Below are 288,358 nucleotides of genomic sequence, written 5' to 3'. Positions count from 1 at the left end.
AGGCAATTCTGGATCTGGTATCGTGTAACGAACCAGAATTGGTCAGAGACTTCGAAGTGAAGGAGCCATTGGGAAGTAGTGACCATAATACAATAAGCTTCAACCTGCAATTTGAGAGGGAAAGGGTACAGTCGGAAGTGACAGTACTTCTGTTGAATAAAGGGAACTATGGAGCTATGAGGGAGGAGCTGGCCAAAGTTCAATGGTGCAATACCTTAGCAGGGATGACCGTGCAGGAACAATGGTGGATATTTCTGTGTATAATGCAGAAGTTGCAGGATCAGTTCATTCCTGAAAGGAAGAAAGATCCCAGGAGGAGGCATGGGCGGTAGTGGCTGACGAGGGAAGTTAAGAAACATATAAAGTTAAAAGAGAAAATGTATAACATAGCAAAGATAAGTGGGGAAACTGAGGACTGGGAAGCTTTTAAAGAGCAACAGAGGATTACTAAGAAGGAAATACGTAGAGGAAAAATGAGGTACGAAGGTAAACTGGCCAATAATATAAAGGAGGATAGTAAAAGCTTTTTTAAGTATGTGCAAGGCAAAAAAATGGTTAGGACTAAACAGGGTTGAAGACAGAAACAAGGGAATATATTACAGGGAACAAAGAAATGGCAGAAGAATTAAATGGGTACTTCAGATCTGTGTTCACTGGGGAAGACACAAGCAATCTCCCTGAGGTAACAGTGGCTGAAGGACCTGAACTTAAGGGAATCTATATTTGCCAGGATTTGGTGTTGGAGAGACTGTTAGGTCTGAAGGTTGATAAGTCTCCGGGGCCTGATGGTCTACATCCCAGGGTACTGAGGGAGGTGGCTCGGGAAATTGTGGATGCGTTGGTGATTATTTTCCAGAGTTTGATAGATTCAGGATCAGTTCCTGTGGATTGGAGGGTGGCTAATGTTATACCACTTTTGAAGAAAGGTGGGAGAGAGAAAGCAGGAAATTATAGACCAGTTAGTCTGACCTCAGTGGTGGGAAGGATGCTGGAGTCTGTTATAAAGGATGAAATTACGGCACATCTGGATAGTAGTAACAGAATAGACAGAGTCAGCATGGATTTATAAAGGGGAAATCATGCTTGACTAATCTTCTTGAATTTTTTGAGGATGTAACTTTGAAGATGGATGAGGGAGATCCAGTAGATGTAGTGTACCTGGACTTTCAGAAAGCTTTTGATAAAGTCCCACACAGGAGGTTAGTGAGTAAAATTAGAGCGCATGGTATTGGGGGCAAAGTACTAGATTGGATTGAAAATTGGTTGGCCGGTAGGAAACAAAGGGTAGTGATAAACGGCTCCATTTTGGAATGGCAGGCAGTGACCAGTGGGGTACCGCAGGGATCTGTGCTGGGACCGTAGCTTTTTACAATACATGTTAATGATATAGAAGATGGTATCAGCAATAACATTAGTAAATTTGCTGATGATACAAAGCTGGGTGGCAGGGTGAAATGTGATGAGGATGTTAGGAGATTACAGGGTGACCTGGACAAGTTAGGTGAGTGGGCAGATGCATAGCAGATGCAGTTTAATGTGGATAAATGTACGGTTATCCACTTTAGTGGCAAGAACAGGAAGGCAGATTACTACCTAAATGGAATCAATTTAGGTAAAGGGGCAGTACAGAGAGATCTGGGTGTTCTTGTACACCAGTCAACGAAGGCAAGCATGCAGATACAGCAGGTAATGAAGAAGGCTAATAGCATGCTGGCCTTCATAACAAGATGAATTGAATATAGAAGCAAAGAGGTGCTTCTGCAGCTGTACAGGGCCCTGGTGAGACCATACCTGGAGTACTATGTACAGTTCTGGTCTCCAAATTTGAGGAAAGACATTCTGGCTATTGAGGGAGTGCAGCGTAGGTTCACGAGGTCAATTCCTGGAATGGCGGGATTACCTTACACTGAAAGACTGAAGCGACTGGGCTTGTATACCCTTGAGTTTAGAAGACTGAGAGGGGATCTGATTGAGACATATAAGATTATGAAAGGATTGGACACTCTGGCCGCAGGAAACATGTTTCCGCTGATGGGTGAGTGCCGAACCAGAGGACACAGCTTAAAAATACGGGGTAGACCATTTAGGACAGAGATGAGGAGAAACTTCTTCACCCAGAGAGTGGTGGCTGTGTGGAATGCTCTGCCCCAGAGGGCAGTGGAGGCCCAGTCTCTGGATTCATTTAAGAAAGAGTTGGATAGAGCTCTCAAAGATAGTGGAATCAAGGGTTATGGAGATAAGGTAGGAAGAGGATAGTAATTAGGAATGATCAGCCATGATCATATCGAATGGTGGTGCAGGCTCGAAGGGCTGAATGGCCTACTCCTGCACCTATTGTCTATTGTCTATTGTATCATCACCTTTACCTAGTTTGGCTTATTGTGACTGCTATCTTATTGCTGAAGAAGCCAAGGAAGCCATTTAGTTATCTAGATTCGGACAATGAAAGCAGTTTTGTTGAACAAAGAGGCATGCTGTCAATTTTTTTTGTCTTGCACTCATCAGGACAGACACAAGAATTCCAAATTTTAACAAGAACAACCATTTATACTGCATGAGAAAAGAGGCTGGACCAGTTGGTAAGTTGACACTTATTGGTCGAGGGATTGCCATGGAGAATGCACCAAGGATCTGTTGCTCCCCCATGCTTATGTTTAATTCAGATTGGACATGTTCCTTTTGTTCCATATTGCAGGGTTCCTATGCACGCAAGCACAGCTTATAATCTTTATTGTTCGTGTAATTCTGAGGATTAATGCAGTCATTGCAGAGACACCCACAATGAATAATAATTTAAAGAAAATCATTTAATTATATAATTGACTGGTTGTCAAATTTGGACCCATTGCACTTTCTGCGTCATCTATGGGAGCATCAACTACATAACAAGTGTTTTCATTTACAGTGCAAATCAACAAAGCAATTTGCAGACTAAATCAATTTGGTCATGTTCTCATAATTCTCCCAATGACCCTTATTGGACAGTGAAATACACCAGTGTCATTGAGGGGAGAAACATTGATTCACCAGGCTCCATGTTCGGTTACTCAAGCCAATATCCCACAAAATAATATACTCAAAGCTAAAGAAACCAGAGATTGGAGTAAGCCAGAAAATCTCAATGGTGTGTAAATTGTACAGTCAAACTGTAGCTGATTTTTGTCTAAACAATTATTGCATTTTATTCACCATGACCTTTTGCTTTTTTCCAGGTCACTGTCTCATAGTCTATAATTCTCGTTATCCATTATGTAACTGCGAGTGTTATGGAAGTCACTCCCCTTCTCTCACATGAGGCAACACTTCTCTGCCGTTTGCTTGAAGTCTTGCAGAGTTGCTTGAGCTTTGTTTTTCAAATGGTCAAGGTCAAGGTTCTGAATGTTGGCCAGCTGCCCCAACACCGAGTCCTTCTCTGCCTCCTCTTCGTTATCCTCTTCGATCATTTTAGCCAACTCCTTTGGCAGTTCCACGTCCCCACCGGCCAACTGGATTTGGTTTTCATCCAATTCGCTCTGGGAAGAACAAAAATTCATAGTAATACCCACAGTGCTTTAAAGCCTGATCAATCCACCAAATATATGGCTGTCTCAGAAACCACACCTTGGCTAATTTAACACAGCCAATGGTTAAAAGGAAAATACTGTGGATGCTGGAGATCTGAAAGAAAAGCAGAAAGTGCTGGAGAAACTCACTCCAACCCTTTGGACTTGAAACATTAACTTTGTTTCTCTCTCCATAGGTGCTGCCAGTCCTGCTGAATTTCTCCAGCACTTTCTGTTCTTATGCATAAACATACATGACAACATATAAACAGCTGTAAGCAATAGCAAAACGCTCATTGTCTTGGTTATTAATAGAAGAAATAAGGCAAACAATAGCTTTGACAGGGGATTAAATTCAGTAAATTACTATCCACAACAACTCCACTTTGACAGTCAAGGTCAAATTACAAGGTTGAGCTTGTTTCTACTTCAGGTTCTGGATTACCTTTTAATTAATCTCTTAATTGCAGGATCCTGAAACCACCCCCTTAACGACACATCAAACCTGCTTGCAACAGCACTCAAGCAAATTTACACTTTCAGCTCCTTCAATTGTTCTGATACATTTTTAACTTGGAAAAGTTTATTCTTTCTTTCTCTATGTTAGAACTAATGTTCTTTCTCAGTGTCACCTACATTGTCCCAGGACACTCTTCTGTAACCTTGCCCCTGTGAACTCAGGAGGAGAAAGTAATCTAGAGATGACTGTTATTAGATGGATGGAGTGCTGGAGCCAGAGTTGCACAGGGTTTTCTTGTGCAGCTCAGAGAGGCACCCCTGTTTATCTTCTCTTCCATCCTAAGCTGACATCCACAGAGAAAGCAAGCTCATGTTTCATGTCAAGATGACACCTCATCAGAGCTGAAGAGACATCAAGACTCAAAACATTAGCTTGCTTTCTCCCCATGGATGCTACCTGACCCGCTGTGATCTCCAGCCCTACTTGCTTTCAGTTCAGATTCCAGTAATTTGTTCCCAACATCCAAAGGCTGTGACCATCGTGCATGGTATCAGTAACAAAGGTGCTATGCCTTTATATAAACTCCTTTGTCTGTCATTTAAGTAATCTGTTTAATTTAACTGATTAGATTAGATTACAACAGAAATTGCATCTCTTAGATTACTTACAGTGTGGAAACAGGCCATTCAGCCCAACAAGTCCACACCGGCCTGCCGAAGAGCACCCACTCAGACCCATTCCCCTACATTTGCCCCTTCACCTAACCTGCACATTTTTGGATTGTGGGAGGAAACCCACGCAGACATGGGGAGAATATGTAAACTCCACACAGTCGCCTGAGGTGAGAATTGAACCCGGGTCTCTGGCGCTGTGAGGTAGCAGTGCTAACCACTGTGCCACCGTGTCACCCAATTAGATTAGAACGGGTTCATTCTTTACTGAAATAACAGAAACATCTCAGACAAACCGAGAAGCACCTTGCTATCTTTCTCAACCACCATCGTGATTGATTTAGACTAATTTATTCCCCATGTTTCGGGCATAAGCCCTTCATCAGTCCATCTTCCGCAACTACACTGGCACCACCCCCCACCTTTTCCTCCGCTACATCGATGACTGTATCGGTACTGCCTCGTGCTCCCACGACGAGGTTGAACAGTTCATCAACTTTACTAACACCTTCCATCCCGACCTTAAATTCACCTGGACTGTCTCAGACTCCTCCCTCCCCTTCCTAGACCTTTCCATTTCTATCTCGGGCGAAAAAAAGATTCCTGATGAAGGGCTTATGCCCGAAACATCGAATTTCCTATTCCTTGGATGCTGCCTAACCTGCTGTGCTTTAACCAGCAACACATTTTCAGCTGTGATCTCCAGCATCTGCAGACCTCATTTTTTACCCTAATTTATTCCCCATGCCTAGAAACTAATTATTCTGAAGTGTGTATCTGAATTCAATCTTCACCTTCGGCGGCAGATAATCAGGTGCAGGTATTTCAAGGAGAATGGGTCAAAAAGTAGATAAGGCAAAGATCAATTTGGCCATAGATTTAGTAAAAGCTTGCAGAACCTTAAGGGAACATGTGGCCCTCTCCTCATTTAAAAAGAAAATGTTTTTATGTTTATTTTTGTATTCGTGTTATTTTTATGAGTATATCTGAACAAACAGAGGTTATTTCTTGTACTCTAAAGAAAGTGTATACTCTAAGGGTATAAAGAAATCATAATGCTTCTCAAATTAATGGGAAAGATTTCAATGCATTATCACTGCATACAGATCCGTCAGAAGAAATGCAATGCAGATATACTGAGGAGGATGTAGATTAACAACAAGAGTAATCCCCCAACTGCTCTGAGGAGAGGTCAGATTAACACAAACAAATGCCATATGGAATGAAGAAGATTAAGGAAGGACCTCATCCAGGAGTACCATATATTAAGCAAAAAATGAAGATTAATACTTCAAGGGAAGACAGGCCAGGAGGACAAGGAGATGGCAGAATGAATTAGAGAAGAGATTAGTTAATATTTACTTGGTTAAGAAAAATCCTCAATCCTCAAACATCCATAAACATTTGGAATAACCTGTCAGGAAATGGAACAAGGAAAATCCTGAAATTTAGTATGGAGTTGCTTGGACCTTGATGGAATGAATGAGGGGCTGAATGACCCCGAGTATTGTACAATGTCATGGTTTGGAAGGACTTCATGACCACAGTACATTGAGCTCCACACAGTCAGGTGATCTCCATGGGTGGACACAATGAGTTCAGCACTAACCTTCAGAGGAAAATGTATTCTGTGCAGCCCTCAGGAGTTCTGGTAATAATGCCTGACTTTTAATGTAGTTTTGTGCTTGTTGCTCTTGTCCAAAAATATTGTGAAATAACAACAGTGCATTTTTGTAAAGCCTTTGGAAGGTAGTGCAATCCTTTACCAATCATCATTAGATAGGCCCTAGACAAAGGATAGAGAAAGGAAGGTTGATGGGCACAAACTCCCTCAAACGCCACTTACTCTGAATCACATTCTGGGCAGAAGTGGCAGACCACACAATGAGTGGCATAAATGAGACCCATAATTCTGAACCAAAGTCAATACACCTCCAGTAGCAGACTGAACACTCTTTCAAGTCCAAAGGGAATGTAATCTGTGAGAATTGTGAAATGTTCAGACTGCCCGTGTTTGAGAAGTCAGGATTGGGGGTGGTGGGACAGGTGGCGGTGGTGTGGGGAGGGGAGTTTGATATGAAATTGTGGTAAATTTTAATTCAGTTATACACATATAGGTAAATGGCTTAACTGTTTGGTTAAATCTTAGTGGGAGATGTATAAAATCATGGGTCTGAAGGAGTTAATATTCATGTTACATTGAGTGTTAGTTATTACACTCTCTATGAGTGGGATCTGAGAGTTCAACAGTAATCTTCATAAGGAGTAGACTTTGTATAATTCCCAACACATCTAGTAATGCTGCCTAACTGGTAAAGTAATTGCTCGCATGCAATAAATTATTGACTATTTTCTGTTCTATAAAGCGTGATAATGCTGGGGCTTTAAGACATGTTTTGCTCTGTTTTCTTTTAGCGAGAGGTTGGGGGGGCAATACTGAGCAGTCTGTAAGAAGATAAAGAACTTGTGAGGCCTTGTGTTCTTCTTTTATGTTGGACCAATAGAAGCAGCCTGAATGGTGTGGTCAGGTACTCACAGATCCAGGATGTTTAGTTTCCATTTCATGAGTTGCTGTGGTGGGTTTGAAGACATGCAAGCTATTTTTCCCTCTCTCAATACCATCCAAAAGCTGAGGACGTTCTTCCAAGGTGCTGCATTACACATGAGACAAAATCTATTTTCTGAATATTTTCTTTGCGCCACAGGGTGTGTTTATGGGATGTTACTATATTAGAACAGTTAATTAGGAATAGTTACTGTATTTATTATTCTATTAAGTTTTCCAATAGATTTAAGTTATTCTAAGTTCTTCTTTCTTTTGTTGTATTTTAACTACAGTGTTTTGAATAAATTATGCTTTGCTTAACATCAAGTAGTTTGACCAATGAAATTGCATCTGGAATACAGCACTTTACATTTACCTTTAAAATAAGAAAAAGTTAGCATCAACGCTACCTCCTTTATATATTTTGAGGGGGTCTGGTCTGGTCCATAACAGAATACTCCATAATGGTGTATCCTGTACCACTAATCATTAGAGAGGCCATAGATTAAGTGGAGACAAAGATGTCTGGTGTCATCAACATATCTTAAACAAGTCTTACTCTCAGCCACATACCGACAGAGAGGCACATACCATCAGGTGCCAGTAGTGACAATCAAAAGGATTGACACAAATTTCTTTAGTTTTTTTCACACATCCTTTTCACACTAGCAAAGAATAATCTGATCAGGGACAGTCATTACGGCTTTGTGAAGGGTAGGTCGTGCCAAATGAATCTTATTGACTTTTTTGACAAAGTGACCAAACAGGTAGATGAGAGTAAACCGGTTGATATGGTGTACATGGATTTCAGCAAGGCGTTCGATAAGATTCCCCACAGTAGGCTATTATACAAAATGCAGAGGAATGGGATTGTGGGAGACATTGCAGTTTGGATCAGTAATTGGCTTGCTGAAAGAAAACAGAGGGTTGTAGCTGATGGAACATGTCATCTTGGTGTCCAGTTACTAGTGGTGTGCTGCAAGGGTCGGTGTTGAGTCCACTGCTATTCGTCATTTTTATAAATGACCTGGATGAGGGCTTAGAAGGGTGGGTTAGTAAATTTGTGGATGACATTAAGGTCGGTGGAGTTGTGGACAGTGATGAAGGATGTAGTAGGTTGCAGAAAGACATAGGTAGGAAGCAGAGCTGGGCTGAGAGGTGGCACATGGAGTTTAATGTGGACAAGTGTGAGGTAATACACTTTGGCCAGAGTAATCAGAATGCAAAGTACTGGGATAATGGTAAGATGTTGCCTGGTATGGAAGGAATGTCTTACGAGGAAAGGCTGAGGGCCTTGAGGATGTTCTCGTTAGAGAGAAGAAGGTTGAGAGGTGACTTAATAGAGACATACAAGGTAATCAGAGGGTTAGATAGGGTGGACAGGGAGAGCCTTTTTCCAAGTATGGGAACGGCAAACACGAGGGGACACAACTTTAAAGTGAGGGGAGTTAGGTATAAGACAGATATCAGAGGTAGTCTCTTTACTCAGAGAGTAGTAGGGTATGGAATGCTTTGCCTGCAATGGTAGTAGATTCACCAAGTTTAAGTACGTTTAAGTCGTCATTGGACAGGCATATGGACGTACATGGAATAGTGTAGATGAGATGGGCTTCAGATTAGTATGACAGGGCGGCGCAACATCGAGGTCCGAAAGGCCTGTACTGCTGTAATGTTCTATGTTCTATGTTCTATATTTTTATCATGATGTGCACTGCTCAATAAACTTAAAACAAGAATCTGTCAATACTCCAGGAATGATAGAAATAGGATTGTGGAGTTGTAGTTTCCTACAGTCCCAGTTAATATCCGTAGGTGCCAGTCTTGGACTGGAGTGAACAAAGTTCCACATTAAAACAGTGCGCAGGAAAATTGAAGATGCGGGCACGAAGATCAGGTAAAATTAATCAGTGAAATATAGCCCAAAGCCAATGATAGAATAATAACAACAGCAACAACACTATCCTAAAAACCTTGAGAAAAGCTGGATAAAATATCATACTGATGTTAGCATCAAAGCGAAAATAAACAACTTACCTTCGGGAGCTTGTACTTGTCCCTTAAATGGGTTCTCAATGTTGCTCGTTCTGCCTTTTTTTGAGCAAAATTGGCATCACGCTCCATCCTGTAATTAAATATATATTTAGAGCCACTTGATATCCATAGTCAGCAGAGCCGACAGTTGATCGTAAGTATAAGGAGGATTTGGTATGGTGCTCCAATGTAACAATTTAGACTATGCCCTAGCATTAATCTAGATTTACATCTGTGTGGCAAGTTTCCAATCTCATATAATTCAAAGCACAGAAACAGTCATTGCACCCAATAAAATCTACTATGTAGCCTACTCTTAACCCTTTTACATTTAACCCCATCGACAAATCCTTTTGTTCCTTTTTCCCTTGAGTGGTTATCCACTTCCCTTCAATTAATCTATACCATTCTGTCAACAAATCAGGGTGCTATAGCGTTCCACATTCTCATGAATTTCTAGCTAAGGCATTTTTTTTTAATTTCAATAATAGAGTTAGTCTTCACAATCTTTGGGTATGGCCCTTAGTTCTGGCCTCTCCTGCAAGTGAAGTTCGCTTTTTGATTTTGTTTTATTTGATTTGATTTGTCTCAGTCTCATGTACCTAAGTAGAGTGAAAAGCTTTGTTTTGCGAGTAATACAGGCAGATCATAGCAAGCCAGGATGAAAAGATCAAAGGGGTCTACATTAACACTATCAAAGCCTTTAACCATCATAAAGACTTCAGCGATGGTGTCTTGGTTTTTCAAGCCAAAAAACAGAGTCACAGCCTGATGAAGTTATCCTGATTAGTATAACCTCGCAGATTTTGTATCATTTCAAATAGTCTTTAGTGTAATGTCTCTTCACCAGTGCCTGTATGTGAATTGAGCTGCTATAGGGACTGAGGCTGAATTTGGTAAATCTGGCAGACAGCAATCCTCCACCTCTCCTACCCCCCTCCCCCCCAGCACAGTCTGGGACAAAATACAACTTTGGGAGTGCTTTACTCCAGGTATGAAGAAGCAGCACAAGGAGGATGTAAGAGCCTGCCAATACGACCAAGCCTGTCAGAGGGATTTGTTTCTTCCCTGTTTCTCAGCCAGCATAACAAATGAGACAGCAACAGCGTAGGGAGTGGGGGGATCTTTAAGTGGGAGGCTGTGGTCAACTTCCAGTTCAGGCCTAACCCCTGTCTGGCCTAAATTCCCGCCTTGAATGCCTGATTGCTCGCATAAACGTAAAATTGTCATAGTCTGACCAGACTTTGGGGCTGATCTGTCATTAGGAAGAGATGACTGCTGGTGGTTTAACCTGAGGGTCACCACACCTCAGGCAAGGGGAGAGGTTGAGATGGAGAGTCCGTCATGGTAACCTTAGCCTGACGCGGGAATCGAACCCACGCTACTGGCGTCACTCTGGATCACAAACCAACCATCCAGCCCTCATATCTCTGACTGACCTTTCTGCCAACTGGTCGGTTTGATACTAGGGACACCATGGTGATGCAGTGGGGGCAGGGCTAATCCGATCACCCTTTCCATTCCACTTTGCTTTCCCTGCCAGAAATCCAGCCCATAGAGTTTGCATGTTCTCCCCGTGTCTGCGTGGGTTTCCTCCGGGTGCTCCGGTTTCCTCCCACAGTCCAAAAATGTGCAGGTTAGATGAATTGGCCATGCTAAATTGCCCGTAGCATTAGGTGAAGGAGTAAAATGTAGGGAATGGGTCTGGGTGGGTTGCTCTTCCGAGGGTCGGTGTGGAGTTGTTGGGCCAAAGGCCCTGTTTCCACATTATGAGTAATCTAACCTAACCTAATCTAATCAAATCAATATCTTTCACAGTCAGTGAAGGGTAAGTGAAAATTAAGAATGATAGGGGAATCTTGCAGGAAGAACTGGACAATATGCTAATCTTTATGGGTTGTGTAAGTTGCAGTGGGTAGCATTTAAATAGAGTTGTTAACTCACTTAAAATGAATGTGCTCGTGACTATGTTACAGATACAAAATAGCTCTACACAAGGAGGAAGAGTAACTGGCATTGACCCCAGAGACTGGAATATGCAAGCAGCTACAATGACCTTTTCAGATCATTTCCTCATTGTACCTAAATTGTATCTTAAAAAGACAGGCCATACCAGCTGCTAAATGTCACAACCAAGTATAAATGCTGGTACATTAAATAGCATTGTAAACATCTAAAAAAACTGATGAAGAAGTATTGAAAAGAGAAACAGACAGGTTAACTGAAAGCAATGTCAGTTCTAATAACTTATACAAACATCTCTTTAGATGCAAATTAACTTCCATTTGACACAGGGTTTGAGGGTCAGGTTTGCAACATTGGCCATGGTTTTACCTCAATCTACATGAACAATTCCCATCTTTACCAAAGTACTGTAACAATGAAGTGATTATGTAGCTTATATTTGAAATTATTTTCTTATTCCCGGCTTAGCGGTACAGTGGAATGTCTGAACAATTTCCCTTATAATTATTGGTTGTATTCTACAACAAGTTTTTTGACACTGTGAAATGAAAGTGAAGATTCAATGAGTCTTTGCACAATAGCACCAAGCTAAAAGTTGTCTGCTTTGTTTATGTCTGACTGTGTTATAGGATTCAAGCCAACTGTTAAAATATGCTCATATTTTCAAAGTGTGCTTCATTCCTTAACACTTTAAGAGGCATTTGGATGGGTGTATGAATAGGAAGGGTTGGAGGGATATGGGCCGGGTGCTGGCAGGTGGGACTAGATTGGGTTGGGATATCTGGTCGGCATGGACGAGTTGGACTGAAGGGTCTGTTTCCACGCTGTATATCTCTATGACTCTGTGACAAACTCAATGTCTGACAACCACATTTCACAGATTTGTATTAAATAACCAACTTGATGTGCTTTCTCCCCCCAAAGTTTCCCCTTCATGTTGCTGCCACACACTATTCAGCTAAAATGCCAAATGTGCAACTTGCAATCACTTAACCCTTTGCTTCCTGCTCTGTAATATGTTGATCAGATAATCAAAATGACCCACTGTTAGGGTGTATTTAGTACAGGTGATGGGAGTTTCACCTGTCAGCTGGTGAATGGGCAGGTGTTCTTTTGTCATCTTCCTTGGGAAAGGCCTGTGTATTAAGTGCCTCTCAGTCACTTCACACAAAAGTAGGCAGTGGGCTTTCACATGGATCAAGGACCATCAGGAGGGGAAATGATGCCAGCAAGAACAAACTGCCAAATGGTGCCACCAATGAACAGCCAGATCATTGAGTCCAACTGAGAACCAGTCCATTACTCAACAGTGCCATGAAGAGTGGTGGAAGTTGTTGGTATTGCACCCACCAAAGGACCAAGATCAATGAGGGACTCCAAGCCAAAATGAAGTCTTGGAAGTATCGCAGGATGGGGATCACAGAATGGTGGACGGTTATCAGCAGCAAGGTTGGCATTGGTGGGGAACTTTGAGAGAGTGTCTTTCTGATGACAAGTTCCTTGTTCTTGTTCAGAAACAGAGTTCCTTCAAACAGAAGATCTCCATTTGTAGCTCAGAAGTAGGATTCCTTTTCAGGCTTCTTGCTTAATGACTGTCCTTGCTGATGTAGGTTGGAGACATTATGTTGGCATTAATCATGTCAGGGTAGCAAGGACATCAAAAAAACCTTCCAATTCTGAACTTTAATGAGTGTGTGTGTGTGTGTGGTGTGTTTAGATGACATCCTTGAAATCAAATGTACTGCTAATATCACAAATGAAAGTCAATTTCTGGGAAATGTCACTTGTTGTTATATAGAAACATTAACAAGGAAACTCCCAATAAACCTCTCCTCCATCAATGCAGCACACACCAAGTCAAGTGTCACAACTCACTGTGTCTTCCTGCTGCCAATAAAAATCCTTTAAATAAGCAGTTCTTTCCTTTTTTAAGTAAGTAACCAATTCTTTTGGTAGGATCTTAAATTATGCACATTATATATAATATTTTGGTAAGTAAGTGTTATGAGTAAATGAGTTTATTAGATTACATGATTTTTATTATTGGATCGAAATAACATATTAAAATAATGGAAGAAATTACAACCAAATGTTGGTAAAAAACTAAATCTATCATAGAATCATAGAGATGTACAGCATGGAAGCAAAGCCTTTGGTCCACTCATCCATGCCAACCAGATATCCTAAATTAATCTAGACACATTTGCCAGCATTTGACTCATGTCCCTCCGAACTCTTCCTATTCATATACCCACCTGGATGCCTTTTAAATGTTGTAATTGTACCAGCCTCCACCACTTCCTCTGGCTGCTCATTCCATACATGCACTATCCACAGCATGAAAACATTGCCTCTGAGGTCCCTTTTAAATCTTTCCCTCTAGTTTTGAACTCCCCTACTCTGGGAAAAAGACCTTGGCTATTCACTCTATCCATGTCCCTCATGATTTTATAAACCTCCATAAGGTCACCCCTCAGCCTCCAACACTCCAGGGAAAATAGTCTCAGCCTATTCAGCCTCTCCCTATAGCTCAAAGCCTCCAACCCTGGCAGCAACCTTGTTCTGAACTCTTTCAACTTTTATGCCATCCTTGATATCGGAGAGAGACCAGAATTGAACAAGTATCACAAAAGCGGCCTAACCAGTGTCCTGTACAGCCTCAACAAGACCTCCTAACCCCTACACTAAATGTACTGACCTATAAAGGCAAGCATATCAAATGCCTTCTTCACTCTCCTGTCTACCTGCAACTCTACTTTCAAGAAAATTAATAATTCCACAAAGATACAGTAAGTAACATTTTAGAAATCACTATCAAAACTGCCTTTCACTTGCAATAGTTGATGCAAGGAAAGCAAATACAGTCTTGTATAGTAATCAGGGCAATGTCAATCTCCAGTCCTGGTGTTGATGCATTGTCCGTATTCAAGTCATAGAGTCATAGAGATGTACAGCATGGAAACAGACCCTTCAGTCCAACCCATCCATGCCGACCAATATCCCAACCCCATCTAGTCCCACCTGCCAGCGCCCAGCCCACATCCCTCCAAACCCTTCCTATTCATATACCCATCCAAATCCCTCCTAAATGTTGTAATTGTACCAGCCTCCACCACATCCTCTAGCAGCTCATTCCATACACGTACCACCCTCTGCATGAAAATGTTGCCCCTTAGGTCTCTTTTATATCTTTCCCCTCTCACCCTAAACCTATGCCCTCTAGTTCTGGACTCCCCCGACACCAGGGAAAAGACTTTGTCTATTTATCCTATCCATGCCCCTCATAATTTTGTAAACCTCTATAAGGTCACCCCTCAGCCTCCGACGCTCCAGGGAAAACAGCCCCAGCCTGTTCAGCCTCTCCCTGTAGCTCAAATCCTCCAACCCTGGCAACATCCTTGTAAATCTTTTCTGAACCCTTTCAAATTTCACAACATCTTTCCAATAGGAAGGAGACCAGAATTGCACGCAATATTCCAACAGTGGCCTAACCAATGTCCTGTACAGCCGCACATGATTTCCCAACTCCCGGACTCAATACTCTGACCAATTAAGGAAAGCATACCAATTCCAATTGATGATGCGGATTGGTCTTTGCCACTACTCACGTTTAGTTCCCAATTCCATTTGATGAGAAAATATCATCACCAGGTTCTATATGTACATATTATACTCATGTCCTGCCCTAAACCGATGTGAACACACAAAAATCATGGCAATCAATTTTCCATATATTAAATGAGACTCATGCAGATATTTTTCTTGCAGACATTAATTTTTGAAACCAGAAGTGAGAATTACTTTTGGTAGCTCACCCTTTATGTTAACAATCATCAGATTATGATCATCAGATGTAATGTGATATGATGATAAAGCTGAAAAATGTGTTGCTGGAAAAACACAGCAGGTCAGGCAGCATCCAAGGAACAGGAGAATCGACATTTCTGACATAAGCCCTTCTTATGCCTGAAACATCGATTCTCCTGCTCCTTGGATGCTGCCTGACCTGCTGCGCTTTTCCAGCAACACATTTTTCAGCTCTGATCTCCAGCATCTGCAGTCCTCACTTTCTCCCATATGATGATAAAGGAAGATAAAGGTGGGACAGCAAGATTTACCAATTATCACCACAGAAATTGAATCTATTTGTAAAGTATGGACACACCTACATAAACTGATACTCACTTAAAATGGCAGGGAACAACCATTTGGACCCCTTTCTATATCATTTTAGAGCAACAACGCCATTTTACAATTGGCTTTAATCAAAAAACTATAAGTGTGATTCTAACACAACAGCTCTTTAAAGAATTACTAATCTCATCAGAGTCAACGAAGACATTCAGTGTATCATTCTACTCTGTATAAATCAATGCTGGAACTTTGATATTATATCTTCAGTTTTCTCATTAGGTAGGTGCTGTGATGCATCATATTTCAAAGCCCACACATGGGCCATTTGGTCAATAGTTAGGAAGTATTACATTTCCACTTAGGATAGCTTGAAATGAATTACTTGCAACTCACTGCTAAAATAAGCGTTGGCATTTCTCCCGGTCATCTTATGCACATAGCACCTCTTAAAACTGTAACCCTTATGACTGCGTAAGATGTCTGACAATAAAGGGCAGAAATATTAATGCACAGCTGGAACATTAGCCTTACAATATACTTCCAGGCTATCAAGATAGAATTTTCAAAGTAGCTACTTAAAATACGCATTGAATCAAGCAGCACAGAAACAGACCTTTTGGTCCAACCTATCCATCCCAATCATAATCCCAAACTAAACTAGTCTCAACTGCCAGGATTTGGCCCATATCCTGCCAAATATTTCTCACTCATGTACTTATGCACTTTTACCATTTTGTATAAAAATTATATCCTACCTTCTACGTTGTGACATAATCAATCATTATGACCCAAGATACTATTCCTCCATGCAACTGAGTTCCAGTTACAACAAAAGCAACTTCAGCTGTTGGAAATCTGAAGTAGTAGAAATTATCAGGAAGCTTGGTATGCCTGTCATGTGTGGAAGTAGAAAAACAGTCTTCAATATTTTTCGGAAGAAGCAACTGGAATGCAGAGTACTGGGTTCTTGGTAAGATTCTTTGTAGTGTAGATGAGCTGAGAGATCTCAGTGTCCATCTACATAGATCCCTGAAAGTTGCCACCCAGGTTGACAGGGTTGTTAAGAAGGCAAAGGGTATGTTAGCTTTTATGGACAGAAGGATTGAGTTTCGGAACCATGAGGTCATGCGGCAACTGTACAAAACTCTGGTGCGGCTGCACTTGGAGTATTGCATACAGTTCTGGTCACTATTATAGGAAGGATGTGGAAGCTTTGGAAAGGGTTCAGAGGAGATTTACCTGGATGTTGCCTGGTATGGAGAGTAGGTCTTATGAGAAAAGGTTGAGGGCCTTGAGACTGTTTTCGTTGGAGAGGAAAAAGTTGAGAGGTGACTTAATTGAGACATATAAGATAATCAGGGGCTTAGATAGGGTGGGCAGGGAGAACCTTTTTCCTTGGATGATGATGGCTAGCACAACAAGGCATAGCTTTAAATTGAGGGGTGATAGGTATAGGACAGATGTCAGAGGTACTTCATTGCTCAGAGACTAGTAGGGGCGTGGAATGCACTGCCTGCAACAGTAATGGACTGTTAGGGGCATTTTAATGGTCATTGGATGGACATATGGACGAGAATGGAATAGTGTAGGATAGATGGGCATCAGATTGGTTTTACAGTTTGGTGCAACATCGAGGGCCGAAGGGCCTGTACTGCGCTGTAATGTTCTATGTTTTAATTCTGTTTTTCTCTCCACAGATGCTGTTTTGAGTAATTCAATCTATTTTTAAGAAATCCACTAACAGGGTGTGTGCATTGCTAGCTAAACCAGCATCTATTGGCCATACCTAACTGCGCAGAGGGCTGTCAACTATATGCAGTGGATCTGAAATCACATGTAAACACGATCAGGTACCGACAGCAGTTTCCTTCCCTAAGAACATTAGTGAATCAGATTAGCTTTTCCAATAGTTAGCAACAGTTTCACTGTAATCATTAAACTCTTAATTCAACATTCTATTGAATTCAGTTTCACCATCTACTGTGGCAAAATTTGACACCATGTCCCCAGAATAGATAATATGATGAGGAAATTGCCCCACTGTTCTAGTTCATGTTGTCAGGAATGAAAATACAGTCTGGATGGGAAATAAAAAGTCAGGTCAGGCAGCACCTGAAGAGCGGGAGAATTGACGTTTCAGGCAAGAGCCCTTCATCAGGATTTGAATTGTCAATTTTCCAGCTCCTCAGATGTTGCCTGACCAGCTGTGCTTTTCCAGCACCACACTCTCTACTATAACCTCCAGCATCTGCAGTCCTCACTTTCTCTTGAGGGAAATAAAGAGGTTCAAGCTTTTGTCTGACAAATGTACCAACTTTGTCACTGTTAAGGTGCTCCAGGTTCTCCTCAAAGCTGCACATTTTGAGAAGATTTGTAGCTCATGTTGAGGTTCAGGTTGTAAGTTTGCTCACTGAGCTGGCAGGTTTGTTTTCAGAAGTTTCATAACCATGCCAAGTAACATCATCCGGGAGTCTTTGGTGACGCGATGGTGTTCGGTCCTGCTTTCTATTTATCTGAATTGGTCTCTGAAGGTGGGTGATATAATTTCCAATTCTTTTTCTCAGAGGTTGGTAAATGGGATCCAAATCGCTGTGTTTATTGATGTATTTATTCTGGTTTAAATGTCAGGCCTTTAGGAATTCCCATGTGTATCTCTGTTGGCTTGTCCTAAATGGATGTGTTATCCCAGTCCAAGTGGTGTCCTTCTTTGTCTGTATGTAAGGATACTAGTGAGAGTGGGTCATGTCTTTTGGTGGTTAGTTGGTATTCATGTATCCTGGCGATTAGTTTTCTGCCTGTCTGTCCGAAGTAGTGTTTGTTACAATCCTTGCATGGTATTTTCTAAATGACATTTATTTTGCTCTTCATTGGTGTAGGGTCCTTTAAGTTCATCAGTAGCTGTTTCAGTGTGTTGGTAGGTTTGTGGGCTTCCATGATGTCAAGGGGTCAGGGCAGTTTAGTAGCCATCTCCAAGATGTCTTTGATGTATGGCGAGAGTTTCTGGGTTTGTTGTGCTTACTTGTTTGGGTTTGTTGTTTAAGAATCAGCAGACAGTGTTTATTGGGTACCCACTCTTCTTGAATATGCTGTATAGATACTTTTCTTCTGCTGCTTATAGTTCCTGGATGCTGCAATGTGTTGTGGTCCATTTAAACAATGTCCTGATGTAGCTCCATTTGTGGGTGTTGGGATGATTGCTTCTGAAGTTGAGTGTCTGGTCTGTGTGTGTTGCTTTCCTATAAATGCTGGTCTGCAGTTCTCCATTGACTGTTTGTTCCACTGCGACATCTAGGAAAGGGAGTCTGTTATTATTCTCTTCCTCTTTGGTGGCATTTATGCCAGTAAGGATGTTGTTAATGATATTGTAGGTTTCTTCTAATTTGTTCCATTTTGTGATGACAAAGGTGTCATCCACAGAGTGAGCCCAAAGTTTGGATTGTATCTCCTCAAAATTAATCAGTGCATAGCTATAACAATTACTCATAGAGTCATAGAGCATAGAAAAAGATCCCTTGGTCAAATCAGTCCATGCTGAACATAATCCTAAACTAAACTAATTCCACCTGCCTGCTTCTAACCCATATCCTTCCAAACCTTTCCAATTCATGTACTTACCTAAGTGTTTTAAAACTGTACCTGTATCCACCACTTCCTCAGGAAATTTCATTCACATGCGAACCACCTTCTGCGTAAACTTTTTCCCTCATGTCTTTTTCATTCTCTCTCCTCTCACCTTAACATTGTGCCCCCAAGTCTTGAAATTCCCCCATCCTATGGAAAAGACACCAACCATTAACCCTATCTATACCCCTCATGATGTTATAAACCTCTGTAAGGCCACCTCTCAACCTCCAACATTCCAATGAAAAGCCTCCCAGCCTATTCAGCCTTTCTTTATAACTCAAACCTTCCATCCCCACCACATCCTGGTATATCTCTTCTGAACCCTCTCCAGCTTAATAAAAATCTTCCAATAACTAGACAACCAGAACTGGACAAGTACTGCAGAAGAGACCTCACCAATGTCCTATCTGTCCACATGGAAAAGAGGTGATTTGGCTGCAATTTCATGATTAAAATAATGTTCATGATGATACTGGGGAGTAACCGTTTCCCATTCTAACATGCAATAATCTTTCTGCATGTGATTCTTCTTTACTGGAGCTTAATGTACTGTATGCAGCAGCACTTTAGCTGGTCTGATCAATAACAATTCAGCTCAGTTACTTGTTAAAGCCTTCTGCCTAATGAAGTCGACAGAAGCAACAACTCGACTATTTTGAAAATGCAATATCAGCCCTAATGTTTACTACATCAGAAGTGCTAATCCGTCCCAAGGAACTCAGCTGTTGGGGGCAGGGGAGAAGTGTGGGATGGGGGGTGGGAGGCAGAGTGGAGAGGGGGACGGTTAATCTCTTAATTCTTATATTAGCAGCCATACGGGCTAGGATATACACGGATCCCAACACTCCATTTTGACACTGGTAAGATTGTTTTTAAAACGTCAGACCCAAACAGGAGAGGGCGCAATTCTATGGGCATTAAATCAGATTGAGAGTTGGAACTGGCTTTTTTACCGAAAAAAAATTACAATAAACCCAGAAATTCTTTCAAGCTGCCATTGTCACCAATTGAAATAAACATCGTTCAACAAGGCCTCTTGCGTTGCAGTGGTAGTGTCCGTACTTCTGGAGCAGGTGGAACCTGAACCAGCTCTTCTGCTGCAGAGGGACACTACCACTGCACCACCCAGAGTTTCTATTGCACACTCTGGGGCAGGAGACCCAGGTTAAAGATCCACCTTCCCCAGTGGTAGGGACACTACCACTGCACCACACAGAGTTTCTATCACACTCTGGGGCAGGAGACCCAGGTTGAAGTGCCACCTTCCCCAGAGGTAGGGACAATACCACTGCACCACACAGAGTTTCTATTGTACACTTTGGGGCAAGAGACCCAGGTTGAAGTGCATCCTACTCCAGAGGTAGGGACACTACCACTGCACCATACAGAGTTTCTATCGCACCCTCTGGGGCAGGTGACCCAGGCTGAAGTGCATCCTACTCCAGAGATGCGTGGTAGAAATTCTGAACTGATGGACAATATCTTCCAGTGAGGCACAGGGGCATCTCTTTCAGGGCTTTTGACCTATCCTGTAATCTTCCCTCTGACAGGAACGGGGTGACTTACCCCTTCACTTGTAGGGACCAAAGGAAGGAATTTACTATCGAACGTTATTGTCGAGAACAAAACTCTTCAACTTGCCAGCGTAATTGAGTTGGAGAACACGTTGCCCTAAGTTCACCCTAGGACCCTTGCAACGTCACTGAATAGATTTGACCAGCCCTTCGTTAAGTGAGCCATCATTTAAGAGTGGTGGAATAGATAAAGTTTAAATGATAGATGTAGCAATCTGAGCCTGCTAGAATGTCCCCCCAGAACCCACATTCCCTCTCCCACTGCTCAGTTTCTGCGCAGTTCCCTTGAGGGGGAAATTGGTTAATCCCTCTCACCCTGCAAACTGAAACTCTGGGTGATGCTCAAAGCACATATCTTAGAGGCAAAAACAGAAATTGCTGGGAAACTCAACAAGTCTGGCAGCATCTGAGGACAGAGAAACAGTTAACATTTCGGGCTCAGTTCTGAAGAAGGGTGACTGGGCCCGAAACGTTAATTCTGATTTCTCTCCACAGGTGCTGCTAGACCTGCTGAGTTGTTCCAGCAATTTCTGTTTTTGCTTCTGATTTCCGGTATCTGCAATTTTGTGGGTTTTTTAGTTACATATTTTAGGATTAACTGGGGATTTGGACAGAAAGGCTTCTGTTCACGATCCAAACACCTTATTCTGAGCATCCCCCTGCAGAAAGTTGGCGTTTTATGTTTCAGAAGCCACACCACACATGTTTCTCTCCCCACACATGTTGCCGGCACCTGCTGAGTTTCTCCAGCACTTTCTATTTTTTATCTCAGACCTCCAGTATTTTGCTTTTACACCTTATTGTTGCTCCATTCCAAGGTAACATACAACACTGAACAGTCTATAGGAGCTCATTCCTGCAGATGCTGGAGTCTGTGCTGAAAACAAAAATGAAACGCTGGAGCTCTGATTTTTGTTTTCTGAAGAGTCTATAGTATGACTGTTTTACACGTCATATGGTCCATTTTACAGATTGCTTCCTTCCACAGTCGCCCTCTCATCTCCAGAACTTCACCAGTGAGCATTAAACAAAATGTGTTGACTAAATGTTTGAATCCCATGTCCTCTCACCCAGCTCCTATACTCAAGTGATGTCTCCCCTCCAGCCGCTCTCAGTCCATCACCATCAGGAAGCAGTGATCAATTCGGTTAAATTCTAATATCTCACACCCATCCCACACCCACGAACCCCCACCCCTCCCCCTCAATGGACCTTACTGCTGTGTACACCCTACTAGCTCAGTCAGCTGAGTTTACGCGGGAGAAAATTCGAGATTTTATGTAATGGCACAGACGTGGTGGGCCGAAGGGGCCTGTTGTTGTCTACTGTTCTATGTGAATCTAAGTCCAAAGATGAGCAGGCTAGGTGGATGATGCAGGGGATAGAGTGGAGGGAGTGGATCTGCGTGGGATGCTCTTTGAAGGCTCGGTGTGATGGGCCGCATGGCCTGTTTCCCCGCTGTTGGGATTCTATGAATGGTTTTATCTTCTGACCCGTGGTTTGTCACTGGTCTGGAACGCATTCCAAATGTCAATCCCAGATTCCATAGTTTGCCCATCAATATTCATTCACCAAATCCTAGGGGGTGCTATAAGCAAGCATAAAATAATATAGCACAGACCACGACCATTCGTTCCATCGTGCTCGTACCAGCCCTTCAAAAGAACTATCCAACACATCTGCATGCTCTGCTCCTTCTCAGTAGATTTTTTTTCACCTCTGCAAGTATTTGTCCAACTCCCCTTTGTATGTAACCCCGTCCCTTTCAGATTTATCAACCCTGACTGTAAATTAACTGTACATTTCCGTTTCCACTCTGGCCCATCTAGCAGTTTCCTCCAGCCTGCTTATTGGATTTATTTGTTGAATTTACTAGGAGCTGTTTTCTCAACTCCCGCCGTCAAACCCCGGTCGTGATGTTATAAAGGAAGACGGGAACTGACCACATGGTTACATTCGCACAGAAACATCCAGAATGAATCTGACTTTTCTCAAAAAATAAAAAAAGACTTTGCCCTTCCCGTGACTCTCTGACAGTCAATGGAGCACATGTGTTTACCCAGTTTGGCGCTGTATAAAGGCTGCAGGGAATTTATTCAAAGATCATCCGTGTGTCAAATGAAATCACAGCGACCCACAGTAATTCGGGTCCGTGCACGTCAAACCTACCGCCTTAAACGCCGTCTGCTGAAAATGTATCAAATAAACCCCCAGTTTGGACTAACTCAATGTTATTTGAAGTGCAACTAACTGTTAACCTTGTTTTAGCCAACATGACGTCTGTTACTTGTGAGCAGTCCCTTTTCTTAAAATAAAGCAGAAATATATACAACATGGATTGTTGTAATGAAATATAAAGTTTTGAAAGAGAAGTTGTAAAACCACCGATTATTTGCAAGCTATAGCATACAGTACACCGCAAGGAGTTGGGAAGCTAATTTTTCCAAGCTACCATCAGTTTGGAGGAAGAATCACTCGATCCGAAAGGCTAACTGATTTCTCTCCATATCTGCTGCCAGACCGGGCTGAGACTATCCCGTGAGTTGTTTTTGAGCTAATCTTTGGGAACGCTTTACCGAACATTTCAACAGCTGCTAACCTGGGCTCTGGGAGACATGGAAAAGAAACAGCTCAGAACCGTCCAGCATTGAAAAGGCCCTTCGGCCCATCAAGTCTACACTACTCACATCGCCTTGAAAGTTGGGAAATTTCAAGTGTTCATACAAAGGTTGTGAATTTACCCGCCTCCATTACCCTCCCAGACTGTGCATCCTAGAGTCCCAACATTCTTTGGGGGATTTTCTTCAGAACTCCTCTAAACCTCCTGTCTTTCACCTTAAAAGTGTGCATCTTGTCATGGCTTGATTGGCGAAACTGGAATCATAAAACCCGACATGGGCGAAATGACTGAAAGATAAGACCCCCCTGTAGTTTTGCTATGAGAATGTGGCGATACATTCATCCAAAGAACAGTCAGATATCTGCAGCCTCTGGCTCTGAGCTCGCTAATAGGAAGTAAAAGCCTTGGAGGGAACACAGAGGGGTGAGGGGTTCAGCTTTATGGGCAAACTGGGATTGTTCTCCTTGGAGCAAACTGGACCAAGTGGAAACATAATATTTCTGATGGTGGGGAGCCTGGGGGGATTATATTAAAAGGGTTGTGATGAGGCAAACCCTGCAAGTATCAAAAGTCATGTACTGAAAATAATTCACACAAAAATACAATAGGATATTCGAGCTTTTTTTTTACATCTAACGTTTTGTGGCCGAGAACTCAAAAGCTTAGGACAATTGCAAATGAACTAAAGGGGTTCTGGAGGAGAGCAATTTAGTCAGCAGTTTCAAAGAGCGAGTAAGTAGGATTGAATGCCCCCCTTGTTTGGGAGACAGCGTTTCTGATGAAGATTCTCCATCGAATAAAAAAGTTAAGACTTAGACACTAAAAGCAACACATTCGAAGTGTTGCAAAATATTTCAAAAAGGAGGGAGGGGGGTTAACCTCTTGATCCGCTGAAAATTGTTGAATCATTTCACTAACCATTTAATAACTCAATCATTTGGTAAGCATTGGGACGTGCAATGAGTTAAATTCAAATTAGAAAACCATCCATTTTAGATCATTAACTGTTTATTGCAGGGAGAAGGAGATTGACGGAGAATCCCAGCAGTTTAGTTTGTAAAAATAATCTCAATCTCGAGCACCCGTTTGGTACACCTTTACATTACTGACTAGAATCGCGTCAGTTGATGTTAGGACAATAGTGACATTTGAATTATTTCAGTTGAATACAGCGAATGAAGGCAAGGGGGAAACCATACACAGGAAAGGCGACTGTGTTTTAAAACTCCAACCGAATGAAACGGACATAAGGCTCTCTACATTACCATTGCTGTGTGAATGTTATTGTGGGATTGACAGGTTGGGAGCACTCCCTTGGCTGGGGTCCAAAGGGAAAACAATATCACTTACTTTTCTTCTACCAGCTGCCGTTGGTATTCCTCAAACTCCTCTCTTGTCATTCCCTGGGCTGCGGCTTCCGACTTTTCTCCCTCGCCCTTATCCTCGCCAAGTCCCCCAGTGAAGTTCTTCAACTGTCCGCCTACCATGTTCTTGACGATGAATGCCATGGCGCCGCCTTAAAGAAGTTGCCCGTTTTCAGGAGGTCTTTTGTTGAACAGCTCCCAGCGCAGCGTGTGTGTGAGTGTGTGTGTGTCCGCCTGCGTTGGTTTGTGGATGTGTTGGGAAGTGGGTGGGGGCGGTCGGATGAAGTTTCAGCACCACGCTCCTTGGACAGCGCTCCACGGAATGGACAGCTTTGGGGATTGGTGGACAGCCCGCTCTCTCCTCCCTCGCTCCCACCCTCGCCCCGGCAGCCAGTCACCGCTCTCCATCGCGGATCTCAAACCTGGATGAAGTTTGCTGTTTGGTTTGAAAAATCCGACAGACTACCCCACATGCAGCATGCTGCCGGGAACACACAGCAGGAGCTTGGGCATCTGAGAAGGAACCAAAAGGACTTGCCAAGGCAACAGGCACATTTCCAATCCTTACTAACATTTTAAGTGCTTAAAAACTAAAGATCAATTTTCAGCAAAACGGTAAAATCTATGGATTTAATTTGGATTTATCTTTTGTTTTCTCTGTCCCACTAATTTTGACTTGCCGGGTACTTAATAATCTCTCATTTCCACACCTATGTACATGATTAAAAGCTTCTGGTATCAATGCGCTGCAATTAAACTCTTGCAATCTTGCAGCACTGGAGCTACTCCTTCAGTGATGTCCTGAAACAACGTTTGTTCTCTGTTCTGCAAGAATAATGAGAAAATCCTATGTTGATGCCCCAAAATGAGCTTTATTTCAACCTTAGAATTTCCCAAAGATTTGCCGGAATAAAAGTGACACCAGATGAACCTTTAAATTGTCTTCTCTGCAATGACGAGGCAGTTGCTCAAGGGAGTGAGAATTGAGGAAGGGGTCTAAAGGATTCTGGGTCATCTTCTTTCTCTTCTGAACCCATCCGTGTAGAACACATCCTTCATGCATCCTCAGCATTTTCTACCAATTCAAAGTCAATTACTTTTATGAAGGTTACTAAGGCAAGGATAACTCCATTAAGTGCAGTTATTGACATTTCACTGAGTAGATTGCAGGGAGTCGAGAAAATGGAAGCCCTATGGTAAAGAACAACACTGATTTAAAACAACTTATTTCCAAAAGACTTGCATTTATAATTGAACTTTTCACAACTTCAAGAGGTCACAACTCATTGTACAGCCAAAGTACCTTTATTTTGGGAGAAGGGGGAGGAGATTTATGCACGGCAAGGTTCCACAAAAAGTAGTGACCAGATAATTTGGTCTTAAGTGTCGCTGGAGGGATAAATATTGACTAAATGAATGCGTCTTCTCTTCTTAGGGGTTGGGGACTCAAGGGATCTTAAAGCTACACCTGAGAACAGATGTTGCTTCGATTTAATGTCTCATGGCAAAGATGGCCCAGTAGTAGGGCAAGCACTCCCTTGATACACCATTGATGTGTTAGCCTCAGTTCTGAGCTCACTAAGGGAACTTAAAATCACAATCTTCTGAATAAAGTAACTGCATTGTGATTCCTTAATTAGTTTGACATACCAACCTCAGCTGTTATCTGGCCTGTTTCCACACTGTAAGTGGCCTGTTTCCACACTGTAAGTGGCCTGTTTCCACACTGTAAGTCTAATCTAATCTAATCTTAGGTAAGGGGTAAATGTAGGGGTATGGGTGGGTTGTGCTTCGGCGGGTCGGTGTGGACTTGTTGGGCTGAAGGGCCTGTTTCCACACTGTAAGTCTAATCTAATTTGGAACTTCTTGAGAATAAAGTGTTTGTTTGAGAATTGGTTAGTATGGTTAGTATTTAATATCTGCTTCTTGTTATATTTATATTTTGTTTCATGAGGTATGGATCATCACTGGCTAGCTCACCAGCTATTGTTTTTGAGAAGGTCAGCTGCCATCTTCAACTACTCCAGTCCACTTTTGGAATATTGCGTGCAATTCTGGTCTCCTTCCTATCAGAAGGATGTTGTGAAACTTGGAAAGGTTCAGAAAAGATTTACAAGAATATTGGCAGGGTTGGAGGATTTGAACTTTACAAAGAGGCTGTATAGGCTGTGGCTGTTTTCCCTGCAGCACCAAAGGCCGAGAGGTGGGCTTATATCAGTTTATAAAATCATGAGGGGGATGGATAGAATAAACAGACAAAGTCTTTTCCCTGGGGTGGGGGAGTCCAGAACTAGAGGGCATAGTTTTAGGGTGAGGGGGAAAGATATAAAAGGGAACTAAGGGGCAACTTGTTCATGCAGAGGGTGGTGCATGTATGATATGAGCTGCCAGACGAAGTGATGGAGGCTAGTACAAACACAGCTTTTATTTTTTTTTAAAGATATTTTTATTAGAAATTTAATATTTTGACAGATTTACAAAAATAAACAGAACTTTCAAGCACAAACATTAATATAAAAATAGATCTTAAATATATAATCATCAAAATTCAAAGGAATGATACTAAAGAAGAAAGAAAAACAATGAAACTCAGTTAACTACTAATCTAATCCACAATTATCCAGAGTGTATAGTTGAGTCACTTACATCCTTCAAACAAGAGAAAATGTTCTCTAATACACTCGTAACAGTATAATAAAAAGGAAACTATTTCCAAACAATAAGAACAAAAAAAATAAAACATGTTTAAATGGAGATCCTCCCCCTTGTTCTCAGGGGGCCTTACTTCCTTTCTAAAGGTCCACCATATCCTCTCCCAAACAGTGTCCCACCCTCAACCCGGGCGCTCCTTAATAGGATTTAGATATAATACCGAGCTAGAGTTGACAGTGAGCGCCCCACCCCCACCCCTCCCCACCCATACCTGAGTATATCTGATAGCATCAATGCCACGTACAAACACACATAACTATAAAATTACAACTCCAACAAATTACAGTTAAGTATAATAACATAAAATAGCAAGAGAAGACAACCCTGCTCCCAGAAGCAAAAGTAGAGTAAAGTATCCATTTCTCCCCACGGAGTGTGGAAGAGGCAAGCCAACATAAATTGTCTCTTACGATTTATTTAAACGAGTCTAAAAGTTCCTTAGCCTCTTCTGGTGATCTAAAATTATACTCGGATCCTTCGTGGGTAAAGCATAACGTCGCTGGGTAGCGTAAGGTGTATTGAATATTTAAGTTCTTTAGACATTTCTTCACCTCATCAAACGCCTTCCTCCTTCGGGCCAAAGCCGGGGAGAAGTCCTGAAATAACATAATCTTGGATCCTTCATGAATCATAGCTTTAGGATCCTTTCCAAGCTTTCTGGAGGCATCCAGGAGTATCTGCCTCTCCCTATAACTCTGCAGCCGGAACAGGACCGGGCGTGGGCGCTGGTTTGGGCCAGATCCGCGTACTGCGACCCGGTAGGCCCACTCCACCCTTACCCGGTCAGTTTCAGCCCCCAGGTTTAAAAGCTGGGGCAGCCATCGCTCCAGAAATGCTGCTAACTGTCCCTTCTCTTCTTGTTCAGGGAGGCCCAGAAGACGGATATTCTTTCTCCGATTTCTATTATCCAGGTCATCCATGTAGATTTCAAAGGCCCGGACTCTCTGCTCCAGAGCTCGCACCTGTTCTGCAGCTGTTTGTGCTGCAGCCTCGGAGGTCATGGCCTTTAGCTCCGCCCCCTTCACTCGGCCCTGTAATTCCTCGAGAGCCTGGCTGTACTTTTGTAGCTTTTCTTCGAATGCATTCCATCTCTGTCTGGATTCTGCGATGAAATTGACGAGTGTCGTTTCCAGCCTGGCAATCATCTCTACAAGGCCTGTTTTTACATCAGCTGCAGCCGGAGGAGGAGAGGAGGGTGGGGGAGGGGTCTTTGTTTTCTGAGAGCTGTGGGATCCCTTTGGTTTACTCATTATCCACTTAATATTAAACTGCTTAAATATAATAGTAAACAGCTAATTAAGGTTAGAAATTTTTTTTGGGTGGTTTGGTAAGTGTGGTGGGGGTGAGTAACTCACTTTACCCAGGTTTTGGGAAGAGCACTGTAAACTCAGACTTGCTGAGTCGCCGCCATCTTGGATCTCCAAACACAGCTTTTAAAAGGCATCTGGATAGGATATATGGATAAAGAGGGATATAGGCCACGTGCTGGCAAATGGGACTAGATTAGATTAAGATATATGGTCAGCATGGACGAGTTGGACCTAAGCATCTGTTTCCATACTGTACATCTCTATGACTGTTTGTGGTGTAGGTACATGCAGACTTCTAGTTGGGCAGGGAGTTCCATGATTTTGACCCAGAGACAATGAAGGAATGATGGTCCAGTTCTAGGCCAGTATGAGGTGTGGCTTAGAATTAAACTTACGTGTGCTTCCATATTCTGCTGGCCTGTCCTTCTGAGTAATAGAGGTCACAGGTACTTGTCAATGAAGAATTGGTGAGTTGTTGTAGTGCATCTTAAATATGATACTCATTGCAGCCACTCTGCGTTGGCAGTGGAGGAAGTTAATGTTTATGATGATGTATCAAGTAATGGCATGTCAATCAAAGGTCTGCTTTGCCTTGATGGTGTCAAGCTTCTCGGGTTGCACTGCAGCGGATGCACTGATAGATAGTGAGTTAGTTGCTGCAGAACTCCCAGAATCTGACCTAAATTGTACCCCAAGTATTTATGTGGCTGGTCTATTTCAGCTTCTAGCCAATAGTAATCACCAGGATGTTGACAGTGAGGGATTCATTAATGGCAATGTAGTTGAATATCAAGTTGACATGGTCAGATTCTCACTTGTTATAGATGCTTATTGCCTACTTGCCACTCTTCAGTCCATGCCTGAGCATTGTTCACACCTTGTTGAATATTGACACAAACTACTTCAGTATCTGAGAAGTTGCAAATAGTGCTGAACTTGTACAATCAGGGAACCTTGTCACTCAGGTATTAGTGTTCAATGGTCATGTAAGGGACCCCATGTATTGTGAAAATACAATAAAGACAACATCACACACACAAACCAAACAAGATTGCACACCACTTATTGTCAATGGTCATATCAATAAACTTTAATGTATCCACATAAACTGGAACAGAAAACTACAACTGAAACATATGGGAACAGGAATTTAATCCCACATGCCTGTTTAGCCATTAATTAAAATCGTTGGTGATCTATGATTTAACTCCGCAAATCTGCATTTTTACAATATCCTTCAACGTTAGGATAACAAGAATATACCAACCTCAGGTTAAAATTTACAATTGATTCAACATCAGTCACTGTTTGTGCTAGAAATGTTTGAAACATTTACTAGCCTGTGTTTGTAGATGTGTTTCTTACATTTTACAAATTGCAATAATTTAGCATTCATTTGACAAATAAATAGAATCATGTGTATCATTAAGAATAGTTATCATTCTTTTTGAACAATTAGCTTATGTATCAATTTAACCAGCACTAAAACAAGAAGGAATGTTAATAGTTAGACAATATGTCCAGCTCTCTAATCTGTGCAAATGAAATATTCTAGCACTAGAAAGATAAAAAATCCCATAAATAATTATTTAGTAATTGATTCTAAACTCCTTCTCCTCTCTCTCAAAATCCACATGTGCATTTGCACTTCAATTCTTGCGAATTAAAGAGAAAGCAATATAAGCTGACATTTCTTTGCATAGCTAGTGGTGATATTCTACATCTAAGATGTCCAACAGGTAGTTTGGGTAGGGTTCAAGGATAAAATAATAACCATAGAATTCTCTTTGAAACTTGGAGAACATGCCTCTCCAATTCAACTAACACCATAAATAGATTAGCTGGTCATATATATCATTGTTTCCTGTGTGATGTTGCTGTGTGTACAATATAATGCTTCTATTTGAAGTGTTTCTAGATGCAGTTCTTTTTCCAACTCCACATGATAAATGCAAGTTTATTTTCCTTTCTTTTCATTACAGGCAATTGTCACAAGTATTTAACATAAATTAGGGGTGCAGCTGAAATTGTGCATGGTCTCAAAATACACACTGAAGGTGTAATTAAAATGGCTACATTAAGTCACTATTCTTGGTTTGAACAGACATGGTTGTGTTATTTGTATAATGCTCATTTTGGTATGTGTAGCATAGCCATAAATGGTTGGGATTAATTGTATTCATGCATTCCCCCCTCTCCTGATTCTGTAGTTCATAGCAAAGAAATAATGACTGCCATTCATAATGCTTTCAACAATCCAGAGATCTGTTGCTGATAGTCGAGTGGCAACTTATGGGATTTAGATTTTGTGTTTTTGCACTGTGTTAGGGTCTGTGATCACTACAAGCAGATAATGACAGGTTTCTTCAACTAATGAGATGGAACAATCCTCACAAACACAATCTAAATATTACATTGAATTGAAAATGCTAATTATGTATAGAAATGTCAGTTAGCTCGGTTGACTGGCTGAATGGATGGTATGTGAGCCAGAGTGATGCCAACAGCATGGTTTCAATTCTCCAAACCAGCTGAGGTTATCATAAAGGACGTTTCTCTTGTCTGGGGCATGGTGACTCTCAGGTTAAACCATCGTCAGTCGTCTCTGTCTAATGAGAAAGCAGCCCTATGGTCCTGTAGGATGATGGCATTTACTTTTAAAGGTGGCAAATAATGGATGGAATTGAGAGAGATAAGAGATAAACAAAAAAAACACATTAAAAACATTTTATATTTTTAAAATCTCAAACACTTGCACTGAAGAAATACAATTACATGATTGTAAAATTAAATATTCAGAGCCAGATTGTATAAAAACAATTGCAACATGATGCCATTAAAATATGTTTTTACACTTGACTATGAGATTCCTAATTATTTGCCCAGTGACTTCAGCAACTTCACATGGTTACATAGATTTCAATGCTGAGTTTACTGATATATCAGTGTTACAAAGCTTACAGCAAAGTAACTCAGATAGCAACTGGTGCACTTCCATGTTCAACTGCAAGTGTACAGACTGCTGGCCAGTTGACTCCAGAATAACAGTATGTGATCAAAAGCAAAATACTGCAGATGCCAGTAATTGCTGGGAAAAGGAAAACAGCATATCCAGCAGCGCCTGTGACAGAGAAATGGAGTTAACATCTTGAGCCCAATGTGAGTCTTCTCCCAAATTTTTCCTGTTCTGCTGAAGAAGTGTCCCTAGATAACTCTTTCTCTCTCCACAGGTGCTGCCAGACCTACTGAGTTTCTCAAGTTCTTTTTGTTTTTATAACAATAAGTGAATTTACTTTCACTATCACAATCAATCACAAAATCTTAATCAAGATGTATACAGTATTTTAATATACTGTTGTTTACTGCATTTTTCCAAAGAAATGACCAGCTTATGAAATGTAACTGGGGGTAAAAAATGAGGTCTGCAGGTTCTGGAGATCACAGCTGAAAATGTGTTGCTGGTTAAAGCACAGCAGGTTAGGCAGCATCCAAGGAATAGGAAATTCGACGTTTCGGGCATAAGCTGATTCCTGATGAAGGGCTTATGCCCGAAACGTCGAATTTCCTATTCCTTGGATGCTGCCTAACCTGCTGTGCTTTAACCAGCAACACATTTTCAGCTATGAAATGTAACTAACTTCCATTCAAATATTCCTTATTTTGATGAAGAGAAATTGCTCTCTGCTGCTGGAACTCAGCTACTTTTTGAATAGACCTTGTTTGCTTTGCTGTTTGATGATAAAACGTTTCTCATTCCTGTTGAAACTTCTGCTCCATCCTCCAATCACTGGATGACACCATCAGTGTCACTGGATTCTCTATTCTTAGTATTAAACGCACATTCAAGTTACAACACAAGATGAAACATGTTACATGCATATAAAGAGAAGACATTTATCACAAGATGCTGGGGGACATTGGACAACTGAATAATAATCCAAATGTTTTTTTCTGAATGGATTAATCAGTATTCTGTCTGAAACTTAACATGTTGACAGATGAACTGTATAAAGCAAAAGTAAATATAATTATATTCAAAATTGTAATTATAGTCACAGACGATCATTCTATAATGTGTGAATTATAGAATGAATGAATGAGCAGATAAATAATTCGGAGCCCAGGCTAATGTTCAGAAACCTGGATTCAAATCTGACTGTAGCAGATGGTGAAATGTGAATTCAATAAAAGCTGGTCTGATAGTGATCATGAAACCATTGTTGTAAAGATCCAATTTGCCCACTAACATCCTGGGAGGAAGGAAATCCGCCTTCCCTACCTGGTCTGATCTATAAGGTGACTTCAGACCCACCGCAACATGTTGACTTTTAAGTGTTCTCTGAAATAGCCTTGCAGGTTACTCAGTTCAACTCAGATTTTTTTTTTAGATTACTTACAGTGTGGAAACAGGCCCTTCGGCCCAACAAGTCCACACCGACCCGCCGAAGCGCAACCCACCCATACCCATACCCTTATATTTACCCCTTAACTAACATTACGGGCAATTTAGCATGGCCAATTCACCTGACCCACACATCTTTGGACTGTGGGAGGAAACCGGAGCACCCGGAGGAAACCCACGCAGACACGGGGAGAAAGTGCAAACTCCACACAGTCAGTCGCCTGAGTCGGGAATTGAACCCGGGTCTTCAGGCGCTGTGAGGCAGCAGTGCTAACCACTGTGCCACCGTGCCGCCCACGGTCAGGATGGACAACAAATGCTGGGCTTATGCCCACTAGAATAAAGAGAAAAAAGAAGTTGCTAAACCTTCTTCAATTATGTCTACATATGCAAGGGTACGTGTTGCAGAACTGCATTACACCGTGTTCCCAGTTAGTTCTTAATGTTTGTTTACAGGACAAAACATAGATTGGAAAACAGCCAAGGTGGTTCCTGTCATAATACAAATTCTCCATCTGGGCAGTGGGGTTTTAAGAGTGCACTAGGCTTTAATATTCATATGTTAGCCTAGGATTACAAATCCTTTATATAATTGAAGATGAAGGGTAGCAATTTGTCAGACTATAATTCTATCCTTGAGTTAAAATTATTTGCAAAGGCAGAAGTTTATTTAGGGTGTAACTCTATACCTGCCATTAGTCTATTCATACACATGTCCATACACATTCATAAAATTCTTTAGTAGGTCACAAAGCATGAGTCATCTTACTATTTTGATTTTTATTTTAAAAATATAATTAAACAAATCTAAATTCAAAAGCACATATACTTAACAAACTCAAACTGAAACCCCACCTATTTGTGGAAACACATGTGATTTAAAAAAAAAACTAATTTCATATAATGGTGCAATTTTAAAAAGATTTCAACTTTCCAACACTCAGAAAACAGGAACAAGAGTGGGCTATTCAGTTTGTTGAGCATGCCCATCACTCTGGCTCATGACTAGCTATCTCCTCAATGCTATTTCTCTTTATTCCATTAGTAGCATCCAGGAACTTATCAACTTCTGCCTTGAACATGCTCAATAGCTGAACTTCCTCCAGGGTAGAGAGCTCCGAAGATTCACCACCTTCTGAATGAAGAAATTCCTCTCAAGCACAATCGAAAATGGCCTGCCCCATACACTGAGTTAATTCCCCTTTGTTCTGGAATTACATTATGGAAACGTTTATCGCATCATTCCCTTAAGAATTTTGTAGTCTTGGTCATCCTTCAGAACAGACTCTGTGTCCACATTTTTAAAAAAAAAGTCAGCTTTGCACCATATGTAGAGCTAAAGCAGGATGCCCTGATTTTTCGATTTCATTCCAAGAGTTCAGCCTAGATCTTCGTCCAAAGCAGCCATTGACTGGAGGCAAGCCCAACAAAAGCAGTTGATGACTCAGTGACATGTCCATGGATGTCCTGATCAAACTGCTGGAACACTCACAAAACCCCATCTGACCCAAACCAAGTGAGGTCTGGAATCCCAACACTGCAGACCGTTGTAATAAAACCTCAGTATCTCCTTTCCAACTAACACATGGGAAAATCTGAAATTAGGCAGCACACATCTTCAGGGCATTTCAGAAATATCGCGTGTAATACTGGTCTCCTTCCTATCAGAAACTTACAAGGGTTCAGAACAGATTTACAAGGATGTTGCCAGGGTTGGAGGGTTTGAGCTACAGGGAGAGGCTGAACAGGCTGGGGCTGCTTGCAATTTGGCAGATCCAGCTCACTGAAGGCTGCTTGCTGCACCGAAAAGCGATACCAGTAAATAGTTTATTTGTTTGCTTTTGTACAAACTGCTTTTCCCTCAATTCCACTCAACACCAACCCTCCTCCATCTCCCACCCACTCAACAACCTTCGTACTCCCAAATTTCTCTGAGGTCCCGCAAAGTTTGCCATTAAAAAAATTTACATCGCAAAAATAGTAGTTTGGGAAGCACAGTTAGGATTACCTGCCCCCATTTCCAGATCACTTTAGACCCTGTTCTTTCCATCCCCGGCCCTTTCCCCCTTTAGAAATATACGAACTAAGAACAGGAGTAGCCAGAGTCAAAAAGACTGGTGCTGGAATAGCAGGAAAGAGTCAGTGTTTTGGGCTCAAGCCCTTCATTAGGAATGTGGAGGGGAACGGGGGATGGAGAGATAAATAGGGAGATGGAGGGTAGGACTGGCGAGGTAGAGAAGGCCATTCAGCCCTTCTAGCCTGCTACACCATTTAACATGATCATGGCTGATCTCATCTCGGCCTCAACTCCACCTTCCTGCCTGCGCTTCAATACCCTTCAACCCGTTACTAATTAAAATCTGTCTATCACCATCTTAAATGTTGATATGGGTTTTCACTTCAAATATCAATATTGGAAACATTTCACATGTTCACATTGTTCTGGTTATTGTCCCAAATTTCTCATAATTACCACCTGATGCCTGGAGGAAGAATGCCTCATCTTCCACCTCGGAACCCTTCAACCCCATGGCATCAGTGTGGACTTCACCAGTTTTCGCATCCCCTCATTCTACAGTGCTCAATCAACAGAAACAATTCTCCCCTTTTTCTTTTCTTTTCAGACACATATCAAATCATCCTGTGGTCTAATGAAAAAGTCTTTAATTTTTCAAATGCTCCTTTGTGTAGTCACTGTGGGAGGAAGCATCCTAATCAATTTATGCTTAATTCGCTTTTGTTTCAGCATCCTTATTGTAGTGTGGGAGCAGAAAATTTTGTCTTGACTGCATTATGACTCAGGGTTTCCACAGATTCAACATTACATTCTGAAACTTACCTTAACGTCTGTCGGATGATGGATAGTTGCAGGCGGAATCTGTTCACGCATTTCAGAGCCTGGGGTGTTCAAGCCATTTTGAAGACCAGGCCTTATTTGAATCCAAGAAAAATCAAAGAACTGGGGATGGTGAATATCAGAAACATAGTCAGGAATTGATGGAAAACTCAGCAGGTGAAAGTAGACACTGCAGATTCTGGAGATTAAGTCAAGCTTACAGCAGGTCAGGCAGCATCCAAGGAGCAGGAAAATTGACATTTCGGGCAAAAGTCCTTCATCAGGAATGAGGCTGGGAGCCAGTGGGGTAGAGAGATAAATGGAAGGGGGTGAGGCTGGGGGGAAAAGTAGCTGAGAGTGCAATAGGTGGATGGAGGTGGGGGTAAAGGTGATAGGTCGGAGGGGAGAGTGGAGCGGATAGGTGGGAAGGTTGACAGGTAGGACAGGTCATGAGGATGGTGCTGGGCTGGAAGGTTGGAACTGAGATAAGGTGGGGGGAGGGGAAATGAGAAAACTGGTGAAGTCCACATTGATGCCATGCGGTTGAAGGGTTCCGAGGTGGAAGATGAGGCATTCTTCCTCCAAGCATAAGGTGGTAAAGGAGTGGCAATGGAGGAGGCCCAGGATCTGCATGTCCTCGGCAGTGGGAAGGGGAATTGAAATGTTCGGCCACAGGGCGGTTGATTGGTGCTGGTGTCCTGGAGATGTGCTCTAAAGCGCTGTGAGAAGGTGTCCAGTCTCCCCAGTGTAGAGGAGACCACATCAGGAGCAATAGATACAATTAAGGACGTATGAAAGTACAGGTGTAACTTTGATGAATGTGGAAGGCTCCTTTGGGGCCTTGGATGGAGGTGAGGGAGGTGGTGTGGGCACAGGTTTTGCACAGGTAGGGTGGGAGTCAGAGTCGGTGGGTTGGTAGAAAATGTCTGTGTTGAGTCGGTCACCATTGGTGGAAACGGAGAGGTCCAGGAAGGGGAGAAAGGTGTAGAGATGGTCCAGGTGAATTTAAGGACGGGCTGAAATGTATTGGTGAAGTTGATGAAATGATGGCGCCAGTGCAGTCATTGACGCAGAGGGTGGTATGTGTATGGAATGAGCTGCCAGGGGAAGTGGTGGAGGCTGGTACAACTGCAACATTTAAGAGGCATTTGGATGGGTATATGATTGGAAGGGTTTGGAGGGATATGGGCCGGGTGCTGGCAAATGGGACTAGGTTAGGTTGGACTTAAGGGTCTGTTTCCATGCTGTACATCTCTATGATGCCAGTGTAACTGCAGAAGATGGACTGTTCCACATAACTGACAAAGAGGCAAGCACCATGTGGATGCCCATGGCTACCTCTTTCATCTGGAGGAAGTGGGAATACTCAAAGGAGAAATTGTTGAGGGTGAGGACCAGTTCAATCAAACCAATGAGTGCGTCAGTGAAAGGGTACTGGTCAGCATGTTGGAAGAGGAAGAAATGGAGGGCTTGGAGGCCCTGGTCATGGCAGATGGAGGTGTATAGGGACTGGATGTTTATGAAGATGATGCGTTGGTGGCCAGAGAAACGGAAGTCTTGGAGGAGGTGGAGGGTGTGGGTGGTGTCCTGAACATATGTGGGGAGTTCCTTGACCAGGGGGGATAGGACAGTATAGAGGTGGGTGGAGATGAGATCGGTGGGGCAGGAGCAGACTGAGACGATGGGTCGGCCGGGGTGGTCAGGCTTGTGTTACTGGTGGGACGTCATACCCTTCATCCCCATGGCATCAAAATGGACTTCACCAGTTTCCTCATTTCCCTTCCTGCCACCTTACCCCAGTTCCAACCTTCCAGCTCAGCACCACCCTCTTGACCTGTCCAACTGGTCTGTCTTCCTTCCCACCTGTCCACTCCACCCTCCTCTCCAACCTATTACCTTTATCCCCACCTCCATCCATCTATTGCACTCTCAGCTATCTTTTCCCCCCTGCCCCAACCCCCTCACATTTATCTCTCCACCCCCCGAGACTCCCAGCCTCATTCTTCATTTTTGTCCGAAATGTCAATTTTCCCGTTCCTCAGATGCTGCCTGACCTGCTGTGCTTTTCCAGCGCTACTTGAATCTTGACAGGAAATTCAGCTAGTTTGACAGCATCTGTGGAGAGAAAGCAGAGTTAATATTTCGGGTCCAGTGACCCTTTCTCAGAATACAGCTCTTAAGGAGGTTCACTGGATCCGATACATTAACTCTGCTTTCACTCCACTGATGCTGCCAGACCTGCTAAGTTTTTCCAGCAATTCCTGATTTTATTTCTATTTGAACACAGTTGGCATTTCCAGGTGGCTCTATCGACTTGCAGTTGTATGCCAATTTGGCTTGATTGGTAACACAAAGACCCCTCTCACCCGGTTTATACTCTCTTCCACCCTCTTGTCAGGGAGGAGGTATAAAAGTTTAAATACACATGCGAACAGTTTCAAGAACAGCTTCTTCCCAGCTGTTATCCAAACTTTCTCTGCAACCTCTTGGCAGCTGTACCACTGTATCCTGCACTCTGCTCTGTTACCCTGATGCACTTATTTTGTCTGTAAATCTCATTAAAGAACACTTTTCACTGTACCTCTGTACATGTGACAGCAATAAATCAAACCAAACCAAAGGCAGCTGTGGTTGGAAAATACAGCAGAACACAACCCAGATGTATTGTTTTATTTAAGGGTAATGCTGAGGAAATGCTACACTGTTGAATGACACTTTTCAATTGTAAATCTAAAATAAGGTCTTCACTACCTGTTTAGTTAATTCTAGATTGATGGATAAGTGCTAAGCAAATACCACCTCCACCAAGAGAGAATCTAACTACTGCCCCATGAACATTCAATGGTATTTCTGAGACACCCACTGGCAACATTAGTATTGGCCACAAACTGAACACAACTAGCCATATAAATACTGAGGCTACAAGAGCAGTTCAGAGACTAGGAATTTTGTAGCTAGTAACTCATCTCCTGGTTACCAAAAGCCTGTCCACCGTCTATAAGATACAAGTGTTTGTGCTGTACATCTCTAGGACTGAGTCACGAATGAGATGGAATCTTCCCCACTTGCCTGGATAAGTGCAGCTCCAAGAACCCTGAGGAAGCATGCCACCAACCAGGACAAAGCTTGATTGGCACCACATCCGCAAGCATCGATTCCCTCCACCGTCAATGCAGGTTAGCACTAGTTTCTGCAGTGCATCTACAACATGCACTGCAGAAATTCAAAGATCATTAGGCAGTTCCTGCCGAACGCATGGTCACTACTACCTAGAAGAACAAGGGCAGCAGGTACATGGGAACACCACAACTTTCAAGTTTCCTCCGAGCCAACTCACCATCCCGACTTGGAAATATATTGTCACTCCTTCAGTGTCGCTGGATCACTATCTTGGAACCTCCTCCTGAACAGAGTTGTGGGTCTACCTACAGCACATGAACTGCAGCAGTTCAAGAAGGCAGCTCAACATCATCTTCTCAAAAAGGTACAGGCAATAAATGCTAGTCCAGCCAGCAACACCCATATCCCGAGAATGAATGAATAATAAAAATTCAAGATCACATAACAACACTTGAAAAAGGACAGCGAGTTTTTTGAAAGACCAACTCCCCCAATCAATTCCAAATAAACTGCCCTTCATGTCTTTGCTCCATGCATACTTTTCACTGTATTCACTTAACATGTTGTCATTAAAGGTAAAGTCACCATAATCCTACTGGACCACATGGCTGCTCTCTCATTAGATAGACACATTTGGTGCTGAGTTTAACCTGAGGGTCACCATGCCCCAGGCAGAGGGGAGAGGTCAAGAGGGACAGTCCTTATGGTAACCTCAGCCAGTGCAGGAATTGAACCCACACTGTTAGCATCACTCTGTATCATAAAACTTCCTGCAAGGTGGCAGAACAGTAGGGCTCCTGAGACAGAGCACGTCGGCTCTGACTGTTTCTTTTTTCCTTTTTGGAACTCTTTGCTTTTCTTTCTCTTTTTATTTTCCTTACTTACCTCTGGACCTCAGGCGGCAACAGACCTAATACCTCAAGTAAGCCCAGCGTGGAGGAGGGTGGGCCCAGCGTGGAGGAGGGTGGGCCCAGCTCGGACCTTGAGTAGGCCCTTAATTACTTTCCGAACATTGGACCTGGTGTCAGAATGCTACATTGCTGGCAGTTGCTACATCGGCAGAAATGATGTCGGTGACGTAGCTCCAGCAGCGAAAGATGTCTCCTGAGGATTGGCGACATAATTGTTGGTTAGGTCTGGTGTGAACGATGGTGTTGAGGTGGTGGAGGTGGGATAGCAGCGCAGGTGTCATTGATGGTAATGAACTGGCTCTGAATTGACTCTCTTGAACCTCGATTTTTTCTTTTCCTTATTCTTAAATCACTCAAAATGGCGCCAGATCATGGTGACATTGGAAAAGATTTTCACTTTTACTGTTTGCCTCACCGTCAAAATATATGTGACAATAAATCATTCAATTCAAACCAGCTGTCCAGCCAATTTAGCTTAATTGACCCCTTAGTCTTGTAGTCAGCACTTCAACGTAATTAATTGCAAATGAATTTCTTTGAAACCTTGTTTCTTTTTAAGATGGCCGAGTTTCTTTGACGTCATCATTTCCTGCAATATTTAGGGACATCTTGTTCTATGCTTGCGGTCTTTTGCCAGTCATCAGTTTAGGCATTGCCTCTTAAAAGGAAACAATTACCCTCTTCAGCACTGAGCAGGATAGTCATAAAAATAGTTCCCGAGTGACTTAGTTCACAGAGATAGCAGCAAGCATTAGTAAGTCAGCTTTAGGATTTAGAAACCTTCATAATCACAGAGCTGTACAGACCCTTTGGTCCAAAACATCCAGAAACACTAAACTAATCTCATCCCGTTTGCCAGCACTTGGCCCATATCCCTCTAAACCTTTTCTATTCATATACCCATCCAGATGGCTTTTAAATGTTGCCATTGTACCAGCCTCCACCACCTCCTCTGCTAGCTCATTCCATACACGCACCACCCTCAATAAAAAATAGTTGCCCCTTCAGTCCCTTTCCGCTCTCACCTTAAGCCTATGTTCTCTAGTTTTGGGCTCCCCTTACCTGGGGAAAAGACCTTATCTATTTACCCTATCCATGCCCGTCATGATTTTATAAACTTCGGTAAGGTCAACCTCTGACACCTTTAGGTCACTTTTATATCTTTTCCCTTAAGCCCAAATAGAAGTAAAAGTAACTCCAAGTAAAGACTGCTTATGACATTTATTTCATTGTACAAGTTGTTACAACATACCATTTGTTTAAAAAAAAAAATCGATTGAAATAAATTAGGACATTTGTTGAGATCATCACTTCAGTTAATGCAAAAAGGAGCAGTTGAACAAACACTTTTAGTATATAAACACTGAATAAATTTTGTATAAATCTGAACAATTGTTACATTGGAACTATGTTAGAATAGAAAATATGTTCCAGTGTAATTTCATGTAAATGTCAGCTTTCAAATTAGATTATTTTTAAAAAAATAATATTCACTATGAAAGTAATATATGACGACAGTAGTCACAGCTACTGACCATTTGGTGAGCCTGACTTAGAATGTCATGTAAAGACCATTTAATAAGGCAGGCTTACAGCACGCAATTACTTTAGAAATTCATTCATAAACACCTTTCAAAAACATCTCGTCCCACAATTTTCATGATTCCAGTGCAACCCTTCAGAAAAATTTCTTGGAATTGATTTCTCTTCTATTCCTGTAAAAAGATACAATATTTATTTACTTTTGAGCACTTTCAGTACTAAATCTGAAGCATAGGGTTCTGAAGGTCAAGGCTACAGAGGTAAAATAGTATTACCTCTGCAAAAGGATGGAAGAAATGTGGAGCAGAAGAGGGCTAAGCAGTCCTTGAGACCTGTTCTGTCATTCAATTCAATCATGGATGGTTTATACCTTAAACATAATCTGTAGGTTCTGTAACTCTAAAGATTCTTGCCAAAATAAAAATCTAACAATTTCACCCCCCTCTCTCTTTCAATATCCATTTCATTGTTTTTCCAATCATTTTAGTACCCTGTAATTTTCTTCGAAAATAAAATACAGGTTTCTGATGAATCAGTCTGAAATTCCTCTCTTGCTACTTGATCATCAGGCAGAGGAATTCGAGATAAGCACCATCAGAATTTACTGATCTTTGTCATTTTACAGCCTTTTTTTAAAAAAAGACTCAACTCAGTTACAGTTTTTTCGTTCAATCACAGGAACGTGTGCATTACTGGCAAAGTCAGAATTTACTACCTATCCCTTTTGTGTCCTCAATGAGGTGGGGGTAAGTGGCTTTCTTGAACAACTGTGTGGCTTGCTTGACCACTTTAGAAAGTACTCCTAATAATCCACATCACTAAGAGTCATAAGGGCCAGTAGCTTTCGTTCACTAAAGGATTTTTGGTTGGGTTTTCTTTTATGGTCACTATTGCTGAAAGCAGCTGCTTCTTCCAAATTATTTAATTAACTGAACATAAATTCATCAGCTTCCATTTTGCAACTTGAACTTACAATATCGTTAGTTGAAGCCCACAGATTTCTAGCCCAGTGACAGATATACTACCACACCCCATATGGACATTATAAATGGAATGCAAAAGGTTTAATTCCTACAGTGACTGGGATTGGACATTCTGTTAACACATGGCAACAGCACAACAAAACAGTTTGTCTATTTAGTAAACCTGAATTAGGCCAGTTAGGAGCTGGGGGAGGGCTCACATTGGTCCAGAATATCATCAGAACAGAGATGCTAACATAACAGGCCAATCAGCCCCTCAATCCTGTTCCACCATTCAATAAGATAATGGCTGATTGGATTAGTCTACATTCCCATCTATCTATAACCACCTTTCAAACTCATAGCTTACTGAGAAAGCAATGAATTCTGGAGGCACCTTCCAAACTTATGACCACATCGATCTAGAAGGACAAGGGCAGTAGATACATGGGAACACCACCATTTGCAGGCTCCCCTTGAGGCCACTCAACACCCTGATTTGGAAATAGATCAATATTTCTTCACTGTCAGAAGTCACATGACAGCAGGTCATAGTCCAACAGGTTTATTTGAAATCATGAACGTTTGGAGTGGTGCTCCTCCATCAGGTGAAGCACTTGTGAAAGCGTGTAATTTCAAATAAACCTTTTGGACTATAGCCTGGTGTCGTGTGATATCTGACCTTGTCCACCCCAGTCCAACACCGGCACATGACTAACAACATTCAAAAACTCTGCTTCCATCAGTGTTTGAGGAACAACACCCTGATTCTCTACCCTCTACAAGAAAACAATATTTGCCTCATCTCGGTCTTAAATAGGTGGCCCCTTATTTTTAAAACAGTGACCTGTCCCTCTACAGTTTCCCACAAGAGGAACCATCCTCTCAACATTGACCTTCTCTCGGCATATCAGGATCCGATACGCTTCAATTAACTTGCCTCTTAGCCTTCGAAATGCTACATCCTGTCTGGAATCCATTTCTCCTTCAATTATCTCAAGGATAATTGTCAATTATCTCAATGACAAGCGAGATCTTAGTCACCAGCATATGAACTCTGATTTCTCACGAGTTATGCTTCAAAATCTTGTATCACCCAATCTCAGACAAAGAGGGAAGGCTCAATAGCACACAGGTTCTGAGGCATTAATAACACGTCGAAACAACAGGGTATATTATTATCAGGTGGATAATTAAAAACAGAACAAACATCTATGTTTTCCCTTTTACTTATGATGTGCAGATTGCACAGACAATAATAGGGAAGGCAAATGGAATCTCTTTCCCATTCCAGAAATGGCAACTTGATAAATCACAAGCCTGGATGAGTCACACTTTAGTCCTTGAAGTCAAGAGGAGCCTGGAGCACATCGAAACTTAAGCACTGTTTCCATATTGATATCTTAACAGCTAACAAGTAAATATAGCAGTGAGCAAGTAGCACAGAGGAGCATTAAATTTAAAATCAAATGATTTCCTTTCACAGTTGCTTGGGAGACATCCAGTTATACCCTCATACAGTGCACAGACAAAAGAGCATTGTACAAGTAGCCATTTGCCTGGAGAACATCGATGCTGTTTAATGGGAGGCTCTTGGAATTCTAGGTCCATGGTCAATTATGATCACAACTTCTGAGAGAGATCTAGGACATACAACCTGACCACAAACCTTGGCTGTCTCTTCCTTCTCTCGCCTAGGTTCTTAATTCTTTGAGCAACAAGGATGTTCCCTATTACCAGGGAGTTCAGAACCATGAGTCACAGTTTTAAAGATACAGAGGATTCAGGACTGAGAGGTGGAGAACTTTTTTCACCAGAGCAGGGTGACCCTGTGGAATTCTCTGCCACAGAAAGCAGTTGAGGTCAAAACATTGAATGTTTTTGAGGAGGAGTGAGATAGACAGATAGATTCCCTACAGTGTGGAAACAGGTCCTTCAGCCCAACAAGTCCACACCGACCCTCCGAGGAGCAACCCACCCATTCCCCTACAATTACCCCTACACCTACCACTACAGGCAATTTAAGCCAGCCAATTCACCTGACCTGCACATCTTTGGACTGTGGGAGGAAACTGGAACACCCTGAGGAAACCCACGCAGACATGGGGAGAATGTGCAAACTCCACACAGACAGTTGCCCGAGGCGGGAATTGAACCCAGGTCCCTGGCGCTGAGAGGCAGAAGTGCTAACCACTGTGCCACCGTGCCGCCCACAAAGTGTGGAAACAGGCCTTTTGGACCAACATGTCTGTACTAACCCTCCAAACAGTATCCCACCCAGACCCGTTCCCCTACCCTATTACTCTACATTTCTCTGACTAATGCATGTAGCCTATACATCTCTGAACACTATGGGCAATTAGATGGCCAATTCACCCAGCCGGCACACATTTTTAGATTGTGGGAGGAAACCGGAGCAAACCCACGCAGACTCGGAGAATGTGCAAACACCCCACAGAGTCACCCGAAGCTGGAATTGAACCTGGGTCACTGGTGCTGTGAGGCAGCAGTGCTAACCACTGCTAATACACTGAGATCAAAAGGCTTTGAGGAGAAGAAGTGAACAGGTTACTAAGTTGGATGATCAGCCATGATCATATTGAATGGCAGGGCAGACTCAAAGGGCTGAATGGTCTACAGCCACTCATATTTTCCATGTTTCAACTGGTTTCACTGGTTTGGCAAACATGTTTTGGCCCATTCTTAACTTCTCTTGATAAGATGGTGGTGAGCCATCTTCGTCAACCACTGCAATATGAGAGGTGTCGGTAGACCCATGGTGCTATTTTGAAGCGAGTTTTGGGAATTTTTGACCCAGTGAATGCAAAGAAACAACAATATATTTCAAAGTGAGGGTGGTGTGTGGTTTGAAGGAGAACATGGCGCTGCTCTGCTGGTCGTTCTCAATGGTAAAGGTCATGGGTTTTGGGAGATGTTGTTAAAGGAGACTCAGTGAGCTGGGGAAGTACAGCTGAGGAACTTTGAAATGCTCTCCTGGCTAAAATGAGAAGAAGGGGAAATAAACTGGGATCATTAAAGTTTCATGGTCTCACTGAGCGGTTCCATTATCTGCACACTGGTCAGAGTCCAGTTTCAATCTCATTGACCAAATAAACACTTCATAGACTTCTGATCCTTTCACACCCCAATATCCTGCAAAAAGTGACTTAAGGGGCAACTTTTTCATGCAGAGGGAGGTTCGTGTATAGAACAAGCTGCCAGAGGAAGCGGTGGGGGACTGGTACAGTTACAACATTTAAAAGGACTCTGGATGGGTACAGGAGTAGGAAGGGTTTAGAGGAATATGGACCAAATGCTGGCAAATGGGACAAGGTTAATTTAGGGTATTGGGTTGGCATGGATTGGACTGAAAAGTCTGTTTCCTTGCTGTACATGTTTATGACCCTGTGTGACATGTACCTGACTTACCTGATGGCTATGTATTATTGCCCAGGACTACTAGACAACACATTCCCACATTGCTAACACATGGTCCAGGTACCTGAACGTTTGCACATTAGCTCATACTTTACCAACCTCAACAACTTTTATATATATATATTGTCAGTGCAAACTTATTTTACCCAAGAATAAAAATGAATTACCTGTGTATTAAGTAAGAGAGAAAGAATACAGACTGGAGAACAATGAACACCAAGAAATGCCAAGCTGAAGTACACGATGGAATAGGTGGGACCTTCGGGCAGCTGACTTGTTGAACCTGTGAAAGAAACGATGAAGGCACATTATTGTGTGCAGTCATTAGACACAGAAGTAATGGAACTTACTCACAACCCATTGTACCAGAGTTAACTGGGTACAATGTATTAGGATGGTCTTAAGAATATAACACAGCAAAATGAAAAGCGGTAATAAAAATGCGGGTGCAGGAGATACTCAGCAGATGTGGCAGCATCTGTGAGGAGAGAAATAATGTTTTCAGCCTGGTATGACTGCACAAAAATCACAATGGATTCAAAACATTAACTCTTTCCCCACAGATACTGCCAGAACTGCTGGGTCAAACCAGCATTGTGTTTGCGTCAGATTTTCGGCATTTGCAGTATTTTGCTTTCAACAGAAAGTAGTTCTCATCACGTATAAGTATAATCCAGAACTTCTAAGTTGGCAAGACTCATTGGATGATAAGTGTACCACTTGATATATTTTTTTTAAAAAACTGCAGGACACCGCCTTAAAACGGAAGCAAAATAGAAATTAAATTTCCCTGTAATGCACATATCTTTCTTCTTCATATACATCTGGAGGTTCTCCACTGATTGTTATGAGATGGACAAAAACTCATTTATTTTGTGCAATCTTCCTTTAAGAACTAAAGGCTGTGGTGTACTTTGAAAGGCCAATTTTTTTCTTTTGATTATGACATTGTTATGTTCCAAGAAAAGCTGAATTGACCTGGAGCTGGCATGATGAATGTGAACAGCTCAGAAACATAGGGCAAAAAGGATGGGGTTTCAGTCAGTTTGTTTTCTGTTGGTGGTTGAGGACCCTGAGAATTGATGGATAGACGGGAAAAACAGTCAGGCTCTCTTGGAATGGAAGAGTTTTCTCTTTGGCAACCCTTTTGTTGAAGGGTTCTCAGAATATTACAAAGATTATGTTTTGAATCATAGGATCCCAACATTGTGGAAGCAAGCCATTTGGCCCATCGAGTCCACAATGACCCTAACAGCATCCTACCCAGACTCCACTATCCCTGTAATCCTGCATTTCCTCTGGCTAATCCACCTAGCCTGCACACCCTGGACACTATGGGCATGTTAGCATAGCCAATCCACCTTTGCTGCATATCTTTGGACTATGGGAGGAAACGCACACAGACACGGGAAAAATGTGCAACTCCACACAGTCAGCCAAGGGTGGAATCAAACCCACTGTGAAGCAGCAGTGGTAACCACTGAGCCACCATGCTACCCTGTTATGGTGTATGCTACACAACTGGAAAGGACAGGACTCTGGAGGGCACCAGAGAGCGCGTGAGAGAGCGCGCGAGATTATGGTTGGTCAATACCTACTGCTGCTGTTGATGTTGGGCCAGAGCCCAACACGGGTGTTTAAAGGGCTTGGAGAAGGAAACCTCTAGGCACTTTTTGACATCAGGATTATCATGACCCCAGTGCGAGAGAGTTTGTAGATATGCACCTGTCAATGATAACTTTGTCTGGGGCAGATAATATTCATCTGAAACAAGGTTGTAGGTGAATGCAATTCAAGCCTCAAACAACTAGATTGGAAGTGAGAGATCCTACAAAACAAAAGCTGAATTAAAAAGACTTTGAGATTGCTTATGGTACTGCGTTTGTGGGGTAAGTAATAGGAGTGCCTATGACCATCTGTGGTATATTTTTGTTCTATTCTATTTCAAATGCAATTTTCCTTTTTATTTGAAGCACCTTTCAGCTGCTAATTACTGTTTGCATGAGATTGATGTCAATTTTTTTGTTACAAGTTTTAAAAAGTGAAATCTTCGATCCTTCTGTTGTCTTTGTAGCATCCCTTTCTGTTAAATGTACTAATGCTTACCTACACATGCAAAAGCACTCTCACTGCAGCTATTTAACTGCAAAATCATTGGTTAATGGTTGCATTTCATTTGCAAAATAGCTTTTCTTTTCTAACACAATGACTACATTTTTCATTCTGCAGATATCTGATACTCTGGGGACAATTTGGGAACTGTGGTTTGGAGTGGAAGGGGTTTCACTCATGAACTCCAGGACAAATTACTGACTGACAGTTTTGATTGGGAAGGTGAAGTCTATCCTTATTCTCTCACCAATATTTTTAAAAGCTTGTCTACCACACATTTTTGAGTGAAATGATGGATTTAAGGAGTGATGTTTCAAACCCACATACTGGAGAATGTGTAGCGATCACACCTCTGGGGAAGGTAGCTGCATCTCAGGTCACAGGGGTGACTCTGCAGAGTAGTTGGCCCTTTGACTACCAATATGTTTGGGATGCCTAGCGGCTTTGCTTTAAGGAAGGCAAGGTTGCATCTCCTCCTGTTCTCATGAGAGTAAGCCTCTGAAGGGAAGCCCCCGAGGTGATTGTGTGGGGAAGTGAATTTTGATCAAAACCTGGCCTGGGTCTTGCTCTCACCCTGGGGAAATGCCATGTGTTTCAGAGAATGCAGGATGTGCTACATCTGATGAATATTAATTCAGCCTTCAGAACAATTTTGTGTTGCAACAGAAAAGAAGTACATGAAGGGGTAAAAACCTTCCTTAAAGGCATGCAGAACGGTGTTAAAAATGGAAGGAATAATTATGGCATTTAATTTAGACAGTTCAGATTGAGAGCAAATCTTCCAACATTTCTCACAGTGCAACAGTCCAAAAAGAACTCTGCCACAAATTCATCACAATTACTACCTAGCATGAGTAGTTTATGATTCAGGTAAACTATTTTACATTCTCAAATTTAAAGGCGATGATTCCAGATTAAAGAGCCAGACATTTTGATCTATTTGTATCACCAATTCATGTAATGGTACAGAATCTAAAAAACAGCGCACTGTCGAATGCTGATGTCTTTGACAATGCTGTGGCTTTAAGAGGTTATCTTGTCCTAGTCTCTGTTTTTAAAAGGGAGGTTTGTAAGGCAGTGGTGCCAAACGGTGCACCAAAACCATTAGAATAAACAACTTGGGTTATTTTAAAACATTGGAACAATAGCAGCAGCCTGAATGGGTTGTGCCCAGCTCTCTCAGACCAGAATTCTAATTTGTTTTTAGGTTTAACTTTAAAGCAGTTGCTGTTGTGAGCTTGAAGAGGTTAGAAGCTATTCTTACCACTCCTCACCGATTACAGCCAAAAGCTGGGGATTCTCTTCCTCAGCTGCTAAATTGCATAGGAGACAAAATCTATTTTCTATATTTGTCAAAGAGTATGCTGATAGGATGTTACTCTACTGCAACCATTAATTATGAGAGCAATTGTATCAACTATTCTGTTAAGTTTCCAATAGTTAGGCTCTTCTAAATTCCTCTTTCTTTGCTTGTATTTTATCAATAGTATTCAAACAAATTGTGTTTTGCTTAATATGGAGTAGTTTGACCAGTCACACTGCATCTGAAACACGGCACTTTACATTTCCCTTTAAACTAAGAAAAAGTTAGGGGCTAGGCTACCTTCTTAAAATATTTTGAGAGGCCTGGTCTGGTCCATAACAGGTTACTCAGAAACAGGAATAGGAGTAGGCCATTCACCTCCTCAAGCCTGTCCTGCTATTCAGTAAGATCACAGCTGATCTGTAGCCTAACTCCACACATCTGTCATTGGCTCAAATCCCTTAATACCTTTGCTTCACAAAAATTATCTAAGCTTTAAAATTAACAACTGATCCAGCATGCACTTCCATTTGCAGGGGGGTTTCAGTGGAATTTGGCAGGGTTTAAATTCGTTTGGCGGGGCGGGGGAGCCAGAGTGGTGGGTCAGCATATGCAATGATTGAGAAATGAGTCTAATAGGAAGGATAGGCAGGACCAGGCTAATGAACATAGGTGCATTTAGTATTAATGAATGATAATGAAAATGTGTATTTAACTTAATGCAAAATGAGTATAACAGGTGAACTTAAGGCCTGGATTACTACATGGGACTACAATGTTGTAGCCATTGCAGAAACTTGGCTGAGTGAAAGGCTGGACTGGCAACTCAGTGTTCCAGTTAGATATTTCAGGCAAGAGGGTGGGCTGTGGGGGGGAGAATGCCTGTGTGTGCATGCACGCACGTGTATGCTTGTGGAGAGTGTGGTGCTGGAAAAACACAGCAAGTCAGGCAACATCCAAGGAGAAAGAGAACCAATGTTTCGGGCATATGCCCTTGATCAGGAATGAGGCTTGTGGGCTGGAGGGCTGAATGATAAATGAGAGGGGGGTGGGGTTGGGGAAGGTAGTTGAGAATGCGATGGGGGCCCAGAACCTGCATATCCTTGCTGGAGTGGGAGGGGGAGTTGAAGCATTCAGCCACGGGGCAGTGGGTTTGTTTGCAGCGAATGTCCCAGAGATGTTCTCTGAAACAATCCGCAAGTTGGCACCCTGTCTCCCCAATGTAGAAGAGACCACTATATGCGTGTGTGTGGGGGGAGTGGAGGTGAAGGAGTTGTATCACTGATTAAGATTGGCACGGTTCTACTCAGAGAGGACATCTTAGCGGTGCCCATTCAGCGAGACCATCTGGGTAGAACTAAGGAACAAGAAAGGAGTAATCATTATGATGGGGCTATAGCGTTGGTCTCTCAATAGCCAGCAGGAGACAGAGGAACAGATATGTCAGCTGATCATGGAAAGATGCAAAGCATCTAGAAACAATAATCTCTTCTTTCTCATCCCTGCCACTCTAGTTGCCATTTCTGATTTTGATCTTCAGTGTGAAGCACCAAAATGACACAGTAATATCTCAAAGATGTGGTGTCAGGTTACCCTTCACCTCCCTGGCCCTCAGCAATGCTTCAAATTAACTAGTAACAGTGACTCAAGTTAATCTATTCTCTCCAGACCCATTTTCACCTTGTGTTAATTGCTAAAAATATTACATATGCATTCCCAGTAAATTCTTTAGTTTCACATTGCCAGTAAGAAAACTAGATTCCAATAGTTTATTTGGCAAAATTAATGGGTGGCCAGAGAAACTCATTATCATTTTTGTTGCTGCTCTCTTAGAACACATTACCAAAATGCCTATAACTCATTAAAAACAACACTTAATGGTCCCTTATAATCTAAATTAACTCAAACCCAAACCTGCGTCTGTCTAAAAACCAATTTTTGTTTCAACCACCTGAATAAGTCCTCTCCAGACTACCCCTGTCTTTTTGATCCAAGAGGGAAAGAAACGAAATATTTAATATTTCTTTGAAGAGTTATGTTTGAAAGATTGTGGAGAAGCCCGAATATTCTTTTTCGAAGAGGTCACTGAAAAGACGTGGACAGTTTTGTTTTGAAGGAAGGCTGATTGGAAATCATGCGGTCTGTGATAATTCTTGATCTTGGCTGCTTGAAATCACTTCAGGAAAAACACTTGACAGTTTTACCTTTGGGTTGAATAGTGTTTGCAGTTTCTGTCCTTGGGGTTTCTTGGGAAAAACCTGGTAAAGACAAGCTGCCTATTTTTAAAAATAAAACCATTCATGGGGTGTGGACGACACTGGCCAATGCGCAGCATTTTCTGGCCCATCCCCAATTGTTCAGACAGCAGTTAGGAGTCAACCACATGGCTGTTGATCTGGAGTCACGTGTAGTTTGAACAGATAATGTTGACAGCCTTCTTCCCTAATGTGAACCAGATGGGGTTTGCTTTGACAATCGACAATGGTTTCACGATCAGTACTAGACTCTTAATTCCAGATTTGTTATCAAATGCAAATTCCATCAACTTCCATGGCAGGATTTGAACCCATGCCCCCAGGACATTACCAGGGTCTCTAGATTAATAGCCTAGCGCTAATGTCACTAGGTCATTGCCTCCACCAAGGCTGGTGGAAGAACCTGCCTCATACTTCGTGTTTCCACCGCGTTCCTGTGGTGAATTCTGTGAAAACTGATGGTTCTTCTGAAAGAACTTCTCAATACTGTATTTCCTGAGCAAGCTGTATCTGCCAGTATACCAGAGACAGACAGTTATGATTAGTGACTTGACTGCCAGATCTACAGACTTCAGGACATTCCACACTTTGTGTTTTTTATCTTCTCAAGAATAAAAAATCTTGGCTAGAAAGTGCTTTTTAGAAAAAGAAAATGAACCAGTGAAGAGAGAAATCCATTTTATCTCTTTAATCCAAAGGATGTGCGTGTGAGGCTATTTATTTAATTCAGGATTGCCAGCATTTATTGCCTAACCTTAACTGCCTAGCAGAATGTGTCGCAATGAGCCACCTTCTTGATTTGCTGCTGTCCTTGGGATAGAGAGGTAAACATTTATATATTCATCTCACAAAGTAACCTGAACCCTAATCAATGCTGCATCTTCACTGGGCAGATTTGCTTTTTCTTTCCCATAACTAACCAATGATTTGGTGTCCACTAAAGAAACCTAGTCAATGCATCTTTTTAATATAGGTCTAATATGGAGAAAGCATACCACTGGTTGAATCAGGATTTGGGTAAAATATTGTTAAGTTTATGCTGTGGTCTGGGGGACACTGGGACACAGGAATGACAACTCCCTCTTCTCATCTCAGTTGTAACACTAGTCCAAACATACTTTATGGCAGAGATATCAAACTCCCAATGAAGCATAATCCAGAAGTGTTCAAGTCTTACCTTGGTGTTAGTTAAGCTGTTAATACCATTTTTCACAACGTGAATGTGTTCCTGGATCTCATTGACATGGCTTTTGCCTTCAGTGATGGCATTTAACGACTGCTGACTTTGCCTCACCTTGGATAACATGTCTGCAATGTTGACGCTGGAAAGCAAAATGCAACAGAGTTAAGATGGAGAGGGGAGATGTCAGTTAACTGGATAGCTAGTTTGCAGCGTGGGATGATACTGACAGCACAGTCTTAATTCTTGCACTGTCTGAGGTTATCTCCCACCTTCTCAAACTCATCTCTCACCTGAGGTGCGGCAACCCTCAGGTCAACTCAACACCAGTTGTGTCTTGCTAATGAGAGAGCAATCCTTTGGGATAATAGTGGGGTTAAGATAGAATCCAAAGTCTACAATTATACTCACCAAACGTTCGGAATCATGCTAGATATTGAGTTACAAAAGATTCTGAAGAAGGATTCAGCAAACCTTAAAGCTGCTCTACCATTGAAATAGATAGATTACTTAGTGTGGAAACAGGCCCTTCGGCCCAACAAGTCCACACCGACCCGCCGAAGCGCAACCCACCCATACCCCTACATTTACCCCTTTACCTGACACTACGGGCAATTTATCCTGGCCAATTCACCTAATCTGCACATCTTTGTGGGAGGAAACCCGATCACCCAGAGGAAACCCACGCAGACACGGGGAGAATGTGCAAACTCCACACAGTCAGTCGCCTGAGTCGGGAATTGAACCCGAGTTTCCGGCGCTGTGAGGCAGCAGTGCTAACCACTGTGCCACCGTGCCACCCTAAAAATGTATTTTTGCAAATTAAAGAGACAAATGCCTTGAATGCAAACACTCTGATGGTCAATGAATAAACATTGTGTCAAACTGAGTTTTGCAATATTTGATGCAAACACAGGAATTTCAAGGATTTATACTGTATATAGGAGAAAGTGAGGACTGCAGATGCTGGAGATCAGAGCTGAAAATGTATTGCTGGAAAAGCGCAGCAGGTCAGGCATTCCTGAAGTAGGGTTCATGCCCGAAACGTCGATTCTCCTGCTCTTTGGACGCTGCCTGACCTGCTGCGCTTTTCCAGCAACACGTTTCAGCTTTATACTGTATATACACACAAAGATCCAAATGCTCTTTATTTACCACCCAGTCATTGCCAAAGCCATACTCTCTCTGCTGCAAGCCTAATCAGTAACAGAATGACAGCATAAAACACACATGCTGACCATAATCCCAAAATAAGCTAATCCCACCTGCCTGCGCTTGGCCCATATCCCTCCAAACATGTCTAATTCATGCACTTATCTAAAAGCCTTTTAAATGTTGTAATTATACCCACATTCACCACAAACCATGCTCTATGGGGGGAAAAAAATTGTCCCTCAAGCCTTTTTAAAATCTTTGTCTCCTCACCTTAAAAATAAGCCCAGAGTCTTGAAATCCCCCACCCTAGGAAAAAGACAGCTGCCATTCACCTTGTCTATACCCCTCATTATTTTAGAAAGGTCTATAGGGTCACCCCTCAACTCCAGGAAAAAAAGTGCCAGCCTCTCGTTATAACTCGAACCTTCCATTCCTGGCATCCTCCTGGTAAACGTTGTCTGAACCCTCAACTTACTGATACCCTTCCCATAACAGGGCAACCAGAACTGGATGCAATATTCCAGAAGAGGCCTCACCAATGTCTAGCATAACCTCAACATAACATCCCAACTCCCATACTCAAAGGTCCTTGCAATGAAGGCAAACATGCTTAATGCCTCCTTAATCATCCTAACTTTATGCGATGCAAACTTTGAACAATTATGTACCTGAACCCTAGGTCTCTCTGTTCTACAACACTATCCAAGGCCCTACTTTTAACTATAAGCTCTGCCCTTGTTTGTTTTCCCAAAATCCAATACCTCACATTTATCCAAATTAAACTCCAATTAAACTGCAAAAGAATGAAGCTTGTAGAGAACTTAAGATATTGGAGAAGACTGTTGATCAGAGCAAGTTCTCCACACAGTAGAGGGAGACACTCAAGTATAAATGGTCAAACATAGGAAAGCTCAGCATGTGGCTTCAGTTGGAACATGCGTTTACAAAATACACCAGCAAAAGCCAGCAGGGGCCTCATGGATGTAGCTAAATCCTCCCCTTGAAACAAAGTGAGAAAATTAAACATGTAGATTTCAAAGCCAGCCCTGGGTGCATCGGTTAGTTCAGGTGGTGGGACACCTGGATTGTGATACCAAGTGTACCAGTGTGGGTGCAACGTCAGCTCACACATATTCCATTCAAAAGGCTTGCAGGTGAATTGCATCACATTGTATGTTGTGTTGTGATACTATCCCATTTGAAATCTTTTGACGTTTTACCCCACCTCGTCCTCTGTAGCAGGTAACACACACACCTACAGTAGCAGGTGTGCACAGTTCTGGTCACCCTGCCGTAGAATATTATTAAATTGGAAAGGGTACAGAAAAGATTTACAAGGATATTACTGGAAATGGAGGGTTTAATCTATAGGGAGAGGCTGGATAGATTGGAACTTTTTCCACAGGACTGTAGGTGGTTGAGGGGTGACCTTATAGAAGTTTATAAAATCATGAGGGGCGTAGATAAGGTAAATAGCAAATGTCTTTTCCTAAGGGTAGGGCAGTACAAAATTACAGGTCTTAGGTTTAAGATAAGAGTATTTAAGATTTAAAAGGATCCTGAGGGGCAACATTTTCACACAGAGTAATTCACGTGTGGAATGAACTTCCAGAGGAAGTGGTGGATGTGGGCACAGTTACAACATTTCAAAAGACATTTGGTCAGGTACAGGAATTAGAAAGGCTCAGTGGGAAATGGGCCAAACGCTGACAAAATGGGACTAGTTTAATTTGGGAAAGCTGGTCAGCATGGGCGAGTTGGACCAAAGGGCTTGTTTTTGTGCTACATGACTCGCCCGGACCCTTGCGCCTCCTGCCGTTCAACAGACTGCGGTTCGGAGTGTGGCCCGAGCTCTGCTTTCCTTCCAGTCGCACATAATCCTCAACCCTCCTGTCCATTAAAAGTCTGAACAACTCAGCTCTGAAGATATTCAAAGACCCCGTCTCCGCTGCTTTCAAACACTAACACTCCTCTGGGGGGAGAAATTCCTCCTCGTCTCCGAATGGAACTGGAGACCTTACATTTTATAAAACTGTGTCCCCTACCTCTAGTTCACGACTTTGAACAAAAGACACTTAAGAGTCATGTGTCTTGGTAACTATCACCTATGGTTACAATCTGGGATCTTCCCAATAAAAGTTCCACTACCTACAGAAAACTAAAGGCTATGCACTGTGTTGACTAATAGGTCACTCCAGTCAGATGATTCACTCCCAGCATTTTCACTTGGCTTCCTGCTCAAAATCAGCCTCTGGTTAGGGGGAAAAAAATAAATCAGCAGATGGCATTTGCTATGCAGCTGTACAGTTCGTTGTAGTGTCAGCCACTGAAGCAGTGTCGAACACTGTATCTAAATATAGTTTACATGGGGAGGCACGGTGGGATTATCATATTAAAATATGAAATTGCAATTCAATTCTAATTACACTTAAAATCTAATCATAGGTTGGGAAAAGCACTGCGAAGCTCTCTCAAAAGAGATTTTCTGGCTATTCTGAATCAGAAACAGACGATGCCAGAAAACACTCAGTGGCTCAGACAGTGTCGGGAGAATGCAAAGGCTAAAGTTCACATTTTGGGTCAATGAACTTCCCAGAGTTCAGATGCTCATGGATTTGGAGTGTTTCCAACAATTTTCATTTCAGAAGGTGGTGCTGTGTACGGCTTGTGTGATTTATTCTAGTCAGTTGAGCCTGGGAGGAGTCTGTCAGAGCAAATTCTCGACAAAAAAAGAGGGGACATGTTTTCATTGAGTTTCTCAGAAAACTTGCACATTTGGTGGAGGAGGAGGAAAATCGAGACCATTAACTCAGCAAGTGGAGCAGGCAAAACAAAACCCCAGAGAGCAGTGAACCTGACCTACATGCCTGTTGTAGATTCAATACTTACTACTCAACCAATACACAACAGGAGAGATCATTCCAGTCTTGTCCTACAAAGACTCAGGTATTTTTAGTTGTTAACGAAATCAACTACTTCCCTGCTTTTGTTTATTCTTTAAAGGGATGTTGGCATCACTAGCATTTGTTGCCCATCCATCACTGCCCTTGAATTGATTGGCATGCTTGGCCATCTCCAAGGGCAGTTAAGGATTAGCCACATTGATGCGAGTATGGATTCATAAGGGTGGGCCAGGCTGGGTAAAAACGGCATGTTTCCTTCTCTTAAGACATTATAGCCATTAATGACAGTGGTCATGGCCACCATTATTGAGACTAGCTTTCAATTTCAGATTTTATCAATCATATTTAAATTCCAAAGCCAGGGACCCAGGTTCGATTCCTGTCTCAGGCGACTGTGTGTGGAGTTTGCACATTCTCCCAGTGGGTTTCCTCCGGGTGCTCTGGTTTCCTCCCACTGTCCAAAGATGTGCAAATTAGGTGAATTGGCCGTGCTGAATTGCCCATTGTGTTAGGTGCATGAGGCAGAGGGAAATGGGTCTGGGTGGGTAACTCTTCGGAGGGTCGGTGTGGATATGTTGGGCCGAAGGGCCTGTTTCCACACTGTAGGGAATCTAATCTAATCTAGTCTAACCAGCTGTCCATGGTGGGATTTGAACCGATGGTCCCACAGCATTAGTCTGGGCCTCTGGATTACAAATCCAATCGCATTACCACAATGCCACCATCAACCCATATATTGGGATTCAAACATCTATGACAAGGTTTACCATACACATTTGTTAAAACAGATCCACAGAGTGGAAATGGAACCGAACACTGCCCGGTTATCTAGTTACCCTCATCAAAACAACACCGTTGTATGGCCAAGAGCTGAAACACCCTCAATCCGCACATCGTACAAACACTGGAGAATAATTACCGGGTATAAAACATTTCTCGTACATGAAGTTCAGAGAGGTTGAGCCAAATAAGCTCTTCCCTTTTGAATTTGAATCTATTGTACACTTGGCTTGTGGAGATATATTCCTCTCATATCTACAGAGGCCCATTTCATAATCATTTATTGGACTGGACTGGACTGAGTAGAGCATACAGGAGTCACGATAAAGGGATGTGGGGTCATTCCTTGGGCACACCCAATTTGATTCTGAAAAATACTAAAAGGGTCTAATTGGCCAAAAAAAAATTGATAGATGAATAGAACTCTGCAGCAAGTGAGGACATGGAGCAGAGCTGTATATAACCCTTTGGCCTTAAGATTAGCCGGGAACTAAAACTTAGCCAATGAAACTTGTTGGGCCAAACGGCCTGTTTCCACACTGTAAGTAAACTAATCTAATCTAATCTAATCTAATGAAACATGGTCAAATCTGCATGGACAATATGTCAGTGATAGCTATCAGTGAATTTACACATTGAATGTCCCAACCTCTTGGGTTGGATTAGATGAAGAGTTATCACTGGTTCCTAGTTATATTCTGGATATCCTTGCCAAAAGTGGAGATGTGTCCAGCTATTTGATAGAAGGATTGGTTCAATTCTCTCCAGTCCAGCAGCCTGTCAGCACACAGATCAGTCCCTGGATCGAGTACCAGAGAAAGCCCAGTAGTTAAAGAAACATGATCCCATGAATAATCAACCATCCCACACCTCTCAGCATGGAATAGCACAATGGACAGAACATTGCAAAAAAGCTCAGGACCCAATAGCTCACTTCATTTTCCTTTCAAACTACAAATATGTTTAGCAAGATCATTTGAGAATATTTCCTGAGCATGGTTTCCCCAGGAGAAATATTGGAGTAAATTCCAATGTCTCCGAATTAAATATTTCCCCCAGAAAAACTAAAGCAACCTTCCTGTCAAAGGACTTCAATCACAATCCATTTGAATAGCACTGATCTTTTGCTGTCAGAAACTGACATGAATAATGTACAGCTTTTGCTCCCTGCCCATTGATTCCTTGATTGGCAGAGACAGATTTCTAAAAGCAAACATTAACAATATCCAGGTTGCATGCTTACAGAATCAGCAGGCCATTCTCCCCATCGAGTCCACACTGACCACCCCACTACAGAGTAGACTTTGGTAAGATGTTTCCATTGGTAGCAGAGACGAGGACCTGAGGGCACGGCCTTAGAGTAAAGGAGAATCCTTTTAGAACGGTGATGAGGAGAAACTTCTTCAGCCAGAGGGTGGTGAATCCATGGAATTCACCACCACGGAAAGCTGTGGAGGCCAAGTCATTGAGTATATTTAAGACAGAGATAGATAGGTTCTTGAGTATCAAAGGTTACAGGGAGAATGGGGTTGAGTAACTTATCGATCATGATTGAATGCAGCAGCAGACTCACTGGGTTGAATGGCCTTTTCCCTAAGCCACACATCTTTGGACTGTGGGAGGAAATCAGAGCACCTGAAGAAACCCATACAGACAGGGGGAGAATGTGCAAACTCCACACAGACATTCACTCAAGGACTGGAATTGAACCTGGGTCCTTTGCACTGTGAGGCAGCAGTGTTAACCACTGAGCCATCATGCTGCTCTATTACTGAGTGTTTACACTACTGGAAAGAAAAGAACTCTGAAGACAGAGCAAGAGCGAGAGAAAGAGCAAGAGAGATTATGGGTTGGTCAATACCTCATGTCGTTGTTGAAGTCATAGAGTAATAGAGATATACAGCACAGAAACAGACCCTTCGGTCCAACTCGTCCATGCTGACCAGATATCCTGACCTAATCTAGTCCCATTTGCCAGCATTTGGCTCATATTTCTCCAAACCCTTCCTACTCATATACCCATTCAGATGCCTTTTAAATGTTGCAATTGTACCAGCCTCCCCCACTTCCTCATGCAGCTCATTCCATACAATGCAATAGGGCTGTTTAAAGGGATTAGAGAAGGAAACCTCTGGGGATGGAATCAAACCAGGTGCCCGGTGCTCTAAGGCAGCAGCAGCACTAACCACTACCAGTCACCATAGGAAGAAAAGTAACAAATCTTAAACAGATTAATCTCAAGAAGGAAAATGTTGGTTTCCCCACCCTCCTGTGCATTAGGCATTTAAAAGGTATTGCATCTGTCTAAGTTGTTGGACAGCGATGACCTTTCACTTCGATTCAATTCATCTGTCCAGACAAACCCAGGAGCATCCCGCCAACGCTTAGCATCTGTCTTGTAAATTATCCCAAAGCTTTTGCCTCTGCTGTTCCATCTGATGGACATTCTGTATAATGCTCGCTGTTCCTTGTGAAGAATTCTGTGGCATCTGTCAGAAAAGTACTTTACATTGGCTTGAAATTCACTCCTTTCCAAGTTTGCCATCACAAATTACACTGAAATAGTGTCTGCTCGTTTCTCTCCGGCAGAACTCAGAGTTCTCTCTCAATGATTTTCTCCCCAGGCAGAGGCCAGATTTCTCCTGCACTCCCAGATAAGTCTTTCTGATGCAAGGGATTAACCCTGCAGTTCTCTGCAGTGACTGAGCTTAAGCATCACCCTCTCATCTCAAATGATCAAAAAACTTCTCATTAAAGCTGAAGATGTATTATCGCATTCCAGTCTCAAATAATTTACATGGGTGGCAACAGCATGCCAGCATACTTTTAACACACCTGCTCAGCACCAGTACCAAAAGGTATTAGTAAAACATAAAAGTTAAAAGATATTGTGAAACATGACTCCCTTCTTACTAGTTATTGTCAGACATGTCATGACACACCTATGGAGTAGGTGAGATTTTGAACTTGGGTCTCCTGGCTTAATTGAAGGGACACGACCACTATGCCACAAGAGTCCTACTCCTTTCCGATCTCCATCGCCATTTGGGTAATTAGTTTCAGATCTTAAATCGTAAAAAATTAGCCTTTGAGAACTTTGACCCTAAATCCTATAGACCTACCGATGCATTTTTAATATCAACGCTACAGTAAAAGGATACACAAGGACAATAGAATGTTTGCTTGAAAACCACTCGCTTTGAAGAATCTGAATCAGAGGACGTGATGGGAAATGGAGGGTTAGGATCGTACCTGCTGAGTTATATTTTATGAAGACGGAATCATACGTAAAATCAAGTTTGAGGGCCTGAATGGCCTGCATCAGTTCCCTCATCCAACACCCATCTAGTTGAACAACTTTCCACCTTTACATCTACAATTATTTTGCGTTCTCACATTGCATCTCAGCGACTGTACGTCCTGTTGGATTCCACCAGTCAATGGCCACTGGAATTGGATCAAACAATCTGGGCCATGCTGGATGTGTAAAATGGCCAATCCATTTGCTTCGGAAACAGCGCTAGTCTCACTGTGAAAGGTAACTCACTGGATTTGGAGCACTTTCAGATCCTTCGGAGACCAAATGAGATAGGACATACATTTGTGGAGTAGAGGGAGTTATCTTAAAACTACAGCAAAGCCAATCGGGGTGACGACCGAGAGTGGGCCTCCATGAAAAGACTAATGAAAATCTGAAATGGCATCCCTCTTCCAATGTTCCCTCTCAGCCATGCGTCCGTGGACAAGAATCCAAGATGACGGTGGAGGAGGACACTTCAGATGGAGCTTATCCACTCGGTCTGTTTTGTTTCCTTCCTCTACTTTTTTTGTTCTCATGTATTTTCTTTCCTTCTCTCTTCTGCTTGTCACAGACTGCCAGCCTCAGACTTAGCACAGACCTGGTGGGACAGCCTCAGTGTGGACCTCCAGTCTCAAGGTGATTCATCAAAGTGTGGTCCCACTGTCACTAAGCACTTAAGACTGTAATATTTGAACTTTCTTTGTTTTAAGTAGAAAATAAAGATGGCGTCATTGTACTTTAATCACTGCAACATTTAATCTTTACATTTTGTTCTTTCTTTTCAATTCCATACTTAGGTACTTGTACTTAAGATGGTGCCTTTTGCGGCAGCATTATATAATTTTTACTGTACTCCTGTACTTGAGTTCATGTGAAAATAAAAAGATCAAAATAAGATATCCTTTTGTAAATAGAGACCACACATCCTGGCAAATATAAAATTGAAGGCACTGTGCACAATGCCCCACCCCACTCAGGTCTCATGAACAGTTGCTCAGACTGGAGGCCAGATGAAAGTTTCAAACCGGAGATGGATAAACATTTGGCAAACACACCAAGGAATAGGGCTGGTGCGGCACAATGGTAGTGCGGCACCTCAGCCTACCGCAGAGGTGCGTATTAATGAGAATGAGGTCAATGAGAAACTAGCTAAACATAGCGAGAGAAACAATGCAGTTCGCTGGGGTTGAGATACAGATTATACTCAGACTAACTGAATGAGAGAGCAGGTTTAAGTGGGGCTGAATGGCCTGCACCAGTTCCTGAACCCTAACCCAACATCAATCTGATGACATGATCGCCCTCCTTAACTGCTACAAATATTTTTCCATCTCACGGTGCATCTCAGAGACTGCACATCACATTGGCTTCCTCCAGTCAATGGCACTGGAATTGGGGAAAACAAGGTCAGGAGTTAAAATGCTTTCCCAGGAAATGAATCTGCTTGAAGGAGACAATGGTTGACAGCAGCATGTTTTCCACTCGATTGGGGACACAGGGGCTGGAAGGCACAGAGCATCAATGACGACATTGTAACAGAGGAAACGAGCTCCACATATCACAGCTTTTGCTCTTGGCTTGATATTATCTCGGGCAATGTGCTGTCAAGGACGGGAGACTGCAAGCTAACATTCAACTGATTCTGCAACTAACTGAGGAGGTCAGATGAACAAATGAATAATCAGTAAGCTCTAGATATTTATGTAACTGTAAACAATGTTCTGAACTGAGGGCCAGATAAGTTCTGAACATGAATCGCAGCAATGAAAGAACATTTGATTAGTAATCTAAACGGACAACTTCATCAGCCAGTCGAGTGCAGTTGTGAAAACAGTTCTGTCCAATACCTTACAATCTAACTCCACCGAATGCTTACATTCTGATATTCAGGACTGGGCTTGCTTTGTCTCAAGGGATGTGGGCAAGGTTAGAATTTGTTGACCATTCCTTAATTACCCTTGGCTTACTTGACCACTTCAAGAATGAACCACATTGCTGTTCGTCTGGGACTACATGCAGGCCAGACCAAGTGAAGATGGCAGACGTCCCTAAAGGCTATTACTGAACTTAACTTGCACTTAGAATACTGTATACAATTTTGATTGCGTGTGTGCGTGTGTGTTGGGGGGGGGGGGGGGGGGGGGGGCGGAGGCACGGTAAGTGGTGATGAACTGCTTTTGTGAACAGCCGCAGTTTAGTTACTCGAACAACTCGTTTTGTAGCACCTTTGATTCGATGATGTGACTTGCAGGGACATTTGAGGGGACAATTAAGAGGCAACCTCATTGTTATTTGTCTGGAGTCATATATGAGCCACACTGGGGAAAGATGGCAGATTTCCATTCTTAAAATATATTGGTGACCCAGATGGGTTTTTAATGACAATCGGGTTCTGTTATGCTCACTATATTTGAGACTCATTTATGAGTTGAATTTACCTTCCCACAGCTATCGTGGTGGGACCTGAACTTGTGACTTTGCAGCATTAGTCCAGACCCCCAGGTCGCCAGCTCTGTAACAGTGCTGCCAGAGAAAGTGACAAGATGTTGGTTACGATTACAGCATTAAAAAGACATTTGGATAGGTATACGAATAGGAAAGGTTTAAGAGGGATATGGGCCAAATGCAGGGAAGTAGGACCAGTTCAGTTGAGGAAATCCGGTCGGCATAGGTGAGTGGGACTGAAGGGTCTGTTTCCAGGCCGTATGAGTTTACGGCCAGCTGTTATGACAAGATTTGAACTCATGTCCCCACAGCATTGGTCCTCTGGTTCCCATGGTGAAGAGGCATAGACAGTGAGAGAATCGCGGCAATGTTACTGGAATGCCAAGGGAAGACATGAGAAAAATAACAGCAGTGAATTGTGCTCAGATCCCTTCCCTTCTTCACACAGGGAAAAGGCTTGCAGAAATTTACATTCTTAGGTTGTATCCTAGCACCAGATAATAATACATCAAGGAAGAAACAATAGCTAACCATCAAAGCTGCTTGTGCCAGATGATGAAGAGCACTTTCACTTCAATATTTCTCCGACAGGTTTTAATTTGCTGGGGATGGGGGAAGGTGGCATAGGGATGTTTTCACAAAATATTATTTCCCAAATTTACCCAGGGTGGTTTTCCTCTGATTTCTTGATGTTCTGGACTCAATGGAACAAGGAAGGAATGTTTAATCAAGATGTTGTAGCCACACTGAGTGTAGACAGGCTCAATGCGTCATCAACTTAATACACATGGATATTGTCAATCTTGTCCTATTCACACTCAAGGTAATGTTGCAAATCAACTCTATATGAATATGTTGCTTTTGTAAATATTTCCTTTCCCCTGACCTTGTAACAGGACTCTGTGCACCTGACGTCAGTCCTCTAATGCATCGCAACTTGGTACAACACCCACTCTGCCCAGGACTGTCAAAACTACAGAGTTGTGAACACAGCCCAATCCATCACATAAACCAACCTTGCACACATTGACTCCATCTACATTTCTCACTGCCTCGGGAAGGCAGCTAACAACAACACCCCAGTTATAATCTCTTCCAACCTCTTCCATCAGGCAGAATAAACAAAAAGCTTAAACACAGATTCAAGAACAGCTTCTTCCCCACTGTCACTAGACTTTTGAATAGACCTCACAAATTTAAAACTTAATGTGGATCTTGCTCTTTGCACACCTTCTCTGTAGCCGTAATATTGTATTCCTCGTTCTATTCTATGACCCTAATGCATTTTGTATGGTATGCTCTGTAGAGCACGCAAAACAAAACAAAACTATTCACTGTGCCTAGGTGCACATGACAATAATAAATCAAATAATTATCAGGCTAATTGAAGACTGAGCATCTCAAAGTGTAGACAAAATTCCACATAAGGACTGCCATAAACACTACGTAGGACAAACAGGAAGCAAGTTAGCCACCAGGATACACGAACACCAGCTAGCGACAAAAAGACACGACCATCTCTCCCTCGTAGCCCTACACACGGAGGGAAAAACCCCCCACCATTTCGACTAGGACAACACATCTATCCTGGGACAGGCTAAGCAAAGGCATGCCAGAGAATTCCTAGAGGCCTGGCACTCCAACCACAACTCCATAAACAAAACACATAGATCTAGATACCATCTATCAAACCCCTCAGAAAACGAACAGGAAGTGACATCACCACAAACCCCAGGAACCCCATCCAGGAGAAAGATATAAATAGAAAGCAGGAGACAACAGCTTCGCTTCACTTGGAGGTCACCACTGATGATGTTACCTAGCCAGGTAATGAAACGTCTGGATATCAAACCTACAGCTCAGCGAGCAAACCTACACCCTAAACCTCACGATGTTATAAACCTATATAAGGTCACCCTCAGCCTCCGATGCTCCAGGAAACATAGCCCCAGCCTATTCAGCCCCTCCCTATAACTCAAATCTTCCAATCCAGGCAACATTCTTGTAAATCTTCAAGCAACTCAAAGCTGGTGAGTCATAACCCAAATTTAGCAAGCTCAATGTTAATATTTTTAACCTCTCACAGGTGTGTCTGAGAAACTAAAACAAAAGTTTCCATTTGCTGACACCTTCAGAAAACATTTAAAGAAACTTTTGTTCAGAGCACATGACTGTCTTCAGAGGAAAAGTAAAAAACTTAATTAATTCTCATTGCAAATTAATTAAATCTTTGTAAAACACACTTCAATGGAGAGATTCTACATCAGTTTAGAACAAGCAAACTTTTTTGCCCCCTTTTACGAATGTACGCTTGTACTGCATTTGGGCCCAATTCAAATGATAAAAAGACAATTTGCTTTCATACTAAGATTTGGAAACTGGGAATATTTGATGGTTTAACAAAAATGTACCCATGATTTTGTGGGCAAGGCTGGAATTTTCTAAAGCTCGCTGGCTTCACTGCTACCCAGGCCGTTCAAAATACAAACATACTGCCCTCATCAATTTGCCTTTTCCAATTCGATTAGTCTCCACAAATCGACACGGAGACCTCAACCTTGCTTTTAAAACTACCCCAAGGATTCCCTCCATCTTGGAGTTGCTGATTTCCATCATCCAAATATCAGCGCCAACTTGTTCAACTCTGTAACTCACTGATTGTTTAATATATCCCCATCAGTTATATGACACATTGATCTTCTGTCATAAATTCTGAGCCCTATGATCCTGCCCCATTAGCTACCTGACACAGGAACAGCACTCTGAAAACCTGTACTTCTAAATGAACCTGTTGGACTATAACCTGGTGTTTGGTGATTTTTAAACTTTGTTCTCTGAATGTGGCCACTCTTAGTCGGGGGCAAGAGTATAAGACACAATCCAAGGTCTCCTCAAGACTCTTTGATTCCCTATTGCTTCAGTCTCCCTTTTTTTCCCCTCACTGTCTCCCCCATGTCTTTAAGGTAATATTTCCCATGCCCAGGTTTGAGGTGTGTTCCGGGATCATCAGAAATGAATCTCAAATGCTTTTCAACATGAAAAACCGGGAGCCACATGGTTAACCGAGGGAGTGAATTCTTTGCCAATGCGAACAAATCTGTCATCCTTCCAGAATCAGCTTGCTGTTGTTTAATTTTTGAACTGGGATTCAGCCTATGGGTGGATTAGTAATGGATTTGTTCTGAACATGGGCAGAAACAATTATTTTGTAACAGGGGACAATGTAGCTCATCTTGGAGTATGCAACACGCCTTAACCTACCACAGCTTAGTTTGGAGTGCAGAACAACAACAACAGGCTGTTAGTTGGCAGACACTGGTAGCGACAGCAGCAATGGTAGCAGCAGAATCCTCAACTTTAACCGCCCACCCTTAAATCTGGCAAGTCAGGCAAACCAATTTCCATTAGCACTGCTGTTACCTTTAGACTGCTCTGCATGTATTAAACACACAGGCTATTTCCAACTGGTCTCTGGTAAGTAGTTTGTAACTTATTAAGAAATCAAATCACGACAGCCATTGTGGGGAGAGATGATCATGTCAGTGGGCTGGTAATTGACTGGCCCAGGGTAAATAAAGCTTTAGGATCACAAGTTCAAATCCCACTGCAGCACTGAGCAGAATTTAGTTTCAATGAATAAATCTGAATTGAAAGCCATGAAATTATCAATTGCTGCAAAAGCCCTGCATTTATTATCTCATCCCTTAGTGCCCTTGAACTCACTGGTTTGCTCAGCCTACTGTTTTTGTTTTTAATTCATTCACTAATTTATTGCCCATCCCTAATTGCCCAGAGGGCAATTAAAAGCCAACCAATTTGCTGTGGGTCTGGAGTCACATGTAGGATAGACTGGGTAAGGATGGCAGATTTTAATCCCTAAAAGAAGGTTAGTGAACTGTGTTGATTGCTAGAACAATTGATGACAGCAGCTTTACTTTTCAGCATTTTTTTTGTTTCAAGTCAACAGCACGCCTCTGTGGCCAGCACACCCTGAAGTGCCACTGGATATTCTGGTGTAGAGGTAAAGACACTACCCATGTATCACAACCCCAGCCTTTATTCCAGATGTGCAAACTGAATTTACATATTGCCAACTGCCATATTGGGATTCGAACCAGTGACACCCGAGTGCTAACCTGCACCTCTGGATTACTAGCCCTGTGACACCACTGCTATACCACCATCTCCTCCAGATGGAGTCAGATCATCTTGTGAACACTTCTATAAATTGTCTGGGAATTAAGGGGAGGTGATTTCAGAGTGACATTATTGCTACACTATTGAACCAGATAATGTTCCGGGGACCCAGGTTTGAATCTCACCGTGTCAGATGGTGGAATTTGAATTCCTTATTTCTAGATTATTAAGAGTTTAATGATAACCATTGTCGATTGTCAGGAAAAACCCATCTGGTTCACTCACGCCCTTCAGGGAGGGAAGCGGTCATCCTCACTTGGACTGGCCTACATGTGACTCCAAATCCACAACAATGTGGGTGACTCTTAACTGCCTTCTAGGTAATTAGGGATGGGCCATAAGTGCTGTTCCAGCCAGCGACACCCACATCCCATTCCCATGAATAAAACAAAAATTAGTAACAGAACTTTTTGATGATATAAGCAACCCAACACACACAGCGTGCTTCCCACACAGAGACTGACCTACTCAGCATTAGTTGGGGACTGCAATTAACAAAGGTAGCCTTCAGAACACCTCTGATCCTGGGAACACTTTCCTTTGCTCCACCTCCATTATATGAATCCTGTTTAGGTTGCTGCTCATAATGTAATTGGGTAAAGTTAGTTCACAAAACCATTACGCAGTGCAGGAGGTGGCCATTCAGCCCATCATGCCTGCACTGGTTCCATCATCTAGTGCCTTTCTCCTGTATTTAGCCCATAATCCTGCACAACATTTCTATCCAAGCTATCATCCAATGTCCTCCCACGCTCACAGGTGTTCAGCTAATACAGACAGAAAAGAGTCACTGTAAATCTGCTTCATCCAAATCCTAAACCTTGTTCCTAATGTTCCCGCATTATTGTCAGCACTCATTTTAAAGTAGCAAACATATTTTTGAAATAAAATCAAAAAGGAAGGAAGAAGCAAAGACAGCTGGGAGTTGTCAGATTGTCTAACAGTTGAGGTTTAAATTCCAACAGCCAACAGATTTCAACCTTTAAACGTGGAAACTGAAGAAAGAGGCATGAAAAACTAAATACTTTCCGGAATTAAAAACAAAACCTACTTTAGTTCCAAGCCCAATCATTACTACAGTTAAGGATCAACTCAATCATTATGACTTTACCTCTTGAGCTTGTTTCAGGATCCCAGTGCCGAAAGGTTACAGTTGTCTTGTAATCCAATCAAGTCAGTCTTGCATTGGTCCCACCTCCCCCAGCAACTCATTTCCTGCTGAGGTCAATATCTGCCCAAGTACTTGCTTGTCCAGATTATTTTTTCCTTTGTTCCAGAGAACACCAACCACTAATTCAAGACAGTTGTGATTCTCAGGCATCAACAAATGGTGGGTGTGTGTCTGTGTCTCTAATAAGCCTGCTTGGTCAGTTAATCACCAGTGTATTTCCTTCCAGACACAGACAGACAGACAGACAGACAGACAGACACAGTGCAGATAGGACTCGAACTGGGACCTTCTGGCTCAGAGGTAAGGACATTGTCACTGCATCACAAGATCCCAAGAGGAGGAATAGGTTTCTTTTATGTTTGTTTCTCAAAAGTATTTGAATGAGGATGACTTCCATCTCTCCAACTATATCTGGATTTCATCCAAATCTTGTGTTTTGGCACTGCTCCATTGAAAACCCCAAGTTCAGACATTAATAGCCCAAGACTTGAATCACTGTGCCTCCTGCCTTGTATTTTCAAGTCAAACTGTTTGTACACCTGATCGTCCCTTTTAAGATTCCTTTGCAGGAGGTGGTTGTCACTGGCAAGGCCAGGCATTTGTTGCCTGCTCCCAATTTCTCCTTGAACCGAGAGGCTTGATCATCTATTCCAGAGGGCAGTCAAGAGTCGACCACATTGTTATGGGTGTGGACTCATACGTCAGTCAGAGTGAGTAAGAGTGGCAGATTCCCTCCCTGAAAAGAACAGTGAACCAGACGGGTTTTCACAAACAATTGACATTAGTACCACGGTCACGGAGACTGGTTATATTCAGGATTTATTAATTGAATTTAAATCCTATCAGTTGCCAGCAGGTGGGACTTAAATCCAGAGCATGAGCCTGGGTCCTTAGAATACTAGCCCCATAGCATTACCATTCCTCTATTACCTCCCCCAATCACCGATTGGGCAGGAACAGCAAGCAGATCAGAGGAAGAGGAAACATTACAATTACAGAATGACTCAGCAAAGCCATTCAGTCTACCAATGGCTTTGAAAACTGTCGAAATGCTCCCAGTTTCCTACTCTTCCCCACACCCCTGAAAGTTTTCCCCCTCCAATTACCTATCCCTTTGAACGTTACCATTGAATCTACTTCCTTTACTCTTTCAGGCATTGCATTCCAGATCTTCGAAATCAAAACAAATTCTCACCTTGATCCCAGTCTGTTCGTCATTTACCTTGAATCTGAAGGAATACAGAACTATCTGCCAATGGAAATAGTTTCCCCTCATCCTGCTCTAAAAACTGCTCTGGTTTGGAGGCATGTGTTAATTAATTGCAAAAGTTAGAAGTAGAAAATCAGGAAGCAGAGAGCAAAGATGATGATAATTTAAAAATTACAAGGATGTTGCCAGGGTTGGAGGACTTGAGCTATAGAGAGAGGCTGAACAAGCTGGGGCTGTGTTTCCTGGAGTTTCGGAAGCTGAGGGGTAATCATTCAGAAGTTTATAAAATTAATGAGGGGCATGGATAGGGCCTTTTTCTGAGGGTGGGTGTAAGATTTAAGGTGAGAGGGGTAAGATTTGAAAGGGACCTAAGAGGCAATTGTTTCCACACAGAGGGTGGTGAATGTATGGAATGAGCTGCCAGAGGAAGTGGTGGAGGCTGGTACAATTACAACTTTTGAAAGACATCTGGATGGGTATGTGAATAGGAAGGGTTGAGAGAGATATGGGCCAAATGGGACTGAATTTATTTAGGATATTTGGTCAGCATGGACGAGTTGGATTGAATGGTCTGCTTCCGTGCTGTACATCCCTATGACTAAGTAAATCCAAATTCGCAAAGAGAAAGTACAATGTGTAACACTTTCTTTGTACTCTGTTTGAAGAGGTGGGAATATATCAAATGTCATACCCTCCAGTTTTGCTACCGATACTGACTAACTTGCTGTGGATTTTGAGTAATTTGTGAAAAAGAAAAGGTGACTTGAATTTGTACAGTGCTTTTCATGGCCACCAAACATCTACACAGCCAACAATGTACTTGAAATGGAGTCACTGTTGCAGTTAGATTATGGCTTTATCTTTCAACAGATTTTTAAAAAAATTTGAATTCAGCCAAATACAAGTTTACATTTTTCTCCTTTTGATACTGCAAAACAAATGAGCTACAACAAATCAAAGAGGACAGGAGTTAAATTCATGATAAATACTATGGATTTAGCCAATGATAAATACCATATCCACTTAGACAATCACTTTCATGTAGAAAATTACAGGTCACAGAAATTAAGCCTGTGCTTGACTTGCCAGGAACCACCAAGACATTTTCTCAAATTACAAGGTGCACACAGCACAAGGACATTGCCAAAATAAATCTTTGCAGGGAAGAACCACAGGGAAGAAAGTGAGAGTGGTTTGTTCAATGGAGGGCTCACTGGAGCTATTAGACAGTGACATATTTGAAAAAAAATATACAGAGTAACAGTGCACAAGATACCTGAGGGTACACAAAACACTTCAATCTCCTTGAAAACACTGCTAAGAGAGTAAGTTCTGGTATCAAACACATACTTCTATAGTCCTGGCATCTGGGACAACCAGATGAGAAAGCCGAAATAAAAGTTGCTTTTTAAATCATCAAATAAAATTTATTTAGCCATTGAGTGAATCAGATCCATAGTAGTTCCCATGAGGTAGGCTAAGAGGTTTGAACAAGTTCTGATAAATGATCAACATGGAACTGTAAACATTACCAGAAATGCAGCAGCAATGACTAACACCAAATGTTCCAGACAAGCCAGAAAGGGCAGTTAAAAACTAGGCAAGATCAGGTTTGACAATAATTGCAGGTTCCTTGATGGTTCAACTGATAAAGACAGTGCGCATAGCTGAACACCAAGTTCTACGCCCAATTCCCCACGGACAAAGAGACTGTTGATCTCAAAACAGTAGGAAGGCCACAATGGGTTTCAGCAAGTCTGGCTCATCGAGGGGGGATGAAAACAAGCCAGAATTTCTAATGTGAGGTCAAACATAGGTATTAGCACACTTGGCTGCTCACTGTATTTGGGGAGGGATGGCCAACTGGTAATAATCACAAATTTACTAATCTAGAAACCCAGACGAATATTCTGGTAAAATCCAAGTTCAAATCAATAAAACTACTGGCTGAAAACCACTTGCAGCAGTGGTGACCATAAAACTATTATAGATTGTCATAAAAACCCCGTAGAGAAAGGACCCTGCTGTCCTTACCCAGCCTGGCCTATATGTGACCTGATAGCAATGTGGTCGACTTTAAGCACCCCTCTGAAATGGCCCAGTGAACCACTCAGTTCAAGGGCAATGAAAAAACAGGCAACAAATCCTGACCTTGCCAGTGATGCCCACAATCCAAGATAAAATATAAAGATATCCAGACATGCCAGAGAGAAAAAGGACTCGCGTTTATGCAACATTTACGACGGCTAATTAAGTATTTCTGAAGAGCAGTTGTTGCTATAATGTCAGAGACTAAGCTAATTCAGACACAGCAAGCTCCCAAAAAAACCAGAAAGGAGATAAATGATCAGATAATCTGCTTGAGAGCCATTGGTTAAAGGCATACCTGCCGACACAAATGGAGTTGGAGGGGAGGGCGTTGAGCTGTGCCTGGGGAGTTATGATTCAATGCTTTCAGCAGGAAAGAGATAAAAATATCCGCATATTTTAATTAGAATCCAAACACTTTACATTACTAAATTTACATCCTGGTATGAATCCGTAACCTTTGGGCTACTCCTTAATAATGAGACACATTTTAAAACACACTATACAAAGCAGAATCTCAGCTATAAAAGCCCTTAATTTCAATGAACAACACTGCAGAGTGCTCTTATTGCACACAAGGTTACTGCATTTCTGATCTGTGGATTGGCTATTATGTAGAGGGAGGCACATCCTCTGGTTCATAGTCAGACAATTATGTCAGGCACTGAAAATTGAGTTAACCATGTGCAGGCTCACTATAGAGGCATAAAATCAACATCATTACAACAATGTAAATCCACAAACACATACAATCTGACACAAGGGAAAGGGATTTATGATTTAGATTGTTACATCGAATGTGGGATACAGAAGCTGCCCATTGACTTAACCCGCCTCTGCTGGCATTTTTGCTGCATTGGCACCTTCTCCAGCCTAGCTTCCTGTAATCCCTTCGTAAAGTTTCAAGTTTCTAATCAAAGAAACCATGATTCATAGAATCCCTACAGTGTGCAACAAATCCACACCAACCCTCCGAAAAGTAACCCACCCAGACCCATCTCCTTACCTTATTACTCTACATTTTACCCCTGACTAATGCACCTAACCTAAACATCCCTGAACACTGGGCAATTTAGCATGGCCAATTCACTACATCTGCACATCTTTGGACTGCGGGAGGAAACCGGAGCACCCGGAGAAAACCCACGCAGACATGCGGAGAATGTCTGTGTGGAGTTTGCAGAGTCATCTGAGGGTGTAATCAAACCTGGGTCCCTTTGCGTTGTGAGGTAGCAGTGCTAACCACTGAGCCATCGGGCTGTCCCACCCCTGATTCTTATGGTTAAATAGTTATACCTGAAGTTGGCTATTTAATTCCTCGCTCAAATGGAACTAGAAGTCAGGACAATCGCCAACTTATCCCTGAAAACAAGTCCCATATCATTCACATTCCAAAGGAGATGGCCTTGAGGAAGAGAAGCATTGTAATATCATGTTGCAGCATTTCCTAAGATTTAACTGAACCTCAGAATCAAGTGAGTCTGCAAGAAAGTGTGCCCACATTCATGAAAGGAAGAGAAAGAGAGATAGAGGGAGACAAACTGGAGGCAAGAGGCGGCTAGAATATTTGACCAGCTCGGCCTAGAGGGAAGGAATCTTCAACGTGAAAGTTAGTCCTAGGATTAGAAGTGAGTCAGCTGGAAGAGAAGGAAAGAAACATGCAATCAGTATGACAGGAAAAAGAAAAAAATGCTCCAAAAATGAGTGTTAATGACTTGAGTTCAATCAGATTCTGCTCTGTAACAGTTCTGATGGGGAATCATATTGAAGTCTAAATGTTAATTCTGTTCCTCCCTCAATAAATGCTGCCAGACTTCATAAGTTTCTTCAGCCTTTCTGTTTTAACTTCAGATTTTTGAGTATCAATAGTACTTCACTTTTACATCAGGTATGGAGGAAAGCTTTGGAGCAGTTTCAGAAGAATATGGTGTCCAGTTAAACAGAGTGTAACATATAACTGTGGCTGTTTGTGCTGTTCAACTCCTAAATAGTAGCTGCAGAATGTTGCTTTTATACTTTTTGAAAAACCATAAAGGTCTTAAAATTTGACATCTTTTTGTGGGGTATTTTCAGTCAGTCAATTTTCAAAAAAAAAAATTAATGCTGTCTACGGGGCTCATAAAATACAACCTGATTTAATTTGCAACCCAGCTGGGAAACTAATGGGAAGCCAATGGGGATTGCAGACACTCAAGAAACCATGTCAAAAGCTGATTAATGTCAACCTCAGGGTATGGACAGATTGTGCTGTGTAAATATGTCAAGCACAGTTAGAATGAGATTTCAATACAAGGCAAGACAATATCCTGATAATTACAACTTCCATTCAACTCAATCACCAAAGCTTTGGACAGAATCATCGCTGAAAGACCTTTCTTTGGTCTTTCAAACAAGGGACATCAGATCCCTACAGCAGGCCATTTGGCCCATCAAATTCACACTGACTCTCTGAAGCTAATCCCACCCAGACCCATTCCCTATCCTCTCACCTTGCACTGCCCATGGCCAATCCACTTAACCTGCACATCCTTGGACTGTGGGAGGAAACCTGCACAGACTTGGGGAGAAGGTGCTAACTCCACACTGACAATCATCCGAAGGTGGATTTGAACCCAGGTCTCTGGTGTTGTGAGGCAGCAGTGCTAACCACTGAGCCACCATGGATGGGGTTACACGGGGAGGAAACAGGAGGATGGAACAGCAGTGAAATTAGACAAGGCAGAATGGCACTCCATCCCAATTACTGATCAGCAATTCCAACTGAACACTCTAAAACTAACAATTTCAAGCCACCAACTAAAGTGCAGCTCCTCCAGTTTCTATTTTCACTTTGCGCAAAGTCTATGAGCCTCATGAAAGGTGACCTATAACAGTAACACCAACAAGTAATGCTCTCATGTACTGGGACCTGGTTTTGAAGTAACTCTTAAGAGGTTTGTGCATCATCTACAACATAACTAATCCAATGGTGATCAAAATCATATATAGAACACACATCAGAGACAGAATCAGAAATGTTCAATGCTAACTTGCTTGTTTTGCGCAGGGGAGGTCATGTCTTACCAACTTCATAGAATTCTTTGAGGAAATGACAAAGTTGATTGATGAGGGAAGGGCTATGGATGTCACATACATGGACTTCAGTAAGGTGTTCAATAAGGTTCCCCACGGTAGGCTGATGGAGAAAGTCACATGGCGTCCAGAGTGCACTGGCTAGATGCACAGAGAACTGGCTGGGCAGCAGGAGGCAGAGTGGTGGTGGAAGGGAGTTTCTCAAAATGGAGAACTGTGACCAGTAGTGTTCTACAGGGATCCATGTTGGGACCAATGTTGTTTCTGATATATATAAAAATGATTTGAAGGAATGTATAGATGTTCTGATTAGCAAGTTTGCAGATAACACTAAGATTAGGGGAGTAGCAGATAGTAAGGAAACTATCAGATAATGCAGAATATAGATAGATTGGGGAGTTGGGCAGAGAAATGGCAAATGGAGTTCAATCTGGGCAAATGCGAGGTGATGCAGTTTGGAAGATCTAACTCAAGAGTGAACTGCACGGTGGCTCAGTAAGTTAGTACTGTAGCCTCACAACACCAGGGACCCGGGTTCAATTCCAGCCTCGACTGACTGTTTGTGTGGAGTTTGCACATTGTCCCAGTGTCTGTGGGGGTTTCCGCCGGGTGCTCTGGTTTCCTCTCACAAGCTCAAAGATGTGCAGGTTAGGTGAACTGATCATGGGAAATTACCTCATAGTGTCCACGGATGTGAGGGTTAGGTGCATCAGTCAGGGGTTAATGTAGAGTAATAAAGTAACAAGATAGGTCTCTGGGTGGGTTACTCTTTGGAGGGTTGGTGTGGATTTGTTGGGCCAAATGGCCTGTTTCCACACTGTGGTAGATTCTATATGGTAAATGGAAAAGCCCTGGGCAAAATCGATTTAATCAAGAGATCAGAGTTCATTGTACTCCAAAGATGGCAACATAGAGCAAGGTGGCATATGGTATGCTTTTCTTCAATGGGTGAGGCAGTGAGTACAAGAGTTGCCAGGTCATGTTACAGGTGTATAGGACTTTGATTCGGCCACATTTGGAACACTGCGTACAGTTCTGATCGCCACATTACCAAAGGGATGTAGATGTTTTGGAGACAGTGCAGAGGAGATTCAACAATATGTTGCCTGATATGGACAGTGTTAGCTATGAAGAGAGGTTGAGTAAATTAGGATTATTTTCATTAGAAAGACGAAGATTGAGGGGGGACCTAGCTGAGGTCTACAAAAATCAGGAGAGGTGTAGATAGGGTGGATAGCCAGAAGCTTTCTCCTCAGAGTGAGGGATTCAATTACTAGGTTCAAGGCGAGAGGCGTGGACAGGTCTTCAAGCAGAGGATGGTGGGTGCCTGGAACACATTGCCAGGGGTGGTGAGGCGGGCACAATAGCATTATTTAAGATGTATCTAGACAGATACATGAACGGGCAGGGAGCAGAGGGATATAGATCATTAGAAAATAGGCAACAGGTTAGATAGAGGATCTGGATCAGGGCAGGCTTGGAGGGCTGAAGGGCCTGTTCCTGTGCTGTAATTTTCTTTGTTCTTTGACATCAAGAATAAGAGAGGCCATAGGATGATACCATGACTGCAAAGGCACATTAATCAGACTGAATGGGCTGAGGCCTTTTTCTCAGGAACCAATAAGACCAGGAAGGTTACTTAATAGAGGTCTTTAAATTATCAAAGTAGTTTTTTATTTGTTCAAGGGATAGAGACGTTGCTGGCTGGGCAAGTATTTATTGTCCATCTTAACTGCCTTGGAGATGGTGGTGGTGAGCTGACCTCTTGAACTGCTGCACCCCATGTTGTATAGGTACTGCTCACACAGGGCTGTTGCATAGATACGCACATATAGGGGCTACTGATATTTTCTAACTGACCTGCTCGAAGAGGTTAAGATACACCCCCGGAGTAGGTGAGACTTGAACCTGGGTAGAGTGCACTCTGACCTCTTCAAATGATGAATTACACGTATTCAATATTAAGTTAACATCCAATTGTGTATGGAGCATGTGTGAATTCCTTTTCCTTCTGCAGATTTAGGTGGTATATGTGGGTTTGAGGATCCTACCACCAATCCTCTTTCCTTGACTGGGTTTAAGAGGTAAAAAACAATGACTGCAGATGCTGGAAACCAGATTCTGGATCAGTGGTGCTGGAAGAGCACAGCAGTTCAGGCAGCATCCAACGAGCAGCGAAACCGACGTTTCGGGCAAAAGTCCTTCATCAGGAACCTACATGGTTAGGAACGACCATTAAAAAGTCTTAACAAGAACAGACTTTTCCCTTAACAAGACATAATATATAGCACGATAGCAACTGGATAAAAGTGCCGTTATCTAGTCACATGCTGCTGTTAAGACGATTGGGAAGCAGAAATGACACATCTGTTCCCTTCAAGATCCAGACTGAGTGCGGCTTAATGCAATATGAACCCTGTCAGAACCATTACCATTTAAAGCAATTTCCTGGCTCTTCCACAGCTAGTAGACATTCCACTCAATTACAACAGAGTAGCAAAACCATTCTACTTGCCATGTCTTTTTTTCCCCAGAGCAAGTGTTGGGGCCCTGATGATGGCAGAGGAGGGATTTACAAAGATACCACCAAGAGATTTCAGTTACAAGGACCAAAACCAGTCAACAAGACATGAGATGGAAGTGTTCAAAATGACAACAGGTTTTGGGGAAAACAATTTTTGGAATTCAATTGCAATTCAACAGTCTAAATGCAGTCTCGTCACCGAAAGCACAAAGGTAGAGTTCAGGAAAGTTATTTAACCTTGTTTTTTAAAAAGTTTCACATAGAGAGGAGTGTTAGGAACGGTATCAAGAACAGCAGCAGATATAATCCACAATGGTTTTTCAAAGAAATAGGTTTTTCTTGAAAAGTGTGAGGGGAAAAAGTCGAGGGGGTGGGGAAGAGTTGGGACGAAATGGATTAGTTCTTCTGAAAAGACAGCACAGTGCAATGGTGTAAGGTTCTTCAGATGGGGTCAATAGCTGAATGAACTGTTTCTCCATGTTTTGCACTGCGGCTCACTCACTGTGCCCCAAGTTAAAACCAGGGCACAGCTGAAATTCAAAACTCCAGGGGCAACCAAATGCAGGAAGGCTCATACTGGGCACTAAGTGTGGTTGCACTGAAACAATGATCACTGTTGCCCACCCACTACGTTCTGCTGAATCTCTGTAGAAAATACAACACATGAAGAGCAAAAGATAACTATTTTCATATCTCTTTTGACCAAACCTCTTAATGGGGCCCCTACAGCAGGATGACTGGTTTATGATGCAGCGTGACGTCAACAGTGTGGGTTCAATTCCCACACTGGGCTGAGGTTACCATGATGGATTCTCCCTCCCAACCTCCCCCCTCACCTGAGACATGGCGACCCTCAGGTTGAACTACCACTACTGAGAGAGCAGTCTGGGAAGGCTATGGCGATGATCTTTTGCCTAGCATGCTTCTCCAGGAATCCAAAGACACGGACCAACAATTGTAAGCGTCACCAGAGGTTCTGGATCCATCAGTTTCTGACATTCCACTTCAAAGAAAACAACTGAAGATTTGGAGAAAGTTTTGGAAGTGGTGGGGGCATCAGGCCCAGGCTGAAAGAGCTGGTGAAAAGAAGCCTTGAAGTTAGATCCTCCAAGGCCAATAGGAATTTTGCTCCAACTAACTGCAGATTGCACTGAAGCCATTATTTTGCACCAGTCAGGAACTTCACTTCGCTCCCTATCCACAGGCTCCAGGGCTCTCCCTAGAATCAAACCAGTCTGTTTGCAATCATAGTGTCATATTTGACAGAGATGAGCTTCCAAGCTTGAATACATTCAAAGAGGAACTCAATATAGCTTTTAGAACTAAAGGAATCAAAGGGAATAGGGACAACATGGGAACAGGGTACTAAGCCAGATGATCAGCCATGAAGGGTCGAATGGCCTACTCCTAACTTCAATGTTTCTGAACATATAACTGGAATATCACAAATACCCCCTATTTTCACCCAATATCGCCCAACTCTGTCTTACCTCTCACCTGCTGAGAAGATTCCAAAGCTTAAACACATGGACCAACAGATTCAGGAACAGCTTCTTCCTGGCTGTTATTAAATTGCTGAATAGACCCCTCCAATTTTAAAATTTAATACTGACCTCAGTCTTTGTGCACCTTCTCTGCAGCCATAACATTGTATTCCTCACTCTGTTCCATTACCCTAATGCACTTCGCATGGTATGATCTACCCGCACTCCACGCAGAACAAAACTTTTCACTGTACCTCGGTACATGAGGATAATAAATCCAATCAAAAAAACATTCATCCATACCTTTATTATCTCCTGCCTTGACTATTTGAATGCTTGCCTAGTTAACCTCTCAAACTCTATCGTCCAAAGACTTCAGCTCATCTCAAATCTTTGGTGAGTGAATCTTAGCACAACAAAATCTTATTCGCTTCTCACCCAAGCTCACTGGTTCCCAATTAAGCAATGCTTCAAATTTTAATGTTACCATCTCCTTGGTTTCAAATCACTGTGCCCTCATTCATCCTCTCCTCTCTCGAATCTCTTCCAGCCCCACAACTCTCCACACTCTCTCTGGCCCTCTTAGTCATCCCGGATTTGAATCCCAACACCACTGGTGATTGTACTCTGGCCCCAAGCTCCAGAATTCCCTCGCTGTCTCCCAAATAAAAAGGCAAAATACTGCAGCTGCTGGACACCTGAAATAAAAAAAAGGGAAAATGTTGGAGAAACTGAGCTCATGCGGAGAGAGAAAAACAAGAGTTAACGTTTTGAGTCCAATAGGACCTTTCTTCCTGAAGCCTCGAAGTGTTAACTATTCTCTCTCTCTCTGCAGATGCTGCCAGACCTGCTGAGTTTCTCCAGCACTTTGTTTTTTTCCCCCTTTCTTTCTCCTTTAAAATTTACCGCGTTGAAGTTTTTAAGCAACTGCCTGAATATTGTGTGACTTGGCGTCCTATTGAGTGGCTCAGTGGTGAGTACTGCTGCCTCACAGTGCTAGGGAGGTGGGTTCAATTCCAGCCTTAGGTGACTGCTTGTGTAGAGTTTCCACATTCTTCCCATTTGCGTGGGTTCCCTCTATGCGCTCTGGTTTTCTCCTGCACTCCAGAGATGTGCAGGTTAGGTGGATTGGCCGTGCTAAATTGCCCCGTAACGTGCAGGGATATGCAGGCTAGGTGGGGTCAGCCATGGGAGATGCAAGGTTACAGAATTGCTGGAAGGATAGGGTAAAAACCCAAAGAACTGCAGATGCTGTAAATCAGAAACAGAAACTGCTGGAAAAACGCAGCAGGTCTGGCAGCATCTGTGGAGAGAAATCTGAAATAAAAAAAAAGAGAAAGTGCTGCACAAACTGAGCTCATGTGGACCTGAACTCTGATGTCTCTCCACAGATGTTGCCAGTCCTGCTGAGCTGAGGGATAGAGTTGGTCAGTGGGGGGCTGGTGCTCTTCAGCGGTCAGTGTGAACTCGATGGGCCAAATGGCCTACCGCTACATTGTAGGGATTCTGCCATTCTATCGCGTTCCGGTGAAGCTCCTCGAGATGTTTTAGGAGTAAAAGGCACTACATAAACACAAATTGTTGCTTATGTGGGGACTGGAGAATGCTCCATGAAGATACCCAGTAGTCTAGTCGGAAGAGGGAAGTCTGAAAGGTTACCTCTACAATGGTGAAAACATGCTCCCTGTAGCCTATGGGCTTTTGATTTTCCTTTTAACTTCTCCTGCAATGAAGGTCAAAGCAAAGCATTTGGCGTGCCTTTAGCCTTCTAACACAGCATGTAAATTTGTAAGTGTTTTATCTCCCATCATAGGCTCTTTAGTGATTCCCTTTATAGACATGAAAGCATTAGGGCCATCCGGTCCCATTGATTACTGTGGAATGCAAGTCTATGTTTGAGCAGATCTGCAGAGAACAACATATTGACTCCAAACAGCCGCTCTGTAAGAAAATCGGACAACTTCATGCCATATTCAGCGTCAGGACCTCAGTTTATTTTACAGCAGAAGCTGACACACAAAGCTATATTTCATCTTGTCTTGAGGCACACTGCAACACGTAGATTGTCTGGATCGAGAGCAGGCAGCACATTCCACCCACACCAGAAACTGGAGAGGATCGCAGTGATAAATGCCCCTCATGCTTGAGCCACCTGCCTCCCTCAAAGGAAGATGCCTATTGACCCCTTGCAGATTATAACTCCTGAGGGGCAGACCCCGAGTCATAGAGATGTACAGCTCGTTACATCAATGTTTGTCTTGAAGATATGATGTGACTGTGTTGGGGAATGAAACAGGGCAGTGGAGTGTTAAATAATCGAACAAATTAAGAATCATAGAGCTTTACAGCATGAAAACAGACCCTTCGGTCCAACTTGTCCATGCCAACCAGATATCCTAAATTAATCCAGTCTCATTTACCAGCATTTGGCCCATACCCCTCTAAACCCTTCCTATTCATATACAACATTTCAAAGGCACCTCAATGAGTAAGTTTCCAGCCCTCACCACTTCCAGTAGTGAACTTCCAACTCACCGATTCATTGGCAGGCTGCTTTAGTTCTGTGAACAGGGACAGGGATGAAAACACACACACACACACGGCTGCTTTCATATGCGCTGCAGAAGGGTTTAATATGAGTTGTCACTTGTCATGTCCTCTTTAAGACTTCAGCTTCTTATTCAGGATCCAGATGGCACTTAATGCAGTGCTGCTCAGACTAAACAGAAGGGGTTTTGAAAATCCTTCAGTCCCCTCAAATCAAAGACTGGAGACTCTTTTTATGGCAAAGTATCAAACATGAAAAAAAAATACAACATGATGCTAGGAATTAGGAACAAAGAAAAAATGCAGTGGAAATAATTCAGCTAGCCTATGAAATCATTGATAAGTCGGAGTTAGAATTTTCTTCCACAATGGAAAATCCAACAAAAAAAGGGCTTTTAATCATACAGTGCCTTTTATGACCTCTGGAAGTTGCAAAAGAACTCTACAGCCAAAGAAACTCATTTCAAATGCAGTTACTGCCATAGCATAGGGTGGCACGGCAGCTCAGTGGTTGGCACTGCTATCTCATGGTGCCAGGGAAACCGGGCTCAACTCCAGCTTCTGGCAACTGTCTATGTAGAGTCTGCACATTTTCCCCTCGTCTGCATGGGTTTCTTCCCACAGTCCAGAGATGGTGCAGGCTAGGTGGATTGGCCATGGGGAATGCAGGCTCACAGGGAAATGGGAGGGGAAGTGGATCTCTATGGAGGGGTGGCGTTGACACAACGGGCCAAATGGCCTGCTAGCGCTGTAGGAATTCTATGACTCCATGGGAAAAGAGGCAGCAAATTTGCATTAAGCAAGCTCCCACAAACAGCAACAAGGTGTTGACCAAGGCATACATTTTGGCCTACAGCCAGGAAAATCTCACCAGCTCCAAGATCACAAGGGTGTTACAAACGTAAGGTTTGTGAGACCACAGCATTTTTGCTTTATTTTTTTCTTTTAATTCAAGGTGAAAGAAAGCCTGGGGCCTCCCATTGGTAACTCTCGTGACAAGCCGCTGAGACTTGACTGTTACAAAGAACAAGGCATCCAGAGAGAGTCCTATTGAAATATTTAACATCTGAACACAAAGCACAGAAGCTGCTGGTCTCGTTAATTGCAGACTTGCTGTCTCAGAAATACGAGAGCGGGCCTGGGATGTGGGGGGCTTGCAACTCAAAGAGGCGGTGGTTGTGGGAATGCAGAAAGCCAGACACTCACAAAGACTGAGGACAACTTTTGATGCACCCTCAATATTACAACTAAACCTTGGAGGGGGGGTCGGTTACCTCAATTGCTGAATGGCTTGTCTGTGATGCCAGCAGCATGGGTTCGACTCCCGCACTGGCTGCGTTTACCACAGAGGACTCTCCTTCTCAACCTCTTCCCTCGCCTGAGGTATGGTGACTCTCAGGTTCAACCACCACGAGTCGTGTGTCTCTAATGAGAGAGTAGCCCTATGGTCTGCTTAGACTATAGCAACTTTATCTTTTTGATATTACAACTCATCAGAAAAAAAAAGAGCAAAAGCCAATTTGACACTGAGTAGCTTTGGGCTGGTTCAGAGATTAATTACAATTTTGTAGACATTGGAACATAACGTGTAAACACAGCAGTGTGCTTTGGGCTGTGTTGCAAATTGAAGGGTGGGGTGGGGTGGGTGCAAAATATCTGGCCTGAAATTGAGTACAAAAACAGAAATTACTGGAAAAGCTCATCAGGTCTGGATGCATCCGTGGAGAGAAATCAAAGTTAATGTTTCTGGTCGAGTGACCCTTCCTCAGAACTCATGAACCTGAAACATTAACTGATTTCTCCCCACAGATGCTTTTCCAGTAATTTCTCTTCCTAGTTTCCAGCATCCACAGTTCTGAAATTGGGTTACATAGTAATGTTAAGCTGATACTGCCTTTGGTGCATTTGTTACAGTATCATTCTTAAAATGAGAAATCTCGAGTTGCCCTTTGTACCAGAAATTCAAAGTTGCTAGTCTCTCTAGGGATCTGTACGATGGATCGAAAAATGTAAGGTTTTCCCCAAAGATATTGTACCCACAGCTCCCTGGTAATCTCCAGTGGCCACAGACTCTTGCTCTCACCTGCATCTGAGATGCATTCCTACCAAAAACAGAAAAGCAGTAGCTACCTTATCTCTTGCACTTGCTGAACCATCTCCTTTTGACCGTTAAGCAGCAATGCCAGTCTCTCGGAGTCACCGGTGTCCTATCAAACAAAGACACATCTCAGCAAAAGGATTACTGACTCCGTCTCAGAAAGCAAGGTCCTAGTAAGTTATTTGGCGATTACTCTGCAGTACAGAGGGATCTCGGTGACTTTGCTGACCAGGAATCTCTCCCACTCTTACCACCACGTGTATCAGTATGATTTACAAGCTGATATTCAACCCTTCGGGCTGCAATATGAGCAGATCTTTCTTGCTCGTCCGTTCCTAAGGCAGGACTCGAACCTGGCTCAGAAGTAGGGAGACTACCCACTGTATCAGGAGATCTCCCTCCCACCCCCCCACACATTCAGCATACTCATTATCACACTTGAGCATTTCAGATCAACTTAGATACAACCAACAATGCAAACGGTGTTCTTTAATCGGTTCTATTTATTCGGACTGATGTACTTCCTCCCCTCCACCTCACACTCCAGCTTGATCTAATCTTTCCACAATAAACTTTCACTGTCCTCCAACTATAGCTGAACAGAGATTATACCATACTTCTATGTTTTAGCCAAAGTGAGGCATTTCTAATTTACAAAGAAATATGTTGCCATTGGTACTAAACACTGCATCTTCAGTCAGCCTTTGGTTCACTAAACAACTCCAACACTAATGATCTGCACAGCCAAGCTATTGCCAACTAACTACTACAAATTATGGGGTACCACATATCGCTGTCACAGAATGGGAGACATGGTGGCTAGCACAGCTGCCTCGCAGCTCCAGGGTCCCAGGTTCAATCCCAACCTCAGGTGTCTATGGGGAGTTTGCATGCTCTCCCTGTGTCAACATCGGTTTCCTCCGGGTGCTTCAATTTCCTCCCACAGTCAATAATGGCCCAGTTAGGGTGGATTAGCCATGGGAGATGACGGGATGGGCTGAATGACCTCCTTCTACACTAAGAATTCGATGATCCTAAGATAAATTAGAGAAAACGGCCAACCCGTAAAACACATGAGTCTTCAATACCCACTGGAAGTGAAGGCAGCAATTAGATTCCAATCTGCAATGCCCCTTTAAGACCCCATAGCCAAGTGCGAGCAATGTCCCTTTAAACTGTCAGAGCCCAATGTATGCAACATCCCCTTTAATCCTTCACAACCCAATACTAACAATGTCCTTTGAAGACCTTGAGCCATTCTGAAGAGGATGAAATTTAAACATTATAAGAGGGAGGAGGAGGTTTAGACCATTCAGTCCTCTGAAGGTATTGCACAGCTGATAGGTCTTCTGAACACCAACCCTTCATTTCCCTTTTTATCCAAAGCCCAAATGACCTCTCTCGAAAACATGAGAGGAGCAACTCCTTATAGAAGGTAAATAAACCCGAACATATTAACTCCATCAGAAAGCTACTCTACATCAACCGCAATAGGATCCCCAGACACACAGTCATTCACCCCACCTCCTGGTTTGAAATAGTGAGGGTCAATGCAATGTCTTCACTCTCACTGAGATAGTCTCACTGTGGAGAGGAGGTGAATTGTCCAGCTTTGTTCATGTTGCCCACTGCAATGAGCTGCCACAACACTGCCACAGAGTTGGGGGGGGGGGGGGGGGGGGGGAGTGGAGCCGTAACCAAGGTTCAAAAACTGAAGCGATGAGGTCGTGCAACCCACTAGATCCAAACAGCATCTTTCCCAGGGAATCCTTATTCTTGCACAGAGTGGTTGGATGCAGAAAAAATAATTTTCTCTTGACTTTAACACAAGTATAATAAATGTGGATGGTGTGTGTGCGTGCGCACACATCAGGTCAGATAATACTCAGTCACTCCACTTGTAAATTATTGTAATTCCAGTAATCCCCAAGACAAAGCCTCTTAGAGTGAGGTCTGCAGGGATATACGGACAAGATAGAATATTCCGGATTATCTCTTAGAAAAGGGCACTGGTTGGCTCGCACATTTGTGGTATAATTACATGAATCAAATAAAGAGAATCTCAAAGCATAACTATGGAAGATGTAAAGCCATTCTTTAATATATAAAAGATTTAAGTGAATTGTTTACTCAATAGTCTGGAATTTAAAATCTTCTTTCCTTGTTCTGAGTATTTAATTAAAGTGATTGCCTCGAAAATAACTCAAAAGCAGGATTAAGGGCAATAGAAGCCTTTTCATTGTTTCAAGTGTTATGGAATTCAATGCTATTTTCCCAAGTTCCTAATCATTTTACGCACCATTTAAAATGGCAGATTTATAGTGAGAGGGTGTTCCCTGTGGAATACTCACGGTCATGTTTTCAAGTGGATACTCTTGTCTCAAGTGTCAAGGTAGAGTCTCAATTGTACTAACAGTGCATCTACATGTCAAGGCATAAATTACATATCCATCAAAAAGCCTCAAGAAACCTAACATTCCTTAATTTTCAGTTTGCTGTACATATCTTTAAGGAACTCCCTCTTTAAATCGCTCTCTTCCTTAAAGTGCTCTGTGAAATGGAGCTGTTTGATACAAATTTAGATCACTTATTCTAATACCTCCTTAAGTGGTTGTTGTTAAATTCTGTCTGATTATGAAGCTTTAGGATATTTAGCGGTGTTAAAAGGTGCTATATAAAGATACAGTGTCATTAAAGAAATTAGATTCTCCCCTCACAGGAATACTGCTTAGCAGCTATCGTACCTCGAGTGATCAATCAATACTGTGAAGCTTATCAAGTCAACACAAAACTGATAAGAAAACATGAAATAAAAACCGGATAAAACTCTCTCTCCCTATAAATGCAATGTTTTCAGCATTTCTTTTTCTTAATTTCAGATTTTCCAGCTTTCAGCATTTTGATCAAAGAAACAACATATTTTGTTTTGTTGGCGAACTGAAATGTATAATTACTCAGCCAGGGTGGGGGTTAACAAACAGAAAAATCGATCTCACTGCCGATGTTTTGGTGCCTACAGGGATTTGTCACTTGAACCCAGCTGCTCCACAAAAGAGCGGATCATTGCAGAACTCCCTATGGAGTCGGGCCGATAACAGCATAAAAGAACAGAAGGAATGCAGCCAAGTGTCTTCGCAACGCAAGTACCAATCACACGTAACTCAGCAAGAAAACTTCCTTTATACATCAGCTAAGTTTAAAAATGTGTACCATTACATAACCTGTGTAACATATATTTTATTAAAGCATTTTTTATAAGTTTGGGTTTCTAGTTTGAGTTAGTAACCAGTGTGTATTCTGTATGTCTGAAGTTAACAATGAACTTCGAAGTGTTTCTGTGATTCCATTTAAAACAACTTTGGAGAGCTTTAGGGTATAAGTGTTTGTGTGCACCATGAATGGATTTTTCTTCATTTTAGATCGTTTCACATTGCAGCAAGGGCTAAAAAAACAAAATGGTGCTTCAATGCTTTTTAAGAGGCTTTCTCTTTAAGCTTAAAGGAAACACTTGTTTAGACAGAGATGCTTTGATTATAGTTTTTACTTCTGGTTTAGTTATTACTTGGAATAGGATAGTTGTGTAGACTGGTGCTCCTGAAAGCAAAGGAATATATATATAGTGAACTGGGTTATCTTAATGTGAAGAGTTAATGTTCGTCCAGAACAGAAGTAATAGGATAAAACCCTAAAGTTACTTAAAGTTGAGTACATTTAAGCTCAGGTGTAAGAGCTCCAAAGCAGAAGCTATCTGAAGTTCCAGTATAAAAACTGATCACAAGTTATGTAAACCTACTGAGGGGTGTGAGATACAAGGACTTTGGTGTAACTAAACAAGTATTTCACGTCAGTGTTTACTGTGGAGAAGAACATGGAACTTAGAGAAATAATTAGTGATGTCTTGAAAAGAGTTCATATTACAGAAGACTTTCTGATCGACTTAAAATGCATAAAAGGTAGATAAATCCATGGGACCTAATCAAGTGTAACCCAGAACTTGGTGGGAAGCTAGGGTAGAGACTGGTGGGCCCTTTAATGAGATATTTGTATCATAGACAGCCAAGGGTGAGGCGCCGGAAGACTGGAGTTGGCTAATGTGGTGCCATTATTTAAGAAAGGTGGTAAAGAAAAGTCAGGGAACTATAGACCAATCAGCCTTAGGTTAGTGGTGGGTAAATTGTTGGTGGGGTTTCTGAGGTACACAATGTATATGCATTTGGAAAGGTAAGGACAGATTAGGGATTGTCGCCATGGCTTTGTGCATAGAAAATCATGTCTGACTAACTTGACTGAGTTTTTTGAGGAGGTGGTGAAGATTGATGAGGCAGAAAAGTTGGCATTGTCTATGTGGACTTTAGCAAAGCGTTTGGCAAGGTTCTGCATTGTAGATTGGTTAGTAAGGTTTGGGGCCATGAGACCCAGGAGAACGAGCCAATTGGATACAAAATTTGCTTGAAGGTAGGCGACAGAGGGTGGTGATAGAGAGTTGTGTTTGGGACTGGAGGCTTGTAACCAACAGTGTGCCACAGGGATCAGTGCTGGGCACACTGCTTTCTGTCATTTACATAAATGATTTGGATGTAAACGTAGGAGGTATGGTTACTAAGTTTGCAGATGACACCGAAATAGATGGTGTAGTGGATAGAAAAGAAGATTATCTCCAAGTACAACGGGACCTTGATCAGATGGGTCAATGGGCTGATGAGCGGCAGATGGAATTTGATTTGGATAAAATGTGAGATGCTGCATATTGGATAGGCAAACCAGGGCAGGACTCAGGGTTCTGGGGAGTGTTGCCCAACCAAGAGACCTAGGGGCATAGGTGGATAATCCTAGAAAGTGGAGTTACAAGTAGACAGAGCAATGAAGCATTACTCTGGCACACTTTGCCTTCATTGGTCAAAACACTGAGTCCAGGCGTTGGGAGGTCATATTGAGGCTGTACCGGGCATGGGTGAGTCACTTTTAGAATACTGCACACAATTCTGGTCACCCTTCTATAGGAAAGATGTTGTTAAACTTGAGGCAGTGCAGAAAAGATTTACAAGGAGGTTGCCGGGACTGGAGGGTTCGAGCTACAGGGAGAGCCTGAATAGACTGGGGTTTTATCCCTGGAGCATCAGCTGAGGGGTGACTTTATCGAGGTTTATGAAATCATGAGGAACATGGATAGGGTGAACAGTCAAGGCCTTTTCCCCAGGGTAATGGAGTCCAAAACTACCGGCCATAGATTTAAAGGTGAGTGGGGAAAGATTTAAAAGGGACTTATGGGGTAACATTTTCACGCAGAGGGTGATGCATGTATGGAATGAGTTGCCAGAGGAAGTGGTGGAGCCTTAGACAATTCCAACATTTACAAGGCACCTGGATAGGTAGAGCAAGACACGTAGCCGAGAGGTAGCGTTGCTGAGGAGCTGCCTGTGCAGCTGACAATGGCGGAGTGAATGCAGACACAGTGCACATGGAGTCACAAGTGGAGGAAGCCTTGGAGAGATTGCAGCTTTATGGAGGGGTAAGATTGTGCAGTGGGTTAAAACAAGGACAAGTTGAGTCAAATTGAGGTCTGGCTGTTCAGGGTGCTCATGCAAGTGAACGAGGACACCAACAAGCGAACAGAACTCTGCACGCATTCGGATACGGGAAGCTATGTATTGAATGAGCATCAGTTAATGGAAGGTTCAGGAGAGCTTTGGGATCATCAAACCAAGAGGCAACAGAAGCACGGATAAGCTCAAAGCTACAGGTGAACTGAGCCCAAGCTTAACAGTTATTGAGCTGAACTTTACTTCAGTGATTTTTAACAAGCATCCACTTGTTGGTAAATGCATTGGTGAAAAAGGTAGCATATATTGTCACATTGGCAGAAATGGGTGGTCTCTGGACCTGCTGAATCTCTGCTGGCCGTGCCTTGGGTGAAGGGAGGAAGATGACACTGTTTGAAGGAAGATTGCCTCGTGACTTGCCTGCTCTGGATGTCCTCCTGCTATGGTGGTCCGCTCGTCCTTGCCCATCCTGCTCAGGCGCTCCGAGTGCTGCCTCTGTTCTGTAAACGCAGCGTCCAACCTCTCTCGAAGTTTCTTCAACTCCTCGTGGATCATCCGCTGCCCTCCGGCGACCATCTGAAACTCCCTCTGACCCTCCGTCTCAAATGCCTCTTCGTCTAAAAACCAATGGGATGATTTTTAAAAAAAGACGCACAGCCAATTAAAACCTTCGCCACACACACACAATTTGCCCACCTGAAGAAGGGCTTATGCCCGAAACGTCGAATCTCCTGTTCCTTGGATGCTGCCTGACCTGCTGTGCTTTTCCAGCAACACACACAATTTGCCCAAACACAGCATTTGCTAACATTCAGGAAGAATAAAAACTGGATGGAGAATAAACTGCCTTTCTAACTGCCAGAAGAGGTGTTGATTTTCTGTTTGGCATTGTTGTAAGATAAATGAGTTATTCATTGAAGTACTGAGGCTACTTAAATAAACATTTTTAAAGCGAAGATAGATTTTTTTTGACCAGTAAGGGAATTAAGGGTTATGGTGAGTGGGTGGGTAAGTGCAGTGGAGTCCACCAAAACATCAGTCACAATCTTATTGAATGGCAGAGCAGGCTCCAAAGGGTCAGACGGCCTCCTCCTGCTCCTAGTTCTTAGGTTAGGAATTCCTACAGTACAGATAGGGGCTATGTGGTCCACCAAACCTCTGAAGAGCATCCTACCCAGAGTGGAGATGGTACTGACCTGGGCGGGATCTGGGTGGTACCATTTCTCCAGGAAAAGGATGTCCTTCATTTGGACCAACTCCTTCCATCAGGATGCCCAATCCCTTTCCCAGGTATCTATGTCCAGCACTGAACTGGACAGCTTCACAGTGCCAGGCATTTGTTCATTAAGCAATCTTTTCAAGATAGTGCCAGTACCAAGTGGTGGTCTTTCATTCAAGTGTGCAGTTAATGAGATAAACAGTAAGAAATCTCACTAGGGCTTGAAAAACACAAACCTGACAACTTGCAGTTAACCAGGAAAAAATGAATTCAGCCCATATTCACTGCTCTTTTATCCAGTTCTCAACCACAGCAACTCCAATAGTTTTAAACTGCTTCAGATGACTGAAGACAAAGTCTAGAAAATTAGGTGAGGCACACATTGAAAAGTTTAGATGGATATATTTATATCTGGCCTCACAGCGCCAGAGACCCGGGTTCAATTCCCACCTCAGGTAACGGTCTGTGGGGAGTTTGCACATTCTCCCAGTGTCTGCGTGGGTTTCCTTCGGGTGCTCCGGTTTACTCCCACAGTCCAAAAATGTGCAGGTTAGGTGAATTGGTCGTGCTAAATTGCCCGTAGTGTTAGGTGAAAGGGTAAATGTAGGGGAATGGGTCTAGGCGGGTTGCTCTTCGAAGGGTCGGTGTGGACTTGTTGGGCCGAAGGGCCTGTTTCCACACTGTAGGGAATCTAGAACATAGAACAGTACAGCACAGAACAGGCCCTTCAGTCCACGATGTTGTGCTGACCACTGATCCTCATGTATGCACCCTCAAATGTCTGTGACCATATGCATGTCCAGGAGTCTCTTAAATGTCCCCAATGACCCTGCTTCCACAACTGCTGCTGGCAACGCATTCCATGCTCTCACAACTCTCTGTGTAAAGAACCCGCCTCTGACATCCCCTCTATACTTTCCTCCAACCAGCTTAAAACTATGACCCCTCGTGTTAGTCATTTCTGCCCTGGGAAATAGTCTCTGGCTATCGACTCTATCTATGCCTCTCATTATCTTGTATACCTCAATTAGGTCCCCTCTCTTCTTCCTTTTCTCCAATGAAAAAATTCAGAGCTCAGTCAACCTCTCTTCATAAGATAAGCCCTCCAGTCCAGGCAGCATCCTGGTAAACCTCCTCTGAACCCGCTCCAAAGCATCCACATCTTTCTTATAACAGGGCAACCAGGACTGGACACAGTATTCCAAATGTGGTCTAACCAAAGATTTATAGAGCTGTAGCAAGATCTCACGACTCTTAAACTCAATCCCCCTGTTAATGAAAACACCATATGCTTTCTTAACAACCCTGTCCACCTGGGTGGCCATTTTAAGGGATCTATGTACCTGCACACCAAGATCCCTCTGTTCCTCCACACTACCAAGAATCCTACCCTTAATCCTGTACTCAGCTTTCAAATTCGACCTTCCAAAATGCATCACCTCGCATTTATCCAGGTTGAACTCCATCTGCCACCTCTCAACCTATCTCTGCATCCTGTCAATGTCCCGCTGCAGCCTACAACAGCCCTCTATACTGTCAACAACACCTCCAACCTTTGTGTCTGCAAACTTGCTGACCCATCCTTCAATCCCCTCATCCAAGTTATTAATAAAAATTACAAACAGTAGAGGCCCAAGGACAGAGCCCTGTGGAACACCACTCACCACAGACTTCCAGGCAGAATATTTTCCTTCTAATACCACTCGCTGTCTTCTGTTGGCCAGCCAATTCTGTATCCAGACAGCTAAGCTCCCCTGTATCTCATGCCTCCTGACCTTCTGAATGAACGTACTATGGGGAACCTTATCAAATCTAATCTAATCTTTAAAGATGGATATATTTTTAGATGGATACGTCGTTAGAATTCTGAGAACCAAAATTCAGAACAGGTCCTTCAATAAGATACAGGTCAAAAACGTTTCTTCTGCAAGTAGCTGAAAGCACAGAGCAATCCAGGTTTATAAACAAAGATGGTGAAAGGTTGTGCCGAGCTTTCCAAGATTACCTGGTGTCTGCAACTCTGGGTGTTCTTTCTGAAATGCGTCTTTACGTTTCTCCAAGTCTTTCTCAAAGCGCTCATACTCCTTTTGATACTCCTCCTGCTCTACACTGGGGAGCTGGCTTGAAGGATCCTGGATGGGACAACATAAACAGAGGTGAGCCTGAGAAAATCCTGAACCAATCACTGCAATACCTGCCACGCTAGTCAGGAATACAAAACAAGTCTTACAATTTACCAAAAACAAAATGCGTTTGCAGATTGGGTTACTGGCCTACACATTTCAAATCCCTCATAGCATAGAATAGAATCCCAACAGCATGGAAACAGGCCATCCGGTCCATCAAGTCCACGCTGACCGTCCAAAGAGCATTCTATCCGGAAACCCACTCACCACCCTATCCCTATAACCCTGCATTTCCCATGGCTAATCCACACTACCTGCACATCCCTGGATGTATGGGAATTTAGCACGGCCAATTCACTACACCTGCACATCTTTGGACTGTGGGAGGAAACCGGAGCACCCAGAGGAAACCCACACAGAAAAGGGAGAATGTGCAAACTCCACACAGACAGTTGTCCGAGGCTGGAATTGAACCCGGACACTAGCGCTGTGGGCCATATGCAGACAAATGGAACCAGATTAGGTTAGGATATCTGGTCAGTATGGATGAGTTGGACCAAAGATGCTGTACATCTCTATGATTTTTTTTCATATCCATGGATTCAACCACAACTCTGGTGACCTTTCTGAACTCACCCACTAACACTTAGTTTCTCTTTGACTGTAAAATGTTCGTGGATTTTGTTTTAAGTTTATAAAGGAACAAGATCAATGCAAGTTACTGTATAAGTTACAAAACTGAAAACTATCATTACAATGCTGCACTGACAGCTGCTTTTGTTTCTGTGAAATACCATTCAATGGAATTCACAAGTCAGCTATAATGGCCACTGGGGCAGGAAGGAACTGAAAAACTCTCCTGGAAGATTACACGCCATCTGAGCTACACCGCCTTGAACGTCGCTGGCCACGTTTTCGGAGAGTGTTGCAATCGTTTGTTAAAACCACGTATTGCTGGGGAGGGGCATGTTTCTACATAACACAGGTCAAACAAAGGCTAGGCCCTTATGATTCCCACCATTGTTCCAGGCTCCGTCAAGCTGAATGTGAGAAAGGACAGAACATCATGGTCATCTGCAAGAGAAGATGAACAGAATTTACTAAGAGCAGGAGTAGGCCATTCGGCCCTGTCATTCGTTGTAATCATCCAACTCAATAGCCTGTTCCTGCTTTCTCCCATATCACAGAACAGTACAGCAGCAGGCCATTTGGCCCATCGAGTCCACACCGACCCTCTGACGAGTAACACACCCAGACCCACAACCTTATCCTATTCCGGTAACCCCATGTTTCCTGTGACTAATCCACTCAGCTTGTACATCCTTGGACTGTGCAAGGAAACTGGAGGAAGCCCACACAGACACAGGGAGAATGTCTGTGTGGGGCTTGTACAGTCGTCCAAGGCTGGAATCAAACCTGGGTCTGTAGTGCTGCGAGACAGCGGTGCTAACCACTGAGCAACTGTGCCGCCCACTGCTTTGATCCATTTAGCTCCAAATGCTAGATCCAATAATTCACCAGTATCATGGGTGATCCTTTACCTCAATGCTATATATCTACTCTCTCTCTATATCTTTGATGTTTTCAAGATATAAAAATGTATTTATCGAATATATTCAGTGATCTGACTTCCACAGCTTTCTGTGGGAGAGAATTCCTCATACCCTATATCCTGAGACTGTGACCCCTGGTACCTGACTCCCCAACCAGGGAAACCTCCTCCCTGCATCTCTCTGTCTAGCCCTGCTATATCTGCTCTAAACCCTAGTGAATACACGCCCAGTCAAACCCACTTTATCTCCAATTTTACCTAATGTAGAGAGGGAATCACCAACACTAGCTCTGAAACAGAAAATCTCCACTCAGCACTGACCTTTCCTGTAGTCATGTCCAGAGTCTCATTCCCCAAAGTAATCTTATTTTAAAGTTAATTAAAGAACTGACTTAGGTTTCAATCGATGCTACCTTTAAAAAAATCACCAAATACAAAATATTTCTACAGTATGGACTGATGGAGCATCTTCAACAGTGTACAACATCCCATGACACTTCACTGATCAGGCAAAACATGTAACTGAGTCACAGAGAGGTATCAGAATAGATTCCATTGAAACATACAGGATTCTTTAAGGGGCTTGACAGGGTCAATGCTGAGAGGATGCTTCCTCTCCTACAAGAGCCTAAGCGGGTGTAGTCTCAGAATAAAAGGGCACCAATTTCAGACTGAGATGAGGAGGGTTAGGTGTCGTTTTGGGAGGGGGGGGGAAGCAAACAACCGTGGGGGTGCAGAGCCCTTGTGTACATTTAAGGTTCAGACAGACAGATTCTTGATCAGTCAGGGAATCAAGGAAGATACAGGAAAGCAGACGTGAGGAATGTCCGATCAGCCACAATCCTAATGATTGATAGAATAGGCTCGAGGGATCGAATGGCCTACTTCTCCTGTTACAACACGGGGTAAACCCTCCTGCTTAATTTAAAGCCAGCAACACAGAAAAGATTTATCCCGTGCAGTAATCTGTAAACATTCGAGAGGCCAAGAACTATTTAAAGTTATATAATTAACAACTTTATTTCTTAAAGTATAACAGAGAATAATTAACTATTTACCATTCCTTACTCTAACCCATCTTTTACCGTCCCTTCTATATTACTAGTCCAATAAAACTCCCAATCCACATTTCTTATCTCAAGCTTTCATTCTACTATTCAGATCTTCCTAGTAATATAGAAGGGAAGGTAAAGACAGGTTAGAGTAAGGAATGGTAAATAGTTGTTAATTATTCTCTGTTATACTTTAAGAAATAAAATTGTTAATTTTTACTTTAAATAGTTCTTGGCCTCTTGAATTTTTACAGATTACTGCACAGGATAAATCTTTTGAGTGTTGCTGGTTTTAAATTAAGCAGGAGTGTTTATAGCATTTCTGCATCCCAGGTTACTGATCGAAAAGGTACCTTTTTGAGAGAGCTATTTTCCAGGCAGTCTGTTTACATGCTTAGCTTGACAGTTCTCCTCTCAACTGTTCAATTTCCCCCAGTCTTATACTCCCAAAGCATCGGATTATGTCATTGGCTTTTAAAGATGGTCAATTCAAACTGGATTGGAGTTTGATACTTTTCGGGGTGTAATTTAAACTGGCCAAATTCAAATTGGTTTTTGTCTCCAGGCAATGAGCTAATCGAGTTACTCGACAAAGTGTTACATTGTTGCCTTATTGAGAACACTTGGTGCTGTGTCTGGTAGTTCTGCTCTCAAAGTACACCCACATCTTCATAACATCCTCTGATTTCTTATGGGCTTCCAACACACGCAATCAAAAGCGTGGTCCAAGGGGTTGGTTTAAGGAGACGCTTAAATCAGGAGACGGATGGAGAGGTGAAGGTATCTCAGAGCTTGGACTGGAGGCAATTAAATGCACGCCTACTCACAGGGGAGAGAAGGAACTCTGTGGAGGGTTGGTGTCAGAGACTAGGGCTGGAGGACCGCACAGATCTCAAGAGTGTGGTTGAGCTGGGTAGGGTCATCAACGTCAAGAAACTTGACCAGGAGTTTGAGAATTTTAAAATCCAGACATTTGTTCCCGGGCGGGCCAATCTTGGTTAGCGAACACAGCTGAAAGGTATTTTGTTTAGTAATATGGGGAGATGGGTTTTGGAAGAGGTCAGGTTTAGAGTAGGTGAACAGGAGAAAGTGAGGACTGCAGATGGTGGAGATCAGAGCAGAGACTAGGGTGTTGGAAAAGCACAGCAGGTCCTCCAAGGAGCAGGAGAATCGACGTTTCGGGCATAAGCCCTTCATCAGGATTCCTTTTCGACGACGAGAGAAGGTGACCAGCCAGGAGGGGACTAGAATGGTAACAAATGCCCAGGTAAAGGATGCAGCGGCAAACGGGTGGAACTGGACAACGTTACGAAGGAGAGGAACCACAAGGGAATTCAAACTTCAACTCGTATGAAGGTGGAAAGCAGCAACAAAAACTAAAGAACTGCAGATGCTGAAAATCCAAAAGAAAACACTGCTGGAAAAGCACAGCAGGTTTGGCAACATCTGTGGACAGAAAGCAGAATTAACATTGAGTCCAGGGACCCAAAAGGTTCTGAGTAAGGGCCACTGGGTCTGCCGCATTAACCTTGCTTTCTCTCCACAGATGCTACTGAGGATTGAAAACAGTCAGCTTCAGCTGCAGCAAGCCTGGTCAGTTCAGTGAACCTTTAAGGGGCAACAGTTTTGATTCCTTTTAACCAATTTTGTATTTATTCTGTAACCAATGATGACAGTGATTTATTTTCCTGTTACAGTTTAAGAAATCGCAATGTTTGACCTGACCACTAGATGGAACTAAAACCACATGATACTGTATTATCAATCTATTGTTGTTAATCCATTCCATGTTCACCATACATTCGGAAGGAGTCAGAGATGAACAGCAGGTAAACCAGACCCCGTGCTCCAACTCGTCCGTGGTGACCAGATATCCTAAATTAATCGAATGCCATTTGCCAGCATTTGGCCCACATCCCTCACAACCCTTCCTATTCATAAGACCATAAGACATAGGAGTGGAAGTAAGGCCATTCAGCCCGTCGAGTCCACTCCGCCATTCAATCATGGCTGATGGGCATTTCAACTCCACTTACCCGCATTCTCCCCGTAGCCCTTAATTCCTCGAGACAACAAGAATCTATCAATCTCTGCCTTGAAGACATTTAGCGACCCGGCCTCCACTGCACTCTGCGGCAATGAATTCCACAGGCCCACCACTCTCTGGCTGAAGAAATGTCTCCGCATTTCTGCTCTGAATTGACCCCCTCATGCACCAATTCAGATGCCTTTTAAATGTTGTAATTGTACCAGCCTCCACCACTTTCTCGTTCCATGCATGCACCACCCTCTGCATGAAAAAGTTGCCCCTTAAGTCCCTTTTTATATCTTTCCCCTCTAGCCTTAAATCTATGCCCTCTAGTTCTGGACACCACCATCCCAGGGAAGAGACTTTGTCTATTTACCCTATCCATGCCCCTCATGATTTTATAAACCTCTATAAGGTCACCCCCCAGCCTCCATCGCTCCAGTGAAAATAGCTCCAGCCTGTTCAGCCTCTCCCAATAGCTCAAACCCTGTGACTCTGGCAACATCCTGGTAAATCGTTTCTGAACCCTTTCAAGTTTCACAACATACTTCCCACAGCAGGGAGACCAGAAAGCAATGCAATGAGGATGCCATTTGACTCAAACATGACAAGAAATATACCTTGCCCTACCTCCAGCTATTGCAACAGAAGATCATAGAGATGTACAGCACAGAAACAGACCCTTTGGTCCAACCAGTCCATGCCAACCAGATATCCCAACCCAATCTAGTCCCACCTGCCAGCATCCAGCCCATATCCCTCCAAACCCTTCCTATTCATATACCCATCCAAATGTCTCTTAAATGTTGCAATTGCACCAGCTTCCACCACATCCTCTGGCAGCTCATTCCATACACGTACCACCCTCTGCTTGAAACAGTTGCCCCTTAGGTCTCTTTTATATCTTTCCCCTCTCACCCTAAATCTATGCCCTCTAGTTCTGGACTCCCCAGGGAAGAGACTTTGTCTATTTATCCTACCCATGCCCCTCATGATTTTGTAAACCTCTATTAGGTCACCCCTCAGCCTCTGATGCTACATAGAAAACAGTCCCAGCCTGTTCGGCCTCTCCTTATAGCTCAAACCCGCCAACCCTGGTAACATCCTTGTAAACCTTTTCTGAACCCTCGCAAATTTCACAACATCTTTCCGATAGGAAGGAGACCAGAATTGCACACAATGTTCCAACAGTGGCCTAATTAATGTCTTGTACAGCTGGAACATCATCTCCTGTTTTCTCCCTTTCCATTGGCCTGAAATAGCCTTTGAATCTTTAATGTGCTAACTTGCCCAATGATCCAATACCATCATCTCTACCAAGTCTATCAGCACAAACGTCTTCTCCAAAACAAATTCCAGCTGCTTATGATTCTCTACAGCTTGATGTTTCCTCTGGATCTAAAACGTAGAAAGGACGCTCGTTCATCCTTGCATCAACTGATTTTCATAATCGGGAATCATAGAATGATACAGTACAGAAGACAGCCTTCAGCTCATTGAGACTATACTGTCCTGTCAAAGCAACTTTGTCTACATTGGGCCCACACTCCAGCACTTGGTCCATCATCTTGAATGCAGTGACGTTTCAAGTGGCTCATGGAGAGAGACAGGGGAATATTTTGGAATGTAAGCATTATAGCAAGCCCGTCACCTCTCAGAATCCCGATAGAGGCCATTCAGCCCATCGAGTCAGCACCAACCCTCCAAACTGCATCCAACTCTGACCCACCTTATCCCTGTCACCCCACATTTCCCATGGCCAATCCACTCTAACCAGCGCATCTGTGAGATTGTGGGAGGAAACTGGAGCAAACCCACGCAGACGCGGGGAGAACACGCAAACTCCACACAGACAGACAGTCAAACCTGAGTCCCTGGCGCTTTGAGGCAGCAGTGCTAACCACTGAGCCACCAGGTCACCCCAACACCTTCAGGCTTTTTCAAAAATAATGGCTACAAGGTGGTGGGTGTCGCTGTCGCTGGATGGGCCAGCATTTATTACCCATCCCGAATTACCCTGAGTCAGTGGCTTCATTGACCTGCTGCAGCTGTGAGGGGACCAGGTGGGATGCACTGACCATGCTGCGAGGAAGTGAGTTCTGGGACAGAGAGGGAACAGCGATATACTTCCACACCATCGGCACGCAGCAAGTTTCAGATTTGCAGAATCCGCAATATTTAACTTTTGTTTCCCCCCCCCCCACAAGGGCAAGTTTTCTTTATAAATTCTTTCTTGGGTTGTGGGTGCCACTGACATGGCCAGCATTTGTTGGTCATCCCTAATTGCCCCCTGAACTGAGTGCCTCATTCAGCTATTTCAGAGGGCAGATGAGAGTCAACCACGATTGCTGTGGGGTTGGAGTCGCATGTAGGTCAGACCAGATGAGGACGGCGGATGTCCTTCCCTCAGAGACGTTTACAAGAGTTTGCCCAACACAGTAACTGTGAATATTGTCCTCTCAAGTGCTCATCTTCCAGTGTTCCAACACCTCAACTTTAAAAATCACCTCGTTACTTTAAAATCCCTCCATGTTCCTAACCCCTCCTTAGTTCTGTTTAATCTCCTCCATCCCAAAAACTATCTACGGTAACTGTGACGCCTTCAGCTTGAACATTCCTATTTTCACCACTCTGGCAGCTGCCTGGATCCTAAATCTGGAATTCGCTCCCTAAAAGGTCTTCAAGCTCCCCATCCTCCCTAACACTGGCCCCCTTTGACCAGACATTCCGTCACCAGTCCTAGTATCTCCTTACGTGGCTCTGTGCTCAATTGGATGTTTTGCGATATTAAAAGCACTATAATAAATGCAAGTTGTTGCTGCATTTTGACAATACTGTACTGACAGATTGTAGGTCAGGAGGACAACCCAAACCCAAGGTGAAAACCTGCACATTATTCTCCCGGCTTGACCAGGAAGAGAGGAATCCGACACAAGTATCGTCGGAATTAACACTACCGGCAGCGTCGCTCCAGTGAGCTCCCTTCTCACTCACCAGCAACACCTCCAGTGGCTGCTGAAATACCAAAGTATCCACTCGAAGGAAGGTTCATGTCCTTCACTTCTGTGCACAACTCGAAGCTCTCGTCGAGATCAGTCTGGCCCATATTTAAGTGTACCTGCAGGGGGTGCCAGAGGGAGGGAAATGATCAGCAATAGAAAAATACAGCGCAGTACAGGCCCTTCGGCCCTCGATGTTGCGCCCACCTAACCTACACTAGCCCACTTTCCTCCATATGCCTATCCAATGCCCGTTTAAATGACCATAAAGAGGGAGAGTCCGCCACTGTTACTGGCAGGGCATTCCACGAACTCACGACTCGCTGAGTGAAGAATCTACCCCTAACATCTGTCCTATACCTACCACCCCTTAATTTAAAGCTATGCCCCCTCGTAATATCTGACTCCATACGTGGAAAAAGGTTCTCATGGTCAACCCTATCTAAACCCCTAATGTAGCAATACCGCTTGCTACTGAGTAGAGACTGGATCTGTTTCTGCCTGGAGGATTAGATTAGATTAGATTCCCTACAGTGTGGAAACAGGCCCTTCAGCCCAACAAGTCCACACCGACCCTCCAAAGAGTAACCCACCCAGACCAATTTCCCTCTGACTAATGCACCTAACACTGTGGGCAATTTAGCATGACCAATCCACCAAACCTGCACATCTTTGGACTGTGGGAGGAAACTGGAGCACCCGGAGGAAACCCACACAAGACTCGGGGAGAATGTGCAAACTCCGCACAGACAGTTGCCCGAAGCCAAAACCGAACCGGAGACCCTGGTGCTGAGGCAGCAGTGCTAACCACTGAGTCACCATGCCATCCTGAGGATGCAGCATCACATTCAAAAGACAGATAACAGTCAGGGTCCTCCCTCTACAAACCGCTGGGAGATATACTTAGGAATCAATGATTTACTTAGAACAAATTTCAGAAGCCAACCAATAAAATTTAAAGACATCTCCAATGGAACATGCTAAGTTGGCTGTGGAAGAAAAGCAAAATTGGAACAAAACAGAGAAAGAAATTGTCAAACGATAATAATTGAGAATCGACAACATGAGTTTGGACAATTAGTCACTAGCTATTCTCCTCCTCCAGCACCCCCACATTCCTCAAACAGTCTAACTCCGTCATATACCAGATATTAGATTCTCTACAGTATGGAAATAAGCCCTTCAGCCCAACAAGTCCACACCGACCCTCCGAAGAGTGACCCTCAGACCCATTCCTTTACCCTATATATATCCCTGACTAATGCACCTAACACTGTGGGCAATATAGCATGGCCAATTCACCTGGCCTGCACATCTTTTGATCGTGGGAGGAAACCGGAGCACCCGGAGGAAAGCCACATAAACACGGGGAGAATGTGCAAACTCCACAGACAGTCGCCCAAGGCAGGAATCGAACCTGGGTCCCTGGCGCTGTGAGGCAGCAGTGCTAACCACTGAGCTACCATGCTGCCCATAGATAAATACTACAGCTCAACACAGGGTGAGCCAGGAAGAACAAATGGCGAAGACGAAATTCGAGAAAGAAAGAAGAGTACTCAAGACCAGGGCAAAACCTGATAGAGTCATCAAATAAATCTATAAAAGTTACACTTGAATAAAAGTCAGACTGTATTACAAGTACTTACCTGTAACGTCTTCTGGTAATACCTTACTCGGATTCTCACAGCGTGATAGATGTTGCGATAATCACGGTAACAGGAGCCCAAGGTCTGGCTTCCTCCGTCACTATAATTTGGATAAAAACACAAATGGGTCCAACCAGTTACTGTTTTATTAAATAGGTACAAAGTAGACAATTCATAACATTAGAAAAAAGGAGATTTCTTGCTTCTAAATTAATTGACAAACATGAAGTAGCAAGTTAATGGACCATTTTGGAACATTCAGAAAGTCCAACTCTCTTGGATTGAAAGGAAAAGTAAAAGTTAGAAGCTAATGTAGAAAATTTAAGAGGCAAGGTACATAAACCAGCATGGCAAGCTTTCAAGGTGAATTCTAGTGATAATGGACAAGAGCCAAGATAATTACCACAAAAGCCTCAGTTTTCCAGTGAAGCCTGTTCATTTGGGTCCCAAAGGAACCTGATCTTGTGCCACCCCATCTACGAATAACACCAGCCGCAAATTACCTCCAAGTCTCTCAGAACTGACCAAGTTGAATAGGAAGGGTTTGGAGAGATAATAGGCCGGGTACTGGCAGGTGGGACTAGATTGGGTTGGGTTATCTGGTCGGCATGGACTGATTGGAGTGAAGGGTCTGTTTCTCTGGTATACATCTCTACGACTCTATAAGTGACCCTTCAGTGATAATGCCAAGCATTAGTAGGAAGACAGCATCCCAACATAGAACAATACAGCACAGAACAGGCCCTTCAGCCCACGATGTGGTGCCGAACATTTGTCTTAGCTTATGCACCTATCCATGTATCTCTCCAGTTGCCGCTTAAAGGTCACCAATGATTCTGCCACTCCCACAGGCAGCGCATTCCATGCCCCCACCACTCTCTGGGTAAAGAACCTATCCCTGACATCCCCCCTATACCTTCCACCCTTCACCTTAAATTTATGTCCCCTTGTAACACTCTGTTGTACTCAGGGAAAAAGTCACTGACTGTCTACTCTATCTATTCCTCTGATCATCTTATAAACCTCTATCAAGTCACCCCTCATCCTTTGCCGTTCCAATGAGAAAAGGCCGAGCACTCTCAACCTTTCCTCGTCTGACCTATTCTCCATTCCAGGAAATATCCTGGTAAATCTCCTCTGCACCCTCTCCAAAGCTTCCACATCTTTCCTAAAGTGAGGCGAACAGAACTGCACACAGTACTCCAAATGTGGCCTTACCAAGGTCCTGTACAGCTGCAATATCACCTCACGACTCTTGAATTCAATCCCTCTGATAGTGAACGCTAATACACCATAGGCCTTCTTACAAGCTCTATCCACCTGAGTGGCAACTTTCAAAGATCTATGAACATAGACCCCAAGAGCCCTCTGCTCCTCCACCTTACTAAGAACCCTACCATTGACCCTATATTCCGCATTCTTATTTGTCCTTCCAAAATGGACAACCTCACACTTGATGGGGTTGAACTCCATCTGCCACTCCTCAGCCCAGCTCTGCATCATATCTAAGTCCCTTTGCAGCCGACAACAGCCCTCCTCACTATCCACAACTCCACCAATCTTCGTATCGTCTGCAAATTTATTGACCCACCCTTCGACTCCCTCTTCCAAGTCATTAATAAAAATTACAAACAGCAGAGGACCCAGAACTGATCGCTGTGGAACTCCACTTGTAACTGGACTCCAGGCTGAATATTTACCATCTACCACCACACTCTGACTTCGACTGGTTAGCCAGTTCTCTATCCAACTGGCCAAATTTCCCACTATCCCATGCCTCCTGACTTTCCGCATAAACCTACCATGGGGAACCTTATCAAATGCCTTACTAAAATCCATGTACACAACATCCACTGTTCTACCCTCATCCACATGCTTGGTCACCTCCTCAAAGAATTCAATAAGACTTGTAAGGCAAGACCTACCCCTCACAAATCCGTGCTGGCTGTCCCTAATCAAGCAGTGTCTTTCCAGATACTCATAAATCCCATCCCTCAGTACCCTTTCCATTACGTTGCCTACCACCGAAGAAAGACTAACTGGCCTGTAATTCCCGGGGTTATCCCTATTCCCTTTTTTGAACAGGGGCACAACATTCGCCACTCTCCAGACCCCTGGTACCACCCCCGTTGACAGTGAAGACGAAAAGATCATTGCCAACGGTTCTGCAATTTCCTCTCTTGCTTCCCACATAATCCTAGGATATATCCCGTCAGGCCCGGGGGACTTGACTATCCTCAAATTTTTCAAAATGCCCAACACATCTTCCTTCCTAACAAGTATCCCCTCTAGCTTACCAGTCCGTTTCACACTCTCCTCTTCAACAATACGGTCCCTCTCGTTCGTAAATACTGAAGAAAAGTACTCATTCAAGACCTCTCCTGTCTCTTGCAACTCAATACACAGTCTCCCACTACTGTCCTTGATCAGACCTACCCTCGTTCTCGTCATTCTCATGTTTCTCACATATGCATAAAATGCCTTGGGGTTATCCTTGATCCTACCCGCCAAAGATTTTTCATGCCCTCTCTTAGCTCTCCTAATCCCTTTCTTCAGCTCCCTTCTGGCTATCCTGTATCCTTCCAACGCTCTGTCTGAACCCTGTTTCCTCAACCTTATGTAAGCCTCCTTCTTCCTCTTTACTAGACATTCAACCTCCCTCTTCAACCAAAGTTCCCTCACACGACCATTTCTTTCCTGCCTGACAGGTACATACATATCAAGGACACGTCGTATCTGCTCCTTGAAAACGTTCCACATTTCAACGACATCCTTCCCTGACAGCTATGCTCCCAACTTATGCTCCTCAGATCCTGTCTTGCAGCATCATATTTACCCTTCCCCCAATTGTAAAACCTACCCTGTTGCACGTACCTGTCTCTCTCCATAACCAAGGTGAAAGTCACAGAATTGTGGTCACCATCACTAAAATGCTCACCCACTAACAAGCCCATCACTTGTCCCGGTTCATTACCGAGTACCAAATCCAATATGGCTTCCCCTCTGGTTGAACAATCTACATACTAAGTTAGAAAAGCTTCCTGGACACACTGCACAAAACACCGCCCCATCCAATCTACTTGATCTAAAGAGCTTCCAATCCATATTTGGGAAGTTGAAATCGCCCATGACTACTACCCTGTGGCTTCTGCACCTTTCCAAAATCTGTTTCCCAATCTGTTTCTCCACATCTCTGCTGCTATTGGGAGGCCTATAGTAAACACACAACAAGGTGACTGCTCCTTTCCTATTTCTGACTTCAGTCCATACTACCTCCAAAGGCAGATCCCCCTCGAACTGCCTTTCTGCAGCTGTTATACCATTTCTAATTAGCAACGCCACACCCCTTCCTTTTTTACCACCCTCCCTAATCTTACTGAAACATCTGTAACCAGGAACCTCCAACAACCATTCCTGTCCCTCTTCTATCCACGTTTCCGTGATGGCCACAACATCGTAGTCCCAGGTACCAATCCACACCTTAAGTTCCCCCACCTTATTTCTGATACTCCTTGCATTGAAGTATACACACTTGAACCCATCTCTGTGTCCACAAGTATTCCCTGTCAGTGCTACCTTCTCCATAGCCTCCCTACATTCTTGGACATCCTGAAAAACAGCTAACCTACTTGCTGGACTACAAGTCCGGATCCCATCCCCCTCCAAATTAGTTTAAACTTCCTCCCCACCGAAGAGTGCTAGCAAACCTTTCTCCCAGGATATTGGTGCCCTTCTGGTTCAGGTGCAACCCGTCCTGCTTGTACAGGTCCCACCTTCCCCAGAATGCAGTCCAATTGTCCAAATACCTGAAGCCCTCCCTCCTACACCATCCTTGCAGCCACGTGTTCAACTGCACTCTCTCCCTATTCCTTGCCTCACTATCATGTGGCACCGGCAACAACCCAGAGATGACGACTCTGTCCATCCTAGCTTTTAGCTTCCAGCCTAACTCCCTGAGCTCCTGAATGACCTCCCCACCCCTCTTCCTAACTATGTCATTGGAGCCATTGTGCACCACGACTTCTGGCTGCACACCCTCCCCCTTAAGGATTCTGAAGACACGGTCCAAGACGTCTCGGACCCTGGCACCCAGGAGGCAACAAACCATCCGAGAGTCTCGCCCATGTCCACAGAACCGCCTGTCTGTCCCTCTAACTATAGAGTCTCCTATAAATAGCACTCTCCTCCTCTCCACCTTTATCTTCTGGGCTTCAGAGCCGGACCTTGTGCCAGAGACCCGGTCACTGCAGCTTACCCCTGCTAGGCCGTCCCCCCCAACAGTATCCAAAGCGGTATACTTATTGTTGAGGGGGAATGACCACAGGGGATCCCTGCACTGCCTGCTTCCTCCCCTTCCCACCTCTAACTGTTACCCAGCTACCTCTGTTCTCTGGTGTAACTATGTCCCTGTAGCTTCTATCACCCTCTCAGCCTCTCGAATAATCCTCAGTTCATCATCTTGAACAAGTGGAATCATCAACAACTCCCATTTATACAACATCTTTCATATATACCGAGATGCTTCATGATTAAATTTGATAAATGGGCAGATAATTAATGCTTGCTATGATACCCACACTCGAGAAAAACCTGGAACAATTAAGGTTTGACATCAAAAGCTTAAAAGCTTAATGTTACAAAATAAAACAAGAATTATTCCTCTGGACTTGTTAGAACATGAGACATTAACCAAGGCATCGCTCCTTAACCAGAGAGTCTGGAAACAGACCCTTCGGTCCAACTTGTCCATGTCGACTAAGTTTCCCTAACAAAACTAGTCCCATGTGCCTGTAGTTGGCCAATATCCCTCAAAGCTGAAAATGTGTTGCTGGAAAAGCGCAGCAGGTCAGGCAGCATCCAAAGAGCAGGAGAATCGATGTTCAGGGCTCATTCCTGAAGAAAGGCTCATGCCCGAAACATCGATTCTCCTGCTCTTTGGATGCTGCCTGACCTGCTGCGCTTTTCAAGCAACACATTTTCAGCTCTGATCTCCAGCATCTGCAGTCCTCACGTTCTCCTACAATATCCCTCAAAACCTTTCCTATTTATGTACCTGTTCAAATTCCTTTTAAATGTTGTAACTGTACTCACAAAGTGGCAAATTATGAAGAAAGGAAAAAAATGAGCCAAGTATTCACTTACATACAAGCTTTGAAAGTCACTTCTTTCCTTACCCATTCAAACAAGCATCTGTTTTCTAAATTCGATGAGAGGAAAGCTTACAAATAACACTTTGTCAGTCTCTAATATAAAAAGCTTGAGGCATCAAGTTGCCTTTCAGCCTCACGCACAAAACACTGATTTGCGTTTTGAAAAGAACCCACAAGTTCACCCCACAAATGAAATGAAAACTTACTTCAAGTGATCATATGTAAGACGTCCATCATTTCCTACCACAAGGATGGCTGGATTGTTCAGCTAAGAAACAACAAGCAACATTAGGATGAGGTTGAAATAGCCCTTCATTCGAGGAGGAATTTACTGCAAATGCTGGAATCTGTACTGAAAACAACAAATACTGGATCTCATTGGTCAGGCAGCATCCATGGAGGGACAGCAAGCCAACGTTTCCAATCAAGGTGACCTCTCATCAGAGCTTTAGCTAGAGTCAGAGTCATCCAGCTCGGAAACACACCCTTCGGTCCAACCAGTCTATATCAAACATAATCCCAAACGAAACTAGTCTCACCTGCCTGCTCCTGGCCCACATCATTCCAAACCTTTCCCATTCACGTATCCATCCAAATGTCTGTTAGATGTTGTAATTGTACCCACATCTAACACTTTCTCAGGAAGTTCATCCCACACACGAACCACCCTCTGCGTAAACAATTTGCTTATGTCTTTTTTAAAAATCTCTCTTCTCTCACTTTAAAAATGTGCCCACTAGTCTTAGAATCCCCCATCTTAGGGAAAAAGAGCACAACCATTAATCCTATCTATACCCCTCATTATTTTAAAAACTTCTATCAGATCGTCTCTCAACCTCCTACACTCTGGTGAAAAAAGTCTCAGCCTTACTTTCTAACTCCAAACATCCTGGAGAAGCTCTTCTGAACCCACTTCAGCTTAACATTATCCTTCTTATAACTGGGTGACCAGTCCTAGACACAGTTCTCCAGAAGAGGCCTCACCTTAGTGGGCGGCACGGTGGCACAGTGGTTAGCACTGCTGCCTCACAGCGCCAGAGACCCAGGTTTGCACATTCTCCCCGTGTCTGTGTGGGTTTCCTCCGGTTTCCTCCCACAGTCCAAAAATGTGCAGGTCAGGTTGATTGGCCATGGTAAATTGCCCGTAGTGAGGGGCAGGGGTAAATGTAGGGGAAAAGGTCTGGGTGGGTTATGCTTCAGTGGGTCGTTGTGGACTTGTTGGGCCGAAGGGCCTGTTTCCACACTGTAAGTAATCTAATCTAATCTAACCAATGACCTTCAATCTTTCAAATTTGCCAGGATTCAATTGGAGTTTGTACCAAAATTACAGCAGGATTCTAAAGGCTGTGAATTTACCAGTGAACTGACGAAAGTAACTTCTTGTTGTCTCTGTATCTCAGAGGCCGGTCAGCAGCTGTGAAAACACACTCTTCAACTCAATGACAGAGGCAGCAGCACCATTGTGCAATTTTACGATCGGAACACACCACTAACAAATAGTGTTGAATATCCTTCATTGCTGAAACCCAGGGGTTGTAGCACTTTTGGTAAGATCATCAAGGCAATGTCATCCATTATCAAAGTTGATGTAAAAGCAAACCTGAGCTGCAGTAATGGGAATCCTGAAACAACCATCAGTTGTTGTAAAGACCCATCTGGTTCATTAATGTCCTTTAGGGAAAAATATCTGCCATCCTTATCCAGTCTGGCCTATAGGTGATTCCAGATCCACAGGTAAGTGGCTGAGTTTTAAATGCCCTCTGAAATGGTCAGCCTAACTTCCCGATCACCACCCATTTTAATTCCCCTTCCCATTCCCATTCCCTTTCCGACATGCCCATCCTCAGCTTCCTCCACTGCCACAGCGAATCAGACCACAAATTTGAGGTACAACACCTCATCTTCTGCCTGGGCAGCCTACAGTCTGGAGGACTCAAAGTTGAGTTTTCCAATTTCAAATAACCGTCCCACCCATCTCCCCACCCCCCCCAACCCCTGACCACCCCTCCTCAGCCCCACTTCCTCCCTTCCATTCCTCTGACTGACCCTTCCTTCCAGCCCCCAACTGGATTCATTCCTCCTATTGACCAACCAGGTCATACCAACCACCCCTATTCACCTATCACTATCTCACCATGCTGACCCTCTCCCCCCCCCTCCTTTATTTCCTTACCCCCACCTCCATTCCTGAAGAAGAGTTATACCCGAAACATTGACTTCACCTCCTGATGCTGCCTGGCTTGCTGTGTTCTTCCAGCCTCCTGCCCGTCTACTCTGAAATGGCCTGGCAAACCACTCAGTTCATGAACAATTAGCAATAGGAAATAAATGCCAGCCTTACCAGCAATAACCACAAAAGAATATTTAAAAAAAACAGGATGGGAACACTGAATTCTAATTTTGACAGGATAATCAAACAACTTGAATGTACATAGGGCTGCAAAGATTGCAGACATTATTCAAGATGACCCTATTGTAGCAGTCACTCTGATTTAAAGCAAAACAACGATCGTCATTAACTTCAAACTTTCACGTACGCACTTTACTCAAGCAGCGCCACCTTTCTGACGTACCTTGCCGTCATTGTCGTATGTGTCAAGGAGGATGCCAACTCCATCCCAGTGATCAACTGCTCCATAAACCGGCCCGGTCGGTCCCCTTTCTCTGGTATACCATATGGCCTGTGATAACAGGAAAGGATTGAGCATATAGGTGGGTTCACATTATACATCACAATTTGCTGATAACGCAGGTTCACACCATTTGTATTATGGAACCTTGCATGTTCAGCACTGTCTCCCAACAAGCATGGGTGGGGGGGGATACTAAGGGAGGAGAATAAAAAGTCACCTTAGTCTATCCACTGGGCACAGACAGCAGACACAGAGGTTGGAGACGAGATTGCCACTTCCGCTAATGCTAGTTCACATCGTGAGCATGAACAAACAAACTCTAAAGGATGTAACACCACTTTAATTTATTCAAGGTGCAATAAAATGTACAAAGTTCGCAGGGTTCTGAAGATTGGATTACGCACAGTATTAAATAAGGTCACACAAACAGTTGTCAATATTAAAAGCAACTTATTTTCAATGATAATACTTTGGAGTTATATTTACTTATTAAAGAGTTGAATCAATTACTGTCAATGGCATTTTAAAAAACACAATGAACTTTGCTTTTGTTCCGTAATACAATGTAAACAAAGTCATGGGTGTGGGGGGGGGGTAAAAACACCAACTATTCAGAGAGAATTCGTAGACATCGAATCTCCCAGTAAGACGGCAGCAAAATAAGATGCTCCATCCAGGAGCTCCTCTGCTCTGCCCATTTGTTTCCTTCTGTTCTGCCTCTTTCCTCCATCAACCCCAGCCACCCGGCCTCTGGAACACGGACGCCAACAGGCAGTGCCCTGTGCGGAGTGTGGCAACCAGTGGCCGGGAGTGAAGCATGACAGCAGACAGCAATCAGACCAGGTAGAGGCCCCCTGTGTTAGTTTGCTGCAGAGAGGCACTGAGATGTTTATCTTGTAACTTGGCTTGTTTTTCTGGCTGATGGTTAGACTGTGCATAGCTTAATTTAACTTTGTTTCTCTTCATTCCTCTATTTTGTCACAGAGCAGGTACAAAGGTACCCAGGTACAATATGATGGCACGGTAAGTAGTGGCTTATAAAAACCTTTCACTGTACTCATTTGCAAACGTGACAATAAAGCCAATTCAATTCAAAATTGAGACAATGCTTTGAGGAATTGTTTAAGTCTAGTCACGGACTCCCTTTGCATCAGGTGACAGTAAGTTGTTCATATCTCACGGACATTGAGGAAACTCTTACAAAGATTGTATTTGGTAATAAAGGAAAAACACACCAATCCATCTGCTCCAATTCTGTTCCTGCCACTTATCCGAAATGAAACCTCTATTTCCCAGTTCTCAAACGCTGCATTATTCTTGGTCCAAACTGACCCACTTTGGCTTTTCATTGAGGGAACAACTCGAATGCGTTCAGAGCTGGGAAGGGCATCTGCAAAGGAATAAAAGCAAATGGTCACTGTTCCTTACCTTAAAACTAATACGTTATACAAAGAAGGGTGACTGGTGACATTTGCCTAACTGGTTCAAAATTTAATAGTTTAGAATGCAACTCGATGCAGTGAACATAAATATAGTGGCATAGTTGTAATATCACAGTACCAATAACCCAGGAGGCCAGGCTAATGATCTTGGACAAGGATTCAAATCCCACCATGACAACTGACAGAATTTAAAATCAATTCATGAATAAAAGTAATAAATAAATCTGAATTGAAAGTCAGTCTTTAAGAATCGTGACTATATTGGGTTGTCACAAAAATCCATCCCGTTCACAGATATCGTTTGGGGAAGGAAATCTGCCATTCTTAAGTCGTCCAGCCTACATATGACTCCAGACCCGAAGCAACATGGTCATCTCTTAATCACCCTCTGGAAAGATCCAGCAGGCAACTCAGTCATTGATATCAAACTGATACAGGAACGTCAAACTGTATGGGTTGCAGTTCAAGAAATCAATTCGCTATTACCTTCAGAGACAAAAACAGAAATTGCTGGAAAAGCTCAGCAGGTCCGGCAGCATCAGTGGAGAGAAATCAGAGTTAACTTTTCAGGTCCAGGGACCCTTCCTCTTGACTCAAAATGTGGGCTCGGATTTCTCTCCACAGATGCAGCCAGACCTGCTGAGATTTTCCAGCAATTTCTGTTTTTGTCCCCAATTTACAGCATCTGCAGTTCTCTCAATTTTTATTCACATTGACCTTCTCAAGGATAATTAGGGGCAGGCATTAAATGCTGGCTTGCCTGCTGAGACATAAATTCTACTGAAGAATGAAAATGTAGTTTACTAGTTCAATACCTGATAAGGGCCTTTGTAGTTACTGGTATCTTGAACTAACTAAGATGGCACATCAATATCGCCATGGCAACACAATGGATCAGCCTGCTTTTAAATGGCCTGCAGACCTTGAGGCTATAATCTTATCACTTACCCCAGACTCAGTCTGCAATCAGGCTGCATTTCACAGCACACAAGGTTTCATTAAGACAACAGAGCATGTATTTCGGCAAAATAAAAACTTTTCACTCACTGTCATGTAGCTCTTTTCAAAGAGAAGTTCCAGGTCACCAATTACGGAGTCTACAATTTGGCTTGTCTATCACCACGATAGATGGAAAGATGAAAACAGTGAAATTGATGGGCCTTTGGCAGGTTGAAACATACACTTCGGGCATGTCACTCAAACACATACGTACACACAGAAGATGACAACTAAGAGATGCCAGAGAAACAAAAGCAGAGATCCGGTGCATGCACAATGGATCGAAAGGCCTCCTATTCTACCACGATAATTCTGTGACTCCATGTATACCAACCTGAGTTTCGGAGTCACAAGGTCATGTTGCAGCTGTACAAAACTCTGGTGTGGCCACACTTGGAGTATAGTGTAGAGTTCTGGTCACCGCATTATAGGAAGGATGTGGAAGCTTTGGAAAGGGTTCAGAGGAGATTTACTAGGATGTTGCCTGGTATGGAAGGAAAGTCTTATGAGGAAAGGCAGAGGGACTTGAGGCTGTTTTCATTAGAGAGAAGAAGGTTGAGAGGTGATTTAATTGAGACATGTAAGATAATCTGAAGGTTAGAGAGGGTGGACAGTGAGAGCCTTTTTCCTTGGATGGTGATAGCTAGCTTGAGGGGACATAGCTTTAAATTGAAGGGTGATAGATATAGGACTGATGGCAAAGGTCGTTTCTTTACTCTGAGTATTAGAGGTATGCAATGCACTGCCTGCAACAGTGGTAGACTCGCCAACTTTAAGAGCATTTAAATGGTCATTGGATAAAAATACAGATGAAATGGGAATAGTGCAGGTTATATTGGCTTCAGATCGGTTTCACAGGTCAGCATAATATTGAGGGGCGAAGGGCCTGTATTGCAGTATAATGTTCTAACTATCCTGCTGCGAAGTGCTTGTATCATTAGTGCTCTATTGTCAGAAAGTTATCCAACATCTCTTCCTTAGGCAACACCAGCATCGTTGCTTGACTGATAATGATATTGGAAGATTACTTCCCATTCATTTTTAATTTTCAAAAAGTTGTTTGTCAAACGAGAACAATGATGACATATAAATGGCACAATTGTGTTTGTATAAAAGTTTACTTCAGTAGCAGCGGTGAAGAAAGTAGGCATCTATTTATCCAGCACCTCTCATGATATCTCAATGCACTTTACACACAATGACGTACTTCTGAACCATGATCGCTGGGCTACAGACAACCTAGCAGCCAATGTTGACACAGCAAGGCCTCTCAAAGCCTCTGTTAACAGTGACAACCAATGTCAAGATGAAAGATAAATGTTGATCAGGACACACAAGTGAACCATCAACACAACCACCTCCCCCATCCCCAACCACAGCTGCCCTTCTCACTCTGCTATTCTTCAAAATAATGGTACAGGATGTTTTATCCCCAAAGTAAAGTCAGTTCATTTGTCACGGAGCTAGTGAGGACTGCAGATTCTGGTAAGTCAAGAGTCGATAAAGTGTGGAGCTGGAAAAAACACAACAGGTCAAGCAACAAAGGACCTGTGCCCTGGCCCTGAAACGTTGACTCTGCTGCTCTTCTGATGCTACTTAACCTGCTGTGTTTTTTCCAACTCCACACTTTATTGACTCTTTATTTAACTGAAAGGCAGAAACTATGATATAAAAACAATGATGATTTTATAACTTGCAAGAAAATTGCCACCACTAATACCCAGGAAGAATTTGCTCCTAAAAGCACTCAACGCTGACAGGTAATCTTTGAAACTTCCCCAATGGGAGTAAACTAGTTTTAAAATGTAGTAAATAAGTGAGTTAATGAGTTGGAAAAGCTCCTCAGGGCAGTGCTATTAGCCCAGCCATCATCAGCTGCTTCATCAATGACCTGCCTTCCACCATAAGGTCAGAAGTGGGAGTATTCACTGACAACTGCACAACGTTCAGTAGCATATATGACGTCTCAGATACCGAAACAGTCTATGGCCATCTCCAGTAAGACATGGAGACATTCAGGCCTGAATTGCAAAGTGGAAAGTTGCAGCACAAAAGCAGGAAGCAATGACAATCTGCAAGACAGCAGAATCTAACCAGCTGGTGCCGTCCACCCTATTGACAATTTCCAACACCTCAGCCCTAACTGTCTCCTGTTCACCATGGATGCCCAGTCCCTCTGCATCTTCACTCCCCACCATTCCCTCTCCATGTTGGAGATAAACTGTCTAGTGCCAACTGCTACAAAGCCACTGACTCCCATATCTAGGCTCACTGCACCACGTCACACCCCGCGACCCCCAAGGACTCGATCCCATTCCCCCAGTTCCTTCACCGACAACATATCTGATCGGATGATGCTACTTTCTAAAACAGGGCCCTCAACCAAATCTGACCTATAACCCGTGCTTCCATCCTTGGCTCTTCCCATCAGTCACAACAGTATGATCGGGTTCCCACGGTCCTGACTTTTCATCCCACCAGCCTCCGCATTGAAAAGGATCACTCTCCACCATTTCGGACAATTCCAGCTGTACGTCACCACCAGTCACATCATTCCCTCACTCCCCATCTGTATTTTGTAAGGATTGTTTCCTCTGGAACACCATCGTCTATTCCTTCACTACCTACACCAACCCCTTCCCACCAAAGATGCAACACCTGCCCCTTCACCTCCTCCCTGCTCACCATCCAAGGACCTAAACAGTCTTTCCAGATGAAGCAATATTTCACCGGTACCTCCTCCAATCTTGTGTATTGTATTTGCTGCACCCAATGTGGCCTACTCTACACTGGAGAAACCAAACGCAGACTGGGTAACCACTTTACAGAACACTTTTGTGAGCATGCATGACCCCAACCTTCCCATAGCTGGTCACCTTAACAGCATCCTGCTAGCCTGCCCATGTGTCTATCCTCAACATGCTGCAGTGTTCCAGTGAATCACAGCACCAACTGGAGGAACACCTCATCTTCAGACGAGTCACTTTACAGCTTTCGGGCTTAATATAGAGTTCAACACCTTCAGCTTGTGAACCCACCCCCATTCTTTTGCTTCCTTTTAGCTAACCTGGTTACATTCTCTGTCACCATGTCCTCTCTCCCCTCCCCCCATCCGAGTGGGACTGTCTGGCAGTTAGACACACCATTGTTCTGCCATGCTCACAATGCAATCACTTAATCTGCACTATTAACATCCTTTCTTCCCCAGTGCTCCACCACCCCCGCACTAATCACATAAATGCTGTCCCCTCTACACTTCATGTCAGCTCTGATGAAGAGTCAAAACATTAGCTTGTTCTCTCCCCATGGACGCTGCCTGAGACACTGTGATCCCCAGCATTTTTTGTTTTCATATTCTAACCATCCCTCTTGACTGTCATTGCCATAATTGAAACCTGCATTATTTTGGGGAGTTGCCATTGACCAGAAGCTGAACTGGACCTGCCATATAAATGTCATGCCTACATGAGCAGGAATCCTGCAGCAAGTAACTTAGCTCCTAACTCCCCAAAGCCTATTCATCAGCTACAAGGTACAAGTCAGGAGTGTGATAGAATACTTCCCACTTGCCTGGATGGATATAGCTCCATTCACACTCAAGGAGCTGAACACCAAGGGCAAAGCAGACTGCTGGATTAACACACCATCCACCAAATTAAACATCCTATCCTTCTACAACCAACACACACCATCTACTAGGGGCACTGCAGCACCTCACCAAGCGTTCTCTAACAGCATCTGCCAAAAATTACAGCCTCCAACACACAAGTTCAAGGGGATCAGTTAGTTTAGTTGGCTGGCTGTGATGCAGAGTGACCCATAATAGCGTGATTTCAATTCCTGCACAAGCTGAGGTTTCCATGATGGACTGCCCTTCCCAACTTCTCCAGTCGCCTGAGGGGTGTTGACCTTCAGGTTAAACTACCACCAGTCGCCTCTCTCAATAAGAAACAGGAGGCCGCCATCTGGCCCTTTGAGCCTGCTCCACCATTTAATAGCATCATAGAGATGTACAGCTTGGAAACAGACCCTTCGGTCCAACCCATCCATGCCGACCAGATATCCCAACCCAATCTAGTCCCACCTGCCAGCACCCGACCCATATCCCTCCAAACCCTTCCTATTCATATACCCATCCAAATGCCTTTTAAATGTTGCAATTGTACCAGCCTCCACCACTTCCTCTGGCAGCTCATCCCATACACGTACCACCCTCTGCGTGAAAAAGTTGCCCCTTAGGTCTCTTTCCCCTCTCAACATGCCTTCTAGTTCTGGACTCCCCAACCCCAGGGAAAAGACTGGGTCTATTTATCCTATCTATGCCCCTCATAATTTTGTAAACCTCTATACGGTCACCCCTCATCCTCTGACGCTCCAGGAAAAACAGTGCTAGCCTATTCAGCCTCTCCCTATAGCTCAAATCCTCCAACCCTGGCTACATCTTTGTAAATCTGATCTTTTCATGGACTCAGCCCCACTTACCTGCCCGGTCACCATAACCCTTAACTATGCAAAAATCTACCTTTGCCTTAAAAAATGCTCAATGAGGTAGCCCCAACTGCTTCACTGGGCAGGGAATTCCACAGATTCACAACCCTCTGGGTGAGGAAGTTCCTCCTCAACTCAGTCCGAAACCTGCTTCCCCCTTATTTTGAGGTATGCCCCCTAGGTCTATGATGAGACAGCAGCCCTTTGATCTGGTAAGACTATGGAGGCTTGACCTTTTACCGTAAGAGGGCAGGAAATGCAAGGAACACAACCACCTGCAAGTTCCTGTCCAAGCTGCAGACCATCCCGACTTGGAAATGCATTGCTATTTCTTTGAGCGCCGCTATGTCAAAATCCTGGAATTCTCAAACATCATCATCCTTCATCCACAACCACCTGATGAAGGAGTGTTGCTCCGAAAGCTAGTGTTTCCAATTAAACCCGTTGGACTATAACCTGGTGTTGCGTGATTTTTAACCTGGTACACCCCAGTCCAACACTGGCATCTCCAAATCCAGAATGTAGGTTTGCTAAACTGCGGAGGCTAAATACCATCAGATTTCTGTACCTATGTTTGGTGGTCCATTAATATTTATCTGAATTCACATCATCTTAAGGCCAGGATCATATCCGGCCGTGTACTTTAATTCAGTATGGTCACAGCAATTTTCTAAAAAGATAGAATTCCCCACACTACTGAATGAGAACTTTTGGACAGAAACAACGTGTAACTGATAGTCTCCACAGAGGTGTGGGGTGCACGTGTAAAGTAACAATCAGCTAATGAAGGAGTGTCGCTCTGAAAGCTAGTGCTTCCAATTAAACCTGTTGGACTTTAACCTGGTGTTGTGGGATTTTTAACTTTGTACGCCCCAGTCCAACATTGGCATCTCCAAATCCGGTTTTAAGCAGCAGCTAATATTGAAAAGGAGGAAGATTTCAGATGAGGAAACTCCCTGGCCAGCTGTGTCACTGCAGAAAACTCGCAGCAAGTGCTCAGAAAATTTAAAACAAACAACCTACCGTATCTCCGACCCTTAAACATTGTTTTGCTAGTTTTAAGCTGACAAAAAACAAACTGCAAAACATCGCACGCACACACACCAGCACAACTTGCTGCAGAGAGACCCTGGAGGAGTAGTTTGTCAATGAGCTTGCAAAGTTTGGAATTTGCCCTTCCCCTCGGGGAAAGGTTTGTCGAACTTACTGCCGTGGTGGGTCCAAAAAGGGATGGTACCGTCTTGCAGCACCAGGTGCGGACCTTTGAAGCTGTGCTTGTATTCGAAGCGGCGGTGGGCAGTCACTGGCTGCAGGCTGAGGATGGGAGCAGGGAGCCAGGCGAACAGCAGCAACACACACGCGACCATCGTTCGCTCGCTCGCCCTGCACTGCGCCGCAGTCACCACCGGTCCCACATGGGAGAGCCACTCGGCAGCAAGCCATTGGCTGGTGCTGCTTGGCTCAAGAGCCAACAAGCTCCCAAGTTAGTGCATTGCTCAGGGTCCCTTGCACTAACATAGGCTACATCCAGCTATACCAAAGTACATCGTACCTAGAACCTCCTCTCTAAAAGGTTCAAACTTGTAGTTATTTTTAAAAGAATTCTCTCCCCCCCTCTCCATTTTCTAAATATAACTCTTTGAAATAACGTGGCAGATAGGAGGAGACAAATTGTATCGGGGGATATTAAAATATACTAGGATAGTCAAAGATTATAAATTTGCTTAGGTCTTTTCATAAAAGTTGTTTCTTCCCCCGTGATCTAATTTGCATTTAGTCAACGGATAAGCCAGGACCCGGGCTTAAAGGACTTTCAGATCGTGAAATTAAAATACAAAATGCCCTAAGCACTTCGTTAGCATCTGCAGGGTCATCCAACAATCAACTACCCCCTAATTCGGTCGAGAATTGGTAGAGAGAGAGTCTTTAGTGTAAATCGAAAGGATTTATTTATTCAAGTAGCAGAATGAATTATAATGTGGTTTAACTGAAATTTAAACAGGTACCAATTGGGCAAAAGTGAGGACTGCAGATCAGAGTCTAGATTAGAGTGGTGCTGGAAAAGCACAGTAGGTCAGGCAGCATCCGAGGAGCAGGGATACCAACGTTTCGGGTCAAAGCCCTTCATCAGGAATCAGAAAGAGGTACCAACTGGTCCAGTCAGAACGAATAAAGTAAACATTTTTGAGAGGCCTTGGGTTTTTAAAGTTGGAACAATAGAAGCAGCCTGAATGGGAGTGTCAAACTCCCACAGAGCCAGGACTTTTAATATTTTAGCAGCAGTTGCTGGGTCTAGTAGATGCAATACATCTCTCCCCACTACCCTCTCTCACTCTCAGAGCTTGGAGGAGCCGGTGTTGGACTGGGATGATCAAAGTTAAAAATCACACAACACCAGGTCATAGTCCATGGTGGTGGGAACGGGGGGGGGGGGGGGGGAGCGCTTCTCTCTCAACAAGAGCAGTCTTTGAAAAGTTAGTGCATACAACTAAACCTGTTGGACTATAACCTGGTGTTGTGTGACTTTTTTAAACTCTTTCTCAGAGTTTTCTCTTCATGTTTTTCCTTCTGGACTGGAGAATTGCATGTAAGACAATCTATTTTACTGAATTTGGGTGTGTTTAAGGGATATTGAAAGTTACTGTTTAATGGTTAAGTGATTTATCATTCTATTAAGTTTTCCATTAAAGTTATTCCTGTCCTTTCCTTTGTTGTATTTTAACCATTATGCACGAACAAAGTATGTTTTGCTTTAAGACTGGTTGTTTGGCCAATCAAATTGCATCCAGAATGAAATTCCTGATGAAGGGTTTTTGCCCGAAATGTCGATTTTCCTGCTCCTCAGATGCTGCCTGACCTGCTGTGCTTTTCCAGCACCACACTAATCTGGACTCTAATCTCCAGCATCTGCAGTACCCACTTTCGCCAGCCAGAATGAAATACTTGCAACTTGCCTAAAATAAGAAAAAGTTGGGTCTAGGCTGTCTTCTGTATATATTTTGAGGGAGTTTAGTCTGGTCCATAACAAGTCACACTACCAAATTTTCCCAAAGCACACTATAGGAATCAATAACCACTTTTTTTCAGCCATGGAGAGACATTAGAATGAACAGGTTTAGTTGGAGAAAGAGCTGGATTTTAAGGATTATTTTTTTTTTAAAAAAAGGAGCAAAAGGCAGAGAGGTTTAGCGTTCTGAAGGAGGGTCACTGGATTCTTCAACAATAATTCTGCTTTCTCGCTCCACAGATGCTGCTAGACCTGCTGAGTTTCTCCAGCAATTTCTGCATTTACAGTGCTAAAGCTGACTGGGTTAGTTTTAGCAACTATAGACTGAGTCCCATAATGAAATGTGGTTGTCAAAGCATCAGAGTTATCTAAGGATTGAATATATCTATAATATACTGTAGCGGAAACAACATTCTTTAAGTTTATCAATATCAGCACTGAGAATCCTAACATAAGAATTTTAAAATATTGCTGTGCCATTATGAATTGTAGATGAGGGTTTAGGTGGTGGACAAATATTTTATACTTTCTTGCAAGAATCAATTCTGAATTGCATTACAATGATGAATTCAGAAATCAACATGGAAGCATAGAACACCATCGGAGATACAGGGAAAATGCAAACAGGGTTGTGGGCGGCACGGTGGCACAGTGGTTAGCACTGCTGCCTCACAGCGCCTGAGACCTGGGTTCAATTCCCGACTCAGGCGACTGACTGGGTGGAGTTTGCACGTTCTCCCCATGTCAGCGTGGGTTTCCTCCCACAGTCACAAAGATGTGCGGATCAGGTGAATTGGCCACGCTAAATGGCCCGTAGTGTTAGGTGAAGGGGTAAATGTAGGGGTATGGGTGGGTTCCGCTTTGGCGGGTCGGTGTGGACTTGTTGGGCCGGAGGGCCTGTTTCCACACTGTCAGTAATCTAAGGAACTTTGGCAAAGCAGATCAGAATGGAGCAGGCAGAGAAAATATACACAAGTCCACACATCTGTGCCATATTGCATTGAGCCTGAATGCTCAGCATGTAGCAGCCTCATAGTTTGCCCACATTTATCATTCAGCACTTTTTCATCATGTACAACCCTAGAGCACAGATGAATCTGCTGTGACCTTGCTCAAGATCTACGGCAGGAAATGCTTTTTTTTAGTTGCAACAGGATAAGCAACGAATAACTTTTTTTTCATGAACTTCAGTGTTCAGCACAACAATGTTACCAACAGGAAGATTTTAATTAGTCAATCTCCTCCAGCATTACCCACAACAAGTCATTAACTAATTCATCTCCTCTAGTATGTACGTAAGGGAATCTTACAGCAATTCAAGACTTTGAACACTTGTTGGGTTAACCAGAGTAGATAGCAAATTAACTTGTATTTACATAGCGTGATTACAATCATAAAATGTTCCAAAAGATTTTATAAGAATCAATAACCACTCTTTTTTTTAAGCTGCAGAGAGATATTCAGATGAAATATTTGGTTGGAGAAAGAGCTAGATTTTAAGGATTGTCTTAAAACGTGAACAAAACGCAGAGGTTAAGGGTTCTGAAGAAAGGTCACTGAACTCAAAATGTTAACTCTGTTTCTCTCTCTAACGATGCTGCCGGACTTGCTGAGTTTCTCCAGCAATTTCTGCTTTTGATTCAGATTTCCAGCGTTTGCACTCCTTTCAAGCTGCCTGAGTTACATTTAGTGGCTATAGACTGGGGTCCAATAATGAAATGTTTGTTCACTTAAGCAGTTTTAAAACCAGAACAGTTATCTCAGGGTGGAATGTAATTAAGTACATTGTAGATATCAATGATCAGCAGTGAGAATTCTAACTTCTCAAAATTGGTGTGTGGACATGGCCTCATGACAATTTAAGTGGGAAACAATAACTATTTTATACTTAACAATATTGCAAGAATCAGGTCTGAATTATTGACAATCAAATATAATTATAAACTATTGTTCTTTAACTTTATACATAATTTTTTTTGCTATCCAAGATAGCAGTGAAGGAGCAGCACAACCTGTAAGCTTCTGCACAGATCCAATCACCTACTTTTCCTTTTTCTTGCTTCACAGCTTTTTGTTTGTCTTATTTTAATCTAAGTACCTTCTATGGAGAGATCAAGCCAGCGCAGGGGATGGTGAGAGAGGGCGGGGAAGAGCGAGAGAGTGAGCCCAAGGCGGTGATGATAGAAGTCCCCCGGCATCGAGCATGGGGAGATGGAGCCCAGTGCGGAGGAGATCGAACCCTTGTGGGGAGTGCGAGCCCAGCATGGCTCAGCACTTGAGAGTTACAATGTCAAACTTCTAACTTTATTTCTTGACTTTTCCATAATGTCACACTCTCTGCGCTATCATAGGTACAAAGGTACCTAGGTAAAAAAATCTTTAGTTGAGTTGGAGGATTTGAGCTATAGGGAGAGGCTGAATAGGCTGGGGCTGTTTTCCCTGGAGTGTCTGAGACTGAGGGGTGACCTTATAAAGGTTTACAAAGTCATGAGGGGCACGTAAAGGATAAATAGACAAAGTTTTTTTTTTCCTGGGGGTGGTGGAGTCCAGAACTAGAAGGCATAGGTTTAGAGTGAGAGGGGAAAGATAGAAAATAGTACCAAGGGGCAACGTTTTCACGCAGAGGGTGGTATGTGTATGGGATGAGCTGCCAGAGGAAATGGTGGAGGCTGGGACAATTGCAACATTTAAAAGGCATTTGGATGGGTATATGAATAGGAAGGGTTTGGAGGGATACAGGCCAGGTGCTGGCAGGTGGGACTAGATTGGGTTGGGATATCTGATTGGCATGGACGGGTTGGACCGAAGGGTCTGTTTCCGTGCTGTACATCTCTATGACTCTATAAAGTAGAAAAATAAGGAAATATAGTTAAAAGTTCAACACTAAAGTCTTTCTTAGTATAAACTATTTTTTTAACTTCTCTACTTTATAAGGAAGACTTTAATGTTGAACTTTTAACTATATTTTCTTATTTTTCTACTTTATTCCTAAGACTTTGTACAAAGGTACCTTTGTACCCAAGATGGTGCCAGGAATGTGACATTGTACAGTTTTCACTATACTCCCTGTACCTGAGTACATGTGACAATAAAATCTAATTGTAAAACATTAAAACTGACTTTAGAAAATGGTAATTGGACATGCAATCAAATAGATTTAAATGAAGTGACATTGGGGTAGTTTTTTTACTCTGAGTAGTAAGAATAGCCTGCCTGCAACAGCGGTAGACTTGTTGATATTAAGGGCATTGGACATACATATGGATAATAATGGAACAGTGTAGGTTAGATGGGCATCAGATTATTTTCACAGGTCGACGCAACATTGAAGGCCTGTACTGCGCTATAACATTCGATGTTCTATGAAGTTATACCTACAATCCAGTGTGATTTCTTCATATCAACTGTTCAGAAGGGAAATTCTATCAGAACTCAACTCTTTCGTTTATCCGAAAATGGGTCCGGCTTTCTTTAGGTGTCCTCGTGATATATGTGTGCTGCCTTATAAATTGTCTCCATGACAACAAGAAACAGGCAGCTCTGTTCCATTGTAGATATTTGCCAAAGAACCTATTCAGAGGTGTAATTATACACCTCTGGGGCAGGTGGGTCTTGAACCCAGACATCCTGGCTCAGAGGTAGGATCCTTATTCATTCTCCATCCACAAACAAGCCCCGTCCCGTACTTACATAGTTTCTTTCTCGAATTCTTAAGATTCAAAAAGTCTTCCCATCTCTGTCACCAGTGTTTGGTTACCCTCCAAGGTCCTCACAATTTCTTTTATCCCTTTCTTGGTGCTTACTGAAATGCTGCACATAGTACATTCTATTTGAAATCATTTCTACTAACTTAATGATATTTTAACACTTTAGTCTTTTTTAATCAAGAGTTTGGTCACTCCCCATTTTCAAAATACATGCCATGTATGTAACCGCACGAGATGGGGGAGATACTAAACAAGTATTTTGCATCAATGTTCAGTGTGGTGAAGGATATGGATAATAGTGAACTTGGGGAAATAAATTGAGATATCTTGAAAAGTGTCCATGTTACAGTGGTGGATGTCTTAAAATCCACAAAGGTGGATAAATCCCTGGGACCCTATCAGGTGTACCCTGGAATTTTGAGGGAAGATAGGGAAATGATTGCTGGATCCCTTGCTGAGATATTTGCACCATTGATAACCACGGGAGTGGGTACCATTACTCAAGAAAGATGGTAAGGAAAAGCCAGGGAACGATAGACTGGTGAACATAACATCAATGGTTGGTAAGTTGTTGAAGGGGATTCTGAAGGATAGAATTTACATGTATTTGGGAAGGCAAGGACAGTCAACATGACTTTGCGCATGGGAAATAATGTCTGAGAAATTTAAGTAAGATTTTTAAAGTGGCGAAGTGGATCGATGCGGGCAGAGCAGTGGACATTGTCTATATGAACCTCAGTGAGGGACTCGACAAAGGTCCACATGCTAGACTGGTTAAAAAGGTGAGATCACATGGAGTATGATCACATGGAGTACAAGGAGAGCTAGCTTTAAGGTACAAAATTCGCTTAAAGGGAGGAAAGAGATAGGAAGAGATAGGGGAGTGGTGGAGGCTAATGACCAGCAGCGTGCTGCAGGGATTGGTGCTGGGTCCACTGCTTTTCGTCATTTATATAAAGGATTTGGATATGAACATCTGAGGTATGGTTAGTAAGTTTGCAGATAATTGGAGGTGTACTGGACAGCGAAGGTTACCTCAGAGTACAACAGCATCTTGATCAGATGGGCCAATGGGCTGAAAGTGGCAGATGCAGGTTCAATTTAGATAAATGTGAGGTGCTATATTTTGGTCAAGCAAATCAGGACAGGACTTTCACACTTAATGGCAAGGTCCTGGGGTGGTGCCAAACAACAAAACTTTAGAGTGTGGGTTCAGATTTCCTTAAGTGGAGATGCAGGTGGTGAAGGTGGTGTTTGGTACGTTCGCCTTTATTGGTCAGTGCATTGAGATTAGGAGTCGGGAGGTCATGTATAGGATATTATTTTTGGCATACTACGTTCAATTCTGGTATTCCTGTTGTAGGAAAGATGATGGTAAACTTGAAAAGGTTCAGAAAAGAATGTTGCCTGGGTTGGAGGGCATGAGCTATCGGCAGAGACTGAATAGATTGGGGCTATTTGCCCGAGAAGCTGAGATGAAGAAAATCACGAGGGGCATGGATAGGGTGTATAGTCAAGATCTTTTCCCCAGGGATAGGGGAGTCCAAAACTAGAGGGCATAGGTTTAAGGTGAGAGGGGAAAGACTTAAAAGGGACCAAAGCGGCAACTTTTTCATGCAGAGGGTGGTGCTTGTATGGAAGTGGTGGAGGCTGGTACACTTACAACATTTTAAAAGAAATCTGGATGGGCACATGAATAGGGAGAGTTTAGAGGGATATGGGCCAAATGCTGGCAAATGGGACTAGATAAATCTAAGATATCTGGTCAGCATAGACAGAGTTGGACTCTGTTTCCTTGCTGTACAACTCCATGACTCTAATTATCATCTGTGTTGCGAAGGAAAACCATGGGAACCTGAACAGAACAGATGGGAGAAAAAGCCACTTAATTTGATAAAACACATGACACTTATACTCATTTAACAGGGGCAATCACCAAGGCATTTGAACTCTGTCCTTTTTAACAGTAAATCACCATGCTGTGCCTTGATGGCTATTCAATTCTTCAGGAACATCAGAAAAAAAATTGGTACATGCTATTTTTGTTGAGTATCGTCTTCAAACTAAATCATTTTCTGATTGAAGGCAGCAACAGTGTCAGCTTTAATTGTTGCACTGAACTCAAGGCTTGATGACTACAACTCTATTCTAATTATGAACAGTTGCCACTATCTGGGTGTTCCAATCAGCTCAAGTACTTAAGCAATTAAAACCAATTCTCAAGTTACTTAGGACAGGTGATCAATTGAGGCTCTTGTGGTGCAGTGGTAAGTCCCACCCTCTGAGCCAGGAGGCCCAGGGACCTGAAATAACATCTCTGAACAAGTTGCTTGAGCAAATATGAAGACTTGTGATGAAATTCATTTGAAATCTGGCCTGAAACAACTTAAATTATCGAAGTAAATATTCCTTATAAGGGTAACAAGTTAAAATAGTGCAACTAAACAATGACAGAGAAGAGACAAACCTCCAGGAAGTTGAGTCGAGGAAATGTTGCAAAACAATTGGCTGTATAAAATTTATTACGCATGCTACAGTCACTTTCTTTCGCAATATCCTGTCTAGCCATGTCTCCAATTTGAAACATCTACCGCAGGATGAGGCTTAATAAGCTTCAGATCTCAGTAATGCATTCTCAACATCATACATAAGGAAAATTGTTGTGGTTCTGTTCGCCGAGCTGGAAGTTTTTGCTGCAAACGTTTCGTTCCCTGGCTAGGGAACATCATCAGTGCTATTGGAGCCTCCTGTGAAGCGCTGCTTTGATGTTTCTTCCGGTATTTATAGTGGTTTGTTTTTGCCGCTTCCGGGTGTCAGTTTCAGCTGTAGTGGTTTGTATATGGGGTCCAGCTCCATGTGTCTGTTAATGGAGTTTGTGGATGAATGCCATGCCTCTAGGAATTCCCTGGCTGTTCTCTGTCTGGCTTGTCCTATGATGGTAGTGTTTTCCCAGTCAAATTCATGTTCCTGGTTGTCTGAGTGTATGGCTACTAGGGAGAGCTGGTCGTGTCGTTTTGTGGCTAGCTGATGTTCATGGATGCGGATTGTTAGCTGTCTTCCTGTTTGTCCTATATAGTGTTTTGTGCAGTCCTTGCATGGTATTTTGTAAACTACGTTAGTTTGGCTCGTGCTGGCTATTGGGTCCTCTGTTCTAGTGAGTTGTTGTCTGAGTGTGGAAGTTGGCTTGTGTGCTGTTATGAGTCCTAAGGGTCGCAGTAGTCTGGCTGTCAGTTCTGAGACGCTCCTGACGTATGGCAGTGTGGCTAGTCCTTTTGGTTGTGGCATGTCCTCGTTCCGTGGTCTATCTCTTAGGCATCTGGTGATAAAGTTGCGTGGGTATCCATTTTTGGCGAATACCTTGTATAGGTGTTCCTCTTCCTCTTTTCACAGTTCTGGTGTACTGCAGTGTGTTGTGGCTCTTTTGAATAGTGTCCTGATGCAGCTTCGTTTGTGTGTGTTGGGGTGGTTACTTTCATAGTTTAGGACCCCAACACACACAAACGAAGCTGCATCAGGACACTATTCAAAAGAGCCACAACACACTGCAGTACACCAGAACTGCGAAAAGAGGAAGAGGAACACCTATACAAGGTATTCGCCAAAAACGGATACCCACGCAACTTTATCACCAGATGCCTAAGAGATAGACCACGGAACGAGGACATGCCACAACCAAAAGGACTAGCCACACTACCATATGTCAGGAGCGTCTCAGAACTGACAGCCAGACTACTGCGACCCTTAGGACTCATAACAGCACACAAGCCAACTTCCACACTCGGACAACAACTCACTAGAACAAAGGACCCAATAGCCAGCACGAGCCAAACTAACGTAGTTTACAAAATACCATGCAAGGACTGCACAAAACACTATATAGGACAAACAGGAAGACAGCTAACAATCTGCATCCATGAACATCAGCTAGCCACAAAACGACACGACCAGCTCTCCCTAGTAGCCATACACTCAGACAACCAGGAACATGAATTTGACTGGGAAAACACTACCATCATAGGACAAGCCAGACAGAGAACAGCCAGGGAATTCCTAGAAGCATGGCATTCATCCACAAACTCCATTAACAGACACATGGACCTGGACCCCATATACAAACCACTACAGCTGAAACTGACACCCGGAAGCGGCAAGAACAAACCACTATAAATACCGGAAGAAACATCAAAGCAGCGCTTCACAGGAGGCTCCAATAGCACCGATGATGTTCCCTAGCCAGGGAACGAAACGTTTGCAACAAAAACTTCCAGCTCAACGAACAGAACCACAACAACGGACACCCGAGCTACAAATCTTCAACCAGACTTTATAAGGAAAATTACCGAAGACTTTTTTTCTTGTCTTGACTTGCACAGGCAAAGCAGACTAACCCATCTTTCCAATGTGAACGTCACTGTCGTAATACAGTAAACAGTTTAACTCTAACACTATCCCTGCACCATTACGAGGGGTTAAGTACAGGAGCAGGGATGTGTTGTTGCAATTAAACAGGACCTTGGTAAAGGCACACCGAGAATATTGTGTGCAGTTTTGATCTCCTTTAGGGTGTAGGTTTGCTCGCTGAGCTGTAGGTTTGATATCCAGACGTTTCATTACCTGGCTAGGTAACATCATCAGTGGTGACCTCCAAGTGAAGCGAAGCTGTTGTCTCCTGCTTTCTATTTATATCTTTCTCCTGGATGGGGTTCCTGGGGGTTTGTGGTGATGTCATTTCCTGTTCATTTTTCTGAGGGGTTGATAGATGGTATCTAGATCTGTGTGTTTGTTTATGGTGTTGTGGTTGGAGTGCCAGGCCTCTAGGAATTCTCTGGCATGTCTTTGCTTAGCCTGTCCCAGGATAGATGTGTTGTCCCCAGTCGAAATGGTGGTTTTTTTCATCCATGTGTAGGGATATGAGGGAGAGAGGATCGTGTCTTGTTGTGGCTAGCTGGTGTTCGTGTATCCTGGTGGCTAACTTTCTTCCTGTTTGTCCTACATAGTGTTTGTGGCAGTCCTTACATGGAATTTTGTAGATGACGTTGGTTTTGTCCATGGGTTGTACTGGGTCTTTTAAGTTTGTTAGTTTTTGTTTGAGAGTGTTGGTGGGTTTGTGTGCTACTAGGATTCCGAGGGGGTCTCAGTAGTCTGAAACTTCTCTTTTTCTGAGGAAGGATGCTCTTGCTCTTGAGGGAGCGAAGCAAAGATTTCCCAGGGTGATTCCGGGGATGGTGGACTGACGTTAACGTGAGATTGGTGAGGTTAGGACTGTTTTCGCTGGAGTTCAGACAAATGAGGGGGGAATCTCCTAGACACTTATAAAATTCCAACAGGACTAGACAGGGAGGATGTTCCCGATGGTGGGTGTGTCCAAAATCAGAGATCACACTCTGAGGATTCAGGGTGGACCATTTAGAATGGAGATGAGGAGACATTTCTTCACTCAAAGTGGTGAGCCTGTGGAATTCTTACCACAGGAAATAGTTGATGCCAAAACATTGAATGTATTCAAGAGGCAGCTAGATATAGTATTTGGGGTGAACAGGGTCAAAGATTATGGGGAGAAAGCAGGATTAGGCTATTAGGTTGGATGATCAGCCAAGATTGTGATGAATGTCAGAGTAGACTCAAAAGGCCGAATGGCCTCCGACTGTTCCTATCTTCTGTATTTGTATAAACAGAGCTGAAGATGTGTCTATGTAATAGCAGATGCAGAGACTCAGATATACAATTTTTAGTGAAATCCAATATTTTGAACTTGGTCAAACTATAGTTTTTGTTTTCCAGAAAGAGAAATGGCTGGAATATTCAGACTAATTTCACTTCAAAATTTGGAGTTGCCTCATTAACTTCAATAATTTGATTTCAATGTCCATAAATGCTAAGTGTGTCTATACCAAATCCTACTGTACAAATTAAAACATTTAGTCATTAGATGGAACTAAAAAAACACTTTTTTCAAGTTAAAATGGCAGTTTTGGTAATTTGTGAAGTAGTTTTATTACCCACTCCTCTTTAGAAGTTCAGATTCCTTTTACCCTGCAATTGTAGAGGTTCTAACGTAAAAGTAAATTAGAAATACATAAAACCAACTTGAACTATATTCTGTACATTATTTCCTTCCCCATTAAAACAAACGCTCCCAACATTGGGCAACAGCTTGGAAATGAGCAGATTACTAAGCTGTTTCCATTGGCCAGCTATCGCTGTGGGACTCAAGTTGGAAAGGGTAGCCAAGAGGAATGAAAGCAGGTATTGCAAATGCTGAACATTTAGAAATTAAACTAAAGTGATGGAGAAACTGAGCAGGTCTGGCAGGATCGGTAGAAATGGAAACAGAGTTAATGTTTCAAGTCCAGCATAACTCTCCTTGAAGTTCTTAAGAAGTCATACTGAATTTGAAGTGTTAACTTTGAATCATAGAAACCCCGCAGTGTGGACACAGGCCCTTCGGCCCTTCGAGTCTACACTGACCCTCCAAACAGCATCCCACCCAGATTCATTTCCCCCTACCCTATCTCTGTAACCCCGCATTTCCAATGGCCAATCCACCTAACCTGCATATGTTTGGACTGTGGGAGGAAACCCACACAGACATGGGGAGAATGTGCAAACTCCACACATACAGTCACCTGAGGCTGGAATCAAACCTGGGTCTTGGTGCTGTGAGGCAGCAGTGTGCTAACCACTGAATCACTGTGCCACCCTGATTCTCTCCAGATGCTGCCAACAATTTTGGCTTTTATTTAAAGGTAGCCAGAAGACCTAAGTACATTAAGCAATTATTTGGGAATTTTATACCAATCGGTTAACTTTTCTAATTATTTTAAGTGGTGGATGAATGTGCTCAATGCTAATTGGCCTTTGTCCTGATAATACTCAACCTAGAAAGTAAGTGGGCCTGGGAAGGTGATAGGATTTTGCCAGACTTCTGAATTCACAGTCACAACATGCACGCTAATGCTCTGTTATGAAGCAATAATTCCAACTGTTATTAAAAATGATCAACTATGAACAGAGTCTGAACTGCATAAATAAACAACAGAATATTTTTCAATAGATGTTCTGGCTTGAAGTACAAAACCTGCATTCAGTGTAAATCCTATTAGCAACAACACAATGGTTGATCTAATCTGGACAGCATATGTTGCACATAGCTTGCCAGCAACTTCAGAGTCATTTTAGCAAAAACCTTCTGTCATTATTCAGGTAAGAAAAGGATTCATATTTCCAGACAACACACTTGTCCCTGAAATCTCCATTTGATCTTAGAGGTGCCAATTATTTTCACCATTTAAAATAATTATGGCTATAGAAGGGACTACATGTGACATTTTAATTATTTTTTGTTCACCATTAATTACTGGGACAGGGGCAATATTAGTACAGCACTAAATATTACTCATCGCCATGAGATTAAGGATGTAATGTGGGGAAGGATTGGGACGGATGTTATCTTCACTGCAAATCTGCTTCTTTGGTAATTTCAGCTGACAGATGTCTCAGTCACACTTTGATTTTAATACAGCAAAAAGTGCGTTGTATAAGTATTAAACAAATTTGACCTACAAGGCAATTGTCGAGAGCCAGAAGCTAAGTTGAAGAGGTAAGTTTATAGAGTCACAGAAACAGACCCTTTCATTTAACTTGTCCGTGCCAATAAGGTTTCCAAAACTAAACTAGTCTCATTTGTCTGCATTTGGCTCATTTTACCTAAACCTTTCATGTTCATGAACCTGTCCAAGTTTCTTTTAGATATTGTAACTGTACCTGTATCGACCACTTCCTCTGACACATATGCACCACCCTGTGTGTGGAAAAAATTGCCCCTTGCTTTTCTTTTAAATCTTTCCCCTCTCACCTTTAAATCTATGCCTCTAGTTTTGGACTCCCCTACAATGGGGAAAAGACCTCACATTGGTGGATATGAAGAAAGTCAAGGAGATGTGCAGCACAGAAGCAGATCCTTTGGTCCAACTCGTCTGTGCTACCAGATATCCTAAATTAATCTTGTCCCATTTGCCAGCATTTGGCCCATATCCCTCATATACCCATCCAGATGCCTTTTAAATGTTGCAATTGTACCAGCCTCCACCACTTCCCTCTGACAGCTCTTTCCGTACAGGCACAACCCTCTGCGTAAAAAAGTTGCCCCTTTCATATCTTTCCCCTCCTACCTTAAACCTATGCCCTCTAGTTTTGGACTCTCCTAACCTGGGGAAAAAAAGATCTTGCTGTTCACCCCATCCATGCCCCTCACAATTTTTTAAACCTATATAAGTGGCGAGCTTTAAAGGAAGAGCTTTCAGAAAGGAATTTGTTAGATGAAATTTGGGAGCTGAAGGTTCAGTGCTACCAATGTAAAAATTAAAATCAGGGATGCTTAACGCAGGAATTAGATGAACGCAAATCCCTCAAGGCTCTGGGGCTAGAGGAGGTTACAGAGATAGGAATGGGTGAGGCCATGGAAAGATTTGAAGAATAAATGAGAGTATAAAAGTCAAGGTGCCAGTTGTACTAACGTCAGGCTGTCCTGCTCCTCGGATGCTGCCTGAATTGCTGTGCTTTTCCAGCACCACTCCAATCTAGAATCTGGTTTCCACCATCTGCAGTCCTTGTTTTTACCCTGTGAGAACAGAGTCAGAGTCAATGTGTGAACACCAACACTGCATCTTGGTGTGGGCAATGACACAAGTAGCAATTTTGGACAAACTCAAGATCATGGAAGGAAGAAAATGGGAAACTCAAACAGGAATATATTACAATGTCTTGAAGTTATTCAGCGTACTTTGTAGAATGTACCATGATATAGTGTGTATACGTGAATTATAAATTACTGTATCGGAACAAGAACATGGATTAGGTACGATTAGAAAGATAAGGGCTAAGTGCGGGGAAGTAGGGTTAGTATAGACGGACAGTTTGGTCAGCATGGACCAGTTTGGGCCAAAGGACCTGTCTCTGCGCTGTAGGACTCTAGAACTACGACCCTGTGCTTGATAATACACTTTAATAGAGTGTCGAAGTTCCCCCACTACTATACTTAAACCACTCTAGGCAAAGTTGTTGCTCCCCAGGCCAAGTTTCATTTTTTAGAAAACCAATAGGGTGGCACGATATCTCATTGGTTAGCACGGCTACCTCACAGAACCAGGTATCTGGGTTCGATTCTAGCCTCGGGTGACTGTCTGTGTGGAGTTTGCACATTCTTCCCAGGTCTGCATGGATTTCCTCCCACAGTCCAAGGATGTGCAGACTAGGTGAATTAGCCATGGGAAATGCAATAGGGTTGGGTCTGGGTGGGATGCTCTTTGCAGGGTCAGTGTAGAGTCAACTGGATCAAAGGGCCTGCTCCCTTACTGTAGTGATTCTATTGTAGAATTAATGGAATGATCATAATAAGCTTGGATTGTAAGAATATTAAGCCTTTTTGCATTATAACAATGTGAAGAATAGATTTTATTTTTTACCTTGTGCAATTTTTTTTGGAGAGTTATTCGTTATTTTCGATATATGTAAGTTATTTGTCAGTGTTTTTGCTGCATTGCCACCATTCCAACAATGACCCAACTAATTAGCTTCATCTTCTCATACACAAGTTAAAATCACACAACACCAGGTCATAGGCATCTTTGGAAGCACCTTCATCGGTGGTTGTGGAGTATAAGATCATAAGACACAGACTTTATAGCAAAATTACAATGTCTACAATATCATGCAACTGAAATGATATACTGAACGAACCTGGATTGTTAAGTCTTTCATATTTCAGAATAGGTTGCAGGTTTCGGTTCATTAATATGTAAATCCCACTATTTCTTTTGTCATCTTCTCGAGGTAACTTAAGGTTTTATAAAACAAAACGTGACATCTCAACTCAGCCAATGCATTAAAAGGTGTGAGGTCAGAGTCTGTCTGTATTCCAATCTTGAATCAGACTGGTTCTATTTTCAAAGTGGAATTTACAAAATATTAGATGGGTTGACTGCCTGCAGACTGTGCATTTGTTTGGACAAACTAGAATGTATCTGAAAATATGCCTGCAAGTACAAATTCATCACAGACTTGTGTGCACGAGTGCATGGGGGGGGAGAGAGAAAGAGTGTGTGCGCACACAAGTGCATGTGTGAGTGCACATGAGAGTGTGTGTTTGTGTGTGAAAGCTTGGTAAAGCATGTGTGGGGGTGTGATGGAGTATAAGCCTGTGAAAGGGTGTGTGTGGGGTGTGAGTGTTTGAGAGATGGTCTGCGTGAGTGTGTGCATGCATTTAAGAGAGGGTCTTTGTGAGTGTGGGGTATGTGCATTCGAGAGAGGGTCTGTGTGTGCGCACGCGCACGAGTTTGAGAGATAGACAGCGTGTGTGTGTGTGTGTGTGTGCATGCGAAAGAGAGAGAGTGCATTGTGCAGTGGGGTCACCTGTATTATGACATGAACCCAAGATCATAATTGAGGCCACTGTCATGGGTACCGAACTTGGCTATCAGCCTCTGCTCGGCCACTTTGCGTTGTTGCCTGTCCCGAAATCTGTCTTGAAGGACAGTCACTCAAAGATCCGAGGCTGAATGTCTGACCGCTGAAGTGCTCCCCAACTGGGAGGGAACACCCTTGTCTGTTGATTGTTGTCGTGTACATTCATCTGTTGACGTAGCCTTTGCTTGGTCTTGTCAATGTACCATCCCTGAGGGCATTATTTTCTGTACCGTATGAGATAGACAATGTTGGCCAAGTCACACAGTAGGTGGTGTCCCTATGGTTCATGGTGGTACCTGTGTCGACACTGACACGTCTTGCAGTAGTTAATATCACAGGGTTGTACAGTGTTGTGGTCGATGGTGTCCTGAAGACTAGGTAGTTTGCTGCGAACAATCATCTGTTGAAGGTTTGGCCGTTGTTTAAAGGTGAGAAGTGGAGGCGTAAGGAAGGTCCAATACTGGCTCACCCACATCATCTCGTGCAATGTAAATTGCTGTTCCTTTCTCAATCTGGTTTCTTCGCACAGGTCAACTGGCCTCCTCCTGTGCCATAACAATTCTGTGATACTGGCATCCTTGTCCTGATAATTGCAGGTTAAAAAGTTTCAATGTTTTCCCTCTCCTTTTAGTAAGGTTTCAGTTCTGTGTTGTCGAGAAATTATTTGATTGAGAAGAACAACACAACCAAATTTAACCAGTCCCCCCAACCTACAGGATTTCTTTCCCCAAAATGTTATCGTTCAAGCAATAAATGTGAACCTTTGTAAACTTCAACATCCTCACAGTCAGGTACGTTAGTACCCAAAGCACAGCCAAATCACGATTAGTTCAGATTAAAAGAAAATAAATGTTGGTCTTGGGAAGCAACTAAAGCCGGAGATTTGGGGCAGCACGGTGCCTCAGTGGTTAGCACTGCTGCCTCACAGCACTGGGGACCTGGGCTTGGTTCCACCCTCAAGCAAATGTCTGTGCAAACTCCACACATTCTTCCTGTGACTGCGTGGGTTTCCTCTAGGTGGTCTGGTTACCTCGCACAGTCCCAAGACATGCAGGTTAGGTGAATTGGCTATGCTAAATTGCCCCATAGCATCCAGGGATGTGCAGGCTAGGTGGATTAACCATGGGAAGTGCACGGTTACAGGGTTGGGTGGGGATAGTGTAGGTGGGCTGTCTTTGAGGGTCAGTGTTGACCATTTGATGCGCCAAATGGCCAAATTCCACGTTGCAAGGATTCTATGGGCGGCACGGTGGCACAGTGGTTAGCACTGCTGCCTCACAGCGCCTGTAGACCCGGGTTCAATTCCCGACTCAGGCGACTGACTGTGTGGAGTTTGCACGTTCTCCCCGTGTCTGCGTGGGTTTCCTCTGGGTGCTCCGGTTTCCTCCCACAGTCCAAAGATGTGCGGGTCAGGTGAATTGGCCAAGCTAAATTGCCCGTAGTGTTAGGTAAGGGGTAAATGTAGGGGTATGGGTGGGTTGCGCTTCGGCGGGTCGGTGTGGACTTGTTGGGCCGAAGGGCCTGTTTCCACACTAAGTCTAATCTAAATCTAATCTATTTCAATTCTGTAATGTTTCTAGCAATAAAGCGTTAGAAGAAAAATAAGAGTTAAGATACAAAAGACTCATCTGGGCCTGCAAGGATGAATAAATATGTCTAAATACTTAATTTCTCTTGTAAAATTAGTAACAGCAGTGACTGGGAGATGTGATGCCCGCCCCAGCAGAATAAAAAGAAATTGGGGCATGGTTAACACTGGGAGAAGGAAAGGCTCCCTTGACATTGCTCAGTGCATTAGTTCTCCATAATGCTGTGCATCCAGTCAGGACTCTTAAAGCATAGCATCAACTGAAAGAAAATGCTCCTTACTGAGTCCTGGTGAGTGACTATATTTGAACCTACGCAAATTATTTTTCAGACAAAATTTTCTATGTAATTGAAACCAACTTAAAACTTACAAACTACTGTTTTTATGACTGACAATATTTGAATCAAAGTACCTTCAAATTTCAATTCAGAGCAGTGACATGAAAGGAAACTGACAACTAGATAAGTGGCAGAAAATGGGTCAGAAGTTACCATTCCCAGTGATCCTTCTGAGGCATAATTTACACTGGGTTGCTTGGTGTTTTAACTATAAAATTCAACTCTGCTTTCACACAAATGTACAGTGAAATGGTTTCTTTTTTGTCAGCACTGTGTTCTCGATTGTAATGTCATTTTAAATAATTTAAAATCACACACCACCAGGTTATAGTCCACCTCGGTTATCTGGAAGCACTAGGTTTCGGAGCGCTGCCCCTTCATCAGGTGGTTGCCCTGAAGGAGCAGTGCTCTGCAAGCTAGTGCTTCCAAATACAGCTGTTGTACTATAATCTGGTATTGTGACATTTTTTACTTTGCTCACCCCAGTCCAACACCGGCACCTCCAAATCATTTTAATAAATCATCTATAATCAAAACTTTTGGGCAAGACAAAAATATCAAAACACCCGTAACTTTCTCACTTGTTTTTTTTATGGCATGACCTGCCTTAATTGGTTTAATACTATCTCCAATGAAATATAGGAATGTATTGTTTATGTTACGAGTCTCCGAGTGTTTGTCAGAAATAGAATTCATTTTAAGTAAAACCGAACTAAAAATATAATGAAAGAAAAAAATTGTTGCAAAACACCTATAATGTCTAAAACATCCTAACACATGAGTTTTAGGAGACAATGTAATTTTACATCCAAGCCACCCAGGAAGACTTTAGGACAGCTGACAAGCTCAAAATAAAAGTTTGATTATAGGGTAGGTTTTAAGGAGCATCTTTAAAAAAAAACACAGGCTTTTATAGTACATACACCTGACTGCATTGTCTCAAACAGTGCAGGAATTAACTAAGGTGTTGTTGAGGAATAGGTTATCATTATGACTGCAACTCTAAATCTGACATTGTAAACCTGGTTACAATAGGATCAGGAGAAGCCCATTTAGCCTGCTATGCTATTCAACTAGATAATGGCTGATCAGATGGACAGTAACCTAACTTGTCCAAGTCCAAGAGCCGTCAACTCTTTAGTACATCCTGATAGTTTGCGACTGATGACACCAAAGCTTTCTCTTATATAAAAAAGAAAATAATTAAGTCCCAGTACAACATCTTCCCTCAATCATTCAGCACGGAAACAGACCCTTCAGTCCTACCAGTTCAAGCCAACCATGTTCTCAAACTAAACTAGTCCCACCTGCCTGCTCTTGGCACATATCGCTTCAAACCTTTCCTATTCCATGACCTTATCCAAATGCCTTTTAATATACCTGCATTCACCACTTTCTCTGGCCGTTAATTCCAAATGTGAACTACTGTGTTTAAAAAAAAGGTTGCCCCTCATGTCTTTTTTAAATCTTTCTCCTCTCATCTTAAAAATATACTCCCAGGTTTTGAACCCACCAACCCTAGGGAAAAGACCCTTGTCATTCATTTCATTTATTACTCACCCCTCAGTTATCTTGAGCACCTCTCAATAGAGAGGGCTGAGTGGCTTGCTCTGTTGCTTGAGGAGGCAGTTAAGAGTCAACCACATTATTAGGTTCTGGAGCCATGTGGGCCAGACAAGGTGTTGGCAGATTTCCTTCACGAAGAGCTTTTCATGTTACAATCCGTTAATTTCATGATCATTACTGATGCAAGCCTTTTATTCCAGGTTTTTGTGAAGAATACCTGTTCCCAATGCAAAAAAGGTCACTAGAATCAATCTGAACATGCATACTTTCCATGGTTTATTTGCTCCTGGTCCGGGAAAAGATGCAGCAACATTGTCAAGACAATTAACGAGCTTTCTTTTGAATCCGGGGCGTCCGTTTGCAAAAGGAAATCTCAGACCGATTATAACTGTTGCTGCATTTTATTCAGGTCTGGTTCCTAGATTGCTGCCTGGAATGAACTCCAGTGCAATAGACTTGATTTTTTTTAAAAACGAGTTGGATGCAACGCTTTCAACATTTTGTACTTCAGATTGCCACACTCTACCAAGCGGTGATGTTGCAATAAGTGCTGCCTTTTGAAAAATAATTCAATGTAAAATGTGTCAGATTTGAACTCATGTCTCCAGATCATTAGTCCAGTCCACTGGATTACCAGCCCAGTGACTGCAATGGAGATATCCCAATATGACGACTAAAATTAGTAAATGTAAACAAAAGGTGTAAAATTCATTTCAAAAATGGAAAGCAAACTTTAACCACTGAAGTAAATAAAGCTCTCAACAGGTTAAAAATGTAAACATCACAGCAGAGTTTATATATACTCTTTGGTTCATTAAACATTAGACCACCCAACCAATTGCTTCACCACTTTTAATATTTAAAGTTCAGACTTCCGACAATATTTACCTCAATGTTATCCTTAAAAGCTCCAAGACAACTAACTGCATACATGTAAATTTTCCAACAAAATCATATTCAGTCCATTTTTTCTTTTGTCCTTTTCTTCCTTTCCCTCTTAGAAGCAAACATCATTTGATTGCCAACATGAACTCCATAGAAGCTTCACACGAAGTCTGGAGAAGAAACAGCAGCAGGCGAAAGGGAATTGGGAGAGTCTAACAGGTCATCTTTGACAAACTGCACAGGTTTATCAGAGACCAGCCGAAAAAAACTCTGGTTTAAAAGAATCAATCCCTCTTAACCCAATCACATTAATCATTTGACAGTATTGAGTAGTTTTCGTTTCACACCTTTTCTGAAGGGTCACTGGACCTGAAATGTTAATTCTGACTTCTCTCCACAGATGATGCTGCCAGACTCGAAGATTTTCCAGCAATTTCTGATTTCCAGCATCTGCATTTGTTTCAGGTTTTGTTTTGTTCTGTTTTCAATTTAGTATGTGGCCAGAAAACTACTCTGAAAGATTGTTCTGAATGTATTCTCAAAAGTTACTTATAAACCTCTTTTCACGAGGCAGGAAGGAAACAAGCATCTCAAGTCCACAGCATTTAGAGACCACACCACATCTTGCTTTAAGCCAAGACACCTCGAATGATTAAATAGAAAACTGGGCATCTTAAAATAAAAATAACAATTTCAAATTACATCAGACCTGGGATCTTTCCAGAACTTTGCACATCAAGTTTCAAATTATCACAAGAGCCAGGAGTACCACTTATTCTCAGCCACAGATGTGATTAATGCATTTCTGAGCACAACTATGCAAACTTTGACCATCTACAGACTGATACGGTTGGTATAAACACTTTATTAATAATTCAACCTCTGGCTGTACTTGAGCTCTTGATCGGAGCTGTCTGCTGAGGCTGGTGGTGTCCACTGAAGGCCACCCAGTCCCCACTCAGGTGAGTTCGGTGAGACAATAGAACTGAAAGAAAGTACACAGATACAGCAAACTATCAGGAAGACAAGTGATACGGCCACCTTCACCGCAAAAGGTTAGAATAAAAGAAAAGGTACAGCCATCACAGTCCCAGAGCACTGTCCTCTGATGAGACAGATAACCGATGGTGGTTTCAGCCTAAGGGACACCATGCCTCAGTCAAGGTTGAGAAGGTAGGACCTTCATGGTGACAATGAGTGGAGATTTGAGTACAAAGGCATGAAGTCTTCCTGCATCTGTACAGGGCCTTGTTGAGAGCACATCTCTAGTATCCTTTACTTTAAAAAGAAAGGATAAGCGCAGCAGGTCAGGCAGCATCCAAGGAACAGGAAATTCGATGTTTCGGGCATAAGCCCTTCTTCAGGAATCGAAATGTCGATTCCTTATGCCCGAAACGTCGAATTTCCTGTTCCTTGGATGCTGCCTGACCTGCTGCGCTTTTCCAGCAACACATTTTCAGCTCTATTTCCAGCATTCAGACCTCACTTTCTCCTTAAAAAAAGGATAACTTGCCATTGAGGGACTGCAGTGAAAATCAGATCGACTCTTGGGATGACAGGTTTGTCAGATGATGAGAGATGGTTTGACTGTGCCTTTATTCACTGCCATTAAAAAGAATGAGGGGAATCTCATTCATTTAAAATTCTAACAGAGCTGTGCAGACTGGATTAAGGGACGAGGTTCCCCTGGTCTGTGTTCCCAAACAAGGGGACAGGTGTTTAATATTATGCTGCGGACCATTTCAGACCGAGTCGACATTTCTTGACTTGGAGAGTCATGAACCTGTGGAGTTTTAGATTTAGATTCCATACAGTGTGGAAACAGGCCCTTCGGCCCAATCAGTCCACACTGACCCTCCGAAGAGTAACCCTCCCAGACCCATTTCCCTTTGACTAATGCACCTAACACTGAGCAATTTACCGTGGCCAATTCACCTGACCTGCACATCTTTGACCTGTGGGAGGAAATACACCCAGACACGGGGAAGATACGCAAACTCCACACAGACAGTCGCCTGAGGCTGGAATCGATCCTGGGACACTGAGGCAGCAGTGCTAACCACTGCGCCACTGTTCCGCCCCTTCTCTGTCATAGAAGACTATGGAGGCCAAGATACTGAATATATTTGAGGAGGATGGACAGATCTCTACAGACCAGAGTTGTTAAGGGGTGTGGGGAGAGTACAGACATATGGTATTGAGATAGTGGATCGACCATGATCATAATAAATGGTGGAGCGGGCCTGATGGACTGATTGTCCTACTTCTCTTCCTATTTTCTACATTGCTATGACAGAGGGCTGAAGACAAAGACAGCAGCCCAATATATTCTGCCAAAGTAAAATCAAAACATAACAGCCATTTAGAACTGATCATATGGAATGGTTTATTTAATCTCATCCTCGGCAGCTAAAATGATGTAACGCACTGACAGAAATGAATGCCTCCCACACTACATGCAATGAGTTTGTCAAATCTGTGGAACATTACAGAACATTTAAAAAAAAACACCCTTTTTATTTTATAAAAAAATTACAATTTAAGTATTAAAAAAACCTGGCTAAGCAAATTTAGATGGGAAAGCAAAAAAAAACACAAAACTGTGTTATGCTGGTTAAAGAAAACCGTCTCTTCACCAATCCTTTTTGTGAAATCTCGTTTTGGTCGAAACAAACACATTGCAAAGTAAGCACCGTCTTTGTGGCTGGAGGCACTTGGCACAAAACAATTACCACAAGGACCAAAGGACTCGACAAAGGTGTTCAAGCATGCTTCTTTAATGGGGATAGAGGGATATTGTGTTGCAGCACACATAACTGAGAGGGAAATGAAACACAAGGCCATGATATGCAGAGTTCAATTTCTTTTCTTAAGAAGATTGCTTTGTAAAAGTCTCAGCACTCTTGGTTTAATGTCAAGCAGTCTTTAAGAAAAAAGGAAGCTCCATGGCATTCTGGTGTCACAGGTGCTGTTCCATTTTTCTGGTATCTTGTAACTTCTCCCTCAACTGCCTGAATGTGGGTCGACGACCAGGGTCAAGCTCCCAGCACCGTTTCATTAACTCGTACACAGCGGGCGGACATCCATCAGGCGGATCCATCTTGTACCCTTTCTCAACACGAGGAACCACGTCTTTCAGAGGCTGAGGGAATTCAAAAAGAAAAATAGCAATTCACTCTTTAATCACAATGTTGAGGTGCCCCATTGGTTGATGCTGTTTCTTAATAAAGGGCAGGTCATTTATAATTAAAGAACAGAAAATGCTGGAATGACTCAGCAGGTCCAACAACATCTGTGGTGTGAGAAACAGTTAATGCTTCAGTCCTGTAATATTTCATCAGAACAGACAATTCTGACAACTTGTTTTTGGGGTGGAGGGAGGCGGTGAAGATATTAAAACCGTTTAAAGCTATATTTAAATAGAGTTTGATTAATAGAAAGAATACTTTTTAAAGCAATATTTTACTCAGTTATGCATTATTTCTAATGGCAATTTATGTTTATATTTGAGAGTTAAGGAGGACAGTTTGAGTGTTCTCAGGAGCTTGATGCTGCATAATCTGCAAGCATTTTTTTAAACTGGCATCTAAATAAGGTTGAAATAAAGTGATTTAATGCATTTAAAAAATAAAGGAAGAAAACCACATTGTTGTCTTGTAACAGGGGCCCAGTGAAACAGACAGAGAATGAATTTAGCTTTACTTTTTTAGATATCTGTGGGAGGGATACCAGCTGAAGGAAAAAGCATCTAGCGAATGGGCAGAATTTGCCAGAAGGGAACTGACTGCAATTGTAGCAGCCGCAGCAAGTAACATTGGTGTCAAGATGGTGATGATTTTTCATTGGAGTTTCAGTGTCGGTAATAAGGATATTGCTGGAATAAATCTTTTTCTGATGCCTAAAATATCTTCCCTAACCTTTTTTCTGGTGCAACTTAGTTCATGTTTTTCTTGCTTAATCAATTTTTTATTCTGTTGTAAAAGCATACTGGCAAAGTTTTGTGAATGCAACCTTCAGGATCTTTTGTTTAAATAGAAGGTTGCTTTATAAAACTGGGTTTCACTGTGAAGTTTGACTTGTTCAGTAATAACATCAGCTGGGATCGTAACACAATCCCACTTTGAAAGCTAGCACAATTGTGTGGCTCATGCAACAAGGCAGGGAAGGTGGGACCATATAAAGTGAACCTGCTCCTCCATTCAGTATAATCATGGTTACTCTGTCTCAACTTTACTTTTCCACCTGCTTCCCAAATTCCTTGATTCCCAAAAAGATCCAAAATCCACCTCTACCAGACATGAATGCACTCCAAAGTAGGATGAAGTTGCATGAACAATCATGAAGAAAATATTTTTCAACATAGGTAGGAAAACAGGTGACACAATGATAGCTGGAAATGTAAGTTGGGAAGAGGACATAAAGGAGGCTATAAGGAGATATTGATAGATTAAGTGAGTAGGCAGAGCTCCGGAAAATGTGAACAACTGTCCATTTTAGTAGGAAGAATAAAAGAGAAACATACTGTCTAAAGGGACGGAGTGCAGAGCTCAGATGCAGAGGGATCTGGGTGCCCTAGAGCATAAAGCACAAAAGATTAGTATGCAGGTACAGCAGTAAATTGGAATGCCAATAGAATGTTATTGCATATTGCAAGGGGCATTAAATACAAAACAGGATGGTTCTGCATTGGTGCGACCATATTTGGAGTACTGTGTATAGCATTTGTTGTGTTCAGATTAGATTCCCTACAGTGGGGGAACAGGCCCTTCGGCCCAACCACTCCACATCGACCCTCCGAAGAGTAACCCAACCAGATCAGCTTCCCTCTGACTAATGCACCTAACACTATGGGCAATTTAGCACGGCCAATTCACCGACCCTTCACATCTTTGGACTGTGGGAGGAAACCGCAGCACCCGGAGGAAACCCTATAGGCACGGGGAGAATGTTATTTAAACATGAATGAAAGTGTGTTGAAAGCAGGTCAGACAAGGTATACTAGACTAGCACCAAATAGTGTGCAGGTTGCTTGAGACAAATGATTAGACGCACTAGCCTTGTATCCACTGTAGTTACAAGAATAACCGGTGACTTGACTGAAGCATATACAGATCTTGAGGTTTCTTGAAAGATTGCATACAGAAAGCAAGGTCCCACTGGAGGGAAATCTAGAATTAGCAGTATCGTTTAAAAAAGGGCTCACCAATATAATTGAGGTTATGGCAAATTTTTATTCGGAGGGTCAAGTGTCTTTGGAATACTCTTCCTCAAGAGGTCATAGAAGCATAGCCTGTGAATATTTTTAAGACAGTCTTGACAAGCAAGGGAGTGAAACGTTATTGATGGTAAGGGCAAATGCATAGTTATCAACTCAGCCACTACCTTATTGAAAGGTGGAGGAAGCTCAAGGGGTTGGACTCCAGCTCCCAATACGCAGATTACAAAATGGGGGCAATTTGACACTTTCCTTTTTATTAACTTCCCCAAATGAATCAACACTTGTCTGCAGTCATATTTGCTGACAAATTCATGTCAATAGTTCAAAAATATAAGCTTCCTATATGAACATACCATGCTGTAAATAAACCTTTAACTGTTAGGCAGCAGGAACTCTGAGCAGGTGCCATTGCAACGTGGTAGATTAGTAAGGGCATTTGAAGTTGTGTACAAATTAGTAGACTATTCAGCTCTTCAAGCCTACCCTGCCATTCAGCAAGTTGGCTGACTTGATTATAATCTCAAATCTGCATTCCTACCGACCCCAGTAATCTTTCATCCCCTTGCTTAACAAGAATCTCTCTGCCTTAAAAAAATACCAAGAACAGCTTTGTATGAGAAATTATATTCTGAAATGTTGCCAAGAAGCATGCCAAGGAAAAACAAAAGGCAGCAAATCTGCAACACATCTGCAAAATGTTGTAGGTCTCATGCAAGTTATTGATATGGAACTGCATAAATAGATATCTGAGTGGGAAGTATACAGCACTAAAGATCATGCTAATTTACTTTTGAAATAAATCACCGGGGCATAAGAAAGAAAGAGGAGGAATGCGGAAAACACAATTAACTTCAGGAGATGCAAATGAGTGAGCTATTTCCAGTCCAAGTAAATTAAGTAATCAAAATGATCCGATGAACAAAGTGCATATCCATCCATCCCCTTTCACAGGGCTTTCTCACATCCCTACCTCTTATAAAAAGTATTCAAATATTTTACCATGTATTCTATAATTATTGTGTCAGCAAGTGAAGAGAATATTGACCATAAGTAGAATATCCACCTTTAATCTGCAAAATAACCATTTTTAACGTTTTTTTTTACTGCCCTATAATTAAACCATCAACACCACAAACATGCAAAGCATGCAGCTCATTTTTCCTCCTACAGAGGGTACTATTGTACTTAATCACACAGCATATGAATACACATGATTCATAAGTTTCTGCAGCAATTTTAAGAGATGCCAGGCATGAATACTACAAGTGTCCTGCATCGAAGTCACCCAGACTTGTACATGCTTCAGGAGAAATGCCAAATAATTACACAAAATGCATGGAGTTGAGGACAATAAGAAAATATCCCAGAATAAATTTGCACAATTTTAACAAGGCAGAGTGAAATGGCACTAACAGATAACCTTGAGATACAGAATCTCTTCCTGTACATTTGTAGGTTTGAAGGCTAATTGGTAACAATAAGATAATGTACAAGTCCAAGTTCATTCGCTCTTACTGCTATAATTTTGAGTGAACCTTTTGCCATTATTTCTCGTGCAATCAAATAACTTTCCTCACTATTGACAGAAAGTAGTCCAATAAGCATAGAGAAATTATAATTAGCTTGTGTCCAAGGAAGAAAACAAAGTTAAATGAGCACTGCTCACAAGGAAGTTAACTCTTAAAACATGAAGTTAGATTTCAATCTGTGAAATACTTTCCAGTACTGAAGAGAAAGCATATTCACCATGGACTTAATTTCTGCCTAGTCAATGTATAACTGATTTGACAAAAATGTAAATCACCTTAAGTAATCAGGATACCTGTTCACATATACATACCAGAGAAAACATTTTATGAAGAACAGTATAAAGAACAGTATAAAGCAAGCTATGGCAGCTTATGCATGTGCAGAGCTGATGCTGAACGTGCACAGTGGTGAGCCTATGGACATCTCTGCACCAGAAAGCAGTTGAGGCCAAAACATTGAACATTTTCAAGAAGGAGATATGTATACACTTCTTAGGGCTAAAGGTATCAAAGGATTTGGGGAGAAGGTAGGAACAGGGAACAACAAATGATTGTGTCAAATGGTGGAGCAGGCTCAAGTGGCTGCATGGCCTACTCCTATTCCTGTGTTCTATGTTTCTATGTCTAAGAGTACAGCACCAGCCAGAAGCACAAGCTTGTAATTATACATCTGCCTACACAAGCAAAGAGGGATAAAAAGCAGCCAAAATGCAGTGAACATTCTCATTTCACTGAGGGGGTAAAGAAACTTCTAAGTGTTTGTTTTCCTGTTTGATAGTTTGAATTTAAATGCACTGAGAGAGGTGATAGTTCTACAGAAGTAGAAATTTAACTTATTCTGAACTAAGTCTCAATATTACTTAGAATTGAATTTATGAGGTGGGAGAGGAAAGGCTCTCAATGTTAGAGGAAAATGAAACTTTCAGATGGTGAGGTGGTTTGCAATCAGTAGATTTCCATTTCTTATTTCAAAGTTGTGGAACAGATTTGACCAGACCTTCAGCAATTTAAATTAAGCAATGAGAATTAACATTATCAGGGTGTGTTTGGAATTAAAAGCACACCCAGATGTCACCTTGTATTGATAAATAAATTAAAAATTCTTCTGACACACTTCCCAAGAATATGTCTCAGCCTGAAAAGACAGGCTGACTGCACCATAACAAATATTTTACTTTAGAAGCTACTCTACATGAAGCAGGCTTTCCACATTAAGTTTCAGCATAGATTCAGTGCAAAAGTAGAGACGCAAAAGTTAACAGTGGACAATCGAACAATTATCAGGAAGTATATGTTCTGCTGCTTGAATGAAAAAATAGTTGCAAACATATGGCTTGAAAAACTGTTTCTATATTCAAATGCATTTTTCACAAGTTAGTAAACAATCCATTCTCTCTCGGCAAAAGTAAGTACGGCAGATGCTGGAGATCATTCCCTCTACTCAGTCTTGTTGGGTTAAAAATTCAGAAACAGTTCACTCTCCACTGAGATAGGAATATTTGACAAACAATCACTGATAAGTTTTCTTTCTCAAAAGAAAATGGAATTAATGAGTCATGGGAAATGTAATGTAAATGCAACTAAGTGTTTTAATAAATGTTGGCTTTAAAATCTGACAACTAAGATCCAGTGCGCCTTTTGGGCATAATCACCCTGTCACTGGTTTTTAACAAACACAAATAGTGTAGTGTTACATGAACAAAAGAAAAATAGAAGTCTAGATCAAACAGAATAGTTATTACAGCTCCATGAATAAGACTCGCAGCACTGTGAAACGATAATTAAAACAAATTGCTGGTCTGAATGAACTGGCTCAAATTACATTAAGACAGCACATATCAGAGATCAAGTAAATGAGCCCAAATCTGAACACATATTTCAGCTGTTGTTTTGTTATTGCAACAGGCTGGAGGCTTCTGTAGAATAGGATCGGATCAAATAGACACAATCTTTGAACAGAGCCAGACTAAATGCTTTATTGCCTCAACAGACTCAAGAAAAAGTGTATTGACGTTTTTCAGCAGGATTTCTGGACCCAATGTAAACCAATGTTTCAAACAAATTAATATTTTGTTTTCTTTCTCTTGTTATTTACTTAGAGTCATAGAGATGTACAGCATGGAAACAGACCTTTCGGTCCAACCCGTCCATGCCAACCCAGATATCCCAAACCAATCTAATCCCACCTGCCAGCACCCGGCCCATATCCCTCCAAACCCTTCCTATTCATATTCCCATCCAAGTTCCTCTTAAATGTTGCAATTGTACCAGCCTCCACCACATCCTATAGCAGATCATTCCATACACGTACCACCCTCTGCGTGAAAAAGATGCCCCTAAGGTCTCTTTTATATCTTTCCCCTCTCACCTTAAATCTATGTCCTCTAGTTCTGGACTCCCCAACCCCAGGGAAAAGACTTTGCCTATTTATCCTATCCATGCCCCTCATAATTTTGTAAACCTCTATAAGGTCACCCCTCAGCCTCCGACGCTCCAGGGAAAACAGCCCCAGCCTGTTCAGCCTCTCCCTGAAGCTCAGATCCTCCAACCCTGGCAACATCCTTGTAAAGTTAGGAAAAATAGTAAAGCCACTGAATTTCAAATAAGCGAAGGTACTTACTAATTTGATGCACAAATATCATGTGGAGACAAAATAGAGCTAGCCTAACAAGGGCAGTAGGAAAATGCAAATGTCTTTTACAAAAGATTTAACAGCAGGGTACTTGAAAAGCAGTGCCAGGATTGGACAGAGTTAGTATGGATTTACAAAAGGGAAATCATTCTTGACAAATCTACTGGAACATTGCGAGGATGTGACTAGAAGAATTGATAAAGAGGAGACAACAGATATGACTTATCTGTTTTTGCTGCCAAAGTGGATAACCTCACATTCATCCACATTATACTTCATGCATTTATCTGCCATGCATTTATCCTCAATTTGTACAAATTCCTCCTCACAATTCACCCTGCTTTGTCTCATGTGCAAACTTAAGAGATACATTTAGTTCCTTCATTTAATATTGTGAATAGCTGGGTTCCAAGCACTGACCCATGTGGTACTTCACAACTTACTGCCTGCCATTCAGAAAATGACCCATTTATTCCAACCTTTGTTTACTCTCTGCCGATCAGTTCACTATCCAAGTCAGTGCATTAACCCCAATCCCGTGCACTTGAACTTTATGTGGGCTATCAAAAGTCTTCTAAAAGTCCCCAGATATACTGGGGACCACAGACTGGTGAGCCAACGGAATTCTCTACTATAGAATGCGGTTGAGGCTTAACATTGAATTTCTCAAGGAGTTAAATATAGTCCTCGGGGCTAAAGGGTTTGCAGAGAAAGCAGGAACAAGAATGTGGAGTTAGATCATCCATCATGATCATATCGAATGGTGGACCAGGTTCAAAGAAGAAAAGGATCTATCCCTTATCCTTTTACTCTATGTTTTTCCGTTATCTGTTGTGCTTGTAGTTTAATCATAAAGTCATAGAGATGTACAGCACAGAAACATCTGTTCGGTCGAAGTCGTCCATGCTGACCAGATATCCCAACCTAATCTAGTCTGACTTGCCAACACCTGGCCCGAATCCTACTAAACTGTTCCTATTCATATACCCACACCTTTTAAATGCTGTAATTGTACCAGGCCCCATCACTTCCTCTGGCAGCTCATTCTATACTTGCACCACCGTCTGTGCAAAAAAAGCTGCCCCTTAGGACTATAAATGTGTCCAACTTTTCTCTTTTGATACCAGTTATAGGAAGGAAATTATTAAGCTGAAGTAGGCTCAGAACAGCTTTACCAGGATGTTGCTGGGTATGGAAGATGAGAGTTATGAAGACAGACTGGACAGGCTGAGACTTCTATCACCAAAGCATAGGAGGCTGAGATGACCTCACAGAAGTTTATAAAAGCAGGACCGATATAGATAGGGTTAATGTAGTCTTTTGCATATGTTGGGGGATTTTAAGACTAGGGGACATGTTTATAAAAGTGAGATGAGAGAGATTGAAAAAAGACATGATGGACAATTTTTTTTTTACAGAGGGTGATTCGCGAATGGAATGAACTTCCTGAAGAAGTGGTGGATGTTGATACAATTACAATGTTTAGAAGACATTTGGATAAGTGCATGGTTAGGAAAGGTTCAGAGGGAAATGGGCCAGGAACAGGCAGGTGGGACTTGGTTAGTTAGGGATTATGTTCAGCGTGGATTGTTGGACTGAAGGGTCTGTTTCCTTGCTGGATGGTTCAATGACTCTTAAGACTCAAAATGAGATATAACAACAGTACATCATATACTCCATATGTATGGCCTTAGTTGTAATGAAGTGCATACTTTCACCTACCATTCTGGGATAAGGCACTCGCCCAAAAGAGTAAATTTCCCATAGAAGAATTCCAAAGCTCCATACGTCTGACTTTGTAGAAAAATTCTGCAATAAAGTCAAGAATGACATATTATTCTTCTAATCTAGTTCATAATTACTGTTTGTATCCATTGCATGAACTTGTGTGTCAAGTTAGCAGATAATGTCCAAAGAATTACAGATAGACAATTACAATAGAAGACATGTATTTTCTTTAATCCAAACCTGGTTCTTCCTAGGGGGTTTGGAATAACAGGACCAGGAAGTCAAGATGCATTATTTTATTAGACTGGTGTGGACGGTGGGAGTGCTACATTCCATGGCCTACTGTTCTAACAATGTCACTGAAATAATGTCAGTCAAATTTACGAATACCTGCATTGGGGCTGAGTTTCAGGCAAACTTGGTCTAGGAAGTGGTTCCCCACAGTCAGAAATATTTTTATCTCTGGCATTTTATTTGGTTATCTCGAATGGATAGAATGGTTTAAGTCACAGCTGCACTCATGCAAATCCCGGCAGAAATAAAAGATAAAGTATATTTTGTCAAGGAAGTAGAAACAGCCCACAACATTTCAAGGATGAGTGCCAAATATCACATCAAGAAAAAAGTAGGCAAACATTTGAGTTCAGGCTTCAGACTGAACCAAAGTAAATGATGGATCTCTTAATTCAGCCTATCACCAAAGGTCTATACCACCTGGAAAGATGTTACTGAATAGCTATACTTCATTTTCTAAGATTACAGTGCATAAGGCTATCTTACCATGTCATGTTGCAATTAGCAATTTCAGTTTGACTCATGTATGTCTGTTGCATACTTGTGACAGCTTGTCTATTTGATGTGATGAGGAAAATAGAGAAGAACAATGGAGAAAACTGAAGTAGTTACCCCATAGTACACAGAACATTGCATTGCTGAACAACCATGCATTTCTTAGAAGACGACAGATTATCTGTATAAACACCCAAAATAGCATAGCAGTTGAAGTGTAGCTGTCAGGCCTTGCTGCAACTCACCTTTTTGCAACATCTCAAGATATTTTTGAGGAGAATATTATATCTTCCATAAATCAGCCACATGTCTCAGCAGGATACAAGTCAAAAAAGTACTTCAAATGTCTTGTTATACCTATTAACCAGCCATTATAGCTACCTTTTCTTTAAGAGCCTCGGGTGCAGTCCATTTTACAGGGAGCTTCCCAGTGTCTTGCATTGAAGAAGCTTCTTTTGTCAGACCAAAATCACTAACTTTAGCTATATTATCCTCAGAGACCAGGACATTACGAGCAGCTAAATCTCTATGTACAAAATTATTTGCTTCCAAGTATTCCATTGCTTCACAGACATCACTGAAAAAGAAATCAAAATATTTAACACAGATACAGGCAGAATTATTTTGAATAAAGTATACAATACTGCATCACTTATGCTCAAGACATGAATTCACTGTGGTGGAAACCAAACAGTTGCTAATTCTATATTAATATCTTTCATTCCTCTAATGAGGAAATTTATCTTATTTCAGCATGTTTTCAAACTTGGGCTTGGCAATCTCTTAAGATGAATGAGGAAACTCCTGATGCTTTCAAAAGAAATTCTAAACTTATTGCCATATCTAAACAAATATTTCTATAATGACATTAGTTTTCTTTGGGTCATTTTGGGTCAGTAATGTTTATAAGAGAAAAATGCAGAAATGAGAAAACCATTGTCAAATAATTTATAAATGCTAACCACACTTCTGCATTTCCAGCTGCTAATTATTTAATTAACAAGACAAAAGGACCAAATCAAGGGCAAGTGAACAGGTATGACTTAGGTCCAATAATTGGCTAAATAACTACCTTAAGTAATGACATAATGACACTGACAGACATTGACTGAAAACATAAACGAGCTTGACCCCAGAACTAGTCAAAAGAACAGTAAGAGGGGACCATAAGGAAACAACATTAATGACAGACGCAACAATCTGAAAAAAAGGTATGTACATTGGACATTGACATATACAGTGGTCACACAGAAAGTAAGACGCATTTAACAAAAACTTGCAAGCACTGGCAATCAAATAGAAGAGACGGAAAACTATAATCGGTTACTACTCCCAGGAGCAGTGGTGTAAAGTCTCCATCAATTTGTTCATTTCAGGTGTACCCTTTTCTTCAATTCCGAAAATTGCATACAGATCATGATCACATGATTATAATACTCACATGGAAAACTTAAGTAAACAGTCTCCACCAAGGACAGACCTTCCTCTTGACCTCAGGTAATCCACCAAACTGCCCTGGTAGTGAACAGAAATTTAATTCTCATCACTGTCGTTTGAAACATCTGTATTGATCCAAGCACCCTGTATTCACAACATTCCTAAACATTTCATATGTGATGAGTTTTGGGGAGAAGTGAAGATTTATGGGGGTCAAATTCTGTACCAGCAATGTCCCACAAAATGAGTTGATCAATTTGTATGTGAAGCTGGTGAAACAAACTGAAGAATACATTATGTCCAGTTAGCTGGATGGTTAATGCAAGGTTGAGAATAATGTAATAGGGTGGGTTGATTTCCATTCTGGCCCAGGAAGACTTGCAAAGTGTTTAGTGCTGGCCAATAGTGGAAGGCTGTGGCAAAACACAGCAGGTTAACAAATGGCTCCAGGTGAGGCATCAATACACAATGAGCCATGGGCTTGCCTTCAGGCAAAAGGCACATGATTGAAAGAAAACTGCTCCAAGACATTTCAAAGTTTTTCAAAGCCAGCTGTTTGAAGCAGGACAAATTTCTCACAGACAAAATCTGACTACAGCAAAAAAGGGTGACACGCCAAACATCAAATGAACTGACTAGAGACCAGTTAATTTGTTTTAAAAAAGAGCAGGCAAACAACTTGATTTTTTTCAGTGTTAGTATCAGCAAGCATTTATATGTTTAACATTGCAACCCAACATTTAAAAAAAAATCACAACTTGAAAAAACTTCAGTGGTCTACACCCACAGAATTAGTGTGTCTTTCTTCTCTTCAAATTCACCCCCTTTCAAGGGTTTTCTATTTCTTTATGACATAACTTCCACCTACAAGTAGTTAACTGTGTGCATTGGCCCAAGACAAAATCTTTCTATTACTAACGGTAGAAAAACTGTCAGTGTACACCATCTCCTTTGAAATTCATAACAATTTTCAAGTCTGTACAAACAGATAAATACAAAAATCCAGAGGATGCTGTAAATAATCCAATGTTTCTCCACTGGGTGCTTTGCTGAAGTAGCTCAAGTCTGCAAACAAAAAAATCACTAAATTGTCAAGAATTTTCCCTTTCACAATATTAGTCTTGTAGTAAAGATTGCTGTTAGAAGTTTCCATTTTTGAACAAGATGCAACTAGGTTTTTTGATGGCAGACTGGGTTAATAATTAGATTTTAAAACTTCCTGGTCCTGAAAACCTAATATTAAATTTCAAATTCTCCAACTGACTAAACATTGAGGAAAAATCTATTTTTAAAATTATATCTCAGTTTCTACATCCTATGTATATGCACTAATTATATACTTCTACGTGAAGATTATTTATTGCATTTTCCTGGCTTGCAGGCTGCAAGTGCTTCAATGTGGTTGGTCCTTTATCCTGCTTAATAGATCACTTTCTGCAAACTTGGAAATCTCCGATTCGGTGCCTGATGTAAACCAAAGGTGGAAAAGGGAAAATCCACGCTACAGACATGGTGAGATCTTTGGGAGCAACTCTAACTTCACAGCAAGCTTGGTCATTTAGACATCAACGACAAAATTGGGGTCAATAGTAAAACCCCAAAAAAGCAGAAAAACAAGCTTAAAAAGATTAAATCTAAGTGCTTTTTCTAGTTCACAAAAGTGAATTAAAAGCAATATTGATTTAGTGTACTTGATCCGAATTTTAAAATTGGCAGATCTACTTAAGTGATCGAGCATTAAGGAGTGCAGTTAATTTGAAGTACAAATCACATTACCAAGCAGCTGCATAAACTACAATAAATTCAAAAAGTTACTCAGTAAAAAATGGTATTCTCAAAACAAGACAGACCTTGCATTATAAGATATTTCTGTACCATTCAAAATGCAGAACTTCGATAAATATATGTCCTGCTTACGACTGCTGAAACTTTCTTGACAATTTTGTTCAGGAATACAATCAAAAGAAAATTTTAAATTGTAAATTTGCCCTGAGAAATTAATCAAAACTTGCATCAAATACACAGTTGTTGGGTAAAAGAACTGAAACGAAGTAAGAATTTTTACCCAAATGTCTGTGCTGATATCTGCCCTCGACAAAACAGAACAGTTCGAAATCACTTCCACACAACTAGTTTCCACAGCCTTTCAAGCCCATTTCATCCATCTGCAAATCTAACTTCAAATGTTGATATAGTTCCTTTGGCAGACAATAACCCTGGAAGTGAATTCCACATTCCTATAAATGGTTCGTTAAAAGGGAAACAAGTTGATGCTGTAGAGATCCACACTGAAAGCCTTGGACTTCATGAAGTGTCACATATGCAGAATTCTCAGATTAAAAATAAATAAATAAGAACATGTCAGTTTAAGTCCTTCACTCTCCATATGTATTGCAACCACACACTTACTTTCGCCATGTATTCTGTTACAATGTATAATGACCCGCCTTCTTCGACAATGACACCCAAAAGTTGAACTAAGTTTTTGTGACGAAGTTGCCTGGAAGAAAGGAAAATTGTTGTGGGTTTTTAACACTTTTTAAAAAGTTACAAAAGCACTAGTCAAGACAATTTTAATAAAAAATACACTACAGTACCTCAGAAAACCAAAATGTTAGCATTTCAGCTTGATTCTAAGTCAGTAACACTGAGCACATTTTATTTAATGACCACTCAAACTACTGAGATTTGATGCTGAGTGGGATTTCACAATAATTGTCATGGAAACTGATTGACACGACCCAAGACATCAAAGGGAACCAAGTCAATTTTCTTGTGTAGAACTGACAATTACCAGACAGCAAACTCTCTTCCCTGCAGGCCATTAATGAACCTTTAAATATCTAACCTTGCTGCTTTTTCTCCCCCCATGGTGTCAGCCCACAGTTGTCAGTTTGTTGGAATTTACTTTCAGAACATAACCTTGGATTTGCTCATCCAGTTCCTTAACTCTCACTACCATGCAAAGGAAATCAAGATTCCAATATAAAAATAAAAGCTGATTTACACTTGTGACAAAGCACAAAGTAAACAATTTGGTCAATCCATAGTTAAAGGTCTTCCACACGATACAAAATAACAAGATTTGGTTCCTTCAATTTTGCCATTTGAGCAATACACTTAAATTGGAGAGATTCATCCATGAAATTTCATGGAAGTAAACATGACAGAATAATTGATAAATGTTGATCCAAGTGCACAAAGTGAACTGGCAGGGATACAGTGAGAGGGGCTATGGAATAAAAGGCAGCAGGCACCTGAAGAATTTAATTTTGCCACAATGGTTCAGAACTCAGATCAAAATCTGTATTTTTCAAAAAGAAATGCCAGGGTTGGAGGAGCTGAGCTACAGGGAGAGGCTGAACAGGCTGGGACTGTTTTCCCTGGAGCGTCGGAGGCTGAGGGGTGACCTTATAGAGGTTTACAAAATTATGAGGGGCACAGATAGGATAAATAGACAAAGTCTTTTCCCTGGGGTTGGGAAGTCCAGAACTAGAGGGCATAGGTTTAGGGTGAGGGGGGAAAGATATAAAAGAGACCTAAGGGGCAACTTTTTCATGCAGAGGGTGGTACAGGTATGGAATGAGCTGCCAGAGGATGTGGTGAAAGCTGGTACAATTGCAACATTTAAGAGGCATTTGGATGGGTATATGAATAGGAAGGGTTTGGAGGGATATGGACCGGGTGCTGGCAGGTGGGACTAGATTGGGTTGGTCGGCATGGACAGGTTGGACTGAAGGGTCTGTTTCAATGCTGTACATCCCTACGACTCAATAAATCAATACGGCTTTCATTTCAAATGTTTGACACTAAGAATCACCATTTCAAAAATCTGTTTTATTTTGAAATACAAGAGATTAGAGAGTTAAATGTAGAACTTACGTCATTACAGAGGCTTCTGCAATGAATGCTTGGGCAGTTGCATCATGTTTGATGCACTTGACTGCTACTTTGTTGCCTCTATATTCACCCAACATTACATCTAGGAGGTAAATAAACAGTTGAGTCAAAAGAGGTGCATCACACACACCAAAATCTTGGACATGCAAAATAGAGTTTAATTTTTGAACCAGAAACCACAGTTAAGTAATCAAGACTCATAATAAGGCAAGACAGTCACAAGAAAACAAGGCAGAATGGTCTTGCATATCTGTGCTGATCCTCTGAAGAAATTCACCAAATGGCACTCCCCTGAGATAAAGAATGGCCCTGCACATTGTGCCCTTTCAGATAATGATCCAATTCCCCTATCAAAGCTTCAAGTAACATTACCTCCACTACGTTGAGGTAGCATTATCCAGATCATATGCAGGAATTGAAATGAAAATATTTTTTCGTGTTGCCATTGCTTCTTTTGAGGAAATGCTGATTCCAATCTATGATGGGGAGGTGCCAGTGTTGGGCTGGGATGGACGAAGTTAAAAATCTCACAGCACCAGGTTATAGTCCAACAGGTATATCTGGAAGCACTTGCTTCCAGAGCACTGCTCCTTCATCAGGTAACTAGTGGGGCAGGATCATAAGACACAGAATTTATAGCAAAAGATCACAGTGACATTCAATTAAAACGATATATTGAACAAACTTAGATTGCAGTTAAGTCTTTCATATTTTAGAACGGGTTGTAGTGAGGTGAATTTACATTTGCAGATACATTCTATTTTTGTTCAAAAAGCACACAACTTATATGCAGTCAATCCACATAACATTTTATAAATGTTTACTTTGGAAACAGAATCAGTCTGACTCAAGATTGAAATACAGACAGACTCTAACCTCACACCTTTAAAAAATTGTCTAAGTTGAAATGTAATTTTTAAAAAATAAAACCTTAAGTTATCTCGACAATGTGACTTAAAAGTAGTTCTGGGATTTACATGTTAATGAACCGAAACCTGCAACCCATTCTATAAGATGAAAGACTTAACAACAATCTAAGTTTATTCAAAATATCATTTTAATTGCATGACATTGTGATCTTTTACAATAAAGTCTGTGTCTTATGATCCTGCCCCACGAGTTACTTGATGAAAGAACAGTGCTCTTAAAGCTAATACTTCCAAATAACCTGTTGGACTATAACCTGGTGTTGTGATTTTTAACCTGAACCCAATCTAGATGACCCAAGAGCTGTCACCTATAGTAGCATCAGCGTGCCTCTGAATCAGGTAAAAAAATGACTGCAGATGCTGGAAACTAGATTCTGGATTAGTGGTGCTGGAAAAGCACAGCAGTTCAGGCAGCACCCGAGGAGCAGTAAAATCGATGTTTCGGGCAAAAGCCCTTCATCAGGAATACAAGCAGAGTGCCTGAAGGGTGGAGAGATCAGTGAGAGGAGGGTGGGGTGGGGAGAAAGTAGCATAGAGTACAATAGATGAGTGGGGGAGGGGATGAAGGTGATAGTCAGGGAGGAGGGTGGGGAAAGTTAGCAAAGAGTACAAATGGGTGGATGGGAGTGGGATGAAGGTGATAGGTCACAGAGGAGGGTGGAGTGTATAGGCAGAAAAGAAGATAGGCAGGTAGGACAAGTCATGGGGACAGTGCTGAGCTGGAAGTTTGGAACTGGGGTGAGGTGGGGGAAGGGGAAATGAGGAAACTGTTGAAGTCCGCATTGATGCCTTGGGGTTGAAGTGTTCCGAGGTGGAAGATGAGGCGTTCTTCCTCCAGGCGTCAGATGGTGAGGGAGCGGTGGCGAAGGAGGCTCTCGGCAGAGTGGGAGGGGGAGTTGAAACGTTGGCCACAGGGCGATGTGGTTGATTGGTGCAGGCGTCTCAGAGATGTTCCCGAAAGCATTCTGCTAGGAGGCGTCCAGTCTCCCCAATATAGAGACCACACTGGGAGCAACGGATACAATATCAGCCAGTTATACGTTCAAATGCTACTCCCAGGAATTGATCACAGTCAAGGCTGATACTTCAGTGCCTTTTGGGCAGGAGTGAGAGCTTATCCACCTTCTCAGAATAGCTGCAAACAATTGCATGACTGTAGTGGCAGAGGATTTCTTCTGATATTCAGCCTGATATTCATCCCTCAAGCACCAAACTCATTGCTAACTGCAGGACCTCGATGGGCAGACATTGCAAACTCTTCATATCACACAACTTTAATGGAAGCCCCAAAGTCATGCATCACAAATGCTGTATTTGCTGGGTAGATATATCAAATGTTTGTCATATTGATAATGTTTAAAAACTGAGGGCAATTTCCATCTGATCACCCTCAACAAAATGGCAAAATACATATGCTTAATGAATCTACAATTAATATTTCAAAATCAAAGCAAATTCTCTCAAGTACAAAACAGTAGTTACTAACAGAACAAATGTACAAACATAGGAAACAGCTGAATCCCATGCATAGTAATGTCAAGTCAGCCCCCAAACCCAAACACATTAAGTTGCCACTTGCCTCCGAATTCTCCTTTGCCTATTGTTTGTAACAATTTGAGCTCCCTCATGCTTAGTGCCCATCCACCTAAAAAAAACAAACACAATAAGAAATTGCCAAAAGCAACGGGTAGCCGGCTACTGATGAAAGTTCAGCTTTTGAAGGCTTTTAATATACTTAAGATTTTTGAAGACAGTGAATAATTTTAATAATGAAATGACTGAACCAAATATAATATTGCCACTATGCACATGCAGCAGAACAGGCCATTCAAAGTGTCTATACACAGGATGCTACCATCAGCCTAAATAAAGGGACATGATTCATACTTAGCGAGTTTTGAGAAGATGATTTGTAGTTCAGATTGAGATTTTAGATGGAGGTTTGCTTACTGAGCTGCAAGGTTCATTTCCAGACGTTTCATTACCCTACGAGGTGACATCTTCAGTGGACCTCAGGCAAAGCAATGCTGAGAATTCCTGCTTTCTATTTATATGTTTAGGTTTCTTTGGGTTGGTGATGTCATTTCCATTGGTGATGTTTTTCCTGTGGTGAAGTAACACTTCCTGTTCCTTTTCTCAGGGAATGGTGGAGGGGTCTAACTATGTGTTTGTTGATAGATTGAAATGCCATGCTTCTAGGAATTCTCGCGCATGTCTTTGTCTGGCTTGTCCTAAAACGGATGTGTTATCCCAGTCGAAGTGGTGTTCTTCCTCATTCGTATGTGAGGATACTCGTGAGAGGGGGTCATGTCTTTTTGTGGCTAGTTGGTGTTCATGTATCCTGGTGGCTAGTTTTCTGCCCGTTTGTCACAGTCCTTGCACGCTATTTTGTAAATGACATTAGTTTTGCTCATTGTCTGTATAGGGTCTTTCAAGTTCATTAGCTGCTGCTTTAGTGTGTTGGTGGGTTTGTGGGCTACCATGATGCCAAGAGGTCTGAGTAATCTGGCAGTCATTTCTGAGATGTCTTTGATGCAGGAGAGAGTGGCTAGGGTTGCTGTACGTGTTTTGTCTGCTTGTTTGAGTTTGTTACTGAGAAATCGGAGGACTGTGTTCATTGGGTACCTATTCTTTTTTAACTCACGGTATAGGTGATTTTCTTCTGCTCTGAGTAGTTCCTTTGTGCTGCAGTGTGTTGGCTCGTTGAAACAATGTTCTGATGCAGCTTTGTTTGTGGGTGTTGGGATGATTGCTTCTGTAGTTCAATATTTGGTCCGTACGTGATGTTTTCCTGTAGATGCTGGTTTGAAGTTCCCCATTGGCTGTTCGCTCTACTGTGACATCTAGGAATGGCAGTTTGTTGTTGTTTTCCTCCTCTTTAGTAAATTTTATGCTAGGAAAGGTATTTTCGATGGTCTTTAAGGTTTCCTCTAATTTGGTTTGTTTAGTGATGACGAAGGCGTCATCCACGTAGCAGACTCAAAGTTTGGGTTGGATGGTTGGCAGAGTTGTTTGTCAGAGGAGTCCCTGCATTACTGCCTGTGCTAAGAACCCTGATATCAGATACGACAACAAACTGCCATTCCTAGATGTCACAGTAGAGCGAACAGCCAATGGGGAATTTCAAACCAGCATCTAGAGGAGAACACCACATACGGACCAAATACTGAACTACAGAAGCAATCATTCCAACACCCACAAACAAAGCTGCATCAGAACATTATTTCAATGAGCAGCACAGAGAAACCACGCAGAGCAAAGAAAAATTACCTATACAGTGTACTCAAAAAGAACTAGTACCCAATGAACACAGTCCGCCAATTTCTCAGCAACAAAATCAAACAAGCAGACAAAGCACATCCAGAAACCCTAGCCAAAGACATCTCGGAAATGAATGATAGACTACTCAGACCCCTTGGCATCATGGCAACCCAGAAGTCCACCAACACACTAAAACAACAGCTAATGAACTTGAAAGACCCTATACAGACGAGTAAAACTAATGTAATTTACAAAATACCGTGCAAGGACTGTAACAAACACTACAATGGACAAACAGGCAGAAAACTAGCTACCAGGATACGTGAACACCAACTAGCCACAAAAAGACATGACCCTCTCTCACTCGTATCCTCACATACGGATGAGGAAGGACACCACTTCGACTGGGACAACACATCCATCCAAGGACGAGCCAAACAAAGACATGCACGATAATTCCTATAAACATAGCATTCCAACCGGCACTCTATCAACAAACACATTGAGTTAGACCCCATCTACCACACCCTGAAAAAAGGAACAGGAAGTGTTACTTCACCACAGGAAATGACATCACCAACTCAAAGAAGGGCCAACCTTCTAAACAGAAAGCAGAAATTCTCAGCATTGCTTCGCCCGAGGCCCACTGAAGATGGTACCTAGTAGGGTAATGAAGCGTCTGGAAATGAACCTTGCAGCTCAATGAGCAAACTTACTTCCAATGATTCATACTGCCAAGCACGATTTCTTTGTGTCACTTCATGCATGAGATCACGACACAGCACATGTGCACATTTTTGCATATCTAGTGGTGGCATTCACAATGAGTATGGCTCTTCAATCATCAATTCATTTCAGGAGGAGAACACGTATTAACATCATGCTGTCACAATGAAGACTATGCCATCAAACGCCATTCTACGGAGTGCATTACAGAGTTTGTGTGAACATCTGTGCCTGGGTTCATCTGTGAGTGTACACCTGTGCTTTTGCCTGTGTGCATGTGTACAGGGTGGGGGTTAAGGAGCCCAAAATAAATCACCATCTTCAGGTTTCAAGCTTGCCACTCACTTCTGGAGAACTCATCCTGGGCTGCCACTGTCCCTTCCATAAGCTTCGGAGTGATGAGACGCGTGCACAACCCATCAGCATCCATGGTGTAATGCTAAACATGGGAACAAACAATAAAAATGGACAGAAGGTAAAGATATTGTCATCAATCCAGCAGAATTTAAAACATGCCAGACTCCTTGTGTCATACTGCATCTGCAGCTGACTTGTTCACTGTGCTGTATATTGCTTAAGGTTGCAGATGCAAATCAGACATCAATAATCCAGTGACTGCTTGCTACAAATTTTATTCCCTTTGGAGTAACAGTTGTCCTTTCATTGAACAACGAAGCAAATTCTTCAACATTATCTCCCTTCTGATTTAAATTAATGCTCCATTGTCTGCTCCTTATAAAAGTACTAGTTACAGAAAGGAAAAAAGATACACAAGAGGAGAAGTCAGGATTTAAAAAAAGAACTTAGAGATGCTGAATTTCACCATCCTCACTTGAGGAATGGCCTTCTTGCACCACTTTCAACAACAAGCAATACATTTTAGTATTCATAAATGGGAGTGAAGCTTTATGAAGGGCACTACCTGGGTTGAAGATAACAAAATGAAATAACATTTTTATGATGGGGGTGGGGGGGGGGGGGAGAAAGAGAGAGAGAGAGAACAGTCGCAGTGCAGGACAAATTTTTCTTTGGGAAATCCATTTGACATGGATGAGTTGGACCTAAGGGTCTGTTTCCGTGCTGTATGACACTGACTACGACACAAAGACTTCCCTGAAGTCACACAACTGGTGATAACTGCTTGCTTTGTTGACTAGTTTTGAGAGTTTGCTTTATTTAATTTTCAGTTCAGGACAATAAGCCTTCAAAGAAAGGCAGAGCAGCTAATCTCTCTTACTTCTGCAAATAACTGTCTAAACTCAGGGCAAAAGCGATTTGTTCTTATGAAAGAGAGATTGAAGGAACATCTTGTTATTGTAGTTCCTGAGGAAGTGGTCTCTGAAAATATGCTACAGGCAACAGTTTTGACCACATGGCCAGAACATCAGAGTGACAGAGCTGGGAGCACTAGTCATCATCTTTTTGCCTTCAAGAATAAACCCATTGGCCAACTGGGATTTTTCCACCAGAAGTCAACCTCTGCAGAGAAATCCTTTTTTCTCAGCCTGAAGTATGTGCTTGCATCTTTTTGGAATATTTGGAGGGATAAGCATTTATTTTTGTACATGAACAACTGTGAATGTGAAGTGATTAATACATTTTTACTGAATCTAACTCTTGTTTCGATAATAAGCCATTAACTGTGTTTATTAAGAACCCTGGTTAATTCATGTTTTTATTTAATAATTGATTAAAATTAGGCATTTAATTGGCCGTCTCAGTAACTGGAAGTACAATTCTTATTTTGTGACCTGGGAAGTAGTGACACTAGATAACAGTGGATTCTTACAGCCGTGGTTGTAAAAGACTATAAATTTGCATATTAAACTAGTATAGTAAGTGTCCACTTTAAATATCAAAAGGAAATAAATAGTTTGAAAGTAAAGAAAAGAAGCTTGAATTTTTAATGTATTTGAAAATAATTTAAACGTTCGATATTATGGAGACAGATATATGAACTGATAAATGATTAGAAACCTCAATACAACTGAAATATCAGTCATAGAGTTTCCGAATCATTGTACATCAATCGTCACATTTTGAAAATTAGTTTAATGAATTAGTGATGCTTTTGAACATAAATCATTCAGGGCAGCATGGCGACAGTGGTTAGCACTACTGTCTTATGGTACCAAGGACCTGGGTTTGATTTTACCAGACTGTGCAGTTTGCATGTTCTCCCATATTTGTGTGGGTTTCCTCTGGGTGCTCTGGTTTCCTCCGAGAGTTTGAAGATGTGTCGGGGTCATAGGGATTTGGAAGGGGGGTGGTGGTGTCCCTCTGGGGTGCTATTTGGACGGTCATTATCAACTAAATGGGCTTAATGGCCTCCATCTGCACTGTAGGGATACTATGATCGATTTGGATTGACATCCACTAAGTGTCAAAGATGAAAACCAAAAATCATGAATAAGGTGACTGAAAAAGTTGTCAAAAATTTATAATATTGATTGAGATACTTCTGAAGAGAAAGTGAGAACTGCAGATGCTGGAGATCAGAGTCAAATATTGTGATGCTGGAAAAGCACAGCCAATCAGGCAGCATCTGAGAAGCGGGAGAGGAGATGTTTCGAGCATAAGCTCTTCATCAGGAGTCAGACATTCAAGGACAAAAGGGTAACTGGGGACAGAATAGGGCCCTTCAAAGATCAGCAAGACGGCCTTTGTGTGGAGCCACAGAAAATGGGGGAGATACTAATGAATATTTTGCATCAGTATTTACTGTAGAAAAGGATATGGAAGATGTAGACTGTAGAGAAATAGATGGTGACATCTTGCAAAATGTCCAGATTACAGAGGAGGTAGTGCTGGATGCCTTGAAACGGTTAAAGATGGATAAATCCCCAGCACCTGATCAGGTGTACCCGAGAACTCTGTGGGAAGCTAGAGAAGTGATTGCTGGGCCTCTTGCTGAGATATTTGTATCATCGATATTCACAGGTGAGATGCCGGAAGACTGGAGGTGGCCACACGTGGTGCCACTGTTTAAGAAGGGCGGTAAAGACAAGCCAGGGAACTACAGATGGTGAGCCTGACCTCGGTGGTGGGCAAGTTGTTGGATAGAATCCAGAGGGATAGGATGTACATGTATTTGGAAATGCAAGGACTGATTAGGGATAGTCAACACGGCTTTGTGCGTGGGAAATCATGTCTCACAAACTTGATTGAGTTTTTTGAAGAAGTAACAAAGAAGATTGATGAGGGCAGAGCAGTACATGTGATCTGTATGGACTTCAGTAAGGCGTTCGACAAGATTCCCCATGGGAGACTGATTAGCAAGGTTAGATCTCATGGAATACAGGGAGAACTAGCCATTTGGATACAGAACTGGCTCAAAGGTAGATGACAGAGGGTGGTGGTGGAGGGTTGTTTTTCAGGCTGGAGGCCTGTGACCAGTGGAGTGCCACAAGGATCGGTGCTGGGCCTTCTACTTTTTGTCATTTACATGCTCGCATCCAAATCGTTTATAAGAGGTACAGTTAGTACGTTTGCAGATGACACAAAAATTGGAGGTGTAGTGGACAGTGAAGAGGGTTACCTCAGATTACAACAGGATCTGGACAGATGGGCCAATGGGCTGAGAAGTGGCAGATGGAGTTTAATTTAGATAAATGCGAGGTGCTGCAGTTTGGGAAAGCAAATCTGAGCAGGACTTGCATACTTAATGGTAAGTTCCTAGGGAGTGTTGCTGAACAAAGAGACCTTGGAGTGCAGATTCAAAGCTCCTTGAAAGTGGAGTTGCAGGTAGATAGGATAGTGAAGGCGGCGTTTGGTATGCTTTCCTTTATTGGTCAGAGTATTGAGTACAAGAATTGGGAGGTCAGGTTGCGGCAGTACAGGACATTGGTTAGGCCACTGTTGGAATATTGCGTGCAATTCTGTTCTCCTTCCTATCGGAAAGAGGTTGTGAAACTTGAAAAGGTTCAGAAAAGATGTACAAGGATGTTGCCAGGGTTGGAGGATCTGAGCTACAGCGAGATGCTGAACAGGTTGGGGCTGTTTTCCCTGTAGCGTCGGAGGCTGAGGAGTGACCTTATAGAGGGTTACAAAATTATGAGGGGCATAGATAGGGTAAATAGGCAAAGTCTTTTCCCTGGGGTCAGGGAGTGCAGAACTAGACGGCATAGGTTTAGGGTGAGAGGGGAAAGATATAAAAGAGACCCAAGGAGCAACGTTTTCACGCAGAGGGTGTTACAGTTATGGAATGAGTTGCCAGAGGATGTGGTGGAGGCTGGTATATGAATAGGAAGAGTTTGGAAGGATATGGGCCGGGTGCTGGCAGGTAGAACTACATGAGGTTGGGATATCTGGTCGGCATGGACGGGTTGGACCGAAGGGTGTGTTTCCATCCTGTACACCTCTATGACTCTATGGCTCTCCTGTTCCTTGGACGCTGCCTGACCGACTGTGCTTTTGCAGCACCACAATATTTGACTGAGATACTTTTGAGTTCACTGTGCTCACATATCTGCAAAATATCACAGAAATAGGATTCATGGCCATTTCATTCCCTATCAATTTTTTACTCCCTAAATATACATTCAAATGTTTTTCTCAGTCATACCAGACAGAGCAATTAAGTCTTATTGAACCAAGATGCTGAAATGCATGCTCAAAGTCTTTTATTGGAAGTACATTACTTTTTGCACTGGAAATAACACTAAGATTGAAGCGACCTCATTTGATGATACATAAACACATTCCTGAACCATTCCCTTAGTGCAAATACAGCATTCCTATTTAGAAACGAGTCAGTTGATATTCAAGATGGCGAAAACGGAATTCGATTTAAACATCCCCTTTCGTTGCAAATACTGTTCACGTACATCTCCAAATGACATTTGAGACATGGATCACCAAGTAAAGCACTACATTTCTCAAAGAACACTGCAACATAAGAAGAACAAGCACTGAGCTTCACATCCAGACAAAACTCAGCTCCAGCCAACCGAGAAAGGCATCAAATGAAGACCAATTGACAATGATTACTAGAAAAATAAAATCATTCATGGGATGATAGGCCAACATTTATTGCTCATCCCTAATTGCCCTGGAACTGGATGACTCACTTGGGTACTTCAGGTGTTTAACAGTCAAACATATTGTTGAGAAACTGGAGAAACATGCACCAGACCAAGTAAAAATGGCAAAATGTCTTCCCATAAGATAGTTAGTGAAGCAGCTGGGATTTTACAACAATCGATACTGGTTATATGATCACCATTAAACTAGCTATTATTTTAATTTCATTGAATTCAAATTTCACTGTCTGCCATGGTGAGATTCAAAATGTCCCCAGAACAACTGCTCAGGATTTTGGATTATAATCCAATGACATTACGACTAAGGCACCACCTCCTATCTAAATGGAGTGAAGATAAGTAATTCAACAGCAAGCAAGTTTCAAAACCGTATCTGCAAGGATACAAGGACTGTACCACGTACAATGCTGTTAAGCAAAGACTGAAAGCAGTCAAATACTGCAAAACCTTGAAATTGTGTCCTTTTACCTAGTGTTAACAGCAGATTGCCTGCTATAAGCCCGGGATAACCTGTTTACCAGTTTATGAATGTATCTACACTTTAAGGCAGCTTGAACTAGTTAGTTTCTCAAGAGCAATTAAGGATGGGCAACAAATATTCGCTTTGCTAGTAAACCCACATTCCATAAAAGAAAAACATGGGTTGTTTCTTTTGTCAATTGCATTCTGAAATAGCAAAAGATAAGCCGATATAGTTAAAAAAATTATTGCACTCTAAAGAACACAAAGCAACTTGCATTCCTTCAAACAAACCAAACTGGTACTCGGGCACACCACAAGAAAGGAAATATTATGCTATCATTTGTTTTTCCAAGTTCATTCACAGGATGAGGGCGTCACTGACTAGGCAGCATTTATTGTCCATTTTGAACTGCCCAGACGAGTAACAGATGTAGGACTGAGTCTTCCATCTAAGGCATCAACAATAGTCTTGTGGTCATCATTAGACTCTTAATTCCAAATTTTTCTTGAATTCAAGTTCCACCATCTGTGATAAAGAGATCCAAAACCAACTCTCCAGATTGTTACCTAGTTCTCCAGATGAACAGTACGGTGATAATACCACCAGACCTTCGCCTTCCTTCTGCTCCTTTCTTTGGCATACTACCTGACCCCCAGCCTAATTTTTAATTGTCTAACTCATTTTCACCACCATGTCTTGTGCCTCACTTTCTTTCTGATTCAGTGCATATGCAATGCTTGGATGTTCTCCTCCATATGCTCATTTTGAGCAACATTTTCCAAGTGCACATGTACGTCAATTTGTAGCCTTAGTTTAGTGAGGCAATTTGAAAAGAGTTACAAATGAACTTGTATTCAAAAGTCAAAGTTGATATACCTGCAGCTATAGCTTGCTCAAATTCTGTGCAATTTATAAAATTACTTATAGTGAAGCTATCATGCTCCAAATGAGCATTATGACATTCTTTCTCTCGTCCCTCTATTCAAATGAGTCACAACATAAATTTAACAATTTTTTTAAACAAGTCACAATATGGCAAATTGTTTGTTCCAACTACACTAAAGAAACCCTGCTTGATAGACCTTTTCGCTCCTGGTGAAATAAAACAATTCTCAATTTATTATAAAACAAAACCCACTGAATGAAGATGCAGAATTCATTATCATTTATAATGCATAAATATAATTTCATTTTTCCTCTTTAAACGATCCAAAACATACACTAACTTCAACTGATCAGAAAAAAATGTTTCTCTTTATGGCCAAAGGTAGATATTTTCTAAGGCAAAAATGATAAGGTCCAGAACGATCTGTAGTCTAGTGAAGTCTGTGGTTTTGGTAGACACAGCTTGCTCAGGAAACAACATTGGAGAAGTTTTTTCAGTCACTCTTTTCCAGAAGAACCATCAGGCAACACATCAAATTAACCACAATGATGTTTCAGAAACATGTGACAAGCTGGGCAGCTTTTACTTCAAAAGTTTGTCCCAACTAACTGTAAAGTGTCTTCAAGTCTACAAGCATCCTTCAAACAGGACAGCCATAAAATGAGGTGGTAAAACAGTCAGTGGTTTTTCCCAAAGGAAGTTGAAGAACCAATGAGCAGCAACTATCAAGTCACATGAGTTCCAAGGGTGGAAAAAACTGCAATGTCTTTTCATTGAACCTGAAGAAAATAATGGCATCTCCCCAATCCTTCAAACTCAAGTACTCAAAATATTTAGCTTATGCAGGGGTTAAACAATAGTGTCAATTGAGAAATCTAATGCAGAAGGTTCACAATTTAACTCTCTATGGCCTATAATGCACATGCCCATGAACTGGTAAAATTCACTATCTCCTCAGCATCTGTGCACTTATAGCAAATTGTTACACATGTCAGATGCAGCTAACCAGAGGATGCAGAAACTAGTGCACATCAAAGCTAATTAACTTGAAAGAGGAGATTAAAGTGAATCATCTTGGTGGTATCAATTTTCTCTGCAGAGAAAGCAGACCTTAGTTATTGATATCCTCAAAGGACTGTTGCATTTGAATTTCTTTCGTGCTTCAATACCAAGAAATCAATTTGTCATGTTTGCGCCAAAAAAACAAGAATACAAAAAGTCTTTATTCATGGTTCTCAGACTATGCACAAAGAATATTATAGCAAGGTTATTCAAACTATTAGCTCTGAAAATTGCTGTTATGTCACTGGCAAAGTGCAAAAGCAAACACGACAGCCTCACGTATGGTGCGGAGACAGTGACTTAGAGACAAACTCCTCGTGCTGCACTTAAACTTGTTCCTGTGTCTGACAATGAGAGAATAGCTGCAAGTATTCTCAAAATATTCTGTTCATAAGCCATTTTAAAACCAAGGTGCCACTACATCCAAGAAATCAGAGAATAAGCAATAGTCAGCATCCTCTGGCAGTTTGCCCTCAAAAGTCAAAAATACCTCACTTCAGGTCAAGCACAGCAAGAGGCCAGGGATGACTGAAGCTTCATGTTCAGGTATAAAGCCACCGATTTTTCAAGTTCTAGACTTTTCTGGATTTGGTAATAACATTAAAAATCGCACCACGAAAGAGGACTTGGTTGGAGGTTCAAGGCCCTCCTGTCAGGGAGGCTGAAAAGGTAGTTCAGTAGTGCATAGCTAAAGTACTCTGGTTGCAACCACTGGCAGAAAAGTGTGGCGCTGGAAAAGCACAGGTGGTCAGGCAGCATCCGAGGAGCTCTTTCAGGCAACACTGGGTACCAAGGTATTATAAATTCTTAAGTTCCACAGAAGTTTTTCTTTATGGTGAATAGGCACCTCAACATGTGTGACAGAGCATACCAACTTCATAAAAGCATGACAACAAGAGCTATGATTTTGCTGCCAAGAAGGGAGTGTAAAGCCAAGGTTTCCCGAATTAGATATTTACATTACTGGATGAAAACTTTGTTCTTTTCAGAAGTGTCCGTACTCAAACTGTCAGCATCTTCATTTGACCATTCTCCCAGTAAGGTTACCAACCTGAGAAATTAAGAGCTTTCCATTTATTTTAAACTTGCTATTCAGCCTATAAAGTCTTAGCTTCAAAGGGAATCTTAACTTTTAATCTTCTTAAAGACGTTTATCATATTGTTACGTCATAACTAATTCCCAAGAAGAAAAAAAATTAAATGCAATCTGTAAAGTCAAAGATAACAATTGCTCATGCAAGAAAAGTACTGTGGAATAGCAATAGTCAGATCCCTCCAAGAAGGCTAATTGCTACTGGCCTTGTGATACTAATCCATAACCCATCACAGGTTTCTTTCCATGTTATTTAATGGAGCCCTGAGCTCATAAAAAGTACATCACAGCCTGTAGACCACCAACACTTAAAGACTAATCTGAACATTGACTGAACCATGGCTTGCATGAGTCAAAAATGTTGTTCATTGGTGCTTTCAGTACAGCCATACAACTTTAAAGGTGCAGTTGCTTTTTTTTTAAATACACACTTCAGATTCAGTTATGAAATGGAGCACTATTACACAAGGATATGCAATGCAATGCCCCTTAAATGTTTTATACTTTTAAAGCATTGGTTCGGCATTTAACTAAATGCTGTCCTTTGAACTCACCTGACTAATATCACAATAAAAACCCCAACTTATCAAATAAAAAGCACTAGCATTCAACTACAGTTTCACCAAGAAAAACATTCTTATTATTTCCTCTAAATGGACAGGCAGCATTCTGACTTGGTGTAAATATATATACACATCTGTTCTGCATTAATAATGAAACTATAGCTTCTTTTAAAAAAAATTCATTCATTGACGGAATAGAAATAATTCATTTTAATACAACTGTAACTAATATTTTCACAGAAGACAAAAACTTGAGTTTTCCACAAAAATGACAGTACTCCAGATACTGGAAAATCAGAAACAAGACGCTGGAAATACTCAAGTCTCACAGCATTTGTATTAGGGAAAAAAAGACAATTACATTTCACACTGTATCATTGTAGAATTGGTGACAGTGGGAGGGGAAGGATCCTACTGCCTTCCTATCACTCTACCAGGGACCTATTGGAGGAAAGGTTCATGGACTGACTTCATACTGTGCTGTCAATTATGCACTTTCAAAGGCTCAAGACCAGACATCTGGAAGAATGAGCTAGCTGCATCCCATAATGCTCTTCTCCATCCACTCTCCCATCATTGCTCACCTCTAGCCTTGGCTCGTCATGATCCAAGGTCTTGGGTGGTTATATTACTGGCAGCAGCAATTACCTCCCTGGTGGCACCTCAAATCAGAGAAGACCTACCAGCTTCTGATTAGTTGGCATCTCTAGGTGAGTAGGCCCTCAGCCAGTGGGAACACGTGATCCTGAGGAAAGCCTATTAGAATCGCAGGTCCTTTAAAGGTCAAATCAGAACATATTTTCTAATTAACCTGTTCAGAGATGTAATTACACACCTGTAGGGCATGGGGAACTTGAATCCAGGCCTCCTACTTCAGCAGTAGCTTCAATGCCATTGGACCACAAAAACCCCAAAAGTCAAGCAGAAGGTATTTTCGCCTCTACCTTTTCACTTGTTATTGCACACTTCCGGAGCAGGTATGACTTGAATGTGGACCTCCCCTGGTCCAGAGATAGGGGCACTACCACTGTGCCACAAAAACTCCCCTATAAAAGCAGCTAGGAAAGCTCCAGAGTTGATTAAGAGCAAGTGATGTTCAATGAACTTTTATAACAGGCTGGGGATTTAGGAGTTTTTCTGGGGCAGAGATAGCAACTCTGCTTCTGAGACAGAAATCCTGGGTTCAAGTCCCACCTGAACAGACCGATTTAAAAAAAAGTTCAGAATCTTAACTGCTTGAATAGATTGATTAAAATATACAACAGCTGTTAGGCCCTGTCATGGTGTAGCAGTTGTGTCCTTACCTCTGTGCCAGGAAGATTGGGTTCAAGAACCATCTGCTCCAAACACGTGTCATAACATGTCTGAACAGGTTGGTTTTACAGAAAACCAGGATTCCTCCCTGGGGAAGTTACCTTCTGACAGGGAAAGGTAGAAACTGGTGGTTGTGCTGAACCATTGATTAACATTCTTGCAAATCTCCAAGTCTTTCATTGCTGATTTCAACATGTGAATACCAGTCTGTTAAACAAGATCCATCATTGCCAGCATGTAACGTGGCAGGCCTTCCCCAATGAATGTGACATGGTTCTTGCCAACTTTCCAGCAAGCAGACCTCCACTTGTCCTTTAGCAGACCACTTCTGGAGCATATTTGAGTCAGAATCCGAATACCTTCCGTTCTTTGATACTTTAAACTAGTTCAAGTGCGGTCATTTCAAGCCACTCTCATGCTACACTATTTGAAATCCTACATTTAAAGCTGATGCATTTTAACAGTCTGCAAGCAGATTTCAACTTATCAGTACAAGGAATCATCGCAAAACTTCCTTTCACTGCACATAGATGTACCCATCTTTGACTATTTTTAAATCACTAACAGTTGTACTTTTCTTTGCAAAACAAGTGAAAGGTACATAGACTAGATACAATCAAATTAGTTACCTTGTATGCCAAGAGATACATTTGAAAATTTCAGTGCCCAAATGAGTTATTCCAGATTTCTGCTGGTATAATGCTGTGCCATTTTAAAACACTTTCCCATCACCAGCAGATTTCTCATCAGAATTCTTGAAGCTCTAGTGACAAAATGTTTGTTACACGATTCTTTTAAATGGAGGAAATACAGGAGGGAAAGAGCAGTAGTGTGCTCTTGCATAGCCAATTATTGAGGAAGTGACACTGGGAGGTAAATTATCTGGTTGCTCTTTCAGCCTGAGTGATGTCCCTTCTGTCAGTTCCTCAAAGAAAGCAACAGGGAAATATTTTACTAAGTGAATAGCTACATTTTTTTCTCTGACAAAGCTAGTTCTTTGGCTTCATTCAGTAAAATGACCCAATCTACAGAAAGTATTCTCTCCTCTACCCCCCCCCCCACCCACCAAGAAAAAAAAGAACTGCCTGTTTTCAAGTCATCATCAAGTCTGCATTTGGTCAGTTTTTTTTTAAAGATGTAAGAAACAATTATTCAAAAAAGGCTCTCACAATACATTTAATCAGAAAAATTGTAGCCAATTACTTGCTAGTGAATCAGATATGAGAGCCCGTGATTTTACAAACAGCACAAACTATACAGTATGTGACAGAAGTCGGTGTTTAAAATGAAATATAAGCTAGAGCTGGGCTTGGCCACATATCCAAATATCCTTCTGCATAGAATAAATAAAACAGCTAATAGAACTGGTAAATTGATTTATCATTAATCTAGTGACAAGTACATTTGAGTTAAACTGGCATTTACAATCCTTTATTTCTTCCATTTAACCCCAAGCAGAATTCTGAACAGTTTGGGTAGGAAACTTGAAGTACTTACATCCAACATGCCAAAACTATTAGAAAAAAGCATTTGTGTAGCTTTCACAAATTACAACGCAACTGACACTTCATACACTAGCACACTAGATCAACACTAATAGCTCCAACAAACATTGGTTAGAACTACAAAGCAACTAAAAAGAACACACTGGACTAAGACTCGATGTAACATTGCTCACAGCTGCCATGACTGTATCAGCCGGAGAAAAGCAGCTGGCAGCCTTCAATGATTTTGTTTAATGTACTAGATCCCAAAATGACATCAAGCTACATCTGTATAATGTACCATTTCTCTTGTTTTTTTGGAGGGTCTGACTTAAATGACAACACTCTTACTAGACCTTTTGTAAAAAAAAATACACAAAATTATTTCAAAACACACTGCAGCTTTGGGACTGCAGGCAACTACAAGGAAAATATAATAGCATTCCTCTATATTTGTTCAACCTCCTTCTGACAAAGGAACTACCAAGTGGCAAAGCAATTTTCACCAGGGCTAGACCAATCCACTTATTGCCTTAAATTGAACCATTTGGATAAATTCTATAAAAAGGTACGTAGAAAATCCTTAAATAGCGTTCTTCCAGCTTTGTACAGAAGCTGCCAGCACTCTGAGCTAGAGATACCCATGACAAGAAAACAATTGCCGAGTGACTGGTTTACATTAAGTTGTTGTATCCGACCAAATTTTTTCAAAAGTCTTCAAGAGCCTAAGCTATTTATTTAGAAGACAGAAACTCAAGAACAAACAAACAAAGCAGAACTTCCCTTTCATGGCAACAGCTATGATGATTTGAATTTCAACAATACTTTCCCAAAACGAAAATTAATGTAGCTTTAAATAAAAATAGCGTGTGCAGCATCAGTGCACTATCAGTAAAACAAGACCCCATCGATATTTACAAAATGAGACTGAATTATCTTGAGCCAAGATGACAAATGATGATGAAATACGACTGCACCGGGTGTAGCTTTCCAACTACAGCACTCAAACCCATCAAATTGGGACAGGAAGGTCTGGAAGCTCAATCAATCTTTCCTTTTGTTTGGGACAGAATGACTATACTTATTCTGTCCCAGTTTGTCTTGGTCTTAGGAAACAGAAGGCAGCCTCAAAGTGAGATTTTCTCTACCAGCAGAACATGCTTCCAAGAGCTACGGCTAAGTAATCCTGGCCCTTGTAAAAAGAAAAGTCTTACTGACTTTCAGTCAAGTTATTTATTCATTCATTCATTTTATGGGACATGGATACCACTGGCAGCTAGTGGTGGTGAACTGCCTTTGAGAATAATCGTAATCTGTACGGTGAAGTTATGTTAGCCATGTTACTAGAGAGCGAGTCTCAGGATTCTGATCCAATAGAAAGAAGGGATGAAAAACTTCCAAGTCAAGACAGCACAAAACTTGACTTTGTTTTGGGGTGCTGAGAGGGGAATAAAAGAACGCATACACTTGTAAGAGGTGCTTTTTTAATTCATTGTCAGGGTAGAACCATCTTTTCTACCTGAAAATAGCCTTTGTAAAAAAGAAAATTGCCTGAAAATAAAATCTGTACTTCAAACCAAAGGTATGATCAATGGCATTGTAGATCATTCAAATGTTTGAGAGATGGCAGAACTTCCTGTTAAAACTTTTTGAAACTGAAGTGTAATATAATGACAAGCCTTTTATCATGACAGTAAAACATTGTTTATTTTTCTTGATATTATTTCTAATGATCAGCCAGTTTCATGTTAAGTGAATCCAACTGGAAATGATTTGGGAGCTAAGGTGTTGAATTGACACATGCAGATCTGGAGCTAGACTCTACTTCTGTGATAGGCAACCCACAACAAGCAGTAATTCTATAGGGACATTCAAAAAAAGAGTTTTATGCAGAACAGAATTTACAACCGAGTGAAAAGAGTCAATTTTGGGAGAAACCTTTGAAATAGGAACATGCATTTGGATGAATGGCTATTAGGTTGTATTTGAATGCAGATGTGTAGATAAGAAAATTACCCCAACTTCGAAAAAACAATGCATTTTAGGAGATATTCTTAATTTGAAATTGCTAAATAAAACTAGGTGGGTAGAAAGCTTTCAGGAATGTTAAATATTATTTTCACGCAAAGATTAAAACAAATTGAAGCATTAATTAATCCACTGACACAGTGCACTGCTTATGATATTATCGTAAAAAATATTACCTGCTATCTACAGCACACTTGGGAGACACAAATCAAATAATCCTTAAATTCAACAAGCTGATTCAACTTAAAAATTACATTCACAGATACAGAGCTCATCAATTTGACAAGCAGAATGAAGTCCTGATTGGTTCACACAAACAAAATAACCAGACAATTTTTTTAAAATGCTGCTCATTATTTAGATTCCATATAGCTGCCAATATGGGGACTTGGGGAAACATTATAGATAACAGAAGCAACTTTTTAGGCACAAAGCATATTTAAATCTAACAGTGCGAGGAAAATTGGAAGCCCATTGCTTAAGTGATGAATTTGCTTGGTGGTCTGAAACAGTTTGTATATAACCAGAACAATGCTTCAAAAGAGTTAGGAAAAAAAAGATTATATGCAAGAGAAACTCGCTGCATTACCTCTGTTCTTCTAATCCGACCATAACAGACTCAAATTTTGATTCTATAATAATGGTTAAATAACAAATATTACAGATACATTTTATAAACTGCCCCTGTAATCCAATGACAATCCACTGAGGCGAGACTGAAATTATGTTATTCTCAAAGCAATCTAGGCCGAGAGCAAGGTGTTTAAAACAAACTTTAAAATTAAGATCAAACTGACCTCTACTAATTGCATCAAATTATCAAAGTAGGCTTCTTCATCGATGCTAAGTTTGCTGGAAGAATAAATGATTCTGTAATGTTCCACCTTCCCACTACAGCTCACACACAGTGTGTAGTCCCCAGGATAGTTGGTACTTTCCCGTACCAAATATAAACCATCTTCAGGAGGATACAGTAGCCTTTCTGCTTGCTCACGAGTAATTTTTCCATGAAACCAGCTGCAACAAATAACAGCATAAATCAGAAAGCAATACGAAAATAAAGCAGACAGTGCACAAAATCAGAATATTTTCATTGCAGGGTATTCCCAACCATATGTACTTCATCACAAACTATCTGGACAGAGGGTGAGGATGAAACCACATCACCCTTCCTTGATTTTATCCTCAAGCGCTCAAGTTACAAAGTCACCAAATGATCTGTTTAATGTACCGTTTTACATGCTCATTCCTTTCCTAGTTTATCCATACAATCCCTTGATGCAACAACTCAATACTTGTGTTGCTGTATCAACCCTGGAGGGGTCAAGCCATAACTATTCTATTTTGCCATACACAACCTGGCTCCAAACGATCAGATAGATTATTTCTCCAATTATTAACTTGCTGTAATTTAAACAGTTTCAGTTTATTAAGCTCATGTGCTGTTGTCTTATAATTTCTGAGCAGCAAAATATAGGGTGACTGATATTTTATAACAAATTGTTACCCTAGTTTTGTAGTCTGTTATAAAGATAGTCAAGACACAAAAATCCACAATTACATTTTCTAGAAATTCAAGGATGATTTATCAAATAACATACTTCTTTTTCACATCCACTATATTGCCCCTTAAAACTTATCATAGAATCCTTACGGTACAGATAGAGGCCATTTGGCCCATCGAGTCTGCACCTACCCTCCAAATAGCATCCGAACCCTGCCACACCTTATCCCTGTAACCCTGCATTTATCATTAAACATCTTTAACTCTGCAATCCTTGCAAACTAATACTCCCACCCAATAAACCTCTCCAAGGACCCTTAATAAATAGCAATTTGCCAAATTGATGCCAGCATTCTCATGGACTCCATATTTAAATCACGACAACCATGCTTGCAATGACCCTAAAAATCCCTAACCAGAGTCTCATACTGCACTCTTTTGGACTATGACTTTCTTCAATCCTGTGCTGTCTTTGGAACAACCAGCAATGCTCCTCAACTTCCTCTTCTATGTATCACATTTGCCTTGCTAACAGGAGCCAGAGGACAGATCATTGGTTTTTCCAACTATTTCTCGAAGTTCAAACACCATCTTTCAAATTCTGGTTCCCTACCTTTTCTCATTCACTAGCTAACATTCTCAGTAACATTATCTCACGAGTGTAAATTCCAGATATCGACTGACAAGATCCAGATAAAGCTCTTGATGATCTAGCATGATGTTTCTATTAAATTGTGTTGTCAAACTCCTTTCCCAGCTTCCAGGACTGGATGAGCCACAATTCAATCAAATATTTGGGGAAATAAAAGCCATGTTTTTTAGCCACTGCCTCAAACTCCTCAGCCTTACCTATGGTTCAATAGTCCTCTCTGACAATTATTCCAGACTAAAAAAAGCTGCTTAACTGAACCACAGTCAATACTCATGTGACTCTACATTCTCCTCATCACAAAAGCACCTGGTTCCTACTCATAACAATTGCTACCTCCTCTTACCTCAGTTAACAGAGCATTTGGCTAATCTAGTATTCATCTGGGCAGTCAAAGTTTGCAAGGGACAAATCTCTATACCAACTAAGGCACCTAGCATCAAATGAAATATCAGGAGACACTTGGCATGATAAGAACAAATGAATATTTAAAAGGGATACATTCCTTTGTAAATGATCCTCAAGGGCCTATAACTGCCAACAGCCGTTTGAAACCTATACTCAGAATATTTCATTTGATACATTTTGTGGCACCAGTTTCAAAAGAACAGTTTCCTCCATATTATTTGACATATTCAATTCTTTAGTACACATTGGCAGACAGTGAGAAAGGAAATAATTATTTGCATTGGCAAATGAAATAATAACTGAAGTTCAGCTGCTGTCAAAATCGAAATTTGCAAAAGGGTAACGTCATTAAAAATGCACAGAATTACTGCCAGCAATGGGCACATGCCAAATACAAATTTCTTTTGTGACCCTGATTAGGAACATTGCACTGTTTTCAACTTTAATGTCTTTCGCAAAGGGAGGAAGGAATGTAACTTTAAAATTAGGTAAGGTTTGTTCCCTCATTAAGGAATATGTATAAGGAATTTCCCTTTCCTGGAAGTCTCAGTACAGTAAGCCCTATTTAATACTGATATGGGATCTATATATTTTAAAATAAAGGCTTTGTGTTTCAAAAAACACTGACCAATTATTCCTCTCCAAATGAAAGAAACTCATGCGTTTATATCACTTCGTTCTCAAATTATTTACTAGAACAAGAGAGTTGATGGAAGATCTTTGGATAAGATATCATATTATAAGAGAGCATGTGGATTGGGTATTTTATCCATTATAAACTGGCACAAGACAAGCAAAAGATATCATGTTTCCCCCTTCAAAATGTAGTTTGTTCTAGGCAAATGCCAGAAAAATCAATTGCAACATCTCGCTCAAAACAGCTATTACAACAGAAAGAATCTGGCCCTGCAGCCTAGTAATTAGTTTTATGGTATACTTATCAGCTTAATGGTTCAATTTGGTCTCTTAAAAGCTGGCTGAATGAAAACAATAGCAACCCTTTCACAAAATCAATTCTGACTGTCCTTCTGACAAGAGGAGAATAATAGATGGATGACCAGGGCAACATTGTCAATACTCAGTTGAACCACTCATTTAACAAATTTTCCCAAGATTATCTCAAACCTTCTTTCCCCTTGAGATTTCTTCCACAATCTGGCTGGGTAGTGAATCAATTTTCTTTTATCCCAAAGAAAGATTAAATGACCATTAAGGGGTGAATCTGAACTATAACCTTAAAAGCACTCTACATCATGCTACATTAAATCTTCATCATGCTGAGAAAATGTCTGCAAATAAATAATAATCAATAAGAGAACAATCACAGCATTTAAAAGACATCTGGATGGGTATATGAATAGGTAGGGTTTAGAGGGATATGGGCCAAGTGCTGGCAAATGGGATTACATCAGATTAGGATATCTGGTCAGCATGGATGAGTTGGACAGAAGGGTCCGTTTCCATGCTGTACATCTCTATGACTTGTGTAATGAAAAGCTGTTATAACAGCTACTTATTTTTCTAGTACTCAGTGATTGCACTCACTTCCATTCGAATTAATAGGCTGATAACTTAGAATTGCAATTTCTGCACGTGAATCACAGGAACAGTCGAGGCAGCCAAACAATCATTGGCGGAAAAGCTGCAGTAGTCCGTCAGCAAACACAAAGCTGAAGATAAGGAAGATCAACTGCCTTGATATAGATTGCATCTTGGTCGCTCTCCAGCACCAAGCAAATTAGTCTTATTGTCAGTCCTACTGCACCATCAATCTGCATCAATATTAAGCTACTTCATATGCAAGATTTAGCAGCATAAGGTTGGAGGGCAGAATAGAAGACAGATATTCATGCTGCAGTGCATATCAAGAAATTGGTACACACTTCAACTGTTTTATACCTAGACAAAATCCATACAAATTTCTACTGCTGTGTCCAAATAATGTATTTTAAAAACAAAATACCGAAATCAAGACCAACATAACAACTGAATACGACAGCTCTGGCATAATCAATTAATGGAGCGCACTTGAATTAATCAGGCCACAGGAAGTCCCCAAATTAAAATCTTATCTTTCAGTACTTCCTGTAACATTTGGTGAGAATTCTTCCTTGTTTCTTTGTTCCAAATTTTGGAGGCCTATAATAGTAACAGTAACTGTCATTTGCACATAGACTTGTGTTTTCTATGGTCTGTGGCTATTACACCAAAGCACATACTTACGGCATAAGGCTAAGCTTTGCACCAGATTTGACTCCTTCTCTTTTCTGGACATAGTTTGCAGGAATGATACCTTCTTTACCAATTTTGCTCTTTGCTTTGTACCAGTTTGGATCCTAAAAAATGGCAAAGCAGAATTAAAAGGTAAAGCAACTAAGAGGAGCACAGTGACAAACACAAAGTGAATACCAAGTGTAATTTTTACAAAGTGCATACTACTGCTTGCTCATTCCTTAAAGCCTTGCATCACAAAATTTTTTGCATTAAGAATTAAAAATCAAACTTGCATATAATAAAACAATGTGGTTGCTGACATAAATCAGCTTAGGATCTAATGAAGCAGTAATAGTGCAGCAGTTTGTTTTTGAGCATTAGGTGGTCACGATTTCTTCTTATGTTTGGAGAAAAGAAAATGGATATGACTACTGCATGTGAGCCAAGTAGTTAGAAATGGTTTTGGATGGTAAATCATGTATGACACAATTAGCTGCTCCTCAGATCTTTCCTGCACCTCTTCTATGGTGGTGGTTCATGAAGGACAATGTGCACAACGTAGTTAATAAAGCAGACATTTTATTTACATTACTTAATTTATTAAATCATGTAATATTGCAAAGTGAGAGCACACTTCCTATGACAAAAATATTTAAGTGGTTGAACAAATCTTGTAGAATGTCACTTCATGCTGTTTCTACGTGGACTTAAACAAATATTATTACCTTAGTGACTGAAATAATGGTGAGAACATCTCCTTTGTTAAAGGGAAGGTCTTGTTCTGCACTTCCGCTGAAGTTGTATTTGGCTATACATTCTGTGCCGGATGCCCATATTGTCTGCAAAGGAAAAGGACATTTATCACAACAAATTAGGATTTTAATGTTTCAAATTTCTTTACGAAATACATAAATAAATCTGCTTTAAAGGTTGTTTTGAAAAATATTATATAGTAAACATAGATATTATGATGAAATTGCTTTTTCTTGCTATTATTAATTTGTAAGATCTCAAATCTTGAATTTCCATAATAGTTATGACAACGGTTAATGATTTTGTCACACCAATTTGAAAATGTAACTTGTCATTATAATTTTGCAACTAGACATGTCCCACTCATATTTTCAGGAGGGCATGTAAATTAATGACAAGTTCATGGATATGTTTCAGTAGATGTGTTACAAATTAAACACCATCTGTTTTGAACTCTGAGCTTTTGAACAGAAGTCAAAATCAATTTGATTGTTCTACTTTAATTCAGTGAAGCCTGAAATATTCATTCAAACAGCTGGCTCAAAAATTGCCACATGCTGATTGGACATTCAGCAATTATTCTATATAACTTGCCCTTTAACAAAATCAAAATTTAAGCTCCAAATGCGTACTCAATGTTTCCTAAAATGGCTGAATCATTGTAATGTTGACACAGCGTGATGTGTTCAATCTTTGTATATGAACTGATTCAGGAATGAAGACAGTAACTACTGGAGTAGGAAGTCGAATAGCAAAATAACATACAAAAAGAATAGACAATACAATATAAATTGCTAAAATAGGATAGTAAAATAGCCACACTGAACCACATTCAACCTATTTTCCAAGAAATGCTACAGGCCTTTATGATTTTGTTACACAGATGCCTTTCAATATTCTCATATTCAAATTATTAAGTGTCAGTTAGCTGGACAACTTGTTTATGATGCAGAGTGATGTCAATAGCGTGGATTCAATTCTCATACCAACTGAGGTCCTTCTCAACCTCACTTGAGGTGTGGTGACCCTCCATCACACCACCAATAGCTGCCTCTCTAATGACAGAGTAACACCATGGCCCTCTAGAAATATGGCAACTTTACTTATTCAAATTACGATGTAAAGAGCTACACTGTTGCAATAGCGGCATGTAAATCAAGGCAGCTTGTTGTTAACTACATTAGAGACACTTCCCTATACACCTCAGAAACCTGGACAAAGAATACACAAGGAAATAGGACATGTTTGTCTTTGGTGTAACTTAATTTTCCCACTACATTCTATGTACAATGACTTATTCAAGCCATCACTATTGTGCCACTATTTAACACATGATTTGTTCAAACTTGGAGACAGACAAAAAGATAAAAACAGCTGAATGAAAAGTGAGCACTGATCAGGCTTGTCCTTCTTTCCTGGAATTTTCTCCCTCTGCTTTAATACATATTTTTTTCCCCTGCATATTTCCATCAACTTCAGTTACTTCCTTTACTTCGCCTCCCAATGTACTTTTATACATAGGAGCAACTTAAGACAAAAATATTTTCAGTTTCCAAGACACATTTTTCAGATAATATAAAGTCCAAACTACTAGAGACCATGTAAAACAGATCGAACTGTGGAAGCCATCAATGGACATGCACAGACAAAGGTTCCTGTACTAGATGTTAACAGCAAAACATTGCAAAGACAAATTTCTGTGACACAGTACTTCATGGGATGGTTATGCACGAGCAAATTTTGTATGAACTGGAAATATTGAGTTTAAAGCTGCCTCGCTTTATGAATGCGACCACTGAGGGAAAGAATTACAATTTTCAATTGGGAGTAAGATAATTTAACAGTTGCATCAGATCAAAATATGCTATAGAAAATCGATTTATAAAAAATGTCTTTGGAAAACTCCAACATCCACGTTCTATAACATGGTTTTTTAAATTCTGTGTTTTTCATTGCACCACACCAAATCCAAATGAAAACACTAGACCTTTAAATTGGTGAAGTTAAGAGAGAGAAAAAGGAGAGGGCAGGTAGATAGATTCAAGAACATAAAGCAAAAGCTAATATTGTCATTTTACCCACCTCATTTTGCCTTAACAGTGTAAAATGGCTACACTTAAGGAAAACATTCCACATGTTCTAACACCTGCACACATGCCATTTTACAACTAATTTGGTTGCATTTTTGGTTATATTATTTATGCATTATACCACTCTCCACAAATGTAACCCCATACTGAAAATACCAGAAGTTATTAACCTGCAATGTACAAAAACATTTTTATGGTCTGTCACAAGCATTTACATTAGCTCTAATTCAGCAATACTAATATTCCTTCAAGTGACCCTGACTACACATATGGTTATCAAAAAACAAATGGCCAAAAGACAGCTTGAATCTCATCAAATACAAACAGATTTATATTGAGTTTCTTCTCCATCTTTGTGCAATACTCTGATGTTTCACATTTCAACTAAAAAATGAAGTGTAGTGAGTCCATTTAACCAGGAAGGAAGGTTCATCTACCTGTGGCTGTGACATGTTGCACGGCTGTAATTGGTGATGTGGGTGGGAAGCCTCACAACGGTTCAATGGTTGCTTGGTACCATCAGACCTGTCAAGACATAACACAAAACAACAATACTGAGACCAAATTTCAAACAAATTGGAATGAATGAATAATCAGTTGGCCATGCAGAACTTAAGTACTGCTGAAAAAGACATATTTTGCCCATTATTTTCAACCTGTACACATCAGGACAATTTGCTAGGACATCAATGTGAAGGGGAACAACATGTTCCTATTGTTTAAGCAGAGTTTGTAGATTGGCTACAAGTGGGCTGTAATAGGTAGATGGGTTGCCAAGGGGAGCGCACCAGTAATAATGACCAACAGTTGTCAAGCTGTGTTTAAATTTAAAGCAGAAAATGTGTTGCTGGAAAAGTGCAGCAGGTCAGGCAGCATCCACAGAGCAGGAGAATCGATGTTTCTGGCATGAGCCCTTCTTCATTCCTGAAGAAGGGCTCATGTCCGAAATGTCGATTCTCCTGCTCTTTAGATGCTGCCTGACCTGCTGCGCTTTTCCAGCAACACATTTTCAGCTCTGATCTTCAGCATCTGCAGTCCTCAGTTTCTCCTTTAAATTTGAAGCAGGCAGGTTGACTTTCAGCACAAGACATGACCAAGGGCTGAACTTTGGTACTAGAAGGTGATAGAAGAACTACCTGCACTTTGTAAATAGGACCTGAGCAACCATGGAAACCTGATGCACCAGCGTACAAGGCTATCTTACGAGATAATGGCTCCCTTGATCAGATAATCCCTTGCTGCATATTGGGCCAACGTCTGCTACTTTTGCTCTTAAAAAGTACTTAGAATACCTTAGATTAACCTGGAAGAGCACCTCAAAAGGTTTGAGTAACAGATGAAGCCCACTGTTTATTGCCACTGCTAGGCAGCAGCAATGCATTTGGTACAACAGCATGACTTAATCAAGCTCAAATGACACCCTGCCTATCATACGAATGGTAAAACAGCATATGAATTTTGGTGCAAAAACAACGAAAAGGTGTTTAGGCTGTGCATCTCTCAGACTAGTGGATCATACCAAACAGTATTTCCCTTCAATGTATGCTACATGAAAGATATAGACCATAGCGAATGTGCTTGCAAAATTGCAAACAGGTATCAGATATAATTCTGAGATTGGGTAACATTTGTTAAATAATCCCAAGGGTGCCAAGAAATAGGTTGGCAACCAATTTAAGGCAGTTGGATTTGCAGTGTGGACAACTTGCAGGCAGAACTAACATGTTCATAAACTGTACCTGTTTCAATAGAACAAAATAGGCAATAATCATTTACGATTGATAAGATTCCTCATGGCAATACCTTGCCCAGAGTCAACCTGCTTAAATTTAAACAAAGATTGGCAGGTAACAGAGTTATTGCAACCCAACTACTAAAATCATCTTAGCAGTGATTCCAACAAAGTCCATTTGTTAACCACTGAGCACTCTCCCGTCACACTGTATAAACATGCTGCTCCACTTCATGTTAGTATTCTTGCAAATTGTCAAGATGAGTCAAAACCAAAAATCTTGGACAAAATCTCTTTGCTCAAATTGGAACAGTTTGAGCCAGCACATTCTATAACACAAAGTTGAAATGCAGCCAGTGTTGTTTGGAATCTAACCTTTGCAACCCTTTGAGGCCAGAACAATATTTGGCATAAATTTTAGTCCATCATGTTACTCCATTTTTAAAGTCATATTCTAAAACAAAGAACTGTGGATTTCTTGAGATTTGAAACAAAAAAGGTGGTGGAGAAACACAGCCGGTCTGGCAGCATGCGTAAAAGACAAAAACAGAGATCTCTTCACCGATGCTGCCAGACTGTTGAGTTTCTCCAGTGCTCTGCACCTCATTGTTTGCCTTTCAGTCATGGCTCAGTAACAACACACTTGTGTCTAAATCACGATGTTTCTAGTTTAAGTCCAATTCCACATCAATAAAGGAGTTCTTCACAGCTGGATATATAATGTTTTGGATTAGAAATTAAACCCAGGTCCCAACCTTCTGCTGAGGTGGATGTAACAGATCTCAGAACATTAATTTCAAGGAAGGAATTGATTAGTTATCTCCATTGCCCTAAATAATATTTATCCATCAACCATCCCAAAAAAAAGGATACCTCAACAAAACCTCACGGTCCTCTTTGGGACCTATCTGCAATATGGCTGCCTGATTTCCTGGACTACAGCAGTGACTGCAACTCAAAAATATCAAAAAAAGTGCCTTGATACAGCTGGCAGTTGTGAAAAGCACTAGCTTCTCCTTTTAAAAAAAAATCAGTCCTAGATTACCAGACCACACAGTGAATATATTTTTGGAGGCTTCATCAAATAACTAACAATCTCTTGAAGCCTTCTCCCAGTCAAGTTAACTCTCATCTTCAATTTTTTTTAAAGAAAAGTCGTGAAATAAAATTTTAATAAAGATTACATCTCCCTGCTGTATGCAACATAGGAGTATTTACAGAAAATTAAACTAGAATTCCTTGAGGATGCAGGATAATCTTTATGAGTCTTCAGCCTTAGGCCCACTAACCCAATTGTGTGTAAATAATGTTCAAAGTTTTCATCTTGGAAGAGTGCCAGTATGTGAATCCAGAAATTGAATCACAAACTTTGAGGAAACAATTCTGTCTGACAAAGCACCTTGGTCTACTGACACCCTAAACAAACCATGTAATGAATCCAAAGGAAAAGAAAGACTCAATTAAAACAAGCTGGTTGAATACAGGCTTAGACAGTAAATACTCAAAATTACTTTTGGATATATAGCATACAGAAACAAAAATTCGGTCCACCACCTCATTCCAAAAATATGCTTTAATTCCACCTTTTCTGTTGTTCCTGAGTCAGTCAGCATAATTCCATTGTTTTTGCAGTCTTTTAACATCCATTAAAATCCTCACTCCGAGGTTATGGTACGGAAGGATTTCCTATGGATCAGTTTCAATTCTCTGCTCAATGCTTTATGCAACAAAAGAGCACTATCCAGACAATTTACACTACACTGGTTCTGTGGAACACTACAGGTCAATCCCATTCCCCTGCTTTAATTCCCTAACCCTGCAAGCTTAGTGGAGGGCCCAATACATCTCCTTTTGACATCAAGTGTCTCTACATCTACCAGGTTTGGATGTAGACAGAAGCACCCAGGACAATACCACTCACTTTGTAATAAACTTCTCCTTTACATCTCCTGCCTCCCTTGGTCAAGATCTGAAACTGTCGGTCTTGTATTAGTAGCTATTGTGAAGAATCTATCAATCGCTCTGTCTAACTTAGTGAAATCTAACACAATCTTGCACACCTTTATCAAATCTCCCTGCAATCCCCTTTGCTCCTAACATTGTAGATAAAATCTCTCAGCCTTCGAACTGTTAGAATAAATTTCCTCTGGTTCGTCTCAAGAATTCTCGCAACTACATTATTCGATTCAGTGACTCCCTGCAGTAACAGATTCTACATTCTCTTCACTTTCTGGGTGAAGTTACTTCTAAATTCTCTCGTCAATCTCTTTGACATTCTAGTATTGATGACTTCTCTTTGCATAAGTGAAATCAGAGCATAGAAAATTTAAAAAAAAACAACCAGAAGAGGTGTTAATATCAGCACTTGCTTAGTTCGGATGACAGGAAAGCAGCATCCAAATGTCAATTCTTGAATTAACATCATGGATATCAGTTCCCTTATACTGGCTGCACAAACACTGATGAACTTGACATTTTACATCAATTAGCTTTCTCACAGTAGTTGTCCAGATTGTGAAACCCAATTAAGTTGTTTTTCTTAACTCCTTTATTACCTATACAAGAGCAATTATGACATCACTAACCAATAATGCTGGCACTTGAACCAGCTTGAAGCCTATGTTCAGTGCAAGATTTGCAATGTTCTGTAAAATCTGGGCCATCCATTCTGATCTTACTGAAACTTCACCACATTTGCATTAGACAATGTGTATAATCCATTACTATTCACTCCTACACAGTATTTTTAAAAGTATCTAGTGAGATTGATTGTGTCACGTCCTCAACAAAATAGAAAACAGCTTTAACATTTTCAAACAAAATTTGGAAAACAAGCATTCCACCCCCCGCCCAGTACCAAAGTCTGGAACAAATGAAAACATTATTGATCCATCAAATAAAATCAATTTCTTGAGTTATATTTCATTTGTGGAGATTTTAACTCGAATTCAGAAATGTGAGTAGTCATAATGACATTTTCACGAGCCAAACTAGCAAACCCAAAAGTAGATTTCACCGAAACAAGTTTAAAAAAAATAAAAATTCATTTAAGATACAAGAATATGCAGTCTTACAACACATTTTTCTGGTCTCCGTTATTATTGTGACCATGTGGAATGGAAAAGCAATTATTGTAGACTGCAAATTATAAATCTCTCAATTTAAATTACTGACACTCTAAAGGGAATCCCTGAATTCAGGTGAGTTTGATACAATGGTTTTGGTCCTCAGAATTAAATAGTAGACAAACAGACTTTCATTTTTGAGGTCCACATGAGAACTTAGCAGCAAAGGGTATATCTGCACTGCACCAGTGTCGACTCAGCTTGAACCCGGTACAGACCGGCAAGGGATTAAGATCAATTTCTGACATCAGATTAGTTATTATACTCCAAATACACTACTTAATTAGACAGGAAGCACATTTTGTTTTTCCATTGTTGTGTCTTAGATGTTTTATAAATATAGCTTCTTCTTGCTCATACAGGAGTTGTGAACTAAAAGACCTTAAAATCTGGAACAATTTTCTTGAGGAAGCCACCATACTACCGCAAACATAGCATCTTTTGACTACTAAAATATCCGGGGGCGGGGGGGGGGGGGGGGGGGGGGGGGGGGGGAGAGTCACTGCAAGATAAAATGAAAGGCTGAATTGCCTCCCTTATTAGATGAATGCAGAAATGTTGCCCCACAGCAAAGTGGGGAGTGATAGAGAGAGAAAAAAAACGGAGTTCTCCAGTAAATATCCTTAACTCCTAATGTAATGACAACAAATTTTCTTACAAAATATAGATTAAAAAAAACTAAAGACACTAAATAAGTTCAACATCTTAAAATAAAATATACTAACCCAAGAGATTCAGCTCCAGTTATTTAGGTTTCACGCCCAACTGGAGCTGATATATTGAGGTCGGTTGTTTGATGCACTTACATTTATTCACTGGAATTATAATGCAAAGTATCCAGGAGTAATGTCTTGGAAAATTGAAATCATCATTCTGTCAGAATCTATTACATAATTAGCTTTGCCCGTGCATGGCTTAAGACATGCAGAACAATCCTCATTTCTGTCTCTCTCAGAGTAAGATACAGAGTGGAGGAGGAAAATCCAGCACTTCATAATTCCTGCCTTGAATCTATTTTGTTGCTGCAGCCAGGCTTAGAGGACACTTTAAGGAACACATTTGCACACTGTTCCCTAAGAGCACATTTCCAAACTGCTCCAGCATGAGAAAAATATTCCATTGCCAAACAGTGCTTGATCACCACGTGCTGCAGAAAACCTAGTTAACCATCGACAGTGAAAAGGGTTCAATAATGTCGTACAGCCATTTGCTAGATCAGATTTTACATTCAGAAAAATACTGTACACGTTTGTACAGAACTACAAAAAAACGACCTAATCAAACAATGCACTATCTCCAGAAAATGTAACAGAAAACCTCAAAATGCAATGCTCATTTTAAACCAACTGGGAATAAAAAAAATGATTGAACCATTATATAGAAGATGAAAGTAGTGATAAATTGTTTTTATGATGTGTTAAAATAAAATGATACAGATCAAGTATTTAAGACTCATTAATGCAGTTTATTAATACACTGATGAAGTGCTACCATCTGGTGTATGCAATAATGCGGTCTGAGGTTTAACCCTTCAGTCATGAGTGTTTGGAATTTGAAACATCTCAAATTAAACATAAAAGCAACAAGAAATTGTTATATAATGTGAACACGTACTAAGAGGATGAAAAAAATCCAAAACAAATCTTTTCAATACATCTTCCTTTCACCCCACCTCCCCATCACGAATGAACAACGGAAGAGCAAAATGGAAATGAGGATATTGTTATCTAAAACCTTCTACAAGGGTACAGAAACTACATAGCTGGGAATTCACCTTGCAAACAACAGTAAAGAAACAGACCAGAAAGCAGAGTGGCTTCAGGAATAGTCCAGAATATTAGAAGTCTCCCGTTCGAAAAATACAATTTGGAAATGTTTCATTAAAGGATGGGTGGAATGAACAAATTCGCATTCTCCCATCATTCTCCCACATTTTCCAACTGCTCCCAACACGTCATATCCAGGGTGTTCCATAAGAATAAAACACAACAAATACTTTCAATCTGCGTACCAGATGATACAAAATATGCACAATTTTGAAGTCATTCTCATGCCAAAATTTGAGAGCCAGTGTTCTGCAGGATGACATTATTTAATTTAACAGGTGCGTATGCTCAACAAAAGGAGGTAGGTTGTAGCTGACATTTCAATACAATAACTACTTTGATGTATACAATACTGTCATACAGATATGACTTCAGAATTTTTCACAGCCGATTTATTCTTTTGCAAGTTGAAAGAGGGACCAAAGGGCTTTGACCAAAATATATTATGGCATAATGCAGTAGTAATTTTGCACATTCCTAACTAAATTCTACACAAGCTCATCATTTCAGACACATCACAGATTTGTACTTGGTGATGTGAATCAATTCCATTTTGTAAACTTTACTGACTCTGGTATAATGTTGTATAATCAGTATGTATTTTCAGATAAATTCTTTCGTTCCCGAGTTCTAGAATTCATGAACAATCCGTAGGACTTTTAATGGTGATTATGCTGAGAACTTTCTATTCTACCACTATGGAGACTTTTGCTGTTTTGGCTGTTTCACAGCCAGCTCAATGAATTGCAGAGGATGAAACAACATGAAGCCATTTTATTTTACGGCTCAGTAACATGCTGCTGGAACTATGGATCAGAACATTCAAACGGTGCTAAGAACAGCATTTAAACTCAATAAGAAATTGTGATGCACTATGAGTGGTACTGGATTAGTCATCCACAAGTCCAGGATGGGTTTAAAGCCCTGTGACAGCTGGTGGAATTTAAGCTCCATTAATAAAATCTGTAATTCTAAGCATGTCTCAGTAATGGTGTCCCAAAACAACCAAATGTCACAAAAATCTATCTGGTTCATCAATGTCCTTCAAGGAACAAAATCTGCTATTCTTACATGTGAATCCAGACTCTCAGCAATGAAGTTCACTCAACTGCTCTCAACATTCAATGCAAGGGTTACCAGGGATCCACAAATGTTGCCATTAACACAACTCGGAAAAAAATATGATGCAAAGGCCCTTGAATCTGCTCCACCATTCAAGACTACAGCTGATCTGATCACAGTCTCAATTGCACTTTCCTTCCTGTCCCCACAACCTGCCTCCCCATAGTTCAAAAGAATGTCAGCATGTTGTGGAAAATAACCAAATTTAGCAGAATACTCGTCTGATGGATGGCTCTGGAACCCTGCGAAGGGATTTATTTTTATTTTGTATTTGGCATTTCAAATACCAAACACATTTAACATTTGCATCCTCATCTTGAAAATCTTCACTCTCCACCCAAAGCCTACCTAGTCTTGCAGCACTTCAGAAATTCTGCATTCCATAGCTCCAGCCTGGCATCCCTCACATGCATTACCCGAGTAACCAACCATTCACAGGCCTGTATTCAGCTGTGTAGTTCCCCCCCAAAAATTCTTCTTCCTTTAATATTCCAACAGATTGAAAGCAACTTTTAGTCATTCCCCATACTTTGCCACAAAGCACTGTGGGAAGTTATGTTAAAAGTTCCACCAAAAGAAAGCTGTTGATGAACTCCCACTGTAACACCAGCTCATTCTCTTCACTCACTGGTTCTTTCACTCACATGAAACCATTATATTGACAGTTGCCAGGAGACCATGGAAGTAATAAATTGAAAGTTCCAACTAAAAAAACTAAGAGACTAAAATAGGAATTGCTGTATATTTATCCAAACTCAAACATCAGAGTTCATAACTTCTGGATGTTATGACCTACAGTTTCAGCATCATGCTATCCACCATAAAATAAATAAGCCTCACATTTTACTTCTTCCTCTTAAAACAAACTTTATGTTTTGTTTCATCCTCAGGTATTTTTAATGCAGTGCCACTGCATTGAGCTAGCTGCGAAACAGCCAAAAAGGCAAGTAAAGCATCATTATGGTAGAATAGGAAGCCCTCAAGATAATTAAAAGATCGACAAGTTATTCATGAACCAAAGAACTGCAGGATTAAATAATTCATTTGAAAAATACATACTGATTATACAACATCATACCAGAGTTGGGAACAAAAGTCTAGTAAAGGTTACAAGTGCAACAGATTCATGTCACCAGTACAAATCCAAGATGTGACAGAAATTAAGAGCTTGTGTAGTTTTCAATGAGCATTTTGTTCATGAATGGAATCTCAATGACAGTCATAATCAGAGTCAAATAGCTAAATCCACGTACTTTGCATTAAAAAGACAGTAACAAAACAATGTCTTTAAATATACAGTGAAATGTGCCAAAATTATTTAGTATTGCACCCAAACATATTAATTATATCGAGAATGGGTATAAGGTACGAGCAGGTAGGGAAAGAGTTAAATTTAGGATTGCTTAACAAAGGCTCAGCTAACATGACTGACCAGATAAGATTCTGGATTAGTGGTGCTGGAAGAGTACAGCAGTTCAGGCAGCATCCAAGGAACAGCAAAATCGACATTTCGGGCAAAAGCCCTTCATCAGGAATAAAGACAGAGAGCCTGAAGCGTGGAGAGATAAGCTAGAGGAGGGTGGGGTGGGGAGAAAGTAGCATAGCGTACAATAGGTGAGTTGGGGGGGATGAAGGTGATAGGTCAGGGAGGAGAGGGTGGAGTGGATAGGTGGAAAAGGAGACAGGCAGGTAGGACAAGTCATGGGAATGGGTGCAGAGCTGGAAGTTTGAACTGGGGTGAGGTGGGGGAAGGGGAAATGAGGAAACTGTTGAAGTCCACATTGATGCCCTAGGGTTGAAGTGTTCCGAGGCAGAAGATGAGGCGTTCTTCCTCTAGGCATCCTTCCTCTAGGCATCTGGTGGTGAGTTGGCGGCGGTGAAGGAGGCCCAGGACCTCCATGTCCTTGGCAGAGTGGGAGGGGGAGTTGAAATGTTGGGCTACAGGGCGGTGAGGTTGATTGGTGCGGGAGTCCAGGAGATGTCCCCTAAAGTGCTCTGCTAGGAAGCATCCAGTCTCCCCAATGAAGAGGAGACCGCATTGGGAGCAACGGATACAATAAATGATATTAGTGGATGTGCAGGTAAAACTTTGATGGATGTGGGAGGCTCCTTTAGGGCCTTGGATTGAGGTGAGGGAGGAGGAGTGAGCGCAGGTTTTACAGTTCTTGCAGTGGCAGGAGAAGGTGCCAGGATGGGAGGGTGGGTTGTAGGGGGGCGTGTACCTGACCAGGTAGTCACGGAGGGAATGGTCTTTGTGGAAGGCGGAAAGGGATGGGGAGGGAAATATATCCCTGGTGGTGGGGTCTTTTTGGAAGTGGCAGAAATATTGGCGGATGATTTGGTTTATGCAAAAGTTGGTAGTGTGGAAGGTGAGCACCAGGGATGTTCTGTCCTTGTTACGGTTGGAGGGGTGGGGTCTGAGGGCGGAGGTGCGGGATGTGGACGAGATGCGTTGGAGGGCATCTTTAACCACGTGGGAAGGAAAATTGTGGTCTCTGAAGAAGGAGGCCATCTGGTGTATTCTGTCGTGGAACTGGTCCTCCTGGGAGCAGATACAGCAGAGGTGGATGAATTGGGAATACGGGATGGCATTTTTGCAAGAGGTAGGGTGGGAAGAGGTGTAATCCAGGTAGCTGTGGGAGCTGTGTCAGTGTCAAGTCGGTCGTCATTAATGGAGATGGAAAGGTCCAGGAAGGGGAGGGAGGTGTCAGAGATGGTCAAGGTAAATTTAAGGTCAGGGTGGAATGTATTGGTGAAGTTGATGAATTGCTCAACCTCCTCGCGGGAGCATGAGGTGGCGCCAATGCAGTCATCAATGTAGCGGAGGAAGAGGTGGCGAGTGATGCCGGTGTTATTACGGAAGATGGACTGTTCGATGTAGCCAACGAAGAGACAGGCATAGCTGTGGCCCGTACAGGTGCCCATGGCTACCCCTTTGATCTGGAGGAAATGGGAGGATTCGAAGGAGAAATTGTTACGGGTGAGGACTAGTTCAGCCAAACGAATGAGAGAGTCGGTGGAAGGGTACTGTTGGGGACATTGGGATAGGAAGAAATGGAGGGCTTGGAGGCCCTGGTCATGGCGGATGGGGGTTTAGAGGGATTGGATATCCATAGTGAAGATGAGACGTTGGGGGCCGGGGAAACGGAAGTCTTGGAGGAGGTGGAGGGCATGGCTGGTGTCTCGAACGTATGTGGGGAGTTCCTGGACTAAGGGGGAATAGGACAGTATCGAGGTAGGTAGAGATGAGTTCAGTGGGGCAGGAGCATGCTGAGACAATGGGTTGGCCAAGGTGGTCAGGCTTGTGGATCTTGGGATAGAGGTAAAACCAGGCAGTGTGGGATTCCTGGGCTATGAGGTTGGAAGCTGTGGGTGGGAGATCTCCTGAGGTGATGAGGTTCTGTATGGTCTGGGAGATGATGGCTTGGTGATGGGGGGTGGGGTCACGGTCTAGGGGGCAGTAGGAAGAGGTGCTCTTGAGTTGCGTTTGGCTTCAGCAGTGTAGAGGACCACCTGCCATGACCAGGGCCTCCAAGCCCTTCATTTTTTCCTCTCCAGACGTCCCCAACAGTACCCTTCCGACATTCTCATTCGCTTTAGGGAACATCTCCGGGACACCCACAACAATCAACCACACCGCTCCGTGGCCCAACATTTCAACTCCCCCTCCCACTCTGCCAAGGTCATGGAGGCCCTGGGCCTCCTTCACCGCCGCTCCCTCACCACCAGACGCCTAGAGGAAAAACGCCTCATCTTCAACCTCGGAACACTTCAACCCCAGGGCATCAACGTGGACTTCAACAGTTTCTCAATTTCCCTTCCCCCACCTCACCTTAGTTCCAAACTTCCAGCTCAGCACTGTCCCCATGACTTGTCCGGACTTGTCCCACCTGCCTGTCTCCTTTTCCACCTACCCACTCCATCCTCTCCTCCCTGACCTATCATCCCTCCCCCCACTCACCTGTTGTACTCTATGCCACTTTCTCCCACCCCCATCCTCCTCAAGCTTCTCTCTCTCCACGCTTCAGGCTCTCTGCCTTTATTCCTGATGAAGGGCTTTTGTCCAAAACGTCGATTTCACTGGTCCTTGGATGCTGCCTGAACTGCTGTGCTCTTCCAGCACCACTAATCCAGAATCTGGTTTCCAGCATCTGCAGTCATTGTTTTTACCCCGACCAGATAAGAGCTTGCAGTAAACAATGAGGTGTTGAAGGGAAGGATAGTAGTTTAACGAGGTAAAGAACATCCATTGTGTAATGCCAGATGGCTTAATCTTTACTGTTGATGCTTGCTGGATGTTGCCTTATTTGGATGCTGCTCCCTATAAGTGACTATATAATTCCTTCGGAATCTGCTGTTCGAGAGAAGACCGAGAACTCATATCTTTGTGCACATGGGTGGTCGCTCTCTCTCCATGGCTTGGAATAAAGGTAAAAAAGGTAGAGCCATACTGCTTCTTTGAGTGTTTGCTTCAACTGATGCGGGGATACGGAAATGGGATGGCAATGTAACAGTTTTCCTGAAAACAAACCACAAAGAAGCAAATACTGCTAAAGAATCTAAACCTAGCAACAATGCACAGGCAAAAGAATGTCAGAATAGTCTAAATAGACCACCTTTTATCTTTTGAAAGAAACATTTCTTGCCTGCTGAAATTCAACTGGAAAACTACTATAAGCCTTCCCAAGATGACAAAGAACATTGAACAAATACTGTACTATCAAATAAATTAACTGGCCAGCCACATCATCTATGGCTCTGAGAAATATTGCCCCCACAGGGCATTGTTGTATATCACTAAAATTCATAGCGTGAAGCACGATCGGGTGTTTGAATGGAAGAAGGCACTCCATAATTAGAGGCAATAACTTTTCCGAGTTACAGAATGTCCCGCATGCATCTTGAAACAGCTTTGTTATTCTACATGGAAAATTTAACTTGTAAAGTGGGTGCCAATTCAAACCTCGACAACAAGGACTTGCCTTTACTGCCTGGATACTCAGTCAGGAGTCATCTTTCAAGAATGAAGTAGCCCTAGGATAAGACTGGAGCCGATCCTAGTATAATTTATATTGATGTAGCAGCACAGTGTGTGCTCGGAGTTTCTCAAAGTGCTTTACAGCTAATTAATTACCAAGTAGAGAAGAATATTGGTCCAAGCTACAGTACCCATGATCAGAGTAGATACCTAAAATGGAGGCCCTCCCCATAAACCTAAAAACAAGCAAGGAACATTCTTTTAAGTGGGGAAGAAATTGTAGCAGTCTGCTTAAGAAATAAACAGCACATGATATACCAATTTCATTTCATTCACTTTTTTTCTTTTCAAGCGACACAACAATCTTATTTAAAAATCTAGTTAATGTTCTGAGAAAAGCAGTCCCACAAGGCGTGACTATTCCAGAAAGCCAACTGGTGAGGGCAGAACTGGAGCTGATCTTTACATATTTGTAAAAACACTAACTTACAGTTGCATGTTGCAAACATATACCTTCTAATCCAACCTAAGCACTTCAGTCCACATCCATTTACAGTGGCACAAATCAATTCTCAATTCAGGCTCATCACAACCACGCTTTTAAAAGTAATAGGCGATTTCTAAAACAAAATATCCTAAAATCAAGATAATAGACTACATGAATTTTTCTCCAAGTATACTCAAATCAGATATAAAAACCAAGTATGAAAAGTAGGAAATGGTCACCCGGCCCATGCTATAGTCCAAAAAATCTGAATGTATTGCAAAATGACTGGGTTGCACAATTATCTGAAAAGTTTGGATACTTTCAACGCTAACTATAATGTGTTTAGCTTTTTTTTTAAAAAAGCATCTTCCTGGCAAACATTAAATCCAGTTGGTAGGACAAGCCAAAGGCCAATTAATGGGTGTCAAAATAATCCTTTAGCAAACAACTTTATCCAGTCGTCTTTATTAGAATCTCAGAATCCTGACAGTGTGGAGGCAGGCAGTTTCGCCCATTGGGTCCATACTGACCCCCTGAAGAACATCCCACCCAGATCCACCCATCTGCCCAATCACCCTGCATTTAGTATGTCCAATCCATCTAGCCTGCACATTTTTGGACAGTGAGAGGAAACCCACACAGACAGACAGAGTGCGCAAACTTCGCACAGCCAGCCCCCAGAGTGTGAATTGAACCAAGCTCCTGGCACTAAGAGGCAGCAGTGCTAACCACTGAACTCTTTATTGTTTAACCTTTCACAATTTTCATTATTGTAAAGGGAAACCTCGATTATCCAAACAACACAGACGGGAGTATTTTGTTCGGATAATCGAACGTTCCGGCATTACAGTTTACCCAAGCATTAGGACCTTGAAATCTTGTTCAGATAATCAAGGCTGTACTGTATATGGTAAACACTTAGCCATATTTAGTGACTGCTCACAATGGCTGACTGTGATCTGGACTGGTTTTCAGTACAAAACGAAACAGAATTCTACCATTTTGTAAAACAGTTCTGTTCACCAGTCTGTCTTGATAACAATTTGCAACATAAATTGTCCAGTTACAAGTTTAAGCCCTTGAGTATTTATTCCCAAACCTCAGGGTAGCAGGCTCAGCTGGTACCTCTGTGTGCTAAATGCACAGAAAATTGAGCAAAGCTCTCAATCAACCAAGCACAGCATACCCATTCTAACAGAGCCTCAATTCCCCTATGTTGTTCAAGGACCTAACCTGAAGTGCACGGATGTACATAAAAACTAGACATTTTGGATCCATACCAATATAAAAAGCATAATGAGCAGCTGCTGCTATATGTCCTCCCATGGAACTTAACAGGTGGAGTCACTAAGCTAGAAAGAGCAGCATGAGCAATTCGGTATTTCCAAAGAGATACCAAGATTTACAGTCTCAGTGGTCAGCACAGTATCTTAGCCGAAATAGACCAATTGTTCTAGACTGGCCTGTCTTTTCCCCCCAAAGGTCTATCCAGTCGAGGTTTGCAAGTCATGCCCCAAATGAAAAAGTCTAAGTTTCAAGCAGTAGCAATTATTTTCGGCTTATAAAGCAGAATTATTAAAATGTGTAACTTTCCCTTTTAGGGGAAACAGCGAACACTTGTGCATGGCATTAGTATATTTATAAAATCTTCTTTTTATAAAGTGGTTTGAGACAAAGATGCTAAATCAATCTATAGTGATGGTAATATGGGTGACTCAACCAAGAAATTCCTCTCAATATGTACAGCGCCAGCCTTCAAAGTAAAGAAGCACACAGCAGAGAGCTAATTAGCAGAACACCAACAATACGTCAGTGCACAAATGATAGCTGCTGATCGCATTACAGCTCGCTCCAGTGCACAGTTTTACCATAGGCAGTTCGGCTGGCCTTTTCTGCAGACTGATGCAGTACCGGGGGTATGCACTGACTCCTTCAAACAAAACAGCAGTACTCTGCAGTCACAGCACCAAAACATAGGAGGACTAATGCTTTGTACTCGTTATTGCTGCTCAAAAAAAAAGACAGCTTTCTGATTTTAAACACAAGTCAGAATATCTCTGTAGCTCATTTTAATTTCTTATTCACCAAAAAGCTTCATTAAACAACATACTGCAATCTCATTTTCCAATAAGCTTGATGAAATTTGCTGCCCCTCTCATCCCAAAACAACAAAACGGTAACTAAAAAAGAAATCCATGATCAATATGTTCTAATAGTAGTGCTGTAAAGTTAAATGACTAAAAGAAACCACTTACACCATCATGACGCTTACTAGCTCATTTGAGACGCATCTGACCTGAGCACTTCAGAATAATTTCAGTACTCACATGGTTGTGCAAACAAAATTGCCAGTAAATACCGGGAATCCCTCGTAGGTTTTATAACGTGTCAGACACATGGCAAAATGTTGCGGAAAAGGGATAGGGAACACATTTGGCAGAGAGTTTTAGTACCAATACTTGCCTGCAAATCCTTGTTGCTGGCTGTCTGTCAGAGCACAGGCGAGTACTACACTTCTGCTGTCACAAAGGAAGATCAAGAACAACAAAATCTCCACAAGTCTCTGGGATTTTCCATGCACTATTTCAGTTGCTAAGTCTTTTCAATATGCCCAGTCCAGTGCAATTGTTCATGGTGCCTGTGCTGGAAAAACTATGTGCAATGCAGATTTTGCACATAGATCAGTGGACAGATTCTGATGCAGCCATCAAGCACTCTGTCTTCCAGTTAAATTCCTAAACCAATAACAATCCAGTTCTCCCTCCACAACTGATAACCATTTGGCCAATGAAGACAGTCTAGCTGCAGTCATTAACATTTTCTGTCTGCAGCTGAACGTACAAAAAATGTTTCATGCATTCTATTCTCATTTTACAATCTAACTTTAAATAGCAATCATTTTCTACATCTTTACTTATGTCAAATGAAAACAGAGATCTAAAACAGTATAAATGAATTACAGATGATACATAAAAACACTTCAAGATGATTAGCTGGTCACTGAACTGGGATATGGATTGCTTTCAACGCCTGCATAGGAAAGAAATGCGAGCATGGGTGGGGTCTGAATTAAATGTCTGCCTCATCCAAATCATAATAAGTGAATAGGTTTCAGTTCTTCCTTCAAAATCAATTCTTGAAAAATTTGAAAATTTGGAATTAACTTGAAGTTAAAATGATAATATTCAGGGAATTGACAACTCGATATTGCATGTATCAATCAGCAGCAATTGCACAAGTTAGAAATTAGAACATAAACCACAGATTTCATCCAGTGCATCATGACTGTGAATTTGACGGCAAGTAAAATGTACCCTAAACAGTGCAACAACAATTTCTCATCATCCTGTTTTCCCAATGTTACCCAAGTGGCAAAACATTGGCATGATACACAGGCTGGAAAATACAAACAAATTTGGTGCTGACATTTCCCTGCATGAAATATTTTAAAGAAAAATGCTACCACCAGAAATGAATTTGTGTTATCAAATGGAATATTACTTGCAAACAGTTCTAAACTTAATGAGATTGAGAGGAGACCTTATAGACATTTATTGAACAAGTAGTCTGGATAAGACAAATAGCAGGTATTTTTCCCTTGGGTGGGGGATTTCAAGGCTGAGGGCATATTTTTAAGGTGAGAGGAGAAACGTATTGAAAAAACACATGAGGCAACGTTTTAAAACAGTAGTTCATATATGGAATAAACTTCCAAAGGAAGTGGAAGATGTGGATATATTTACAATATTTAAAAGACTATTATTACATTAGTATATGAATAAGAAATTTTGGGAGGGATACGAGCAAAGCACAGGCAGGTGGGACTAGTTTAGTTTGGGATTATGGTCAGCATGGACTGGTTGGAATGAAGGGTATGTTTCCGTGCTATATGACTGAGATAATGCACTATAAAAACTGCCTATCACAGAGTGTAGTGCAGCTCAGTGGTACTTTATTCTTCAAAAACATACCATTTATATGGTCTCTATTAAGATAGCAAATTGTCTAAAGGTGCATCATAGCAGCATTATAAAAGAAAACTTGACAAGAACCTGCATATGATATTAGGACAGATAACCAAATACCTGTCAAAGAGATAGGGTTTATGGAGTGCCCTACAAATGAGAGGCACGCAGAGGTGCTTATGAGAGGATTAATTTATTTCAGTTCACCTAAACGATTTGTGTTGCAATCTCTCAAATTTTGGTAAGGTACATGATTGGCTTTTTTTCTGTTGATGGCCTTTCTGGAATTTGCACTAACTGCTAGCCAAAATGTAAATGTCATCTTAGCCTATACAACAGTGATTACATTTTCAAAAGCAATTCACTCTTGGGATAATCCAAGGATAAAGTACAAACCCACTCTTATTTCTACTAATCTAGCATGCATTCAAAACTTGAATTTCTAACACTGTACACATCTAATTCATTTACCTGGTGTCATGTGGGAACGAAAGTTACTCCACCAATCAAATTATGATTGATGAGTGCTTAATCTCTATTTATGTGCCTTTGTATTATTTGTGTATCTCATGGGATGTGTATCAATCTGCTCAAGCGCTGAAAATATAAGTTGACCCAACATTCACAACGTTTGAGAGGTCACGTTCCAGATTCCACTGCTCCTTTAAAGTCTTGGATCATACAGCACAGAAGAGGCCCTTAGGTCATCTATACCAATCCATTATTTAGCCCTTAGTCTTGAACATTATGACAATTCAAATGCTCATTCATGCACTTTTAAAATCTGAAGTTTGCCAGCTCTATATGGCTGTGCATTACAGAATGCCAACATCCTTTGGGTGCAATAGGTTTTCCTCCAACCCCCTCTAAACCTTAAAATTATGTCCCCTCAAAAGTCTGGTTGAAGAACATCAGCTAGCCACAAAATGACACGACCAGCTCTCCCTAGTAGCCATACACTCAGACAACCAGGAACATGAATTTGACTGGGAAAACACTACCATCATAGGACAAGCCAGACAGAGAACAGCCAGGGAATTCCTAGAGGCATGGCATTCATCCACAAACTCCATTAACAGACACATGGACCTGGACCCCATATACAAACCACTACAGCTGAAACTGACACCCGGAAGCGGCAAGAACATCCATCAACAGACACATCGACCTGGACCCCACATACAAACTACTACAGCTGAAACTGACACCTGGAAGCAGCAAGAACAAACCACTATAAATACCGGAAGAAACATCAAAGCAGCGCTTCACAGGAGGCTCCAATAGCACCGATGATGTTCCCTAGCCAGGGAACGAAACGTTTGCAACAAAAACTTCCAGCTCGGCGAACAGAACCACAACTATGTCCCCTCATTATGGACCCTTCAACTAAGGGAAACAACCCATTCGCTATCCACCTAGTACATGCCATGACACTCCTAATTTTGTATGCCTCAATCAGGCCCCACACCCTCAGCCTTCTCTGCTTCAAAGATGATAACCCGAGCCGAAAAAAAACAATCTAGCAGGAGAGAGAGAACTCAAGTTTTTTGTGTAGCAGGCAGCTATATCTATTACCTTCAACAGTTAACTCCAAAACTCAACTGAAAGCAAAATCAAAACCTGGGCCTATGAGCCTGACTCCACCCACTAATTTTAAAAAAAGCCACTGAGGAAGTTCAAAGCTGTTGACCCACTGCTTCTGAAGCAGATATTCCACTACCACTGTGGCAACACTGATCCACAAGAGAAAAAGCACAGAATAAATCTCTCTTTAGATTAGGTTAGATTACTTACAGTGTGGAAACAGGCCGTTCGGCTCAACAAGTCCACACCGACCCACTGAAGCGCAACCCACCCAGACCCATTCCCCTACATTTACCCCTCCCCTAACACTACGGGCAATTTACCTAACCGGCACCTTTTTTTTTTGGATTGTGGGAGGAAATCACAGCACCCGGAAGAAATCCACACAGACAAAGGATGTGCAAACTCCACACAGTAAGTCACCTGAGGTGGGAATTGAACCCAGATCTCTGGCGCGGTGAGGCAGCAGTGCTAACCACTGTGCCACCATGCCACCCACTTTAAGGCACAGTATCAACACAATGTTCTGCAAAACGGATAATTCCAAACCAGCCATTTACCATCCTATCAAGTTTCTTTCAGTGCTTCTTTTTCCTGGACTGGAAGAATGATAGCACGCGAGGAAAATCGGTTTTCCCAAACTTGCCTTGGCCAAGAGTATGTCTATGGCATGCTGCTTTCTTGAAACAGATGATGATTAGTATTTAAATAATATATTGTTTTATTAAGTATTTCAATAGTTTGCCAATTCTTCATTTTGTTGCTTGTATTTTAAGTTTGTCGCAAGAAAAATGTGTTTTATTTAAAGCCTAGTGATGGACCAGTCGAATCACATCTGGAACACAATGCATTACACTTGCCTTTAAATAAAAGAAAAAAATATGGGTCTAGGCTTTCTCCTTGATTTATTTGGAGGGAATTTGGTCTGGTTCATAAAAACGTACCTGGACAGCTTCCCAAATTGGCTACAGCATAGGTATCTATCCAGCAATGTTGCCTTTAAGGTACACCTGAACTGAGGGTCCAAGTCCTGCAATTAGTATGCCAAGAACATTTGCAGAATTGGCTTCCATTTCCACAAGTCGCTGCTGTGGATTGAACTTCAGCTGAATGATGGAAGCATTCATTAGCTGTGCCACCAAGCAGCAGTTACTTAAAACCTTTTTTCTTAATTCAGTTTGAGTTCTAGAAAAATTGAACCCTAGCGTGGAAGTAAGAGAGTGAGTGACTGCCCTTGACATCAAGGCAACATTTGCTGAGTGTGACATCAAGGACCCCAGCAAAACTGCGATTACTGGGAATTGGGGGAGCAGTCACTGCTGGTTGATATCATACCTAACACAAGGGAAAATAATTGTGGTTGTTGGAGGTCAATTATCTCAGCCACAGGATATCATCTCAGAAATTGCCTATGACCCAAATCATCTTCAGCTTCGTCACTGATGACTTTCCTTCCCATCATCCAGCCAGAAGTGGGGATATGCACAGATAGAACATGACGTTCAGCACCATTTGCTATTCTTTACATAACAAAGCTAAGTCCATATGCATCAAGACCTGAACAACATCAATACTCAAGCTGACAAGTGGTAAGTACTGTTTGCTCTCCAACAGTGCCTGTCAATGATGCCTCTAATAAGGCACAATTTAACCATGCCCCTTTGTCATTCAATATCATTACCAACGATGAATTGCCTATTCACATGCTGAAAATTGCAAATGAGAAGCCACTTAAAATTTTATGGTTGCAAATGCAGGTCAGAAGGTGGGAATTCTGTAGCCATTAGCTCACCTTCTGTCTGTCTGTCTCTATAAGAGACATCAGAAATGTGACAAAATACTCTGCATTTGCCTGGATGGATGCATATTTAAAACAACAAGCAGCTCAACTCCTCCTGGACAAAGCAACTTGATTGACTGGTCCCCCATTCACCACTCTCAAAATTTTACAAGTAATGGACAACGGCAGTTATGTGTAGACATCCACAAGAAATACTTCAACAGTTCACCAAGACTCTTGACAGGATCTTCCAATTCAGCAACTATTACAACCTATATAGGCAGCAGGTGCATGGCAACACCGCCGCCTGAAAGTTCCTCTCCAAGAGACTTGGAAAAATACTGTGCTAAAAATTCTGGAACTCCCTTCTTAACATCACTGTGAGTGTCCCTGTACTCACCTGAAGAAAAGTTGGGGATGGGCAACAAAGGCTGTCCACATCCCTTGAATGAATAAACTAAGTTTCTCTTCAGTGTACCAAAGCGTTTCTATCACTTTAAGCACTTCAGTGGGATCACCCTCCCAATGTTCCAAGTTCATGCAACTTGCCTTCTAACTTTTCCTGTTGATTCCTTGATGTATATTGGGGATATTCAGAGGTGGTAAAAACACAATGCCAATAAAATTAGACCAAGATTCTGTAGGAGTGAATCTCAATATCATATGATTGGTATATTTAAACTTAATGTTGGCATTTGCATTCAATACCTGTTTTGTATAACATTACATATTTTCACTGTACAAACAAACTATGTTTGCCTTTCTTTGTTATGCATATCAAGAAACTGCACTGAAATCACCACATAAGTACAGTAGGTATAACAGCAGGTCAGAGGCTAGAAATTCTGCAACAAATAACACTCATCCTGACTCCCCAAGTCTTGCCTTGATGAGTGCAGCTCTAACAACACTCAAGAAGCTTGACCCCATCCAAGACAAAGCAGCCTGCTTGCTTGACACCACATCCACAAGTATCCACTCCCCTCACCACTGACGCTAAGTAGCAGCAGTGTATACTACGCACAAGATGCACTGCAGAAATTCAAAGATTCTCAGACAACACCTTCCAAACCCATAACCATTTCCATCGAGGAGGACAAGGGCACCAGACACATGGGAACACCAGTAGCTACAGGTTCCCCTCCAAGTCACTCACCATTAATTTATTGTTGCTCCTTCAGCGCCTCTGGGTCAAAATCCTGGAATTCCCTCCATAAGGGCATTGCGGGTGAATGAACATTCAAGAGGGCAGCTCATCACCATCTTCTCAAGGGCAATTAGGGATGGGCAATAAATGTTGGCTGATCCAGCTATGCCCATGTTCCATGACTGATTTTTTTTTAAATTCAATATCAGGTTGCAATTTCGTGGAGTTGAGAGCTGGGGTGAGCTCAGGGAAGGTGGGAGTGAAGTGGCTGAGAAAAAGGAATAGCACATGTGTCTGGGGTCTCTCCACTCTCCTGGCTTAGCCAGCCAAGTGGAGCAACATTCTGGTCTATCACCCTCTATGGATGAGGATGATACTGTCCATGAGGAGAGAACACTTGGAAAAATGAGTTCAGCAGCTTTCCTCATGCTACATGTGGCTAGAGACAGAATACACAGTCATGAGACGACAGAGTGCTTAGGCAGATCAGCGCTCAAGGTAAAACACTATCCTGAGTGAAGAGTCAATGGAACAGGTTCTGCATCCATGATATGACTGACAGGCAGTGTAGATGAAGGCTTCCAATGTCTTAGGGTATGGTCAGACATATCACTGCCGTATTGGAGTCAGGCCTTAAACAGGCAAATGGACAGAGTGGTAGATGGAGTTTAGTTAAATGTGAGGTGTTGTATTTTGGTAAGACAAATCAAGGCAGGACTTGTACACTTAATGATAGAACCTGGGGAGTGTTGCCAAGCAGAGAAGCCAAGGGAAGAAGATGCATAGTTCCTTGAAAGTGGAGTAGACAGGGTAATGAAAGAGGCATTTGGCACTTTTGACTTAATTGTTCAGAACATAGAATAAAGGAGTTGCTATGTCATTACAGGACATTGATGAGACCACTTTTAGAATACTTCATACAATTCTGGTCACCTTCTGTAGGAAGGATGCTGTTAAACTTGAAAAAAATTACAAGAATGTTGACAGGACTTGGAGGTTTGAGCAATAGGGAGGGGTTGAAGAGTCTGAGTCTTTGTTTTTTAAAAAACCCAGGAGCGTCGAAGGCCGAGGGATTTTAAAAACCATGATGGCTGTAATAGGGTGAATAGGCAAGGTCTTTTTCTTAGAGTGGGAGAGTCCAAAGCTACGGGGCACAGGTTTAAGGTGAGAGGGGGAGATTTAAAATGGGCCTGAAGGTTAACATTTTTTTAAAACAGAGGGTGGTGCATGTATGGAAATGAGCCGCCAAAGGAAGTGGTGGCGGCTGGTACAATTACAACATTTAAAAGGCATCTAGATGGATATAGGAAGGCTTTTGAGGGATATGGGTCAATGGCTGGTGCAGAGAGTCATAGAGATGTACAGCATGGAAACAGACCCTTCAGTCCAACCCGCCCATGCCAATCAGATATACCAACTCAATTTAGTCCCACCTGCCAGCGACCGACCCATATCCCTCCAAACCCTTCCTGTTCATATACCCATCCAAATGCCTCTTAAATGTTGCAAGTGTACCAGCCTCCACCACATCCTCTTTCTGGTTGGCAGAGGCGAATTGGAGCGAAGGGTCTGTTTCTATGCTGGATATCTCTATGACTCTGCAGTATATAGCTTATGCTAATCCATGTTCAATTTGATTGGGTTTGGATAAGGAGATACCGCATCCATATGGAAAGGTAGTGAGCACCATCAAACAAAGAGAAACTCAAATTCTCAGGAATTCAATTTAGATTTTCTTAAATACTGGCTCGAGGCACATATCATGATGCAATTTAGATAATTTACAGTGCTCAGCCATTTAAACATATAATCATGCACTGAAGAATGAAAGATCCAACCATAAAGTGCCTTCACATTAAAACACTTTGCAGACTCGATTCAGCAATCTGTGACTACAGATGCATTACAGGATGTTCAAACTGAAAACAAAGTTTCATCCCGCCTTCTAATCACATTAGTTTTGTACCAACACGAAACACGTATAGTGTAAGATTCAGCCTTCATTGTTGTATGTGATCTCAGTTAATTGCTTGAGGAAAGGGACAACTGAAGTACATCCCAAAACAAAAGTGGAGCTTGGGTGAGAACGGGTGTGGAAAAACACACTGCAAGCTCAACTAAAATCCAAGCAGAGCATTTTCAGCAAATGCTGTTTCTTAACGTAATAGCCCTCGTAAAATTCAAATTGGAGTTATGCAAATATCAAAGATTCAACTTATCAAAGCAACTGTGCAAAGTTGAAAATCAACCACATTTAGTCACTCTGCAATTATGGCTGTTCAAAAAATTGATTAAAGTACACAAACCATAAAAATAACAAGTATTTTTGTTTTAAAGTTCAAAGTCAATGACCATTGAAATTGCTTTATCATGGGGTCAGTAATTATTTAGGCTTTTAGACTGATAACAAGCATAAAAAGTGAAAATGTGTAAATCACTTAAAAACACAAAGGCCCCTTGCAACAGTGGAAACTTAGGGTCACAAAATACATGAGCAACTTTAAGTGTACAGGAATTCTTACAGTCTAATCTACACCTGTTAACAAATCCAGTGTTGAAAATGACAGAACCAAACAAAATAAGACAGTGTTATTGTAAATCTTAAGACATCCTACTATGAAACAAAACAATTGATTATGATGTCGAGATTTGTTTTTCAGAATATTAATTGTTCTGCAGCATTTACCGAGGATGTAGACTCTGACCTCTACTGTACTGTACTTTTTGACAATCGTGTTTCTCAAGTTAATAGCATTGAAGCACTCAAGATCTGTTTGTAAACAAAACATGCTGCTTACCTCAAGTTATTATTTAATGAGATCCAATAGCTTTGACGAGAAGCTAGTGTATGGATTTCATCTTGCAGATTATTTTATCAAAGTGCAGGTAATTTCATAAAAGCTAACTGCGTGCCAAAATCATGATAAATTGCAGGGGGAGGAATAAATGCACAGCCGCTAGCAGTTTATGAAAAATGGGAATAACTGGATGTCAATGTATTCAGCTCTGTGGGACAAAAGCTCAGCTTTAAATATCTGTCAAGCTATGACACCAAAAGCACTTGCGAATATTTTTTCATCTTTCAATTAGGAGTTTAAAGTCTGGACTCCCATTTACAGCACAGGACATGGCCACTGAGTTAATTTGTCCACCACAGTTCTGACTACACCAATCCCATTTTCTGTCTCTTGATCCATAGCCTTGAAGAGTATAACAAGTGAATATCTAAATATTGCTTACAAGTTGTGTTTGACTCAACCACTCTTTGAAACATTGATTTCTAGGCTCCCACTGCACTTTTGGTGGAAACAAATTCTGTTCTGTTGCTTTTTAGTGTTCAACCTCTTACCGTAAACCCATGTTTTCTCTATTAAAAGGAAAAAGAGCCTCCCTTCCACTCTGTCTACACCCCTCATAATCTTAAACATCGCTCTCAGCTTTTACTGCTCCAAGGAAAACAATCGCAGTCTATCGATCTTTCCTCATAGCTCAACCCTCCGGCAGCATCTCAGTAAAACCCTTTTACACCTCCCTAATGGCAATCACATCCTTCTGATATGTGGTGACCAGAACTACACTCATTACTGCAGTTGTGTTGTGTTTTATGCAGTTCCAGCCTAACCCTCCTACGCATGCATTCAATGTCTCAGTTAATGCACCCATAATTGTCTTATCGACCTGCCCTAATACCTTCAGGGATCTGTGGATATGCACATCAAGGTCCCCTGATCTTCAGTTCTTTCCAGAATCCCAACATTTATAGTGTAATTACTTACCTGACTGGCCCCTCCAATTGCATTACTTCATACCTTTCCAGGATGAATTCCATTTAGAACTGCTCTGCCCAGTTGATCAGTCCATTTATCTCCCTTACAGTTGAAAGCAATCTGCCTCACTATTCACTGCTCTACCAATTTTCATGACAAGTGCAAACGTCTTGATCATATTCCCTACATTTCAGCCCACATCATTAATGTACATTACAAATGGCAAAGGACGTCAGCTTCAAATGCTGCAGAACCAGAGTAAAAACTGTCATCAAGTCAGAGAAACATCCTTCTATCACCACCCTCTGCTTCCTGCCCCTCAGCCAATTGTGGATCCAACATGCCATTTTGCCTTGGATCCCAAAAGTTCTTCCTTTCTTGACTTGTCTACCATGACGGACCTTGTCAAAAGCCTTGCTAAGGTCCACGCAGACTATATCAAATGCATTATGTAATCCTCATTAACATTCCAGCTTCAGGAAATCCAATCAAATGTGTCAAATACAACCTTGCCCTTAGCTTGTTCCTCATTAACCGATTTCACTCCAAATACATCCTGTTCCTCAAAATTCTAATAATTTTCCAGAGATTAGATTGACTGGCCTATCCCTTCATCTCTTTTTAAGCCATGGGACAATTCTAGCAGCCCTCTGGCATTTCACCTGAAAGAGAATTTGAAAATTACTGAGTGAGCCCTGATATCTTCTCTCTTAACAATGTGGGTTTTATCTTAGCCAGGCCTATGGATTTATCCAAAATTAACATTGCTAAACCCATTAGTAGCTTCTTTCGCTGTTAACTTTTCCTAATATTTCAAAATCCTCTATCCTTATATCCTTTTTTTTAAAACTTGTGAAGACCGATAAAAATTGAGGACTGTGCCCACATTTTACAGTCCTTAATGGGCTCTCTATTATTTATCTAAGAGTCAGAGATGTACAGCATGGAAACAGACCCTTCAGTCCAACCTGTCCATGCCGACCAGATACCCCAACCCAATCAGGTCCCACGTGTCAGCACCCAGCCCATATTCCTCCAATCTCTTCTATTCATATATCCATCCAAATGCCTCCACCACTTCCTCTGGCGGCGCATTCGATACACTTACCACCCTTCGGGCACTCAATTTTCTACTTGCTGATCTGGTGGAAACATCTCTGCCATCCATCTGTCTGCTCCTGGGCCCTCTCCGCTTTCATTACTCCTTATGACCTCACTGCTGTCGCTCCTGAACCCTACACAAGCCATATTACTCCTGTCATTTTAAGTAAAACATCAACTTTTAAAACATTGCTTTCTCAAAGAATATGGGCAACAGACATGGAAACATCACTATGCAGTTTCCCCCCCAAGCCACAAACGCATAAACTTATATTACCTTGTCTCCAATATTATTGAATTAAAATCCTGAAATTCCTTTCCCAATAACACTGGCTGTATGCATCCAAAGGCTTCAACAGCACAAATAGGCTAATCATTAACATTTTCTCCAGGACAACGAGGGATGGGCAATAAAGGCACAGCCATTTCACCCCACTAAAATGAACAAGTTTTGAAACAGAAGTGCAGTATCCAAAACAGAAGGCTTGGGGTAGTCTATGAAGCAGCCTGAAAAGGAATCAACTATAATTCCCTCCAAGGCCTACCCTGTGGTACATTTGTTGCCCAGATTACTATGAGAATCGATTTTAAAAACCATGAAAAAATATTTATTCTCTTATGACTCAGATGAGGTAGTGATACTTGACCCTGCAAACATGCCTTAACCCCATGTATGTACTTGCAGATACATTGGAGGAAGCGGTTACTTCGCTTCAGCTCTGAAGAGTCATCAAATTCGAAACATTAGCTTGCTCGCTCTCTGTGGATGCTACCTGACCTGTTGTGATTCACAGTACTTGTTTTCATTATGTCATAAATCCTTGGCATGAGGCAAGCTTTAAGTGATACAGATCCAGGGCTCAATAAAATACTGAAGACAACCTTCAATTGATGATCTCATGATTTTTATCCCATTCAGTTTTTGAATGTCCATGCAATTTCGACATCCATTTTATGTTATCAGATATTTCAGGTCAAACCTAAGGTAACTAACCATTACTTCTCAATTTAGCTGTACATCCATTGTGCTTCAACCATGACAGTTTCCTGATTACATCTTGATTATTCTCATTAGAAACTCCTAACGCCATGTGTTGCAAATCATATTGTGCATTGCAACAATTTGGATTATTACTCCCTCAGTTACAGCTTTACTGCCAATTATTGCCCTTGCACTTGTACGTCAGTTGAACATTAACTTCTAAATAAAAATAACAATGTATATTTTGCCAAGTAATTCAAAGTCATTATGACTGCACAACAGTATTTTCTTCATTAAAACCACCAACAATAACACTGTCAAAATTGCCATCACATCAAATATTAAAATTTCTGTCCATTTCAAACCAACTGAAATCGGTGAAATTCATTACCCGAAAAATGAGGAAATTATTCCTTATCATTTGGGAAATCTCTAATCTGAATTCAGCAAATTCTATCATGAAAATGGCAGAGAAAAATATTCAAACGAGTGACTTCGATAAAAATCTTGAGCTTCACCTGTGATTTGCAAGTTGCCCAAACTCCTACATGATTATAGATATGAATTCTATAAAGCATGCAATAGTTTCAAAGCAGCATATCATGGCAAAGCAAACATTCAGCTATATGTTTCTGCTTCCAGTTAGCCAAAGTCGCCATTAGAAGCCCCCATCCACAAAAGCAGGACAAATCTGAATGAGCCAAGCACCACAGTCAACTCTTAATCCTGGAATCCCGAAACTGTCAACAGGGAAAGAAGGCATCTCCAACAGTACCATCACGTGGCACTTGCTCAGCAATATCTTGCTTATTGACAAGCTGAGTTTGGGTTCGGTCAGGGCCACTCAGCTGATGACCTCATTACATGGTCCAAACATGGACAAAAGTGCTGAATTGCAGAAGTGAGGCAAGAGTGATTGCCTCTGACATTAAGACACTTGGACAAGCATCGAGTAAAAAATGAGGTCTGCAGATGCTAGAGATCACAGCTGAAAATGTGTTGCTGGTCAAAGCACAGCAGGCCAGGCAGCATCTCAGGAATAGGGAATTCGACGTTTCGAGCATAAGCCCTTCATCAGGAATGAGAGAGAGTAGCCAAGCAGGCGAAGATAAAAGGTAGGGAGGAGGGACTTGGGGGAGGGGCGATGGAGGTGGGATAGGTGGAAGGAGGTCAAGGTGAGGGTGATAGGCCGGAGTGGGGTGGGGGCGGAGAGGTCAGGAAGGAGATTGCAGGTTAGGAGGGCGGTGCTGAGTTGAGGGAACCGACTAAGACAAGATGGGGGGAGGGGAAATGAGGCCAAATTTTGTTGGTTGGAATGTAGTTCGGAGTCCGTGTGGGATCAGTCGGTCCCGTAGGCAGGTGCTGAGGAAGGAGATGTGGCTGTGGTAACGAGTCTGTTTGAGAACATGGCTGAAGAGTTTCTGTGCAGAGGAGACGACCTGGGGGGGTGCAATGAGAGAGAGACTCACTGAAATCCTTGTAGAGGGAGGAAGAGAGCTTCTTCAAGGAAGGCATCCTTGCAAGAGGATTCGCAGTAGGTTAAAATCTTCAAGTAAAAAATGAGGTCTGCAGATGCTGGAGATCACAGCTGAAAATGTGTTGCTGGTCAAAGCACAGCAGGCCAGGCAGCATCTCAGGAATAGGGAATTCGATATTTCGAGCATAAGCCCTTCATCAGGAATGAGAGAGAGTAGCCAAGCAGGCTAAGATAAAAGGTAGGGAGGAGGGACTTGGGGGAGGGGCGATGGAGGTGGGATAGGTGGAAGGAGGTCAAGGTGAGGGTGATAGGCTGGAGTGGGGTGGGGGCGAAGAGGTCAGGAAGGAGATTGTAGGTTAGGAGGGCGGTGCTAAGCCCTGGAAAAATTGAAGTCAAACAGGAAAGAGGAGGAAAACTCTGCTGTTTGGAGCCATAAGTATCTTCCTTTGTGCTAGGTATGATGGTTGGTAATCCATCATCGCAGCAGGAACATCTCTGCAGGAGTTCTTCAGGAGTTCTAGGTGCCCCAGCCCAATCATCAACTGCTTCATCAATGACCTTCACTCCATCATATCATCAGATGAGGGCGGTTAACTGATTACACAATGTTTAGCACTATTTGGCAATACTCTCATACTGAAGCAGTTCATGTCTTTATGCAGCAAGACCAGCATAACATCAAGCTTGTGCTGATAAAATGGCAAGTCACACTCACCCTAGACAGTGCCAGGCAATGAGAATCTCCAACAAGAGAATCTAACCATCTCAGCCACGTAGAGACAAAGGACAGATTCTGGAGCACACCTTGCCATCACCAAGATGCCACCAATCAGCTGACAACATAGGTTTGTCTATATTCAAGAACTTTCTTGTGCTTTCCCATCTGCCTAAAGCTGATTTGAAACTTGCATCACGCAGGTGTAGTAGCGAACTTCAAAATCATTTACTGTTGAAATAAAAGTTTGGCAAGAAATGCTAACAATTCAGCAGTTTGTTGAGTGGTAGCCAATCACGTTAACTTAGAGTTGTATAGCAGCAATTGAATGCAAAATGTAATGACGAAACAACATTTTCTTCCCTCCCCACAGCACTGACAACATTCTACTTCCACATCATACTACATAGCTAACTGCAAATTAATGTGCGCACATGAATCATCTTACTCAAAGGGGCCATAACAGCAAATTGCAAGTACTATACATTACAGAATATAGACTGAAGCAGGGAATACTTTCATCGATGTGACCAATGACCCAACTAATTGCATGAGTAACTTAAGTGGGGCATTCAGAGTAGGTTTTCCCCTCCCCCCAAGCAAATATTGATGGCTATTTTGTATATCACTATTCCACATAGTACAGTATCCAATTCTGTAGACTAATTTTGGACCCATTTGAAAAGGTGCAGAGCAGATCTAATAAATCTTCACCAGCTATGGTGGGGGTTAGGGAAAAGATAGATCAATTTTATTCCTTTAATTCTGTACATCATGGAAAGTTAATCAATGGATTAATTATTTAAAAACATGCTTTTACAATGTTTAAGCCTCAAGTCCTATTCAAGGGACTATGTTGCTTTAAACTCATGGATAGGTGAGATGATGGATAGGTGAGAAAATGGGTTGCTCCATAATGCAATAATGTAAATGAATTCTATGACATGCAATTTTACAATTTCATTCTACACATACCTACACATCAGCTACTCTTCCCTCTCCTTTGCATAACTGCAAGTCTCACAGTCCCCCTCATTAAATCATGGGTTGAGTATGCTATTGTTACTGAAATCGGTAAAACACAGACCCAAGGGCAAACAAAATAATACAGGCATGAGTACAAATCCCACCACAGAACACAAGATTCAAACACAGCTGATAAATAAAACTTGAAACAAAAAAACATCGGTACAAGGAACAGTGACCGTGTAAATTACTAACTTGTCATAAAAATCTAGCTAGTTCATTAATATCCTTTAGGGAATGAGATCTGCCATTCTCACCTAATCTGGTTTGAGTGTCTCCAGACAGCAATTTTGCTGGTTCTTAACTGCATTATGAAATAGGGGTAAAAAATGAGGTCTGCAGATGCTGGAGATCACAGCTGAAAATGTGTTGCTGGTTAAAGCACAGCAGGTTAGGCAGCATCCAAGGAACAGAAAATTCGACGTTTCGGGCATAAGCCCTTCCTGATGAAGGGCTTATGCCCGAAACGTCGAATTTCCTGTTCCTTGGATGCTGCCTAACCTGCTGTGCTTTAACCAGCAACACATTTTCAGCTGCATTATGAAATAGTCCAGCAAACTACAGTTTAAAAAAATAAAGATGGTCAATAATCTGTTTGAAAGTCACAAATAGCATGAATAAGTTTTTATATAAAAGCTTATTTTACTCATTTTCTCTATTAAGAACAAAAAAAACAGAAATAAGACACTTAGTACCTTGAGCCTGCTTGACTATTTCATAAGTGACAAATGATCAGCTTTCAGTTACAGTACCCAAGCATAATAATAAAATAAAACCGTCTAGGAGAATTAATTTCATGATTTATACCTTATTCGTAGCAAAGTCGAAGACTGTTAACAAAGAAGCAGATTGAAATTAAAAATTAAGGTTTAAATCCCCATGAATTCACATAAACTGCCATTTAAAGTTCGCTTCATATGTACACTTCCTCTTCAATTGAGATAACTACATGGATAAAGTGATTTCATTTACTGAGAAAAGCTATTTAATTGTAAACAAACAATCCCAATGGCTCATTTTCAAGTCAATAGCAAACACAGGAGTGATAGGGTCTTTTACAACAAAACAACGGGTAAATGAATTTAGTGTTAAGAAATTGTAGGATTACAAACCAAATGAACAGCCTCTGTTAATATAGCTTCTCAATCCGTTGGTTAAAATCTGATTTGGATTTGAAATGCTTCATGTTAAAGCTATTAATACTTGATTTACAAATAAAATTAGGCTGCATGCTACACTGAGTATGATTCATAAACTGAGCAGCTATTGAAATATATTTGAAGCATAAATAAATTACATAGTCCACATCCATGTAATAGAAGATACAGCTGCATGTTGTCACTAAAAATACATATACAATGAGGAACTGAAAAATTAGTATTGAGAGCTTCTTTTAAATTAGCACCAAATACTCAGTTTCTGATAGCCTATGAGCATATGTGCAAAAGATTACACTTGGTCCTATGAACTTGTGTAAGTGAGAAATTTCTTGAATAAACCAATGTCTCTGGTCAATATTACACTTGGTGGTCACCATCGAAAACACAAAACATTTTCAAATTTGCTGAAACAGTTTGGAAAACGTCAACTGACCTAGACTAGAAAAGTTCTAATAGCTTGTGAATTTTTATTTTTTTGAGAAGTATTCAGGTGTCATTGAACCCTTCAATAAAGGGAGTGAGTACACTGTGGACCGCTGTCCTCAACCAGCAGAAGCATGAGAAGGATAAACTCTTAAAAGTAATCAATCTGCATGCCTTACAGGATAGGAAATTAACCTTCTTCCTAATTAAACCAATCCACTATTAAATGTTGTCTAAGTGAACCATGGAACTATGCTGCATCAATTTTAAAGGTTGGGGGAGTGAATGCAGATGAAAATTAGAAATTAGAAACTATTTCCCAAATGCATGAGGACACAATTGTCAAAACCAAATGGAATTAGTAGTAAGTTATCTTGACAAACTGCTTTTGTCCCAGTTTTCTATAAATCAACTAGACTTCCGTATTTAGAAATTGTTCACTATATATTTGAGCAATAAAAAGAAGAAACATGTTAAAATTAATACTATATGAAGTAGCATTGTGAATTATTAAATAAATTCTCATCTGAAAATATTAAATTTGATTCAAACAAGACCAGTAATTTAGAGGATGATTTTTAAACATATTAAACATATAAACAAATACCAAATTCAACAAATATCTAATTCTCTCAAAATCACCAACATTGATTAAGTGTCCAAAAGTATGGTGCTGGAAAAGCACAACAGGTCAGGCAGCATCCAAAGAGCAGGAGAGTCGACATTTGGGCATAAACCCTTTATCAGGACTCTCCTGCTCCTCAGATGCTGCCTGACCAGTTATGCTTTTCCAGCGCCACACTTTTCGACTGACTCTTCAGCATCTGCAGTCCTCACTTTTTCCTAACATTGATGAAATGTCCATAGAAACTTGTAATCTCTTATAACATCAGATTGTGTAGAAGTCACTGTCATTCTTAAATTTTTATTATTTCAGGTGGAAATGCTGCCAACAAACTACAAACCTTCTTGCCACAAGACAAAATGTGCTAACAAATACACTTTAAGAATTCTACTAGAAATTCTAGTTTCATGGAAAAATCAGTTATATGTCAGATGCTGATTTCCAAAACAGCAATACTGCTTTGATCGGTGTGGTATGTTGACTGGTACGGATTCCAGAGTTGTACAATTTTATATAAGGTTAATTGGGCTATTGTATTAATTGGACTTAAAACTGACCTTCTTGATCAGCCTTTCGGTCACTTGCCCTAAAATCTTATTTAACAGTGTCAAATTTTGCTTGATAAGGCAATTGTGAAGCACCATCTGGCTTCAAAACATTATGAAGGATATAGGAATACAGCTGTGTTGAATATGAATTCCACTTTAACCTATCAAGCAATTACGTTTGAGAATCCAAACAACTCAAACCAATAACTGACAATCCTCTGACGTAAACTGCTATTAAATATTGAATGCTCCATTCCTCCCCTCATGTCTTCACAATACAGCATTTCACTTCGTCCACCCCGAGCTAAATCTGGTACCCTGTGATTTGATACCCATTCATTTTGTTCCTCATGATCCCAACAGTGTGCTGGTCTTCATAGCAAAAAGATTCACATCCAAGAGCAGATGGCTTGCTGTAATTATACAGGGCCAATGTTACATCATACCTTGAACAGTGTGTACAGTTTTGGTCCCATTTGCTGAAGGACATTCTTGCAATAGAGGGAGTACAACAAAGGTTTACCAGATTGATTCTTAGGATGGCAGGAACTGTGCAGAGAGGGGTTGAATTAATTCGGACTATATGCACTGGAGTTCAGAGAATGGGGGTCAGGTGTGGAATCGCATAGAAAGCCATAAAATTCCAACCGGACAAGACAGAATAGATACAAGAAAGATGTTCCTGATGGTGGAGGAATCCAGAACCAAGAGTCATAACCTAAGAATAAAGGATAAATGATTTGGGACTGAAATAAGAAGAAATTCCTTCTCCCATAAGAGTTGAGCCGGTGAATCTATTGTCACAGAAAGCTGCCAAGGCCAAAATATTGTTTGATTTCGAGAGAATATTAGAGTTAACACTTGGGGCTAAAAGAATCAAAAGACACGAGGGCAAAGCAATTACGGGATGGCTTGTATAATCACGGACATAATGTTTGACAGAGCTAACTCAAAGGGCTGAACAGCTGTTCCTGCTATTTTCTAGGTTTTTACAATTAACAATATCTCACTGTCTAAAATCCAAGAGTCAGCATTCAATTTGGCAGACTTGTAGAGTTATGACAACTCTTTTACTGTCCTGTTCTGATCAGCTGACACAAAAAGCAATGTCAAAATGTTGCAGATTACAGGAGAAAAGTGGAAATTCTTCATTTCAATTATTTTTGCCTCAAACTTCCTGGTTTCAATCTTTAAATTTTTTTTTACAGAATTGTGCCATTCAGTCCTTCTCTGCTTCCCGAGTGCTGGCAAGCTTCAAAATCTATACTACCTGCAATTACCTTCCTTCATCCTTAAACCACTACTTGTGAAATCATCTCAATATTTCCCAGGATGTAAAGACTATGCCATTCCTTAACTTGCTTACTGCAATAGTGTCAGAACTCAAATTCAGGCCCAAAATGGAACCCAGGCCAATTTGGAAGTAAGAGTCAGCAGACTTATAAATAGATTAGACTGAAGTCACTTCAACCACACACTGTTGTTTCAAGATTCACACGGCTCACTGATGGCTCTAAAGTTCAAAAGAACTTCCTGCTACTGTACAGTCAACTTACTCCAGAAAGAAACCAAATTTTACTTATTTATCTAGTGCTTACCACCATCTATACAAGTTTTAGAAAGTAAATGCCAGTTAAAGAGGGGAGGAATGCAGAGCTGTAAAAGTGTATTCCAGTTTTTCTAACAAAACTAAATTTCTTTTAAATTTCTGAACAGGTATGATCTTCATTTGAACTAGAATTTGCTGCAATTATACTGATGAGTGCCACCTATTAAGAACAGTACATGTAAGAACACGCATAAACAGGCACATCATCATTAACAAACCACAAGAATTTGAAGCATGGCTACATAAAGTCATTTGTTTAAAAAAGACAGACTAAGAAACTAGATAAAATGTGTTAGTGATTTCTTAAAACCACACAGCAGGAGGAAATGATGTTACTTAGGTTTACACTGTGAATCGGACGCACTGCTTGCTCCAAGTGCTCGTTCCAATTCACCAGCCATCCAGAAAACACCTGCTTCCACAAAGCCCAGGAACAATGATCGATGCCTTATGCTCATTAAACCGTTTGAAATGCAAGTTGCACAAGTGTTGAAACATAAGGACGGAAATAGGCACCCTCAACACATTATGCCATTCAGGGAATTGGCTTATCTGTAAAAAAAACTTCAGTCTTGGTTCTTTAACCTTGAGCTCACACTCAAGATTAAAGCAACAGAATGGATCTGTTATACACAGCCCCAAAACTGCTAGGGTAGTGTCCCTACTTCTGGACCAGGAAGTCCAGGTCCAAGTCCGATATGCCCCAGAGATGTGGAATAACATATGTGAATAGGTTGCTGAGGAAAATATCAAACTGCTATTGTCCTCACTTTGCTCCAAGGATATTTTAAATACCTATACAAACCTAATATGGGTAGTGACATCTTAGTACAAACTATTGCTGTCAAAAACATTTTATTTTCATAGGAATGACAATTAAATTCAACTTGCATCAAGTAAATTACCTTGGTTAGATAGACATAATATCTACCATTTAATTAGTGTTGAGACTATGTTTCATTTCCCTCCAAGCATGCACTCATATATCCATCTTTGAAATAACTCCAAAAGTGTCAATTTAAATATAAAAACAAACCTAAATTCTCACTCCAAGATATTCTTATTTACCTTTACTTTTTAGGCAAATTGACCTCAGTTACAGATCCTTTTAATAAACTAGATGTGTTACAGCAAATGAAGTTTCAACTCCTGTTCTGACCAAGAGGTAGGGCAATTAGCACCGCGCCCTAAGAACACAAAATAAATTAGCGTGAACCTTTCTGTGTTCTAACATTGGGTTCCACGACATGAGGATATTTCAAAAAAAAGCACTTGATCAGACATTTGAACACATGACCCTTAGTTGATGAATCTGATTCTATACCAACTGGGCTACATTGGGATTACTTCAGGTGTAAACCATCACCAAATGAATGCTTTATCAACATGAACAAGTAGACAAAGTTTGGGAAAGGATTTGTAGTTCAGATGCTCGTTGTTGTGGTTCTGTTCGCTGAGCTGGGGATTTGTTTATAGACATTTCGTCCCCAGTCTAGGTGACATCATCAGGTGCTTGGGAGCCTCCTGTGAAGCGCTTCTGTGATCTTTCCTCCGGCATTTGTAGTGGTTTGAATCTGACAACAGAACGAGGACATGCCACAACCCAAAGGACCAGCCACACTACCATACATCAAGAGCATTTCCGAACTGACAGCCAGACTACTGCGACCAATAGGACTCATAACAGCACACAAACCAACAGCCACTCTCAGACAACAACTCACCAGAACGAAGGACCCGATACCCAGCATGAGCAAAACCAATGTAGTGTACAAAAATCCTATGCAAGGACTGCACAAAACACTGCATAGGACAAACAGGAAGACAGCTAACAATCCACATCTATGAACACCAACTAGCCACGAAACGACACAACCAGCTATCCTTAGTAGCCACACACACACACATGACAAGCAACATGAATTCAATTGGGACAACACTACTATTATAGGACAGGCCAAACAGAGAACAGCCAGGGAATTCCTCGAGGCATGGCACTCATCCACAGATTCAATCAATAAGCATATCGACCTGGACCCAATATAGCAACCACTGCAGTGGACAACTGGAACTGACAACCGGAAGCGGCAGATTCAAACCACTACAAATGCAGGAGGAAAGATCACAGAAGCGCTTCACAGGAGGCTCCCAAGCACTGAGGATGTCACCTAGACAGGGGACGAAACGTCTGCAACACAAATTCCCAGCTCGGCGAACAGAACCACAACAATGAACAAGTAGAATTAAAACAAAGTCGAAGTACAGCAAACATTTTTGTGAACAGTACAAATTGAATATCCAGGTGGAAAAGATTTCACAATAAAGCAGAATACTGGTTAAAACTTCACTGTGGAAGAGTATGACAGATTTGCTTCAAACCCAAGCCAACACATTGTACCTGGTCCCTTCTGTAGTTTTGTGTTTAATGCGAGGAACAATGTGCAGTTGTTGCCTGGACAACTTACAGCTTAGAAACAGCATCCAGTTACTATCACAATGAGGATTGCCAACTGATCATTGCTCAAGGGACATATTTCTCATACACCAATGAAGAGCATACCTTCCTTTTGGGAGGTAGCAAGCAAGTATGAAGTAGCAAGACAGCTGGATTTTCTGGACCCTGAGTTTAGACAGTGAATGCCTTTTAAGCAGTTGATAGAAACTAAATAAGATCCAACAAACACCTAAAATGGATCATACATCTCCCTAACGTCATCAAATAGATGCAATGAATATCTTGTTCTTGCCTCTCAAATATGCAAGATGGAAAAATTAATGTCTGTATCTTTGCCAGTTTATATATGTGATTTTCTTTTATCTCTAAAATGGTTGGATCTTATATCTACAACTTACACATTGGTCACAGATTTTTGGAAACTTCACACTTTGGTGGCCAAACATTTACTTGGATTCTACGGTCACTGTTAAATCATAATGAGCTAAATCTATTTCATTAAGATGGATAGAATTTATGAATGCCTCACTGCTCAACAGAAGTAGGAATTTATCAACTGAAAATACCATCTTTTCATTAAATGAAAACAAAACATCCTAAAGTGTTTTCATTAAAATCCAATTTCATGCCACTTCAGACTCAGCTAATCAGTTCCTTATCCATGCACAATATAACACGCCCATTTTGTTGATTCTGAAATAAAATACAACAAGCACTTTAGCTTTTAAAAGTCATGGCAATTTTCATGTTTTCCAGAAGCTCATTATTTTAATCAGTACATAAAATAAGAGTATTCTTCTCACAGCTTTAAAAGTAGAAGATCTCAAAATTGGGAAACCAAATACAACATAGCCAAAGGCATCAGCTTTCGGTCTGTGAAAGATCTCACTTTGGTCAGTCCATTGGTTCTAGTTCTTCTTTAAAGAAGCGTATAAACTTGGCCAATGTTTCAATACAATATTGAGACAGTGCTTCAATAGCAAACTACATTTGTAAATGTGCTTCTAACATAATAAAAACCCTGCAAAACCTCTGCATTAAGCAATGACACCAAGACAATAAGATGTTAGCTCAAGTCAAAAGATGGTGGTTTTCAGGACTACATGAAAGGAGGTAATGACAAAGTTTATGGAGAGTATTGTAGTGCTAAGGGCCAATGACCTTGAATATATGACCTTGGAGGGGCAAGTGAAATTGGGATGCTCAAAAAGTCAAATTCAGAAGAACACAAACTTCGAGAACTCCACAGTTAGAGATGCCATCTTTTAAATAAGATTTTAAACTGATGTCTTGTCTGCCTTAATACATGGGGAACTCTCAACAGCTTTCAAAGAAAAAGTAAAGGTGTATTCTTTGACTGAGTGCCAAATCTGATTACCTGATCATCTCACTGCTGTTATGTGACTTTGCACTGTGGCTGTCTGATTTTTTTTCATCTCCATTTTGATTAACATTTGAAAAGTACTTCTATTGGTTATGAAACATTTTGGAACACCCAATAGGCATGAATGCACTTTATCACTGAAAATCTGCACACAGACTTAACAGTTATGAAGGCGAAGGCGAAGAAAAAAATGGCAGAAGAATAGGAGATTAACTAAGTGATAGTTAGCATTCATGGTGAAGAGTTGTTTCACAAACTGAAAGAAGATTTACAGCAGAGTTCTACAGGGATCAGTGCTATTAAGCACCACTTTACTTGATTTATATTCATGGCATGGATTTGGGTATACCCAGCACAATGCCAAAATATGCAATGACCCAAAACTTGATAAATATGTCAAGTGCAGTATAGTGTAGATTCAAGAGAAGAGGCACTGGTAGCTAGGGCATATTTATGAGAGATTAACTTTAATGCAGAGAAGTCTGAAGTGACGCATTTTGGTAGGAAGGTGAAAAGGGCAATCATAAAAGGGAACAATTTTGAGAGGGACCGTAGTGACTTGCTGGCATATGTTCACAAATTGTTGTTTGAGGCAAGGCAAGTTGAAATGGTGTTAGAAAACAAATGGAATCCAGGACTTGATAAACTGAGATATTGAAAACAAAAACAAGCAGCATATGAAGAATGCTTATGACAATACTGGTTCTCCAGTTCAGGGCAAACCAGTATGCCTAATAATGAACCCGATACCTTAGAAAGATGAGAAGGCTTGAGAGAAGGTGAAGAAGAGTTCTGAAAATGATTCCAGTAGAGAAGTTTCAGTAACATGGATTGATTGGAAAAGGTGGATTTATTCTTATTAAATAAAGGTGAAAGAAAATTTCTATGCTTATTCATTCCTGTCGCTACTAACTTCCCAATACACAAACTGCTAACTTTGTTACTTCAAGCAGTCTTACAAGTGGATTCCTGTGGGGAATAGCTATCTTGCCCAATATAACACCACCACAAGAGAACTAGAATTCAGGTGAGATTCAGAAAATGAAGATATGGTCCCAAAACTGTTCCATCTTGGTTTCTGAAATGCAAGCCTTTTTGTATTTCTAAATTATGCATTTCCCACAGTAAACTTGGGAATCTGACAAACAATAGTCACAAATGATCCCTTTACATGTTAACCTGAATGTTAATACGAGAAGTGATAGCTCAAGAATGATGTCATAAGACCATAAGACACAGGAGCAGGAATCAGGCCATTCAGCCCATCGAGTCTGCTCTACCATTCAATTATGAGAAACTGATAAGTTTCTCAACCCCATTCTTCAGCTTTCTCCCCATAACCCTTGATCCCCTTGACAATAAAGAAGCCATCTATCTCGGTCTTAAATATATTCAATGACGTGGTCTGCACAGCCTTCTGAGGCAATGAATTCTATTGATTCACCACTCTCTGGCCAAAGAAGTTTCTTCTTATCTCCATTCTAAAAAGGTCTTCCCTTTACTCTAAGGCTGTGCCCTCAGGTCCGAAGTCTCTCCTACCAAAGGAAATACCTTCCCAACATCTATTCTGTCCAGGCCATTCTGTATTCTGTAAGTTTCTATTAGATTCTCCACTCATCCTTCTAAACTCCATTGAGTACAGACCCAGAATCCTCAAACATTCCTCATATGTTAAGCTTGGCTTTGCTGGAGCCATTCTCCTGCACCTCCTTCAAACACGCTCCAGGGCCAGTACATCCTACTTGAGACATCGGGCCAAAAAGTGCATCATAAAAACTCCTTGGCTGCCAAACACACATCCATCTATCCATTTGTGTCAAATCAAACCATTTGGAAGTATTTGTTTTCTAAAAAAAACTTAAAAGTCACAATACAGAATGTATCTTTAACTTGGAAAGACAATACAAAGTTCTCAGCATTTACAGAACACACTGATACCTCAGAGTTAAAATATTACAAAAGCCATTTACCATAATAATTTTACTTCTGGTAACAGTCTCATACACTCCCACCTGTGCCTCTGGAAATGAGTATGTAATGCACACACATTTGTTCGTGAAGCATGCTAATAAAGTTACATTAAAGTGCATTTGTTGGGTCTGTATGACGGTGTCCGTCTGGGACAAAGAATAAGGATCACAATCAGAGATTACTTGTAAAAGGGACAACTCATACACACCAAACAAACAGCACACTTTTGAAATAGACAGTCAAGATATACAAAGTACTGACCGACTTAGCATTTTTGAGGATGAAATGCTTGAGCCCTTCCATACTTTGGTTATGCAAAGCGTGAAGCTTATAAAGATAGTAATATCGATCAATGACTAGATTCATACCAGAAAAAGTGACTTTTTATAAACAAGGAAAAAAACAAGAATCCGTATCTGACTAATTTGATCGGTGAGAAAGGAAAACCTCTTTACCCTCCCAACCCTTTAATGCATTGTTTTTCTACTCTACAGTTGTTGCGGTTCTGTTCGCTGAGCTGGGAATTTGTGTTGCAGACGTTTCGTCCCCTGTCTAGGTGACATCCTCAGTGCTTGGGAGCCTCCTGTGAAGCGCTTCTGTATTGTTTCCTCCGGCATTTATAGTGGTTTGTCTTTGCGACTTCCCTATGGCCAAGTCGCCTATGATGTGGAGGTGCCGGTGCTGGACTGGGGTGGACAAAGTTAAATATCACACAACACCAGGTCATTGTTTATTTGAAAGTACAAGCTTTGGGAGCACTACACCTTCACCAGGAACTAGTGGGGCAGGATCATGGGACACAAAATTTATAGTACAAGTTCACAGACTCTCTCTCTCTCTCTCACACATACACACACACGTACGTTAAGTCAGTCTATGGGATGAATTTACAGATACATTCTATTTTGTTCAAAAAACACAATCTGTAGGCAGTCAATATGACATTTTATAAATCCTTACTTTGAAAGAGAACCAGTCAGATTCAAGGTTAGGATACAGTCAGATTTAACCTCACACCTTTAATGCATTGTCAGAGCTGAGATGTCACATGTTTAATCTGATAAAACCTTAAATTATCTCAGGTCTGTGGCTTGAAAGCAGTTCTGGGATTTACACAATAATCAATTGAAACTTGCATCATTCAGAGTGACTAAAGATTTAGCAGCAATTGCATCAATTATATGGCACTTTGATCTTGTATCCAGCCCTTGCCCCCTCACCCCTCCCCAGCTACCCGACAAAGGAGCAATGCTCTGAAAGCGCATACTTTTAAGTCAACCTGTTCGACTACAACCTGGTGTCATGAGATTTTTATCCTGGTAGACTATGATAGTCAACTTCAAAAGCATTATTCTGATGCCAAAACCAAATCAATATAGGAGAAAAACTTCAAACAATATAAAGACACCAAAACCTGTAATTTCTAGGTCAATTCCTGTTAAAAACGAGAATATCTCTTTGCAGATTATGTCATGTAATTTTTCAATTCAATACCACGAACAAAATTTAGCACTAATGGGCCACGCAATACCTGTATAGACAATGTTACACTTTGCATAAATTGAAAATAACCAACAGCAGTTTCTTTTGAGAAGCAGTCAACCCAGATTCAGCACATTCCCTCATCCATAATTGCCCATATCATCAGTGCTGTCTTGACATACTGACATTAAATCAATCTTACAACTAAACCAGCCACACAATCTAAAATATCCAAAACATTACAAATCAGCCAGTACCCAAACTTGAAACTAAAATCCTGACTGTCTTTCATTTTCTTCTTACCAGAGATAATAACCAGAAGTTGCTTTATTTGCATTAAACCACACATCACCAAATATTCTTTGACACCATGGACAGTATATACATGTAGCCAGTACTCCTCAATATTTAAATTATTTTGAAGCATCCAAATTCTTTTTGAGTTTTTAAAAAAAATAAAATATTGGAAAATTCCATTCATTCTTGAACATTTTTTAAAAATCTCTGAATCAGCTTTTCACTGTACTCTTAAGCATTGAACATCCTATACAAAGACAAACTAAAAATGCTTGAGCACAACAGTTCTGGGTTAACCAGAGTTGGCCAAATTGGTCTTTACAAGAGGTTTTATCACACTGAAAGGCTGCCCTTTTCCATCATTGATTTGACAAAATTGACTCTGTGATTTGAGAATTGCTCCAGTCCCAACTTCGACCAACTACCCCCTTCCGCCCCCTCCCCCCCTCCAAAGACTCCATTTCATATTTGGTCTGGCTGGTCAGGCATTCCTTCTTTGTCCCAACACAGCCACTTATTCCAGTCCTCCTAAATGCCCTCATCCTTCCTTTCAATTTACTTTTTATCCATTGGCACATCACAGCTTCCAAACCATCCCAAAGATTTCATGTCTGACAATATCATTCTTCCCTCAATCTTACTATCTGCCAACTGGCCAACGCTGGTACCTTGGCCATTGTCTGTAAAATCTACATTTAGATGGGAAGAGATATATAATGAACACAAAAGTAGTAGTTACTCAGATGTTCAAAAACATGCACACAGGAACTAAGGTTACAGAATTTATGCTAACAGTCTTTCATTTGGTATATACTTCCTCTTCTCAACCCAGTTTCCTGTTCAACATTTTGCTCACAGTTTTACATCAACATTTCCTATTATCGATGCAATGCAACAGTTGTGATTTAATTGCAAGTTCTAGTAACTTGGCTCAGTGGAACGAGTTTATGAAGTTATCTTATATATCAATTGACCATGGGCAATGCAATGAACAAACTACTGGTTGTCTGAACATGCTTCCACATTACTCAAGTCAAGTTGCTCCAGATTCTTCAAGAACCATTTCCTTTATCCCTTTTTACCCCAAGTATTATGAAAGCCTTGAATCATGCTTATGATTCAGCTATACAGTAAATAGTCTTTATAGTCTTATAGACCCATTGGGCTGCAGTGTCATTAGAAGGTGGTGATTTAATCTAAGGGTCACCATACCGTAGTGAAGAGAGAGGTTGAAAGGAGGAGATCCCTTCATACTAACCTCAGTCAATGTGGAAATTGGACTCATGCTGTTGGCCTTACTTTGCATCACAAATCAGTGATCCATTCAACAGCTAAACCAAACCCTACAGTTTAAAAGGCACTAACAAGACTGCATCTTAACTACCATGCACATTCCTGGACATTTGATTTATGGAAGGATGCAAATATGAGAAAACTGAGAAAATGGTGGGTAGGCTACGCTTGTACCTGCTGGAGTATCAATTCCAGTAGCATGAACTTCAAAAGGGAGCATGGTTTCTGCAATGACTTTCTTCAAAAGTCTCTCTGGGTTTCAACACTGAGTGACTCTTCTGACTACTTTATCACACAAGTCAGACACTTCTAAGTGTCGCCATAAATGAAAAGTTTTCTGACTGATCAGCATCAGATGCAAAAATTCCAATACTGATTGGAAGCTCTGAGCTGATGTACTACAATTGAACAGTCTGTCAGGGAGACAAGAGGAAAGGGAAATGCTTAGATAATGGCTGCCTTGGTCAGACAAATTCTGCAGATTCAACAACATGGAACACATTAAATAACCAAGCATTTCTAAAATCACAAAAGCAAGATTTCAATTCCAAAAATAACTTTTTTTTAGCAATTGACTACTCAAGAGTGAAGTAAGAGGCATCGTTTTGATTCCAGATTTTTAAATTAAATAATCTGCAAGATAACTCCCTATCCAAACATACATTTCACAATGTCAAATAATTTTAAAAATATTTTTGCATCCACATTTCTACATATTTAGTATTTTCTGAAATGAGGACATCCTTTATAAATTGGGATCTACATGAGACAATATCTGAAGGGCAAGTCTCCCTCACCTAAAAAACTTGAAAACCACTGCTATTTTAAAGCTTCAACAGACAGACCAATTCGACAAATAACGTTAGCATTTGAACTAATTGTTGCTCAAGGCAAAAATCCATTCTTTTCTTCATTTACTCGTGCAATTACAAGTTAACTGTTATACAGTACTACATACATTAAATGCAAAAGATTTCATCCTGGTTTCGGTCTCAAAATTATTGGAAATAGTTTTTTTTAAACTAATTTCTTTACTCGTATACAATAAAGCCTTTATATTTAGGCTTGCTAAGAATGTGACCTCCACGATGCTTTTTCAACACGCTTTCCAATCACGTTGAACCTCAAATACTTGCACAATAGCTTCGCTCCCGCAAAAAGACCTTAATAAACATTTCATGCCTTGACTTGTATATTTCAAGAGAAAAGTTGGTACAATAGGCAGTCTCTAAAACACAGTTTAAAACATTTGAGATAACTGGGAGAATGCTAGACAAATTTCGACATTAAACAAGATACATTCCAGTTAATTATAGTCATTATATTTCTTAGTTCATGTGTCAGCATAATTGCTAACAAATTACTTGCGATTTCTAAAAGTTCAATTGTTGGAGGGGTTGGGCATTTCCTGTAACATATTGACATGCATTTTGACACTTATATTTATATGGTGTATCTAGCCTGGGTAAAATAAAAGAGAATGTGTTGCTGGGAAACCAGTCACTGTGATCTCTAAACAGAGACTTGTGCAACAAATATTTTGCCTAAGTTTAGAAGGGTGTATATAGAAAGAAATTAATAGGATCTGTTAAAAAAAAAAGGTATTGTGATAATTATGGATAACTTCAATCCACATGGAGACAGGGCAAATCACAATCAACCTGGAAAATGATTTATGGAGTTTATTCAACACACATTCTTTGAATATTATGTTTTCATGCTAGCCAGAGTGTAGGCTATTCTAGACCTGACAATGTGCAATGAGACAGAACTAAATCAAAAAATCTTATTGAAGAAAGCCTCTTTACGACAGTCAATGTAACAATATACAATATCACACTCCAGTTTGAACGTGCAAAGTGTGGATCTATGGTTAAGTATAAAAGTAATGACCATATATTCAGGAGTTATTTCAGATGAGTATTATGTAATGAACAAGGGCTAATTAATATTGTTGTTGTGAAAGAACCTTTAGCAGCAAGTCATCACAATGTGATAGATATTGCATTATTTTTGACAGGGAGGTAGGTTAATCCTAAGCAAGGGTGTTATATTTGAATAAGGGAAGTTATGTTGGTATAAATCACAACTTAGTGGAAGTGGATTGGCAAGTATACAACAAAGGGCACCACTTTACATAGTTCTTCAAAGACCATCCTTTGCCTACTAAATTGTTTACAGCAACTAATCAGGGTGCAAAATCCCTCAAGTCAGTTAACTATGGCTGACAAGGGAAATTCTTTTAATCATGTACAACCCTGAAAAGACGGACAAAGTTGCCAGAAATTATAGGAAATCTGATCATTGAGAGGCTTTTAGGAATATAGCAACGAAGAACCAACAAACAGGTCAGGAAAGGGAGATTTAAATAAGAATGCAACCTATCAAAACTAAAACTAAAACAAACTCAAAACTCGTGGCGGCACGGTGGCACAGTGATTAGCACTGCTGCCTCACAGCACCAGAGAGCTGGGTTCAATTCCTACCTCGGGCAACTGTCTGCGTGGAGTTTGCACGTTCGCCCCGTATCTGCGTGGGTCCCCGCTGGGTGTTCTGGTTTCCTCCGACAGTCCAAAGACGTACAGGCTAGGTGAATTTGCCATGCTAAATTGCCTGTAGTGTTAGGTGTAGGGGAATGGGTCTGGGTGGGTTGCACTTCGGAGGGTCAGGGTCAGGGCCTGTTTCGACACTAAGTAATCTAATCTAAAAAGGAAATATTTCGCTCAGCTGAACGGAAGTTCATTACATGCAGAGTCACAAAATTTTATAATGGGGAATAGAGAAATGGCAGAGAAGCTTAAATGATTAATTTGTGTCTGTTTTCATTAAGGAAGATTCATTGTATCTCACAGAACTAGAGATCTGAGCGAATTGGGAGAATGATGAGTTGAAAGAAATTCGTAAAGTGGTCAGTTCCGAGGCCTCAATTAATTACAAATTACACCCGTAACCTGGATGAAGGAATAACTAGATTTGTCAATAATACCAAGATAGGGGAGGAGAGTAAGCTGTCGAAGAAGGCAAAAGGGTTTCAAAAGCATGCAGATAGATTAAATGAATAAGGAAATCATTGACGGAGGGTAATATGGAAAATTGTGAGCTTGCCCACTTTGGCAACAAGAGTAGCACACTATTTAACTGGAGAGTGTTTGCAGAATGTGGCATCACAGAGGGACTCTGATGCCTTGATACACAAAGTTGGCATGCAAGTACAGCAATAATTAGGAAAACAAATGCAATGGTATTGTGTATTGCAAAGGGAATGTAATACTAAAGTAAGAACGTTTTACTACAGCCACACAGGGCTTCGGCAAGCCAATATATGGTTAAACCTGCCCAATATTCTGATCTACCAGACCAGCTTTGGTTTCTTGTGTGAAAAGGATGTAATGGTGACAAAAGCAATTCAAAGAAGATTCACTCAACTCTTCATTCCAGAGAAGACAGCGGCCCGATCATAAGAAAGATTGAGCAAGTTGGCATGATAATCACTGGGGTTTAGAAAAATGATATAATTTTATTGAAAATTCAAGATCCTGAGAGAACTTAACGAATGAATACAGAGATAGTGCTTCCTTTCTTGGAGGAGACCAAAAATAGGAGACCTCTCTTTCAAAGCAGAGAGGAGGAGAATTTCTTTTCTCTCTCAGATGGTGGCAAGTATGTGCAATTCTCTTGCCCAGAAACCAATGGAAACAGGGTAATTGAATGCATTCAAGGCCAACTTGGGCAGATTTTGGTAAACAGGGAGTCAAATAGCTTCAGAAGTAGATAGCAAAATGGAGTTCTCTTATTGAATGTGGAACCAGACTCAAAGTGGCAAATAGTTCCCTGCCCTGAACTCCTATGTTCCAAAATTCCTACATTGCAAAAACTTGTACTTTCTCTGCATAGTTCCTTCAAATTAAACCTGCAACTGTGTAACATGTATAAAATTACAACTTCATAATTCATTTATGACAGAAGACAATGGAGAGTAGTAAGAATTTAAACTCACTTCTGCACCATCAATTCAAAAATTAGGCTAAATTTACCACTACCATTCATGGTCAGTTATCTCAGTATGAAACAAGGACTGAAGCAGTGGTCTTTCTAGATCATAGTATATACTGTCGCAGTCTGATTTCAAGTCAAGCAAAGATATTTCAGAAGATTTGGGCATCACTTACTAGAAAGTGCTACTCCTGTATTTAAAAAAATGTTGTGTAAAGTTGAAGGTTTGATGCTCCTTGTTTCAGTTATACTACTATAGCAAAGTGCCAAGGGCAAGCCTAGAGATCGCCCAAAATTGAAAGTTTACTGAAACCTTTGAGCACTCAACTAGATGCAAAAGTAGCACTGATGGAGTCCTCAATGAAAATCCTGAACTCTCCTCTTCATTTAATCTTATTTATACATTAATTTATACTACAAGATAAATACTTCATTTGTTGAGGGTGATGGGAGGATCAAAGCAAAGAACTGAGTGGAGAAAAGAGAGGAGTGGAGTGCTATTCATATTGCACCGTACGCAAATCATTTTCAATTGCTTTCACATCATACACAAGATTCAGATTAGAACATGCTTCCAAACAGTCTGGTTAGATATTACTTAGGCCAAGTGAAGGAAATTGGCAAAAACAAAATCAGCAGCAGTGCAGAGACTGCCAGAAGTGACAAACTCTCAACATTAGCAAGACTGAAATATGCCATTCACTGTTCTAACCTTAAACATTACTGTGCAAAAAGTTCCAGCTTCAACTTGCATAACATTAATTCAGATCTGTACCAGCAGTCTCTTTTAAAAAAAATTGCAAACAATCAAAAATCGGCTTTTGTGAAATTTCAGTACTGAAACTTCACTAAATTCCAGCTAACATTTATAAAGAATCATTGCACATTAATATTTTACTTCAGCTCAGTGCAAGTTAAACAAGTAAAATACAGACTCAGTAGGTGTACAAGTTTGTGGAGTTACTGTCCCAGTTTACTTGTCAAAAGGAATCCATCTCACACACCTACAGACTGACTTTAGTCATTCTGAACATAGTTTCCAATTATACTACGTAATGCTACATGGTGAATTTTCTATGACTGGACATGGGTAGAAAGTTAAAATACTGTTTTGAACATATGATTATAAAATCAACATGGACATTTATCCTATGTTAAAATCTGTAAAGATCTCCATCAAATTGTTAAACACAGCTTACACAGCACCTATCAAGCCCAACCAAACAGGACTCAAGAATTGTACAGAACACAGTTTCAGCAACTCAACCAATTACAATATCACTAAATCACATGTGGTAAAAACAAGTTTGAGAGGAAAATTTATGTCACATCCAAGTCAAATAGCAGATTGCATCACAGTTCAAATAAGCTGTATAAAGTAGTCACTACCCATTATGAAATGCCCTCAGACAAATTCCGTTTGCAATGAACTGCATTCCAAATGCTCAGTAACTACCAGAAACCTGATTGGGAACTCATGACTACATGACCCAAAGTATCATTCCTAACTTACAGCTATATTTAATGCTCACCTACAGTCGATGATTTTGCCCTATAATTTGTTAACAGTCAAAATTCAACAAAAGATCAAGAATTTAATAATTGAAATGTAGAAGAGTTCGAAAGTGAAAATATACATCAACTTTTATGATGAATACTTACAATGATAAACAAACCTCTGAGCTACTGGCTGTCCAGGTCCTAAGCACTGGTGGTACACGTTTACAAAATTCAACAACAGGATTGGAAACCCAACTTCCACATTGAGCAAAAAGCAAAACAGTGGGAAAACTAGAGATCCTAAATAATTTTAAAATGTTCAAAAACACTCAAATCAGGCAACAATGAAGAAAAATCATGGCTCATGTTTCAGGTCGTGATCTCCTTTGGTTTACTCCAAATTAATGCAATGGGAATCTAACCACTCTACTGAACTGTTTCTTAAAAGTCATGCAATGGTTCTCCAAAACACAATGACTCGCTATGCTAAACGTTCAAAGGTGATCACAAACACAAATACAATCTCATGTCTATATGCGATCATAACCTTAGATATTGAAAGAGTTTGTCACAGCGCACTTGACACAAGTGGAAAAAGGAAAAAAAATACACCACCCCTCCATTACAAGCCAGGAACTTGTGTTCCATTATTCTCGTTGATTGGTAGCAAGATCACACTCATACCTCACTCTAGTCTATTCAACAAGGCAGTGTTGCTGTTCAACTCTGGTTCAAGAGCCTCAACATCCACCTTCAGGAAGTCAAGAGAATTATTTCTGGAAAGCTGAGACCATCACAGCTCAAGTGAGCTTCTAAGCTGATACACACTGAACCTCCTGACACCTGCAAGAAAGAATCCTCCTCGAAGAACACCATCAGTCAAGAACTTAAAAAGTACTTCAACAAACACGGGGTTTGAAGAATGCTCATGCACCGACCTGAAATCGCAAACATTACTGGAATACACTCTCGCATCTCAAAAGGATAGTCCTACTTCTCAATGGCATATCTCCTTGTTGACCACAAAATGCCAAAATGTCAACTGACCCATGTTGTGAAATCCCAGCTTTCAACCTTTTACTGGAAATACGGACAACCTTCAACAACTTCAGAATGGACCTGGGAAGAGCTGCCCACTAGCTCCACTAAGGAACATAAGGACCACCTCAAATTTAGACTGTGGCCAGTAATTCATGCCATTGTTCGGATACTAAACTTCTTTCCAGAGAGATCCACTCCCAAGGGACCTACAGCATTCAAGGTTAGCTGATACTATTGAATGAATGATTAATTTCAACAGAAATATAACTGCTGTCCACAGTCATTTGAGATGTATATTATCCAAAAATTCTCACCGTTATATAGCTTTGTATGGGGATATCAAATTAGTGTAATTAACAGCCATTCAGTGTAGCAGGGGAGTTGTAGGGTGTAGGTAGTCAATTGCAATGCACAAAACCATTCCTTCAATTACTTCACACAATATTTGAGAGGGTTGCACAGAAAATTAAAAAAACATTTTTGAAGTGCAGCGTTTAAAAATGAAATACTCAGAACTGCAAATGGTAATATTCCTTCTTATTTCAACATGTGCGTGACAAATCAAACCAATTGGAAACAGTATGTTTGCAGTATTTGAATGTATATTTAAGGTGCTTCCCTTTACAGCCATGTGGATTACCTGGAGCATGGGGGAGGGAGCAGGCGATAACTGGAGGAGGAAGAGAGGGAGCTGGGAGGAAAGAAAGGAGGGAGGGAAAAAGGAGAGCAGGGAGGAAGGAGGGCGAAGGATCGGGCTAGGGCGAGTGAGAGTGAGGGGGCGGGTGAGAGCGAGGGGGAGAGACAGCACGGAGGAGGAGGAGGAGGAGACACACTGGGGGTGAGATAATTCCCATCAGCAAGTTGCAAAGCACTTCAGTCAGTAAGCTACTTCTGAAATGTGCCTGCGTAAATTGCTGACAAGCACAATAAACTGCACGCACCTAGCAAGATTCATCAACCTGCTTCTGCAGTGCTTGCTGAAAGGATAAATGGCGACCAAGATACAGAAAACGACTGCCATTGTTGAAGCATCATCGCAATCATCGGAACAGATGAGAAGTCTTAAACCCCCTCAACAACATGGCACTCTGCCATCTCTTGCAGATATGTTTTAATGTTGTTCCAGGAAGTGTAAGATAAATTCTTATACAGTATACTGAATCAGAACCGTCTGCTTCAATTACAAAGAGTCACACTGACACCATGTAATTTTCTGCTGTTTCACACTATAATTAAACACCCATCAGCCCACAAACTAAATTCATGATGCTGTGAGACTCAAATTCAAACATTTGTGTTTTTCTCTTAAAATAAATGGCAATTAAAAAGTCATACAAGCTCAAAGAAAAAAATAAATCTAATGGGGAAAAGTGCAGATTTGTTTCAAGGCCTTCAACTTTAAGAGTTGTTTTTCTTTGTTTTTTTTCAAAACAGAAGTTGTCAGTGGTAGCTATTTTGGGGGTCTTTTAACACAACGAGTCATGCGCTGCTTCTGAATCAGCGGTTCTAGTTTGAGACCCACTTCAGAACCTGATGGCAATGGAAAGTTCATTCATAAAGTGGTCAAACATATTAAGTATCCACCTCTAAATCCTTCAAACCTAAGTCATTGGCAAGCAGCATGAGCAGGAAATAAACCCGGTACACAATGCCATTGGTAGAAAACTGCAGCCTCGATTAGCTGCACACTACATTATGTTGGTTCATAAAACACAGCAAATTGGACTTTGAATGATCTGCAGCACACCATTATAAGTTATAACAAGTGATATATTTTTATTACTTCAATATTAAAGAGACTTTTCATCACTTTTATGAACTGCTAAACTGAAATGAAATTGCCGAGCATAAAGTCCTTTGGTACAACAAATAGTTAAAGGACAAAGTAGTAAAACATGTTGAATCAAGACTTTTGTTATAGTTTAATGTACTTAGGGGATCCAGATTACAGGGATTTCAAGGAATGGGGCAGAAGAAAGTAAAAGATGAATTTTCTAATCTTTCAAGATTCACTTCTAATTTGAAGAAAACTAAGCCTTCATCTGACAAATAAGACTCAGTAGTCTGTATTACTATTAGAGAGGAACCTCAGTTATCCGAATATCAATTATCCGAAAATCAGATTATCCAAACGGTGATCTCGAGGTCCCGATAGAAACATTACAAACATTACATTTCCAACAGCGATCGCATCTTTTATTTACAGTAATTAAACAGGCACTTTCTCCACATGACTAACCTCCCGCCCCCTCTCTCTCCCCATACTTTCCCTGGAGTTCTACAGAGGAGGGTACATTAAACACCCCCTTCCCCAGATAATCTCTGTAATATTGTCCTGTGACAGGTTCCACGTTTGCCCTATAAAAAGTTGCAGTAAAAACATGTGCGTGTGTGTTTGTGCGTGCGCACACACGGTTTGGAGACTTACGCCACAAAGGCAGCAGCAGCCCTGTTGTTGGTGTATAGTCCGGCTGCCCCGGAGAGGGGGTAGGTGTGGACTGCCTTGGGGGCGGGGGTTGTTCAATGGGATTGGGGGTGGGCAGAGGGTGATGTTCGACAGCACTGGGGGCAGGCAGGGGGATGGTGTCGGATGATATTTGGGGTCGGGTAGGGGGCGATGGGGGTGGTGCTGGATGGGGTTGGGGGACTGGGGGCGGTGTTGGATGGGATTGGGGACAGGCAGGGGGCAGTGTTGGCGGCAGGAAGAGGCCGTGTTGGACAGGGCTTGGGGTCGGGAGGAGGGGGCCTGCAGGGGATGGGAGCTGTGTTGGATGGAGTTAGGGGGCGGGCAGGGGCTGGTGTTGGGAGTGGGGGTGTGTGATGGCGGTATTGGGGGTTGGCAGGTGCTCACGCGCGATGTGTTGTTGTCTCATCTCCTGAATGGGGCGCAGGTTTTAAAAACTCCAAGCCCCAGAGGAAAGGCATTTAATGAACTAACCGAGTAATCGATTATCCGAACGAAATACTGCCCACCAATCTCGTTCGGATAACCAAGGTTCCCCTGTATTTATCAGGCTCTAAAGTACTGCATAATCAACGGAAGTAGTTGAGCTGCTTTTGCTTTTGCACAGAGCCAGCATGTCGACAAAGGGCTGAATGGTTTCCTGCACTGTAACATTTCGATTTTTCTGACTATACTCTAGCTCAATGTTGAACACAAATAAAATTCCAACCCAAAAATATGATTAGTGTATGGTATTGGTTATGGATCAGGCCAGACCTCCCTCAAAACATTTCAAGAAAGTAGCCCCAACCGTGACTTTGCTATTTGTGTTAAGCAGGTAAAACGTATCCAGGAGTGATGCAGCTGGCCCAACCATTTAGTTTTAAACAAAACAGAATTTATTGGCAAGATTACCAATGAAACACAAACAAAAGAGAACAGAGTATAGAATTATTTAACCTATCCGAAAAACCACATTATCCCAACTTAACGCTGCTGCTCCAAATACTTGAAACAATCCCCATAAAGACCCCTGGACACAAAACAACCTGGATGAGGGTGTAGAAGGGTTAGTAAATTTGCAGATGACACTATGGTCGGTACAGTTGTGGATAGTGTCGAAGGATGTTGTAGGTTATAGAGGGACATAGATAAGCTGCAGAGATGAGCTGAGAGGTGACAAATGGCATTTAATGCAGAAAAGTGTGAGGTGATTCACTTTGGAAGAGGTAACAGGAATGCAGAGTACTGGGCAAATAGTAAGATCCTTGGTAGTGTAGCTGAGCAGAGAGATCTCAGTGACCATGTACATAGATCCCTCAAAGTGGCCACCCAGGTTGATATGGCTGTCAAGAAGGCACACAGTGTGTTAGCTTTTATTAGTAGAGGGATCGAGTTTCAGAGCCATGAAGTCATGCTGCAGCTGTACAAAACTCTGGTGCGGCCACTCTTGAAGTATTGTGGCAGTTCTAGTCACTGCATTATAGGAAGGATGTGGAAGCTTTAGAAAGGGTTCAGAGGAGATTTACTAAGATGTTGTCTAGTATGGAGGGAAGATTTTACGAGGAAAGGCTGAGGGACGAGGCTATTTTTGATAGAGAGGAGGAGGTTGAAAGGTGGCTTAATTGAGACATATAAGATAATCAGAGGGTTAGATAGGGTAGACAGAGAGAGACTGTTTCCTAGAATGGTGATGGCTAGCACAAGGGAGCATAGCTTCAAATTGAGTGGTGATAGATGGAGGACAGATGTCTGAGGTAGCTTCTTTACTCCGAGTAGTAGAGGTGTGGAATACACTGCCTGCAACAGTTGTAGACTCGCCAACTTTACGAGATTTAAATGGTCACTGGATAGGCATATGGACAAGAATGGAACAGTGTAGGTTAGATAGGCTTCAGATTGGTTTCACAGGGCTGAAGGGCCCGTGTTCAAACAGTGTCTCACAGGAGAGAGGGAGAGCGAACGAGAGCGAGAAAGAAAGAGAGAGAGAGAGACCGTTCAATGTTTATGTTACCAGTCACGTATCTGAGACAATCATATCTCTGATCATAACCCATCGAGGTTTGTGGAGAGATTTAAGGACAAACATTCCAGACTGTTTAAATGGAGCTTCCTATTAGAGCCATTCAATTTGAAAATGGCACATCTGGCAGGACAAGAAAATTTGATTGTTAACACATTTGTGACACTTGATAAATGGAGGTGTTCAGTGACAGGAGTAACACAGACTGGAAAAAATGTATAGGGCAACCTCGATTATCCGAATGAGATGGGTGGGCACTATTTCGTTTGGATAATTGATTATTTGGTTAATCGATTCAATGACTTTCCTCTGGACCTCGGAGTTTTCTATTAAGTCTGCTCCCTATTCAGACTAGGCAGCATCACAACTCGTGTGAGCCCCCACCCTCACCTGCCCCCAATCCCATCCAATACCTCCCCCCATCCAACAACGCCCAACCCCGTCCAACCCTGCCCACCCCCAAAGCTTCCTCAAGTAGATCAACCCGGACACTTTGGGGCCTGTGTCTTTATGACCTTCTGGGAAAAAAAACGACAACCTAAACTTGTTAAAGGAGTAGCATCATCACATAATACAACGTCACGGTTAAATATCCATATTGGGCCTCGGTAACTAACTAACCAACTACTCTATCCATTGACTTTAAGGCTTCAATACTTCAAAACTCATGATAAACATTTGATTTTCTGCTATCCCCTGTTCAATATTTATCCAATTAGTAAACTTAAGGTAGTACCTATAAGTTTTTTTAAAATATTTTTATTTCAAAAATATACTTTATTCATAAAATACTTTGATGATCTGTACAATTGGATATGCCATACATATATGTAAACATTCCATTTCTGTGCATACCGAAACAGAGTAATCATTCCTATTTACAGGTCTGTACGACTACATTTTTAGCTGAGGCATCAGCAGAGCCCAAATGACTGCGTGGACTCCCTGTTCTTCTTAGACAGACAGATGTTACAGTGGTCCTTCCCCACCACGCCTTGACAACAGCTGCCCCAAGCTTCAGCGCGTGCCTCAACACACAGTCCTGGACCTTGGAATGTGCCAGTCTGCAACAGTCAGGATCAACTCCTTCAGCTGGAAGATCAACAGGTTTCGGACCGCCCAGAGAGCGTCCTTCACCGAGCTGATGATCCTCCAGACGCAGTTGATGTTCGTCTCAGTGTGCGTCCCGGGGAACAGACCGTAGAGCACGGAGTCCCGCGTCACAGAGCTGCTCGGGGCGAACCTCGACAAACACCACTGCATTCCTCTCCAGACTTCCCCTGCATAGGCATATTCCAGAAGGTGTGAGACAGTCTCATCCCCACTGCAGCCACTTCGAGGGCAGTGTGCAGTGCGGCAGAGAGTCCAGGCATGCATAAAGGACCTCACAGGCAGAGCCCTTCTCACCACCAGCCAAGCCATGTCTTGGTGCTTGTTGGAAAGTTCTGGCGATGAGGCATTCTGCCAAATGGCTTTGACAGTCTGCTCAGGGAACCACTCGACAGGATCCGCCCTCTCCTTTGCCCGAAGGGTCTCAAGGACACTACGTGCTGACCACTTCCTGATGGACTTGTGGTCAAAGGTGTTTTCCTTCATAAATTTCTCCACCGAGGACAGGTGGTACGGAACGGTCCAACTACTCGGAGCGTTCCGCGGCAGCGAGGCCAGGCCCACCCTTCGCAACACCGGGACAGGTAGAACCTCAGTACGTAGTGACACTTGGTGTTTACGTACCGGGGATCCACGCACAGCTTGATGCAGCCACACACAAAGGTGGCCATCAAGGTGAGGGTGGCATTGGGCATGTTTTTTCCCCATTGCACAGGTCTTCGTACACTGTGTCTCTCCTGACCTGGTCCATCTTTGATCTCCACATGAAGTGGAAGATGGCCCAGGTAACTGGGGCTGCACAGGTTCTGGGGATAGGCCATTCCTGTGGCACATAACAATACTGAGAGTACCTCACACCTGATGACCAGGTTCTTCCTGGCAATGGAGAACGACCGTTGCTCATATCTGCCTAGTTTGTCTCATTTCCTGATCCGCTCCTCCCAGGTTTTGGCGCACGCCCCAGCCCCCCCGAACCAAATACCCAGGACCTTCAGGTGGTCGGTCCTGACTGTGAGAGGGATAGAGATTGGTCGGCCCAGTTCCTGAAAAGCACGGCCTCGTTCTTGCCTCGGTTTACCTTGGCCCCCGAGGCTCGCCCGAACTGGCCACAAAAGCACATGAGTCTGTGCACGGACAGCGGATCCGAGCAGAAAACGGCGACGTCATCCACGTACAGGGAGGCCTTAACCTGCAGGCCCCCACTGCCAGGAACAGTCACTCCTCTCAAGCTCGCATCCTTCCTGATGGATTCGGCAAATGGCTCTACGCAACACACAAAAAGGCAGGAGAGAGAGGGCAGCCCTGCCTGACTCCAGATCTTACAGGGAAGCTGCTGAAAATGTGTTGCTGGTTAAAGCACAGCAGGTTAGGCAGCATCCAAGGAACAGGAAATTCGACGTTTCGGGCCAGAGCCCTTCATCAGGAAAGCTATCTGATTCCCACCATTGATTGAGACTGCACTGACAATGTTGGTGTAGAGCAGTCTGATCCAATTACCGATTCCCTCCCCAAAGCCCATTTTGGAGAGGACATCCCTCATATGTATGCGATATCCTGTCAAAGGCTTTCTCCTGGTCCAGGCTGATGAGGCAGGCGTCCACCCCCCTGTCCCACACGTAGGCAATCATATCTCGGAGGAGTGCGAGACTCTCAGCACAGGTTTGGTCAGGGTGGATCACCGATCCCAGAGCAGAACTGACCCAGTTGGCGATGACCTTTGACAAGATTTTGCAGTCTGTGTTTAACAGTGAGATTGGTCTCCAATTTCTAATTTCCTCCCTCTCCCCCTTCTGCTTGTAGATGAGGGCGATGATGGATTCACTCATGGTACCTGCCTGAAGCATACTGACCTACACCTCCAGCAGGTCCTGGCCAATCAAGTCCCAAACAGCAGAATAGATCTCGACCAGTAAGCCATCGCTTCCGGGAGTTTTATTCTTTTCGAAGGACTTGGTCAGCTCATCCAGAGATAGCGGCTGGTCCAGCCTCTCTCATGCTCCGTCATCTAAGACCTCCGTGATAGAGGACAGGAACGACTGGGAGGCCGCGCTGTCGGTTGGCTTCGAGTCATACAGACCGGCATAGAAGGATTTGCTGGTCCTCATGACGTCAGCCTGAGATGATGTTACAGAGCCATCTTCTTCCTTCAGGCTGCTGAGTACGGAGCCCTCTTTGTGCACCTTCTGGAAGAAGAAACATGAGCACGTTTCGTACTGCTCCACAGAGCAGACTCTGGACCAGAAGAATATCTTGGAGGCCTCTGAGGTAAAGAGCGAGGCTTGCTGGCCCTTCACCTCCTTGACATCAACCCCCAACGTCTGCAGCAGGAGCAGGTTCTGCATACTTTCCTGGAGTTGGGACAGTTTTCCCCGTCTTTCTCTCGCCTCCTGAACACCTTTGAGGATGAAGAACCTCTTGATGTTCCCTTTTACTGTTTCCCTCCAGTCCGCTGGGGACTCAAAGAGGGGCTTCACGATTCTCCAACCTGCGTAATCCCTCGAGCTCCTCGATGTTTCCCGGGGTCAACAGCTTAGTGTTCAGTTTCCACGTTCCCCTACCAGCCTGCTGCTCAGCCTGTAGGTGACAGTCAGCCAGCAGGAGGCAGTGGTCAGAGAAGAACACCGGCTTGATGTCGGTGGTTCTGACCGAAAACATTTGGGACACAAACAGGTGAGCAGATAGACCCGTGACTAGGTGTATCTACGCTGCGCTCCGTCTCCAGGGGTGCTGAAGACGTCGTGCAGCTTGGCATCTTTGACCGTTTCCATCAGGGCTCTGGACGTGGCATCCAGTTTACTGTCCCCTCCCACCCCGCCGGATCGTCCATCTACATCAATGATACAGTTGAAGTCTCCAGCCAGAATGACCAGCCTGGACATAGCCAGCAATAGTGGAAGCTGTTGCAGGACGGCCAACCATTCACTCTTACCCGCTGGGACGCACACGTCGATTAGTCTCACGGGAGCGTTTCTGTATGTAACATCCGCGATGAGGAGGCGGCCGCCCATCACCTCCTTAACCTTGGAGATGGGGAAGTTGCCTCCTCGCAACAGAATACCCAGGCCTGAGGAGCGGTTACCATTGCCCCCCCCAACCAAACTAATGGCCCATAGGTCCACAAGCTTGACCATCTCCTGTAACTGCTGAGGTGTGGTATCCTACACTCCTGCAGAAACAGGACATTGGCCAGGAAAGCCAGCATTGAAACACATCCCGCAGATTTTATGCTGCGCACGTTAATACTTGCAACTTTTATCCCCATTTTTAACAAGTTGTTAGGTTACTCGTGTCCATTTGCCGCTGGTCCTGCCCCTATGCAGTAGCTGTCTGCATACCCATGGTGAACACAAAGTGCTGGACCCTCGCAGGGCTGAGGTAGTTGTCCAGCTCCTCACTGGGCCCATTTGCCTGCTCCGGTGTCATTGGGCCGGGACCAGTTCCACGCTGTCTGCTTCCTCTGATAGCAAAGCTGGAGGGTGGGTGATGGATGTTCCCAATGGCATCAACCCTCAGGGTTACCTTGACCTGTCGTTTGCTGGTCCAGAAGCTGAAAGGGTCAACCACATCAGTGCTTTCTCCCTCAACCTGCACATATCTTCTCAGGAACGTCAGGACATCGGTTGCTGGAACATAGGGGTTGTACATGTGGATCGTAACAACCCGACTTCTCTGTGCAGGAAGCACACACAACAGGACTGCGGACAAAATGGAGAACAGCGACTCCCCTTCCTTTTCCTTGAAGACCTTCAGGAGCTGCTTGCATTGCTTCATGCTCCTGAAGGTGACGTCAAAGTAGCCTGCCCCAGAGAAATCCTGCAGGCAGTACACGTCCGCTGCGGCGAACCCACAGCACTCGAGCAAAATCTTCTTGACGATCACCATCCGATTAACCTGTGTACACTCCTCCACCTTCTTGACAGTCACCCTGACTATGTTGCGAACGCCCTGGCCCGGGGTGCGGGCAGCTGTTGAGGCCATAGCTCTGAGGTTGGCTGGTCCCTGAATTGGCGTTAGGCCGAAGCCAGCATGAAGATCCACCAATAGCAGGTCAGCACAACAAAACAATCCTCCAACGTCCAATCACCATCAGCGATGATCTCCACTAGCTCTGATGACTTGCAAAACTGCTAAGAACAGATACTACACTTGATTTTAGCCAAAAGTTAGTTCACACTGAGAAATCAAAATTGAACCCATAATTCGGAACTACATAATTCACAACAATCCTACAGTTTCATGAAACCACTTCTCTGTTCAGATATGACTCAACAAAAGTAGCTTCTTGAACTTTGGAAGGAAGCAGATTGAAAAAAATTATTTTCTTATTAGATGATTGGTCCCAGTCTTGCACAGTAACTAGTTCAGGATGAGCAAAGCATACTTCATTCAGAGGTAACTTCTCTCGCACTTACAATATGGAAATTGGCTCGAGCAGGAAACAAATCCTTTTTGGTCCAGGACACAGTAATCGAGAAAACTATTTTCACTTGCAAATTACAGACAAAATACTTGCACATGGAAAATTAAAGCATCCCTACCCGGTAACATTTCCAACTTACTCAGCAGATGCATCTGTTCAACACGAAGAATTGTCGAGCACTGGAAAGAAGTGGTAGAATGCTGGATCAGTCTTCGTCCCACTGAAGTGCACAGCTGGAGTTGTGCTATCTTGAAGGTTCTAAGTGAATAAAAGATGATGTTACCAGATTGCTAGGTTTATTTTAAAATAGTCATAAATGGCATATCGGTGGAATTTTGGAGATAGCCATTAGTGTACTTAATGTCAACTGTGGGAAATCAATCTTCCTCCACAATACGTTGGGAGTTTCAGGATGCTGTGTTAGCAGTTCATCTACAAGCTGATGAAAACCTGCCTCTTTCACCAATGACACACAATAACACTTTAAAAACTAATTATTTGTTAGACTGTGGACTTAAAAATGGGAAAGTATACTGATTTAAACAGGAGATTGTGGAAGATGCTTTTGTGAAAAGATTAGCTTAACAGAACTCATTGAATAAAGCAACATTCTACATGCACAGCAAAAACAGGAGAAGGGAAGCTCAACACCCTGATTCTGTCGGTGTGTTCAGAACAGTTATGCCAGTGAGAACAGAGATTGATTTTTCACCCAGGACAGTTCAGGAGTGCTCAGCATAGCAACAACTTCTTGACCGGTTCCTGTGCAAATGGCTACATCGGAAACATCCAGCCTGACAAGGTGAAAACAACTCTCCCTCACTTCCCCTTCTGTGAGTGGAGTAGTAAAAGTACATTGCAGGCAGCTAGCTACTCTCTCCCCCTGCAAATTCCCTTATGGAAAGCAAAAAGGGAAAACCAGATAGACTGAAAGAGTGAACCCTCAACCAACGAAAGCTTGATTTAGAATTTAATCGGTCCACACTTTCACATCCTCCTCAAAAAGGCAAAAGGAATCAAAAGGGAACTGAAGGAAAACATATCGTGGTTTGCAATCCAGAATGATGCCAGAAATGCTTCACTGTCTTTTTTGCTCCTTACCAACCCATAACACATCCATCTAATCTTGTCTCTGTACCTGATCTTCAATGCACTACTCAGAGTCATGACACACTTCCTTGTGACAGGCTCACAACCACTAAACTCTCCTGTCAAGGTTTTCTTACAGTAATCTAGATTCCTATCTGCTACATTAAAACAGGACACTGTACTCAATGGCCTGTTCTGAGGGACAGTTAGCAAGACAAACTCAGCTGGAGAACTAATAACTTGACCAAAAGGTGCTCTTTGGATTGCCTGAAACCTGGTCTTGGAGTGCAGAAAGTTGTCTGAAACTGAGTGGAGGAATCTCTATACATGTGTTTTTTTTTGTTTTGGGGTGAGGGGTAGGCTAATGGCTGCACTAAAGCTCTGGGACGTTGCCAGAAAAATTCATTTGGAAAGTCCACAGCTCAACGCCTTCTGCCATGATAGGCCAAATATCTGGTCTGGCCTACATGTTACGCCAAGCCCTCAGGAGCATGGCTAACTCATTTTCTTTTATTAATCGCTCTCAGGATGGGGAAGTCTCTGGCTAAGCAAGTATTTTTTTGCCCATCCTAATTGTCAAGGGTCAACCACATTACTGTGGATGTGGAGTCACATCTAGGCCAGACCAGGTAAGGATGAAAGATTTTCTTCCCCAAAGGATACTAGTGAACCAGATGGGTCTTTCTGACTATCAACAATGGTTTCATGATCATAATTAGACCCTCAATTCTACATTCTTCATTGAATGCAAACTCAAACTATCTGTCATGGTGAGATTTGAACCCGGGTCCCTAGAACATGAGCTGAATTTCTAGATTAGTGATAACAGCGCTGGGCCATTGCTTGCCCGATGCCCTATGAAGTGGCCGAGCAGGCCACACAGTTCAAGGGTAAATGCCACAATACCTGCATCCCAAAGGATTAAAAACACTACAAGAAAGTGTCTGTTCTAAGGAACCAGAGAGAGTTTTTGCCACGCTCTTGAGAAATGGCAAAAACAAGCCAACACTCTCTCCTTTCATTATTTAGGTCTGAACTCTTCTAAAGCTGAAGCTGAGACACCCTGTGGGATACGTGGCAACTTTGCCCATCCATTGCAACCCGTTTCTAGCACACTGCTTTAAATTTTGTCAGCATCGGAGGTTCACACCAATATCCAATGGTGGACAAATCAGAACGCGGAACATCTAAACGGTGTATCCAGAACTTCAAGCATATGAAAAGTTAGAAGAATGTAGTCATGCTGGGTGCACATGCTGTTTAGTAGCTAAGGAGATCATAAAAGTGCTTTGTACATCCCTGCTCTGATAAGAACTCAAAGCAATAATAATTTCTGATGGGCTTAACCTGGATCATATCATGCTGCCAATAACAGGTTGTTTCATTACAAAACTGGTTTTATACAGAATTTAGCTGACACATTAGTGGTTGCGAGTGGGGTGCTGGAAAAGCACAGCAGTTCATGCTGCCTGACCTGCTGTTCTTTTCCAGCAACACACTCGACTTTGATCCCCAGCATCTGCAGTTCTCATGTTCTCTACATTGCTGCTTGCTTCAGTTTACTGATTAATTAGCACTCAAAAATAACCACTCTTCTTAAATGTGGATTACATCAGGATACACAAATTTCCAATACTTCCGATTTGCATAAATGGTGTGTGAAGGCTTCAGGACCCCTGGAACAACCTTGCAGTTATGACAGTTTGCTGCATATTTCTGAGTGTAAATAGCCCAGTGTGGGAAAAGTTAGAACGCTCTACAAAGAAAATCTTGAGAACAGATGGACATGAAAAGATGATGGTAGAATAGTCATTACCTGGCGAAATGAAGTCAGAGTCTGTTTATATAAATGACTACAATGTACAGCAGTACTTGGTGGCAATACTTAATAAATAATGTTACTCTGAAGTCAAAACCTAAAGACATTTCTTGACTTTGCCCTCTCCTTGAATGGTCTATCTTGAACCCAATACATAGTGGCATTAAACGACATGGTAAAACATGGTGGCAGCAATGGAATACACAGTCGAGCAAATTGTGCAACAGGGAAAATTTACTATTACACCAAAGATTGTTGAAGAGAAGAATGCAACCAAATTTATGTTCCAAGTATGGTCTTAAGTCCAACTAGCAGCCAGAAGAATGAGCATTGAAGAGCTGTTGTGAAGGAAAACTCTTCCAGAGAAACCATCAGGACATACTGGTGTTTGGTGATACCCTGCCAGTCATGCCTGGTTTCACTCCCATTGAGTAGGTAACTCCTGCTGTTAGGTTGGTAACTGGGTAGGATGTTGCAATGGATAGGCCTTTCCTTGTTGCCTAAGGTACGATCGCTGCTGCTTGGGTACTTTGCTTTTACAGCCATTTATAATCAGATAAAGAAAAAAAGTCTAAATCTGGTCACATGGTGTCGACTCAAGCATAAAAGTTCCTCTGGCCAAAATCAAGTGAACACTAGAGCAGACATTTCTCACACAATTAAAAGAATTGAACCTTAGTGCATGAGAGCTTTGAGAAAGTGGAACACAGATCCACTGGAAGTCCTTCAGCTATGTCAAAAAAGAACTGTCTTAATTTAAAAAAACTTTCCAGAAGTAATGGCCGTTCCAGAGCAGGAATGCATAGAATTATGTTAAGCATTCCTACACCAAAACATCGCCTGCATGGGGACATGGCTAACTAAACAGTCTCAACAACTGAGTTCATAAAAGGATATTATTAGGCAGCAAGTACCCAAGCAGCAGCGATCGTACCTTAGGCAACAAGGAAAGGCCTATCCATTGCAACATCCTACCCAGTTACCAACCTAACAGCAGGAGTTACCTACTCAATGGGAACGAAACCAGGCATGACTGGCAGGGTATCACCAAACACCAGTATGTCCATTCAGGGCACATGCTCAGGTCACCAAATCAATTGAATTTCTAATCTGCCAGCAGATAACCAGCAAAACAAGGGCAAAATTTATACAATTAAAAATAGGAGTTTGGGTAGTGCTGTAGAACAAAGAGACCTAGGGGCTCCAGTACATAATTCTTTGAAATTTGCTTCACAGCGTGGTTAAGAGGTCATTAAGCACATTTGCCTTCATTGCTCACACCTCTGAGTATAGGGTTTGGGACATCATATTGAGGTTGTACAGGACATTGATGAGGTCCCTTCTGGGGTACTATGCTCAGTTCTGGATACTCTACAATAGGAAGATTATTATGCTGAAAAGGGTTCAGGAGAGATTTATCAGGATTGTGCCAGAATGGAGGGTTTGAGTTCTAAGGAGAGCTAGATAGGCTAGGATTTTTTTCACTGGCAGGCAAGTTGAGAGGTGACCTTATAGAGACTTCTGAAATTTTGAGGGGTATAGATAAGGTGAATGATTTCAAGACTAGGAACATATTTTTAAGATAGAGGAGGAAGCTTTTTGGAAAAATAGACTTTTTTAAAAAACATAGGCAGTGGCTCATGTGTGAAATGAACTTCTAGAGGAGGAGGCAGATGCAGATACTGATACAATGTTTAAAAAGACATTTGAACAAGTACATGAATAAGAAATGTTTGGTGGGGGGGATATGAGCCAAGTGCAGGCAAGTGGGACTAGCTTAGTTTGGGATTATGTTCAGCAAGCACTGGTTGGACCAAGGGGTCTGTTTCCATGCTATATGACTATCAACTTTACCTTAAGTTTTTCTAGATCTGGTCACAGAATTTCTCAATCTAGTCAGCACTGCTGTCAGATCAGGTCAAAAACTCAGGGTAGGAAAAAACAAAAAAAAACATGGTGCAACACCTCAATGAGATAGTGCACTGGAAATTAACCTCATTTCCTTGTGGAGTCATCACAAAAGTTCAAGATTTTAAGGACTACAATTCGCCAATTTACCTGTTTTTCAGACCTAAGTTAACAGAAATCATGGACTTGTTCTCTGTATTTAACATTTAGAAATAATACTTGAGCTGCAGTTAAAAAAAAAAAGAGCTTCTGACATATAACTCTACTAGTTAAAACTCTAATCCTGCCCCTTTTCAAATTATCCCTCTACACACATTAAAAAAAGGTTGCAGGGAAAGACTGGAAGGGAGTTGCTGAGATCAGTTAGAACGCTATAATGTTCTGTCCCTAAAACGCGATTTTCCAATAACACAGGGCTGCACAAGAATGCAACCATTGCGTTATAGAAGAACTGACTGTGTAACTACCATTATCATGTACAATAGCATTTGGTAGTGACATATAACAAAGTGTTACTTTGAAATCCAAGCCTAAAGACAGCTTTTGACTTTGTCATCTCCTTGACTGGTCTGTCATAAACCAAACTCAGTATGGCATTAAACATGATAAAATTGTAACTTGCAATTTACCTTTTGTTGCTTATATTAATTATTCTTAGCTGAACAGTTAGTGCCTTTGAGAACGTGTATGGGGTATAAGCAGACAGGGAAAGAGTTGAATTGAGTTTGTGAAGCAAGAGATTCAGCTGAGCATCACTCAGATCAGTTAAGTACTTACAGTTAACAATGACATACTGGAGACAAGGGTAATGGGTTAACAAGTTGGAAAAACAGTCATTATGTCAAGCCATTTAACAATATTGGAAATATTCAGTTTGCGAGGTCAACTAACAAGGGGAAATTATCCATTGTACTAATCCAGTTAACAAGACTAAGAACATTTGTTGTATAACAGTAAAGGGCTTGGTCTCTGCTATTGATACTCACTGATTGTAACAGTCACCCAATTAATATGTATGTTGCCTCATCTGGATGCTCCTCCCTGTAAAATGCCTATATAGTTCATTGAGAAACTGCTGCTCCATATAAGACAGAGAACTCATGTCCCTGTGCACATAGGTGAGCATTATTCTGGACCCTGGAGGCAGAGACAAAGATGGAGGTAAAACCATACTGTCTCTCTGAGCATTTTGCTTCAACTGAGGGGGAGGGGAAATGGGACGACACCTTCAGTACAGTAAAAAAATGCAAGGTGCTTCACACAAGTCTTAGCAAACAATGTGACACAGATATATAAACAGCAGATATTAAGACAAGCTCAGCTAAACAGATTTTAAAGAGCATGTTGCTGAGAGAAAGAGGAAGATACTGGGAGAGTCTAAGGAAGGGACTCTGAGCTTAGGGCTAAAAGAACTAAATACTGCTGGCTAAATATTTGTCTTCCCTTATGGCTGTATATTACTCTTCACACTTCATCCATTTGCTTAAATTTGAATGCGCAATGGTCTAGAGGACAAAAAAAAATGAAACCTTTTATTCACTCGTGTAATGTGGGGGGGAAATCGCTGGCTAGCCAGCATTTATTGCCTGTCCCTTGAGAAAGTGGTGCTGAGCTGCCTTGAACCACTGCAATAAATATGCTGTAGGTTGACCCATAATACCCTCGCGTAGAGAATTCCAAGATTTTAACCCACCAACAGTAAACATATGGCAATATATTTCCAAGCCAGGATAGTGAATGGCTTGGAGGGGAACATGCAGGTGGTGGGGTTCCCATTTATTTGCTGCTCTTGTCCTTCTAGATGGAAATGGTCATGGTTTGGGAAGGTGCTTTCTTAGGATTGTTGATGAATTTCTGTAGTGCATCTTGTAAATACTACACACTGCTGCTACTGAACATTGGTGGAGGGAGTGAATGCTTGCAGACATGGTGCTAATCAAGCAGGTTGCTTTGTCCTGGATGGTGTCAAGCTTGAGCATTGCTGTAGCTGCACCATCCAGACAAAAGGGGGAGAATTCCATCACACTCCTGACTTGTGCCGTGTAGATGTCGGGACAGGCTTTGGGCAGTCAAGAGGAGAGTTGCTTACTGTGGTATTAAGAACACAGGAATAAGGAGCAGGTGTAAGCAATTCAACCCCTCAAACTCACTCCACCATTTAACATGACCATGGCTCATTTTATTTTGGTCTCAATTCCACTTGCCTGCCTGCACTCTATTTCCTTTGTCCTATTTTCATCAAACATAGCTAATTCTTTCTTGAATCTGCTGATTGATTTTACCGCCAATGCACTCTGAGCTCCATAGATTCACAAGCCTCAGAAGTCTTAAACCTTCCTCCTCTCACTCAATATCCATGACCTCTTGTTTGAGACTGTCGCACAAGGGGGAATCATCAGTTCAATGTCCACCTTACCAATTCCCTTTAGCATTTTATATACCTCAGTCAGATTCCCCCGACTCACATTTCTCAATTCCTAGCCTCTGACCTGCTCTTCTTTGCCGCTGTGTTTATGTGGCAAGTTCAGTTGTGTTTCTGGTCAATGGTAACACCAAGACCAATGTTGGTGGGGGATTCAGTGATGGTAACACCAATGACTAGATGGTGTCTTATTGGAAATGGTCATTGCCTGGCATTTGTGCAACATGACTGTTACTTGCCACTTGTCAGCTGAAGCCTGAATGTTATCTAGATCTTGCTGCATTTGGGCATGGACTGCTATTGTACGTGAGGAGTTGTAAATGGTGCTGAACATTTGCTGATTGCACAACGTCTCCACATACGATCTTATGAAGAAGGGAAGATCTTAGTGAAGCAACTGAAGATGGTTTGACCTTAGACACTATCCTGAGGATTGCCTGAAGGGACGTTCTAGAACTGAGGTGACTGACCTCCAATAACTGCAACCATCTTCCTTTGTGCCAGGTATGACACCAACCAGCAAGAGATTCCCCCCGATATTCATTGATTCCAGTCTTGCTCGAGTTCCTTGGTGCCTCACCCTGTTCAATGTGGCATCGATGTCAATGACGGTCACTTTTGCCTGACCTCCAGAATTCTGTTCTTTTTGTCCATGTTTAAACCAAGGCTATATTCAGGTCAGCAGCTAAGTGGCCTGGTGGAACTCAAACTGGGCATTACTAAGCAAGTGATAGCCCTATTCATGACACCTTCCACTATTTCACTAATGATCAATAGCAGACTGGCAGTATTTGTCCACGTTGAACTTGTCCTGCTTTTGCTGTACAGGATGCAACTGAGCAATTTCCTGCATTGCTGGGTAAATGCCACTATTGTACCTGTACTAGGACAGCTTGGTTAAGGGAACGGCAAGTTCTGGAGCGCAATGTTGTCATAGCATTCTCAGTGTCCCATGCTTCAACCATTTCTCGATATCATGTAGAATGAGTCAAATTGGATGAAGACTCATATCCAAAATGACTGGGGACCACTGGAGGCAGAAATCGATTATCCATCTGTCACTTACGGCTGAAAATTGCTGCAAATGCTTTAGTCTCATCTTTTGCACTGATGTATTGTGCTCTCCCATCACTGAGGATTGGGATATTTGTGGAGCTTCCTCCAGTGAGTTGATTATTGTCCTCCACCATTCATGATCCATGTGACAGGACTGCAGAGCTTAGATCTGATCCATTGGTCATGGATCGCTTAGTTCTGTCTATCATTAGCTGCTTGTGCTGTTTGCCATACAAGTAATCCCGTTTGGGAACTTCACCAGATTGACACCTCATTTTTAGGAATACTTGGTACTGCTCCTGGGATGCCCTCCTGCACTCTCCATTGAACTTGGATTGATCCTTTGGCTTCATAGTAATGGTTGGTGGGAGATATGCCAGACCATGAGGTTGCAGATTTTGCTGATGTTGATGGCCTCACCGCCTCATGGATACACAGTCAAGTTGCTAGATTGGTTTGAACTTTATCCCATTTAGTGCGGTGATAGTGTCATAAAACACAATGGACGGTGTCCTCAATGTCATCTCCACAAGGAATGTGCAATGGTCACTTTTACCAATATTATCATTGGTAGATGAGTTTGCAGCCAACAGGTTTGTAAAAAATGAGGTCAAACATGCTTTTTACTCTTGTTGGTTCCCTCACCACTTGCCACAGACCCAATCTGACAGCTACACCTTTAAAGGCTGATCAGCTCGAACAGTAGTGCTGCTACCAAGCCATTCTTGGTGATGGACATTGAAATCCTCCACCCAGTAGACATTTTATGCTCTTGTACCCTCTGCTTGCTCCAAGTGTTGTTCAACATTGAGGAGCCTAGTTTCATCAGTTGAGGGAGGACAGCATGTGGTAATCAGCAGGAAGTTTCCTTGTCCACACTTAACCTGAAACCATGAGGCTTCATGTGTCCGCAGTCAATGTTGAGGACTCCAGGAAAACTCCTCGCTGACTGCATACCATGGTGCTTCCATCTTTACTGGGTCTATCCTGCTGGTGGAACAGAACATATCCAGGGATGGTGATGGCAGTATCTAGAACATTGTCCTTAAGGTATGATTGTGTGACTAAGACTATGTACAGGCTATTGCTTGGCTAGTCTGAAAGATAACTCACCCAATTTTGACTCTAGCCCCCTGATATTCGTCAGAAGGACTCTGCAGAGTCAACAGGGCTGTTTCTGCCTGTGTCTTTTTTGGTGCCTAGGTTAATGTCAGGTGACCTATTCCAGTTTCATTTCTTTGTTGAGACTTCACAGCAATTGATACAATTCAGTTACATGCTGTACCATTTCAGAGGGCATTGCTGTGGTTCTGGAGTGACGTGTAGTCCAGACCAGGTGAGGATGGCAGATTTCTTTCCCTAAAGGACATTATTGAGCCAGATAGCTTTATAACAATCAACAGTGGCTTCATGGTCATCAGTAGATTAATTCCCGATATTCACTGAATTCAAACTCAAGATTCAAAACAGGTCCCAGAACAGAAAACAGGTAGTATCAGCTTACCTTAGTGGATTCTAAATTAATTATTGCTCTAAATGAATAGTCTCACAATATACCACTAGGCCACTATCATCTCCCCTTTTGAGTGTTATGGTCATGTATTAGGTTACTGGTTACTCAGTCTTTTAAAGAAATTAGCCCTGACCTGATCAGGCTTTCCTCAGAGGATGCAGTCCTTAAACTAAATGATCATTTTAGCAGATCTTATTTACCCTCTCCAATGTTCTGATATTCATTTTACAATAGAGTAGAATCATTCTCAGAATTACAACTGTACCAAGGTTCAAAATGACTAAAATGTTTAAAATGTTCAAGTTATACTTGGAATGTTCTCAAAATTAGAACTGTTCAAGGAATGGATCCAAAATCTGCAGTCAAACTGGTCAATGTCGAAGGACCTTTCTGGAGTGCTAAGTTCCTGTTGAAGAAGCCAAATTAAAGGATTATAAATTCAGATAGTTAATAGTCCCTATCTGAATCAAGGCTAGTGGTTTGCCTGGGTCAATATTCTAACCTACAAATCTTGTTAGGAGTATTTTTCAACCAACTTGAAAGCAATATCTATGTGTAGATACAAAATTCAAATGTTGAAACAGACAGCTCTTTGAAGTTAATTTTGTTAGAGATGCAAGGTATTCAAATATTCTCTCAAATATTTACAGGAGTAATATGTACTCAGATATAATCAACTGCACGAAATGGGTAGGTCAGCTTATAGACACCAGGGAAGGTTTACATACGCAAATAAAACAAACAATTATGTCTAACTGGAAACTGCTGCCTTTAAAACTATGGCTGATCATGCCCTTGCACAAACAGGGAGGCAGATTCAGATTACATAAGTGGAATCTAACTTCATTCTCAAATCACCATTGTACACATATGCTAAGTGCTATCTCATCACGCTCTTCTAGATAAAGGTTATATTGACAGGACCTTGACATGCAGTTGCTGCACGGTGTTTACCACTCATTTTGTTGGTTCGAAAATAGAACAGTTTGATCATGCACCTTGTTGCCAAATCAACAATAAACAGTTTACAGCACACACACTCCAGCATTCAATCCTGTTTTGAACTAGTAACACGCTTGTTCATTGTTGGCATATTTGATTTCCACTCTCCTGAGGTGCAATTGCACTGAAAAACCCCACTTTGAAAATCTTGTTCAATATTAGCTATTGGTGGGGGGATTCAATTAGCTGGATGGCTGGTTTTCAATGCAGTGTTGTGACCCTCAAGTTGTCTGTCAAGTTGTCAAGAGAACAGCCTATGGTCATCTACAACTATGGTGACTTTCACTTATTGCCATTGTAGAATAATTCATACAATAAGATAAGGATAACAAGAAAATGTGTTAAAACATTGACATTGTGTATTCTATAACTTTCCTCTATGTAGCTCAAAGCAGAATTAAGGTTGTCAATAATATTAATAAAATCCTCACTGATCTTCCTTAAGTATTGAAGGATATACACAACAGTTAGGTTTTACTCACCTGACACAGCATCAATTTTTATATTTTTATATATATATATATTTTTATATATTTTTATATTTATATATATTTTTATATTTATATATATTTATATATATACACACACACACACACAATATTGCACTTTAAAAGGCTACATTTACTGACAGCATCAGAGTGTGCACGTAAATAATGTTGCCAACAAATTCTTGGGCACTGGCTCACTGAACTCATATTACAATAGGACAGAAGTTATTTGTCCATGATTTTATTAAAGCATCCAAGCAAGATGTCGCCCTGAAATGAATTAGAAAAACATTGATCCAGACACATGCTCAGAAAAAAGTCCTAACTACCTCACTAATTACCCTTTTTTCTGAACAGAACAGCAAACCATGCAAGTGAAGAATATGGCCGGGAGGGCAGCTGGGATGGGGGAGGCAACCAGCAGAGTCTCTCGTGACAAATGGTACTATTGCGATATCACCACTGCCACCTGTGCATATACAGGTGAGCAGTGGCCATCTTGAGATTGTGGCAATGCATATTCTCATTTACAAAATAACATTCTGGTTCATTTTACAAAATAATAATTGAGCTTCACTCTAGTAGTTTAGAATGGCCATGATGTGCATTGTATTCTCCTGGTCGGTCAAGGAACAGCTGTGACAGCATCACGAGGCAAGTGTGCATTCAAAATTAATGATCAGATTGCTACAGTTTTGACTTGCTTTTTGATTTTGCAAATATATCTTAATTGCAAACTTTCATATTTTATACTTTGGCTTTTATATGCTTTGTGATGGCTTTAATAATTCTGTTTCCTCATTTTTTCATCACATCCTCTCTGAAGGTGTTGGTTTGTGTTGAGCTCTTCTTTGTGTCATGGGTGATGGTAAATCATGATTAGAGTTACACCCTTCAAGTGTACACTGGGATGAAAAGCACCTTCACCCACAAAAACGATATTGTATCTATTCTGTCAAATTTTTACATTAAAAATTCCATCAGCTTTATTTACAATGATAGCAGCGAATTGGAATTCCAGTAAACTGCGAGAGCCCAAAGCTAAAGTTAGATTTAACTGAAAATTTAAGTTAACCACAAAAATGTTTCCAAAGTGCTCTTGAAAAACATGAAGACTCTCTTCTGTAGATCACAGTGAATCTGAATTTATGGTATATTGGAATACTTTGATTATTGAATTTCTGAAAATACAAAATAGAAAATGCCAAAACTCCTCAGATTGAGCAACATCCATTGAAAGGGGAAAGATGACATCAGAATTTGATAGCATTGTAAATGGAGAGTCAACTGCATTGCTCACATTAAGTCAAAAGGGCATAATAGCAACGCAATGTTTTTGATTTCATCGGAACAACGTATAAATATTTAAATCAACATGAGCAAAATCTTTGATTAACCACTTATGGCCAGCCTCTAATTCAATTTCCAGATTCATTTGCGATTCTTTAGGCCTAATACTAGCCTGGACACCAGGACAATAACTATTTTTCTTTGAAATAGTGAATGTGAATGATCCCATGGCACTAAATTAAGAGAAGTCTTGGGACTTCTCTTAAAAGATGAGAACTCCAAAAATTCATCATTCCCTCAGACCTGCACTGGAACGCCCATTATGATTTTTGTGCTCAAGTCTTTGTGGAGTTTGTACATTCTCCCCATGTCAACATGGGTTTCAACGGCTGCTCCAATTTCCTCCCTCAATCCATAGGTGTGCAGGTTAGGTGGGTTGGCCTTGCTAAATTGCCCGTCATGTTCAGGGATATAATGATTAGGTGAGTTAGCCATTAGAAATGTAGGGTTACAGGGAAAGGGTAGGGAGATGAGTCTGCGTGGAATACTCTTCCAAGGGTCAGTGTTGACTTGTTGGACCAAATAGCCTGTTTCTATACTGTAGGGATTCTGTCAAAAAGGCAAAATAATTAAAGAAAGTTTAAGAGCGCAATGCAAAAAAAAACATGGTTTCCACTTGGATTGAAGTGTGAAATGACAAACACTTCATAAGTAAATGCAGATATACTAATTGAACTTAGTTTCTCATTTCAAAAAATTGTAAATCAAATTGACATTAGAATTATATTTTATTGTCACATGTACTTGAGTACTGGGAACAGGAGCACAGTGTAAAGTGTACAGACTCACCATTCTTGGTGCCATCTTAAGTTAAAAAAATTACAAGTTCAACATTACAGTCCTTATAAAACAGAAAAATAAAATAAAGTTACAAGTTAATACGATGGCACAGTGCTTTCTCCACAATAAATATGAACACCATCTTAATTGACGCGTAGCACTCAACACACTTCAAACAATTTAATCTTTTGCAAGTGCAAAGCACATACTGCTGAAACATGCAGGAGACAAACAACATAACAGGAAATGTAAAAAATAATAACCCATTTAAACTGCCTTCTTCCAGACACACTTTCCACCAAGCATCTGCAGCAGTTGTGCCAACATTTAGAGCATTGGTTCATCTTCAGAACATGAAGCATGTTCACATAGAATGATACAGCACGGCAGACAGCAAATTTACCAACTAAAGTTTATTACTTGCATTATCATAAATTTTAAGATTACAAAATAAATGTTATGACTAGATTAAAACAGAAGGTAAACTGTTTTTGTTTCAGATTTCCAGCATCTGCAGGGCTGTTTATTTTCCTAAAATTGGAGTTGCAGAAGACTATGCGTGGCACAGTGGCTAAATGGTTAGCACAGTGCCAGGGACCCATGTTTGATTCCCACCTCAGGCAACTGTCTGTGTGGAGTTTGCACATCCTCCCAGTGTCTGCGTGGGTTTCCTCTGGGTGCTCCAGTTTCCTTCCACAATCCAAATATGTGCAGGTCAGGTGAACTGGCCATGCTAAATTGCCCATAGTTTTAGTGCATTGGTAAGGGGTAAATATAGGGAATGGGTCTGGGTGGGTTACTCTTTGTAGGGCCTATTTCCATATTGTAGGGAATCTAATCTTTAATGCTAAGAGCTGAGTGCATTCTAGAATATCCTGTATTAAGGCAAAAATGTGTTATAGTTATTTATTTTTCACTTCCACAATTGCATTTGAAAGCTGTTCATGAATTGATAAATTAAAGGCCCACTCTATAATGCCTGCTTTTCCTGATTCCACATCTACAGCTGCCATACACTATGAACTCTTAGTGTCCACATGTTACACTCTGTGTGACTCCTTTGTTAGCTGTCCTGTGGGAGCTGTGTAATGTAGGCCTGTTCTGCAGTGATCCACAAGGAGGATGGCTGCAAAGAGAGTCTTGAAACAAGGGAACTGGTTCTTTTTCTGTGGCACTTGATTTTAATATTTTGAGTGGGTGACTGTTTCATACATGTTTGCAGGCTGAGCTCATGATTTCATTGACTGAAAAGGCCAATGTCTATTGACTGGCAGGGCATAGATTGTTTGTATGGGCTGAAACTTTTTAACTGCCGAAATGGGAGGCTTCATATATTCAGGTGACCGAGACCCTTCTTGATCCTAATTCTCTCCAGGCTCATTCACCATCCTACTGTGTTTGATACTCTACATTAACTTCCAGTTAAGCAGTGCCTGAATTTTAAAATTTTTTCCCTTTTTCTCAAATCCTCACTTCATCTCACCCCTTTCTATCATTGTAATCTCCTCCACCATTACAGTCGGGCGGCATGGTGGCACAGTGGTTAGCACTGCTGCCTCACAGCGCCTGAGACCCGGGTTCAATTCCCGACTCAGGCGACTGACTGTGTGGAGTTTGCACGTTCTCCCCGTGTCTGCGTGGGTTTCCTCCAGGTGCTCCGGTTACCTCCCACAGTCCAAAGATGTGCGGGTCAGGTGAATTGGCCATGCTAAATTGCCCGTAGTGTTAGGTAAGGGGTAAATGTAGGGGTATGGGTGGGTTGCACTTCGGCGGGTCGGTGTGGACTTGTTGGGTCGAAGGGCCTGCTTCCACGCTCTAAGTAATCTAATCTAATCTAATCCTCCAAGATCTCTGCACTCTGCCAATTCTGGTCTCTTCAGCATTTCTGATTTTAATTGCTCCTCCATTGGTGGCCATGCCATCTCTGGTCAGGCATTTGCTCCTTAATATCTCAACAATTTGCTACCTTTTCTTACAATAGAAAAACCTACATCTTTGACCAGTTATCATTTGCAACTATATCAAATTTTGTTAATCCTTTAAAATGTCTTATTGCATTTATGTCTCACCTTTCACATACATGATAAAATGCAAGGCCCTGTTATTAAAACAAAGGATAAATGCTAGTTGCAAATTATTGCCCAATTGGCTAAATTGTAAATAGGATAGTGAAGGTGGCATTTGGTATGCTTTCCTTTATTGGTCAGAGTACTGAGTACAGAAGTTGCGAGGTCATTTGCGACTGTACAGGACATTAGTTAGGCAACTGTTGGAATACTGCGCACAATTCTGGTCTCCTTCCTATCGGAAAGATGTTGTGAAACGTGAAAGGGCTCAGAGATGATTTACAAAGATGTTGCCAGTGTTGGACTAGGGGACAGTTTTCCCTGGAGCTAAGTATACTTAGAGGGAAATCAGCAGGGACCGAGATAACTCCGGCAAATCGATGTTATAAAACTTGAAAGGGTTCTGAAAAGATTTACAAGGCTGTTGCCAGGGTTGGAGAATTTGAGCTATCGGGAGAAGCTGAATAGACTAGGGCTGTTTTCCCTGAAGCATCAGGGGTGACCTTATAGAGGTTTACAAAATCACGAGGGGCATGGATAGGATAAATAGGCAAACTCTCTTCCCTGGGGTGGGGGTGTCCAGAACTAGAGGGCATAGATTTAGGGTGAGGGGGAAAAATATAAAAGACACCTACGGGGCAACCTTTTCACGCAGAGGGTGGTACGTGCATGGAATGAGTTGCCAAAGGAAGTGATGGAGGAGAGTACAATTGCAACATTTAAACACCATCTGGATGGGTATATGAATAGGAAGGGTTTGGAGAGATATGGGCAGGTGCTGGCAGGTGGGACGAGATTGGGTTGGGATGTCTGGACGGCATGGACGAGTTGGACCGAAGGGTTTATCTCTGTGCTGTACATCTCTATGACTCTATGTAAAATACATAGATTTTACTGCATTCCAAGTTAGCTGAATAAAACCCTACACAGATGATAAGTATGAATCAAGTTGGAAATTTTAAATGCTACAAAAATGTTCGTAAAGAGGTTTGAATTAAAGTGTTAATCAGTAGGTGCTGCTATCTCTTAGTGTAATTGGGCTTTTGGATTGATAGCCAGTTAATAGGATGCACTGAAGATAAATCTGTGTAGAAAATATGCATGCAACATGATTATCCCTGCAGTGTTTCATCAAAGTATGTACATCATGGGAGCTAATAGGAAGTGATTCGGTTGTTCGGAATGCTGTGTGGGTATCAGAATAATATTTGGCTCTGCAGTGTGTATTTATGTACTTGAATCTTAGTCAACATTTCCTAATTTCTTTTTAACTGTTTCACCGGTCTGAGGTAGAGCAGAGGAAGGCATAAAAAGTTGATTGCCGTGTCTCAGGCTAGGAAGTGCTAAATTCCATGAATGCTGTCTGTTTCTGATTGTTTAAATACAAAACTCTAAAATAAGCACAAATACAGTATGTAAATTTGATGTTGGCCTGATTGTATTGCACCTTCCATCACCAGAGTTGACATACATGTGTCTCATGCAGAGAGACTAACCACTTGGGAAAAGTTGGCATTTGTGAAATTGTACCTTGGCAGTTGGTAAAGGTGCACAAAAATACCAAATCTTTTATTAAGAATATTCAGTTACTGTTCTTGGATTTTATTTGCCTCTCCTACTGCAGAAAGTAAACTAATGGAGCTTTTTATTTCTTCTTGGGATGTGGATGTTGCTGGCTCAGCCAACATTTATTGTTCATCCCTAAATGCCAGGCCTCAGTTCAGAGTCAAACACATTACTGTGTGTCTGGGAGCACATATAGGGCAGACCAGGAAAGGATGGCAGATTTCCTTCCCTTATGGATATCAGTGAACAGAGTGTTTTTTTTAACATGACATGCTTGACCTTAAACGAGCTTTTTATTTCAGAATTTTATTGAATTCAAATTTCGTCTGCCATGGTAGATCAAATCCATGATGTCTTATCAGTGGCCTAGATTTCTGGATTGCCAGACCACCTGATGAAGGAACAGTGCTCCAAAAGCTAATGCTTCCAAATAAACCTGTTGGATTACAACCTGGTGTTGTGCGAGCTTAATTTTCTTTCAAGCTCACTGAAGAACATAAACTTTTATTTGTTCTGAATCTGGCTTACATAATGTTTTACAGTGGGTGCACAGTACTTAAAAGGACTGAATTAATACATCTTTCATACATGACAGTACTTTGGTTAACTCCAAATGCAGTTCTATCATTACCAACTAACATCCTTAAAATGTCAAAGCCACATTTTACCAATTAAATGGACAGAAATGAAATGCTTCCTCAAATTTAAATTTTAGCATTTACTAAGTTGTTAAAATCACTATAAATTGCACTTCATTGCTGTGTATCTTGATGTTTTCCTAGTGGTGGTTGGCTTCAAAGTTGAATTTTTTTTAATGAGCTGGGGAAACTTTGAGCTAAACAAGCTCAAGTTAAACTGACATGGCAGCAGTAATGATAATTTTCTTGGCTCTTTGCTCTTAAATGCTAAGGTCATGTGATCACCAGTTCACAAGTTTGTCTTGCTTGCAACTGTCAAACTTTAATACTCCATATTTTTCTTCTTGAACTTCTGGCACTTTTTTGAGCAAATGAAATGAAAGAGAGGGTTTTTTTCCCCAAATAAGAAAAGTTTTACACACTTGGTCAAGACAGAGGTTTGTATCAGTGAATGGACTCTGGTGACAAGAATTCCAAGGGAATGATACTGCCAAGGCAATATATTTCCTCTTCTAAAAATACAACTCTATTTGGGAATTAATTCCATAGCTCAAGAGCTAGTCTGGCTAATGGTGGTGAAACCAGAACCATTTGCCATCATTATTTCCTAAATTTGAGAGGAACTCAAAGTCCACCTAAGTTCAGCTAAATGAAAAAATTTACAGTTGTACTCAGCGATTTTACATTTAACTGTTGAATGTTCTGTTGTGAAGTATAAAATTACTACTGAACATCCTTATGGCCATGTTATGCCTCACTAGGGCAATATGCAAAAAATCATGCTTTGCTATTCCCACAATCACCACAAGGAAAAGATTTACAAAAGTATGGAAAATGCGCGTTTATCTCCCTTTCAGATCCAAGCTAACAGAAAGTACAGACTAGGTTTCCATATTTAACAAGAATTGATATTTATTGTAAATAAATCGATTCTAGTAATAGGTAAGTTTAAACCTCTGATGTTTAACACAAATCTAAAATTCTAACCCCGTTATTAAAAAACCTACACACATACCGAGAGAAAAGAAACAGTGCTCTGGCGAGGACAAGATTGGGAAGGCAGTTCAATTGTCCACAAGGTAAACAGATGATGAGAGGTAAAAGGTTCTAATCCAACCTGTTCTAGAGGTGTGTAATAACTTCTCTAAACAGGGTGATCAAAAAATATCTACACTAAGATTATCTTTTGGGCTTGTCAGGTCTTGCAACTTCCCTATCTTCCTTCTCCAAGTATTTTCACGAGGCACAAAATGACTAGTTCATATCTATAAAATCTTTGACTTACTGATTAAGAATCACGGCTCACTGCAACAAACGAAGGCAGTGCCTTCCTTTCCAGAGATCTGATGGCTTCTGCTCAAAAGTTCACAAACTGCTCAGCTGCCTGGGAATCAACCTCAAAAGATGCTGGCAGGCAGAAACCCTTTTTCAGCAACAACAGGTCACCAGTCTCTATTCTACTTGCTTCCAGCTGAATTTCCATACATCAGTACCCTTTAGCTCCACCTTATCTGCAACCAGGCATCTCCCACTACTTGAACCAACAAAGCAAACAGCATTTAAAATAAGTGCCAGGTAACTACTTTAAAAAAATACAGGAATCCCTTCTACAATCTTGAAACTTGAAAGGGTTCAGAAAAGATTTAAGGATATTGTCAAGGTTGGAGGGTTTGAGCTATAGGGAGACGCTGAATAGGCTTGAGTTGTTTACCCTGAAACAGAGACAGAGGGGAATGTATGGAATGAACTGCCACAGGAAGTGGCCGAGGCTACAATTACAACATTTAAAAGGCATCTGGATGTACACATGAATAATGGGTCAAGTGCTGGCAAATGGGACGACATTAATTTGAGATATCTGGTCAGCATGGATGAGTTGGACTGCAGGGTCGGTTTCTGTGCTGTTCAACACTAAGACTCTTGCTCTTTTAAAACAAGTATCTTCCCATTTCATTCCATCAATAAAATACAGAATTAAACACCTGTAATGAATTTTAGCCTTGGTGCCAGATTCAAACTGATTTTACAAAAGGAAATTTCACACTCAGGAAATTGCTAGACTTGGAATGCCTTCAAGTCCTACGGCAACTATTATCGTATTGGTGGGAAGCCAAAAAAAAGGGTCTAGATTGCTCTTAATGAGACGAAAACCTCAGATTTGAAATTTTATTAGCTGCAATTCGATGATTTAATACCAAGTGGCTGTGCGCACAGACAATTTGACTCGCTGCAAATATACAGGCTTATCCTTTTTGCAAACCATTCACAATCTTGTACAGCTTTTAAGATTATCACTCAGTTTGGGCTGTTCATATTTCTGTGTACATGACTACAACCTCCACTTTGCGGGATCATCATTGCAGCTCTTTTCAATGCCTTCACGACTTGAATGTCTTGTGTGTTTTGGCAACAAGAGCTCACTACGGTACTCCATGCTGTACTTGGATAATTTCAGAGCTTCCCTCAGTAGTATGTCGCCATCTTACCCATACAGATTAATGATGTTTAGCTTTGCTGATTCTGTTTTGATGGTTTTAAGGATTACCAGGTTTTATTTTTGGCAGTTCACATTTTAATGTTGTCTAATAACACACAATGTTTAAAGAAAAAAAAGCTTAAAGTCAGCTAAAGGCAATGTACTGTTATAATATCTGATCTGCAAAAACAATAGAAATTAATCAATTCAAATTGTGAGATTCAAAGATTTGGCTAGAATCTGCTGCATTTACTGAATAAGGATTTGGCTCTCAGATAGGGATCAGCCATTTAGTACTAAGATGAAGGACACTTCTTTGCACAAGAACACTTCTTTGAACTTCCAGATTTCTCTGCAGAGAATTATGGCAGCTCAAACTTTCATGTGTCTTTAAGTCAGATTAGCAGACTTTTGGATGCGAAAATAATCAATTAACATGGGCCTGGCATGTGGTAGATTACCTGTGACCTTATTGGAAAGTGAAGCAGGCTTGACTTGGCCCCTTATTTCTTATATTCTGGACTGCATTTAAACTGATCATTTGTTATCTGGATTTATTTACATAAGGATGCTTACTGTACTTGTTGAGCATATTGCACAATGTAAATCTAAATTGAGAGAATATTTTACAGCAGAATAGTGCCCAATTACTCAAGATTGTTTGGATTTGTCTTAAGGCTCCCAGTGATGATTAAAATCTGAAGTCATTTGAAGCTGGATCAAATTTTTCATGTCAATTGAATCCACAGACTGAATTAAATTAAAATGCTTGCATTATTGCTGTTTAGTTTTGTTTGGCTGTGTGGGTAGTGTCTGGTAAGAATAAAGATTGCACTTGGACCTTTAGAGGCATCATGTCTACTTTTCTACTTTGTGCAAATATCCCAGTCAAGAGATTTGCTGCTGCTACTCAGGTGGCTTTAAACTAGTTGGAGGCGTGGACGTGAGAGGAAGAGAGGTGGAAGAGAGGCGTAGATGAGAGAGTGAAAATAGATAAGTCTGAGGCTGGTACAGTTAAGAACAAGTCAAATAGTCAATGCAGGAATGAGCAAAGTGGAGAATGAGGCAAGACTGATAAATAAAATAGCATTTATTTCAAATCAAGAGGCCTGACAGATAAGGCTGATGAACGCAGGGCATGATTGCAGACTGGGATGTCATAGCTATTACAGACATTATGGCTCAGGGAAGGGCAGGACTGGCAACTTAAGTTTCTAGGGTATAGACGCTATAGTAAGGTTAGAAAGGGGAGCAAGAAAGAAGGGGAAGTGGCATTTTTGATGAAGGATAACATTACAGTTGTGCTTATGGAGGATAATTCTAGGAACACAACCAGGGTGGCGCAAACCAAAATCTGTCCAAGGGAACGGTCCTTGGGGAAGGCAGAGAGGGATGGGGAGGGGAAGATGTCCTTGGTGGTGGGGTCTAGTTGGAGTTGGTGGAAGTATTTAAGGATGATGCACTGGATGCACAGACTAGTGAGGTAGTAAGTGAGGACAAGGGAAACTCCGTCTTTATTGCGCTGACGGAGTTGTTAGAGCAGTGGAACGGGGAATGGAGCTGATGTGGTGGAGGGCTGTCTGGATGACAGAGGGAAGAGAAGTACATTGTTTGAAATAGTTGGATATCTGGTGTGCTTGGGAGTGGAATGTCTCCATGTCCAAGGCGATGCAGTGGAGGCGGAGGAATTGGGAGAATGGGGTGGAGTTCTTGCAGGATACTGGGTGTGAGAAGGTGTAGTCCAGATAGTTGTGGAAGCCTGCGGGCTTGTAGTAAACGTCTGCCTGGAGACTGTCGTTGAAGATGGAAATGGAGAGGTTAAGAAAGGGGAGGAAGGTGTCCGAAATGTACCAATTGCATGAGGGCGGAGTAGAAGTTGTGCGCGAAGTCGATAAACTGCTCCAGTTCAGCATGGGTGCATGACGCTGCACTAATGCAGTCAGCAATGTATGGCAGAAGAGTTAGGGCACAGTGCCTGTGTAGGTACTCAAGGAGAACTGTTTGATATAGCTCACAAAGAGGCAGGCATAGCTGAGGCCCATCCGGGTGCCCAAGGCATCCCCTGATTTTGGAGGAAATGGGAGGAGTTAAGGGAAAAGTTGTTGAGGGCGAGGACCTGTTTGGCGAGGTGGAGGATGGTATTGGTGGAAGGGGACTCGGTGGGTCTGTAGGAGAAGAGGAAGCAGATAGCCTGGAAGCCCTCCACGCAGGGCGTAAGGAAAGCATGTCCATGGTGAAGATAACGTGGAGTCCGGGGAGCTGGAAGTTATTGAAGAGATGGAAGGCCTAGTTGGTATCACGGAAGTAGGTGGCAAGTTGCTAAATCGGGGGGGGGGGAGGGGGGAAGAGAGAGAGAGAGAGAGAGAGAGAGAGAGAGAGAGAGAGAGAGAGAGAGAGAGAGAGAGAGAGAGAGAGAGAGAGAGAGAGAGAGAGAGAGAGGATGGAGTTGACGTAGGACAAGATGAGTTCAGTGGGGCAAGAGCATGCCGAGATGATGAGTCAGCCGGGTAGTTGGGCTTGTGGATCTGGGGGGAAATCACCAGAGGCAGAGGCAATGAGGGCACGGACATTGCATGTGATTTTGGCATGATGGGTTGTGGTCAAAGGGGAAGGTAGGATGTGGTGTCCGAGAATTGCATTCAGCCTCTACAACATAGAGGTCTGTTCTCCAGGCTATCACCATTCTACCTTTGCTAACGAGTTCGATAGTTAACTAGGGTTAGTGCAGAGAGGGGAGCGCTGCACATTTGGAGGGGATGAGGTTGGAAAAACTGAGGCAGCTGATATCACATCAGCAGTCTGCAATGAAGAGATCTAGGCGGCTACAATGCCACTAGGTAGTGACCAAGTGGAGGAGGTAGGGAGTTCTGTCAAAGAAGGAGGCACGGAGACAGAGTTTGAGGAGTCAATTCTGACCAAAGTTCAATGAATTCAAAACGTTAACTGTTTTCTCTCTACAATAGCAATCAGACCTGCTGTGTTTTTCCAGCACGACTTTTTTATTCCAGTTTTAGGAAGGTATGCCAAAAAGCAAGTTATCCAATACGGTTTCACATTTGCAGATAACTATAGGCAGGAAGTTCATATCACAATTACAGCTCTCAACAACTCTGGCTTGCAGCAAAATCTTGGATTACAGCATGACATTTAAATAATGAGCTCCTGGAATAACTAAACACAAACAAAACAGGGCAAATGCAGCCCAACTACAAATGGCTTTAAAAAAAAAGACAGTAGACAATTAAAGACAGCAAAATTCAATAGAATGATTATAAACAGTTAAAATGGATGAAGCATGGCATCAAGCTAGCAACAAATAATCCTAGAAGCAGGCAACATTCAATTGGATCAGAAAACATTTAGACTGAACAGCCAAAGAAATATAATAACAAGGGGGATTTTGTTCAAGAGCTGCAAGTGACACTTTCTGGACCCAAATTAGATTTTATACCCTGGTGGCAACATGCTGTCAAGAGATGAGGAAAACACCACACCAATCTGACTCAACCAAAAGAACCTTTGGTCTCTTTAAGGGATTTGATTTTTCAATGCAGTACAAAGCAACTCTTTGACCCATCAAGTCTGCTTAAAAATGTGCTGCTGGAAAAGCACAGCAAGTCAGGCAGCAAAGGAGCTGGAGAATCAATGTTTCGGGCATAAGCCCTTCTTCAGGAATCCTGAAGATTCCTGAAGAAGGGCTTATGCCCGAAATGTCGATTCTCCTGCTCCTTTGATGCTGCCTGACCTGCTGTGCTTTCCCAGCAACACATTTTTAAGCTCTGATCTCCAGCGCTCACTTTCTCCCATCAAGTCTGCACCAACATAAACTACACCAGTGCCACTTACCAGCATTGAATGTTAAGGCATCTCAACTGTTCAGACAACGTTTTAGAAAAAAAAAGCTATTAATGAGGTATTTCCCACAAACCACAGGAGTTACTGGAATGCCAATGTACTTTTTCAAATATGGTCTCTGATGTAAGGTAGGAATTGTATTATTAATTTAGTTGTGAAGCTGATCATGACATTTTAGGAAGAATAATATTTAGGTTCAGTGTGCAAATATGACACACATTTAAAGAGCAGGTTTCAATTATGCCCAATGCAAACCTTGCAGCAGACTAATAAAGATAAATTCCCTTCACTGCATTACTGTGGATTCAGTAAATGTATGCATTGCCAAAGTTGTGTTATGATTCAAACTATTGGGGCAACACTTGAAACAAGTACACGTCATCTTTATCTTCACTGCTTAAAACATCCATGTCAAAGGATATTATGATGGTTTTATATTTAATAATCTCTGTGGGAAAGTTTGAAGGATTATGGAGATATCTGGACTTTTTCTTTAAAGATAAAGGTCAAGGAAACGGTACATTGGAATTTTCTTTTTAACAAGGCATTCCTGGGAAACCTCATGATTCCAGACAAGTGGTTGCTTGCACTCACTTTAGGTACAACACCAAACTGGTTTTACAACTGGATTTTATTGTTATTCTGTTTGAACAGCATTCTGCAGGTTCGGTGTTTGTATATGGACTTCCAGTCAGGGAAATCCTGCTTCAGGACAGGCTGTTTAGCTCACTTCTGTTTTTGAAATACATTCCTTGTGAAAGTCCATTGTCCTCCTGAACAGTGGCTGGAAGACTCCTTGTTACTGTGTTACCTGAGCAAGCTTCAACTGCCAAGATCTCAGAGACAACTGCCTACATTTGACGACACTTGTCTACACAATACTGTAGTGAGAGTAGTTAAGTGCTTGTTTTTGACCAGCACAGACTCATTAGGGTATAGGGCCTTCTTTGTTAATGTTGTAGATCTCTATGAGAATGACATGCCAACAATATTTTAAAACTTATCCATTTTGCTTTTGAGAACCAAAAGCTACTGGCCAAACGTTTTTCCCATCATTCCACCACCACCACACCCCAATAACAATAATTTCAAGAAAAAGAGTCTCCACAGAGAGAAATGTTCTTGGCCCTCTTTGCCTGGTGTGTGTGTGTGTGTGTGTGTACACGCGCACAGTTTGGGATACTTAGGTAACCATTTATATTTTCATATTTCAAATAGCATGTTAACAGCTCTGCATCCTCATTACTTTGTTGCCAAACAAAACTTCAGTGTTTACTGAAGAAATCCAGTTGACAGATCTTATTATTTTAAGCATAAAATAGAAAAGACATACTGTCAGTAATTCAGGAACTGAGTAAAACAAGCTAATGTGTGTGTGACCCAAGGAGTATTAGGACTAACACTACAATCCTCCCATCTCAGTTTTAACAATATGATCACCTTCAATATTTCCTCCAACTTCATTAAGTCAGGAACTCAGTGTGAAACATACTCTGCTATATTTAAATGTACACGTGGGAGACATTTCTCAACTTTGTTTCAAGAAATGAAACTGCACATACGTATTTGATATTGCCCAAAACCGAGAATTTAAGAGCCAATAATTTCCCCTTTGCCTGGGTTTTCCAAAGTGTAGGTCACAAGCCACAAGGTGAGGGGCAGCAATAGTTACTGTGGAGCTCAGACCATGTGCAAGTAGCGGAGATAAATTTAAATCCTTACCTTTCTAAATAAAAAGGTGGGCATAGCCTTTCTGATCACTGACGTCAACTGCTATTCCAAAAATCCCAGCAGTTTAAAACAGCCCCGAACCCTTTTCCCTGACTCTCATGCTTTTGTTTTAAGAAACTTCAAAATGCTCCGGAAGCACTATAATATTCCTTCATTCCACAAAATTCCAGCAGAAACAACCTATGATAGTGGTTTGTCAAAGAAACTACTTGTTCTACCTGAAACAATTTGGCATTTTAGTGAACTATGTCACAACATATCCTGTCCTTAACCAAAAGTTCCCACTGTTGTGCATTCCTACGTTTCACTGAACAAGTGGAAATGCACACCTTGCATTTTTACTGTGTATCCAGAAACTAAAGCAGTACTCATCTGATGTGCAGTAACTGCAAACCAACCCACAAGTTACAAATGGAGCCCGAAAGGAACTGCAATTACTGCACAATATAATACAGGTGACTGGAGTACAAAGGTAATAATTCAGAGGTTGAAATAGCATCAGGAACCTAAATTAAATTGTTGCCTCATGAATCATACCAAACAACCTTTAACATAATCACCTTAAACATAACATTCCAATCTTAATAAAATTTAAACAATGTTGATACTGTAGTTTAATGGTAAGAAAATTTCTAATAGACACCAGTTGGCTATCGTAAGAATGTGTATGGGGTACAAGCAGACAGGGAAAAAGTTAAGTTCTGAGTTTTATGAAACAAGAGGTTCAGCTGAGCATCACTCAGATCAGATAAGAACTTCGTAAACAATGGCCTGCTGGAAGTAAGGGTAATGGGTTAACAAGGTGAAAAAGCAGTCATTATGTGAGCCATTTGACAACATTGGAAGCATTCAGTCTGCAAGGTCAGCTAACAAGAGGAACCATATCCATTGTGTGAACCTAGTTAACAAGGTTAAGAACATTCATTGCATAACAGTAAAGGGCTTGGTCTTTGCTATTGATACTCCTTGATTGCAATGGTCACCTAATTATTATGTATGTTGACTTACCTGGATGCTCCTCCCTGTAAAATGACTATATAGTTCATTGAGGAACTGTTGTTGGAGAGAAGACCATGAACGCATGTCCCTGTGCACATGGATAATCGTTCTCTCTCCACCCAGGGCCAGAATAAAGATGAAGGAGGTAAAGCTATACTGTGTCTCCGAGTGTTTTGCTTCAACTGAGGGGTGGAGGACAGGATGACAATAGTGGCATAGTCAGCAGGATCCAAACGGATAGTTATGATTGGACGGTGTCAGCAGCCGCCCAGAACATCAGTGTCTCCAGATGGATGGGCCCACAGGTAAGATTTTAAACCTCGATCTCTCTCAACATTCCTGTCCGCCAGAGATGGTCCCCTTATTCAATCGCTCTCTATTCTACGGATTCCTCAAATGGTAATTAGTTCAGTCGAGAGACACAGTTTCACAAGCACATTGGCAGACAGAGGCCCGAGTCTATTGGGTGGGTTGATTTGAGGTTCAAGACCTCTGCACTGTGTTTAAGTGAGCTTCAAGCTCTCGGTGTTTAAGCGAGGTTCGAGTTCTCTGTGCTTAAGTGGGATTCAAGTTCTCTGTGAGGAGTAAAGTGAGAAAGGGGTTAAAGTCCCCGAGTGGTAAAATTTGAGGCTCTGCGAGACTTTGTTCTGGGGGAAAGAATGTGGCTTGGATTGCAGCATCACGTGGTCCACTGTGAGGGCCTTCTCGAAGTTAATTTCAGTGACAGGATGCAATTAAAAAAAAACAAAAGGATATTGAAATTAATGTTGTACTAATACTTAGGTCAGAGAAGGAAGTTTCGATGTAAATTGCACCATGCTGTAAGTGTTTGATATTTAAATATTTTGGTTTGTTAAAATACTGGTTCAGAAAATATCAAATTAACTTATTTGCATCAGGATCTCAATTCAACATAATGGGGCAGATTTTGTTTTTACATTGAAATTGTACAACATTATGACATTTTTAAAATTATCAAACTTGTAACATTTATGGAGTGCCTTGAACCTCTGATTTGTTTGAAATTCTACAATGCCTGTTTAAAAAAAAAGCTGGGCAGTGGTCACACTTTAGCCAGATGAGAGTATTGTATTAAAATATCTTTGCTGCTGCTGTGTTTTTAATACAGAGTGTTCAACAAAAAGGGTGCATTTTGAGTTTGATGTTTTGAGAATATTAGAACTGGAGGCTGAGCTGTTTCAGTTCTCAATTATTTAGTGTACATTGGCCTCCTTCATATTGCAAATTCAAAGACTGTTGATCTCTAAAGTTGCTACTGTAATTCCAACTGTTATTTGGAAAGTTTCATTTGGAGAACATATTTTTAAAATATTCAGCATTTGCTTCCCATGAATATTTGAGATTTAAATCTGAACTGAAACTACCTCTTCAATTGCTAAAGTACAGGAGACATTGATGTTTTCATGCTGTTCCAGACTTTTGAAATACTTTTCCTGACAGCTTTCACATTAGCCAAGTATCAATTTGTTAAAAGAAAATAATTGTGAATAACCCGAATAGGATACCTGAGGGTTTGATTTTAGGACCATTGACTGTTGTTCATAATTGACTGAATTTTATAGGCAGTACAATTTAGAAATATATGGACTGTATAAAATTTGATAATGCCATAAATAGTGAACAGAGTAACAGACTTCAAGCCAACTGAGAACGTTGAAATAGGCAGACACAATTTAGTCTAGTTAAATGTGTGACTGTCTTCATACTGATAACCACATTGGCAATGAAGAAATGAGAGAGGAAATGCAAAAGGTACTTTCAGCAGCTAACATCTTCTCTAGTGTTTCTCCATTCACAGGTAAAACACGCCTGCGGACCACTGCCCACCCCTCCACAACCTGATCCAATGGATTCATTCAGCTCCCAGTCAAGAGCACAAAAAGAAATTAACAACAGCGAAGAGGAGGTCAGTCCTTGTCAGTGACCTTCCTGTGGACATTAAACTACATGAGCTATACCTTGTCTTGATTATTTAAGGGATAGGAAGGTTCACCGATCAAGCTAACATCAAAAAGGCCAGTTGGCTTCATTACATTTAACAGCAGAGAGGAAGCAAAGAATGCTGCATTCACCTAGCCTGCAGCTGCAAAACTGCACGTTCAGATGTGCTGGCATCCTCCATCTGAAACATCTCTGGAAAGAAGGAAGCCTCGTTGATTTTGTGAACTATTTAACTGGCCTTACCTAAGTAATCAGATTTCTCATGGAGTGATGCGCAAGGACAGACAGAATTTTGTTTTCAGGTTGGACTTTACTATAGGAGATTTTGACTGGCTCATTTCCAAGCAACTTGGACAGGATGAGTGCTCACTAAGGACTGTAGATTTAAGAAGTTTACTGGTGAATTTTTTTTTCACACAGAAGGATTCTTTCAAATTCTATTTACTGTAATGGACTAGTTTTTTTCGTTATTATAATCATTGTATGTTGTGTGCCAATAACTTGCTTAAATACTGGCTGTCAGTCTAATGAACACTAGTAGTGCCATCTAGGTGGTTATCATTAAATGATACGGACGGAATGAGAACATATATAGGGTAAAAGCAGGCAGGGAAAGAGTTATGTTCTGAGCTTTGTGAAACAAGAGGTTCAGCTGAGCATCACCCAGATCAGATAAGAACTTACAGTTAACAACGGCATACTGGAGACAAGTGTAAAGGGTTAACAAGGTGGACAAGCAGTCATTATGAAGAGCCATTTAACAATATTGGAAGCATTCAGTATGCAAGTTTAGCGAACAAGGGGAAAATGCATCCATTGCTTGAACCCAGTTAACAAGATTAAAAACATTCACTGTACAACAGTAGAGCGCTTGGTCTCTGCTATTGATATTCGTTGATTGTAACAGTCACGCAATTAATATGTACGTTGCCTTATCTGGTCTCCTTGTAAAATGACTATATAGTTCATTGAGGAACTGTTGTTCGAGAGAAGACCATGAACTCATGTCTTTGTGCACAAGAGCTATCATGCTCTCTCCCTCCGGGGCCCAGAATAAAGATGGAGGTAAAACTATACAGTCTCTCTGAACATTTTACTTCAACTGAGGGGGGGGGGGGGGGGGGGGGGGGGGGGGGGAGAAATGGAACGACAATTGAAATTTCATTGCTGTAGTCAAAGAAATTCTTATAATTAGATACTAGAGTGAAACAATCTGGGAACATTTTATAATCATTGTCTTCCAACAAGGTTCACAATACCTTATTTCAGTTTATAAATATTATCCTTTATCCAAAACAATTCGTGATTTATTCATATCCAAGATACATTCATAACATTATTTGCAATTTACTCTAAGCATTAGTAATCAATACGGTTGCTGCAAATGCATCCAATATATTCACAAAAAAAAATCACTCCCTTTTCTGGCTGATGGTCAGAGACAGTCTTTCTTTAATGCACTTTTGTGCATTGCAATCAAATCTTCAACAGCATAATTGAGGATATGATGGTGACCTTTACAGAGACACTGTATAAGATTGTTTATCTTTGTTTCAATTTGTAACCCGGCAGAGAAATTGGGAAATGGCAATATAATGTAACTGTTCCTAATATGCTTAAAATGTCTGCATGTAGAGATAAAGCTAAAACACAGACTCCAGGTGGTAACATCTAAGAATCCAAATGAGTCATGTGTCAAAACACATCACTGAATGCCAGCATTTTACAATACTGCGCTGAGAGAACACCAACAGAATTAGTAGATCCTGTTCCTATTAGGCTTACATAGACAACATATCTCATAAATCACTACAGCTATCTGCTGCATGCCAGTGATATCTAGCATACAATGGTTTACTGTACTATATTGGAATACTGTCTTGTTTGAACACTCCAAGCTATTTGTGTCATGTCTACTTGAAATGCCAACTTGTCAGCTGTGCAGCTTGCGCTCAGCTCTCCAACGCTAGATTGACCAGATTGGCATCCTGTGCATCAATGCCTCGAGCTTCCATTGAGGAGAGAATACACAAATGGCAAATGTACGTTTTTTTTTAAAAAAAGCATGACACCAACAATACTAATTTAATGTGAGCATTCTTTCCCTTCTCCTCTTACATATTTGGTTTAATAAACTATTTTCCCTTGATCCCTGATGAGCTACCCTGACCCAAGTTTAGCCTTATGAGAAGAACCATGCAATGGACAACTGAACAGACACGCAGCATGAACAGGACCACAGACCAGATTTATATAGCTCCAGATATGCCGGTCAAATGCGTTCCTGTGCTTGGCAATTATTCAATACTCATGACCTTTGATCCAAAGATGGAGGAATTTGGTAGTAACATAGGATTCATGTCAGAAGGATCAAGCCCCTAAATCTCTTCACATAGCTTATTTTTTGACATACGACAGTCTTTGCAAATTAAACATGGCTTTAAATATCTAAATTATTCATTGTTAAATATTGTCCAAAATTGCTTACATGTGCAAAAGTAAATCATGAAGCAGTTCGCATTCAAAGAGGTACAGCTTCAAGATATCAAAATAGCCCTGTGATGGCTCCTCAGGACATCTCAAAGAAAGTCAGAAACAAGTATTGTGATCAAATATATACACAGCACAAACAACAGAGAAATGACCAGAACAACTCTTCAGCATGCTAAATGAGTTATTGGACAGAGAATCTGGGAACTCTCCTGCTTCCACAGGATCTTTTATAGCCATCAAGGTAAATTGGATGCCAATTTTCCAATTCATCCAAAAGACAGCATTTTTAATAATTCAGCACACACTCTGCACTGCAATGAACTGAATCTAGATTATTTCCCAAATCCATAATTTATTATCTTAAACTACTTTTTACACAGCAAAATTTGCATGCATATTTTCCTCTTTTGCAAAAACCTTATTCGTAAGATTCGGAAAAATCCATTATAAAACATTGACTTGTATATTACAGAATGTGCAAAGAAATTCAACTTGTATCCAAAGAGAATGTTCTATTTTTGACTGCCTCAATGCAATTGTATTACAGACTGTATTTTGTAAATATCAATACTATGTTAGGCACACAGCCCAAGTAAAACATCTGAACTAAGTTACAGAAATAAATCACTTTAGAAAAAAACTTCCACTTGAAGGTGCCTCATTACAATTTCAACAATCTGGATATTTGCAATGCATACTCTGAGGGGATCAATACAGAACCTTACCCAATTGTGCTAGTGTGCAGCTGGCCCTGGCTGTCGGGCATTCCTAGACCCTTTGACACTCAGTAATGCACATTTCAGAACACCAAAATGAATGCCTCCCAACTGAATTGATGGTCCTGTTGCCACGATTGGTGTTTAGCTCAATGTATCCACAGAGCAGAGTCCTGTGTGACAAAGCTCCATGGGGTGAACTTCAACAAAAACCGAAACCAAAACCACCGCTGTGCTCTTAGCAAAGGCACATTCCAAAACTGATAGATTTCTAGAGGTAGTTAGCATTTCGACAGAAGTCTAAATGATCATATTGAATGGAAGAACAGACCCAACCAGCCAAATGATCTTCTGCTCCTGTGTTGATACCTTTCTATCACCGAGGGCAGCTTGTGTGGGGTGAGGATAAAAATTCAAGCATAAGGAAGAAACTGATGACAAGGGCTTTTCACATTACCAGCCAAGTTATTAGATTTGTATTCCTCATCAAATCATACAAGTACTTAAATCATGGAATAACTGCATCATCCTCTTAGAAAGATACATTTTAGCACATCTAAGCGGTAGGAGGAATACAATGCAAAAGAAATCGAATGAAACAAAGTTGCTTATTGTTAGTTACACCTTTTAGAATATAATATCTACATAATATTCAGACTCCACTGAATAACATCCAACCGTGATCTGTACAAATATTACTGAGTGTTATGCAAAGGTTAATTCCTTCTACTTTGGAAAAATGCAAACACAGACAACAGGTAGAGAACAATGCATGTACTATAAACCTTTAGCAAGATATTGATATATTGGCAGGAAATATCAGATAAGGCACGTGAATCTGAATAATTATAGCATTTGAAATTGTTCAGAGTGTACAAATTACAAATTAATTACAGCTGATTTCTTGTCAACAATGCGATACTTTCAGAATAAAACTACAAAACCTTTGCACAAATGACAATTGTTAAGAAAGTTGATGGAACTTATGGTGACTAATGCATAATTTGCAAATGGTGTTAAAACATCTGACAAATATAGCTTAGTATTTGTTCACAGGCAAGGCTGGAACTTACTGTACATCATCCCAACTTTGGTGGCTTGTTTTGTGGCAGAAGGCAGTTCACAACCAACTGCATTGGTATGGGACTTGAGTTTCATAAAGGGCAAATGAGGCAAGGATGCGAGCCAACCAATTGGACTGCTGCAACAATCTGTTCATTTTTTCAGTCCCTTTTACTTTATATGAAAGCAAGAATTTTATTTTCAACATAAATGATTCAAATTCTGACGTTGTTAGAGAGGAATCTGAACATTCCTTGGATTATTGAACCGCTAAATTTAATTTCTGTTACTACACCTATAACCTCAAAGTCAATATAAAAATGAACAAAAAACTATCAAAAGTAGACATGAGTACTCAATCATTTTGCAAATACAGGCTGTCAGAATTTCGCAAAATTTGAAAACCTATTGTAAACTGAAACAACAATCCACAAAATATTGCTCTTCAAAACAGCACTAAAATACTGCAGTGAACCAATATTTCAAAACAAAAATAACTGAACCTGCAACTTCCATTGTATAATACCACGAAGATCATAGCCCATACAACAACGTTGTCTTTTCAGGATTATTAAAAACATTATAGTTACATTTGCACACTGTCAAAATTAAAATTGAAGGAGGCAAAATCTTATACGATTAAACTCTTGGGGACAATAAACCAATCCTAGGCAAACTTTCCATATTTCATTATTGAAACAATCAACATAGGTGAAATATTGGCTTTTCCACACATCCTGCCCTCACTAAAACAAATTTTGAGTGTATAGCTGACTGGAGAGTTAAATTCAGACATTTTGTTCCCATTTAAGCTAATAACTTGCTGAATGCAAGCTTTTGTGTTGCAATAGCCATACGTCAGATTAAAAGGGCCATTGATGGACAAGCATGTTAATTTGAGTTGACCTCCGAACTCAAAAAAAGAGAGCTGCTGTAAAATGAGAGGAAACAATCTATTCATACTGATAACTGCATTGCTTTTACAATCCACATGCTCACTTGAGTTCACAATTTGGACTGATTATTCCATTAATCAGCTCCCAGATTTGAAGTCTCATTACCAACATCAGCAAACTAAGGGTGTCACTAACCTCATGGCAGAGCTGCAATGGTTGCCATGTCAAATATTATGACACCAAAGGAAAGCACCAAAAGAGTAAATTATGTGAAGGTAACAATTTTACAGGATCTTGGATGCCTCATTAAAAAATTCACTCAGCAACAACATATCGGCATAATTCAGAAAAGAACATGAATCAGAATAGATCCTTTTTATAAAGTATTTGACGCCATCTTGGATAAATCATTCCATAAACAACAAACATTGTTTTCATTCTTTGCAAGTTTATGTTTTGCAGCTGAAGTTGCTCCATTTCTGTACAAAGTACAAGGTCATGTAAAAACAGTGCTGTTAAGCGTGACCTCCAGGCGTCAGACATAGTTATGAAATCATAAATGAACATGCTGCTGCCTGAAAACTTTAATCAAGACCAAACAGCTGACATAACAGCAACTTACAACCAAATGTTTATCCTAAGAGTACACAACATAAACTGCAGGCTGACTCTTGACAAAATGCAAAACTTAAGTTAAAATACAAAACATTACAAACATCTTCCACCTTGAAAGAACCACCTTATGAAATAGAGACCCTATCTGTCATTCCACAGAATCTGTCTACCCAATGTTCTAGACTTCTGTTATTTAGATTTGAGCAGTCATTTCTGTATTTGAACAGAACCAACCAAATCTTTTCAATTGTTTCTGGTGCATGAAAATGACTAACAATCCAGAATTAAAGACAAGAGCAGAAAACGTTGAAGACTGCAAACATCTGCCACTGGTAGAGTCTTAGTTTGGAATCAAAAACACCATTTATAATCTGAAGTGATCATCTTAAGCGACACATGAGACACTACAAATTTCTCCATTTTAAATATAGTGCAAGAGAAAACTGACAAGATTATATCTCAACATATCAGAATCCTGCTCGATAGCTATAATGTACTCAAAGCACCTGACCACTATTATATGATATGATCACACTAAAAGCCAATTCACATTATTCTGAAAGTTGTTGTTCTGCGCCATACTGTTCTTAATTAGTTATGTTTTAAAGTAAACCTAGGGTGTATGGAAAAAGTAAATTGCATGAATTTGACACCCAATTTTAAAGTGTACAGAGCACTCAACCACTATAAAAATATTAGTAACTTCCAGTCACTGTGCATCCTCAGTACAGATTCATATTTGAAAACCTAACATTCACATGAAGAATAATTTCTTTGTTCAGGTATTATTCTGCTGTATAAAGCAGACATTTATAGCACAGAAATAAATTGATAAATACCATCAAGCAATAAGCCAAACTACAACTCTTTTTACGACAGTTTTTAAAATTTCCCTGAATTCCATTTCTAGTGTCTTTGCTAGTATTAAAATGTAATAGGAATGCAGATATAATCCTTTGGTCTGATATGGTTTCAGCAGGCAAGAAAAAAATACTTCTAATACCATTCACATTTACCAGCTCGGTCTCAACCTTACACCCATATTCTGATATGAATATTCAAGTTAGCACTTCTATTGTGAGCACTAAAGATGATGGATATGAGAAAACATTGTGCAGCACCAATCCACAAGTTGAAAGGTAATCATCTTTGATCCTGTTCAGTCTACAATATAATGCTATCTAAATTATTTAACATGTTTTAAGGATCATAACTCATTAGCTGCTCAATAATTCATGTATTCAACATTAAATATCAACACAGTCCACATACATCTCATCCTAACTCTAAATTTAGAAGATAAAATGCAGGCAACATGAGCAAAAGCAGTGCATAGGCTATGTCTGTAGAAGTCAGATAGCCAGATTGAGAAAAGAGCAACTGGAAATTTAACTGAGATGCTCAAAATTATTAGTGGATTTAATAGAATAACCAAAGAGTTTCCACAAAAGATACTGAAAGAATTGAAGGATATGAGAATAATGTTGGATGGAGGTACTGTGACAGAAAATCTACAATATCATTAATTGAAGACTCAAACCACTCCCTGCTCCCATTTTCCAAATTCTGATGAAACCTTAAATCAGGATTCAGTAGGGAGTTCCTTTACACAATGAGTTGTTATTGCATGGAATGGATTGTCTCAAAGGGCAAACAATAGAACCAAATTTAACAGTAAATTCCAAATGACAACTGAACAAATGTTTGGAGGGAAATATATGACAGAACAATGAGAAAAAGACTGACTGGACAGTTCTTACAAAGAGGCTTCAAAGGAATAACATTAAATTATTTCCGTCTGCTATACAAATCTATGATTCTACAATCAAATTTGACTCGACTGGATTACAGATACAGACAATTTTAATGCACCTTTAAAATACTCAACACACTGGGTCAGTGCAAAAGAAACTGCATGCAACTAGAAAGAATGTCACCAAACTATTCATTGTAGCTCCAATCGCAACATTTAAGAGGGATTCCAATTAATAGCTTTGATTTCTCGGGACACAGGGAAGAGTAGAGAAACAAAATTAATAACTCAAGTGAAATTGGTACACGTGTCAGGTAGAACATCCTCTGCTTTGCTGAAATGTACAACTCTTTAATGCAGAATTTCACTGCTGATGTTGCTCCAAGTGAACAGTTTCAAAATTAGCAAGATCCTCCATCTTAACCAGAGGGAGCAATGAGAAAATCAATATTCAAAACATACACTAGCACAGGTACAAAAGTAGACCATTCAAGCTATACTGTTCCACCATTTAGTGAGATCATAGATCTTATCATCACCAACCCATTTTCCTGGTTTCCCCATAACCTTTGATCATCTTGATAATTAAACATCCATCTATCTCAGCCTTGAATATTCTTCATGATCCAGCCCCACAGCCCTCTGTGGTAAGGAATTCCACAGATTCACTATCAGAAGAAAATCTGAAAAGTGGATCTTTACCTGCTGCATTAGGATTTGAACATGTCTCCACAGGATTAGCCTCTGGATTACTTTGCCACTCTCTTCCCCAAAACCTTTCTAAATGCACCACTCCCTAATTAACTCACATATACTCATGTACTTCTTATAAATTAAAAAAAAATTGCCCTATGAAATCTTTCATCCTTTGCCTTCACTTCAGCAGTGAAAACTGTAATAGCTCTGGCATCAACCTGTTCGGTGTTCATGATGTCTTTCTGCAACCAGGGGGACCTCCACCTGAAGGGGGAAGGGTGTGGGGAACCCATCTCCAACCAGGGGGACCTCCACCTGGAGGGGGGAGGGTGTGGGGAACCCATCTCCAAACAGAAGGACCTCCACCTGAAGGGGGAGGAGGGTGAGGGGAACCCATCTCCAACCAGGGGGACCTCACCTGAAGGGGGGAGGGTGTGGGGAACCCATCTCCAACCAGGGGGACCTCACCTGAAGGGGGGAGGGTGTGGGGAACCCATCTCCAACCAGGGGGACCTCCACCTGGAGGGGGGAGGGTGTGGGGAACCCATCTCCAAACAGAGGGACCTCCACCTGGAGGGGGGAGGGTGTGGGGAACCCATCTCCAAACAGAGGGACCTCCACCTGAAGGGGGAGGAGGGTGTGGGGAACCCATCTCCAACCAGGGGGACCTCACCTGAAGGGGGGAGGGTGTGGGGAACCCATCTCCAACCAGGGGGACCTCCACCTGAAGGGGGAGGAGGGTGTGGGGAACCCATCTCCAACCAAGGGGACCCCCACCTGAAGGGGGGAGGGTGTGGGGAACCCATCTCCCACCAGGGGGACCCCCACCTGAAGGGGGGAGGGTGTGGGGAACCCATCTCCCACCAGGGGGACCCCCACCTGAAGGGGGGAGGGTGTGGGGAACCCATCTCCAACCAGGGGGACCTCCACCTGGAGGAGGAGGCGGGGGACCCCCAGCTGCAGTGTGGGGCGGTGCATGGGGCCAGGAGCAAGGGGAGGGGGTGCACCTCCTCTCCGGGGTTTACATCCAGCTTCTCCTCCGCAACCCGCGGGAGCTCCGAGCTCCCCCCCAGGGTACTACTTCCTGATTTGTCTCAGGTTACAGAAAGTCCCTCCCAGCCGGGTTCCCTTTCTGATCAGGCGGAGGCTGCAACAAGGCCTCAGGTACAAACCCGGGCTCCGAGAGGCTCCGGAGGGTTGTGGCGGCCCCGAGGCCTCCTGCTGCCCTAACGACCTGCCGTGTAAGATTTGAGGGGGAGGGGAAGGGAAGGCCGTCAGCGCCCATGGCATTTCCCCCAAATCAGTCGCTGCCCCGGGACTCACCTTCTCTGCCTCACTCACCGCCGCCGCTCGAGCTACACCTTCCCGTCGCTCCGCACAACCGCCCGAGCGCAGCGCTGGGCGGGGCCTTGCCGCCCGCCGGGCCCTGGGCCAATCAAAACCCCTCCTCCCGACTCCCCCTAAACCGACTCGGATTGACAGCCCCCACTCTGTCCAATCGGATCACGGGGCTTCCGCCAGCTCGCCAATCAACAAGTCGTTTTCGTCACCGATTCTATCTCGATTGGTCAGCGTCCGGACCAATGGGAGGATCTGGCCTCCCCATTGGCCGAAGTGGTTTGGAGGGCGGGTGGCAGCCGCCTTGCCAATCACACCTCCGCCCTGGCCACACCTGCCAATCATGGCGAACGGGCGGGGCGAAAGGCATAGTTAGCCAATCAGGGATTGGATCCGCAGAGGCAACACAGGCGGGAAAATTCGAAATTATGAATGAAAACTATTCCCGACTGTGCAATAATGTCTCAGAAAAGGTTGATGGAACACTTTATATTCCATTCAGGCAAAAGCATCAGTGGTAGAAAAATAATGAATATATTGGAATCTTTTGCTGTGTGGCAGTGTCTTTGTCTCTGAGCCAGCAGTCGTGGGTTCAAATCTCATCTGCTGCAGATGTAAACCTAATCTGGAGAGACACAGGGCGGAAACGGGCAGCATGAAAAATCCCCCTGTATGTTTGGTTTTTAATGAGTGCTGGAAATAGTGACTGTACTTGTAAACATAATGTAATGATGGAAGAAACTCATTTTTGGTTTTGCACCTTACATAATTTTAACTTTAAATGTCATGTATTTGTCTTCAATAAATGCCAACAATATTGTTTACTTTGGGAAATAAAACTCATGCTCACAAACACGCTCAAAAGCAATTAATACAAAAGTAAAACACTGGCTATCAAAAGTCTAAAACACAGGAACTATTGGAAACACTCTACAGGTCAGACAGAATCTACAGAGACAGAATTAGGGGGCAAGGGCAGGACCTTCGCTGAGGGTTTCCTCAACCACACCAGCAAATTCAAATAGGGGTCAGATGCCGAGACTTTGCAAGAAACAGTCATTCACTGTGATTTTCCCCATGATAGTGGGAATTGAAACCGGAACTTCCAGGTCAGATGTCAGGTGCGACTCCCTGCTCCACAAGTCCTGCTTCAAGCATTGCAGTATCCCAATGTGTGCCAAGTTATTGCTGGTCCTTGGTCTACAAGAGGTGGGGGGACCCTTCTGGAAAACAGAAGGGGACAAAGACAATGATGTACACCAATCAGTGAAGAACATGGATCAGGCTTGTTTCCCAGTCCCAGGAATCATAGAATTCGTTAGTGAGCAGTGTTTGTTTCTACCAAGTACTGAAAGCCTTCGAGTTTCTGGGTTTCAAATTAAAAATACCAGACATAAAAGTGCCTAACACCAGAACAAGGAACAGGTCACGAAAAACTGGACTGTCCAATATAAACTGAATAATGCAGTGGTAGGTTAATAAGAGGGATGCCACTTCAAAATGGAGGCATTTTCTCTTCAAATTGGGGGGGGGGGGGAACATACTACAAAGAAGACAGATGCTTTGTCAGGCATTGAGAAGGACATGGCTATGAGAGACATGGGAACATCACCTGCTGTAATGTTCTGTCCAATCCACTCAGCTTCCTGACTTGGAAAAGAACACTGTTCCTTTTATAACATAGAATCATAGAGATGTACAGCAGTGAAACAGACCCTTTGGTCCAACTTGTCCATGCCGACCAGATATCCCAACCCAAACTAGTCCCAGCACACAGACCATATCCCTCCAAACCCTTCATATTCATATACCCACCCAGATGCCTTTTAAATGTTGCAATTATGCTACCTTCCACCACTTCCTCTGGCAGCCCATTCCACACATGTACCAGTCTGCGTGAAATGTTGCCCCTTAAGTCTCTTTTATGTCTTTCCCCTGTCACGCTCTAGTTCTTGACTCCCCCACCCATAGGGAAACAAACCTTATCTATTTACTCTATCCATGCCCCTCATGATTTTATAAACCTCTATAAGGTCACCCCTCACCTGCCGATGCTCTAGGTAAAACAGCCCCAGCCTATTCAGCCTTTCCCTATAGCTCAAGTCCTCCAATCCTGGCAACATCCTTGTAAATCTTTTCCGAACCCTTTCAAGTTTCACAACATCTTTTTGATAGGAAGGAGACCAGAATTGCACGCAATATTCCAAAAGTGGCCTAACCAATGTCCTGCTTAGCCACAACATGACTTCCCAACTCCAGTACCCAACACTCTGACCAATAAAGGAAAGCATACTAAACGCCTTCTTCACTATCCTAACTAGCTGTAACTACTTTCAAGGAGCTATGAAGAGTTATGCAATCCAAGGTCTTTTTATTCAGCAACTCTCCCTAGGACTCATTAAATGTATAAGTTTTGCTAAGATTTGCTTTCCCAAAATGCAGCACTTCACTGGCTCAAAGTCCTGAAACTCTCTTCCTCACAGCATGTACCTGCAATACATGGTCTGCAGTGGTTCAAAAAGGGCAACTCGCCATCACCTTCTCAAGGCCAATAGGGATGGGCAATAAATGTTGGCCCAGCTAGCAGTTCTCTGAATGAATAAAAACAATTGAGACAACAGTCAGACCACTCCCCCCTACTCCAATGCAAAGTCCAAAGACATGTAAATTAGGTGGATTGGCGATGCTAAATTACCCATAGTGTTCAGGGATGTGCAGGTTAGCCACGTTACCCGTGGGAAATGTAGGGTTAAAGGAATAGGTTAGGGGGTTGGGTTTGGGTGGATAATCTTGTGGACTCGTTGGGCCAAGTAGTCTGTTTCCATGCTGAAGGCATTCTATGATTCAGATTAGCCGTGATTATAATGTATAGTGAAACAGGCTCAGGGGCCTGAAGGGCACACTTCATCTTTTCATTCTTAGGTTATCCTGTCCATACTGGGACCTCTGCAGCCACACAGTAACCAGAAGTACTGCCCTGGTCCCTAATAGGGGCATTATCTCTAATAGCTGAAATGTTCACTTAGGTAAATCTGGGATTCGCAGTGCTGACTGGAAAACGCCTCTCAGCTTCCTTCATTTGGCCTGAAGTGGTTCTTATCAAGCCTGACTAGCTGCCTGTTGCATGCAGACTGCTACCCAGTCTCTCTCTGCAACCAGCCCCAGCCCTGGAAAAGATGTGAAATGTAGGTTTTGAAGAGACGTCAACAGCCTGAAATATTTACTCTGAGTAGAATTTAATGCACTCCAGTGAGGTTGACACTTACTGACACTTACTGAGGACTGGGGGGGGTGGGGGGGAAGGGGCAGGTGGATCCTCACCACTTTTCCCATCTGTTTCTGACTAAATGTGGGTTGGGAAAACTGCCTTACAAACCTGCACCCAGTGAAAATACTCATTCTGTTAGTTTTCATCCAGTGGTGACCAAGGGTCTCGCCAGGAGGGAAACCCAGTAACCAAACCTAGTCAGGAATGCTTGGAGGACTTTTCAGGGTGCACTTCCCTCATTCAAGGTCCCTCAATTTCCAAATAGAGGGACCCAGCAATGCGAAGGAGCAAGTAGCCTTCTGAGAGTCACTGCCGCTGCTCTCCCCTTGCTGCTGACCATCTTCCCCGTGACTCCTACTCCCTGTCCCTAATGCCACCATTCTCACATGGGGCCTGGACCACTCAGCAATCCTGATGAGTACACTACTAGCACCAAACACCATTCACAGAGGTGCTGCTGAACAACGTACATCTGCTGGCCTTTGCTTGGCTATCAGAAAGAAAAAATCTGTGTCTGCTCCAGTAAAGTGTCTAATTATTACTTAATCTTTTTTAAGATCACTTACAGCGTGAAACAGGCCCTTCAGCCCAACAAGTCCACACCAACCCGCTGAAGCACAACCCACCCCCCCCTACATTTACCCCTTCACCTAATTCTATGGGCAATTCAGCATGGCCAATTCACCTAACCTGCACATTTTTGGATTGTGGGAGGAAACCCACACAGACACAGGGAGAACATGCAAACTCCACACAGTCAGTCGCCTGAGGCAGGAATTGAACCTGCATCTCTGGTGCTGTGAGGCAACAGTGCTAACCACTGAGCCGCCCATATAAAGTAACATTCATCTCTCATCAGCTTTCCAATTAAAACTGTTAAGCAGCAAGTTACTACAAAAATAGCTCGTCTCACATTCATTTTCTGAAGAATGGAAAATTTTCCTTTATTATTTCACAGAACTGTTGGAGTTGCTGACAAGGTCAGTATTTGCTGCTCATGCCAATTTACTCTTGAGCTTCGTGGTCTGCTAAGCAATTCCAGAAGGTAGTTAAGGGTCAACCACATGACCAGAAGCCTCAGGCGCCAAGGAGAAAGTGAGGACTGCAGATGCTGGAGATCAGAGTCGAGAGTGTGGTGCTGGAAAAGCACAGCAGGTCAGGCAGCATCCAAGGAGCAAGAGAATTGACATTTCGGGCATAATTCCTGGTGAAAGGCTTATGCCCGAAATGTCGATTCTTGTGCTTCTTAGATGCTGTCTGACCTGCTGTGCTTTTCCAGCACCACACTCTCGACTCAGCAGCCAAGTCTAGGTTAGATCTGATAAGGAAGGCAGATGTCCAGCTCTGAAGAAAATGTGGGTCTTTCAAATAATCAATGTTAGTTTCATGATCACCATTATTGAGATTAGCATGATAGTCCAGCTGCTATTTGGGAATGAAATTTGTGGGTGGAACGGTGGCACAGTGGTTAGCACTGCTACCTCACAGCACCAGAGAACCGGGTTCAATTCCCACCTCAGGCGACTGACTGTGCGGAGTTTGCACGTTCTCCCCGTGTGTTTCCTCCGGGTTCTCCGGTTTCCTCCCACAGTCCAAAGATGTGCAGGTCAGGTGAATTGGCCATGCTAAATTGCCTGTAGTGTTAGGTAAGGGGTAAATGTAGGGGTATGGGTGGGTTGTGCTTTGGTGGGTCGGTGTGGACTTGTTGGGCTGAAGGGCCTGTTTCCACACTGTAAGTACTCTAATCTAAATAAATGATGATACTCATTTGAAGGCATGATGGGCCAAATGGCCTTCTTCTGCACTGTAAGAATTCTGTGTTGGATTGAATTTAAATTCCAGAAATTACCACTGTGGTATTTAATCCATTGGTCTAGTGACATTAGCGCAGAGTCATTATCTCCTATTCAATAATATTGACAATAGAGCTGAAAATTTTGCAAAATCTTCACCGTTGATCATATTGTATGAGCTATCTGGTAGGTTTGAGTGACCATATGGAAGACCCAGATGTGAAAGGCTTACTCCTGCAAGAGCCTAACCAAGGATCTCCCACTCAGTCCTGAGGATATAACATGGTGGGTGAAACTTAAGGTACTCCTCGGTATTGACCTTTTCCGATCTTTACACCCCTATACAACTCGAAGGACTCTCTGCTCCTCCTCACATTGTGTGGATTTTTATTGTATAACAAATGACCAGAACATGCAAATTGGGTTTCAGATTAATACCCAATCCAAAGAATTAGAATTAGCTTTGTTGTCACATGTACTCACATGAATTCAGTGAAAGGTTTACAAGTCGGCACTAATGGCGCCATCTTAAGTACAAAGGTACCTAGGTACAGATTCGTAAATAAAAATCCTTTGGGAAAAACGAGAAAAATAAGGAAATTAAAAATTCACAATAACAGCCCTTCCAATCCAGTCTGTGCTGGCACCTAGCCTCCAGACTACGCAAGGCCTTGCCTCAAGGCTCTCAAGGCCAGGAGTCCACTCTGACTTCACCCCAACGCCAGGAGTCCACTCCAGCTTCACCTCAAGACCAGCTGTACGTTCTGAGGCTGAGAGTCCACAAAGACTTCAGAAAAGGCTCAAGGACAGGAAGTAAAAAGAAAGGACAAGACCTTTGGCATTGCAGCACTCCGTCAGTACTGCGCTAAATATCAGGCTTGAGGATGGTTTCAGATTGTGGAGTTGGGCTTTATTGCACACTTTCAGACTCAAAGGGGAGAATACTTCCAATCAAAATTTCCTGAGACACTGATTATTTGTGGTACCCAAAACACAAATACAGTAATTGGCTGATAACAAGGCTTTCTTTTCTTTTTCTACTCTCTCTGCTATCAAATAAATAAGGTGATACCATATTTTTCTGTTCAGTTGGCCCATTTGCCTATAAGGCTTTGCATTCCTTGCCCGTTTCCAACTACTTAATCATCACACATTCAGATGATAAATATGAAGGCAAAATTACACAGGTTAAACAAAGGGCTTATTTACAGCAATAATTAATACATTCAGGAAACGTAAAATGTCTGCAGACAGCAACTTTGCCCGCACTCAAAACCACAAAGGGAAACATGCATAATGCAAACAAAAATTTTAAAAAATTAACACCTGCCTCTCGTAGCTGACCAGATCTTGCAAACATATCTTGCTCGTTTGACACAAAATGAGACCAGATAGAGATTTTGGTGTTGCTCCCAAAACAACCGGGGTAGTCTGATCTTTGTTTTATCACAGCATAATTTCACATAGCTGGAAATGCAGGAACTGCTAAGTTGGTGGACACTACAGGTTTTGTCTCTTTATTAAGAATTGGATTCCACTACACTGCTTGGGAAAGAAATAAAGCAATTCTAGCTAGTTAATGCACGATTGCATAAACCATCCATCCACCTTCTTGAAGTCAGCAGGCATCTGAATCATGAAATCTGTTACAGTGCACATGATGTGCTCTAAACTCACAGCGTCTATTGTGTCATCTTTGTTTCAGCAGGAAGTTGAACAGCCCTGAGTTTAAAATGGCATGTCTCAGAGGTAGAATTGTTATCTCACCAATTCATGAACATTTTCGTTCAATTGAAACATTAAACCAAGGTCCCAACTTCCTGCTGAAGTGGGTGTAAAAGATCCAACGGTACTGTTTCAAATCTTTATCCCTTGTAAGCGTTTCAAAAAACCATGTTATCTAGTCGTTATCAAATTGCGCTTCAGGAGCTTGCTTTGTGCAACTTGGCTGCCATAATTTCAAGATTACAACAATTCAAAAGGACCAAGATCCCAGGGAGACTGACATTGATTTTCAAGGTGGAATTATTGAACACTGGGCGCAGAAGTGAGCTTTAGACGGTGGACAAAACTCTCTGTAAATTGCAGAGTGAATTTAAACTGATCTCCATCAAAAAAACTCTATTTCTTTCATCTCTTCTTCTGATAGTCCCTTGAAATAAGGAGGATATTTGCCACAGTATATGGCAAGAATCTGCATTTGGAGTCTTTTATCATGGGGAAGTTGTCACACCCTCTGCCTGACCAGGAGATGTTCTTTTATGTGCTATCTGCCATGGTGTTTTGGAAGAATTTGTTAACCAATTTGATGGTGTTACACCCTTCTTTGAGTGGAATTCAGAACATCTTGCTCCAGAGGCAGGGACTAAACATTGCAGCAATGACATGTCTAGTTTCCTAATATATGTGCCCAAGACAAAGTTAAAGTCACAATAATCTTACTGGACCGTAGGGATGTTCCCTCATTGAAGAGTTGGGGGTGGGGGGTGGGGAAATCAGTCAACATAGGACTAAGAGTGTTATTCTTAAATCCACTCAGCATACGAAACAAGGAAACTGAGCTCAGAATGTCAATTGAAATTGGCAGGTATGATATTGTGGTTAGCACAGAATTGTGGCTGCAAGGCATTCTGGGCTGGGAACTACATATCCTAGGGTAGATGTCCTATCGAGAGGTCATGCAGATGGGCAGAGTGG

At 41.6% G+C, this 288,358-nt stretch overlaps 3 protein-coding genes across 4 annotated transcripts; all 3 read right to left on the bottom strand.

Annotated features, from left to right (window-relative positions):
- Positions 1 to 3,287: 3,287 nt before the first annotated feature.
- LOC132834832 (complexin-3-like) lies at positions 3,288 to 24,674 on the bottom strand. The gene is made up of 3 exons (XM_060853903.1): positions 24,517 to 24,674; positions 9,253 to 9,340; positions 3,288 to 3,512 (listed from the first exon to the last, which is right to left on the bottom strand). Exons 1-3 carry the CDS (start codon positions 24,672 to 24,674, stop codon positions 3,288 to 3,290), a joined length of 471 nt encoding a protein of 156 aa, XP_060709886.1.
- A 16,712-nt stretch (positions 24,675 to 41,386) lies between these two features.
- On the bottom strand, positions 41,387 to 117,830 carry LOC132834710 (protein ERGIC-53-like). The gene is made up of 13 exons (XM_060853672.1): positions 117,671 to 117,830; positions 110,770 to 110,924; positions 109,475 to 109,582; positions 107,108 to 107,169; positions 101,752 to 101,851; positions 100,101 to 100,224; positions 93,492 to 93,547; positions 92,353 to 92,479; positions 89,549 to 89,745; positions 83,621 to 83,697; positions 52,611 to 52,755; positions 45,931 to 46,046; positions 41,387 to 41,536 (listed from the first exon to the last, which is right to left on the bottom strand). The coding sequence occupies exons 1-13, from the start codon at positions 117,828 to 117,830 to the stop codon at positions 41,500 to 41,502; spliced, it is 1,464 nt and encodes a 487-aa protein (XP_060709655.1). The 3' UTR covers positions 41,387 to 41,499.
- A 22,549-nt stretch (positions 117,831 to 140,379) lies between these two features.
- csk (C-terminal Src kinase) lies at positions 140,380 to 280,692 on the bottom strand. 2 transcript variants are annotated; one of them, XM_060853724.1, is made up of 14 exons: positions 280,586 to 280,692; positions 242,430 to 242,569; positions 182,158 to 182,245; positions 179,603 to 179,716; positions 178,887 to 178,999; positions 174,900 to 175,119; positions 160,513 to 160,606; positions 157,760 to 157,825; positions 155,234 to 155,333; positions 153,761 to 153,851; positions 151,356 to 151,429; positions 150,296 to 150,491; positions 149,120 to 149,206; positions 140,380 to 141,160 (listed from the first exon to the last, which is right to left on the bottom strand). In XM_060853724.1, the coding sequence occupies exons 3-14, from the start codon at positions 182,170 to 182,172 to the stop codon at positions 140,978 to 140,980; spliced, it is 1,353 nt and encodes a 450-aa protein (XP_060709707.1). In that variant the 5' UTR covers positions 182,173 to 182,245; positions 242,430 to 242,569; positions 280,586 to 280,692; the 3' UTR covers positions 140,380 to 140,977. The 2 variants fall into 2 exon arrangements, with proteins under 2 accessions (XP_060709707.1, XP_060709706.1); XM_060853723.1 differs by having other exon boundaries at positions 242,451 to 242,569.
- Positions 280,693 to 288,358: the final 7,666 nt, after the last annotated feature.

Source organism: Hemiscyllium ocellatum, chromosome 42 (genome assembly GCF_020745735.1).
Source record: "Hemiscyllium ocellatum isolate sHemOce1 chromosome 42, sHemOce1.pat.X.cur, whole genome shotgun sequence".
NCBI classification, from domain to species: Eukaryota; Metazoa; Chordata; class Chondrichthyes; order Orectolobiformes; family Hemiscylliidae; genus Hemiscyllium; species Hemiscyllium ocellatum.
The sequence above is the reverse complement of the archived record's forward strand: the minus strand, read 5'-3'. Positions and strand labels throughout refer to the sequence as shown.

Coding starts and splice junctions, on each gene's coding strand:
- LOC132834832 (XM_060853903.1), bottom strand. CDS start 24,674: ATGGCATTCATCGTCAAGAACATGGTAGGCGGACAGTTGAAGAACTTC. Junction 9,341..24,516: donor CGGCAGCTGGTAGAAGAAAA/GTAAGTGATATT, acceptor ATTTAATTACAG/GATGGAGCGTGATGCCAATT. Junction 3,513..9,252: donor ACAAGTACAAGCTCCCGAAG/GTAAGTTGTTTA, acceptor TGTTCTTCCCAG/AGCGAATTGGATGAAAACCA.
- LOC132834710 (XM_060853672.1), bottom strand. CDS start 117,830: ATGGTCGCGTGTGTGTTGCTGCTGTTCGCCTGGCTCCCTGCTCCCATC. Junction 110,925..117,670: donor TTTTTGGACCCACCACGGCA/GTAAGTTCGACA, acceptor ATTCCTTTGCAG/ATGCCCTTCCCAGCTCTGAA. Junction 83,698..89,548: donor CAGGAGGACATCCAGAGCAG/GCAAGTCACGAG, acceptor TTTGTTTGATAG/GACACCGGTGACTCCGAGAG.
- csk (XM_060853724.1), bottom strand. Junction 179,000..179,602: donor CCATTATTTCAGTCACTAAG/GTAATAATATTT, acceptor GCCATTTTTTAG/GATCCAAACTGGTACAAAGC. Junction 157,826..160,512: donor CCAGGATGAGTTCTCCAGAA/GTGAGTGGCAAG, acceptor TGTTTTTTTTAG/GTGGATGGGCACTAAGCATG.